Source organism: Gobio gobio (genome assembly GCF_949357685.1).
Source record: "Gobio gobio genome assembly, chromosome: 2".
Taxonomy (NCBI): Eukaryota; Metazoa; Chordata; class Actinopteri; order Cypriniformes; family Gobionidae; genus Gobio; species Gobio gobio.
In genome coordinates, this window is record NC_137098.1 from 57,234,860 (window position 1) to 57,523,217 (window position 288,358).

At 38.2% G+C, this 288,358-nt stretch overlaps 1 protein-coding gene across 1 annotated transcript; it reads left to right on the top strand.

The window, feature by feature from the left end:
- The first annotated feature begins 28,802 nt into the window (after positions 1-28,802).
- ntrk3b (neurotrophic tyrosine kinase, receptor, type 3b) lies at positions 28,803-218,915 on the top strand. Its single transcript, XM_079802197.1, has 16 exons — positions 28,803-29,264; positions 68,098-68,172; positions 74,198-74,269; positions 113,860-113,928; positions 124,130-124,284; positions 125,044-125,186; positions 125,274-125,415; positions 132,453-132,773; positions 137,143-137,192; positions 137,307-137,409; positions 176,569-176,757; positions 189,751-189,881; positions 195,081-195,253; positions 198,752-198,995; positions 208,607-208,765; positions 217,494-218,915. The coding sequence occupies exons 1-16, from the start codon at positions 29,017-29,019 to the stop codon at positions 217,677-217,679; spliced, it is 2,460 nt and encodes an 819-aa protein (XP_079658323.1). The 5' UTR covers positions 28,803-29,016; the 3' UTR covers positions 217,680-218,915.
- Positions 218,916-288,358: the final 69,443 nt, after the last annotated feature.

The window sequence follows — 288,358 nt, forward strand, 5'->3', positions numbered from 1 at the left end:
TAAATAAATGAGTGGGTGGGTGGATGTTGGAAATTTTTTTTATTTTAAAGCCAGTCATTAAATCGATGTGATAAATTTAGGCCTGGTTTCACAGATAGCTTAGAATAGACCAGGATTAGGCCTTAGATCAATTAGGACAATAGCTTTTTTTTTTTTTTTTTTTTTTTTTTAATGCCTTAAAAAAAAAATAACATTACTGGTGTATATCTTGAGATGAAACAATATGGCACTGACATCTTTCAGTGCAAGTTGCTTTTATTTAAAACCGCTTAAACATGCATGTTAGTCTGGGACTAGGTTTAAGCCTAGACAAGGTTGAAAATTGTGAGAAAAAAGAAATTGTGAAACCAGGGGATAGACTGTAAACTATGAATGAATGATTTCTGTCTACACTTGCCTGCAATAATTATGAAACTTATCAAAGAAATTATCCAAGATATTATATATTGAGAGTTGCATTTAAAATCCACATGACTCCAGAAATAGCACCTTTAAAATAAAAAAAAATCATAGTTCATTTGCATTTATCTCTTCAATATTTGCTGTTGGAAAAAAAAAACACAGTATCTTTGTATTTTCTGTAAAATGGAACAAGAGTAACCAGCAAAGCCACATTCTTGTGGCTGTAAATATGCTTTCAGTGATGAGGGAAATTGTTTGCAGCTCCAATGTTTGACAATGGCAAACATTTCAGATGCTCATTTATGCAGGACCATGAGTTATTTTTTTCTATCTGAATGAAAGAAAATGCATGTGATAAATTAGAAAAAATTGGAAGCTTGACTGCCTCTCATTATTTACGTATTTATTTAAAAGATCTGCACTGTAGAATCATACTGCAAATGTGAACAAGACTGATCCATGTTATTGTGATTCTAAGTATAGTTGACTGCATGTGCTTATAAACATTGCTACTATGCACAACTGTCAAGCACAGTGATGAAAAATACTACATTTAGTCTAATTCAAGTTGGAAAAAAATATAATTAGCCCACACACAATGATGCCACATGGATTAATGGATAAGACATCTTACTTAAGCTCAGGGTTTTGCAGGGTTTGAGGTTGCCACAGCGACAGTTTAGCATGACTTGTACTATAATGCATTGTAAAATAACATTATAAAGAGGTCAGAAAAATAATAGATAGACAAATTAGATATACACATGCCGAAATTATTGCCAAATGAAATGTTCTGCCCTATATGAAACCTTTTGTGCTCCTATCTTCACTGAACATTTGCTTATCCGCAGTATGCTGCAGCAATGATGACATTTACAATTTTATGACAACAACACTGTACATAATTTGAAACGTTTTGTGAGATGTGCTTTTATTCAGTGATTGCTGTTGTGTAAACAAGTAATATAACTTGCAAATTAAAAAATAATAATCAGCTAAGCTAAGAATTAGCAGCAAAACTGTTTTCATCATTGATAATAATAATAATAAAAACATAGCTGCTAGCGGCAATTACGGGGCCAATCCCCTTATGGCCATTTTTGGCATGCTTGGACATTGGATTTTATTAGGAAACTTTTGCACAATTCACATGGCTAAGCATTTGCTACACATTGAATTTGATCAAACAAACTTCAATGCTATCGCCTGTTGCTTTAAACAGCATGGTACTCATACAACGGTTTCATTTTTCAGAGACTTGAGTTTTTGAAGGCATGAAATGCAGCTACACTCAAAATATTATTCATTGGACAAACTCAATTTAATTGAGGGCAGGATTTCCATCCAATAAATATCTGTATAGCCCCAACTCATAAAAAACAAATTCATGCAATTAAATGTAATTGAGCTGATCCTTCTGCATGGTAGCCAAAAATCTAAAAAACATTACGGAAACTCCTCTAACTGTTCAATATAACTGAACATCAAACACTAACATTAACTACAACATCTTTCCTTTTACTGTAAAACTCATAAAATAACACTTTAATCCCTAAATGTAATGCAGTCCCCTGCAAAGCATGCTAGGAACTACAGATCTGATTCATATAGTTTTAACTCAAATGAATTATGTAAACTTCAGTTTTAAATATATTAGGTTGATTGACCACAATTAAATGTGACAAAATGTAAAAAACACAATGTTATAAAGTTGCCCCATGCACACGGGACTCAAACCCATCTCTGGGTCAGGTGCCTATCGCTCATCTCATTGCACCACTGGAAGAAGTGTTTTCACATAGATGCCAAAGTTCCAGAGTTGAATCAGCTCAAAATAAAGTTTTCGTATAGAAATGTACCGCATGTTATATTTAATAATTTCAGATGCGATCATAAAAACACAATGTCTGGAACTAGCATACGACAACAAACACAACAAACAAGATATTTCTCGGGAACTATGCGAATATCCAAAATACGTTCAGTCATTTCTTTGCGGCTCGGTCCAAAGATCATCTGAGCCGATTTTGGACTAAATTTGTAGGAGAAGTAGACATTTACTTTAATATGGCGGATAATCACATTGTTGAAAAAAGACAAATGAGATATCGTCAAATCATCATAAACCAAGGACAATAATGTTTTCAAAAATTTCACAAAATAAATGTATATCTCTAAAACACGCGCTGGCGCTGTGTTCAAACTTTTCAGGTACCTTCACAACATGTGGATGATGATACCTACCAAATTTTGTGCCAATATGTCAAATTGTTTAAAAGATATGGTAATTTATGACAAAATTTAAAATGGTGGCCCAATGGTTAATCCGATCCTGACAAAAACGGTATCCCCGGATTCGGCATGACACAAGGAATCTGATTATTTCCTGTCTATATGAAGACCCTCCTTCCAAAAAGCGCAATGTGCTCTGATTGGTTGGCTGGACCAGTGTGTTGTGATTGGTAAACCGCATTGAGCTTGTTTTGGAAATGTCACGCCCCTTACCATGACTGCAAGTTTCAACACAAGCTATGTTTCTAGTCACCTATTTTTAAGCGCATTTTGGGATATCGCATCAAAAAATGTTGAATGGAAACGCTAAGATTGCATAAATTCAAAAAATGCGCATAAAACACTTTGGCTCGCTTGAGTTGGATACATTTTCTATCCAATACGAAAACATGCGCATAAACTACGATGGAAATGCATTTACCGAATAAATTCCTCAATGTGCAAAAAAAAATCATGTGACTTTTGCGATGTAACAGCATAACTACTAACCAGCGGGAAACTCTTGTTTGCAAGACATCTGAAATGCTGTTTTGATCATTCTGAAATCTGTTGTCAAAGATGTTCGGTATATTTCCCTCCTAGAACTGTCTTATATTACTGCGTTCTCAAAACGCATCTGCCTCTGAAAGCAAGACAACAAGTTTATTGAGACGCACGAGTTTCACTGAGACACATTCATTTATTATAAATGAAAATTATGGTGTCTTTTCATATGTTTCTTAGTGATTTTTTAGCGGTAGTTTATCAGGAAGTGACGATTATGTTCTCTTCAACTCACTGGATGGAAACGGTGCTTTATTCGCAAATATTTAATGCAATTTATTGCAATTTTGCGCATAAGTTACATCCGGAAATTTGGATGGAAACATAGCTACAGTTCTAATGCAGTCCCCCCCCCCCCTGCATATGCATTAGGCAGGAGGAATATTGTGACGTGTACATTCCCAGAAAAAAACTCAAGACTACAATTGAGGCTTTTCATGGAGTTCAGAAACAGTGCGCACTGATAAATAGAATAAGTCCCTTTGGGAGTGACTTTCATGCTCCAACCGCTCCATTAAACACAAAGAAATTTGAAAATGTAAAAAAGCATAATAGATCCTATTTAATGTTTTGTACTTCATGGTGGTTTGTTTACATTTTGCTGAAGATCCTAATTCTATTCATTATCAGTTTCCCATTGTGACAACCTAAACGTGAAAGTATGTTCTGCTATTGAGGAGTCATTATGTTTAATGAACTGTAACTTTTTACCTGGGCAACATGGTGGAAATTGCTTTTTGCCCCCATACTCCCCATGTCAATTATCGTGGATATATGCATACTAATGCGTAAACATGTTTTGCAACTAAATGTTCCAGCTAGGTTCACGATAATGTGGTTATGTATAATTGAAATAGAGTCCTAGTGTACATAATAATGCAGATTTGGAAGACTAATATGTGAGATCTTTTCCTCTCTGTCTGTCCCTCTCTGTCTTTACCTTTCTAAAGTGCAAGAGTTGAGAAAGGTGACAGAAAACATCATTCACACATGATCTCCAAGCTAACACAGATGCTCTCACCTTTATCACCTCTCTCATACACATCTCTCCTCTCACATATCTCTCTTTCTTTTAATGCCGTTGATCAGCCCTATCTTCACCCGCACACTATTGCTTTGCCATTGTGTGACACACACAATAACTGAGATGACACTTTCATCCCACATTATTTCTCTTACTGACAAAAAACACCTGGCTGTACTTGATGTTCTTAAGGGAGGTTTTTTTATTTATTTCAAAATGTGTTCAGAACATGGAAAAGGGATTGTAAATAACTACAATTATTCTGTTCTTTTTATATGCTTTTCACACCATCTTCACTGGCAATATCAACATTTATCTTAATTTTAATAGGTAATAGTAATTTTAACATTTATGCCATTTTAATAGGCATAATTTGAAAGCTGAAAAAATTCTAGCTTCATGCATTCTTTTTTATCAACACTTGAATGAGCTAAAAGCTGAGAAAATCCAGTTTTTGTCAAAGACTACATCTGGATCGGATTCAGAATGATTATCAAAACATAGATGAAGTAGATTGTGTCCATCAACACCCCGAAGCTTCACAGTTCTAAACACTTCCTGGGTCGACATTTCACTTGGTAACATTAGGCCTTTTGATTTATATGCTCTTTATTGTTGATGATCACATTATTTTCCATATGCATCTGCTTACAAATGAGATTGCTCCTTTCTGCTTCTTTTTCCAGTGTTTTAATGTGGAGAATGGAGATAATGTACTCGTTCAGGAGATGCGTAATAGCGCCCTCCTTTATAACAGTTATAACATGGAACGCCTTAAAATCTTGTCAATGGCAGGGAAGCGTTTTCACATAAAAGACGAGGGCTGCATCTGAAATCGCATACTCTCTTGAGTAAGAACTTATTTTGAATAAGTAATTACTTCACGACCGCTAAGAAAGTATGTTCTATATAGTATGACTGTGTGGAGTATGAATGCACATGAAACAGCTTTTATTGTAACCAAGCCCAAAGAAAGACTCATTGTGGAATCTATAAATGGGTGAAATAACGCCTCTGCAGAAGAAAATCAACGCCTACTCTATTATTGCAACGTTGGCCCCGCCCACTGGCGTATTAGTGAGATGAAGAGGAGAGAAGATACAGGATCAGTGGACTAAAAATAACATTACCTTCCAAAGGATCCTAATGCTAGGAATGTGGTCATTTATTTTCAACAATGTGAATGTCTCAGTTGAGCATTATTTATTTGTATTCAGTACTGTGGATTCTCTGGTAAATCAGTCGCAATTTCGGCGCAGACTTTTACGAAATGGACTCGACAGTAATGCCACAACATTTAAGTAACTGTTTTAATTCTAATGCCTTATCTGTGACCAGTGATTTCTGATATGATTCATGTCCAGTCAGATGTTCTTTGTCCATGTGTCAGTAAATCAAACCAGTGACTAAACAGTCAACTCCACATTGTTTCTCTTAGTAGGATGAAAATAATCTGTTATTTGCACTGTGATTAAATATAGAAAGCGACCAAAGAACGCTTGTTTGATTGATCGCTGGAGCTGTCAATCAAACAAAAGATTTATCAGTGACTGTCTATCAGGAACTCAGGACTCTGTCCAAAACTCCCATTATAAACAACTAATCTCTTATTTACATCGTGTTTGCCTGGAAAGCATTCGTTACTGTGCTGAAATCGAGTTGCAATGCACTCAACATGTCATTTCACTCAACATGTCTGTGATCGAATGCTTATCACTGCCACCTTTCATGCCATAATCTAAATATAATGCCATAGATATAAATATAATGCTATAATGTATAATCAACATGTTTCACGATTAGTTAACTTTGAGCACTGTAATAGTAAAAATGCGCTAAAAGTTTTCAAGAGAGATCCAAATGTAATAATTAGCTATTTCATATGCAAATATGTTAGCCAATCACAGCAGTGGGCATAACACTGAGGACTCACAGCAGACACGCCCCTTCAAACAGAGCGTTCAAATCAGAGGGCTAAACTCAGGGTAGGAAAAATGACTTTTATTTCTAAATTATGACAATTTTTAAAGGGATAGTTCACCCAAAAACGAAAATTTGATGCATCCAAGATGTCAGTGTCTTTGTTTCTTCAGTAGAACAAAATTTTTTTTTAAGATTTTAACTCCAACCATTGCCGTCTGTCAGTCGTATAATGCATGTGAATGGGGTCCAATTCTATAAAAACATGCACAGAGTAAAAAAACATGCACAGACAACTTCAAATTAAACCCTGCGGCTCGTGACGACACATTGATGTCTCAAGACACGAAACGATCGGTTTCTGCGAGAAACCGAACGGTATTTATGCTATTATTTCACCTCATATCAGACAAATGTCATCAGCTCTCCAGACCGCCATAACTTCCTGCGAATAAGGTCAAAATACCAGTGCGATCACAGAAATATACTTACGTAGTTTCCGCATTCGACCGATCCGCGCAGGCACTAATGAGGCATCTATGTATATATCTATGACCGCGCTGGTATTTTGACCTTATTCGCAGGAAGTTATGGCAGTCTGGAGAGCTGATGACATTCGTCTGATAATAGGTGAAATCAGTGGTGCATTTCTCACCTAGGCCTTCAGTGGTATCCTACCTGAATTAATTCACCTCTTAATAAAATCATCATGACGCCACGGCTATAGAAACCATTAACATTATACAGAAACGCAGTAGGCTATAACAGGGCGTTGCATCTCTCATGGAGTGAGAATGAATGATTAAATTATTAAATAATTTAAGATTTATTAACGCAGGAAACCCAATTGACACACAGTCATATCTAACAGAAGCATCGATCCGCTCCGGGTTTTCTGTGCATTTGTGTAGTAGGCTAACATTACCTTTTGAGTTCTCCGACCACAGAGAGCAAATTGTGCGTTTTTTTGTGCATATTTTACACGAAAGAAAACGTAAGTAACAGCATAAATGGTTCTTGAAAAATCTTACCAACAGTTTGACAAATTTATTTCAGGTGAGGTTCAAAGATAATACAAAGTTTTTTACATTTAAACCCCACAAAACTATATTTTAATAGTATGAAAATGTTATGTAAATAATAATAATTAAAAAAATCGGTCATAAATTTACAAGAAAAAATAAATCACATTCATCACGGAAAAAACGGGGCACGGATTAGCCAGCCCAGGGTTAACTGTAGGATATAAAAAAATTAAATAAAATTCATTATAGCTTAACTTACTCACCAAAATAGGCTATGATTATTACACAAAACTAGCCAATGTGTGCAGTAAGTTTACTGCTATTACCCATCCTCTCAAATAAATCGAGATCCGCAGGACTTCAAAATCAGTGATGGTATACATTACAGTACGTTAGTTTTTAGCCGTGACAGATCGAATAGCGTTCCGTGACTGTGCGATAAGCTGGAGAAGGCAGTATGCAGGAATTTTGAAAATGGCTTTGTAAGTATGTCAATTAATACATTTGGGTTTGAAAAAACGCTATTAAAACTACAGATGCGGTTTGCTGGTTATTCTGACTAGGCGACTAGTACGCTCTCTGATCATCCAATCAAAGGAAGTGAAAATGCAGACGTTATTGTACGCCAGCTAGATGGCCCCGCAGTCGCCAACTCAAAATCTGATTGGCTGATTAAATCAGAGTGATTATCTGATTGGTTAAAGCGCACAGTTTCATTGCCATTAATTTAAGCTAGCGGCGCCTGCGATATTGATTCTGAAGGCCTCAAGGCAGATTTCATTGACCTAGCAACACATGATGGGCCCTATTTTAACGATCTGAAACGCAAGTGTCAAAGCGTGAAGCGCAAGTAACTTTGTGGGCGGGTCTCGGCGCTGTTGCTATTTTCCCGGCGGGATAAATGGCTCTTGCGCCCGGCGCAAATCTAAAATGGGTTGGTCTGAAGTAGCTTCATTATTCATAGGTGTGGTTTGGGCGTAACGTGAATAAACCAATCCGAGCGTCATCCAACATTCCCTTTAAAAGCAGGTGTGCAAGTTCCATTATGGATTGCTATTATTATGGCGTATTTACCAGGCGCACGCCAGGAGCGGTTCACAGCCGAGGAGACTGATGTGCTTGTAAGAGCAGTGAAAGACAGAGAAGTGAAGTTGTAATGTTGTACATTATGGTAAAGGTGATTTCACTTTTTTTTTTTTTTTCAGTCTTTCAGTTTTTTCAGTTTTTCAGTCAATTTTTTTTATCCTGGTTCTTGACGGACAAACCAATTTGTCAGATGTCCTTATATACATATATGTCTTGCCACTATTGGGCAAACAGGTCTTATCCTTAATTGTTACAATTAGCCTGAATCATTTGTAAGCTAGATTTATGCCTATTTTTTTCACATCTTCGTGGCACACCACAATGATTTCCGTCATCTCATGTGTTAATATTTTTTTAGTGTAACAATTTATGATTTGCAAAAATAACTGTTACATCTGTGTAGATTACATGAGCAAAGTGTATGCGCGTTGTGCACGCTATACATTATGGTCAAGCATGCGCCCTTAAAATAGCATAATGAACAACGCGCAACGCGCCACTGACTTTAGACTAGGTTTTTTCTGGTCAGTGGCGCAATTGTTTAATGGAACAGCAAAATAGCACCAGGGATTGTTTGCGCCGGAACACGCCTCCTTTTTTGCGCTGGACCGCCCAGGTAGCGCAAGTTCATTCACTAGTTTAGCGACGTGCTTCTGTGGAGGGAAAAGCGCGCTTTGCGCGGGTGCAAAATAGGAATGACACATGCGTCGGTGTACAAAGTCAATTGCGCTGGGTGCAAGATAGGGCCCGATGACTGAAATATGATTGGATAAAAGCTCTGACATAAACAAACACTACTGGAAGCAGCGCAACCAAGAGAAAAGCGATGAAGTTAATAAAATAGACTATTGGGAATAATTTAACACACATTCATCGAAAAAATATATAAAAATTTAAGTCTGTGATTCTGATAGTGATTAGGCCAGCAGAGAAGGCCTAGCTGGCCCTGACGGCCCACCACTGGGTGAAATAATAGCATAAATACTGCTCGGTTTCTCTCAGAAACCGATCGTTTTGTGTCTTAAGACATCCATGTGTCGACATGAGCCGCAGGGTTTAATTTGAAGTTGTCGGTGCATGTTTTTTTTACTCAAATAGAATTGGACCCCATTCACATGCATTATACGACTGACAGACGGCAACGGTTGGAGTTAAAAATCTTCATTTGTGTTCTACTGAAGAAACAAAGACACCTACATCTTAGATGCCTTGGGGGTAAGCAGAAAAACATAACATTTTCGTTTTTGGGTGAACTATCCCTTTAACCTTTTAACTAACCTCATAAGTGGACCCTAGGAAACATTAAAAACAATGCAGTTCATAACCCCCTTAATGGTAGTAGAATGGTAGTTTAAGTGTAACGACCAACAAAATCCCATAGACTTACATTGCCACTACTTTGATTAGAAAAGCAACATCACACATCTCCTGAACAAGCTACACATTTTGAGGTATTTTAGGTTTGGAAAAACTCTAAAAAACACAAAGGAGTCAGCATATGCCATGTGATAAAAGCACAAATTAAGAAAACATGCTAAATGACATGGCCACGGAACTTTGACTAGTGTTAATGTAACAGTGTGCAATCTCTCAAGCACTAAACTGCAGTTCAATCTGTGAGCTGGAAGCCTTCCCTCTTGGCTAACTGCCTTGCCCATCTCCAATTCTGAGGCCCAAAGTTCAAATCCACCTTGGAGCTATAGCACAGTCCAACCCATTAATTATTCTAAATTAATTATGGCATAATGATCACAAAACCATGCTGGCTTATGACTGAGAACTGGGGTACCTTGTAGTTTTATTTCTCAGGGGAATCTTAAAGGAATATGCCATGCCATTTGTCTGTCTGACAAATTCTCATTGCATTGCATTTTCAAACTGCACAGCCTCCAGCTTCACTGCTCACATTTATAACTTAACTCATAGCTTATCTGTTATAACAGATGTTACAGATGTCAGAGGGCGACTTTGGTGTCCAAAAACAACACAAGACCCCATTTACTTTCTTTGTCTTGACCAAAATGTTTCCCTTTTCGTTTTATAGAAAAAATGACAGCGTTATAAATTAAACTAATGTATCCCTTTAAATGTAATCTTTAGCAAGTGAACATCCATTTTTCATGCTGTACATCATGTCTTAATTCACTTGTAAAATTATAGCCCATTTATTGGTTATCAGCCATAAATTGATTGTATGCTGATAAACTAATTATCAGCATAACCGTATCAGCCAGAATTTTAATATCATCACATCCATAACTTTATTTGAAAAAAGTTAAAAAAGGTTTAAATTTCCTTTCATCTAAAGTATACATCGTTTTCAAAGATTACACAAACTAATTCAGAAGAATAATATGACAGATAATAATTCACACATTTTTGTGTGCGTGTTATTTTGTTGGTCTTCAACCTAGCTATTATCTATCATTAATTTCATATTCTGACATCTAGGTCATCCACTTGAAACAAAATCAAAATGCATACGGTGTCTGTCACTAATAATGAACGTATAGGGCTGAACTGAACTCATATGATGCAATTAAATGTCTGAATTGCTGATGATGTGTGAAATGCCTGAATTTCTGACGATATATAATAATGTCTAATGTGTTTTTGTTGGACAGCTCTTGAATCTTACAAGAGTTTTTCCTACCTTTCAACTCACTCTTTCTAACGTATCCTTGAACTGTATTTTCAGACTAGATCAAACAGCCATCAGGAACCACCAGGATAAAGGTTCGTCTTGGGTGTCTTTGATGTGAGAAGAAATAATGAAACTAATGGCACCTTTCTTTATGCAAGGATAGAATTAAAAAGTATATTCCTTACCTGCATAGCAAATTTACCCAAAAAAGTTTCAGTTCTGGTTTATTTTTGTTATTTTGGGGAGAAATGTAATTATATCATAATCTCCTAAAAAAGGAATATTCATTTGTGATATGTATTTAGCTTATGGATCATTTGGGGCAAAAATGTTTCCCAGAAGTTCACTGGAGTTTATTTGTAAGGAAGAAAATATAGACATGAACAAATGGTGTCAAATGGAGTGAAACATTATTCGCAACTGTTCATGTTCAATTAACTTCAGATTGTCTTAAATTACACATATTTGAAATCTGACATGCTGTTTTCAAATGCCATTTGCCTCCTCCTGGGTAATGTGGGGATGCTACATATTGTGTTTCTCTCTTGACGTCCTCACTGTGAGAAGGGCAACAAATTAACTTTTTTTATTGTGACAAACCTTATCTGTGACCTTTAGTTGACATGAATGTCGTCAAGTGCTGATCCACTGCAGTTCTGTTGTTTGTGGTTCCAGTATGTACAGCTTTCTATTTATTACCCTTGACCGACCCTCCTTTTGATTAACAGTTTAGAGACTGGCAGAATGTAATTGAACATGGGAAAACTCACATATTATAAACACTGATGAAAAACAGCCAATGTACACTACCGTTCAAAAGTTTGTGGCTGGTTTTTTTTTTTAGGTTTTGGAAGAATCATCCATTATTTGATCAACAGTAAAAACAGTAATATTCCTGTGATGCAAAGCTGAATTTTCAGCATCATTACTCTAGTCTTCAGTGTCACACGATCCTTCTGAAGTCATTCTAATATGCTGATTTGGTGTTCAAGAAACGCTTTATATTTCTATAATTTATATTTCTTTTGATAAATTTAATGCGTCCTTGCTCAGTAAAAAAAATTATATATAGGCCTATGATGTGGCAGAAATGCGTGACCGTACCATCAATCATTCTGACGCGGACAGAAGAAGACGAGTTCTTTGTTAAACTCATAAAAGACAACAGAATTACAGGAATACTGGATTCTAAACAAAGATATGCCACAATTTATCAAGACCTTGAAGCAGATATGAGGGAGAAACACCCACAAACACCTCGTACGTGCCGCTCAAGTAGGCGCTTTCCTTGCATTAATGCTTAATTGGATAACACGCCTACGTTTCCGATGCGGTGGCTGGGATATACATAAAACTACATAAACATCCGTCGCATAATTTTTGGAATGACTTATTGCGAGAGGAAAAAAATATGTTTTAGTCGCATAACAGTTAATGGAAACGCTGTCATTTCGCACGTTTTTTTTAATCGTCATTTAGAAAATATCGCAAAAGTTTTGCGCAAATCTGTAATGGAGACGCCGCTACTGTTCGCAGAAACATCAAAAATAGACATAACCAACTGTTTAAAATTGTTTTGAAAATTGTTGATTTAAACTATTTTGCCACAAATGATGAGCTTGTTTGCCTATTTTTAATCATTCTTGACAAAATTTAAATATATTAAACGTTTTTTTATTTTTTTTGAAGAAAAGTTTCGGGTGGACATGTTGAAGAGTGGGTGGTTCTGACTATCCCATCAGAACGCCGTGCCTGGACTAGGCCATCTGACCAATCAGAGCAGATAGGCTCGCAGAAAGGAGGGATTTATTCTCATCCGAAGAGTCGTTTGAGAATAATTGAAAAATGTGGTGATGTGCAATGTATAATATTATGAGAAAATTAAACTGACCTTTTTTGGCCTTCGATGCAAACCTGCTGTGAGACCTCCAAAACAAAATTAGGAACCTTTAAAATTGCATAATAGGGGCACTTTAAATAATTCCTGCCTATATGCAAAATAAAGGTTTAGTTGTGTTAGTAGTATGTTAAAACTCACAGTCATGGTAAGGAACGTGACGTTTCCCAAACATGCTCGAAGCAGTTGACCAATCACAATACAATAGTCCAGCTGACCAATCAGAGGGACCTTGTAGAGACAGGAGCTAAACAGAACGTTACTGACAGAGTAACAATTTAAAATATGTGAAAACAAGGTGTTTTTTTGTGACATTGCACTTGCATAGCCACTCACAATTAATTTTGTGCCAACTGTACTTCAGAATCCCGACTGGCTGAACAAAAGGGTTGTTATATAATTTCTTATCATAGACACTGGTACGGTGACCTGAAAATCTCTGTCGCTGTCTCTCTCCCCACTTCTGATGAAACCATTTTTAATTAAGGGTGACAGAATAAAGGTCCCCTGATACCGTCTTTCCCTCATTCACTCGTTTGCTTTGTTGCTCTGTGCCGCCAACAGCAGTATGAGTATAAAAGTTTGTGGTTGAGAGCAGCGATGGTTGTTTTATTAAACTGCTGTGCTGACGGGGGGCATCAAACCCCCTTCAGTATTGTCTCGCTTGACCATCTGATGTATTCTGAGGCTGCGAGACATTGATTCTACAGTGCGCTCAGATTATCAGGCATCTCGCAGTATGACGGGGACTCGTCTCCCAGGGGGAACCTACTGGGGGAAAAGATTGTTTGATGAAGTTTCTGGTAGAGAACTTCATAATGGCATCTGTAATCCCACAAAAGTTGTCTGACTCAAGGGGATTTTTGATTCTTTAGAACAACACCTCCCTCCAACCCAATCCAAGCTTTTGATGTAATACAAGGCAAAGTCAAAGCTCTACTCTAATAGATGTTTGATGAAAGTGGGTTTTGCTTCCTTTTTTTTTCAGAGAGCACATCTTGCCTAAAATAGGCAACTGTATCGCACTCTCTCTCTACGTTTTTTGGCACTTGTGAAAGAGAGAGAACAAGAAAAGCTTATCAAAGTTCTTAGGGCAAACAAAAGCTCACCTCAATCAAAACAACACATTCTGTGCACGTTGATTGCTTCAACACCTCAACACCACAATGATCTTGTAATAATCTAACTTTGGAGAACAACAAAGCCAGTTTGAGTCCCATTAGCAAGTTGCAGACTTACCTTGGGTCACACATGTCACTTCCCATGAATATGGTACTAAATATGGCTTCTTTTTCAAATAAGGATGAAAGGAGGTGATAAGCCTTCAGAACGTTTAGTTTGTCGTGCGCTTTTTCTTTTATCTTTTCACATTACATATATGGTTGATATTTTTTCTTTCAGTTACCTTGGTGACAGGCTTGAATGGTTGAGCTTCCATGCTATAAAAGGGTCCTATTGATGTCACTTCTTGGGGATCACAAATTTATGGAATATTGCATTTTTTTTGTCATGGGACATCCAAACAAGGCCTAAGTTTAAGATTTATGAAAATTTCCAGCAATTTGGATTACACAGTTTTAACATAAACGGTAACACTTTACAATAAGGTTGTATTAGTTAACATTAGTTAATGCATTAGTTAACATGAACTAACCATGAACAACACCTCTGTTCAGCATTAGTTAATCTTTGTTAACGTTAGTTAATAAAAATACAGCTGTTCATGGTTTGTTCATGTTAGTTCACAGTGCATTAACTAATGTTAACAAGATTTTAATAATGCATTAGTAAATGTTGAAATTAACATTAACAAAGATAAATAAATGCTTTATAAGTGCAGTTCATTATTAGTTCATGTTAACTAATGTAGTTAACTAATGTTAACTAATGAACCTTATTGTAAAGTGTTCCCACATAAACTAATAAACTGATGTGTATTTCTCAGTCATGGGTATAGTAAGAAAGATTTCCGAAAGATTTCTGCACAAAAAAAGAAAAATGATGGCAGCATAGTTTATTGTGAACTATTTGCATCTAGATTATTTAATTTAAATATAGTTTTAGTGATTTTTTTTATATATTTTCATTTTCAAAATGTGTGTATTCAAATTGCTTAGAAACAGTATATATCTGTTCCTTTTGGAAGTATTGAATATATACAGTTAAAAAGTATGATTATAAACTTTATTAACCAAGCATTATTTAGTTATATTAAGTTAAATTGGTGATAAATATATAAACCTGGTATTTGGTATTTAAACCAAATTCAGTTTATTAGTACTATTACAGAAATTTCATTTATAAATAACTGACAAATATGCATCACATTAAGTTTATTAGGGCCCTATTTGAACAATCTGAGCGTGCATTACTATTTTGTGGCAACTGAAACCGACTGTGCCCTTAACCAACAAAAACCTGGTCTAAAGTCAATAACAGTATTTTTTGTGTTATTTAAAGGGCGCGTTAGTGATATGCGCCTATAGGCGGGTGCACAACGCAAGGACACTCTGCTTATTACCAGCAGCACGCAAACATTTTTCAGTATTAAAAATAATAGGATTCCTCTCTGGAGAAGTGTTAAGTCTTTCCGCTTGCAAATTCCGCCATGTAAATAGCGAATCCGCCATGGTGCAAGCGCAACTGGCTTTTAAAGGAAATGGGAGATGAGACTCTGATTGGTTTATAGCATGTTACGCCCAAAACACCCCCATGACACATTAAGTGACAACCCTTTTGGACCATGTGCTGACCGTTTTTTCCATCGTTAAACTAGCAAAGGTGGATTCAGACACGCCCCAAGTGCTCCTATGCCATGGATAAAAATGTATGGTTGCAATTCAAATAAATAAATCTTAAATGTAGTGTTAAATATTTTGAGTTTTATATACACTCACCTAAAGGATTATTAGGAACACCACACTAACACTGTGTTTGACCCCCTTTCGCCTTCAGAACTGCCTTAATTCTACATGGCATTGATTCAACAAGGTGCTGAAAGCATTCTTTAGAAATGTTGGCCCATATTAATAGGATAGCATCTTGCAGTTGATGGAGATTTGTGGGATGCACATCCAGGGCACGAAGCTCCCGTTCCACCACATCCCAAAGATGCTCTATTGGGTTGAGATCTGGTGACTGTGGGGGCCATTTTAGTACAGTGAACTCATTGTCATGTTCAAGAAACCAATTTGAAATGATTCGAGCTTTGTGACATGGTGCATTATCCTGCTGGAAGTAGCCATCAGAGAATGGGTACATGGTGGTCATAAAGGGATGGACATGGTCAGAAACAATGCTCAGAAACATCCCCCACACGATTACACCACCACCACCAGCCTGCACAGTGGTAACAAGGCATGATGGATCCATATTCTCATTCTGTTTACGCCAAATTCTGACTCTACCATCTGAATGTCTCAACAGAAATCGAGACTCATCAGACCAGGCAACATTTTTCCAGTCTTCAACTGTCCAATTTTGGTGAGCTTGTGCAAATTGTAGCCTCTTTTTCCTATTTGTAGTGGAGATGAGTGGTACCCGGTGGGGTCTTCTGCTGTTGTAGCCCATCCGCCTCAAGGTTGTGCGTGTTGTGGCTTCACAAATGCTTTGCTGCATACCTCGGTTGTAACGAGTGGTTATTTCAGTCAAAGTTGCTCTTCTATCAGCTTGAATCAGTTGGCCCATTCTCCTCTGACCTCTAGCATCAACAAGCCATTTTCGCCCACAGGACTGCCGCATACTGGATGTTTTTCCCTTTTCACACCATTCTTTGTAAACCCTAGAAATGGTTGTGCGTGAAAATCCCAGTATCTGAGCAGATTGTGAAATACTCAGACCGGCCCGTCTGGCACCAACAACCATGCCACGCTCAAAATTGCTAAAAATCACCTTTCTTTCCCATTCTGACATTCAGTTTGGAGTTCAGGAGATTGTCTTGACCAGGACCACACCCCTAAATGCATTGAAGCAACTGCCATGTGATTGGTTGATTAGATAATTGCATTAATGAGAAATTGAACAGGTGTTCCTAATAATCCTTTAGGTGAGTGTATATATATATGGAGTGTTCTGGAGTTAATTCTAAGTGTGGTATTTCTTGCATTTGGAATCTATTGCTGTGAACCTACATCATGTGTTCAAAGGAGCTCTCCATGCAAATCAAACAGGCCATCATTAGGCTTTAAAAAAAAAAAAATCCATCAGAGAGATAGCAGGAACATTAGGAGTGGCTAAATTATCAGTTTGGTACATTCTGAGAAAAAAAGAATGCACTGGTGAGTTAAGCAACATTAAAGATTAGACAACAGTGATGATCTTCTCCATGGGTAAAGAAAAAACCATTCACAGCATCCAGCCAAATAAAGGACACTCTCCAGGAGGTAGGCGTGTCATTGTCAAAGTCTTCACAAGAGCAAATACAGAGGGTTACCACAAGGTGCAAACCATTCATGAGCCTGAAGAATAGAAATATCTAAAAAAGCCTAACCAGTTCTGGAAAAGCATTCTTTGGACAGATGAAACTAAGATCAACGTGTACCAGAATGATGGAAAGAAAAAAGTATGGAGAAGGCTTGGAACAGCTCATGATCCAAAGTATAAAATGACATCTGTAAAACATCTGTCTGTCTGTCTGTCTGTCTGTCTGTCTGTCTGTCTGTCTGTCTGTCTGTCCGTCCGTCCGTCCGTCCATCTATCATGTACAAGGGACAGTGGTACAGAACAAGTGTTACATAGCCACTTTTAGTGAGAATCTATTAACTAATTAACATAACATTTATATATATATATAAGCATTTATGTAATTTACTTGTAAATAATTTAGGACATCTATTTGCATCCTATTATTTGTGTAACGTGCTACATAGGCTATAAACAATATCTGCAACATGTTGTAGATTGCTTGTTGAATCAGCTTTTGAATTACGGTTCAACCAACATAAGATCAATAAATGTCTCAATTATTAAAAGGGCAAGTCTTTGTGCTTTAATTCATGTCAATTTTCCAAATCCATTACATGTTGATAAAGGAACATATTGCTAGCTTTTTACCTGAGGCTTAAAATCCAGTGCTATTACAGATGGAGATGGTCCAAAAGATTGACAGATAACCTCTCAGTCCGGAGAGAATGGCAGTTTATAATGACAGACAGTCCTCAAACAGGTGATTAGGAGGATAATGTGTAAGCCGTAAGACTGCCACATTAAATGGAGAAGCAATAATATATGGCAACATTTATGTTCAGAGAAGGACAAAGGCTGTATATGTGTCTTGACAGGTAAATGGAAACTAAAAGGCAGGAGGAGAAATGTCTTTCTTTGAAGATGTTATAAGCAATGACATTCAGTTTGAAAAAGATTTTTAAAGCTTTGAAAAATGTTCTTGAATCTCTTGAATGTTGTTCTTTGAAATACTTGAACAAGCTTCATTGAATACACAGCAAGTATATGCACACACACATACACACACACACGCAAAGTCACATGTTAATAGAAAGTTGACCAAATGTAATAGTTATACTACACGGCGTAACACAACATGCAGTTCTGATTTCGCTGTAGCTTATAATATTAATTTTCTGAGGGTTTTCTTTGAACAGGACTCATAAGGTTCATAAGCATAACTAAAATATATTCACAAATGAAAGCACACTCTTGGGCTGTTTAAAACTGTTATTAAATATCCAAACGTGGACAGAATTCTGGGCTGAAATTTGCTTTTAGCTCTATGATTCATTAAATAAGAAAAGTACTTAAAATAATTTAATGAATGTTAAATGTTGCCTATTATTGGCTACATTCACAACCTCAAGCCAAAGTGGCTGATTGACTGATTGATCATAGGATATTTTAAATGTTGCTCATATTGGAGAGACACACTGATCAAAATAGGCAACACTTCTAAATAAATAAATAATAAACATCTGGAAGTCCATGATGTTCTTTATTGTAGTATTAACATGTTATTCCTTGCACCATATATCTTGCCACTTTCTACTGTCACTGTTCACTGCAAGTGTCAAATGACTGTACAATCAATATGAACAATTACATGCTTGCATTTTCGTTATACTTAATTTAGTGCAGCTCATTGGTATTTTATGATCCATACTGAGGACAAATCAGGCATGCATGGCCATTGACAGATCTGAATTGAAACTAATTCAATGTGATCTTCACACTGAAAACAGTTCATCAGTGGTGTGATCTTTAAATAATGAATCTGTATGCACAATTCACTCAAGTATATAAAAATACATAAAGACATATAAATGGGACCTGAAAAAATAAATACATTTGTTGTGTTGTCTGTCTCAGCTGGTTTGACGTATCTATAAGTGGTGGGATGTGGTGCTGACATACTTTAAGGCTGAACTGAAAGTGAGCCCTGCCCTTGTTTCCGCAGCCGATTTGACAGCTCCTCATAATTACCCCCGGGCATTCTGTCGCCTCAGGTATGGCTCTAAAAAACGAACGCACTTACTCAGTCTCCCATTTATTTATTCTTAAAACCCCTCTGCCATTTGCTGCCATCCAATGTTGAGAAGGTACTGATAATATTGCATGTAAACCACAATTATTCATTTCATCTTTTTAAATTCCAAATGTTCACGTCTCGGTTTAAATTGTTCACACTGTAACCTTGCATTAAAAACAATTTCATTCCTTTTGAATTATCTGGATTTGTGCCAAATGCATGGTTCAAGATAACGTCAGCTGACTGTTATCATGTCATTATAATGAGGGCATGTTCAGCAATATCTGTGCTCTTGTTTTGTAATCTTTTACTTTGTATTTGTTTCAGTTCCTGCTTCCTGTGTTTTCCTCATTCTAGGACTGCATGTGAAAGCTTAGGCAGCTGACTTGTTGCCTCGCTGCCCTATCAGGCAAGGACTTTGCAGGCTGCGTTTGTGCATGACGTTACCCTGAAACTGATTTCAGACAGACTTCTGAGGTAGCGTAGCGGTTTAATGATCTACAAAAAAATAGAGAGAGCTTTGGTTTTAACTAAACGAATATTTAACTACTACAATAGTAATTTCTTGCTAGAAATGGCATCAAAAGTGGAAAATGTTGGTTAAAAACGTACATTTACACATGACCACCAAACACAACTTTCAGACATCATCTTTTTCTATTTTTCTAGCTTAACTGTCACAGAATAGAACACACAGGATTGTGGGATATCAAAGGCAGCGAAGGATACATCTATGCTGCCTTCAAAAATCAATCAGATGAAGTTATCTCAGGAGACAGGCACAGTGCCTTCCTTCCTTGGGATGCATCCTCCTAAAGCAGCATTTTACGCTTTTGGACGAAGCCCCTGATTGTTATCACCTGTATTCATAGTTTTCAGTCATGTGACTGTCGCAGAACCTTGAATGGCAAAACCGCCATAGAACTCCATAGAACTGCAGCACAAGCCTGTCAAATTTCCATCTTAAAACCAAAATATGTGAACAAGATGCACGTTTTGGGCACTTATGATCCATATACAGCAACTGCTGCAGTATTTCAATCACTGAAAACAGCGGGACGTTTTTAAAATGCTTAACGTGAAAAACACTACAGGGTGAGCTGCACCAATAATAGGATTAAATTAAGCAAAGTTTAAAGGATTTGATGATATGGGTTTTATTTTTATGTTTTTGCACCACTTAATTTTAAACACAGATTAATAATGCAGTAAAACCGTTATAGAGCTGATCAAGCAGCAGACGGAGGGTGAACTGATTACAGGCTAAAGTGCAACCCACCCTTAAGGTGCCATAATGTACTTAAACAGTGATATTAAAAGATCAAATTCAGTTTACACCTTTTTGATGATGCATACTATATACAGGCGAGTAGATGAGGCAAGAATATGAACGCAGCGTGTTTTCTTTATAATGGGTTTCGATGGGGAAAACACCTAACGAGAAACCTTGTGTTGCATTAATATTCTGTGTTCATCTGCTTTCCTGTACAAAGTATGCAACATCAATAAGGTGTATATTGAATTTGGTATCTATTTTAAGTCTTACTGCATTAATACTGACTACAAACCTGGCAAAAATGACTGGTGGGCAATGGAGGAGAGCCTTGTTTTGCCCTCCAGGTGGGTGTTCCTGTAGGCGTGTGACGACACGTGAAAACTATGAATTGTTTTCATGTTTTATGGGGACTTTCCACACTGCTAACCCAGATAAGTTGAATTTACTTAAAAAAAATTAGGAAACTGGTTGCCCTAAAAAAATTAAGTAATGTCAACTTAAAAATGTTAGTTAATTTAACTTAAAATAATGTGTAATATAAATTACTTTGTACTACACATAGTATATTTAAGTTCAACTAACTAAGTAAGTTAAGTTTATATCCATTGTTTTATTTTTTAATTTGTTATATCAAATAAAAGGTATATTCATCCAATTTTCTGTTTTGATTCAATTCAATTCCAAAACATATACACCGTAAAAACAAATTTGTTCAGTTAACTTCATTCAATTGTGCAAACTCGTTGCCTCAAGTTGTTCTTACTTAAACCGTTTAAGTTTTGTCAACTTAATTCTATCTGTGATCTGAGGAAGTGTACTCCCAGAGTGCATTGCAGCATTTTTGGCTTTATTTTACCATTTGTCTTTTGTCAATATAACCCCAATAACGACAGCAAAAAAAATTGTAAAGGTATTATTAATAATAAAAATAAAATTGCATGCTGAATGTTAAAGTCTGTGTGTGACTCAAGCACGGTCATTGGTCAATTGCAAGATATTGTCACAAATATAGAGGGATTATATTAACCCAATTAAAAGTTTATGCCATAAGTGTTAGCAAAAAATATAGTTATGTTATATATCATCAATTCACTACTTTTTCATATATATATATATATATATATATATATATATATATATATATATATATATATATATATATATATATATATATATATATATATATATATATATATATATATATATATATATATATATATATATATATATATATATCTGTGATTTCTTGTTGCGTTGCTGCATCAATAGGAAGAGAATTACAATAATATGAATGAAGTTCCAAGTGCCCAACCAAAGGGAACACTAATCACAATATTGGTGAGAGGAGGTGGAGGAAATGAGGGAAAAGTAGCAAGTAAGTAAATAGTTAAGTAAGTAAGTTCAACAAATTATTGGACATTAAGTAAAGTTTACTAAAAAAAGTCTTAGTAAGAACAACTGTTGGATTTTACAGTGCATAAACATAATGATTTTTATATTAAACAAACTGTATATTATATCCCTCTACATTAAGCCTACCCCTAAACCTTCCCATCACAGAAATATTTCTGTATTTTTACATTTTTATAAAAACATCACTTATAATGCTGTTTTCCTCATGGGGACCAAAAAATGTCCCCAAATTTTGACCAAAACATTTTGTCCCCATAATGTAGGGTTTACCAGGACAAACACACAGAGACATATACATTTATAAAGCCTATTTTAGTATTTTTAATATAACACGAGCTGCAGAAGTCCATTTTTCCAGAAAACAAAAAAATGTCTTTGTGTATTTCAATTGCTCGTGAGGGCTATTTTTGAACCTGGTTGTTTTTGCATTGATTGCTCTGAATTACTTCTTGGAAGGCAGTGCTTAAAAGATGTAATGATCTGGGTGATTGTCTTGACTGTCCTTTTCCTGGATCTTAACATGAAAAGGTTCGGGAAGGGCAGGCCACAACCAGTGTCCTGCTGATCAAATGATGTGCTTTAGTCTGGCTGTGGTTTTCAGACGAGCACCAGTCAGTTATAGAAGGGGTGTGAAGGGATTCAATGATGGAGGTGTAAAACCATGGGGGGAAAAATAAACTACTAAACTACTGTCAGGATTTACTAAAGACACAGTGAAAACTTAGCGCTGAAAAGGCATCTTATTGTAAGGACCTTATTGTATAGGAGTTCCCTTTCAGACGCAAAATGTATGGGCGAAGAATATTTAAACGAATCATGCCAGGTGATTTACTGAGGTGTGCATTAGTCAATTTCCTGGTGTTTGCGCCGTCCTTTAGCACATCATAAACCAGACGCTAATTTACGCTGCTCTTGGTAAATTGCGTTGGTCATTTGGAAATAACATCTACAAACATCTACAAAACGCATCAAGATTCTGTATGTCAAGATGCTGTAACTTGAAATGCAAGACAACTGACAACTAACTCCATTCAATGAACAAGCTCTTAGCTGTGAGAGAACATTTTCAGTGAATACTCAGAGGGCATTTCAGAATCCTTTTGCCATTTATTTGAAAATGTGCATGAAGGGTAGATTTTAAACTAGTATTTCACAGATTTTGTTATGCATTCAGAAAAAGTCTCTTTGGGATTTAAAATGTATTAAAATATGCATTTTCCTTATCGACTTGTTTGTCTTGCTTGCTCTGTTTACATATAGTCTGAGAGTAGATTAGGAAAAACCCAACAGTGTTACAATTTGCCCTGTTCTTCTCTACTCTGTGTTCAAAACATTTAGCAGTCCTCATACACGAACACTCTTCATTGGATGCGTTCCATAGGAGGTAGCCGAGATTTCACTATAAGACAATAGTAAGTGTGAAGGCCAAGTACGGTAACCCATACTCAGAATTTGCCCTGCATTTAACCCATCCAAGTTAGTGCACACACATTAGGAGTAGAGAGTAGTGAACACACACACACACTGCATACCATGGATACACACACACGCAGAGCAGTGGGCAGCCATTTTCGTTGTGGCGCCCAGGGAGTGATTGGGGGTTAGGTGCCTTACTCAAGGGCAACTCAGTAATTTACTCCTTGTATTGAGAATTGATCCCGCAACCTACGGGTTACAACTCTGACTCTCTAACCAATAGGCTATTATAGCTATTTATACCAGACTACAAGCTATTACCTATTTATACCTGACTAGAAGCTATCTATTAGAAGTGGGAAGTTTGGATCATTTTACTGACTCGGATCTTTGAGTCTCGTTCAGCAAAATTAACTAATCTTTTTTCGTGTCATTTCGAGTCATTTCGTTCATTTCAGAAAAATATAAATAAAATGACATGTCAAATAGCCCAACCCATCTAGTACTTATGAAAATGTTGATTACATTTGTAAAACTAAATAAAAATAAACTATAGGGTACTGCAACCAGTGACAAAGGGGCAGCCCTGCCGGAGTCACCGGTTCTGTTCATAATTTTTATGGCCAGAATTTCTAGGCGCAGCCAAGGGCCGGAGAGTGTCCGGTTTGGGAACCACACGATTTCGTCACTGCTTTTTGCGGATGATGTTGTCGTGTTGGCTTCCTCGAGCCAGGACCTTCAGCGTGCACTGGGACGGTTTGCGGCCGAGTGTGAAGCGGCTGGGATGAGAATCAGCACCTCCAAGTCCGAGGCCATGGTTCTCAGTCGGAAAAGGGTGGCTTGCCCGCTTCAGGTGGGTGGAGAGTTCCTGCCTCAAGTGGAGGAGTTCAGGTATCTTGGGGTCTTGTTCACGAGTGAGGGAAGGATGGAACGGGAGATTGACAGACGGATCGGTGCAGCTTCTGCAGTAATGCGGTCGATGTACCGGTCTGTCGTGGTAAAGAAGGAGCTGAGCTGCAAGGCAAAGCTCTCGATTTACCGGTCAATCTACGTTCCTACCCTCACCTATGGTCATGAGCTGTGGGTCATGACCGAAAGGACAAGATCCCGGATACAGGCAGCCGAAATGAGCTTTCTCCGTAGGGTGGCTGGGCGCTATCTTAGAGATAGGGTGAGGCGCTCGGTCACTCGGGAGGAACTCGGAGTAGAGCCACTGCTCCTCCACATCGAGAGGAGCCAGCTGAGTTGGCTCGGGCATCTATTTCGGATGCCTCCTGGACGCCTTCCCAGGGAGGTGTTCCAGGCACGTCCCACCGGGAGGAGGCCCCGGGGAAGACCTAGGACACGCTGGAGGGACTATGTCTCCCGGCTGGCCTGGGAACGCCTCGGGTTCCCCCGGAAGAGCTGGAGGAAGTGGCTAGAGAGAGGGAAGTCTGGGCGTCTCTGCTTAGACTGTTGCCCCCGCGACCCGGCCCTGGATAAGCGGAAGATGGTGGATGGATGGATGGATGGATGGATGGATGGATGGATGGTACTGCAACCAAAGCCAAATGATAAGAAACTGAAAAGTTGAATTAATTGATTAGTTGTTGGATCAGGCTATTGCAGTCTAACTCTGTTAGTTCACCTCACCTCCTGATCCAAGACATTCTTTCTTTTGCAACTTGTGTAATACATGTGTGTAATATGTTTTTGTATAGGTGCTATAGGCCTATAAGCTATGTTACAAAGGTTTAGGTAACATTTTTAAACTGATTTTTATTCATTAATAACACAAGGACAAAAAAAATTATAGAACAACTCAATAGAGAAAAATAAAATACAGTTGATTCAAAACGAGTAATAGTCTAATTGACTTGAATTTGTGAAGTTAGACTTGAATAGTCAATATATTTCCCATATTTGTATATGTCTGATATTAACCGAGAATTATATATATAAAAAAAATAAAAATAACTACGTGCTTGTTAGTAAAAAAAGTTGTGAACTAGTGTTCAATACGGTGACAAGTCACGTGGCAAAAGAACGAATGACTCAAACGTCAAACCCGAAAGACTCGTAAGAACTAATCTTTTCTGTTTCCGTTACTGACAGCATAGACTGGGACTGACAGGAAGAACGAAAGACTCAAACCCGAACTCGAGACTCGAAAGATTAACTAATCATTTTTGTTGTTTCCAGTACAGATTCAGCGTAATGCGCATGCGCGGTCAACACAAAATGAACGAATCACTCTCTGAGACAACTCGGTAGTCCCGAGTCATATTAAAGATTTGTTCGAAATAAACGAATCATTCATGAACGACACATCACTACTATCTTTATCTGACTTAACCAATAAAGTGACTTTTATTTATTCAATAGTCATGTTGGTTCAGTCACATTGTACACTGAAAAAAAAAACAATAAGTAAGATTTACTTCATTTTTCTTTGGCAAGTTTTTACACGCATATTTTTTAAGTAAGTTTCACATATGGAATTAAGTAAACTCTACTTCACTAAGTTAAGTAAAATTAACAAAGAAAATAAGTCATTTTAACTTGGCCAGTGTATGCTTTACTTAGATATTAGATATTGTGTAGATACCATAGCTACATAATTTAAGCAACGTGGCATCTGAACACAGAGACCTGAATACTTGGTACACAATACACAGTGACGGTAACATTTAATGGATAGTTTTTGAGTATGTATGTGTCTTTTTGAGTAGAAAATGAACGCCAAATGTCACAAAATGGCAAGTTACTAAACCTAACAACAAAAGCAATGATAAAACAGTGTAAATACAGCAGGAAAACAGCGAAAAATCAACCTTCTTCAAGTGCATGATGCACTGGTAAAAATGATGTGTTGGATTTACTTAAAATATTTATGCACCATTTTTGCATCACACTTTTTAAGTAAGCCCAACTTAAAAATATATGTAACACGATATAATCTACTAAGTAATGTTAACTTAACACAACTTGCACATACTTGCATGTTACATATATTTTTAAGTAAAGAATGTTGAGTGAACTCAACTATTTAAGTACATATAACAAAGGTTTTCTTGTTAATTTTTTAAGTAAAATTATTCCAAGTTGGGTTTACTTAAAAAGTGTGATGCAAAAATGGTGCATATATATATTTTAAGTAAATCCAACACATCATTTTTACCAGTGTGGGAACACCAGTGTAAGAAAAGTTGAGTAGTTTTACTTTATTTTAAAATAATGACATTTATGCTTTAATTTCTACAAGCTTGAATTGAGTACTAATACAGAATTTACTTACTTTTACTTTTTTAATTCTTGCCTGAAATAACTTTTTCATTTGTTTTTTTCTGTAGTATTTACTTCACCACAATTCAATTTTATCAGTGAGAAAAACTGTCCATACTACATGAAGCACTTTTTTTAGGTTCAAAGAGTGTTTTAGGTTTAATAAAGTTCATAAGTGGCATACTGTCAATTACTACAGACAATTTGCACTCTTAATTTATAAAAACAAGCAAAAAGCATTATGCGCTTGCTATAGAAGTCTATAGCTAAAGTCATTGCACTAGACTAAATGTTAAAATACACTAAAAAGTAGTTGTTAGTTGTTTTAAGTCTAGGGAACATTTTTACTTTTTGAAACTACTGTGCTGAATTACTGTATAGACATTAAAAGGTGGACTTTTTTATTTATTTATTTTATTTTTTAAATGTTTGGCTGGCCGAAGTGGCAGTTGTTTGGACCCACTTTATATTGGCCTTAACTACTATGTAGTAACATTTTAATTAATCACTTGATACAATGCACTTATTGTGTACATACATGTTTTTACATTGTACTTAAATTTTTAAAAATACATGTAATTACATCTGTAATTAATTTCTGTAGTTACAATTGTAATTACACAGTTGACACTTCCCTTACACCTAACCCTACCCTTAAACTTACCCATACCACCACACCTGTCCCTAACCCTATGAATATCAGCAAAGGTATTTTGCAATACAATTTGAACAACGTAAGTACATTGTACTTATTTTTCTTTATGTAAGTACAAAGTAGTTAAGGCCACCTAATATAAAGTGGGGCCTAATACGGGGATTTTCAAACTGGGGTCCGGGGACCCCCAGGGGTCCTCCAGAAGGTTCTAAGGGGTCCCCAGAAAATTTCAGAGAATAAAAAGACAAAACAAAAATGGATAAAGTCTACTAAACATTCTAACTGTTTCTCACCTTTCTTGCCATATACATACTTTCCAGAATTGTATATGTTTGCTTTGTATCTTTCTAGTGAGTTTTTCTCTCTATAGTCCCCTTTATCTTGCTCACTGGGGTTGTAAAGCAGTATTCTTAACACGCTAGGTAAACTGCTTGCATACATTTATTGTGAAAGTTGCTTATACATATTTTTTTTTTGAAAATGTTCTTCAGTTTTATACATCCAACATTAAGTATGGCCAATTTAAGTTTGGAAACAATGTGTATTTATAATGTCATACTTACTATTTATCTAACACTTTACAATGTTTTTTTTCATACACAAAAATATATAGATGGATTTTAGGTAGGGGGTCCCCCATAAAGGTTCATCATATTTGGGGGTCCTTGGCATCATAAAGTTTGAAAACCCCTGGCCTAATATATATTTTTTATATGTGTAAAACTTTTCTAAGGAGGAAAGTATTACTGAGTAAACTTTTCTATATTAAACACATTAAACACAACGTCCTGACATTCATGAAAATATGCTCCTCTTTATTTATTTATTTTACTGAGAACACAATTCAACCTGCCAGTCAAAATCTTGTTTGAATGTATGTCAGTTTAGTTTTATGGGCTATGTTGATATTTACATTTGAGTTCGAAGCCAAAATAGGCTACAAAATCCACACACACACACACACACACACACACACACACACACACACACACACACACACACACACACACACACACACACACACACACACACACACACACACACACACACACACACACACACACACACAAAAAACAAGCATTTGTGTAATTGGACCTTATGACAACAGGACCTCGAGTGACAACTAGCCCCAGTCTTCTCTACTTGACAAATCAATTTAGCGGGTAGCCATGCTTAGCTTACTAAAAATGTCAGCGACAGAAAAACAACGTCAACATTTTTTAAACCACTACTGAAAAAAGAGGAAAAAACTACAATCGATGTATAATATTCACCCCCCTGCGCAATATTCTTACATAAAAGCCTTTGTTGGTCGGGAATCCGATTCCTCCTCCTCCTCTTGCAGGTGTCAGTCTTAATTCTGTCCAGTAGGTGGGACTTTATACTCGTCATCCGGAGCATCGCCGCTTCCAGCAGTACTTTCCTCCAGCTTGGACACTGGGAGCATCTCTATGATGGACTGTGGAACGGAAAGTCGAGGCGAGTTGTGGCATTTGCTCTTGTTCTTTTGATAAGGCGGTTAGATTACGAGCCCAACCTCATATATGATGTTCCCAGGCGCGCGCACTCTTATGTAGCCAACGCTTTTAGATATTTAACACTCACATCTTCATCAGCGATCTTCATCATCACCAACCTCATCAGCCCTGGAAGACGTCGAGTCGTTTTGGACCCAAAAGTCATGGATGTATGGTTCTGTTCAGCGGTTCCAGTGTTCACCTGGAGGCTTTTCTTTCTTTCAAGCATCTTCCAGGGTTATTGGAGCTCCATGCTCGATTGTCCACCAACATGCAGCTGTTCGCCCATTGAGATCTATTGCAATAAGTCAGACAGTGGAAATTTCTTCCCTTTACTTGCTCTACAAGATCCGGCGGGCAATGGCAGTAACAATAATGACATTGAAGAGCTCTTCAGGAACATCACGTCCATGTAAGTGCATGGCTTTCTGTGCGTCCCTCTCCTATACTGCGCAAAATGTAGATATATAAATATATATATATATATATATCGCCGCGACTTCCTCATATCTAGTCAAACTTGGCTTCTGTATCAAATATGCATTATTGTATGAACTTTTATTTTGTATTATGATTATTTCAAAACTAATTCGATTATTTAAAGATTCAAAATCGGCAATTCTCCTCAAAGGTTTTACGAGGTACATTTTTAATACACACATTTTGGATATCAATGACGCTCTTACTGTTTGGCTGGTGCCAATTTTATGTCGTGCTTCTGCATTCATTAATGGTCATGGCATGTAAGAACCTGTTTGCTTTCTCCTTGATTTAATCAATGCAACCAAGTCTGCTTTTCATATTATTAAAGAAAACCTCCTTAGGAAACGTTCACTTTGATATGACTGTGTGATTAGCAGCCGTAGGAAAAAGGAGCCTATTGTCCACTCTACCCTCATTGCTCGAAATGAATTGTTTGTGGGTACACATTAATATTCAGGTCTGAACATAAATACATTGCTGTGACATTTATATTATAGAAGTGATTGTAGTGAGAATATAGCATTAGTGAGGAATGGTTTGAAGTGAACAGCAGAGCACCAACAGGTTACAGAGATTTCTTTCATTCAGCACTCTGGACAGCTCCTGCGATCTCCATGGTGCTGGGTGATTACATTCACAACCTTGATCTGTTATAAAACTCCTATTTTCATGTAGAACACGAGAGAGAGTGAGAGAGAGAGAGAGAGAGATAGCTATCCGTTTCTCTTGATGTCGGTCTATCTTGCTGTCTGTCTGTTTGTCCTTTTCATGGCTGGCTGTACCGTGATACATGACAGTGGGTTTTTTTTTTTTTTTCAGTGAACACATGATTTATTTAGTTGCTGTCTCAGAAAATGGAGGAGATCCTTCAAAGTTTCAGTTTTTCAAGCAAAGCGTCTTCAAGTGTACAATTCTGTATAAGAGCTGGAGATTCTTTCTCACTCAAGCTTTTTGAACCAAAATATTTTGTACAGAAAATAATCAGCATATTTATAATGCAACTATTGCATTATCTCAAGTTGAAGTTACCTAATGTATCCTTTACAGCTATACATGTGTGAAACATTTCAGTCTTATTCCAAAAAGAGGATACCTTTGCGTCTTTTGTGATGCTCTTGCGAAAGCATTTGAAACTCGTCATATGACATGCAAGCACATCATTAAGTTTTTATGAGGCCTTTTTTTGTGTGTTAAGTAGGTCAGGACTGTCATTTGAGAATTAAGAATAATGTCAGGGTTTGGCTGTTTAATGTGAAGAACCGTAACTATACAGTATGGCACTGACCCCGTCTCTCCCCTACATGCAGCCAATGGAGTATTGGTTTAAGTTGTCCTCTAAAGGAAATTTGTGCTCAATTTCTGTTTGTCTCTCTTGTAATGGCTATAATAGGGATTTTTGTTGGGGAAGCTGATCGTAGATCAGTGCAAGAGGGCTTCTCGGAGCCATCTGCGTGGGCCCCACTTTTACTGAGGAATATAAATGAAGCACCTTCTGAGGCAACAATCAAAAGATGCATTGATAACCTGTGGGAGCAAAGGAGGTTCAAAAAGGAAGTGCTTGAGATCTGGAAACGAGGCTCGGGTTGAGCTGTTTGAGCTTTTGAAGTTTGTTTCTAAGGTGATTGTATTTTAATTAGCTTATGATGAGTCATGGAGACAAATGATGGTCGTGTTAGACTTACTGTATAGAGAAAGAGAGAAACTGCTGAATTGTGGGTAGCCAGAAGCTGGATGGCAGTAATATATTTTACAACAATCTATCAAACAACTTTGATTAAAAGTCTTCAGATTTATATTTATATATATGTGTGTGTGTGTGTGTGTGTTTGTGTTTTTGTGATTTATGAGGACACAAAATTGTATAATGACACGGGTATTATGACGTAAACATGAAATATTAGGACATTTCATATGTCCTCATATTTAAAATAGCTTTAAAAACATACTAAACAATGTTTTATTAAAAATGTAAAAATGCAGAATGTTTCCTGTGATGGGTAGGTTTAGGGGTGTGTGTGTGTGTGTGTGTGTGTGTGTGTGTGTGTGTGTGTGTGTGTGTGTGTGTGATGGCTAGGTTAAGGGGTAGGGGTAGTGTAGGGGGATAGAATGTACAGTTTGTACAGTATAAAAACCATTACGCCTATGGAATGTCCTCACTTAGATAGCAAAGCAAACCTGTGTGTGTTTCTATGTGTGTTTGCATTATTTTATGACAATTCTCATTATCGCAAGTTTTTGTAATTCTTATTACTGTAATATGAATTTATATATCAATATGTATTTTTACAATATGGTAAAAACAATTACAAAGTAAATTACAGCAGTAACATTACAGTAATGAGAAGAATCTAATGAGAATCGCAGCTGAGAATAATGATAATTAAAACCTCAAAAGGAAAATATCCAGACACATTAATGATAATTTTGAGGGAAATGTGCTGAATTTTCTTGAAAATAATGAAATAACACTGAAAAAAAAAAAATCTTAATGGTTTTAAAAGCTGTCTTTATTTGTTTAATGCAAAATATAATTTATTTTCCTTTTTCTTTTAATATTATGTTACAAATGTGACTGACCGAAATTTGCCTGTACCAATTTCTACTTGAGCACTTGAATGGCCGCGGCTCCTTGTTTAAAAAGTGATAATACATGGACAATGACATGGGATATTCCATCCGTTCTAACCAAATGAATGAATCATTTTGAGCCCCTTTTTCTTTCCTTGTCTAGTCTCACTGAATGGGTGATGGGAAAGAGTGCATTGGTGCTGTACAGAATCAGTGAGGATTTGTTTTTGAACAGAGCATATAGTTCTGTTTTTTCACCCTAATCAGCAAATGTATCCCACAATGTAATGTAATAAAGGCTTGATTTACCCTGCTGCTTCTTTAATTGGAAATATGCCCATGTCATGCTCTGTCTGTGTGTTAATGGTGAGGTTTCTAGGTCAAAACGAGCACTATTCTTTATAATTAGAGAGCCTTCCGATGGCTAAAGTTCATCTGAAGGAGCTGCAGTGCGTAATGCACCATAATGCATAATTATGTTGTATGATATGGATATAGAGAAGCAGAGAGAAACTAGAGATCTTCTGTTCAAATTAAGCGAGGTTACATTTTATTACTTGAGGCAAAACACTTGATGCAAAATACTTGAGGCAAAACAGGTCACAATTTGACTTGCCATTAGTTTTGAAAAAGCAACTTTTTTTCTGAATATAAATGTTTAATTTAATTTATACTCTAAAGAAATAGTTTTTAAAGGGGTCATGAACTGCATTTGTTAAAAAAACTAATTATAATGTTCTTTGAGGTTCACTTATAATGTTTTCTAGATTTTTACATAAAAAAACATCCAAATATAGAAGTAGTATTTTCTATCTAGTTTTTGATCCTCTCTTTGAAACACTTTGTGCCACATTCAAGACCCACTGCTATGATTGGGTAACAGTTTTGCATAATAAAACCAATTTCAACATCTCTGCCATTACACATGTGGAACTGTTTTGAAAACTTCTGATGTTCGCCATACATGTATGAGCCAGGGTCTGATCTCGAATCAGAAGACAAACCTCAAATACCAAGAATAGTCCAGTCTGCGACAGCTTGGTAACTAATCATCTTTATTTATATTTATTCCTTATGCATTTGTGAGGTAGTATTATATGTTCTTACATTATCTTAGCGTTTAAACAAAGACGCTATAGAAAGGTGTTTATCTCATTACATAGTTGAAAAATATAGTTTACAACGGGGCTAAAGGCTCCACGGGGTAAAAGGCTCCTTTTGTCATGGGTGTGTGGAGGCAGGAACAAATGGAGGAATCAGAAGATCCAAAATCAAACAAACTTTAAAGGGATAGTTCACCCAAAAAAGAAAATTAGCCCATGATTTACTCACCCTCGAGTCATCCTAGGTGTATAAGACGTTCTTCTTTCAGACAAATAAAATCTGATTTATATTAAAAAAGTCCTGGCTAATCCAAGCATTATAATAGCAGTAATTGTTTGCTCTGTTTTTGAAGTCCATAAAAAATGCAGCTGTCCGTCGAATAACGTGCTCCACGCGGCTCTGTGGGGTTAATAAAGGCCTTCTGAAGCGAATCGATGCATTTGTGTAAGAATAATATCCATGTTTAAAACTTTATAAAGTAAAGTCTTGGCCGATCGCCTTCCGTATTCAATTTATGGAAAAAGTGTTGAAAGTCCCTCTGCAGTTCAAAATGCTTACGCTACCAGGTACGCTCGTCAGACGTCGCGTAAGCATTTTGAACAGAAAGTGTCACTTTCAACACTTTTCCACGGAAGGTGACTGGCCGGTACTTTACTTTATAAAGTTTTAAATATGGATATTTATCCACTATCCACTCACCCAAACCCTTTCATGCATGGTGTCCACATTTGGGGACAGTTAATTTAACTCCATTTAGGGTTCATTAATCTTGGTAATTCTCTCCAAACCACTTGAGGGCAGTGTCAGTAGATTGACAGCAATATTGTAACAGTGGCTACTGTCTTGTATCCCAAATATTCATTGCTTGATGACATCATTAATCCAAGATGGCTGACAGCAATAGCCATGTGCCAAATGCCCCAGGCATATCTGTGAAAAACTTTTACATAAGAAGGTCAATTGAGCTAAAAAAAAATATTAGTATGTACAGTAAAGTATGATGAATATGTTAGTATTTTAAAAACTAAAATTTAGTGTAAAATGTCGTTTTTATACACCAAAAACGAACTGTCCACGCATGTGGACGTCATGCAACAGTGGAGTCAGATTGCATAAAGTCTGATTTCTGTACCCTGCTAGTATATCTGTTCTGTTTTTGCAAATATGTTTTGAATTGTCTTTTTAACAACAGACATTTAACAAATATATCAACATAGATAACCATTAAAAATGACATATTATGGCATTAAATGGCAACTTTACAAATACATACCGAGACAAATTAGCATTTTGCCTACCAAACAGGGACAGCACAGGTCAAGCACTCAGTACAGAATAATAGAGAATATCCCAGAGGACAGTGTGTGTGTGTGACAGTGACCGCACTGATGAGGAGTGTGTGCCAGCAAAGCCCAGCCCAGCCCATATTGCTATTAGGTTTCCACATATATGTAACTAGCATTATAGTTCCTACACTATGTGTTTTATCGTTGTTATATTGTAATATTAATATTTAAAATATCTGAGCTGTTATGCATAGCATAAAATGACATAATAAAAGCACAATATTCCATATTGTCATCTGTGGCTTTTTGTCCCATTTTACGCCTTTGTTGCATGGTGTCCACATACGTGGACAGTTAAATAATTTTTAAATAAAACAGAATTTTGTAAAAATTTTAATGGATTTCAATTTTAGCATCCTATTAAAGTAATAAAAAGAATGTTAAAAAAATCTAGATAATGTGTTCCATAATTCATGCATGAAAAACACCCAAAAATAAAAATTAGCCCATAATTTACTCACCCTCAAGTCATCATAGGTGTATCTGACATTCTTCTTTCAGACGAATAAAATCGGAGTTATATTACAAAAGTCCAGGCTAATCCAAGCATTAGAATTGGATTCATAGTTGCTCTGTTTTTGAAGTCCATAAAAAGTGCATCTGCCCATCAAATAACATGCTCCACGCGGCTCTGGGGTGTTAATAAAGGCCTTCTGAAGCGAATCGATGCATTTGTGTAAGAAAAATATCCATTTATAAAGTAAACTTTCGGCCAACCGCCTTCCCTGTTTAATTTATGGAAAAAGTGTTGAAAGTTCCCCTGCCGATGGAAAGACTAATGCGACCAGGTCCGCTCGTCATGACGTCACGTACGCATCTTGAGTTTCACTTTCAACAATCAACACTTTTCCACAGAAGGCGGTCGGCCGAAAGTTTACTTGATAAAGTTTTAAATATGGATGTTTTTCTTACACAAACGCGTCGATTCGCTTCAGAAGGCCTTTATTAACAACCCGGAGCCGTGTGGAGCATGTTATTTGACGGACAGATGCACTTTTTATGGACTTCAAAAACAGAGCAACTATAAATCCAATTCTAATGCTTGGATTAGCCTGGACTTTTGTAAAATAACTTTTTTATTCGTCTGAAAGAAGAATGTCATATACACCTAGGATGACTTGAGGGTGAGTAAATTATGGGCTAATTTTCATTTTTGGGTGAACTATCCCTTTAATATATATTTTTGTCATAGCTTGTGATTATATATTTTTATTCATTTATTGTTTTCTCTATAATGAGTGTGTAGCCTACTTGGATTCTGGATTGTGTTTAACAAATAAAAGAGTTACCATTAGTTCCACAAACACAGACGTACAGATATTCTATAGTGATGTAGAAATATATGAATGATACATTTTTAACCCTTTTAATTTGCCAGTTTGTTGTGCTTGTTTCAGTTATTTACTGAATTGAATATATATATTTAAATATTTAAAGGTGTTAGCTCTAATCTTACACTGCAAAGTGATAACTTAAAAGGGATTCAATTCATAATTATTTAATGATCGAAGCACACAAAAAAATGTACGACAAAGCCCTAAAACTGACAATTAATTGGCAAAATCGCGAGCCGCGGGTCGGCTGGGCCAAGCAGAATTTGACCACCTCCGCCTCATTTTGAGCCAGGAAAAACCCTGTAGGACATACGCAAATTGTTGGGCGGGGTCTTTCGTCGCACTATGATGTCTGAGATCAAATTCGAAATGAGTCGTTTTAGGAGCTTGGTTTCAATAAAAGCTGTCTTTGGACTTGATTTGAGTTACTAAATTTACAAGAAGTTCTGAAACTTACAGGATATTTTTAGAGTACAACGACCTCTTACTGTATATGTCAAAAGATCATTTGCCTTTCTCATTTCATGACCCCTTATATAATTTCCATCACAGTTTCTCTTTTGTAGCCTGTTTTGTCCCATGTCTCAAGAATCAGTGCAAGACGAGGACAGAGAGTGAAAAAGACGTGACAGTTCAAATTAAATGAGCAAAATATCTCATTAAATAGATTACATCATGAAATAATCATCTGGTAGCTGTAGGAAGAAAAATGGAGGCACACTTTTTACCCTTGGTGTCTGTTTCTCAAGGCAGTAAAAACAAAGCTACATAAACGCAGAATGACAGCAGCGCGATGCCACAAATGCCACTCTTTTCGACACTGCACAGATTACGTCTGCCACCATAAGACTGCATTGAAGGCAGCATTATTCCACCATGAAATATTGAACACTTTGAATCCATGAACAAAATTCCTTTGATCCTCCTTTTCTAGGTCACATAAAATCCTACATGCCACAAATTCCTTACCAACACAACTATTTTTAGATCCAATTTAATTAATATTTTCTCTCTTTGAAAGCTTAATTTGTGCACACTATGCTGGTAATGATTGTGTTTTAAGCTAATAGGGTAAATACCTAGTCTGCAAAGTTTTGGATGCGCTCCACAAGACTGTATATTACAGAATGTATCATGGTCCTACCTGCTGCATACCATGTTTGAATAGATTTCAGCTGCAGTGTGGCAGAACCTCAGATCTATGGGTTCATATAATATCATGAAATGGAATCTGTCAGAAATTCACGCTTTTCTTTTTTCCCCTAGACTATGAGCCGAGTAGATAGGGAGATTGAAATTGAAATACAGCAGAAAGATTTTAAATGGAAAACGTCCTATCCTATTAAAAGTGTGTACAGTTCTTGTCATGTGCGAGATTCTCAGAGGGCTTGGAATATGTGAAAAATAGATGTATGAAAGTGTCTCAGAATCCGATTTGACATATATTACATGAAAAGACTGCTGTCACTGTCGCTGCGTTTGATTTTATATATAAAATGTCTTTATTATTATAAACCAGCCTCAAGCCCCGTTCTTAGATGATTTATTTCAGTTATGCGTCTGTATGTATACTGACAGGTTTAAACTTGTCCACTGCCAACTTTTAAGGCAGCATCTTTACTATAAAGGAACCATGTAAGTAAATAATTTGAAATGCTCTACAAAACAATCAACTCCTCGCACAAAGTGCACAGGAGACTCACATATGGTTTAAAGCATCACTGCAGTACTATAATAAGCATAAAAATAATGCATAAGCATAAAATAGTGCAACATTTGTAAAATGTAAATCAGTAAAAAAAAAATTACATTTGTAAAATAATTTCTATAGCACACAGTGCTGGGTAGATTACTTAGTCAGTTACTGATTCCAAATTACATGAAAAAAATTGTAACGTAATCTATTACATTACACATTCAAAGTAATATAATCGGACTACTTTGATTACTTTTAGATTACTTTTGAACTAATAGATTACTAGATTAGATTACTCCAGTTCTGCTCCAACGGCTTTCAGCCCCACCCTGCTTCACACTACAATAACGTTAATAAGTCTTTAATACATTAGCTCATCCATGAATATGATTTATGCCCGAGTACCCTCGGATTCTTTTCCACTGGCTGTAGAGGTGAAGACAACAACTCCGATGATTCTGCGAAATCAAGGCACCGTCAAGCTACGCCTTTATGTTGAATACGCACCCTCTAGCAGTGAAAATGACATATTGTGCCTTTAAATGACTCAAGTGATAATTCAAATAATAATAAATGTGTTCGTCAGGAGTTGATTAGATATGCAATGTTGCAATGTTGAGAAAACAGAAGATAAGTGCCGTGATGAAGAGATAATTAGTGTTATTCACTTCACCTGTCAGTGGGTCCTGCCATCCATGTGGATTTTAATTTGACATGTACCACCTACCTAAGCATTGTTGCAGACCATGTTCACCCTTTCATGGAAACCTTTGGTGGCTGTGTCCTCTTTCAGCAGGATAATGCGTCCTGCCACAAAGCAAAAATGGTTCAGGAATGGTTTGAGGAGCACAACAACGAGTTTGAGGTGTTGACTTGGCCTCCAGATTCCCCAGATCTCAATCCAATCGAGCATCTGTGGGATGTGCTGAACAAACAAGTCCGATCCATGGAGGCCCCACCTCGCAATTTACAGGACTTAAAGGATCTGCTGCTAACATCTTGGTGCCAGATACCACAGCACACCTTCAGGGGTCTAGTGGAGTTCATGCCTCGATGGGTCAGGGCTGTTTTGGCAGCAAAAGGGGGACCAACACAATATTAGGTCATAATGTTATGCCTGATCGGTATATAAAAGAAAACTTGATATGCAAGAAAACTTAAAATAAGGCAATTAGCTATTAATTACAGTAGCTTTGTGTGTTTCCACTCAATCCAGCTCAAAAGGATCAGTGTAAGCAGGAATAATGAAAAAAAAAAAGGATTAAATCTAGCAGAAAGCTGCTTTTATATGTCCCACAGGGACCACAATGGAAACGCAACACTTCCGAACCACTATTTCACAGTTGGGCTGCAAAATTTCTCACAATGAATATCCGTCCTTCCTTTATTTGCATCAGAATGTAGTTAGTTAACACTTGTTGTAAGCGTGGGAAACTAGAGGAAGTCGGTGTACGTTTGTTCGTGCACACACACTACGTTTACTATCCCAGCCGGTGGGTTGCAAGTTATGATCAACAGCATGTATGTACTAGGACCCCAGATGGGATGTGCTTTAAACACTTTATTTTCACAGCTGAAAGTTTCCCGGATTTGCATGCTGTATGTCACTTTGGGCTTCTCGCCAGTACAAAAGAGAACAGTGATCCAGTATTTTATTTAAAAGCTTCTCATACAACAGTGTGCTGCTAGAATACTCATCAGGGGATATGCTCATCAGGGGATATTGCTCAACTCAAGACAAGGCGTATTGAGTGCACAAAGAAAGCTCTACATGATATAGTACAAGAAGGCTTGTTGACAGACATACATGCTCCGAATGCCCTGCTGCTGAAGATTTGCATGATGGAACCAACCGCAAGCCATTGACAGCAGTTATTCCAAGATGTAATGTTAAACCAGTGCAATATTTACATGTGCTCTTTCTTCAAATCATTATAGAACACTGAAGTATTTTAAAATGATGGTTTATACTTGTTTAACTATGCTATCACTACACTATAGTAAAGTAAGTTCCCTTTCAGTCAGTCGTTCTTCCTTCAGGGAATAGGGTTACAATAGTATCCTAGAGTCCGAGACTTTACTTTATTTTTTTAATGAACGATTCAATGGCTGACTCATATCGAAATGATTAACTTTTTTGATTTAATGAAATAATGGTTTTGAAAAAATTGTTTAAGTCAGTGATTCAATGACTCGTGAATACAGTAACTTGTTTTGTTCTTGAATGAATCAGTGTTTTGAATAAATCGTTTTACTGAACCGCTCAATGGGCCCTATCATACACCCGGCGCAATGCAGCGACGCAACTGTTTTTTGCTAGTTTCAGCCTGACACAGTTATCATATTAACGTCCAGCGTCACGTTGTTTAACCCTTGTACGGTCTTCGTTTGGGAATTACACTCAGGGCCTTTGGGGTCTCCAACACTGTTCTATATTAAGTCATTTATATAGATCAGTGGTCTCCAAAGACCCCAGGCAACAAAATGAAATTTTGTAACAAAACAATTATTATTTTTTTTTAGAACAAATGTAATTTTACTCCGTTTATTAATGTTTTTACTCAACATATGTGCAGTTTTTGGAGTATTTATAATAATTTTTTAATTTATATAAATAAATTAAAACATTTTTTTTTTTCGGATTTTCACACAAAATCAGTTTTTTTAATGTAAAATTCACTTTATAAAAGACCCACATTTCTAACTTTCTTTCGTGGGGGTAACATGGATAATTTGACATGGTTTACTGTGATTTAAAAAAAAAAAAAAACTGTAAATGGCTGCAGAGCTCCACTATTTGCTATGTGCTATTTTACTGACTGAAAGACATCTTTTCTCAAGTATTTTTCAGTTGGATTCATATCTTAATGTTATGAAAACACAATTATAACTAAAATGAATTAATTTTGTCAAAGTTCAGCATTTTTTTGTTCTGAAAAAAACTTTTTTTCAATGATGTTACATTTCTTTAGAGTTTAACATTTATTTCAAACATCTGATCACAAAAATGAACAGAAATGAACAGTTATATTACATATTGAGTAAAAAATGTGAACATCAAAATGCAATGAACTGAACAGCAATAACAAATGGATTCCTGTGTGTGTGTGAGTGAGCATGATCATTTTGCATTGTGGATGTTTTATGCATTGTTGGAAGTGTGCCACTTCATTTCTGTATGCTTGTTCTTTGTTGTTTCTGTTTTTGAGGAATTTTGTCAATTTTCTAAGCGGGGTCTGAGTGTGACTTTTTTTGTCACACGGACATAAAAACAGATATCAATCCAATTTATTTTTTTTAATTTGTAGATCTAGAGAGTGTTGACAACCGTACAAAGTCTCATGCCATTTGGACAAAGGGAAATGTTTTTATTTTATTTGAGAAAACGTCCTTTGGGGTCAGAAGATAGCAAATGGACTAGCGCCCATCTGTGCGCCCATGGGCGTGCTGGTCTGAAAACGAGGTGTGTTCGCGCATTGTTGGCGCGTTGCTATTTTGAGGCAACTGAAATAGACTGCTCCATTGACCAACAAAAACCTGGTCGCAAATTCCTGCCATGTAAATAGCGAATCCTCCATGGTGCAAACTTGTTTTAAAGGGAATGGGAGATGAGACTCTGATTGGTTTATTGCACATTACGCCCATAACACACCCATGACCCAGTAAGAGAATAGGGACAACCCTTGTGGCTGGTGTGCCGATCGCTTTTTCCGTCGTTAAACTCATAGACAGTAAAAGAAATGGACAGAGCGACTCCATAGACTTCAACGGGGAGAATTGAAGTCAGGTAGAAGCACTCACTTCCTGATGGCTGAGTGTACTGCGCAGCCTCAGACTGAGCTTGACGACGTAGATGTGACGTGATCAGCCTGTCCAACAGTGGCAAGTCTTCTAGTAGTTGTGCAACGTAAAATCTGAATCACCGAATCTTGCAGAGACAGAGAGGGTGGGCAGGAGCAACTTTTGATGAATGAAGCAATATCTGCAACATCTCTATCTGCGTTTATGCCTCCACGTCCCCCCGATTGCCTCATAGACAGTAAAAGATTGCCTGCGAGCTTCTCCTCAGGTCTATACGGTATTTTCTCTACTGTGCGCCGGTTGTCGCGTGATTATGACGCAATCGTTAGCCTATATTTTACAAAAACAGCTTCAACGGGGCGATAGTGTAAGATACAAGGTAATGGAGCCTTTTATACATTGTCGTGTTTGTTTAGATTAGATTAGATTAGATTCAACTTTATTGTCATTACACAAGTACAAGTACAAGGCAACGAAATGCAGTTTAGGTCTAACCAGAAGTGCAATAGCAGCAAGTGCAGGATATACAATGGTTGCGTAAGTGCAGGACATAAAAATGTTCTGAATATATATAAATATGTATAAGTAGAGAGATGGTTATTACTATAAGCAGAACTGAATTTACAGATGAATATATACAGTGAATAAATATACAGATGGCTATTACTATAAACAGAATTTACAGGTGAATATGTACTAGAATATAATATACAGATGGCTATTACTATAAACAGAATTTACAGGTGAATATGTACTATGAATATAATATACAGATGGCTATTACTATAAACAGAATTTACAGGTGACTATGTACTATGAATAAATATACAGACGGCTATTACTTTGAACAGAATTTTACAGTTAGAGGTATACAATAATATGTTAGGCTAATATGAGGAATATAGCAGTGGATTAAGTTAGTACAATAAATTATGGACAGAGCTATCCGAAAGAAAGTGTAAAAGTGCAGTGGAAAGTGGTTGCATATTACAGTTAGAAGTACGGTGCAAAATGCAAATGTAAACATTGTTACTGTAAATACAGTCGGCAGTGCAGATGAGCATAATCCAGTTACGGTATGGTGGTGCAGAATGCATAAGTAAACAGTTGTTACTGTAATAAACAGTCGGTAGTGCAAATAACAAAGTGAAGGCAGATGTGAGGTAGGAGAGTTCGCAGTTTATGAGGGAAGTGGATCAACGGGGGTTTGAGTTCAATAAAGAGACAGCTCTGGGGAAAAAACTGTTCTTTAGTCTGCTGGTCCTGGTCCGGTGGATCCTGAAACGCCTGCCGGAGGGCAGGAGAGAAAACAGTCTGTGGGCTGGGTGAGAGGAGTCCTTGAGGATGCTGCGAGCTCGATGCAGGCAGCGTTTCCTCTGGATGTGTTCGATGGCAGGCAGTGGAGTCCCTGTGATGCGCTGGGCAGTTTTCACCACCCGCTGCAGTGCCTTGCGCTCCGCAACAGAGCAGCTCCCATACCACACTGCCACACAGTTGGTCAGGATGCTTTCTATTGCGCAGCGGTAGAAGTTCACCAGGATAGCCGAGGAGAGCTGATTCTTCCTCAGTGTCCTCAGGAAGAAGAGGCGCTGGTGAGCCTTCTTGACCAGGCTGGAGGTGTTGGTCGTCCACGACATGTCCGCCGAGATGTGGGTCCCCAGGAACTTGAAACTGGAGACACGCTCAACAGCCATTCCATTGATGTGGATGGTGTCGTGTGTGCCTCTTGACTCCTTCCTGAAGTCCACGATGAGCTCCTTCGTTTTGGTGGTGTTGAGGAGCAGGTTATTATCAGCGCACCATGTGGCCAGGTGCTGGATCTCCTCCCTGTAGGCAGTCTCATCGTTGTTGCTGATGAGACCAATCACCGTAGTGTCGTCCGCAAACTTGACGATGGAATTAGTTCCATACACAGGCTTGCAGTCGGAGGTGAAGAGGGAGTAGAGAAACGGACTTAGCACACAGCCCTGTGGTACACCAGTGTTGAGTGTGATGGACGTGGAGCAGGTGGATCCTGATCGAACATTCTGGGGTCTGTCAGTTAGGAAGTCCAAAATCCAGTTACACATTGAAGTGTTGATGCCCAGGTCTCCAAGTTTGGCAATTAACTTGGATGGGATGACAGTGTTGAATGCTGAGCTGAAGTCAACAAACAGCATGCGTGCATAAGTGTTTTTACTGTCCAGATGGGTGAGCACAGAGTGCAGTGCCATGGAAACGGCATCCTCTGTGCTCCTATTGCTGCGGTAGGCAAACTGGTGTGAGTCCAATGTGGATGGTATAGAGTCTTTCAGGTGTTCCAGGACCAGCCGCTCAAAGCACTTCATAATGATGGGTGTGAGTGCTACAGGGCGGTAGTCATTAGGGCACCTCGGGCTGGAGTGTTTCGGCACTGGCACAATGGAAGTGCGTTTAAAGCATGATGGTACAGCTGCTTGGGCGAGAGACAGGTTGAAAATGTCTGTAAAAACCCCAGCGAGCTGCTCCGCACATGCCCTGAGCACACGTCCAGGGATGTTGTCTGGTCCAGCAGCCTTGTGCGCGCTGATCCGGCTCAGTGCCTTGCAGACATCTGTGGAGGAGAGTGTGATTGGTGGGTGGTCAGCTGAGGGTTTGAGCTTGGTGGCAGTTTCTCTGTTGTCTCTTTCAAAACGAGCATAAAAGTAATTTAGCTCATTCAGGAAGTTGACATCAGTGGCTGCGGGGGTGGAGTGGGGGGGTTTGTAGTCACTGATGGCCTGGATGCCCTGCCACATGCGTCGAGGGTCAGAGTTGGAAAAGTGACCCTCAATCTTAAGCTTGTAGCAGTGCTTGGCCTTTTTGATGCCCCTCTTTAGGTTTGCCCTGGATGTACTGTAGGCTTGTGCATCTCCTGATCTGAAGGCAGTGTTGCGTGACTTCAACAGGAGTCGTACTTCCCTGTTCATCCAAGGCTTCTGATTTGGGTATGTGGTGATCTGTTTCTGGGTTGTAACACTGTCGATGGTGGTATTGATATGATCCAATACAGAGGAGGTGTAGGAGTCAATGTCCGTGTGAGCGCCACTGGTGGCTTGAGAAGCAAACATACTCCAGTCTGTGTTTAGAAACCTTTCCTGGAGTGTGGAGTCTGCCCCCGCAGGCCACACCTTGATGGTTTTCATTGATGGCTTCACGCGGTTGATGAGGGGTGAATATTTGGGTCTGAGAAACAAAGAGAGGTGGTCTGACTGTCCCAGGTGGGGGAGGGGTGTTGCAACGTAAGCTCCGGCCATGTTTGTGTAAACATGGTCTAAGGTTTTGTTTCCTCTGGTGTGGCAGGAAACATGCTGGTGAAACTTGGGTAGCACTGACTTTAAGTTTGAGTGATTAAAGTCACCTGCAACAATAAACGCAGCTTCCGGGTGATCAGTCTGTTGTTTACTGATGGCTGCGTGAAGTTCTTTCATAGCAAGCTTGGCATCAGCATCGGGTGGAATATAGGCTGCTGTGATAATGGTGGAGGTGAACTCCCGGGGTAGATAAAACGGTCTACATTTAACCATGAGAAACTCCAGGTTAGCTGAACAATGACTCCCAACAATAGCAGAGTTTGTGCACCAAGCTTTGTTAATATAAATGCACAATCCGCCCCCTCTGCTCTTCCCAGAGCCATCTAATGTTCTATCCGCCCGGAGTGTGTGGCGTCCCGCTAGCTCGATAGCGGTGTCCGGTATTCCGCTGTTTAACCAGGTTTCCGTGAATATTAGGACGTTACAGTTCAAAAGTTTCTTACTGTGTGTGATGCTGAGTCGAATCTCCTCCATTTTGTTCACTAGCGACCGTACATTGGCAAGGAAAATGCTGGGTAAAGAGAGCCGATGAGGAGTAAGCGTTAGCTTAGCACGCGTTCCTCCACGCCTCCCCCGCCTTTGTTTACGATCACTCCGCCTTCTGCGTGCACTTCCGCCCGGCCGGGTAGAGTGCAGAGTCACCGGTGTCTTAGCGATCTCAGGAAGGAGTTGTAGATTGTCCATAAAACTGTCGGAAATTCGCAAACCAATATCCAAAAGCTCAGCGCGGGTGTACGTTGTAAAGGCACAACTGTTCTGTGCGAACAGACCCGAGAAGAACAGGAAAAATACAGCAAAATTGCAGAATCTTGAGAGAACCAGAGCCTCGCGATCTACTCGCGCCGCCATCTTGGTTAAGGAGCCATCTTGGTTAAGGTTTAGAAATAAACAATGGACGAATGGAGTCTTTAAACGCCTCAGATGTAAAGATATTCACTGTCAAAGTAAGGCCAAAATGAATGGGAGTCAATGGGATGCTAACAACAGGTGATGGCTTGGTTGGCAATGGCCGCGCCTATGGGTGGTACGCTTTCCGGGGGCTGGGCTACCCCCTTGGTTAAACTAGCAAAAGGGGATTCGGACATGCCCCGAGTGCACATGCGCCATGTGCTTCAGACCATGCGCTTAGTCGTTAAAATAGGGCCCTATGGCTCACTCATAAAGACAGTCACTTGTCGCCACCTTCTGGAGTAAGGATGTTATCGGCGAAAACAATCTCTGAAAAATCCAACGCTAATAAACATAATGACAGTCTGTTGTGTAACAGATTTAAATTTAGAAGTGATGTGCAACTTTTACAATCAGCATTTACAGTTAAATTTCATAATAACAAAAACATATTATGATTTATCAGAATGTTGATAACCAAACCGTTTTAGTTCCCTTTGACTTTGAATATATAATGAAAGTCAGTGGAAGTCATTAAACTGTTTGGTTTTCAACATTCTTCAAAACATCCTCTCTTGTGTCCCACAGAAGAAAGTCATACAGGTTTGGAATTAACTTTTACAATTAAAGTTTTGTACTAGGACAGATTTGTATGTTATGAGTTATGACTTCCAGGCTGTAGGGTCCCTAGGAAATTGTTTGGGTCGTCTGTTGAGGTTTGGATCTGGTGAAACATGAAGCAATATTAGTAATGTAATTCCTTGCAATAAGGCAATGCTCATTATACATATTACCCCCCCCCCCCCCACACACACACACACACACACACACAATCCTAAAAAAGAACTCTTTCAGTTCAGTTTGTGACTGTAATCTTGTTACCCAGTAAGGGCACCACACACAGCCTCACCTGTCTGTTCAAAGACTGTGGAAACCGATTCTGCCTCTCTGTTTCTGTCTGTTTTCTGCTGTGCTCAATGCCACTGTCTCCTGTGTCACACTCTGTGCTTCCCAATGACTTCCTGACCTGTCAACTGCTTCCTCACCCTGCTTTCCTCTGCATTCTTGCAAAACCACAGCCTTCTTGCAAAACACTTGGCAACTTAATTAGGTACACCTTGCTAGTACCGGGTTGGACCCCCTTTTGCCTTCAGAACTGCCTGAATTCTTCATGGCATAGATTCAACAAGGTGCTGGAAACATTCATCAGAGATTTAGGTCCATATTGACATGATAGCATCACACAGTTGCTGCAGATTTGATGGCTGCACATCCATGATGCGAATCTCCTGTTCCACCATATCCCAAAGGTGCTCTATTGGATTGAGATCTGGTGACTGTGGAGGCCATTTGAGTTTAGTGAACTCACTGTAATGTTCAAGAAACTAGTTTGAGATGATTTGAGCTTTGTGACATGGCTTGTTATCCTGCTGGAAGTAGCCATCAGAAGATGCTGTGGTCATAAAGTGACGGACATGGTCAGCAACAATACTCAGGTAGGCTTAGTCGTTTGAACGATGCTCAATTGGTACTAAAGGGCCCAAAGTGCGCCAAGAAAATACTCCCCACACGATTACACCACCACCAGTAGCCTGAACTGTTGGCAGGCTGGACAGATCCTTGCTTTCATGTGGTTTACGCCAAATTCTGACCCTACCATCTGAATGTCGCAGTAGAAATCGAGACGCATCAGACTAGGCAATATTTTTTTCTATTCTTCTATTGTCCAATATTGGTGAGTCCGTGTGGGTTGTAGCCCCAGTTTCCTGTTCTTAGCTGACAGGAGTGACACCCGGTGTGTTCTTCTGCTAAAAGAGTGTAAAGAGTGGTTATTTGAGTTAATGTTGCCTTTCTATCAACACCAAATCAGCCTATTAGAATGATTTCAAAAGGATTATGTGACACTGAAGACTGGAGTAATGATGCTGAAAATTCAGCTTTGCCATCACATGAATAAATTACATTTTAAGATATATTCAATTAGAAAAAAGTTATTTTAATTTGTGATAATATCTCACAATATTGCTGTTTTTACTGTATTTTTTTTATCAAATAACTGCAGCGTTTGTAAGCATGAGACTTCTTTCAAATTATTATTTTTTTAATCTTACCGACCCCAAACTTTTGAACTGTAGTGACCTGTATATGTGCTCTCAACAACATACAAAAAACATAATAGCAGATGTTATATTTATAGTGTGTAAAATAGCCGGACACTATGCTTGATGTTGATGACCATCGCTGTGTTTTGGTCATATATTTCCCTCACCCACAGAGAGGAATTTGGGCCTGTTTTCCCCTGATAAGTGCAGGAAATCAAAATTGCCCACTATTCTGTGTTAAGGAAGTCATCTCGTGCAGGTTTTCCAAACAAGTGCTCGCTGCAGCCTTTGGCATGGCAAGTGGCATTGGCATTCCAAAACCAGGAAGATATTGGCGTCCGTGCCATTATTGCTGCTCTGTCTAATGCTCTCTGCCTCATGGGACCTAATTATGCTCATTTTCATTTTGGCTGAAGCTCAGGAGTGGATGAGGGTAGAGATGTGCAGAATGTAGATACAGCACAGAAGGGGTTTTGTTGTGCCTATATTTAGACTGCCAGTTCTGGACATGGATCTTGAAGCTGTGATGCATTGCACAGTTAATCTGAGGCACATTGATACATGGCCTAAATGCATGCCTGCCTAGACATGGTTAGTTTGGGAAAGTTAAGTGTTACGCACATTAGCTCCGATAATATGCCAGCAGCAATTTGGATCAGAAATACTTAATGTGAAGGAAATCTCCTTTGAGAATGTGTAATTGCTCTGTTGCTGGTCAGAGTAAGATGTTTTGGAATGAACACTTTTGGAATAAGGAATAGTTCAGCCCAAAATTAAAATGTTTTACCTTTATGTCCTATATTACCTTTTTTTCCCCATGGGATACTAAAGGAGAAAGTCTTTTTTCCCAATACAATTACAAAAATGGGTACTGGAGCATTCAAAAAGGATGCAAAGACAAAGTAAAGTATCATAAAAGTAGTCTATGTACAGAATGCAAGTCCAGTCATATGGGATTGAAATGATATATTTTAACATAACTGTTAAATGATGCTCATTTCTAGGTCTAAAAGTCTGTTCTACATATATTCCATAAACACACAAGTGAAAAAATGGCAATATGAAGATGTCAAGAATGTTGAAAGGCATTGCTGATAGCTGTAGTGAATAGGGAAAATGTGGCTGAGACATTTGCACATTTTTAAAGGTCACCGCTATTTGGGTACTGTTTAATTACCCTGTGTATGTACTAGAGGTAAGACATTATCGTGATTTTACCTCAATCGAACACCTTTTCCTAAGGAAGTCAGACAAATTGATCAGGGAGCTCAATATTTCATTGCTTTTATAAGTCTAAAGTGAGCAAAGAAGTCAATACAGATTTCAATAATTTCCAGTTCTCAAGCCTTTCTCACAATATCTGTCAGTGTCTTCAAAAGGTACTTTTTGCCAAGCTACAACCTAATTTTAAACTGAAGCATTTATGTATAGTCAAGTTTTGAAGTTATGTTTTATAACTAAAAATACATAACTGTCCAATGATATCATTTACAATATAATTTAACCACAGCTATATTTTTGCATTTTAGTAATGGTGAGAGTATCCAACTTGAACAGGATAGCCTAAATGTATCTATATAGTCTACTAAGTGCAACAAAATGCTATAATATTGATGTAAATGAATCATTTACATTACAGAATGGAAAATATAGTACATAGTATAGAGAGTCAAATCAGTGAATCGTTTTTGTGAAACTTTCTTTTTTTTTTCATTTACATGAACCATCCAAACAAACTGATTCACTAGAATGAATCGGACTTTCCAAAACTACATATGAGAGAACGGCCCATTTAGGATGAATCAATTCACTAAATTAATCAGGCTTTCCTACTCTGTCCCAAATGGAACCCTCACGATCTTCCTTTGAGTCCACATTTTCATGACATAATTGTGTGCATGTGGCGGCCATTGTAAGTCTACAAGTGCACATGACATGTGGAATTTGAGCCAGAGCATACAATATGATCCAGAGGAAGAATTAGGATGCACAGATTCAATAATCTGACTATCCAACACTAAAGCTCTGTCCCAAATGGCACACTTCATGTGCACTTGCAGACTTGTGGACTTACAATGGCCACTACGTGCACATGTCTGTTAAGTATACAAAAGATTGTAGGGTGTCCCATTTGTCATTGTAGGTTTCGGAAGGGTGCTCATGAGTGCCCCCTCTGCGCCGATATGCACTTTTGCCGAGCCCGCAAACTCTTTTTTTAACCCAGCGATTTAGCGTTTCTTTGCGCCACACCCCTACTTGTTGGTTAAAGTAGATTTTAAGGTTTTAGGTTTTAAGGATAGTTAATCTACTGTCATGCTACTGAAACATATAGGATGTGTTGGTCTAAAGAAATGAGGATGCATTTATAAGCCTGTTATGGAGAAGTGAGGCTATTAATGAGGAGGCTATTATTATTAATTGTTGTCCTCTTTTCAGCGACTATTAATATAATTAAATCCGCAGTAAACATGGCAAGTGTATTGATGGTGACAGCCAGCAGATTCAGCTTAAATTTTTTCGCTTTGAACCGGTTCACTCACAGATTATTAAATATTAAATTTTTACCCTTTTTTACCTGTTATGAGCAACACAGGTGAGCATATCCTGCTAAAAGCGTGATCAGCCATTTACAGCAATGTGGAGGCACCGTGTCACTTTTCGCTTGTAAATGTTATTGTTTTGTCACATCTTTTGAGACGGCCGTATCCTTGGCATTCTCAGTGAAAATGCCATTGATTTGTTATTATAAAGATAAATATAATTGGTTTAAATTTGTATTTATCATTTGCCATTTCAACTATAATTTTGACATTTTAACATTTGACAAATTGGACAGAGTATTTAAAATATATACAGTACATGCTGGTGGTTTATATCGTCTCCAATGTACAGCAGGATACCCACATAGATTTATAATGTATGCACTTTTACAGCTATATCTCTGCTGTGCACTTTTATCATAAGCATATGATAAGCAGTTTTTTATTAACCTGATTGACTTTTAACCCTATATTTTATGTTTTGATGTCAAGATTGACAAAGAAAACTCCTAAATTGAACACATCATGTAAACACATTATTGCATTATACTTCCCTTCTGCATGTAAACATTCACTATTGCTAATACTTAGTTATTAAGTATTAAAATTCAGCACATAACTCATCCATCACTATTTGCGCTACAGAAATAAATTATACCTATTACTGTTTTTTTAATAAATGGGGGGAAAACCCCATACAGACTTAGGGTGTGTTCACACTTTTAGTTTGGTTCGCTTGGTCCAACAAAACAAAAAAAACGTTTAGTCCTGGTCCGCTTAATATTCACATTGGCATTTTAACACCGAACCTAAAGATACTGAACCTAAAGGCATATGTTCACAACCTGATTGGTCGGCTTTTATTATGTATGTTTCGTGACTGAACTTACCGAACATCTAAAACAATGCCATGTGCTGGGCTAAATGCGCTCGCTGTATGTGCGTAGCCTGCATATTATGGTATTTTGACCAGCTGAGAACTTGCGAAGAGCTTATATGTGTAAAAGAGTTAAAACAGCAGCAGGATCCCCGAAACACACTCAAACGAAGATATGATGAGGAAAAAAAACAGGTAGCCTATGCTTGAGCATTCTGTCCTTTGTAGGGTCGCATCTTGTGACATCATGTCCTGTTTCTGGTTCGTTTACATGTCTTTGGTCCATGTTGTGTTCATATTTCATTCAAACCACACCAGAGTTTGTTTGTAAGCAGACTTAGACCCATCTTTTCAGCGGTCTCGGCCTGCTTGTTTGGTGCACCAGGGTTCAGGTGGCAGCGTTCACACTTATTGAAAGGAACTGCACTAACAGAGGAATCGCACCAGGGTTCGTTTTAATCAAACCAAACATGCCAAGTGTGAAGACACCTTAAAACTGGGGCACTCTGAACACCATCCACTCAGAAAAATAAAGGCTCCAAAAAGGGTTTTTTAACAGCAATGCCATTTTTGGTTCCCCAATGAACCTTACAGTGAATACTTCTTTAAAGAACATTTTAGAACATTTGAATAATCTAAAGAACCTTTTTCCACTATAAAGAATCTTAAAGGTTCTTTATGGATCTGTATTAAAGATTATTATTTATTTTATTTTTGTCATTGTTTACTATTTCTTACCTGGTTTGCCTTACTAAGATGCCCAATTTGCCCAGTCCTAGGCCTAGTCCACATGTACACAGGTATTTTTATACAGAGTTTTTCCTCCTTCGTTTAAAAAAAAATCTCGTACACAAGCACGGTTTAAAAAAAAAAAAATCTCTGTCCACATGAAAATGCAAAAACACGCTATGGAGCGCTGTCAAGAGCATGCCAAACCAACAGGTGGCGATATAACCCTAACCGTAAAGCCATGTTGGCCAATCAGAAGCCTGAAAAAAGGTTATTACTATTGTTATTATTATTAAGCAGTGACCTGCGTAGTATTGCATTCTGACACCTCTGTTCTGTAATATAATGGGAGAACTGTGCATGTATCTGTTTTCATGTAAGTTAGCACAGTTATAGCAGCAATATTTTGGCTACGTCCGCCATTGCACAGACTCGCCTCATGTAAACAAAGGAGATGGCGGCGCACAATCTGATGTCAAACAAAGGTGATAACAACGCGCAATCCGACGTCGCAAAATCTCCGGTTTCACTGTCTACACGACAACAATGCAACCGGAGTTTCTAAAAAAAAATTCGGTTTCAGTGACCGGATACTGCGTTTGCGTGTGGAAAACTGCATAGAAAAAGCTGTAGTTTTGAAAATACCGTGTTCGTGTGGACAAGCCCCTAGTTTCTCTTCAGTTAGCTGCTTATTGATTTGTACACGCCCCTCTGTTAATTAGCCAATCACTGCAGCTGTGTGCTAGTGGGTCCTGTTTTATAAAAGCCTGCATGATGCACAATTCATAGTTTTCACGTGTCGTCACACGCTTATAGGAACGCCCACCTGGAGGGCAAAACAAGGCTCTCCTCCATTGCCCGCCAGTCATTTTTACCAGGTTTGTAGTCAGTATTAATGCAGTAAGACAGGGACATTAAAATACCAAATTCAATATACACCTTATTGATGTTGCATACTTTGTACAGGAAAGCAGATGAACACAGAATATTAATGCAACATGAGGTTTCTCGTTAGGTGTTTTCCCCATCGAAACCCATTATAAAGAAAACACGCTGCGCTCATATTCTTGCCTCATCTACTCGCCTGTATATAGTATGCATCATCAAAAAGGTGTAAACTGAATTTGATCTTTTAATATCACTGTTTAAGTACATTATGGCACCTTAAGGGTGGGTTGCACTTTAGCCTGTCATCAGTTCACCCTCCATCTGCAGCTTGATCAGCTCTATAACGGTTTTACTGCGTGTTTAAAATGAAGTGGATCAACAACTTGATTTAAAATAAAACCCATATCAACATATCCTTTAAACTTTGCTTAATTTAATCCTTATTAGTGCAACTCACCCTGTAGTGTTTTTCACGTTAAGCGTTTTAAAAACGTCCCGCTGTTTTCAGTGATTGAAATACTGCAGCAGTTGCTGTATATGGATCGTAAGTGCCCAAAACATGCATCTTGTTCACATATTTTTGTTTTAAGATGGACATTTGAAAGGCTTGTGCTGTCGTTCTATGGAGTTCTATGGCGGTTTTGCCCTCCAAGGCTCCGCGACAGTCACGTGACTGAAAACTATGAATAGACTGAGAGACTTTGGAGCTGCCTGATGTTTGTTCATGAGAATTGTACGTTTCTTTTCGTTTGTTTATATTGTGTGCCTTTTGCTGGGGTAATTTAAATAAGATTAATCTTGTTTGAAGTGTTTGCATTTCCGTTCTTGTCTAGAAACCACACATTATGTCCTCCCTGCTCATCTGCTCTGTTCTACCTGCTTCAGTGGATTAATAAAGTGGTCAAATGGAATTGTACTACAGGACTCTGTGTTCTTGCAGTCATTCCTGCTGGAAACAAGCCAGAAATTTCCTCCTTAAGCCCAACCTCCCTTACAGAACCATTGATGCCAAGAACTTTTATTTTTAGGAGTACAATACAATGGCAAGTGTCCAGAACACCCTAGCAACATGCTGACCAGTGAGGAACCTTAGGAGCCACATTGCACCTTCAAAACTCTAGCACAGGCACCACTCATTTCGTCAGAAAATATAAATGCAACTGGTTGTAATTTAAAGCTGTTCTTCATTTAGAAAAATATCCAACTGCAAAGTAACAAATGCTAACAAACCTCAGAAGTGCTGCTTCAAATAACGGCATGTATTTCTACCGTTTAACATGCAAATCAGCATCCAGGCACCTACGAATGATTTATAGCTCATTAGCGGCAAAGGTGAGGAATGTTGTATTTATACAGCAGAAATGTAAATCCTGGACTGAAACCTGAAATCAGCAACAGATGGAGGCCAGCTGTAATTTAATCGACTGGATCCATTAGAAATAAGCATGTTGTACACCTGTCTGAATAATTAAATTTATTCAGTTGTTATGTGGGTGTAGAAGGAACGGCAGTAAAGAATCAGTGAAGAGTAAAACCATATGTTTACTGACCTAAGCAGTCATGCTGAAACGTTTCGTAGATGTGGGCTCTAATTGCTTTTACAGTATTTGAAATCATTTAATTGGTTGAATTCATAATCGTACTCATCAAAGGTCTTTATTCTTGGAATAGAAGGGCAAGACAATAGTAAGACTTGGTTTTCAGCTTTACAGGGTTCTTTTCTCAAAGCCTGGAGAAGAAAAGGAAGGTGTCGATCAATGCCTTGAGAGCACACCTGAGACAATCTGCTTTATTAAATGTTCTTCCATTAAGCTGTACAGTACATGTACTGTAAATCACTTAAACAAAGTCATTAATCATGCATTGCCAAGGCATGGGTGTTGGGAACAATGGAGAGACTAGAGAAGAGATTATGGAGAAAACAGGCATGAACTTACACACAGCCTGAGAGAGGCTTTTCATCACATTCTGAAATGAAATGGGCGCAGAGCATTTGACTGATATTTGAATGATTCACATGGTTTAGTTTGTGCATCTGTATAAATACTGTTGATCCAATGCATCTGGATCACAGCAATGCCATTCAGTCTCAGTTATAGATATTTTTGCATCTAGCAAGCGAGGTTGATTAACGAACAAAACATTTTTTTTTTGAGTCAGGATTACGGATTTACATTTTTAAATGTAAACCAAAATGGATCAATTAATTCCAAGCTGTACTCAATGCAGAGTCAAATGACATTCAGCTTCACCTCTCTGGAGCTCCAATGGGATGAAAAAGTTGTGGGTAGGGTTAGGGTGTGGTTTGATATTCTAGTTCCACCCATTAAACACAAATTACATTCGCCCCTCCTCTCTGGAGTTCTAGTGGGGAGGAGCTACATGTACACTCCACCCATTTGCTCTGCAGTGAGCAGTCTCTCATTAATTTTGCAATAAAAAGAACACTATAGTTAACAGTTTGGGGAATTAATAATTTAACAATTTTATAAATACATACAGATACAGCCATAAAAATTGATTAATTAACTTTTTTTTCATTTCGGATTTGTATATATATAAATTAGTCAACTAAAAGGAATCAATGTGTTTAGTAGAAAAAAAAGGGTATGGTAAGTAAAAAAAAAAACTAATATGAATTATAATAATATGAATTATTTACTACTAAACATGGACAGTATCATTTTTAGTTGAGAGTAATATACAAATACATTTTTTTTTTTTTTTTTTTTTTCCAGAAATCACAATGTATGATTTTTTAACTAATTATTTGTATGATACAGCTGCAAATAAGTATTTGAACACCTGTCTATCAGCTAGAATTCTGACCCTCAAATACCTATTAGTCTGCCTTTAAAATGTCCACCTCCACTCCATTTATTATCCTAAATTAGATGCACCTTTTTGAGGTTGTTAGCTACTTAAAGACACCTGTCCACCCCATACAATCAGTAATAATCCAACTATTAACATGGTCAAGACCAAAGAGCTGTCCAAAGACACTAGAGACAAAATTGTACACCTCTACAAGGCTGGAAAGGGCTACGGGGAAATTGCCAAGCAGCTTGGTGAAAAAAGGTCCACTGTTGGAGCAATCATTAGAAAATGGAAGAAGCTAAACATGACTGTCAATCTCCCTCGGACTGGGGCTCCATGCAAGATCTCACCTCGTGGGGTCTCAATGATCCTAAGAAAGGTGAGAAATCAGCCCAGAACTACACGGGAGGAGCTGGTTAATGACCTGAAAAGAGCTGGGACCACCGTTTCCAAGGTTACTGTTGGTAATACACTAAGACGTCATGGTTTGAATTCATGCATGGCACGGAAGGTTCCCCTGCTTAAACCAGCACATGTCCAGGCCCGCCTTAAGTTTGCCAATGACCATTTGGATGATCCAGAGGAGTCATGAGAGAAAGTCATGTGGTCAGATGAGACCAAAATATAACTTTTGGGTCATAATTCCACTAAACGTGTTTGGAGGAAGAAGAATGATGAGTACCATCCCAAGAACACCATCCCTACTGTGAAGCATGGGGGTGGTAGCATCATGCTTTGGGGGTGTTTTTCTGCACATGGGACAGGGCGACTGCACTGTATTAAGGAGAGGATGACCGAGGCCATGTATTGCGAGATTTTGGGGAACAACCTCCTTCCCTCAGTTAGAGCATTGAAGATGGGTCGAGGCTGGGTCTTCCAACATGACAATGACCCGAGGCACACAGCCAGGATAACCAAGGAGTGGCTCTGTAAGAAGCATATCAAGGTTCTGGCATGGCCTAGCCAGTCTCCAGACCTAAACCCAATAGAGAATCTTTGGAGGGAGCTCAAACTTAATAATACAAAATAATAATGGATACTGTACATTGTATATTATTATTATTATAGCTTAATGTATACTGTTTAATGTATGTTTAGTGTATATTGTTTAAAGTATATGTATATTGTAAGTATGTGTATATTGGTTAAAGCTGTGAGAACTACACTCACATTGTGTAAATTATTTATTGTAGTGTTTACTGTGCTGTGAGTAATTGTGGGCGCATCAGATGTGTAATCTGATGCTGCTTTAAATGTTGTACATGTCATGACTGCTATGTTGCTCGGAACTGCACCAAGAATTTCACCTGCTGTTGCACTTGTGTACATGGCTGTGTGACAATAAAGTGATTTGATTTGATTTGATTGATTTTGAAACTCTGTGTTTCTCAGCGACAGGCCAGAAACCTGACTGATCTAGAGAAGATCTCTGTGGAGGAGTGGGCCAAAAGCCCTCCTGCAGTGTGTGCAAACCTGGTGAAAAACTACAGGAAACGTTTGACCTCTGTAATTGCAAACAAAGGCTACTGTACCAAATATTAACATTGATTTCAAATACTTATTTGCAGCTGTATCATACAAATAAATAGTAAAAAAATCATACATTGTGATTTCTGGATTTTTATGTCTCTCACAGTGGACATGCACCTACGATGACAATTTCAGACCCCTCCATGATTTCTAAGCGGGAGAACTTGCAAAATAGCAGGATGTTCAAATACTTATTTTCCTCACTGTATATACACACACACACAAAATATTTTAACTGTATAAATATTCAATTAAAACTCATATTAAACTGATCATGTGGAATGTCATTGTCAAAAACATTAATTTTGTTCATTATTTAGACATTTGAATCTGATTTAGCTATCTAAATTGATTATATCTAAAGGACTTCTATATAAAAACTTGCCAAACTAATTTTAAGTCCACTTGTCGTTAATTTTTTCCCTTAAAACTCATCTTTGATCACTAAAATTACATATTTAAATGTTTAAAATGTCTTCATGCTTTAAAATAGCTTGAATGTAATTCTACACCCTTACATCATTTAGTATATGCGTACTCATGGATATGCAAATTATCCCCGCCTCCACTCACTCACACCAGCTTGGAGATCCACTCAGCCAACTTTACTTTAGTAAGCGCTGCACAATGGTATCGCTCTTTACAACGTCGGACACATAACGGTAATTAATATGATTAGCCTTTTGCTTATGTTACTGAACAGCTAATGATGTGTTGCTAATGTTACACAAACATGTCCCCGTTCACCATCTCAGTCTGCCTTCTAAAAATCAGCATCCTTAGAAACGCTTTGAACATCACCAGTGGAGAAAGGCATATAGTTCATCATAACATTGTAATGTACATCATATATACTGTAAAAAAAATCCCCGTAAAATTTACGGTAAAAAAACGGGAGCTGTGGTTGCCAGAACTTTACCGTAAAAAATACAGCAGTAACGTTTTAGGTTTTTAGGGACAGCACCATATAATTTAAAGGTTTATAATGTAATAATTACGGTTTAAAAATGTTTTCTTTTACAGTTCAAAACCATATAATTTAAAGGTTTATATTGTAATGATTATTTTTACACTGTAAACAATTTACAGTAAAAAAACCACATATTTAATTTACTGAAATAATGTTAAATTACCAACCTATTGAAATACTAATATCTGTAATGTATCTTTGATATATACGGACAACCACCAATCACAGTGGTGATGAGAATCATGTGAAGAATCAAAGCTAATCACAAGCAGCTTTTAAGAGGACAATACTAATATATAGAAGGTGCTCAGTGTCATTCACACAAACACTAAACACCATCATGGTAAAGCTTAAATTTAAAAAATGCAATAAACATTAATTTAACAACATCAGATATAACACAAAACCCTAATGTACATAACTGATTAGAAAAAACAAAGAATAAACAGTTATTGCAATGAAAATACATCAAATGCGAAGTGTCACGCTGGGAATTCTGGGAATGTAAATTTACGGGTTTTTCACTGTAAATTACACAATGACTTGTTCTTTTTCACTTCCAAAAACTGTAAATTTAATGGTATTTTACTGTAAAATGAAATGAAATGTAAGGTTAGATCTATTACAGTTATTCACCGTATATAGTACGGATACTTTCTGTTAACCAATTAACTGTTATTTAAAATACCGTTAAAATCACAATCATTTTTTACAGTGTACATAATTCACCTGCTATATTGCTATCTGCACACAATTCCATATAAACAGAAAAATATACCGGGATAACCTGGCTTCTCTTGAGACTCCCCTGCTTCGCAGCATAGTTAATGAGCATAGTTAATGATATGCTAAAGCCCGCCTGCACATTGCTGTGATTGGTTACAAGATAGTTTATGTTGTAAAAAACCCCATTGATTTCAAAGCTCGTTTTTGAGACTGTCTTTGGTTCACTGGAGTTTTAAGGAGAAAATACTCAGCAATATTGTTGACTTATGAATTTGCACATGGTTTGTCTTAAAGCATATTAAAAACACCACATAGACCGTCTAAGGTTACGTATGTAACCTCTGTTCCCTGAGAACAGGGAACGAGCGCTGCGTCTAGCTGACGCTATGGTGAACGCCCTCGGCGTGACTGGTGTCTGAAGCTACTATCGAATCACGGCAAAGTCTTTGACCGACGTCAGCCCATGACGTCATCAACGTGCGACCCGGAAGTATAAAAGGGCGCCGTGCCAACACATACACATCTTCTCGTCTGAAGGGACTGTATGGCAGATAGGCCCTGAAGCATGGCAACGCGACGCAGCGCTCGCGCCATGCTGAGGGGAGTGTCTGCCCATTGGCAGTGACAACTGTCAACACAAGTAATTCATAGAAAAACCTGAGCTATTCCCCCTCAGGTCCCTGGGCTGACAGTGACAGCACTCCCTTCGGTCATAGCCCAAGCTATACAACTAAACGGAACCCTAACGCACTGCGTGGGGTTCCATCCAGACAGCTCGAAGGCCCGGGACCACTACTTCCACCGAAGGGGTCCCTTTAAGGGAATGTAGCTAGGGGACCCGAAGGAACCCCAGCCAGTGCCACCAGGGAGGCCTGACCTGGTGCCCTAAGTGTTATGGACACTTCGGTTTAGCCAACCCTGTCTGTTCAAAACAGAGCCTCTGGATGGTGCCCAAGGGGCGTCCAAGCTAAGGGACTGAAACACTGGCAGTCCTACTTAGCCCGGAACTCAGAGACGGGTTATCCAAGAGAGCAATACTCAGCGTAGTGCTTTTCAACCCTTGCTATCGAGGGGAGTCTGCCTGCTCAAACAAGGATCTACCAGGTGCTTGTGTTTCAAAGCAGTAGGGAGGCTGAAAGGGCCTAATGACTGATCTAACAGGGAGGCCTCATGAGAGGCCTACGACCGTCTGACCAGGCTCAGGCGGCTGAGCACTCATAGACGACCCTCATTGAGGGGAGCAGCTGAGCCTGCCTGGCGAGTAACCTCCAGCTGTAGGCCCAACTACCACAAGTTCTCACAGAGAACTGGTAATCAAAGTGCCTAGCTCAGGAACTTCACCTTCAAGGAGGCCCTGTGGGCCTACTACTTGATAGCGGGTATTCCAGGGAGGCCTATAGAGGCCTACTACCTAACCGCAAGCCATGCTGGAAACCCAAGCATCCTGGCTCGGGACTCCGTCCTCAGGGAGGCCTAGTGAGGCCTACTACCTGACAGCAATACCGCCTGCTGAGGTTACCCTTGTTTTCTCAAGGAGGCCTAATGGAGGCCTACTACTTGACAGTCAAGCTACGCAGGCTAGTCGGGCATCCTGTTTAAGGAACCCGTCCTCAAGGGAGGCCTATTAAGGCCTACTACCTGATAACCAGTCTTTAGGGAGGCCTGGAGAGGCCTACTACCTGTTTGCAATACGTGCTAACTGTTTCAAATGACTGGGTCCCAGGAACACCCAAGGGAGGCCTGATGGGGCCTACTACCTTGTTCGAGTGACCACAATCTGGGACTCGACAGTCAAGCTACGCAGGCTTTTCGAGCATCCTGATTAAGGAACTCGCCCTCAAGGGAGGCCTATTAAGGCCTACTACCTGATAACCAGCCTTTAGGGAGGCCTGGAGAGGCCTGCTACCTGTTTGCAATGCGTGCTAACTGTTTCAAATGACTGGGTCCCCGGAACACCATAGCGAGGCCTGATGGGGCCTACTACCTCGTTCGAGTGACCACAATCTGGGACTCGACAGTCAAGCTACGCAGGCTTTTCGAGCATCCTGATTAAGGAACTCGCCCTCAAGGGAGGCCTATTAAGGCCTACTACCTGATAGCACTGTTTGCAATGCGTGCTAACTGTTTCAAATGACTGGATCCCAGGAACACCTTAGGGAGGCCTGATGGGCCTACTACCTTGTTCGAGTCAGGGAGGCCTATTAAGGCCTAGAATTAACAGCAGGCTTTCAGGGAGGCCTGATGAGGCCTACAACCTACCTCTGAGAGTGACCACAATCTGGGAACTCACCCTCAGGAAAGCCTAGTAAGGCCTTACAACTACCAGCGGGCCTTCGGGGAGGCCTGATGAGGCCTACAACCTGATAGCCTCCAGGCTAGCTGTCCTGATGTGCACATCGGTACATACCTCCAGTGAGGCCTGGTTGAGGCCTTCCAACTGATAATGCGCCTTGTTCAAGAGGCCTACTGAGGCCTACAATTGACAGCCGACCTTCAGGAGAGCGTATTTACCCCCTTTTTAACCTGATAGCCAGCTAGGCTAGTAGTACCTTGATGCTTAAGCATTGTCACCTGCCTTACTAGAGGCCTGATAAGGCCTACCACTGTCACCGTTTACTCTTGAAAACGGTGCAATCCTTCCTGCTAACTGGGACAGACATATTTGAAAAATGTGGGTTGTAGTAATATTAGACCCTACGGCTCGTTTTCATGGAGGCCTGCTGAGGCCTAACACATGATAGCTACCCATTACTATGTGGACCCGTTCCAGGGAGGCTTGTAAAAGCCTACAAGCTGTACGAGTTTCGCAAAAACGAGAAATAACTGCCAGACAAACAAACTGACTGCTATTTAAACCAACGACTCTCAATGAGAGGAGGCCTCCGATCTAAGTGGTGTACAACAAAAGGTGACGGTGCCTCAGCAACGCGCCTCCTTCATCCACATACCAACTGACGCCGTAGCGCTCAGTCGTAGCAAAGACAAACTAATCCAACCTGCAGTGGCTTAGGGAACCGAAGACACATAGTAACCCTAAGCGGTAGACAAACACTACATTCTATCAGAAAAGTGTGCTACCGCCTAGTAATCCGCAAACATTTCAAAGAAAAGAGCGGCGGCCTAAACACTACTCTCAAAATGAGAGTAGGCCCATCTTCTGATAACCATAAGCGGTGGCCTATCTGGCGCCATCTTGACCAACCAGGGAAAGCCAACACACGCTCACATACACAGCCCAGATAATGGTGCTGTGTTAAAGCCTAACTAAGCAGGGGACAGACAGTTCTCTCTGATGAATACCCAACTCTATACAGGAACCTGGGGTCTGTAAGAAATACATATTTTTAGTATAACACACAAAAATGACCACTCTCACCTGCGGCATGCTGAGCGAAGACTCATTGTGCAGTTCTCACCACCATGTTCTACCGCCCTTGAATGCCTGAAAGGGGCGTTCTCACTGAGCAAGTCTGGGCGGGCCATCAGAACATAGTTCTCCTATCATGGGCCCGCCTCAGGCCTGATGTAAGAAGCGCCTGGGTAAAAAATCATAAAAAGACATTTAAAAAGGAAAAAGGAGAGGGCTAGGATGTAATCGCCTTGTCCTGGATCACCTCCCTCAGATCCTTTTTCCCCGCGGGAATCCCGTCTCCTCTGTGCCCCGCCCCTCCATGGAGGGGGGGGGGGGGTGGGGGGCACGAGAGGAGACGCTAGCCCTCTGGTCCTGCCTACGGTCCGTGAAGGACCAGGTCCCGCCTGCCTGGGTGGGGGCGCGCATCTCAGCGGTATGCATGCTCTTAAATGCCGCTGAGCGCGCCTTCGCCTCCCTGAACTTTCCAACCACCGCCTCAACGGAGGTGCCGAAAAGTTCAGTAGGCGAAACCGGCGAATCGGGGAGAAAGAGAAGGGCTTTCTCCTCGATATCAGCCAGGTTCAGCCACAGATGCTTCTCCGTGACCACCATAGCCGCCATAGAGCGGCCGATAGCAGCAGCAGTCTGCTTGGTGGCCCGGAGAAAAAGATCTGTGGTGCGGCGCAGCTCAGCAACCGCCTCAGGGGACAGCCCGGCCCCCTGGTCGAGATCCTCCAGCAGGTCTGCCTGGTACGCCTGAAACACCGCCATGGTGTGAAAAGCAGCACCAGCCTGACCTGCTGCCGTGTATGCCCCTGCCATTAAAGCACAACGTGATTTAGAGAGGCAGAGTTTGACCTCTCAGTGTTGATGCCCACGAAATGCCAGAAAAGTTCACAAACTTTCCTCGCCAGTCGGTAGCCTCAACACATATCCATATTCCCCCATCCCCTCGACATCAGCGAAGTTAAAACGCTGATGTCGATGAATATTGGGTCGAATATGGATTCTTCCATGCCCTCTCGATCTCTGTAAGAAGATCAAGAAGGAATGGAAGGCTCATCTGAGCTGATGGTTTATGGCCAAGGAGAAATCGATCGTGCAATCTATCACGAGCGATCTCTCCTCTAACGCGCCAACATGGCAGCCGCAGCCTGCCTGCAGTACGTTCCATAACATTCATCAGCTCAGCACACACGGTCAAGGTGGCTGAGAGGATTCATACCACTCTCACCAGCCATCCCTAAAGGCCCATTTATACTTCTGCGTCGAGAGTACGCCGTAGTGTACGCCGTAGGCTACGCGCGTAGCCGACGCCGTCGTGAGCATTTATACTTCTGCGCTGTTGTCTGCGTCAATGTGCAATTACACATGCAGACGCTAGGAGGCAGTGTCCTCGAGCATGTTGGTGTAATCAAGACAACAGCCGAAGAAGAAGCAGCTTGATGTGTAGAATCTGTACATTCATGTCGGAATATCAGCAGCAGTGAGAGAGCGGCTTTTCTTGCAGCTTGAGTTGTTGTATCTAATACAAATTTAGCATCTCTAGTTGATTAGTAAAGTTAAATAAGGCGATCTGGCGCTGGAATGCATTTGTGAAACTATGCGGAGCTCGTGGCCGCTGTTTTCAGCAGCGGTGGCTCAGCAAGCGATTGTTGTTGCGGAGACTTCATTCACGAAATATACCCTAATGTGTCCCTGTTCTTGATATACAATTACTGATTAACATCTTTGGTTTTAATGAGAAAATAAATAAACTATACTCAGCGGATCTATGTATTTATTTACTATCATAAAGAATTGCTGGACTGCAAAATATTGTGTTATAGCAGACGTAAGGAACTATCATCCCATTTCTGGACACACACACTCCTATTGCAGATTTTTTATTTATTTATTGACCTGAGGGAAGGGTTCTGGCAGACCAATCACAGCGCTTGCGGTCCGCGAATTGACGCGTTGTTACATTTTTGGAGAGGTGCGCGTCAGGCTACGGCGTAGGGTACGGCGTATCCAACGCGTCTATGCGTAGGGTACGCCGTACCCTCTGCGTGCACTCGACGCAGAAGTATAAATTGGCCTTAAGAGCACTTGCTGTTTAGTCTCGTTGGCTGCCAGATCGTCGCGACGATCGGCGAGCTGCATCTGAGAACCCATGATGTATGCCAACGCTCAGCCTCAGCTTGAGCAGGACAGAATCATCCAGTCCCAGATGCCAAACTCTCTTCCCTCAGGAAAAAAGCCAGACTAGAGTGGAGCGATCTCAGATTGAAAACCGCTCACACTCACACACAAACAACTTCAAATGAACTTGACTGTGCATGCTCTTGATCCCAGGCAGTAAATACACACTCGTGTGTATTTAATAATTGAATTTGTTTTACCTTAACTCGTATAGCAGTTCAAACAGACAGTCCCTGAAGACGAGAAAGATGTGTATGTGTTGGCACGGCGCCCTTTTATACTTCCGGGTTGCACGTTGATGACGTCATGGGCTGACGTCGGTCAAAGACTTTGCCGTGATTCGATAGTAGCTTCAGACACCAGTCACGCCGAGGGCGTTCCCCATAGCGTCAGCTAGACGCAGCGAGAGTTCCCTTTCGAAAGGGAAATATAAACAACATCAAACACTTGATGTTCACCACAGGGGGTCTAAAATAACAGGTTCACTTGCTTGCTGTGTCGCTACATGATGACCAATGCAAAATCTGGGTCCTGAAGGAAAACCAGTGATTCTCAACTGGTGTTAGGCATCGTTTGGTGGTGGGCTGTGAATCCCATCCTCAATAGCTCTTCAGGGAAATTAGTGACCTGAAGATTCTTTATAAAACCAATGGGCAGCAAAGTAGCAGGGCCTCTGTTGTATTACATTAACTTAGTGCGACTCATTTGTAAAGTGTCACTCTCTCCACTGCTGTAAACAGAAACATTAAATCTACCTGATGTACCGTGCTGCATTGTGCTTTTAGGGGCTTGTGGCATTGTCAGGGTGTGTGTGGATGTGTATTTTTGCTTTTGTGTGTGGCTGTGTTCCGTCAGCGGCACATACGTGATTTCTCCCGCTTGGAACATCTTTCACTTCTGTCCAGATTGTGTTTGTTTTAGCTGGCAGATAAAAAGCTTGCAGAATAGGAAATAAAGGCAGTGCCGCATGCCCTGGCATTGGCTGAATTTAGATGCAAGCATGTTTTCAAGCAGATTCTGACACTGATAATGGTGTTTCAGTGGCATGGTCGGGAAGGCGAGGGATCATTTTTTTCACTTGGATTTTAGGATTTATTCAGAAATGGTTTAGAACCTGAATTTGATTGAACCCGATTGACACCCGTAGATTTTTTTTTTTTACATTTGTTTATTTATTCAAAGTGTTCATGTCTATTTATCACGACTGACAGAAAAAAACCCTGACATTATAACATTTCATGTAAACATGTTTTTCCTGCATTGCTGGGTGTTTATAATCCATTATCATTGTATACAAACACATTCACTATCGCTGATACTTAGGGTTAGTTGTTTGAACCTACCTTAAATATTAAAATTCATCACATAACTCACTATGGTGTGCTTTGGAACTGACTGATACCTCAAATCATGTGGCTTGTTCGGGAGAGGTGTTCTATTACTTTTCCAAGAAATCAGACAGCAATTTTCCTGATGGACAATAAATGGGGGAAAAAGTCCTACAGACTGTCAATGAGGAAGGAACTTTGTCTTTTCACTTAAATTTCTGAATTTATTCAGAAAATGTTTAGCATTAACTTTTAAAATGTTGCCTCCAACAATTTTAGCTGTCGTTATAGTTACAGTATGTTTAGATGTCAGTATTCATATGTGTGAATTAATGTCAGATACTACTGAACTCAAAATAAACGGAGAAAGTTAAATTCATAAAAACACATGCAAATGTGTGATATGAAGTCGCCAATACATTTTATAAAGTCAGAATTGTTAGATAAAAAGTCGCAATTATCTTTTAAAGGAGTAGTTCACTTCAGAATCAAAATTTCCTGATAATTTACTCACTCCCACGGCATCCAAGATCATTTGTTTTTAATAATTTGTTACATTTATATAGCGCTTTTCTAGGCACTCAAAGCGCTTTACATAGAAGGGGGGAATCTCCTCAACCACCACCAATGTGCAGCATCCACCTGGATAATGCGACGGCAGCCATATTGCGCCAGAACACCCACCACACACCAGATTATTGGTGGAGAGGAGACAGAGTGATAAAGCCAATCGTGTATATATACAGGTGCTGTTCATATAATTAGAATATCATCAAAAATATTTATTTCACTAATTCTATTCAAAAAGTGAAACTTGTATATTATATTCATTCATTACACACATACTGATATATTTCAAATGTTTATTTCTTTTAATTTTGATGATTATAACTGACAACTAAGGAAAATCCCAAATTCAGTATCTCAGATAATTAGAATATTGTGAAAAGGTTCAATATTGAAGACACCTGGTGCCACACTCTAATCAGCTAATTAACTCAAAACACCTGCAAAGGCCTTTTAATGGTCTCTCAGTCTAGTTCTGTAGGCTACACAATCATGGGGAAGACTGCTGACTTGACAGTTGTCCAAAAGACGACCATTGACACCTTGCACAAGGAGGGCAAGACACAAAAGGTCATTGCAAAAGAGGCTGGCTGTTCACAGAGCTCTGTGTCCAAGCACATTAATAGAGAGGCGAAGGGAAGGAAAAGATGTGGTAGAAAAAAAGTGTACAAGCAATAGGGATAACCACACCCTGGAGAGGATTGTGAAACAAAACCCATTCAAAAATGTGGGGGAGATTCACAAAGAGTGGACTGCAGCTGGAGTCAGTGCTTCAAGAACCACTACGTGCAGACGTATGCAAGACATGGGTTTCAGCTGTCGCATTCCTTGTGTCGAGCCACTCTTGAACAACAGACAGCATCAGAAGCGTCTTGCCTGGGCTAAAGTACTGGACTGCTGCTGAGTGGTCCAAAGTCATGTTCTCTGATGAAAGTAAATTGTGCATTTCCTTTGGAAATCAGTGTCCCAGAGTCTGGAGGAAGAGAGGAGAGGCACACAATCCACGTTGCTTGAGGTCCAGTGTAAAGTTTCCACAGTCAGTGATGGTTTGGGGTGCCATGTCATCTGCTGGTGTTGGTCCACTGTGTTTTCTGAGGTCCAAGGTCAACGCAGCCGTATACCAGGAAGTTTAAGAGCATTTCATGCTTCCTTTTATTCTTGCGCTTCTCTGCAATGTGCCACGTATTACGTAATCAGGTTGGAAAGGTCACGCGTGATGTAGGCGGAAGTACCGCGGTAGGGCAAAAAACTCCATCTCATTTTCTCCAACTTCAAAATCATCCGTACTTTCGGCAACGTCACGCGTGACCATTCCAACGTGATTACGTAATAAGTGGTAAACATTTGCGGTTAAAAAGTTTTATTTGGGGGGGGGGGGGGGGCAATCGTTTCGCTAGATAAGACCCTTATTCCTCGTCTGCGATCGTGTAGAGCTCTTTGAAGCTGCATAGAAACTGGAATTTGGACCTTCAACCCATTGAAGTCCACTATATGGAGAAAAATCCTGGAATGTTTTCCTCAAAAACCTTAATTTCTTTTCGCCTGATTTTCATCTATGAAAAGTATTAAAGTATTTAAAAAAAATACAAGACCTCACCCTTTTGAACTCTTTGTATAAAACATTTTTTGGAGGAAAGGATTAAATTGTGTTTGCCCATACCTGATATTACTGTAATGAGTTATTGTGAGTTATTACTGACGTCACATTTATTTAGTGTTGCAATGATCCCTGCTCTCCCATATACAAGCTGACTTTTGTCTCTGGTCGTTCTACATGGTATACATGATAATTATCTTTGTGTTTCCCACATGTTCTATGCATTTGACCCATACAGTCTAGGGTAAAACAAATTGTTTTGCTAATTATTTCACAGTGTGGTTTGCAAGTAATCACACCCTTAGGACATCTGCGTAACTGACACACGAAGGCCTCTGAGAGGAATGTTTCAAGAGCGCTCACTGAACTATGATACATTTTTCAAAACTCCAGGGACATTCCGTTGGGTTCCTGCCCCAGCCATCAAGCGGAAAAACACATATCCCCTGGTTGAATAAATTGGTGGTAATGGTGCTGTTTTCAATATGTTCTCTCTTTCTTTTCTAGACACATAGAGAATTGGACTGGATTGCAGATTCTTAAGGATGTTGACATGGAACTGTACACAGGACTCCAGAGACTGTGAGTATTCAAAAACAGATTCCATAGTGGTTACATGCATTTTACACTAAAGTCTGATGCACACTACACAATTTGGCAATTTGGTTTTTGGAAAGACTTCTTTAATCTAAGGGCAGAACATTGTCAGCAATGTTCTGCCCTAAGATTAAAGAAATCTTTCCAAAACCTAATTTTGATTGTTAATGAGGATGTCAACATGTGAGAACCCAGCAAGCAATAGCCATAATTTCACCGTCTCGGTTAACTATAGACCCAATATAGTCCAGCTATGAGTAACCCACTCAGTAAGCCAAAATAACCTTGAATTTGGTTACATGTAGTTTCATAATTTCATCATTTAAGAATGGTTAGATGTCTATTACATTTTCACTGACAGCCCAAATTTTGCCTTGTTTTAGCCTAGACGTCAGGGCTGTGTTTAGACTGCTATTAGACATCTTTTAAACTCAATATTGCCTGCTGGGAAGATTGATCGCACAGTCAACATTGTCAGTCGTGACTAGTTTTGAGATGTATATCAGTCTGACATACAAGACAGTTGATGTCACACAGAGACCTCACTGAGGTTATATCATACATTTTATATTGTATTTTTGTAGATATTGTAAATGTTGAGTTATCCAGAAAGCTTTATTACCTTATATATGAAAATAATAGATATTAGGTTAAATTTAAGTCTTAATTTAAGTATGATCTTTATATACACTTCAGATTTTTCTATGATGCTTATGTTCACAAAGGCTGCCATTATTTGATCAAACATACAGTCAAAAGCAGTAATAATGTGAATTAACTGTTTTTTATTTTAATATATTTTACTTTTTTATGTAATTGCAAAGCTCAATATAAAATGTTTCTTTTTTTTCTTTTTCAATATCTTATTTTTTTTCCCAAAATAACATTTTCAATATCGCATGATCATTCAGAAACCATTCTAATATTGTATTATTACAATTAGTTGAAATAGAACATTTAAATAGAAATCCTGTTACATTATAAATTAATGTAATTAATTTATTATTAATTACAGTAATTTAGTCGTTATTCTCATTTTAAATTATGTCAAAACATCTGAATAAAAGTATCAATTTCCTTAAAAAAAATCTAACTGACCCAAAACATGTAAAAAAAGGATTTCAAAAAAATTCTTTGTATGTTTCCAAAGGAATTTTTATGTATTTCCTATTGTTGTGTATGTTTTTAAACAATGATTCAATGTCCCCAATACTACTGTCATTACTATTATGCCAAGCATTTCAGAGTATATAATATGTCCAACAAATCAAAAGTGGGTTTGTTAGGTACCAATACCAAACTCGAAATTATTTTGAGAATTTTAATTTCTAATACAAACTGAATAGAATAACATAGTTGAGCCGAGCTGGAATAATACAGTATATATACATACACACACACACATATATACAGTATATTATTTATATATATATATATATATATTAGGCATGTGCCGGTATCAAATTTTCATGTTGCGATTAATTGCTGAAGCTTTTATCACGGTATACGGTATTATCACGATATTGAAATAAGTTGCAAAAAAAGTGTTGTCATACTATAAAAGGTTAAATCACTTACTTATAACAAAAGAACCAAACATTTAAATACAATAAAGCAATACACAAAAATGTATAAAGTAAACAAATATTTAAAACAGATTAAAGTGCAAAAGAATTATAAAGAACAATAGGTATGCTGAAATGTACATTTAACTAAGATTAATACATGCTTTAGAAGTATTTTTCATTGTCAGTTTGTTAATGAAGGAACTAATGTTAAATACTGGAGCCTTGTAAAGTGTGTGATTGAACAACAGTCAGAACATATTCAAACAATATCTAGGGCATGTAATTTAGTCCAGATTAAAATATAAAATGCAAGTTTGAAAATGAATAGCCTTAAGTCTTTAAGTATTATGTATTAGGTTATGTGATTACTGGGGAAACGGCTGCATTTCTGCTGTTCCGTCAGCGCCCTCTGCTGTCGAAGAATGAATGTGCACTTCAGCGTGTCTCCTCATTCCGCCATGTGCTCGGCTCATGCACGGTCTATTTACATCAGTGCGCGTTCCTCTTTGACGTGTTTTTCATTTTAAACGGTTGATGGGTAAAGTATTCTTAAAATTCATTCTAAAAATCTGAATAATTCGTAATAAATAATTATTCACGGTATTTTGAAGTGCCCACGATAACAATATTGTGCATGTTCATTATTGCGGTATATCGTATTACCGTTTACCGGCACATGTCTAATATATATAAATAATTTTCTTATAATATGATGAAAAAGTCTGGCGGGATGAAACAGACTAGACATCTGCTGCAGATCCAGACCTCCCACAGTGTTTCATCACTCCTGCTTCTGGAGCTTCCCTTCACCTCTGTCAAGCCCTCCCATCTTTCTCAACCCCATCCTCTCTTCATCGTAACCTCAAGACAGTTTCCCCCTCCACTCCTCTTGATCCTTAAGTAAGGAAGCCAAGTGGACTATTCCCAGCTTCCCATTTGCATTTTTCTCATTAACATTGCTCTCTCTTCTGTTGATGGTGGGTTCTCTTGGTCCCACCCACGCCTGGGAACAGCACTGACCCCCAGGCCTCTAAATTACCCTCTGAGGTTTCACTAAAGGTCATTCAGCTTTAAGCACAAACATAGTAGATGGCATTGTTACATAAGCAAACACATGAATGCAAGGCCTGTCTGTGGAGGTTTGGTGTGAAATAGTTTAGTTGAGTCATACAACATCTCAGCCCACCTGTGGGTTTTGATGGGCAAGCTGATAGTTTGTGCATTGATATTTTGTTGACTTAACAATGGTGACTTGCTGTACAAAGTATCTATCCATCCATCTGGGGTATAACGAACCATCACAGTTCGGTGCATACAGTCACAGGCGATCCACACCCCAATCCTGAAGGGGGCGCACGCGGCAATGCTACACTGTTTTCTAACCGCCACAACAGAAATATAATAGAGCAGAAGAAGAACAGTGCATATGCAAATGACTTGAGCACTTGAAAACAGGCTGCATCCGAAAACTTAGGCAGCTGTTATGAGGATGTTGAAACTCGAACTGCAACATTTGGAAAAGCAAGCGCAGAATGTGTAAAGAAGAGCCAAGAGAAAAAAAAGCACAAGCATACAAAAGAATAAAATATGAGCCGAAAATGTAAGAGAGCACTAAATAAAAACAAAGAAAACATAATTTTTAAGAAAATAAACATAAGTTTAAGATTTGTGCAATATATTTTTAATGTGTTTAAAGTTGATTCATACTTGTTATCTTTTTAAATGCGGTATTCATTTTTTAATTCACGCTCATTATATTTTGATCTGTGACCACGTTGTTTGCTATTCTGATCAGTTTGCATTATTTTTTTCAGTTTGTGCAATATATTTATACATGTGTTTTAAAAATTTTGTTTCACGCTTATTCTTTTTTGATCCGTGACCACAATACTTTAGGCGGGAATTAAATCCCATAGACTTCCTCGCTGCCTAACCAGGCAACGTTTGTGCACGAAGGTAGCTCATAAAACGTCATGAACGTACATTTACACACAAAATCAAGCGTAGTTAGTTGTGGCAGGTCACGTTAGTCAAGCTTGCATCAGCTGACTCTCAGCTGATTCACTCCTACCTATAGGAATATGATGCCTATCACAGCATATCTATGTATAGGGTCCATTCAGTATTGTCAGCAGCTTATTCCGTTGCTCAGGAGCTAATTACCCTCCTCCATCCACAGCTCCTCCTGTCGTCCAGTCATTTGGCCTTCTGATATTTCTCTTCAATCTGAGTAATTTCCTGAATTATGTCGTTACATTAAATTATTGTCATTAAGGTTTTGTTCTGTTTACCCTAAGGGGTAAACTATACTGCCAATCCAAACTGTAAGCTAATTGTCAATAATCTCTGACAATAGTGGTCCTGACAGAACTGAACAGTAACCGCGACTTTCAGACGCCATCTTTATTTTTTAGCTCAACTGTCACAGAATTGAAAGCACAGGATTGTGGAATATCAAAGGCAGTGAAAGATACATCAATGCTGCCTTAAAAAATCGATCAGATGAAGGTATCTTAGGAGACAGGAAGTGAAGCTAACTTTGGATTCGGACACGCCTTGATGCCTTCCTACCTTAGAATGCATCCTCCAGAGGCAGCTTTTATCAGTTTTTGGATGCAGCCAGAGTCAACTATATAGTGTACATGCGCACACACACACAATGCGCCTTTCTGCACTCACGGACAAAGGAGTATACTTTGAAAGGCTGTGCACGAAACGGAGCGAAACGTGGCAAATTAAGCATAGGAGGGTTGGGCTTAAGCTTTACCTCAGGGGGACTAAATTCCGCAAGGTGGAACAAACTGCAATTTGCACTACTCTCTGTTCAAAATAAATGAAAAGACACCTAGCATTGTGGATTTGTTGTTTATTCCCCGTGAAACTTTAGTTTAGGGTCAAATTCTCACTATATATTTTATTAACAAAGTTCGGGAGGAGCACGTTCAGATAATTAATATGAGTGGAGAGCATTACGCCAATCAAAGATAAGAGGTATATATATACAGTCGTTGACAGTTTATCAGCATCCCTCCACCACCCCTTTTCCACATTTTTAGTTCTAACCACTTCTATACACAGAGGAGTACTCTGGGATCTGGCCAAATTCCGAGCTCAGAGCCCTCCCCCCGGACAGCACACCAAATACGCATAAAGCTTTACTCCCTCTAATTATATGTAAGTGTGAATATCTGGTTGCATATTATCATGCATATTATTAGGATATTGGCTGTTTATTAGTACTTATAAAGCATCCATCCATCCTTTCATTTCCTTCCTTCCGCTTCCTTCCTTACTTAAGGGATAGTTCAACCAAAAATGAATATTGACACCATTTACCTTCTTTCAAACCTGTTTGAACTTTTTTCTTATGCAGAACACAAAACTGACCTTTAAAATATTTATTTTGTGTTAAACGGAAGAAAGAAGTCATGCAGGTTTGAAATTACATGAGGGTAAGTAATTGATGACAGTTGTATTTCCGATTTGAAGTGCCAGACTTTTTAAACATTTGTAAAAATATTCAAATTTTCTAGGTTCTAGTTCAAACATTGACAGTGACCACTGACCTGCTCGTAGGGAGTTTGCACACGCAGAAGCACCACTGCAGCAGTGCCGGAATGAAATATCTGCCTACACTCGTAATCCCACCCCCACAAGTTCATTCATGTCATGTGAAGGACCATCATGAGGGTTTCGTAATAAGGCCCCTTGCATTTGTTTTTAGGCTTTTAAGAGCTAAATGGTTAAGAAGAAAAATGGTATAAACATGACCAACCACCTCCTTATATCTTTCTCATAATAGAGATGGATAATTGTATTTCTAGAAATAGTTTACTAGAGCATCATCATAATAAAAATAATTCTGTACTGATTACTGTTCACCGGATAAGGGTGTTGTGAGTGTAATCACTTTTTGCATTAAATTCCTGTAATGAAAAGGATGCAGTCATTACCAATTAATGCCACCGAGACTGTGCACAGAGTCTTTAGGATGCACAATTCATTCCAGTTGCCGCTGCGGCTCAGCGCTGTGAAATTGGGGACCCTGATGATACCATTATTCTAATGATACTCTCTGAAGAGATGGGAAAGATGGCAAACTGAGATTGCTTCTGCAGTTTATCATCATAAACGATGGATATCAAGCTGCAAGGCTCTAATGAACTGTTGGCTTTCTCAGGTTTGAATGATCGACTTGCAATGCCAGGTGCAAATGACCAACAACAGGGCCCTCAGTCAAAATTACTGGATGAGCTACGCCGTGTGGAGGCTGAAATATATGTTGGTGGTCTTACCTTGGGAAATTCATTTGCACTCATCATTGCTGGATTGATGCTGGTCATTTTGTGGCCAGCCAATGACACCTATCGTTCACAGATGATTGAGAGGAGCTGTGGATTTTAATATAGTAGTCTCTCTCTCTCTCTCTCTCTCTTTTTCAGGACAATAATGAACTGCAATTTACGGACAATCCAGGCACGTGCATTTGCACAGAACCCTCACCTCCGCTACATGTGAGTACAATGTCTTCTATAAGTGTGCTTGTGTTATGAAGGACTCTTTTAAGTGATTGTATCATTCTTGTTCACTTACCAGTCACTTGTAAATAGTGTTGGGCATATTGAGCTTAGATTGTAATTGTTGTAAATAGTAGCTGGTGTAATGATGAAACTAATAAAAGATTCACTGAAAAAAATCAGAGGAGTTAAAAATCCCAACTTTTAGAGCCATATTTTAACGATCCAAGTGCATGGCGCAAGTGCACTTAGGGCATGTCCGAATCCACTTTTGCTAGTTTAACGACGGGAAAAATGGTCGGCACGCCAGTAACATGGTCTAAAAGGGTTGTCCCTATTCTCTTAAGTCATGAGTTTGTTTTGGGCATAATGTGCAATAAACCAATCAGGGAGTCATCTCCCATTCCTTTTAAAAGTGCACTTGCACCATGGCGGATTATAGACACCTTCAACCTGATAAGTCAGTTTAAATACATGTGTGTATTGCCACGATTGGTCAAATAATTAGCCAATTTCATTCGTCATTAAAGGGATACTTCACCGCTGGAAAGATGAATGTGTATTTAAATTGGGTCATTTATGTAGTAGAAATGTGAAATTGTTTTACAAGTTGGTGCCTTCTAGACTGAGAAAAGACAGAAAATGTATTTTTGGCTCATGAGGATGAAAGACAACAACTCCCAGAATGCATTTGTATCGCTGCCCTACGAGGCCACTCCCAAGCCACACCTACCGGTTACATCACTTGCCCACCGCAGCACCACCCCCACCGTAGTTTTTTAATTTTTATAGAAATAAAATAATTGAGTTCAGTTAGAGAACAGACACTACAATTAAAAACTGAACGTGTCTGACTAATACAGCGTGAGCCGAACGAGAGTCGCAGCACAAACGCAGCAGGAGTCAGATTTCATTCATCACGAGAGCAAGCAGCTGATCGCGGAAGATTTGGTTTCAAAGCGAAATGCGCCTATTTAAGTGAGTTTGTCATTGTACTGTTTTGTTGTTGTGTTTTTCATTAAGAATAATAGGCTGTGAACCCACAATTCAAGCAACCCGCCCCCGAATTGACGCTAATTCTAAATCAAAACTTAAATGAGCACGGCCGCACAGGCATTCATTCATGGACGCACAGTCAATCGCGGTGCGTGTCCAGTCTGGCGAGTTTTCAGTTCATGTCTATGGAAGCTTAACTTTCATAGGAATTCATTGAAAACACTCGCTTTGCTCCGACCGCTCCGTTATGAATGCCCAAGCGGCCGTGCTCATTTTACATTCTGTGAGTGAGTGTTATTTCCAGACAAAAAATACAGAAATCTCTCGTCTCAGGGGTACATGAGGGATTCTACCGGGTTTCTACTGATACAAAGCTTAACGCTAATCGGTAAAGTAACCCTTTAATAGGAAGATTTGTATTATTTTGCTTCGGGTTATCTGAGTGGATGAGACTGAGGAGGAGACCGGTATAGCATGAAGTTATAACCGCGAAGTAAAGAGAGGCGAAGTGAAGAGCACCAGAACAGGTGCTGGGGTGCAACCTAATTATACTGAGAGTATAAGTCGTCGCTGTAAACCATTAAAGGCCAGGCAGCGCATTGAGCTCACTCACATGAGGGTGTATCGTGGTGCGGGGCACCCACCGAGTGAAGCCGCTAGGTGGGAAGGACCTAGAAACACCGTCTCTTCAACATCAGATAGAGAATCCCCCAACAATGCGTCTGAACACACCTCGTTTTCAGACCAGCATGCCCATGGTCAGGCAGATGGGCACGAATTCATTTGCTATTTAAACAATGTGGCGCTGGACGTGGAAATGCGTCGAGCTGAAACTAGCAAAAAACACTTGCGTCGCACCTGGTGGCGCATTGCACTGGCTGTATGATAGGGCACCTAGTCTTCTAATGTTTTTTTGATCATTAAAAGGTAGTTCAATAAGAAATCAACTTGATTAGATCTTTTTTTCCTTTTCATATTTTATGTTTTACTGGGTCACCATCCTGGAAAAGGCATTCCTATTCAACCAATCATAACATAGCAAACCATAAAATCAGAGGACAATTTTTGGTTACATAGAAACAACAAAGGGTGTTGTTCCAGGTCCATATGTCCTTTTTGCTTAAATAATGTTTAAATTGCGATGAAATGGAATGTTCAAAAAGGAAAAAGGAATGAGGCAGATCGGCTCAATGAAAGGTAGCTAGGTTTAAGTGGACTAAATGATTGGAGAAGTGTGGCTTACATCATCGGAGAGAAGTCTGTTGTTTCACTGGAAAATCAAGATGTTTTCCATTCCATTTTCCATTTCTTCATGTCAACTTTCATGTCAAAATTTCTGCTGATCATTTTTTACTTCCGAAATGCAGGTGCCATGTTGAAGGGCATATCGGTTTTACAGACCACAGCTTTTACTTTTCATGTTAGCTAACATTTCTTTTAACCTTTGCACAACTAATGGATGGAGGTGCTTTTTACCATAGCTAGGAGAGACCATCATGATATTCTCATTACTACATTTTTTACCTTTCATGACAGTAATCAAAGCATCTAGCTATGACCTTTGGTGTCTGTCATAGTCTCACAACCAGAGAAATGCATGGCTTTCAAGAGTATGTGATAATGGTCTCAATTACAGGCAAGCGAACAGGCTAAGCACTGCATGAATGGGCTAAAAGATCCCGTGTTCATTTGAGGCACAAACAGAGCAGATGGACATGCTAATTGTGGGGTCGTTAAAAATATGGTCAGGAACTTCAGTAACAAAGATGATGACTGCTTATGTCTTATTTAATTGTGGCTCTCAGAAGATTGAAGTGGCCGCTTTTGAAGTTGTAATGGCTGATGGAAATAAATCACATTCAGTAATGGGCAGCATTTTCAAAGACAAAACATTGATTAAGGCGATGTGGAGTAAGTTAATTACAGGAAAACAACTGAGATGAATGGCAAAGCTCGCATTAAGCTTTCTCCAAGACTCTGATAAGTTTTTATATTTGTATATTTTGAATTCTTCTTAAAGTCACCATGAAATCAAAATAGACAACTCAAATTGTTATGGAATATATTGCAGTATTTATAAAGGATTTCTCCGTGCACATAATTTTTTTATTTTTATTAATGTGCCCTTGTAATCTTTAATAAAAAATAACTTCCCCTCCCTCTTGCAGCGACATCTCTTCTCTGATGATGTGTTTACTAGCGCGAGGGCGGGGAAACCTGTCACTCACATGAGATCCACCAATAGCAAACCACAAAGTCCCGCCCTACATTTTTTCTTGTTTGAGAAGCCATTCACTCGGATATATACATCACAATAGGGAATAAAAGACTGATATGTTTCATAACAACTTTAATAACTTAACAAAATGGATTTGTCTGGCTATCACCAGACCAAGCTCAATTTAAGATTGAACATTGGTCTGGGGAGTCTGTTATGTATTTTCTACTGCACAAGAGGCGTGATGAACGAGCATAAATTAAATGATTCTGTATGCAATTGGATAGTCCTTCAACCAATCAGACCACAAGAGGTGTGATCAACGGGCAACGACCCATTGCTTCTCTATCCGTCATTGTGTTAAACCTGCCAATAGCGCGTCAGGTGGATAAGCCAGTCTGTGATTGGTTCCTGCAAAAGTGTAACAGAAGCAGTAGGAATTAATGCAAAGGTTTCCAGACTGAGTTATCGCCGGCAGATCAGGCTGGGTTTACCCAGTCTATAAATGGATCTCAATCAAGTTTTTATTGTTTTTCTCAAGTAGTCTAATCCCGAGTTCACACTGCATGACTATCTGGGGTAGCACTCGGTTGCTGGATCGGCGACAGGGGGTTTTGCATGCATAACATTACAATAGGAAGAATCGCGACAACTCTCTCTGCTGCGCAAACTACATTTCACAACCAAACACACGCGAGAAGTGACAAGGAAATTACGAGAGATCACGCGTGCGTCAGACCGGAGTTCTCACGAGACTGGAATTGTTATTAAAAATGATGGTCCACAAGAAGCTGCGATTCAAATCGTCTGTGTGCTGATTTGCAGCGAAAAGAAGAAATTTAAAAAAAGATTATGGAGGAAAAGGTTGGGCAGATGCGGGGAGCAAGGATTGCGTTTTCTGCAAAGAGAGTGGGAGATTAATAAATAATTTTGCAATGTGCAGCTGTTGCGACTGGTCAAGCAAATGTTTGTGCTTTGTTTCGGTTTGATATAATTGTAAATACATCTATCAAAATACTAATATTCTGGTCTATAACTCCGCGAACTTCCCGCTGCCGTGTATCTTGCTCTCTCATTGGCTGTAGTTCATCGCCGATGTAATTTTCAGTCAGAACACATTTCACATAGCAGGATTTTGAATCGCAGAGAGGTCCAGATATTTACCATGCCAAATATCTCACAGGTGTCGGCGACTCGTCTGCGATTCTCTCAGATCGTGTCTTTGATAATTCTCACTTTGAGATTGTCAATCGCGTGAACGAGTACCGATTTGCCTATGATCTCGGGCATTTGCAATTTCGCAAAACCGAAATTAAAAACCGTGCCTAAAATCGTGCAGTGTGAACTCGGCATAAAGGGGCCATTCACACACACAGAAAAGGGAGAAAAAGGGTGTCAAAATTGTACCTTTGCGGTACAACAGCTTGTCACTGGGGCAGTAAGCTTAAAAGGACATCTTTGTACCTTTTTTACCACAAAAATGTTAATCATAGTACCTTAAGGTACTTATTTGTACTCTAAGGTACTAATATGCACTTTTTAGGAGTAAAAAAGGTACAAAGATGTCCTTTTAAGGGTACGAGATGCAGGCAGTAGAATGGGGGAAAAAAGGGTCTCACGCGTTTTTTACAAGTTTAACGTCTTTTAACTAGAGTGCAGCGTTAATATGAAATCTAATATAAAAAAAGTATATTTTGAGAATTACCATTAAATGTTTTCTTTGTATTTAGAGATTATTTTCAAGCCAATTAAGCAATTGGTAGTCCTTCAATTTGTATTTTTATTTTTCAATGTAAAATATGACCTGCACATGTTTTTGTGAGATTTACTCCAGAAATGAATCTGCAATAACAAAATATAAGTAGTTTATTTTAAATTTGGGTTTGACTGGTTGCACGCTCCTTAATCTCAACCAAATTTCCATAACAATGAATTCCCCCAGCTCCCAAAGAAATACGCTTGTTAATTCCACACATTGACTTGAATGAACATTTTGGTTTTTATGTGTCCTAAACGTCCTGTGTGCTAAATGATGGTGTGCAGTCTGGGTGGCCAGACATTGTGTCTCCACAGCCCACATATCAACAGGGGCCTAATAAATTTGAAGGACCCATTGTAGGGGAGGAGGAAAGGTCATATCCTCTAGGGAGGGCGGAAAGTCTCTCCCTCATTAAGTCTTTCTCCTCTACGTGATTCTCCTTTTCCAAAATGTCACTTTCTTCACCGAACCCCCTCCTCAGACATCTCATTCAATTATAGGGCCAAATATAATGTGTTCATTTTAACATGACTCAGATCTGCACAAGAATATTTCTAACAAAATGGCCTCACTGGGGCTGAGTGATCTTATGTGTGAAATACAGCTGGACATTTTAATATTATAATATAATACAGTCTAAATGCTTTTTTGTCATTTTTCATCATACTGTACTTACTGTTCAGTATATGCATGTTCTGCCGGGTCAATATTTAGTTGATCCTGGAACAACATTCCTGTCTGAAAAATGTAATCAAAACCATATCCCTACCCCTAAATCTACCAATATGTTATCCCTAAAATCAGAGATGAAAAACACTGATGTAGAAGCATCTAACCCTTAATGTAAGCCTAAACTTGACATAAACTGCAAACTTGTCATTCAAAAGATGTTGATCCAGGAACATGTTGAAATAAGATTCTGCCCAGTACATGATACAATGGCAAATCTATATTTTCCCATTGGGCAATGTAGGGGAAGGCATTGTTATTTTAGGAGGTTGTGTTTCGTTTGCAAATATGATAATTTAGCATGATACTAAAATATTATTTAAATGAGTGCCTGTTGACGCCTCATTCATGTGGAAATATGAACTGAATTTAGAAAACTCTATTGCATATATTCAGTGAAGCTTAAATGATTTATTCTCAGTTTCAAGTTTCTTTCACTTTAGCTATAAACATGCATTTTAATCGTGCTTCATTTGGATCTAGCCGCAGAACTAATTTTCATGCATTGCACATGCTGCCATGTAAAGAACTCTGGAGCCAATAGCGCAAACAGCAAGCAAGTAAAGTTAGAAAGGACAGATGCATTTAATTGGACAGTTAGATGCATTAGCTACTTTAGAAAGATGATTAGCCTATGCTAAATATAAAACACACTATGGAATATTGAAGACAAACAAAGAAGTGGTTTGGGTTGCCAGGACAGCAAAGGGAACTAAAAATACCACAAGCTCAAATCCCATTACCAGATGTTGATCCTGATGAATTCGTACAGGAGTCAAAAATGCATATTATACATTAGTTGACATTACATTAACTGCCTGAGAAGGCTGCTGTGTAATTTGTATGATTTTATTCATGGCGTGTAAAAGCTATTAATGAAAAGACCAATAGTAAACTGGACCAAATTAATGGTAATTTGAGAAATTTTATTAAATTATAATCTGGTTTATGAAATTTATGTGACGCTATATGTGTGTGTTAGTAAATAAAATAACCCTAAAGGCACAATATGGAAGATTTTTGGATTAAAATATCCAAAAACCACTAGAACAATGTTATATATTTTGTTGACTTGTGTACTTACATTATCCCAAATGTTTCCAACAATGTTGAAATTAGGGCTTTAATAATTTGACCAAAAATAAAAATCTTGATTAATTGAACATTGTACCTTGATTACAATTGATGAACGAATATTTTGCTCTTTTTTTTTTGCTTTCCTTTTTTTGCCCTCATTGTTCACTGATAAGGTTTGTACTGTAAATATTTTCTATTAAAAGGTGGGATATTTATTTCTAATGGAAAAAGTGCATTTCTTTGTGATTTTAAAATACTTGAAGGAAACGGTTCACTTTCAGCAGTTATTGTCTATGGGGCAGATTTCTGTTTGTTATACATCAGATACAGTTAAATTAGCACATAGGCCTACATTACATTTATTTGAATGCATTAATGAGAGAGAGATTGTGTGTGTGAATTAGTCATACCATCTCTATTCATTATGAAGCTGTGGTTTGTACTTACTTCAAATATATTAAAATCTAAGCTATAACGGTTGAGTTTCTAAGCTACTTTAGTGATAAATCACAGGACAGCGATTGACAATGAGTTTCTGCGCTCTTCTGCGCGCGACCTTCACGTGATGTGCGAGCTTCTGTCTGAGTGTTCGTGTGTCACAATATATCAGGCATTAGTTCAACATAATAACCACCTCTGGTGGTCTTTAAAAAAAAGCCTTAAAACACATAAAAATGACAAAGCTTTGTGAGGACGCAAGTGAACGTGATCTGGCGTGTTGTCAGAGACATGACACGGCTCGGCTCTCTGTCTCACAGAAAAAAGCTCATGAGCACTGAACAGAGAAGTTTTCCATAACGTGGTTCTTGAATAGTTCACAATCGCTTTAATGTTCAAACTGGCAAGCCTTTAAACTCATTTAATTGACAAACTTCATGAGGACGCAAGTGAAAGTGATCTGGCTTTGGGGCTTGCGCGTGCCATCTCTGTGTGTGTATCAGCGCATATCAAGAACGGCGATTAACTTACGTGTATAAACTGTGTAAATCATGCAATTACCATAGTAATTCTGAGAATCTATAAACAAAGATAACTGCTCCTGAGTCCTGCATCTTTCCGTGTGCCTGCAAACTGCACTTGATGTGACTGACGGGGCGGATAACCGAAATAACCGACATGGGAAAATTACGTCGGTTAGAGGTTCTACATTTCGGTTTCGATTAGTTTTCGGTTAATCGTCCAGCCCTAGTTGAAATGCAGAAAAATAAGCAATTTTAACCAGGAAACGGACCATGACCGTGTGTTCACCTATCAATGACATCATACCCGTGTTACCCTCGATTTCCGGAATTTTTATTTTGTAGAAACTAGTGTTGTCAAAAGTACCGATCACGATACCAAGTCGGTATTGACATTTTTAAAATGTGACGCTTTGAGCACTGTTGAGCTGGAATCGTAAACACCTCTGACTGGCCATTGTGCTCACGTGCTCATCGGATGTGTCTGTGATTGGCTACAATGATCAACGCACAGGAGCATTTGAAAGCACACGGAAGTGTTTGAAAGTGTTTTGAAAGCGGGAGCGTCTGAAAGCACAAGCAGGCGTCACCCAGCGGACCGGTAGGCTGATAGGCGCCTGCATTCAAACGCTCCCGTGTGTATCTGTGTAAGCGCTCTATGAAAAGTTTTTGAAGCGCTGGTCATTGTAGCCAATCACAGACCTATTTAATGTGAGCACAATGGCCAGTCAGAGGTGTTTACGATTCCGCTCAACAACGCTTAAAGCGGCACATTTTTTAAATTTCACAACAGTAGAAACCATGGAAACACCAAAGACGTGTGTTTTATCAGACAGGTGAGCAACTGGATACATTCATCGACAGAAAACGAATCATTGTTATATAGCTCAACACAGTTAGTCTTATTGTTTAAATCTTGTTTTCTTGAATATATCTAATAAAAAACGCTGCGTTACCCCACACAAGTGTGAGCAGAAGAAGCGGAAACGGTCATCTGGCATACTAAAAGCTCCACTGCTCTGGAGCTGTGTGTTGCGCTTGTAACAATCACTCCAACGGCCTCGTTCCGCTCCAACGGCTTTCAACCTCACCCTGTTTCATACTACAGTAACGTTAATAAATCTTTAATACATTAGCTCATCCATGAACATGATTTCTGCCCGAGTCCTGAGTTCTTTTCCATCGGCTGTAGAGGTGAAGACAACAACTCCCATGATTCTGCAAAATCAAGCGTCATCAAGCTACGCCTTTGTTTTGAATACGCGACCTGTTGTATTTTCAGTATAAAACACATGAGATCCCACACTGATCCTAAAAGATTTTGCCCAGTGAAGCCTGATTTCTTTTTGTGGTCTTACTGATTTGTTGTTTTTTTCTGGCAGATCACTTTACTCCATCCAGCACTAACCAGAGAATGACATAACTGCTTTTTTTGGCCCTAAATGTTTTAGTCAGACTAGTCAGACTCCATTTGGCAGATGCAGCATGTATTGTTCATCGAGACAACAGTGGCGGTAAAACAGTCTATTCTTATTGCATATATTTACAGTTAGCGTCCATGCATGTTAAAGTGTATTTCTCAAATATGAGCTGCTGTATTCTCAAATACTGCAGCTGTGAATGATATGAAGGAGGGTTTTATTCTAAACTCCCAGAAGTCACATATCACACGCCGATCAGATTGGAACTGGCAATTCCAGCTCTTGCCGTTTTTGTGCAAAATGTGCGTCAGACAGCCAAAGAACAGACTGTAAGCAATCCACAGATCTGGATGTTGCTAAGCAGAAAGATTTTAGAGGCTGTGAAAGTCCCCTTAAGATATGCAGAACCCATAGCATTTAGCCAATATAAGCTAAAAGCTGTGGTACAGAGTAAGAATTCAGAGAGGGTTTGTCCACTAATGTGATATTCTGGCTGGATTAATTGTAGCTTTTGCTAAAAATGTAATGTCATCATACACTGCATTTTTTTTGTGGTAATTTTTACAGAAAAACACGGTAAAATGTTACAGTAATTTATGTCAAAAATCATTAGGATATTAAGTAAAGATCATGTTCCATGAAGATATTTTGTAAATTTCATAATGTAAATATATAAAAAATGTCTTATTAGTAGTAATATGCATTGCTAAGGACTTAATTTGAACAACTTTAAAGGTGATCCCTCAGATTCCAGCTTTTCAAAAAGTTGCATCTCGGCCAAATATTGTCCTATCCTGAACAAACCATTTATCAATGGAAAGCTTATTTACTCAATTAAAAAAAAAATACCCTTGTGACTGGTTATGTGGTCACATTTATGTTTTTTCCCCAAGTAAAAACTATGAATTACCATATAATTTACAGTAAAAAAAAACAAAACAAAGGAGTCCCTGCCTTACACATTACATATGATTATACTGTTTATAAATCCTTTTGTTTCTTCTTTTTTTATCAGTAATGTACATTAATGTGTTTTCTGTTATTTAGCTAATGTCTATTGCCTTATTTTAGTGTCGTGTGTGCTGGTCACCATGATTTTGCCAAGATAGACATGTTCCTGGTTCAACTTATTTTGTTTCCTGTTCAAAGGTGTGGTCCTGCTGAACCTATGCCGACTGCTAAACCTAACCCTACATAAGATATCCCCAAAATCAGAGGAAAATAATAGGTGAACAACACTGATGTAGAAACACCTAACCCTGATTGTAAGCCTAACATTGACATAAACTATAAACTTGTCCCTCAAATCTGATTGGTTGATTGGAATGTTGTTGCAGGATCAACAAAGATGTTGATGCAGGAACATGTTGCATTTGGTGAAATCACGTTCACCCATGTGCACAGTATATAAATAATGTAGATGTTCTACTGTGACTTTGTAGAAAACATTTTTTAAGTATTGAATCATTAGATGTATATTTTATTGCTGATGGCCTTGAGCTTGCTTGCTTGTCCTTCGGAGCTGTTGGGCCAGTCGAGACACCAGCAAAAACATATTCTGCCATGTTTTGTGGTTGTCAATCAGCGGTACTTTTTCTTTTGAGTTATATTCTTTTACTCATGGTGTGAATAGGTCATCTGGGTTTTGTGTAGTGTTTCCATTTTGCAATTGTTTTGAAAGTCAAGTCCTTAAGAGTCAAGCTTTTTGTCAATTTTCATAAAATAAAATAAAACAAAATTCCATCCTCTGACTGCATGGGCTGACCAAGTTTCCATATGTATAGCTGATGTGTAAAAGAGTGTGGTTATGCATTAAGGTTTTTTCGGATCTGCTAAATTCCCTGTGAGTCTTGATAATAATAAATGTTATGTTATGTTATAGTAATGTTTAAGTTATGTTATGTTTTAATTGATATGTTATGATATGATTATCAAGAGCATAATTTGCCTTTATCAGGTTGTAACTCTAACGCTCGAATCTGTCAATAGAATCTAAAGATGATCTGTAGTGAGCCACTATGATTGCAATATGGCAGATACATGGCACACAAGTCAAAGTTATTGTTGTCTCTGCAGGCTTAAACTAATGCAATTTTTCCCCTCAAGATTCCTGTCTTTTAAATAAGATTAGGGGCGTATTGATCCACCCCAGCTCACAAGCTTTGCTCAGTCAGCAGGTTGGATTTTGACAGACAGTTACGGGCTCTTGGCCTGACACCGTGTGTACACGGGTAAAGACAGCCTCTCCAAGCCGCTGTCACTCATTCCAGTCCGAAGCGTTTTATCACAGCCATGAGCTCAAGCTCATCACTGTCTGCTCAAACTCCAGGGGATTGTAGGAAGATGTCTTCCATTCACACCCTGTTCATTCACCGTCGGGGTCATCTTGTTTTAGCCTGCTTTCTCAACAGCAGCTGATAGTTGATTCTGCAGCACAGCATAGGAAGTGTTTCATCCCAGACGATGAAAAAAACAGAAAAGAAAGTTTGTTGGTGCACTGAACATTGTTCAGTCTCAGTTGGAAGGCCTGTTTAACATAATTGCAGAAAAATGTGAACAAAAACTGAACTCACAGTGACATTTATTCAAGATGTTGTTATTGAGATGTTTCAGACAGTGAGCTAAGTTGTTTACACGACTGGTTCAGTGCAGCAAATTTGCACATATAATTACATTTTTATTTCCATTTTCATTTTTCCCCGCAGTAACTGTGAGTTTCTCTGCTTATAAGAAACAATCAGGCTTTTATCGAATTGGCTGCATATGTTTTCGGTCTTTCTGAATCATTTCACTTTCTTGAACATGCACGCTGAAATTTAAGTAATAAATGATAAACTTAAGTCTAAAACTGATATTTAAATGTAAATGTGAAGCTGAAGCAATCTGTTGAACCCAAGGCCGTAACCATGAACATTGGGGGGGGGGGGGACATTTATTTTTATAAAGCATAAAGAAACAGAACAGTGAACGGAATTCTAGGTCTAGTTCTAGTTGGGTAATAATCATTTTGGGACTATTTGCAAGTAATATTTGCATTCATTTGCATCAAATATATTGTTAGTCTCGAGATTCTTATCGTTAGTGAATATATACAAACTGTAGACCTGCTATTAATATTCTAATTACTTAGTGGTCTGGTGGTAGAATTTTTGTAAACCTTGTGGAAGGTTACAGGTTCTAATCTGCTCCCATAGTTTTTTCTTCTTCATTAAAATCAATGTTCAATGTTTGTATATTAATAGCAAGGAAACGTTTGTGTGCATTTTGTTTTGTGATTTCACCGGAAAGAATAGAGCCTCCACAACTGCATTAAGCGATAGATTGACGCGCTCGTCTGTGTGAAGACTGTGCACAAGCCAAAAGAGAGCGTAAGCCCCGCCTACTTTGATTTGATTGGCCATCTCAATCATTTTGACATTGACGAGCGTCGTTAAACCGCTGAGGCAGACCAGGCTAAAAATGTAACTTTGAAAACTTTGTCATCCTAACATACAGAAGAATTTCAAATATTGATCAATGTCTATGATGGTTACGGCCCTGAATTATGATAGGCGGGTTGCACTTTAAGATTTCAAATTTTCCCTCCATCACCAGCCTTATCACTTTTAACATGACCAATCAAGTCCAATCAAGCCGCCAGTTCATCCGTCAAATCTTCATAAACCGACTGCAGCTTCTACATCTGTGTGGAAAGCGGAGCATTGAGTCGCACATAGAACTTAAAACTGACGGGGGCCGCTCCGGGGGAGAACAGTGACTGGATCTAAAACCTTCAGATGACACACAGCTCATATCTCCATCGCTGTGAATTACCGAAAGCGAAACCACACATGAAAACAAGCAACACATGGCAAACACACGTTTATGCAGCGTAGAACGGCTCTCTTGCACTCTATGATGTGACAGACAACTAAGTTGTACACTCCAGTTCTGTTCACACAGCATGGGTTTTCCGAGAATGCGGTTTTAAGTCGTGAAAATTTACAGGTGTGAGTTCGGTTACAGAATGCGGTTGTCATTTCCGTAAAAAAACTTTACAATGAACGTAACAATACAAGACTGATAACCGTATTCTGCTGCTGTGTGAATGTGGCCATAGTTAATTATATAGGCCTAACTAATATTAATTAAGAAAAGTGTCTCTTTTTTAAGCATAAATTATAAACAGTGCATTTCTGTGAGGTTCATGCTTAAAGTAAGAAAACTATTTAACTATTTGGTAGATTAAAACATTTAATTCAAAATATATTCTCTGAAAACAGGTCATAGTGTCATTAACACAATTTTGTTGGTCACATTTAGTTGCTCACATAAATGTTGTGATAGTATACACAGCACCAGTGCAAATGACTGATTCAGCCTTTAAAAAAAGGCATTTTCCTACAGTAAAGAGCAATTGGATTGCAGTTACATCCAACTAGGCATTAATGTAGCCATTTGAAGCTGCCACTTGAATGCCTTTCTATGGAACCTCTCAGTATAATTAACATGAGCGTGTTGACATGAAAATAACACAATCTAGTTCTGAGGATGTTTATCTTGACACCTAATGTTACATCACTGTAACGACAATGGACATTCAGTGTAAAATGTTCATATTACTTAAAACTAAGCAAGTTTTTCATAATTTATACAGAATTTGCATATCACTTCCTGTGTCTTCATCGCTCTCAGCTGTTATAAAACAAACAAAAACAAAGCAAGCCTACCTGCTAAGTCATGCAAATCCGTTTTTATTGTAAGTGTATTTCACAATGTTGCTGTTTATGGGTTTGCGCTAGTGCAAGCTGTTAGTAAAACTGGCCCATGACCAGATTTACTAAACAGGGCAATTCAGTGTGAGAGCGCAATTCCATAAAAGCGCTGATGGGAGTGGAAAGTTCTGTGCGTGATCTACTGACGACACGCAAATTAATTATAGAACACAGACGCAGCCGGATCATTTCCATAATGACCAATGCAAGACGTGCTTTTTTTGGGCGGTAAATAATGGCGCAAACACCAGTAAATTTACGAGCGCAAACCTTTGTAAATCACTTTGCGTGATTCATTTAAATACTCTTCTCCTATACATTTTGAAACTCCTACAAATACATATGCAATAAGGTCAGCCACAAAAATAACGCCAGATAACATCCACGCCTTTTCAGCGCTATCACTGCGTCTTTAGTAAATCCTGACAGTACTTTTTTAACGCCAAAAGAGGGTTTGCGTTGGCGCAAGCTGTTAGTAAATCTAGCCCTTAGCGTGCATAAGGGATTTTTTTTTTTTTCAAAAACATTTTAAAAAATCGTACCAATTCCAAACTTTTAAACGGTAGTGTATCTAACAGTTGATTCGCTCGGTCTATACTGTGATACAGCCAAACCCTATTTTGTACCTTCAAATACACCAATCATAAGGTCAAAGCTTGTCAGGACAGATACTAGAGGGTCCCGCGAACGACAGAGGTGTGAGGGGCACTAATGAATGCCGAACTGTCACTGTGCCCAGACCTGGCAGAATGCCGGCACCTCACAGCAGCTCAAAGCTGTCATCCACGGAGCTGCCGTGCCCCGACACCTGGGCCCGCCACCTTCAGCTGCTCTGATGAGTTGAGAGACAGGGGCAGATGGCAATGTTGAACTGGCACAGGGTTACGGTGTTGGGAGCAAAGCTGCACGCCCCTGCAAAACTCAATCAGTGGGCTGCCTTGATCTGGCCGATCCGCTGGAGATTTGGTTTTCCTAACGTAATTGGACCCTCTATATCCTAGAGATCAACCAAAAGCATGGAAACAATATACTCTTATGCTCACCAAGGCTGCATTTGCTAGCTGAATTTTCAGCAGCCATTCTAATGTGCTGATTTGCTGCAAGAAACATTTGCGCGTGAACAATTCTTTTAAAAATGTTTAGTGTTATGGTTAATATTGATCAATGCTCTTGAACATCGTTATCTTTTCTAAAAGAAATAAGACACTCAATGCAATGTGTTACAGTGATTTCACCACAGCAGGCTTAATCTTGGTACAATATCTGTAAAACATGGCTACTTGTGGCATGCCTGGCAAAAAAACTAACAAAAAAATAGTCAGGTGTGCACTATAAAGGATGGATTGAATAGTGATGGGATATGAAATGAAATCACACTGCCCACAGAGTTTCCTGTTTTAGTTATTGGCAACCTCTCTGCCAAGCTGACCAATATGGCAAGAAGAAAAAAAAACTCTGATACTTGACAATGCCAGTGTCCTACTGTCTGGAGGCCAAACCTGACAGGAGAGCTCTGGCCTGTTAGGCCTCCATGGGTTTAAATTAGATCAGTCAGATGAGCAGATACATGCACAGCATGAACATAATGTTGTGTATAAAACCTGCACCTTTGAGATGCATACTGCATGCTGCAAATAAATGCCCAATCCTTTAATATTTAATTGAAACTATACTAGTATTCGGTGCAAATTTTAAGAGCAAATTCATTATTTTCCTAAAGAGATATAATCAAAACCATTATCTGAAAACAAGTGTTGCTTGGTCTTAAAGGGGGCCTATTACGGTATGCTCTATATTCAGAGTAGGGGGAAATCTAGAACCACTCATTTGAAGAGACTGTTTTAATCGCCGCCCATGACTGGTGACGATCTGCCCTATTAGCATAGATCCCTGAGTGAGCCGCAGCAGTCCGCCATTTCTGTTTCCTCACTGTAGCAGCTGGAGATAAACAATGTCTGTGCCAAAAAAAAACATTGCAAATGTTCTGATATCGGATGTACCATCGAACAGAGTCCCCAGCATCTGAGCCACTAAGGACACCACGGTTGAATTTCATTAAAGAAGAAAAAGTCATTAAAGTCTTATATATTTGCGCAAATCATTTTACACCGGACCTCTTTACAAAAGAGGGTCAGTTCAACGCTGGATTTGCACAAAAGTTGTTTCTGAAAGATTTTTAGATTAACATGATAGTACATGCTAGTCGATTAGTTGAATAAACTCAACTCCACAACAACTACAGAAATGTATCCCCTAACCATTCAGAATCGTCCAGTTGCATTCTAAAAGTTCTTCCTCAGCCTCTCCATCAATGTCCGACTAACACCGCTAAACACAGCTAGTGACAATTTCTGACATTTTGGCTGCGTGACGTTCTCCAGTTTTGTTGTTGCTGGAGTATCCAAAGCTCAAGCTGTAAAGGCTCTGCCCTCTTCTAGAAAGGGGGCCAGAAGCAGCAGCTCATTTGCATTTAAAGGGACACAAAAAAGGGCGTATTTTTGCTCACTCCCAAATAGGGGCAAATTTGACAAGCTATAATACATTATCTGTGGGGTATTTTGAGCTGAACCTTCACAGACACATTCTGTGGACACCAGAGACTTATATTACATCTTCAGCTCCATTTTTTTCCTTTGCACTACGGCTAAGCAAAACTTAAATTATAATGACCATTGCACAAAAAGTTTGAGGGGCAAAGAGTACACCCTAGTTATAACAGCTGCTACACCCCTGGTCTTACCACCCACTGCTAATGCAAAAAAAAAGCTGAACACATTTTAGCAAAGTGTTGATTCCTTTGCAGGCCTTTAAGAAAGTGAACATGCCTCTCTTATAGACAAGTCCTACTTTTGCTAGTGCTAGCGGCTGATGAAACTCTGAATGGATTCGTGACTGTAATAGGGGAGCTATTGAAGGAGACAGCAGAGAGGTAGTTTCACCTGCTGGGTCCAGAGACCACCTGGAGGAATTGAAACACAAGCGATGCTTTATTTGGTCTAGATGCAGTGGCAGCATGTCCCAAGTGTTTTTGTTCCCTATCCCTTCTTTTTCCCCCCACCTGAGCCTATATTTCCTCTCTTTTCAAGCCTCCCCTGCCAGGATTATTCCTGAAAGCATGATGTCCCATCTCATGAATCTATTTCCTCTACTCATTGTGCAATCACTGAAAACCAGCATCATCAAAGCCAGGCAATCAAAGGGGACTATAAGCTATTTGCGGGGCAGCGTGTCTCATGCAATACAACTTTCCCAGTTTTCTAGTTCGAAGACTTGCAATATGTTACATTTAAAGTACATTTCTTGTTGTTTCCTTTTTTCCGGTGCCACAGAGCATGCAAACCCTGATTAGATAAGTTGGTTATTTCATGATAGTATACACAGCACCAGTGCAAATGACTGATTCATCCTTTTAAAAAAGGCATTTTCTACAGCAAAGAGCAATTGGACTGCAGTACATCCAACAAACAAGGCATTAATGTAGCCATTTTAAACTATTATTTCACTTGCATGCCTTTCTGTGGAACTTCTCAGTAATTAACATGAACACGTTGACGCGAAAATAACACATTCTGTTATCAGCACCCACTTGTGTCTGGGAAAATATTTCTATTGTGGTTCCTGTTGTTACTTCTAAGGGTTAACAACATTTATTCCTTTTATTAGCTCAATATGAGTGTGGGTTGTAATGCATGACTTATAATATAATATAGCTATAAATAACTCTTATAATTATCGCTTAATCTTTTTCTTCTGTAATTTAATTAGTTACTTCTGATGTAATTGCATTATACTGTATAGACTATAGAACAATTCTTTATAAAGCAGTGGATTTAGCGTGACAATTTAATGTTACTTATACAGTAATCTAATTGGACTGTTTATGATGTAGTTTTCCATGTTGGTTTTCGCCAAGGGGGTAGCCCAGCCCCCGGAAAGCGTACCACCCATAGGCCATAGGCCATTGCTAACCAAGCCATTACCTGTTGTTAGTATCCCATTGACTCCCATTCATTTTGGCCTCACTTTGACAGTGAATATCTTTACATCTGAGGCGTTTAAAGACTCTATTCGTCCATTGTTTATTTCTAAACAAACACGACAATGTATAGTCAAGTCAAGTCAAGTCAACTTTATTTATATAGCGCTTTTAACAATGTAGATTGTTTCAAAGCAGCTTTACAGTGTTAAACAGGAAAATAATGCAGCATAATTTTATTCAGCTGTATAGCCATTCTGGAGAAAACGCTGATGTCATCAGTTCATTTCAATTATCATACAGTGACAGTGTGGGCTTTAGATCAATAATTAGATCAGTAATTTAGTTTATATGGTTAATTTAGTTTATTAATTTATTTCGATGTTTAGAAAAATTGAGTGTCCCCAACTGTTGAGAACCACTGTTTTAGCGGGATTTTGAGTACTTTTTAGCTTGCCATTTTCAGCTACAGTAAATCAGGATAAACCTAAGATCAGCAAATCAGCTTAGTCTGGGTTAAGATGTTTTTAGTGCCTGTTGTCACTTTAATGATTCATGTTTTGAAATTCTGTGAAGTCTGTGAGACTAATTTGATTGCTGCCAAGTTTTCTAAAGTTGTAACTTTGTTCACCCCATAATGTCGTAGACAGTAGAGAATCCTTTGCCCAACAGTAAACGCTAAACATAGAAGTGGCTACTACTTTTTTTTCCTGAAAGCCAAGCGTTTTAGGAGTCGTATGCTGTGTTTTAAATTTAAAGCAGGTATCTGCAGTTATGAATAATAGACGGCAGCATGACTCAGCCTCGTGCAGAGAGAAAGAGGCAGAGGAAACTGAACAGGGTGGGCGGCACACTGCATTCTCCACAACACAGCTTTTAAAAGTTAGCTTTAGCCAAGCCAAAAACAGATATGGCAGAACTCCATCACAGCCCTTGAACTGAACAGAGCTGAACAATTAAGCTCCCGGTTGGTATTTCCCTCCACCCCCCCAAGCATGTCATTCCAGGGATTTTTTATAACATAAAACAGAAACATTCAGCCAGTCTTTAAATGTGCACAGCTTAACTCTGTTTATGACTCAATGTGTGCTTACATGGTCTGTAACCTTTTCATGATGGAGTGATTGATTTGAGGAGGTTTGTACAGAGCTTGTAAGGATGTCTTGCCTGCTAGATGTTTAAAGGTTGCTTTCTGTGAAAAAGAGATGGTCAAATGAATAAAAAATTGTGTGTAAGGGTTATAGTGATCCCATTTTCATAGCGCAGCTGATCATACCTGTCAACATTTGGGTATCAAAATCCGGGAGACTTATGTGCAGGGGGCAGGGGGCATGGGGTGGGGGGTATGGGGGGTGCAGACTAAATACACATAAATTGCGCAGATATCAACATGAATTAATACATATTTTTTAATATAAATGAATCCGTTTCTTAATTTTTTATTATTGCTGTCAATCCATTAAAATAATTAATTAGATTAATATTTTTTCTGTGATTTAATCATGATTAATCGCCATTGAATGTTTATATTTTTATATTTTATAATGTAATAATTTCACATTTAATCTCCAAATTAATGTAAAAACTACAAAGACAGAATATTTTTTAAATGTTTGTTTAATTGCATCTTTTTATGAATGAAGGCCAGTATCACTGATAGTAATACAGCTACTGATGTCTCTTTGAAATAACATTTCATTGACACTTCAATGAAATAACACATTAACATTTATTAAGCTTCAAAAATACAACAGCTTTTAATTTAAGTGAATTTAAAAATAATCCTCACATAAACCCATAATAAATTTCATATCTACCTGTTTAGCAAGGAACTATACAGAAATTGAAAAGTTATCAGTTTGCACTGCATAAATGATAAATTATAAATAGATTAATCCTTATTATACTACGGGGCCGTTGAATGCTTGAATCTGATTGGCTGATGAACGTTCTGAGGTGTGCAATTATTTTCTGGGAAACGCACAGCGAACGTAGTTCCAGGCAGCTCTTGACCGCATTACAGTTCCATATCACTGCGCATAGTTAACTGTAATAACGGAAATTACAGGACTAAAAAAAACAACATGACAGACGATTTTCCTAAAGTAAATCTTAATATTTACGGTGAATATAAAACGTTCAACAACTGGGCGGCAGCAGTATTAGACAGTCCAGATGTAAAAACAACAAACGAAAGCGGACATCAAAGGCAAGCTTTTCTGTCTCATTACTGCAATCACACGTGCACAAAAAGGTGTTGTCAGCGCTGCCCTGACGATTTTATCAGTTAGCCTATATAGTGTAGCAACTTAAAGGCTACACATGACATTTTTTCACTAGCGAGGTAAAAACAGCGCTTTTTAGAGACACACAGAGGTAGCCTAATTCACACAAGCGCTCTCTCTCTCTGTCGCTCTCGCTCTCTCTCTTTCTAATAACGTCATTAATAACTGCAGTAGAATGCTATCAACGGCTCAAGCCTCCGTTAACAGCTTTAAAATGATGTTTCGGAACTAGCAAAAGAGCCGTTGGATGAGACGCGGAAGAAATAGTCCTACTCACAATAGTGATTTAAATACAAAAAACAGACAAATCCCTTTAAATATATCATCGGATCGATGTCTTGAGGTGTGGTAACCGTAGTATAAGAGGAATAATTGATTCCGGGCCGTTGAATTGTTAGAAAAATAATGCACACCCGAGGTGAAACGGCCACTCTGCTTCGCGTCGTGACCGCATCACCACCTCGGGTGTGCATTATTTTTCTAATAATTCAACGGCCCGGAGTCAATTATTCCTTACTTAAAGCTACAAAAGTTATGTAGAGCAGTGCGTATTTAGTGAGTAATTACTTTTGTTCTTTACATAGTCATCATAAGTGGTTACTGTCACTTTAAGATCTTTCGCTGTCGCACATGAAGCGGATCTCATATGAGTCTCGTTTTCTCACACCTCTTTAAGGTAATTTAAGATGTTATTTAACTCTTTTAAGGCTGCTCTTATGAGGATACTCAACAAAACTGACATTGATGCATGATTCAACTTCCCGCGTCTACTACCTGCGCAGAGATCAACAGCGCAACGGAGTTGTAGGTTGCCAGGTCGAGGTCACAAATGGGTTGAAATTTGTATGATGTGTCCTTTTACAGTCTATGGATGTGTCGATTATGAGTAGGATGCATTTCATTCAAGATCTGGCAACTGAACAAGCTTGGAATAATATATTGATGTGATTATTCACATAACGAGGTTTGGGTCAAACAAATTACGGGAGATTCCCGGGAGAAATAACAAAACGGGAGGGGGTCGGGAGATGGGTCTGAATACGGGAGACTCCTGCCAAAAACAGGTATGCAGCTGATCGGTTGCTGTGGCATCAGCAGCCAATGATCTCGCTGCTCAACATTCAAATCCTTGGCATTGCTGTTGGCAGTCTGCAGCGCGCTCCAGAGACCCTCCACCTTCCACAGCTCCACCTGTATAGTTCTGCTACGGGGGTTATGTCTTACATGCTCACAGCAGCATGTCTGTGAATGTATTGGCAGTAGCAAGTCTCTGCACTTGCTCTGCAGCAACAGTAGCAATATTCAGCAGCAGCAGCGTAGCAGATCTATTCCAATACAGCTATTACCATGCCAATCTCTCTGAGAGTTGTCATGACAAAACTTGTTTCGCCTATTACATTCCACCTCTCATGGTTAAAATAATTCCATTGTAAGCGATTAGCACAGAGTTTGAATCTGGCTTAGGTTATGTCCCAGTCCTTTCTGCATTGTTTGTTGCTTTACACTGCCATCTCCAATTAAAGGTACAGCATTTTTTTTTAAATAAATAAATGTAAAAAGTCCATGGTATATATACTATAAAAGATTATATACAGAACTTATAAAATTAAGTTTAATACAATTAGGGGGGTGTAACAATATATTGACAATATGTATCGGTGATGTTAATTATATGTATCGCAAGTTAATTTGAACCAAGATAAGGTAGTTTACCCAAAATGAAAATACTTAGCCTCATGTTGATTCAAACATATACGATTTTCATTCATAATACATTATTATTTTATTTTTATATATCATTCAGAATAAGAGATCAAGTGTTATTTTAATATTACTATACTATTATAGTGTTCATTAATATTTTGAATTAGCTTTTATTTCTATATTTTCACTTAATTTTTTTTGTTTCAGTAATTGTAGTGCTTTGATCATTTGTTCGTTTTTTATATTTATATTTAAATTTCAGTTTTAGTAATTTTAGTACTTCAACTTATTTTATTTTAGTTAGTTGCCAACATTTCTATGTTCGTTTAACTATACTTTTTTCTTCTAATGTATACACACATACGCATTAAGCTTAATTAAAATTAACGAAAACTCTGCTGAACTCTATAATATTTAGCATTTACAATATTATGCTATATATGAATTAAATATAATTCATAATATACATAATTTATTTATGCTCTCCGTGAACGTCTTTCTTCTAATGGTTTATATGAGCAGTTCCAATCAGGGTTCCGTTCTTATCACAGCGTTGATACTGCACTAAAGATCACCAATGATCTATTAGCTGCTGATTCTGGTCTTTTATTGATACTTGTACTTCTCGATCTTAGTGAAGCATCCGATACCATTTCTCACACTATACTTTTAAGCAGATTGGAATCTATTGGGATTACTGGTATGGCTTTAAGTTGGTTTTGTTCTTATCTTAAAGACCGCATTCAATTTGTACAACTTAAGCGGTTTAAATCAAAACCCACTTATGTTTTCTCTGGTGTTCCTCAGGGTTCTGTTTTGGGACCTCTTTTGTTTATCATTTATCTTTTACCAATTGACGCCATTTTCAGAAAATATGGCATCCAATTTCATTGTTATGCTGATGACACCCAGCTATATCTGTCTTCTAACTCTTCCTCAAAGTTTCCCCCTTCTGCTCTTTTTGAATGCTAGATGAATTAAAAATGTGGTTTTCAGGTCATTTTCTCAAGCTGAATAATAAAGACATTTAACAGAAATTCAAAACATACAATAGCTAAGTCAAACATTTCACCCATTACAATAAATAACTGCTCTGTTCCTCTGTCTAATCAGGTTAAAAGTTTGGGTGTCATCCTTGACAGTACCCTATCTTTTGAAGCCCATATTAACAGTGTTACTCGTTCTGCATTCCATCATATTAGGAATATAAATCGGTTGCGTCCTGTTCTTTCACTCAAGAGTACTGCTACTCTTGTGCATGCTCTTGTAACATTACAAATTTACTATTGTAATGCCTTGTTTTATGGGCTTCCTTCCAAATCTCTTCATAAATTACAGTTGGTACAAAATGCAGCTGCTCGAGTTATTACCAAAACTTCTATTTCTGAACATATTACTCCTGTTTTACAAAATTTGCATTGGCTTCCAATTAAATTTCACGTAAATTTTAAAATGTAACTTTTTAACTTACAAAACACTTAATAATTTGGCTCCTTCGTATCTTCTTGATCTTCTTCATGTACACACCTTGACGTAAGATCGGCTTCTGCACTTACACTTGTTCTTCCACGCACTAGGACAACTTCCATGGGGTCACAAGCTTTTAGTTACGCGGCTCCTCATTTATGGAACTTGCTTCCTGTTGAAGTTTGCAATAGTTCAAGTCTTGCAGTTTTTAAATCTCATCTTAAAACTCACTTGTTTCGGCAGGCTTTTATGTGATTTTAATGTTATTGTCGTCAGTTCTGTATTGTCTTTATTGTTTGATTTTTTTTTTTACTTTGTAAGGTGTCTTTGAGTGCCATGCAAGGCTCCTATAAATAAAATGTATAATAATAATTTAAACAAGAAAACCCCCCCCCCAAAAAAACTTTAGTTCACAATCATGGTTTCCTTTTTGAAGCAGAGTAGTAGCATGTGGTTTGTGTTATTAGCACTGAATCACAGGCCTGTCTCTCAATCCATGATAAAAAAGAGAGCAGTATTGAAATCGTACCCTCACTGACCCAGACGTAAACAGTTGCTTCAGAATCGAGCAGCAGAAGATCTGTGAGTGGCATTTTGATGATTCATAAACGGCCTCTTTATATCACTGATTGTTGTGAGGTTATATACCATATTTTTCTCTGAATTGTATCGTGGAACAATATTCTTTTATGTATTTTCCACTGACAAAGAATACCGTAGTGTTGTGCTCAGAGCTTTTAAACGTCTGTAAGTGTATTTTTCCTTTGTGGCACCATTTTAATGTCATATGATATTTTCCTGATATACTCCAAAGTACATGATCATGTTATTATAGTCGTACTCTTTATTGTTAGATTTTACATTTGAAGCGTGAATTTGCATGTGCTGACATTCTGAGATCAATGCTTTTCTGTGAAATGGAAAGAAAAATGTCTTTCGCATTAGGAGTGTAGAATTAGAAAATGCAAATGTTCTCACACTTGCATGGCATGATTATTTTGGTATCTCTCTCCTAGACTGCTACTTCTATTTTATTTTTTTCATACATTCAGTGTGGCTCTTACACAACTGGTGCCAAATTAATTTATTTCCTAATTCATTAACTACCATCCGCCCTGTTCAATTTGCAGTGACATTTTTCTTCACAGTGCTGAAAGATGACCTTTTAAAAGAGCAGCTCCTGAAATATGCAGGTGGCTTTGCACAAAACACCAAAACATTTAGATTTACACTGAAGGCATTTATCAGACTCTTTTCTGGTGTGACGTGCAAAAGTGTTTCGGTTTCTTTTGTGAGATTGATGCTGTGGTCTACAGAAAACAGGCAAGGAAGAAAGTTTTACTTTGTTAAGATTGTTATTTGTTATGTTGTGTTGCATCATTAGTTGTACGGCTACACTACCGTTCTGTAAATCTTTTTGAAAGAATACAAAGAAAAAAAAATGAAAGAATTAAAAATGTTACAAAGCTGAATTTCCAGCATCATTACTCCAGCCTTCAGTGTCACGTGTTCCTTCAGAAATCATTCTAATGCTGATTTGATGCTCAAGAAACATTATCAGTGTTAAAAACAGTTGTGCTGATTGGTGTTTTTGTAGAAACTGTTCTGCATTTTCTTCAGGATTTGATGAATAGAAAGTTATTACAGTTTTTTCCAAATGCTTACACACACGTTTTCAAAACCATGTCTCCTTTTTTTCAAAAATCGACGCACAATTCCCAAAAGGCCTCACATCGCCTTCAAAATGTAACACTGCATTCAAAATGCCATAAACGCATGTCAGAATGAAGCATTTGCATCAAATGGCAAACACTTCTTTCATAATAGTAATTTTTTGGATATAAAACGCTGTTGTTCTAAATCTAAAGCTCTTTGGTCTTTCATAGGCTTTTATCTAAATTTCAGAACAATGTTCTACAGTAATCTGCTAAGAGGGGTAACAAGTACACTGTAAACACCAATGCAGTGTAGAAACAGAAAATATATTTATTTGGTCAAACATTACTGTTGTATACAGTAGCATACAACAAAACCAAAAACATATGTAAACTAAAAGTATATTCTTTTGAATAGTTTGCATTCTTTTGAAAAATGCAATTGAAAACTGAGTCAAAGGCTGAGAAATAGCTTATGGTTTTGGAGATTTGTTGAGTAGTTTTGCACTTTGAGTGAGGGGCTTAAAAAATCGTGTGTGAACAGATTTTGTGTGTAAGCAGTTGGAAAAAACTGTAAGCAGCATAATTTTTTTTTTTTTTTTTTGTAATAATGTTTAAGTCTTTACGGTCACTTTTCATCAATTTCGTGCATCCTTGCTGAATAAAAGTATGAAAATCTTCTCGTCTATTTGAAATAATGTTCTGAATAGTAAGCGACAGGATTATGTAACCTTATACCTAATATATTATTCTAATCAAATTCTGTGACAGCAATGTATGCATTATTCAGCATAAGGAAATGCCAGAATGCATTGCGACAGAAATGTCAATTCTAAATATATTTAATTGAATGCTAAAAAAAGTGTACACTTATAACATCTAGGCTACGTCACCCTGAGTTGCGTTATTTGAACTTGATCCAGGCATCAATAGAGGGTTCATAGCAGAGGAAATTCATATGAATATCTGGCCTGGTTGAAGATCAGCTGGGCTGCAGCATTCTCCATGTGCTGCAGACATTTTATTGCATATACTGGGCTGTCGGCCAACACTGAGTTGCAGTAATGAAGATGAAACCAGACTAAGGCCTGTACTGTGGTAAATCTCCTGTCCAACAGACAGGAATAGAGATCTAGTGCTTTGAATGCAAAGGTTTGTCATTATCTTAAAGGGGTCACATGATGAACAGTCACATTTTCCTTGATCCTTTGAAAGAAATTAGTGTGTACTATGAACATTTTCAAAGCTCAGAACTCAAAAACACTGCTTATCGAAATTAATCCACTTTCTGATGTCAACGCTTAACTGTCCAAAATTACTGTATATGTAAATTACGATTTGTTGTGCAGACATTTGGCATTTGGTCATGGTGAGTTAAAAGGAGAAATCAGTAGAGATGTTGTTATCCCTAAACAACTAAGTCTGCCAAACCTTGTGCTATTCCTAACTGTGTGTAGCACCTGTTGCTCTGTATATCCTTATAAACAAGCAGCTGAAGTTTATTTTTAACAATGTGCTTGATCGCTTCAGTCTGATTTGATCCATTTATGCAGCATATTTCAGCTTTTTTTGTTTTGCGATTCTGTCACAATGTGCATGGCTTTGCAAAGAGGCAGTTGAAAGATGAAATTTTGGATCCAACTGCAAAAAGTAAAGTTTTTCTTAAAGGCACAGCAGCAAAAAAGCACAAACACAAAAACGTGGGTTGTAGCCGTAAAAAATAACTTAATTTAGATTCATGAGCAACTGACTTTACTTGGACTTAAAGTTAGAGATTTGTGAACAACACAAGTCTGTAGGTCTACAAAGAATAAATATTTGGATGATTTAATGATCCATTGTTGCTATGTCAGTTCTGCGACTAAGCATTTTGTGACCTTTTTTTGTGCCAGTGCAACTAATATTAGTTAGAAGTCAATAGTACAAAGTTGCCCAACTCTCATAGATTATGCACTGCCATTTCTGTCGCATATGAGACACATCAAACGGCAAACAATCCAAAAGCAGAACGAAACCAAGCTTTTTATTTGAACCTTACGGCACAGACCATTTATCAGCTTGGCCCAATAGACAGCGCAGCGCAAGCTCAAAGCAAGGGTGTTGTGTTTACTCGTGGACCGATCACGATCACACAACTGTTATTAAACAGTGCTATGAGATCCATTGAGAACAATTAAATTCACTCGACAGCACTGACATTGTGCCATGAACAATCCAGTTAGAAGACTTTCAATCCACAAATCACCAACATTCATCATGGATTTACTGTAGTAACATCAACTCTAACAAAGGACTAGGAAGAAAGCAGTCTTGGTAGGATGCACCCATCCGTTTGAGAAGCACCCATACATACTTTGGGCACAATTGGCTGAAAATGAGGTACACTCGGGCCTTTACTAAGGATAACTATAGGGGCTTTCACACTGGGTAGTTCTAAAAACGTATAGTTCTAGGAACTAACCACCAGGGTGGCTCCCCGAGAACTAAAAAAAAATCCTGGTTGCATTCCCACTGCCAGTAGGAACTCTGAAGTGACGTAAGCCGCGCTTGTTGTTGTGACTTTTATTTTGACGGCATGGCGGACCTTTATTTTGACGAAGCTGAGAATGCCAGATCCTGAGCACACAGCTTTCACATTCTCTGTCTTCAATGGTTTACGATCTTTTTAACAGTCCTGTCTAATATGTTATTAGATAAAACTGTTATACAAAGAAACTAGACAGTATATGCAAAAAGTATTAGCGTTAGCCGCGTGATGTCCAATGTCGCTAGCTTAGCAGAAATACATAATCATGTTTGCTCTGTCCCCTCAAAGTTGCTTTGGATTTTCTCTTTAGCGTAAAGGTTGAGAGGTACATCTATCACTGTTTTCCATGTTCGTAGAGTTAGTTTCTGGAGCAAATATATAAACTATAATCTGTGTGTGTAGATGGCTTTTTTAAAAATGTGTGGGGAGCTGGTGTTTCACGTACGTTAGGGCAATCAGCGTACACTTACATCACTGGTAGTTCCTATTGTGCTGGGTTAGACCCTACTCTGTAGTAGGAGCTAAATTAGTTCCCTCAAAAGGAGTTCCTAGAACTTAAATCGTTCCTAGTTCCTGAGGTGCGAATACACCAAAATCCGGGTTCTACCCCAATAGTTCCAGGAACTATGAAAAGGTTCATCCGGTGCGAAAGCCCCTTACTGGAAACTGGAACTAAATACAGGAAATAAAAGCCAGAAACTGCAAGACAACAGAATATCAAAATAAGAGTCCTTGAACACAAAACACACTAAACACAGGGGAAATTGTGACAACTATGGAATAACAATGGTGAATTTTAATGAGTAATTACAAAGTAGAATCAAGGGCTGAGGAGAGTCCCAACTCAGTTGCGCTGTCAGAACATATAAGGCCAGATTTACTAAACAGGGTAAGTGAGCATGAGAGTGCAATTCACTGCATATGCAACAAGTTCAGCTTCAATTATAACTCTGTACACGCCTTTTCAGCACAGTTCTTTTACTGCATGTCTTTAGTAAATCCTGACAGTAGTTTTTAATGCCAATAGAGGGTTTGTTCTAGCGCAAACTGTTATGGAATCTGGCCCTTACATATTTCCAGATTAGAATTTGTCTTGCAGATATTACTGTTGTTAATAAGTACATGTACACCTGCATCCCAACTCAAACTCAGTGCTCAGTGCTCAGTGCTGTGAAATATCCATTTTCATAAGAAAAATTATGTAATATTTAGTGATGCACCGAAATGAAAATTCTGGGCCGAAACCGAAACCGAAAACGAAAATTTAGGATGCACTTGGCCGAAAACCGAGACTGAAGCTGAAAATGGCTTCTTTTAAAAACGTATACTAATATATATATATATATATATATATAGCTTGAATTTAATGGAACTGAAATGAAAAAATAACGAACCAATAGAATAATCAAACTTTTATTAAGTTACATAAAAAAACCTAAAATATTTTTAACAATAAATATAAATAATAATACTAAATAATTTTATTCTTCAAGTTTTATGTTCCATCAAATAAAATTGTTTTTTAACAGTTGTGCAAAAAGATCCACAATTATCTGAATAACTGCACACAAAATCACATAATAGTTCTCATTAAGAACATGAGATGCTGCACTGAATAGTCTCCTACTGTCTGTCATTTTTCTCCGGGAAAAATGTCATTTGGGGGGTAAAATATGTGTTTTTGGCAGGGTTGCCTGCTAAAATTTGCATTCCTGGGTCTACATATCACATAATTGGGGTCGCTTCAATCCGCGGACATGGAAAAACATCCCGCGGGAAAACCGCGGACTTGACAACACTGCTTGGGGCAGATAAATACCTGCGTGCAATCCGCGCAAGCAATGGAAAGCAGCCTTCGTTCGCGCGCCAGTAGTCAAGGGGATTGTCGCTTCTGGCAATGGGTAGTTCAGCTGGATACGTCTCTATTTGCTCTCATACCGCTGACAACGCCTAATCTTTGATAGGCAGACGCGTCATGTGATAACAGCTCGAACGTGAGTGAAACCTAAGTGCTTGCGCACGGATGGGAGGGGCGGGTGACATTCATTTTCGGTTTACGTTTTCGGCTGTTTTTGTATTATTTCGGCCCGAAACCGTTAATGCCATTTTCGGCGGCCGAAATTTCGGTGCACCCCTAGTAATATTATTAGTAACTATTTGTGAAATACAGTAGTAATATTGTGATTGTTATTAGTTTTCTAAGCTCATCTGTAGAGTTTGGTGGCACCTGTGCCACTGTTCTCATATGTTAGTCTGGAGCCCTTGATAACGCCACAGATATACTATGATACAGGAAAAACATTTTAACACAAAAAAAATGACACTTAAGTAGGCCTATGCTTCACCTTTAAGTAACAATTACATAGATTGACTTATGCAACACATTTTAATAAGACTCCATCAAAAGCTCTTGAGGCAGGAACTGAATGGTTGAATTACTATGAGTTTAAAAGGAAAAACAGACTAATACTCAAAGGCTTCAGAAAGAGTGTAAGTGTGTGTTTTCGAGTGTGTGTTGTGGGTGGTGACACTTTAAAGTGCACAGCAGCAACAAAACCCCTCCCTCTGCATCAGGCAGCATCAGAGAGCTTGTTGCTATGGTGACGGGCTTTGGCAACCAGCAAGGCTTGTTATAAAACTCATAAGAGTTTCAGTGACCCTAAGAATACGCCAGTCGTCTAGTCAAAATAGCTTATTAGAAATTAGCGTATACATGCATCCATCACTCCAGCCATCTAACAGCTGTGTGTATCTCTAAAGAGCAGATCTTTGAGGAGAAAAAAAAAGCTATGTGGTTGCTAGGATTCTGCATACTGGTCCAAGTCAAAAGAGGCCACCCACAAGATGATATATATCGTTGTCTCTTTCAATGTAAGTCTAAGGGAATTTTTCCTGCTTATGCAAGCTGCACAATTTCAGGGATCTATAGCACAGTGTCTCATGATCCTTCAGAAATCCTTTTAACACATGTCCTAAACAGACGCGATGCAATAAGTTTCCAGCAACAAGAAATGTGTCTGTCCGAACCAGGCGCGACTTGACTATTGCTGCATCCCAATTAGTACTCTATCCATCCTAAATAGTATTCGAAATTAGAATTAGTGCGTCCCAAATGGTAGTATGTTGAAATGATTATTCCAAAGATACCCGGTAGGGCTGCACGATTTGGGGAAAATATCTAATTGTGATTATTCTGGTTAAAATTGCGATTGCGATTTAAAATGTGATTATTATTTTATTTTTTTACAAATGAAAAGTGTGTATATAACATTTTGTGTTTATATGTTAATATGGCTAATAGTAATTATTATGATTATTATTATTGCTAAATTGCTATAATAGAAATATTACTATTACAATAACATTTTCATTATTAAAATTTTAAAATAGCATTTAATCATCATCATCATCATCATAATAATAATAATATTTATATTTTACAGAAAACGTATTTTACAAAACAAATTATAACTGTAAGTATGCAGGCAGCATATGACTAAAAATCATTAGAAAGGTCTAAGGGTTTATTGTAAAAAAATATATATTAAAAAAATCTTTGCTTTTTATCGGTGATATCGATTTCTTTAAGTCTGTCTTTAATATGAAATATGAGCCTCTTATGCATCCACTGTGGGGATTAAAACTCCTGAACATTCGAAGAAAAATATATGGATTGTCATATACATTTATTTAGAAGTATTATTTTTCTTATTTTCTACCCAAAAGTTTAATTCATACTGGAAGCCAGAGGGCGCCCTCGAGCAGAAACTCCACAGACGCCTCAGAGAAGTAATCGTTCGTTTTCAGGAAATCCCTAATGTGAAGCTCCCTCTATAGGCTGAATAAAACGAAGATAGAAACGCTTTGACTGATTAAACATGAAGATAATACTTCTGCGACAAGATATGGTGTATTTGAGTTAATAATATTATAAGTATTTTCATAATAATAAAGTATGCAGTGCTGATTGACATTCTGTGATAAGAAACCACATCAGCTCGACTGACAATATGAAGTGAGTTAAAACATGTTATTAAACGTAATTTGTTGGACAACAGGTTTATGAATGCTTCACATTACCAGTTTGTGAAAATGTTCGATGCGTGTTGCTTTTTGAAACGCACATTATAAGCGACTCAGACAGAGCAGCGTTTACTCCAGATCACAGAGCCTCTCTTAATTGACACGCTGGGCATTTATTTATTTCAATAAAATTGCAGCCTTTGCGCTTTCATAATCGAACATAACCCAAATCGCGATTGCGGTACGATTTCGATTAATCGTGCAGCCCTAATACCCGGATGTTCTTTTTTTCCGTTTGGAATCTGAGGTCCAGGGGCCTCATTTATAACCGTTGCGTACACACACAAAACAGGCCTTAATGTTCTTGTTTCATTAATGGTGATACGATACTGAAATTACAAAGTCATTACTCAGAATTTAAACAAAAATGATATGAATTTAGATGTGGATGTGCTACTTTTGATCATTTTTCCCTGTGACAAGCTATTTTAATGACAGCAAGAATTAAATATAGGCTAATTCCAATAATTCCTCTTTAAACTAAACTCATGTTATGACAAAATAGCCTATGTTTTAGCCAGAACGATGATCAGGGATTCGGTGGTCGAACGGTCCATTATCCGGTTTGAATAGGTCCAATGATATTAGCTTACTGTACAACCACAGCTGCACGGACACGGAGTGTAAAGACATCTTCACAAAATTATGAAAAATACCACTGTATTTGATGGATACAACTTGAAGAAAAAGATTTGCACGTTTCCTTTTTCAATGACGTACTGAGTCAGACGATTGTATTCACACTGCAATAAATAAGTAGGCCAATCTGTTTCCATTAAAAAGCCTAAACACCCTATATGTTCACATTACCAGCAAAACTGCATGAATTTGATTTGATTTGAATTGTTTAAAATGAACTAAACTTGGCCCATGGAAATGAATGAATCAACTTTATTCAAAAAAAATTATTTGAGAAGTATTTTGTACAATTTTGTTTTTATGGATAGTTTGATATATTTATTCTAAAACATAAAAAGGATATTGGATTATTTCCAGCAATGTACTGTGTAAGGCACAAATGGCTGTATAGTCCGTAATCTCCGTATCTAATATTTTTCAATGTCTTGTAGGCCTACCTTTGACAGTGTTAAACATAGTGTAAAGTGGATGGAAATATGCATGAAAATGATATGCAGATGAGGTTATGCATAGTAAAACTAGGCATTGCAAACTCCATATATGGTGATTTCGGGGAGAAGACGGTGGAGATGCAAGTACGCACAATCTTCTGCTGGCTGTGATTTATAAAGGGATTTTTGTGCAGGTTCTGGCGTACACATGGTTTTATAAATCTGATTTTTTTTTTTTCGTACGCAAAATCTAGCTTTTGAGCATAAGTAGGCCTACGCTTTTAAGATGAAATCTACGGAAAGTTTTTATAAATTAGGCCCCTGATCCGTGCACATAACTCATTACAAGTTGGACAAGGATTTGATGAGAACTACAAACGCGAATAAAAAGTGTTAAAAAACAACAACAAACGTGGATATGCGAGTCTGACTAGAGAGGTTTAGATAAGAGTTTTGAGTGATTATCAGTATCTAATCTGACGAAAATATATTTATTCAATGTTATCCACATTTTAGTTCATCTGCAAGAGTATTGTGAACTTTTGTAATATGTTTGGTCATTAACTTTTAAATGCATCATTATGCAAATTGAGGCGAGTTCATGAGGAGAGTTCTCTGAATGAAAGACCCACGACTGCAGATCAACGTATTACTATATATCTCCGTGAAGCGGAAGGAAATTAATTAAATTGAATGTGGAGGATTTTAACTGTTTAAATGGTGACAGGATGCACGTGACTAGCGACAGAGTTGTCCCTTAAACCTGTATGAGTTTCTTTGTTCTGCTGAACACAAAAGAAAATATTTTGAAGAATGTTTGTAACAAAGCAGATAGAGCATATATTCCCCCCCTACTATTATACACAATGGTTGCTCAATCTGCTTGGTTACAAACATTCTTCAAAATATTTTCTTTTGTGTTCAGCAGAACAAAGAAACTCATACAGGTTTGGAACAACTTGAGGGTGAGTAAATGATGACAGAATTTTCATTTTTGGGTGAACAATCCCTTTAAAGACACAATTATGACAAAGTAGTATGTCCTACCCAAAACTTTTCTTCAAAAATATGTTTTGATATATTGTAATTTTGTCAAGAATTATTAAAAATCTGCAAATAAGCGCATAATTTGTGCTAAAATAGTCTATATGTTTAGTTTTCAGAATTGTAAAAAGTTGGTTGTGTCTATTTTGATGTTTCTGCGGAGGTTCAGCAGACAGTGAGGTTCAAGATGTAGCTTTTTAAAGTGTGAAAATAATTTCCAGTAAAGGACAATGTTGCAGCGGTCATTGTTTAAGTACCTTAACCGTGCACGAACGGTCCCAGAGTCATCGCTGCAAACAGGAGAGCATGAAGGAGAGCTGAAACCCACAACACTTAGCACATCTTTGTCTCCGCCACCCCAGGATGCTACTAGCGCGGCTAGTTGAACAGTTGAACGCGTCTTTTCCAGTGTCAACCGGATTAAAACACCAAATAAGCACCATGCTTACTTCTCGCCTTGTGTCCCTTGTGTCTGTTGACATTTGGGAGAGAGCTTACAGTAACTCTCGACTTCGATGAAATCATTGACATTTTCAAGAGCAAACCCCGCCAACTAGGCTACTCCTGTAATTTCGGAGAGGTAGGCCCTTTTCCTACTGCTCTGTTAAACAATTTGATTTGCAATGAATGAATATTCTTCTCATGCTCTCTCTTCTTCCCATGCCTATCTATTTTCACGTTTTGCCAATCTTATAAGCCTGCCTGTTGGCGCAAAAACACGAGTGTCATTTCGCCAACCCAGTTGTTATTTGTTTTCTATATTTAGCCTGATAAGTTAATGGCTTCTGATTTATTTTTTATTTTTGTTTCAATGCAGAAAACGGTTGATATTGTGATGCTTGATCCGATTTGCGTTAAAGGGCTGTTAATCTTGGTGGATGACCGTGAATTGGCGGTAGCCTATTGTATTATTATCTCGTAGTAGCCTATTGTCACAGTTGGTTCATGTTCCGTTTTCACGTTTATGTTTTCCCATTACCTTGCTTCCAGGTCTTGTCATGTGGTTCTTTGTCATGTGATTCCCATGCCATCATGTGTTGTGTCATGTCATTGGCTAATTGTCTCATCATTGTTCACAGGTGCCCCTTGTCTTGTCATTAGTCTGTGTGTATTTAAGCCCTCATGTTTGCCATGTGTCTTTGTCGAGTATTGAATGTTGTTACCTGCTGTTGGTGAGGTTTCCTTTGTCAAGTCTGTTTCTAAGTCAAGTCAAGTCAAGTCAAGTCAAGTCAAGTCAAGTCTGCAACGTCTTTGTTTTATGTTTGGATTTTGTATATAATAAACTGCACTTGGGTTCTTCAACTTGCCTCCAGTGGAGTAACTGTTACACCTATAGACTACATTTTAATGCATCTTCTCTATATAATAAGCCGAGCTCAGTCTGTTTTTAATGAAATCGAAATAAATTAATGTTGTATGAAATCGTCAAACAGCCAACTATTGGTTTAAACTGTCGGGAAGTGTTGTTGATCTATTGTTGAAAACTTAAAACAATTAAACAGAATTGTGAAATAATCGGCCTCATGTTATACGAGCAGAACTAAACTTTGTTTTGGGGAAATATTAGATTCCTGACCACTTTTACAGTCTATACGCCTTATAGAGAGATGCGCTAAAGCACAGCCTGGTGCGTAATGGAGATTCCAAAGCGTTCTTCTTTGGTCAGAACCACGGAGAGCGATCGAGGACAGTCCGTCCTATGCACCAAGAGACGTTTTACAATGCACAAAATATTTAAAGAGCATCAAGCTATTAAAATCTCTATTATGTAAGCACAGATAATATAACAGTATATTAGTCAGTCATTTTTATTAGGTTAAACAGAGATTTGATAACGTTTTTTCACTTAAGGCCCACCCACAATTGGTCTGGCCCATCCAAAACTGGAATCCTGGTGCCATGCCTGTCACACAAAATGATATGGAAACTCGCATCAAATTATTTAAACATTAAATAAACCACATAATCAGTAGCATTGTCATTTACTTTGCATGTTGTTGCAGAACGTTGCAGAATTATAAACTGTTTTGTCGCTCAAGTAAAATTTCATATTAATATCACATGTAATGTACATGCTTAATATTTTTGTGAAAACCATGATTTTTTTTTTTAATGAATAGAAAGTAAAAAAAAAACAGCATTTATTTATTATTTTTGTAACAATATAAAAGTCTGTACTGTCACTTTTGACCAGTTTAATGTATCCTTGTTGAATTAAAGTATTTATTAAGCATTTATTTAAAAAAAAAATCTCATTGGCTACAAACTTTTGAAATAGTGTGCATAGTATTGCTGCTTATTTTAAATGAAAGTATGACTTTTGAGTCATTGAGCCAGATGCATGTAAAGGATAAAACATTACCTTTTTTTTACTGAGTTTACCAATAACAAACATATACGTTTTCTCTACCGAGGGAAAGATAAGGGCTATTAGTTCCTTCTGAGTGCTTCCTTCAATGTATTATTTGATATATTTGAGTCAGGCTGAAACAGATCTAGCCGAAGGTTTCAGACCATGGACCATTAATAACCATATTTTGCACAGAATCTAAAAAATATGCAGTAATAAAAATTATTATATTAGCAATTTTGGCCAAATATTGATGCTTAATATGATTTAAATTGAATTACAGATGTTCAAATACCAGTTCTGTGACATCTGTTCCATTTTTTCCCTCCATATCATGGATGTCCATCTTTCTTTATAACCACTAGATTTATTTTAATGCCCCCTACCGCATATCATGCCTTCAGCTTTGTTGGTTAAAAGCCATTTACAAGTCCCAGACCACCTCTTTGTATTGAATTTGTTGGCTTTTAAAACCTGCAGTCTTTCATTGCGTCTACTGAATTTGTAGACGGCGAACTGCTCAAGTTCTCTTTATTGATTTGGCTGAGCGGCCCCTGCAGCTGCTCCTTTTCTCTCAGCTCCTCTTGGCAGTGATGGAGGCTCTCTCTGATTTCCTGTTGCATAAAGTCCTTCTCTCTCATGTTAACTCTTTCGTTAATGTTGGGTTTGACAGAGCGTGTCCACTGAATTAGCATTTGTGTAACACTTTCAAGTATTAAGGTTTGCAGGCCTTTATATTTGTGTCATTATTTTTTTTGTATGTGATGTAGAGTATTTGACAATATTCTGATAGTATTTGCAGTAAAACAAATTGTAAATAGTTACATTTACTTAATTAAAATGAATTGCTAAACATTATTGTCACAAAAGTTTTTTTTATCAATGTTGAAAACAGTTGAAAACTGCTTAATGTTTTTGTGGAAACCATGATGATTTTTTCCCCAGGATTTTTTAATGAATAGAAAGTTAGCATTTATTTGAAATATAAACATTTGTAACATTATAAATGCCTTTTCTGCTACTTTTGATCTATTTAATGCATGCTTGCTGAAAAACATTAATTATTTTCAAAACAAAAATCTAACTGACCTCAAACTTTTGAGTTTACTTAATCCATTTATGTTACATGAATATTTTTTGTTTAATTCAAAATGGGCAGTGGATTTTCCCTCATGCTTTGCACAGAGCTGAATCAGGAGATTAAAGGCCTGTTCACACCAAGGACGATAAGGATTATTGATATATATCAATAACGACAGAGATATAGTTCTAAAAATCATTCTAAATATAAAAGAATAACGATAACGGCACAGAGAAACGATATCGTTGAATCACTTAAAAAAAAAAAAAATTCCCCAGCTGATGAACAATAAAAACCTTGACAGCAAATCAGAATCCAACCTGGTTTAAAGAGCTCAAGCATTTAAAGTGGCCGATGAAATAACTATAGCGTGCTTAGGGGTGGGTGATACGGCCAAATTATATACTATACTTCCAAAAGTTTTGGGACGCCTGCCTTTACATGCACATGCACTTTAATGACATCCCATTCTTAATCCGTAGGGTTTAATATGGAGTTGGCCCACCCTTTGCAGCTATAAGAACTTCTGGGAAGGCTTTCCACAAGGTTAAGAAGTGTGTTTATGGGAATTTTGGACCATTCTTCTAGAAGCGCATTTGTGAGGTCAGGCAGTGATGTTGGATGAGAAGGCCTGGCTCGCAGTCTCCGCTCTAATTCATCCCAAAGGTGTTCTATCGGGTTGAGGTCCGGACTCTGTGCAAGCCAGTCAAGTTCCTCCACACCAAACTCACTCATGCATGTCTTTATGGACCTTGCTTTGTGCACTGGTGCGCAGTCATGTTGGTTCAAGAAGGGGCCATCCCCAAACTGTTCCCACCAAGTGAGCATGAAATTGTCCAAAATGTCTTGGGATACTGAAGCATTAAGAGTTCCTTTCACTGGAACTAAGGCGCCAACCCTTGAAAAACAACCCCAAAGCAAGTACCGTTCTCCTGGCAAACGCCAAACCCAGACTCGTCCTTCAGATTGCCAGACAAAGAAGTGTGATTCATCACTCCAGAGAACACGTCTCCACTGCATCCCACGTTTTGTATTGCACTTGTTGATGTAAGGCTCGGCCATGAAAAACCCATTCCACGAAGCTCTCTATGCACTGTTCTTGAGCTAATCTAAAGGCCACAAAAGTTTGGAGGTCTGAAGCTATTGACTCAGAAAATTGGCGCCTTCTGCACACCGTGCACCTCAGCATGCGCTGACCCCACTCTGTGATTTTACGTGGCCTACCACTTCATGGCTGAGTTACTGTTGTTCCCAATTGATTCCACTTTGTTATAATACCACTAACCACTGACCGTGGAATATTTAGTAGTGAGGAAATTTCACGAATGGACTTATTGCACAGGTGGCAACCTATGACGGTACCACACTTGAATTCACTGAGTTCCTGAGAGTGACACATTCTCTCACAAATGTTTGTTGAAGCTTGATTCTGATTTTTGATTTTATACACCTGTGGCCATGGAAGTGATTGGAACACCTAAATTCAATGATTTGGAGGGGTGTCCCAATACTTTTGGCAGTGTGTATATATATATATATATATATAAGGTGCGGACACTAATATAGTTATCATTCTTTGGTTGAACTGCATAAAATGAAGTGCTATTTTATGTTGTTGTTGTTTTTGAGTAATGGGAAAGGCATGATAGTGTTTAATGTTCAGTTATGTTTGACATTTAAGATACATTATGTTATGCAATTCTTCTGGTTACCATTGTGCTATAGAGTATTTGTGGTTAGATGGCATGTATGTTTCATCACTCATTGAGCAATAGCTATGCTAATAATATTACTTCTTACTTGTTGTATTTGAATGCAAACATGTGCATTCATGTTCCATGAGTTATGGAAATGATATATAAAACATACATAATTGAAACACTAATTAAACACTAACAAGTTCAACCTGTTGAAACGTATGTCAAAAATTTATAAATTAATTCCCTCTAATCACTTGCCTTACATTTGAGTAAAATCAAAAGGCCATTATATTCTATTCTATTCTATTCTATTCTATTCTATTCTATATATAACTTACATCATGATTATGCAATGTCCCTTCCAAAAACTGTTCGGTTTTCTAGAGGTGTTTATAAATGTTAATTTGTCTTACCTGAATATGTTAATTTATTTATATTTTATGGTCAATGTGAAATCAAATTGACACGCTCCTAGTCTTAATGTATTGATTCACCAGAGATTTTTCTTAAATATTGAGGGGTGGGAGTCCTTCATAATGCTTTATTAGAAATGACAAATTCTTGTCATGAATCTCTCTCTTGAATGCAGTGGTGTATGCAGTTTCACTCAGAAATGTCACATTTTGGCAGTAAAACGGGTTGCAAAACCTATTTCATGGTGATTTGTATTGCTTGTGTTCACAGGTAAATCGTAAATCACTATCCCTCTTTCTTTTTATCCTTTTTTCACAGAAACCTGTCCAGGAACCCTCTGACGACACTCTCTTGGCAGCTTTTTCAGCACCTTCAGCTGGTCGAACTGTAAGTTCATCATGCATTGGTTAACAGTATTTCACCAAAGTGAGATTTCGCCAAATGACACTATCGACACATCAAGCAATGATTTCTCAATCTATGATAAATCTCATAACTCTCTCTGCATAGATTTTCGGTGATAAGCAACACTCGCCTGCCAAATTGGACGCTGAAATCCAGGCTTGATGCTCAATTTCATCGCAGTGTTCATTAGAAATGTTTTCAGCCCGTTACTGTCAACTAATTTGTTTGTGCACCCCCTGCTATCCCCCATCGAATAGCAAAACAGTGATGAAGCAGAAACACTTTTTACATGTCTGTGAACAGTCGAGTTGCTTGTGCTGGTTAATTAAGACATGGCATTGAAATGTATTGGTCTTGTCTGCTGGGAGCCTGACCTCATTTTCTTGTTTGTCATGAATATTTGAGCAATCTACGTGTACGTAAAGTGATGAGTTTGTTTATTGATTGTGAGTGACGACATGGCGCTGTTGTGTTGTGCTTAAAATGACAAAACAATTCAATTCTTTTTTCATTTGACACGTCCCATCCTTGTTCTTTGTTGTGGCTGAACACAACTTGCAGAGCCACTGACATATGTCCTGCTTAATTTTTTATTACACACATGTTTGGCCTTTCATTTCAGAATGGGTTAGGGGATTTCGACTGTGTGCTGTCTTTTCCTGTCCTGGCTGATGTGGATATTGTGGATGATGATATGACAACACATTAGACATTTGTCCAAATCTGTCCTCTAGAAAATTAGAAATTAATTAACTAGGCATATTTACCAGGTGGGTGCTTTAGAGATAATTTCACGCAGTTCAGATTAAATTCAGTACTAAAATAGGTGCATCTATAACTGCATCTAAACATGACATTATGGGCTAATATCAAAAGATTAAAGGTGCACCATGTAATTTTCCGTCCGCTAGAGGTCGCCTATTCAAAACAAAGGCGTAGTTTGATGACGCCAAGTTTGAGCGCAGAATCTTGGGACATGTGGTCTTCCCCTCACAGCCGGTGGAAAAGACTCGAGATAGGACTCAGAAATCATGTTCATGAATGCGATTATTAACCTTACTGTACTATGAAGCAGAGCAGGACTGAGTGTTGTGAGAGCTGAGCAAGGCCACTTGAGCGATTGTTAATAAGATGACCGCAACACACGAGGCGTGAGCAGCGGGACTTTTATTATGACACAGTCGTTGGCGCCATTTCCGCTTTTCCGGTCATCAGTATGAGGTAACGCAGCTCTGTTTATCATATTAGATACATCTGAGTGTGTTGAAAATTATGTTATGACGTTACTCTGTGCGTTCACTCGGCAGCTGCAATGATACTTGTTGCACACTAGGGATGGGCGATATGGACTTAAAAATTTATCCCGATATTTTCTAGTATTTATTGCGATAACGATATCAATGACGATAAATGTAGTATCATTCCCCATGTTTTTGGATACAAGTGAGAGCTCAGAAAAACAAACAATGATCTTAAGTAAAACGTACCCGTCATCAAATAGGCTCCTATAATACATAATATATATATACTTTTTTTTTTTTAATGTAAAATTCCACACCAGCCTTTTCAGAAATGGAAAAGTTGCAGATATAATTGTCTTCTGTAAAAGTGCAGGTAATGTTTAAATAGTGCAACTGTGCTGAAAAACATCACACAATACAAACAATAATAATTCAAATCAATGACAAGTTTTACATGTAAACCGATTCTGTATTTATTCATACACTCATGGTGCAAACAGTGGTAAAAATAGCAGAAACAGCAAAAGTAATTATCCCAAAAATGTCTTCAGATTACAAAAAAGTTACAAATAATGATTTAATGATAGAACTTCAGTAATTTGAGTTGATAAGATAATAATACCACGAATTCTTCAACTAATAAAAATAAACTGCACTAAGGAATAATGAGCTTCTGGGTTCATGAATATTAATCACGTTGTCAGCGCTCATTCAAACTGATTTGCTGAATTCAAAACAGGCACAGTAATAGGTGCGCGCCAGCCAATGAGATTCCCGTTTGTGCATTCATTTCTTCCTGTTCATGAAAGGCTGAATAATTCCAAATAAACGCCATTATTTTACAGGAAAATACAACAAAGGATATTGTTTACTTGTAGCACGTCAATTCTGTGTGGTATAAGTCTCTCTCGCTCTCTCGTTGAGTGTGTGTGAAACACTGAGCTCTCTCAGTCGCGCGCCTCACACTAGTGTTTACTGTGCGTCAAATACACTGCGCATTCATTGAGTTGAACTGAAATAGTGTGCTTTACCAATCGATTGTGACAGCGCGAATCTCTTAAGCGCTCAGTCCAAGTGCTCAGCGAGTGAAAATACATCTGTATGTACAGGTTCAGATTGCCCTCAGGTGCCCCTCGTTTAGCTATGAACTCTTCCGCAGCTTTCGCTGTTTTCGCTCTGCACGTGAGATGCGGATTCAGTGTCGCCGCTCCCATCACGCGCGGCGCTTAGGGCACCGAGAGCAGCCGCCGTGGGCACCACAAGAAAATTCTCTCTCCAACCCCCGTTCAGCTATACAAAGTGATGAACGCAGCCACCGCGGCCATCATAAAGTAATAACGGCCAGCGGCGGCACGGTGCGGATGGGTCGCGCCATCAACCAGGCTTTATCGTTATTATCGCGGGAAGACAAATTCTTATCGTGGGGAGAATTTTTACCGGTATATCGCAAACGATAACATATCGCCCATCCCTATTGCACACTGCAGTAAGAGTAAAGCGTTTCTGCAAAATAAAACCGGAAACCGAGGGTAACGCAGATATGACGCAATTGACAGACGGATCCCTCACACGTCCCGGTTCCTTGGTGTAAATAGCAATTTTCTCACGATTTACAAATAGTTGGTAACATTTGGGATATTGTAAGTACTCAACTGAACAAAACATATGACACTGGCCTAGTGGTTTTTGGTTATTTTACTGAAAACTTTTTACATAGTGCGCCTTTAACTTGGCTCATACTGTTTTGTGTAATTCTTTGATTTTGGGCAAATTACAGGAATAGCCTATGTAAGCTTGTTTTCTCCACGGAATAAAAAAAAGAAAGTAATTGCAACTTTTTATTTCACAAAATCAGAATTGCAATATAAAAAGTATGAAGTACCTTTTTATTTTGTTATTCCATGGTGGGCAAAAAACAAAAACAATTGTGAATTCTGAAGAAAAACATTGTAAACTTGTAAATTCTGAGGAGGAAGAAAAATCAAGGTTGCCAGATTTAAACTCGCAATTATGAGTTTATACCTTGCAATTGTGAGAGAAAAAATCTTAAATATTTTTTATTTTTAATTCAATGGCAGAAACAATCTTCCATGATAGTCTGTAAATATCAGGGAAATTATAATATTAAGACCTGGAAAAGTTGTGGAAATCTTAATGGAACTTTCTAGAGTGAATGTAAATCTTTGTAGTTATTCCAGTCAGATCTTTTGTTATTATTTTAACCCTCTCGAGTCAGCGCGATCGGCTCGCTTTTTTTCTTATCAGTGCCAAAGAGACTCAAATAACTCGTTTTTTATCATTCAGGCAAGTGTTATACATCATTATAATCTGTTAAGTTTAAATTTTTTTTGTAGTACAGTCACAATAAAAACAAATTGTTGAGTGTAATCTAGTAAATTATGTTAAAAATCTTTATCTTTTAATGATAAATGACTATGAACTGAGAATTCATAAATGACATCGCTGTACATATATCTTCACTGCCACAAGAAATTGTCAAGCATCTCCAAAACAATGACCTTATACTGACAGCCAAAATTAAACAGGACATATGCAAATGTTGCTTTTAAGTTTGCAATGTTAAAGGGATAGTTGCAATCATTTCAGACATTTAAAGGGATAATTCACCCCAAAATGATAACTCTGTCATCATTTACCCTCATATTGTTTCAAAAGAAATAATAAAAAAAAAATGTCTTGGTTGTTGTTTTCCATACAATGGAAATCAATGGGCTCCAATGTTGTTCAGACCCCAACATTCTTCAAAATATCTTCTTTTGTGTTCCGCAGCAGAAAGTCTACAGGTTTGGAACGACATGAGGGTGAGTAAACGATGACAGAATTTTAAATTTTTAGGTAACTATCCCTTTAAAAGTCTGAGAGTGACATTCTGAGTGACGACGGGCATGACGTGTCATCAAAATGATTGATCATATGGTTGAACTACATTTAAGATGAAAAGAAAGACTACATTGCAATAAATCCGACAAAGTCGCTGCCTTCAAGGACATGTACACAAACATTTGCAGACTTACTTCATTAGCATAAGTTCTGAGAGTCTCCTCTATCAGAGTAAGTATTTTCTTTTTACAAAGGAAGTGACATCAGGGCTGGCGGTTACAGATTCTAGCTCACAATTCTTTAGCCTTATTTTTGACAATATGACTGTTGGGATGAAATTACAGTTCCTTTGATTTTAAAATATATGACAGAAAATATGTATTTGCTTTGCTCAAAGGGTGTTTTATTTCCACTAACAAGAACCATCCTTTCAGTAAAACATTCATTATTGCCAATTAGAATAAAAAAAGTATATATAAAATACACTGATCAGGCATAACATATTGACCTAACATTGTGTTGGTCCCTCTTTTGCTGCCAAAACAGCCCTGACCCGTCGAGGCATGAACTCCACTAGACCCCTGAAGGAGTGCTGTTGTATCTGGCACCAATATGTTAGCAGCAGATCCTTTAAGTCCTGTAAGTTGCGAGGTGGGGCCTCCATGGATTGGACTTGTTTGTTCAGCACATCAAACATATGCTCAAGTGGATTGAGATCTGGGAATTTGGAGGCCAAGTCAACACCTCAAACTCATGCTCCTCAAACCATTCCTGAACCATTTTTGCTTTGTGGCAGGGCACATGATCCTGCTGAAAGAGGCCACAGCCATCAGGGAATACCGTTTCCATGAAAGGGTGTACATGGTCTGCAACAATGCTTAGGTAGATGATACGTGTTAAAGTTACATCCACATGGATGGCAGGACCCAAGATTTCCCAGCAAAACATTGCCCAAAGCATCACACTGCCTCCGCCAGCTTGCCTTCTTCCCATAGTACATCCTTGTGCCATGTGTTCCCCAGGTAAGCGACGCACACGCACTCGGCCATCCACGTGATGTAAAAGAAAACGTGATTCATCAGACCAGGCCAACTTTTTCCATTGCTCCGTGGTCCAGTTCTAATGCTCACATGCCCACTGTTGGTGCTTTCAGTGGTGGACTGGTCTGCGGCTATGCAGCCCCATAAGCAACAAACTGATGCACTGTGTATTCTGCCACCTTTCCATCAGAACCCGCATTAACTTCTTGAGCTATTTGAGCTACAGTAGCTCGTCTGTTTCATCGGACCACACGGGCCAGCCTTCGCTCCACATGTGCATCAATGAGCCTTGGCCGCCCATGACCCTGTCGCCGGTTCACCATTCATCCTACCTTGGACCACTGACTAGTGCTGGGCGGTAAACCGGTTCATCCAGTAAACTGGTTTCAATTTCACGACCGATATGACTTTTTCAAATACCGCCATACCAGCGAGTTGCTGAAACTGCTGCTGTACCATGAAGAGCGGCGAGCGCTATGTAGAGTGTATTGAGAGCGGACCTCTATTAACTGCATATCCTTCTCACACTAATGGTAATAACTTTAGAATACACAATAAATAACTCACAAAACGAATACACTTTAATACTGCAAATACCACGTAGAGCCATATGATGTCCGCGATGCAGAAAACAAGGATGAAATCACGGATCCAATCACTGTATAAAGAGGGACATCACAGAATTTGGCAATTTTTAGATGAATAGATCAAAAGTATCGCCGTGCAATGAATTAGATATCGATACGGACTAGTGTCTGGGAATTATAAAAGCTCATAAAAACAGCTATTGAAACCTGAAGTCTGTATGTTCTGCCCGTACTCGTGATGTTTTCAGCGTCTGCTGTCTCACTATATGAGGACACATGAACTTCATCTCTATAGAGTTGCAGTCACTTAATGAACATTTCACCGTTTAATTTGATTAATCGATATTTGTCATATCATATATACACACAGGAAATCAAAGGTCTTCACGACAACCCGTCAAAAGTTTTAGAGTGTACTTTGATTAATAAATAAATAAGTAAATAAATAAAAAAAATATTACAGTTTGTTAAAACACACTAACTCAAATGTCTTCATCCAACCTGGCAAAATAAAAGCTCTTTCTAGCTTGAAATTATTACAGAAATATATATATACATATTCACTTTACTCCTGACCGTAAAGTAAGCTATAATAAAGGTCCACTGGGAAAAACCGTGATATACTGTGAAACTGCCAAAATCAACAACAAAAAACGTGATACAGATTTTTGGTCAAACCGGCCAGCACTAATACTGACCACTGCAGACCGGGAACACCACACAAGAGCTGCAGTTTTGGAGATGCTCTGACCCAGTCGTCTAGCCATCCCAATTTGGCCCTGTCAAACTCACTCAAATCCTCAAGCTTGCCCATTTTTCAGTTGCCGTGAAGATCAGTGTTATTCTCTTCACCTGTCATAATGTTATGCCTAATCGATGTATATGTAAATTGTAAATTCAGAATTCTGTCAAAATTGTGATACAGGTAAACTTGTAATCCTGAGTTTTCCCAATTCTGAGTAAAAACTCTTTTACTAGTTTTTTTATAGTAAATTATGAGTTTATACAGTACCTTGCAATTGTGAGAGAGATAAATATATTCACATGATTGCAAAGTGCAAACCTGCAATTATGAGTTTATACCTTGCATATATATTATACCTTGCTCATACATACATACATATACATATATATACATATATATATATATACATATATATATATATACATATACATATATATATATATACATATACATATATATATACATATATATATATATATACATATATATATATATATATGTATATATATATATATATATATATATATATATACATATATATACATATATATACATATATATACATATATATATATATATATATATACATACATACATACATACATACATACATACATACATACATACATACATACATACATACATACATACATACATACATACATATATATATATATATATATATATATATATATATATATATATATAAAATTGTTTTTGATAAAATTATCTAAAAAAAATGGTTTTTAAATTAAATGGATGTTGCATCTCTGAAATGGTAGAAAAGGCAAAGACAACTGAATAACTTGCATTTATTTCCACTGAATATACTTTGTTGCCAAATAAATTTGAACTTCACTGAACAAATTGCATGTATTATGGAGATTAATAGTGTAGATTGGTATCAGTTATGTTGCTGTGGTGCTGTAATAATGGTGTAATCTTCAAAGCTAGATGAGATTCACAGGCATTATTGATTTTCAGACCCAGTGAATCCATCCTAACAGTCATTGTAATATAATATCAGCTCCAGGGTTAGGATAAAGAATGGAGAATTTAGACTTTATCCTTTAGGACTGGTTCTCAACTGGTGGGTCACAGGTCTGATGACAGCAGGGGAAACCAAGAAAATATTGAAATTCAGAAGACGTTCCGAAAACAAGTAATAAACCACATTTGAATGTTCATTTTTAAAAACATTTTTTAAAATTTTATTTGGTTCTCCACTTAATGCAAAATCTGGATTCTGAAGCAAAACCAGTTTAGTCTCTTTGCACCGCCGTGTTTTGTTTTATTCTTCAAATGTAAATGATCCCATTAGATTCAGAAGAATTTCTTTGCATCTTACAATTCATTTCTCAATAGCTTTCAGGTGCACACACACACACACACACACACACACAACTAAACCTCATCAGCGTGCATAATCATGTTAGAGTCTGTCAATCATCGTTGATGATAGTCAGGAACCCCCGTCGTCCGTCGCTGGGTTATTTCTGGCAGCGTAAATGATGCCTGAGTTTAAGCTCAAAGCACGTGTAATTACTTAGAAAACAAAACACGTCTTTTTTGTTGTTGTTGGACTCAATTTCTTAGTTTACTTCATGATGAAACAGTTTCACATTTCTCTCAGAATTACATCCAAATCACTGTGGCCATTCTACCTGTCAGCTCATTCCATGTCGTACAGATGCATTTCTTCCTGCAGATGACCTGACTCCTGGAGGTTTGCAGAAAGGGATTTGCAAAATAATGAAGGGCTCTGAAAACATAGAGTAGTGTATTTTCTAACCCGAGCATACAGATTAATGGACTAAAGTTTCATGCTGAGATCAAAGCCTGGGTAATGATATACAGTTCATCACGTTGTGAGCGCCTCATTTTTCTTTCCATTCAGCCACTGTGACTGTGTTTTTCAAGAAGCGAAATGCTGTATTGTTCCAGTAATCAATGTCCGCTCAGCTTTGTCTGATATCACACATACCTATTGTCAGCATAATTTGCAACACATGGAAGATTTAATTCATTCCATGTTTTCTATTTTATATATATATATTTTTTATAATCTAATTTCTATGCACATCAAATAATGATGCACGAGGACTGGAACTAATATATATATAATGCTCCCCAAAGCTGTCTTTATTTGCTCAAAAATATAGTAAAAAAATCTGTAATATTGTGAAATATTATTACAATTTAAAATAACTTACAATGTACTTTATTCCTGTGGTACAAAGCTGAATTTTCAGCATCATTACTCCAGTTTTCAGTGTCACGTGATCATTCAGAAATCATTCTAATATGCAGATTTGCTGCTCAAGAAACATTTCTTATTATTATCAATGTTGAAACCATTTGTTCTGCTTAATATTTTTGTGGATAGATTTTCCTTTAGGTTTCTTTGGTTAATATAAAGTTCAAAAGAACATTTATTTGAACTGTAGATTATGTATGTACGTATATGTACACACACACACACACACACACACACACACACACACACACACACACACACACACACACACACACACACACACACACACACACACACACACACACACACACACACACACACACACACACACACACACACACACACACACACACACACACACACACACACACACACACACACACACACACACACACACACACACACACACTTCCGTGTTTTATGGGGACTTTCCATAGACATGGATTTCATTCATAGACAATTGGTCACACTTTAGTTTAGGGTCCTACAACTTTTGCCTAAATAAACTCCTAATTACTGCATATAGTTAATAAGGTAGTTGTTAAATTTAGGTATTGGGTAGGATTAAGGATGTAGAATATGGTCATGAATAAGGCATTAATAAGCACTAATAAACAGCCAATATCCTAGTAAATTGCATGCTAATAAGCAACTAGTTAATACTGAGAATTGGACCCTAAACTAAAGTGTTACACAATTATTTTTAATCTGTACGAACTGTAAACCTACCCCTTAACCTACCCAACACAGAAAAAATTCAGCATTTTTACATTTTCAAAAAAATATTATGTATATCAATTACATAATTTATAAGCTGTTTTCCTCATGGGGACCAAACATTTTTTCCCACATGGACAATAATTTTGTATATTGACATTTTGTCCTCATAATGTAGGGTTTACCAGGACGCACGCACGCACGCACGCACGCACTACTAAAAATAAACAAAATATATGGAAGCTATTAAGACCTGTCTTCAGAGAATGCCTTTTTTACAATGTCGCTGCTGGGAATGGGAATTAAGTGCTTTGTGCACTTGCCAGTTTTACAGCTTTGAAATGTAAATATTCCATGATTTTAATGTTGTTTATGTTTTGCATCATGTATGTGACATGTAAAGATGCAGCTGACAAAATGCTTGTGTGCAACACTTGTCATACAACAAGGGTAAATAAATAGTCAATTAGCAGACGCTTTTTTACAAACCAGTCCCCCTGGAGCAGCCTGTGGTTGTGTGTGTTACTCAAAGGCATGATTGGGATTGCTTATGGATCTCCCCAAGTGGGAAACCGACAACCTTTTAGTAATCTGCCTGGGTCTCCATTTCACATCACTCTGGAGATAGTGTCACACAGAACTGCTTTTTTCAACCAGGGCAGGCAAAGACTGACTGATTTTACATGCCCAGCTCTGAGTAAACAGTGGAGTTTGGGGATTGTATAACTAGCGTAAGCTGTGTGTTGTTGACGCAGGAGGCTGGAGGGAGTCATCTTTGACTGCGGCTGTGAGATTCGATGGATTCAGCTCTGGCAGCTGCGAGGTGAGGCCGGCCTGCAGACCCAGCAACTCTACTGCAAGAACGGCGCATACAAGATTCGCTTGAGATCAATGAGCATTGCCCACTGTGGTAAGACATCTTTCTTCATAAATAATACAGCTGTAGGCCAAGCATGCACTATGTATTGTTATATAAGATTATATTACTAATATGATGCAATGGTTATCTCACATTATGATGCAGTATTAGGGAGAGTGGGGTAAGATCTTCAAACAATGTCCTTCTAATGAAGAAAATTAGGTTTTGTCATGCAAACTTATTTGGAAAAACATCATATACAGATGAGAGATGCATATTTTTTGGCTTAAAAAAAACATTTAAAAAAATAAATAAATAAAAAATCTAAAACATACATGTTGGTGATATAGTATAAGATTCACCCTGAATAATTACATTAAGCATTTTAGTTTTACATTATACATTTTAGTGTCATATAATAGTTTTTTTCATTATAGTGAAAATATATAAATACATGTTGTTTAAGTATTTTTGTTGTGGTTTTGTCAATTTTATTAGTGTATTTTAAATATTTCAATTTAGCTTTTATTTATTTAAATTTTTGTACTTCACCTAAGTAAATTTTTCATTGATTGATATTTTTTCAGTTTTATTTCAGGTACTGAAATATTGAATGATTTTGTGATTGTTTAGTTAATGATAGCAACGCTGATATAGATGCTTTCTTCTAATTTCAGTACAATTAGGCATAATAATTTACCTAATTTCCAATTTAGAGGAAAATGACGGTTGTATCTAGTATTTTTCCTTAAACTATTCTTGTAAGAATGCAACCAAAGAATAGTCTTAAATGTCCTTGCTCTGATTTAGACCTGCCAGATATAAAAGTTGTTCACAGTAACCTCACTGTGATGGAGGGCGAAAACGTGACGCTCAGCTGTAACGGCTCTGGTTCTCCGTTACCTGAGGTGGACTGGACCGTGAACGGCCTTCACTCCATCAACACGCACCAGGTGATCATCATTCATCCCACACCAAACAAACTATTTAACCTTATTTTCAATCTGACCATAGCATAATGTTTCTCGTCTGCCCTCCAGTCGAATGTCTATTGGCCCAACATTCACTCCATCAACCTGACTCTGGTCAACGTGAGCAGAGACGACAACGGATTTGTTCTGACCTGCATCTCTGAGAATGTGGTCGGAATGACCAATGTGTCCCTTCAGCTGGCTGTGCTATGTACGTATATTTTGCTTGTTACAGGTGTTCATGTCTCATGCTTAATGGTGTTTGCTGTTGCTCATACTGAAATGATACATCAAATGATGCAGCTTGTTGAGGAAAGATATGCCGGTACATTTAGTGAACAGGGTCAGGATTCACAAAACATTCATAAGAATAAATTCTTCTGAACCGCTATCTCTTTCTTTTCTTAAGAATAAAGTTAAAAACATTTAAGAATGTTCTCATCTTTTCTTCTTAAGACTGTTCTACAGACAAAGATTTTGAATTTGTGAAGAGAATGTTCTTAAAAATCATTGTGAGTAACTTTAAATTAAAGATAACCTCTGACTTAAAGTCTTAAATTCCCAAAGGTAAGATTTTGAATGAATTTATTGGGTTGTTTTGAATATTAAGCATTAAGGCTGTGTACGAGTCCAGTGACACCAGTCATTAATATAGTAAACAATGGTCAGTCATGATTAGGGACCTCATTTTTACTTTTATATTAACAAAACCATTTTTGGCCACTTTCAGCACATATGAGAGCTATACAGGACACATTCACTTCACAGAGAGCAGCAAAGTGCTTCATCTTGAGACAAAATATAACTATATACACAGTACATTAAAAAACACTACTCCAAGCCAGTTGCAATAAAAAAAAATTGTGTGTACACTTAATATGATTATTACAGTAATCTTGCAGACAGCACGGAAAGACAACATTTGAGTGTTTTCTAATTGTATGGCGGTTCTTGCCAAAGTCTGTAATTTTCTTCTAAAAAAAGTTATATTTAATAACTTAAGATTTTTTAAGAACTGCACTTAGGAACATTCTTATGTACGTCTTAGAATTTATCTCAACTTCTTTCTTAAGATTTTCATGAATCCAGCCCCAGACGTTCATCTGGTGAATGATAAAAAAAAAAGACAAAAAAACCCCCCCAAAAGATTTAGAGACCAGAAAATATCCAAATGCTTAGCAGTACACTAAAAACCATTAGGAGCATCTTGGCAACTACATAATGCTCTGCCAATCCCCCATAGCACACTATCAATGAGTTTTCTCACCCAGATCTCACAGTAATCCGTAAGTATTTTACGAGGTGGCTAATTTGTACTAGTTTTAATCATATGAATTCATGCAAATTTTCAAAAAAGTCACCAAAAATGGACCGCCCCTAAACTTACCCGTCACTGGGGTCTAAACAAATCGTACAAAAACATATGAGTGAGGTCGTACAAATTCGCCAACTCATAAAATACTTACAAATTGCTGTGAGATTGCGTTGAGTTTTGTACAGGATCTAGAATCTAGTTCTATTAGCATGAGGAAGAGCGAAACATCAAGGAAAAATAAAATTAGGTTCTTTAAAATTTGCTGTTTAATTCATATCACTTCCAGCTTTAAGAAGCACACTGATGCTTTTCACATAACCACTGCAAAATAAGTTGAGTGTACTTACATTTTTATGGTATTTTATCTGTTTTCTGTAAACTTAATGTGCCCCTATTTCGCCCCTATTATTTTAAAGGTACGTCATTTATTTTTGGAGGTCTCCTACAATAAGTTGACATGCATACAAGGTCAAAAAACACTTTTTTTCATAATATACATTGCACATCACCTAATTTCTCAAAGTGTCTACCAGGATTGCGAGGTTTTTACAACAAAACCCGCCCAATTGCTACTCAAAACTAGCCCAAAACAAGCCCAAGCGTTTCAGGGGGGCTTCTCTGATAAAAATTTGGGGGGTAAAATATGTGTTTTTTTTGGCATGGTTGCCTACTAAAATTCGCATTCCCGGGGATAAATATCACATAATTGGGGTCGCTTCAACCCGCCGACATGAAAAACAGCCCGCGGCAACGGTGTTGAAGTAGCCCAATTACGCGGGAAAACCGCGGACTTGGCAACACTGGTGTCTACTCTCCTCTGATTGGTCAGACGGCCCAGTCTGTTTTCATTGGTCTACCGTTAAGAGTATGTCGGAAACCAAACACCCGTTAACATACCTGAATTTCAGAGGCCTTTTGTATACACAGTGATACGAACAGTAACAATGGCATTGGTTTTATCATATCAATTCGAGTCCCCATCCTTTTGAAGTGCATGCAAAGTGGATTCGCAGCACAGAAAACAGCATCTTCTCCACATGTCAACAACACAAACCAAACTCTTTCGGTCTCAGCTACAACTACAGTGTTTGAGGGTGGGTCAAAGTACACATTGTGCATGGGCAATGAAGACCATAGGCTGGCATTATGCAAATGTGTTACAAACCTACACAGGAAGTGAGACTGGAATTGCTGATAACTCATTTTTTCCTTTTTCTTTTGGGAGATATTAACTTTATTTGTCGTTCACTTTGATCTTTAAAACTTTGCAGACCTTTCTACATTCACGAACTATATTGCACACTGCATGAAAAGTAATATTTGAAAAAGCATAATAGGGGCACTTTAAATCAAGCTAGTATTTGGAATGATAATGTACAGTTTAGTTTCAGCGTTTTAGTGTACTAAAAGGGTAGAATGTGTAAAAGTCTGTAGAAAACACAGAATAATTGTTATTCAAGTCCTTTTATTTGAATAATCTGAATATGGGCTGTGAATCCTTATTTAGAAATCGTGCTAAAAATGCATTTATTGAAATTGTTGCAAACTTTAACGCAGATAACACCATATTCTCCTCTGAAAAACAAAACAAAAAAAACTGTATGGACACGTTTAAAAATAGAACAAGGTACTAAATAAATTGATACACTAATTAACAGCTATGAACCTGTAATCCTTTGTGTTAATTTAATCAGAGGGTGTGCACGTATTTAGGGATCGCGTTAGGTTGTGATGCATAAAAATAGACCTCTTTCCCTGCATCATGTTAAACTGGGTTAAAGTATAAGATGAGAATCAAAATGGAATCTGCAACAACTTTTCCTCGTTTTATTAGGAATGGAGGATTTTCTCGCTGTCGATGTTAATGTTTTAGGACTCAGATATGATCGGACACTCAGGCATCATTATGTTCATTAAACAGCACATGATTTTAAGACAGCGAGTAGATGAAAAGCATTACATTTTATCACTCTGCTCACTAATGACTTTGACGGTAATTTGAAATGACAGCAGCAAGATATACAGGAAAAATTCTGAGTGGAAGAATTGTCAAGTTTGGTTTTAATAAGTACAGGGTCTTGTCTTTATTAAGGAAGAGTAAGGAAAGATTGCTGATTATAGTCCCTTTATATAGGCTAGCTAATTATATTATATTTAGATTTTTATCCTGTTAATATTTAGTGTCCCATTACATATTCTAATGTAATAATTGTTTTTTTTTAAATAATTTCTATAATTTGTCATATTACTTAAATAAATATATATTTCCTATAAATAAATATATAGGACTCAAGCCATAGATAATCACAACGTGCTGATATACAGCCATATTGCACAATATTGCATTTATACATCAGTTCAACGGCACAAGTGTGTAAATAAATAAGAAACAACTATTTTTGCCCCTATTTTTGAGAATTTTCTGAAAACGACATACCCAAATAAAAATGTCTGCAGCTCTTAAACCCTGTGGTCTATATTCATAAATCTGGTCTTATTTTAAACTAAACACTTGAAATGTTGTTACCCAAGAGTCATAATAACTCAAAGTAGTATAGGAACAGAGTAAAACAAGGTAACATATACATGTAAGTGACTCACATTTTCTAAAAAAATGTAAATTCATATAGGGAAAAATGGATGAGGCCTGATCATGTTTTGATTCAAATTTGAGGATGATACACTCAAAAATGTAGCTTCTGTAAGCTTTTGTGTCAAGAAAAGTCTAGGCGTCTTTTCAAAAAGGCCATTTATTTCAGAACATTTGTAATTGTAAAGAGTACAATTTATTTCATTCAAATAAATCTGCAATAAACTGCTAATTATGATGGATATACAGTTACTGAAAAACTAAAGCAACTATTTACAGAATTTACAAACTGTAAAAAAACTCATTTAGTTGATACAAACTCATACATTCAGCGAGCTGCGCTGTGTACAATAAACTGGCAGAAGCGTTGGAGTCAATGGAAACGTAAGCATGAGTAGTATTCACCAATGCTGTGTACATAAAATTGCGCAATATGGCGCCTTTTGATTGTTTACTACGTCCATCCATCAAAACTTTGCTGGCAAGGCATTGGCTAGGCTTTGGCTGACATTATCCAAAGAAAACCATGGGTGCTATGATTGACACCTCGCCAAGCCTGTAATGCGCTTCCTGGATATATATTGAGTCACCAGAACGCCTGTGATTGATGGAGAGAGACAAGGGAGGGCTCATATTCAGCGGAAGAGTCGTAGCTGCAGGGGAGATTGTCAGAATACTGATTAGAATCGATATTTCATAGAAAATGGACATGATTGATTTAAAAATGCTCATGCAAACAAAGCAGGATTTTTTCCATAACATTTTTTTTATTTTTTATTAAAAATGCATTTTGAAGAGTGGACCCTTCCATTGAAATGTATGCTGGTGTTTTTTGGCCTCCGTTAGTAAGCCTCCGTTACTGATTCTAAAACGTCACTTTAGAACTAGTAACGAAGGAACGTTGAGTCCCTTCAGTGAAGCTTATTGTCTTATGTAGTGTAGAGTATTATGAGAGAGAGAGAGAGAGATCGACTAAACGAGTGCATTACCTGCATCTAGCTGATATTCTTCACGTCAATCTTGTATTCATAATCACAAAATCTGTTTGAATGTTCGCCCTCTTTGTCCTTTTAACAGTTAAGGGGATTTCCCATGACAGAGCTAGCTAGCTCAATGCATTTGTAAGTTGCGTCTTATTGTTTACAACCTTGTTTAAGTCCATTTTTAATATACTAAAAGTCTTTGCTACTGACTCACTCATAAACTTTCTTTGAAGTTGAAATCACAAACGGACCCTTTCTCAATACCAAATACGGCATTTTATTTAAATAAAATACTATTTATTGAAAATTATTATTTAAATAAACAATATTAGCTATTTTAAAAGTGTAAGAATGTTGTACAATAGGAAATAAACAAAGCAAGCAGCTCAGTCAAAAGTACAAAAGCAGCGCTAGCTATAGTACAGGATTTCAGTGAAATAAAAATATGAAGTTATGAAAATGAACTTTGCCCTCAGCCAAATCGATTTGCTCTGGAACAAGTAATTCGATTAATAAAACCAAAGATTGCCCGCTTGATATACCCAAAATGAATTAAACCTCATGTTAAAACACTATCTACATAAGGGCCAGCAGTAAATTCCTGAAGGTCTGGCTGAGATAAAGCTGTTCTCTTTGGGTACATGAGCGCTGAACAGCCACTTACGGTCTGGAGCTTACATCTCTGAAAACGACTAAACAAATTGTCAAATATGCGCTATGTTTATATATAAGTTGCATATTTGAGGTCTAAATAACTAAATTCTCGCCTGAAAAAGTCTTAAAATTACATTCCGTGACACAATAACAGTAGTATTTGTAAAATGTTTTTAAAATAAATTGTGGATTTGCCTTACCGCTATGACAGTCGCCGCAAGTGGAGTGATACAAACGGTGAAACGCTGATACTGGGGGAATATCGCATGGCTTGAAAAGGCTCTCAGCCAATCAGATTCGTGAACCAGTAAGAAATGTTGAATAAATATATATAATCTGATCTGATATATAATATAAAAATATCATTTCATTACATAACAGTCCTAAAGATCCGATTTGAGAATCACAATAGGGTGCAGTGTCATCAAAGCCAAAAGGTTCGGCTCTGTTTCACTTAGGCGCATTAATAATGCTAATGAAAAGTGCACCAGTTGAATTTTTGCATTCCGATCAAAAGCTGTGGAATATGAGATGCACATATGGGATGCACATCCCTACCGTTCTCTTTCTCTCTCCTGGTGGGATTGCAGCAGGACTCCCTAAATGACAGGCCTCATGCAGTAGTGAGAGCAGACAGGCTGAGAGCAAGGGTGCTGCTGCATGCTGATTCTAAAACACATGTCATCTGTTTAGGCGGGATGTGTTCCGAGCCGCTCTACAGGAGGGATCTATCTCTCGTCTAGTCTCATCAGTCAGCCAAGCACAAATCACTTCGGCGACAGAAGGCAGCTGACAATAATGATGCCTTCTCATTTGAATGACAAACAAATGCACAGTGTCGGACAAGACGTTAGCATGTGGTTTACCTTTGAATAGTGGACAATAATATACAGTCTGTGACAGCAAGATTACGAGCTGTCCGTCTGTCAATTTAAAATCTGTCCATTTTTCATTGGAGACCCAATTTATAAACGTAAAGCGCATATTAACATAACAGTGGGCCTGAGCTGGTCCTGCTTTTTACTTGACAGCAACTCCTTTGTTATGAAATCTATGCATTTCACAAAAGAAAAAGTGAGTCTTTCTTGGGTCTTTCTCCTGTTATATTAAGGAAATGGAAACTTACATTAAAGGAGTAGAACTTTTATGATTTACTCACTCACGTCATTGTGCTTGTTGTTACTCTCATGTTCCCCGTTTTATTTTATTTTATGTTATCTGTGACTGTGAAACATAAAAGAAGATGTCTGTTTTCCATACAAGGAAAGTGAACAGAGATTTATACATCTGAAGGAATAAAATGCACGTACACACACACACACACACACACACACACACACACACACACATTGCAGTTATGTAATTTATTCTTGTGTTGGTAAAGCTGAATTTTCAGCATCATTACTCCAGTCTTCAGTGTCACATGATCCTTCAGAGCTCATTCTAATATGCTGATTTGCTGCTCAAGAACATTACTTGTTACTATCATCATCAATTATAGATTTGTTATTATTGTCAATATATAGTGCATATGTAGCATCCTACCAAATTTAAAGGCAAAAAACCCCAAAACCATTTATGTGCATTTCATAGTAGATTTGATGCCTTGGTGGGAAATCTGTGTGTTTCACTGATTCTGCCCTGTATCTGTTCCATAAAGCCCCAGTCGTCTTCTTATAAACCCTCCATTTTTATTTTCTCATCAGTTCCGCCAGTAATCCTGAAGCTAGACGAGCCGGAACGGCGCCATCACACCTGCATCGAGTTCACCGTGAGGGGCTTTCCCCATCCCACACTGCGCTGGTTCCACAAGGATCGTGAGATCCTGCAGAGCAAATATATCTACACGGAGATGGAGTACTACCAAGATTACTTGGAAGGCTGCTTGACTTTTGAGAACCCAACACATTATGACAATGGATACTACACCCTAGTAGCCAATAACTCCCTTGGGTCAGTTACCAAAACTGTCCACGGCTATTTCCTCGAGCCACCGTTCATTGAGGATGACGGTAAGTATACACAATGTAATTTATCATTTATAATGAGGTGTGAATATTTGCTTTGATATTTATTCATTTTTTTATTCTGATATATCCTGAGAACTATATATCTATATATATAGTTTGGAAACATTATAATTTTATTTATGTTTTTGAAGTCTCTTATGCTCACTAAGGCTGCATTTATTTAATCAAAAATAAAATAAAACAGTAATATTGTGAAATATTGTTAAAATTTAAAATAATTGCTTTCTATTTTAATGTTTAAAAAATTGATTTATTACTCTGGTCAAAGCTGAATTTTTAGCATCACAAGATTTCTATTTAATATATGTGTTAATAAATGTAATAAATACATTTAATAAATGCTGTTCATTGAACCTTCTATGTGTCACAAAAACCTGAAAAAAGGATCACCATTTCAACAAAAATGTTAAGCAGCACCACTGTTTTCAAGAAGAAGAAGAAGAAGAAGAAGAAGAAGAAGATGATATGTTTCCTGAGCATCAAATCAGCATATTAGAATGATTTCTGAAGGAAATCAGGATCATGAATGATTTCTGAAGACTGGAAAACTCAGCTTAACATTTCGGAATGTTAACGTTTTACTATATTTCTCATTAAATAAATGCAGCCTTGGTGAGCATAAGAGACTTGTTTCAAAAACATAAAAAAATTGTGCTTTCGAACTTTTGACATGTACTGTGTGTATATATGAACCATTTATATGTATTTACAACATTTTCTCTTTTTTTCTTTTCTCCTCTTGCTGTTCTTTTGGTAGACGTAATAATTGAATACCGTAAGTGCCTCTCTTTTTGACATAAAGCATACAGACAGACAAAACATATTGGTCACATCTCATGTCCTTGTTCTGGCTTGTTCAAATCATAACAAATATTTATTTTCAAATACACTATGATCAATGACCTGAAATATAGCATTGAAGGATTTGATAAGACAATATCATCTTTCAAGCGTTATCTCACTAGGTCTTCTCAAGTGCACACAGAACTTAGCAAACAAGAACGCATTACATAGTAACCACCGTTCAACATGTGAAGTCTTCCTTTTTGTCTAGCGTCTGTAAAAGAGGACACCCCTAATGACAGTTTACAGAGGTAAACTGAAGAATAGCCCTCATGAATTGTAGCATGTATTGGACACGTATACAAGCTCTATGCATTAAGATTTCATGACGGTGTAATTGTTTCCAGCGGAGGACGGCTCGTGCTTTGGGTGTATGATGCAGCAATATGTGAGCCCTGCTGCACCTCTGCTATTACGGTTCAATTAAATGGCAATTCCTCTCTGACACTTGTGAACAAGCCACACAGGTTGAGACAAAACCCTCCCTTACAAACAATGTGGCTTTCAGGCAGCATCATAAATGTAGCCAAGAAGTGAAATGAAATAGACATGTCTAGTAAAGAAGTGAAAGATTTCAATATATAGGGGGGAGCAGGGCTAGTTGTAATATAGGGAAATTGTCACAGAACCCTGTGACAATTTCCCTATATTACAACTAGCCCTGCTCCCCCCTATATATTGAAATCTTAGTTATTGAGTCAAAAGTCTAATTAAATTAGATTTATTTCTTTAAAATAAGGATATTATGAAGTTGTGAATCACACTGGCATACAAGACGAAATTACTTTTTATATATAGTATAAACATTCTCTTATATTTATTGTTGTTGGTTATTGGTTGACATATTTGACATTAATTATAATATATATTGGGCAAAACAATAGTTTGATTTTCAAACATTTCTAGCCTTGCTCTCCTCTGCATCAGTGTTATTCTAGTATTATTTATTTAATATTATAACATTTATTAATATTTTGAATTAATTAATATTTTTATATTTTCAGCTTAGTTTAAGTTTTAGTGATTTTGTTATGTGCTGTTGTTTTTATTAGTTTAATACTTCTATTTAGCTTTCTTTTTCAGTTTTAGTTTGAGTAGTTTTAGTAGTACAACTTAAACTTATTGTTAACACTTTTAGGGTTCAAATCTTGCTATTAACTAGTCGTTTATTAGCATACATATTACTTCGATGCTGGCTGTTTATTAGTACTTCGCACATATTAATGCCTTATTCTGCATGACCATATTCTACATCCCTAAATCCTACCCAATACCTAAACTTAAACGCTACAAAAACTAATTTACTAACTATTAACAAGCAGTAAATTAGGAGTTTAAAGGGTTAGTTCACCCAAAAATGAAAATTAGCCAATTATTTACTCACCCTCAAGTCATCCTATAGGTGTGTATGACATTCTTCTTTCAGACGGAGTTAAATTAAAAAAATTATAATAATTATATATATATATATATATATATATATATATATATATAATACTGTGTTTGACCCCCTTTCGCCTTCAGAACCTTAATTCTTCGTGGCATTGATTCAACAAGGTGCTGAAAGCATTCTTTAGAAATGTTGGCCCATATTGATAGGATAGCATCTTGCAGTTGATGGAGATTTGTGGGATGCATATCCAGGGCACGAAGCTCCCATTCCACCACATCCCAAAGATGCTCTATTGGGTTGAGATCTGGTGACTGTGGGGGCCATTTTAGTACAGTGAACTCATTGTCATGTTCAAGAAACCAATTTGAAATGATTTGAGCTTTGTGACATGGTGCATTATCCTGCTGGAAGTAGCCATCAGAGGATAGGGACATGGTGGTCATAAAGGGATGGACATGGTCAGAAACGATGCTCAGGTAGGCCATGGCATTTAAACGATGCCCAATTGGCACTAAGGGGCCTAAAGTGTGCCAAGAAAACATCCCCCACACCATTACACCACCACCACCAGCCTGCACAGTGGTAACAAAGCATGATGGATCCATGTTCTCATTCTGTTTACGCCAAATTCTGACTCTAACATCTGAATGTCTCAACAGAAATCGAGACTCATCAGACCAGGCAACATTTTTCCAGTCTTCAACTGTCCAATTTTGGTGAGCTTGTGCAAATTGTAGCCTCTTTTTCCTATTTGTAGTGGAGATGAGTGGTACCCGGTGGGGTCTTCTGCTGTTGTAGCCCATCCACCTCAAGGTTGTGTGTGTTGTGGCTTCACAAATGCTTTGCTGCATACCTCGGTTGTAACGAGTGGTTATTTCAGTCAAAGTTGCTCTTCTATCAGCTTGAATCAGTCGGCCCATTCTCCTCTGACCTCTAGCATCAACAAGGCATTTTCGCCCACAGGACTGCCGCATACTGGATGTTTTTCCCTTTTCACACCATTCTTTGTAAACCCTAGAAATGGTTGTGCTTGAAAATCCCAGTAATTGAGCAGATTGTGAAATACTCAGACCGGCCCGTCTGGCACCAACAATCGCATGCCATGCTCAAAATTGCTTAAATCACCTTTCTTTCCCATTCTGACATTCAGTTTGGAGTTCAGGAGATTGTCTTGACCAGGACCACACCCCTAAATGCATTGAAGCAACTGCCATGTGATTGGTTGATTAGATAATTTCATTAATGAGAAATTGAACAGGTGTCACTAATAATCCTTTAGGTGAGTATATATTATATATATATTATATATAATATATACTATATATATATAGTATATATATATATAGTATATTTATATTAAACAAGTTCTGCCTCTTCCAGGCTTTATAATGGCAGTGAATTGTGCTTCTGAAGCGAAGCGATGCGTTTGTGTAAGAAAAATACTTTATAAAGTAAAATACATATCTAGCTTCTGCCAGATTGCCTTCCGTATTCAACTTACGTAAAAAGTGTAAAATGCTTATGCTACGTCTGACGACATTGCACACCAGTTATGCTTTTTTCCGTTCTGGCGGAAGCTAGATATTTTACTTTATAAAGTTTTAAATATGGATATTGTTCTTACACAAATGCATCGCTTCGCTTCAGAAGGCCTTATTAACCCCTTGGTGCCGTATATGATGGATAGATGCACTTTTATGGACTTCAAAAACGAAACAACAATTCACTGCCATTATAAAGCTTGGAAGAGCCAGGAATTATTTAATATAACTTAGATTTTATTCGTCTGAATGAAGAATGTCATATACACCTAGGATGACTTGAGGGTGAGTAAATCATGGGCTAATTTTCATTTTTGGGTGAACTATCCCTTTAATGAGGCAAAAGTCATAGTTAATAGTGAATATGTGTTCCCCATACTAAAGTGTTACCAACCTATTTTATTTCAGTTGATAAGGCAACATTTCTTATTTTCAAATTTTTCATGTAATACTATATTATATATTTTATTTCAGCTTCATTTTAATTAGCGAAAACAATTTATGCATCATGCTTTTCATGCTTGCTCTGCAAAAATGAAAGCATTTTTTGGCCTCCTCAATTGTGCAATGTCATTTCTTTTTCCTGTAGCTCCAACACCTGAAGATGAGGCGAAGAGACCCGAAGAAGATTCATTCGGAGTAAGATGTCCTTTCTGTCTGAAAAAGGCTGAAGTTTCGATTAATTTCGATTGTTTTTTTCTGCAGACGAAGCCGTGTCATTGACTGCTTTATTGTTGTTGTTTTTTCTTGTAGATGTCGGTTGCGGTTGGTTTGGCTGGCTTTGGTTGCGTCTTCCTCATTGTGATTTTCGTCCTCATCAACAAGTATAGCCGACGTAACAAATTTGGGATAAAAGGTATGAATAGAGTATTCTGGTAGATTTCCTTCATGTTAAATTCTCCTTTAAGGCAACATTTGAATCCATATTTTAAGTTCTGATGGATATTCAATGGATTTTTGGTTGGATGGAGTTTTATAGGGAATTGATTGGATCATGAAAAGTGGTCTCAGTTTAGAGCAAGTTATTATATTTTGGTAAAAGATTGTAAAAGACAAACATTTGTGCCTTAATGTGTCTTCAAGTAAAAGGGTCCATTTTGATTTCATGTTGACTTTGAATATTTTATTCGCAGTGGCAAAAAGCAAAAGTAGAGAAAACGTAATCATTTTCGCCCTTTCTCGAAGCAACACAATAGATTTCCTCAGTCTTTCAGTTGTCAATCACCCCGAGGGACTCGGTAACATAATAGTTCTCGGCTTTAGTTTTGGGCTATGTTTAGTGCCTGCTTTTAAACAGTGGTCTGGCACATCATTAGTCAGATAGGGTTTGGTTTGTGCTGTGTGGGTTTGTGTGAATAGAATTTGAGTTGAATGCATCCTCCAGTCTCAGACCTTGGGGAGGCAGTTGGCGGAAATGCCTGCGAGTCTTTCTTTGGTTAGCCTGACTTTCTCTGCTAATATTATAGTTTATATCACTGTGGTGTTTTTTTCAGAGATTCGGTTTTTATTCAAACCTACGTTTGTAGTAGGAGTGGGCAGTACCACAAAAATAATACAATAAAACAAAAACTTATGACGATGATGTGACAACAAATGGAAGGTTCTTTTAGGGATGCCTGATGTTCAAAATACAATTTCTGCCATCATTTACTCAGTCATTTTGTTCCAAATCTATATGCAATTTTTTAGATATGGGATAACCTCTGTAAGTGTGCAGTTTACATTTCAATCACTTTTGTCATCTGAATAAGGGAAATTATAATGCAGTTATTAATTATATCCAGCTATACCATCGCAGTTATATAGCGGAGACTTGCATCTTTTTCCAGCATTGTCCTGACTTCACTCTGCCTTCCATTAATGACTATGTGTCCGAGGCAGTATGTCAAAGAGGAAACAAATGACAGAAAATTATTTTATGCAGACCTCATATCCATCTTTGCTTTTTAAAGATTACACCCCTAAACCAACAAAAACACGTTGGTCTATGCATAACCCTCTTGACCCTGCTCTTTTCTCAAATATGTGTCAAAACAGGAAACACTCTCTCTTTCTTTATGACAGTGCTGTGAGAGACAGAGAATAGAAGCTCCGTTCAATCTGAGAGGAACGGCTCATTTTGTCTCACGCTCATTGGCAAGTTTGAAGAGGCATAAAAGCATTGACACTCAAAGTGTGACGTCAATACAAGCCCTTTTCAGAACGCTGGCCTTCCCACAATACACCACTTGTACTGTTTTTCTCTTGAAATCAGCTGGAGGTCTTAGGCAGCCATTACCTCAGATTGAGCTGTATTGGATTTTGGCTTCACTCAATCATTCTGGAGCCTTTTTTTTTGCAGTTGGAGTTTGATCACAGACTATTTTGGGGCAGGCAGTATAATCTGATTTTGTGTGTGTTGTGTGTGCGTTTTCCTTGCTTTTTTGTGTTTGTACCATGAGATTGCTATTAAATCATCAGATCATAAATGGATGTTGTGCTGCACAACGTCCGATTGATTTGGCTTGCTTTTCAGGGCACTTCTGCAATTGGTAAATCTGCAATTCATAATATGGCTCAGTCTTCACTTCAGTGTTTTGTTGAAATTGAGAGTTTGTAAAGTGGTAAAATTCGAGAGAGGGATAACAGTATTCTTAATTTTAGAGCATTTTGAGATACATTTTTTTTTTTTAATTTCCCTAATCTATTTACTAAATGGACTATTCAGACTATTCTGTAATTATTTCTTAAAGACGTAGTTCACACAAAAATGAAAATTCTGTCATCATTTACTCACCCTCAAGTTGTTGGGCCACATTGACTTCCGTAATAATTTGTTTTTCCATACTATGGAAGTCAATTCTTCAAAATATCTTCTTCTGTGTTCAGCAAAGAACTGTCAATTTTGTACTCATACATTTTAATTGCTCTTATCTTGAACATTTTGAGTAAGTTAATTCATACATTTAACTTAAAATGATCACGTAATCTCAATTTAAATATTTTTACTAGTGGGAATTCAACAAATGCTAATTGTTAACACAATGCTTTGATAACATTATCATAGCAATTGTTGAAAGAGTACAGCAATAAAAAAAACATTTAACATATATCTGTTCTCAAACCAAGCTAATGCTCCACTTGTCACCATGATGATAACCCCCAAAAGACCTATATAACAGAACATCTTCTAAATTAGCATAGCAAAGCATTAAAACACTAAATCTCCCACTTAACATTAATCTTGCACAAAAAAAACATTATATAACACTTAATTTTAGCATTTACTCTTCCTTTTGAGTGTCATGGCAAAAGCGTGCTGGGAAATCGAAATCCCAGCCCAGTTTCAGTTAAAGGTGTCATGAACTGGCTTTTTAAAATTTTTTATACTGTTGTCTGAGGTCAACTTATGACGTTTGCGTGGTTTTTACATTCAACATCATAATGAATAAGTAATAGGCTATTTTCTGCCTTGGTTTTGAGGCTCTCTGACTTGGAAGTAAACTCCAACAGCTAGGATTGGATAAGATTTGCATATTTAATGGTGTTTCCGCTCCCCTGTCAGTATACGTGAGGAATTGTTTTGGAAGCGTCTGGAGAAACGTTCATCAGTGAATATAACCGCGAACCGTACACACACACACACGTGCGCGCGTGCAAGAAAGGAATGTTATTTCAATATAGCCCGTCTGTGATAGCCAGTCTGAAAAACACATAGCCCATAGCCCCGGGACTCTGGGCTTTGCGAGCTGGCATTACAAGTTCGAGTCTGACGAATGAACCAATAACACCTTCTCCAGCCTGTGACAGCGTGCTAAGGTATGTAATCAATAGATATCAGACGATCTGTACCAATGCAATACTAACACGTATAACAAAAACATGTTTTACTCACATAAATGTGTTGCACCGTTCCTGTCGGATCCAATATAGAAGGCACAGCATTGTGTTTTAATCTCAATATTTCTGCAAATCCAGTCTCGACCTCTATCTTGTTTAGAATCGATTCCGCTGTGAAATGAAGCGAACAAATGCAATGTCTTATGAGCTGGAACCGGCATGTTTATTGCTCGGTAGCGCGATCCGTTTAGCTCCACGAGTCGTGGGCAGGCTTGAGGCGGCGCTTCTGCATCCTATTATGTCAATGGTCGACATATTCTGAGATCTCTCGTTTTCTGGGCCAGGTGTCAATAAAAGCTTTTCTTTGACTAACAAGGACGTTTTCAGCTCTGAAACTTACAGGATATTCTTATATCATGATGTACTTTTATATACCAAAGGCTCAAAGGAAAGATGATTTCTCAATTCATCACCCCTTTAAATGTAAGTTTGTCTAAATGAAAAGAAACACGTTCATAAAACTCAAAACTCAAAACAATGAAACAATTCATATTACTTACAATGTTTCATGAACTCCAAAGAAATACTCATAAAAGTTGATTGAATTCATTTGTTTCATTTTTACTTTGCCTACTCAAACCAATTAATTATTTTGAGCATTACGGTGTCTAAGTTTGTTTCTGTAACATGACCATATTGCAACATTATGGCAAGGATGCAAAGCGTTAATGAATAGCCTGCCTTTTGCTGTCATAATAATGCTCATTTTTAACACTTTACTTGATTCGATTTTGGCCCTATTGCACTTGGCAGTGCTCAGAAAGAACCTAAATTTTGCTCAATTTAAAAATTTTCTTTAAGATTTTAATCAACAACCTTGGTGTTTGTCGAACCACAGTAATACAACCACAGATTATCGCATATAAATTACCCTCACATCCTTGTATAAAACAACAACTGTTGAAATAAGACCTAAATACCTACATTTTTTTCTCGGTACAAAGAGCGGCTTGATTGTATCTAGTCTCCATTTTTAATTTAAATGTGCATACATTTGAAATGGAAGCGTTTGGTCTTTGCTTGAACAATTTCCTGTTTCTGTGGAGGGAAACTTCTGTTCAGTTCCTGTCCCCTATCAATCAAAAAGGCCAATAAGAAAATAATTGATTTGCATTACCAAGAAGAAAGTACACAGGAAATGTTGTTTTCAAGCAACAACATTTCCGCTGGGGATATTTAAGATGTTTTATTGAACTGAATTCCATATAATGCATTCATTTCCTGTCTCAGGACATGATGTTTTAAGTGAGCTTCTGTCTTGTGTCTGATCTTACGGTCATTGTTTTATCTGAATTATAATCAGACATTTTGTCCAGTCTCAGATCTGTAATATAATCAGCTTGCTTCACCCCCCCCCCCCCCCCCCAATGATATAGAAGTGACATTACAGATACATCGGGTCTCATTCACTAACTGCGCACACGCATATTCGTGTGTAAAACCTGTGTGCTGTTTTCATCCAGATATTGATCCTTAAATTAGAACGTTTTCAAAAAACAACAAAAAACTACTGGAAAAAGAAAAGTAAAAGAACGTTCGCTTTTATGGGTCCTGTTTAAACGGCTAATTTGCATCTCTGTACAGACTTCAGAAGGACACAAGTGTTACGGAAAAAGTGGATGGATTATGTTTATTGGCATCCTGGACCCTGTCGAAAGGGTTATGTGTTTGTTCAGAGCATTTGATTGCAGATTGATTTGTAAAAGAGGCGCAGTGTAATGGAAACTTTTGTTGAAAGATCAATCAGCCAACTGTATTAGCTCTGTATTGGATAGAAGCTACGTTGCAAACTGTAAAAAATGTCATTATGCTTTGTATGTAAATACAGGTTTATATTTATGTTTTTCCTATGCAATGACGTTAGCCAATCACAACAAGCTGTAATCATTAATGTATAAATAATCTTTTTTTTGTGAATATATGGCTATATTATGGAATAATATTTATGCAAAAAAAACTAAAAACAATATTAAAACAAATCTATGGCATGACCCCTTTAGGTTCTGCATAAAAATGCTGCATTGCTGCATGTGCTCTAATGCAGAAAGTGCTCATAAGCAGATGTTTTGGATGGGTATTATGATAATTACTAACTTCGGCTATGTGCAACTGCATTCAGAATTATTCGGATATGATGTTATGATGCTCTAGGGATTCTGATTTTAATAAATAGTACATCTCAAATAACAAATGATACATTTAAAAGTTAAAATACACTCTACATTCTGTTTCACTTTGTGAAAGCTTAGAAGCTTTGTATTCACTTTATTAAGCCAAGAGGTCAGGACATATTCTCACTATGTGAATTTGTAGGTCAGATTCCAACAAACGTGAGTGATGCTATGCAGCAAAAGACAAAACGTCTGCATATGTTTGAATAGAAGTGAATGAAGTGAGCACGGGTTGTTTTTTTTTAACATGTTTTTGAAAGAAGTCTCAGTAACACAAAATACGGTCCCAGTATTTGCATTACCTAACATTAACTTTGCATTAATGAGCAAAAAATGTTACAGTATTTATTATAATTTTATTTGTTAACGTTAATTAATTTCATGTTACAAATGTTAACAAATGTAACCTTATTGGAAAGTATAACAAAGTTTGTTTTGCTCGCCAAAGCAGCATTTATTATTTGATTAAAAAAAAAAAAACGGTAAAAACGGTAATAAAAAAAAAAAACATATTTAAAATGTTTGTTTCAGGACTGAAATTGTATTTATTTGACATAGAAATCTTATGAAAGTATTTACTGTCACTTTCAAACAATTTAATGCATCCTTGGTGAATAAAAATAATTTATATCCTAGTTACCCCAAACTAATAATATATATTATATAGTGTATAATCCATCCATCCATCCATCCATCTCTATACAGTATATCCATCTATCAGTCTATCCAACTTTCTCTCAGCCCATCCATCCATCCATCCATCCATCTCCCTCTGTCTGTCTGTCCATACATCTCTATATATCCATCTAATCACTCTATCCAGCTCTCTGTCCGTCCATCCATCCATCTATCACTCTATCCAGCTGTCTGTCTGTCAATTCATCCGTACATCCTTACATCCCCGTCTGTCTAATCCATCTAATCACTCTATCCAGCTATCTGTGTCCATCCATCCATCCATCCATCCCGTCTGTCTAATCCATCAAATCACTCTATCCAGCTATCTGTCAGTCCATCCGTCCATCCGTCCGTCAATCCATCCATCCATCCATCCATCCATCCATCCATCCATCCATCCATCCATCCATCCATCCATCCATCCATCCATCCATCCATCCATCCATCCATCCATCCATCCAAGTCTAAATAGCATTCTCAATTCAGTTCTGAATTACACATAACCCTGGTAACCCTGAAAGTCTTTACTGTCACATTTTAGCAATGTAATGCATCATTGGTGAAAAAAAAAAATAATATTACAAAAAAAAACTATTATCTTACTGAACCCAAACTAATTGTATATATTATATAGTGTGCTTGGTTACATCTTAATGTCATCATCAGACATCTGAAATGACATGAGATATGCTTTTTTCCCAATATTGGGGAGGAAGACTGAGTTATGATGACGCATGATCTTAACATCACTAACTGCATATGACAGGGTTTATTTTAGCATCACTGCGAAAACCCTCCCCTTTGCTTCCCCTCCATGCTCTTTGCCCTGATAGCTCACCTGCCTATTAAGATCTTATCATCGCTGTCACAAGGGCTTAAACCTTCCTCGGCTACATTACCGCAGCAAGCCAAGGGCTGTTTAGCACACATCATCAAACCCAAAGATTTCACGCGTCACTGACTCACCTTGCCCCAGCAAATGAAGCAGTCAATAGAGCCACACATAGAACAACAGCTCAAATGCGAAGACTCCCGCGAACATGTCTGAAACAACGCTGACATGAAGTTTCTTTGACAGACGGCTTTGCACACTCTGAAGCTGTCGCTGATACGGAACAATAACCACTTTCTAATGTCAAGATCAGACCAAAAAGAGCTGCCTTTTTTTTTACCCATCCTTGAAAGTGAAACAGGGTCATTCAGCTCCATTTTCAATTTTGAAAAGCACTTCACTCCATTATGATTGGGGTTTAAAAGGATACTTTCCCCATTGAATTAATACACAGTGCTTTTTCAACCACATTCCTGCCCTACCAGTGACTGAACGAGTATCCATAATCACATCATTTTGGTAATAAAAATGAACATATACCCCTCTTGAGATGGAAAACACCTCTGTTCCGAAAAAATCCTTGCTCATCTCGTATTTTATCATTGTTTCAGGTTCATTTGTTGCTTAAGTGCTCCCTAGCTCATACACAGTGCCAATATGAACCCATTAAGCCTGACTATAGCAGTATTTGGTATTGTAAGTGGTGTTTGCTAAGGCATTTAAACAAACCTGAAACCCTACATATAAAAACTGACACATTACTGATCCTGCACAGTTTGCACTACAGACATGAATGATACCTCAAATTGTGTGGCTTAGTGAGGAAAAATGTGTTATTCATTTTTTAAGTGATCAGACTTGCATTATTTTGCTTAGTGGACTTTAAAACGGGGGAAACCCCCGTAGACAGAACAGATTTTGAAATTGGATAGTATCCAACCACCCAAAACATCCTATAGACATATCATGGATTTGAGCTGAGCTCTGCATAGATGTTCACATTCCCCCCACCCGCAGAAAATGAACATTTCAGGGTTGTGCAAAATTCAGAATTGAATAATTGTCTCATTTTCAGTTCAAAAGATGGAATTTGAATTGAATTGGCCACAATACACAGGAAGTTGAACTAGGATTTGAATTGGAATGACAGGAAGAAGAATTTAGTGAATTGCAATTCAAAGAAATTCAATGCATTATGGGAAATGAAGTGTTCTTCCACAAATCTGTCCATCCATCCATCCCTATATATCCATCCATCCATCCATCCATCCATCAGTCTATCCATCTGTCTGTCCATCCATGTCCATCCATCCATCAGTCTATCTATCCATACGGCCGTCTGGCTATTCGTATCAGTCTATCATCCATCCATCCACCCATCTCCATCTGTCCATTCATCCATCTCTATATATCTGTCATTCCATCCATCTATCTGTCCGTCCATTCCTCCATCCATCTCTATATATCATTTTACCTGTCTGTCAAACTGTCTGTCTGCCCCTCGTCTGTCCATCCATCCACCCACCCACTGATCTCCGTCTGTCCGTCCATCTATCCATCCATCCATCCATCCATCCATCCATCCATCCATCCATCCATCCATCCATCCGTCCAACTTTGACGCATTACTGATCCTGCACAGTTTGCACTACAGACATGAATGATACCTCAAATTTTGTGGCTTAGTGAGGAAAAATGTGTTATTCCTTTTTTAAGTGATCAGACTTGCATTGAACTCCGTCTGTCCATCCATCCATCCAACCATCCATCCAACTATCCATCCATGTCTATAAATCCATTTATCTGTCTATCCAACAACTGTCTGTCTGTCTGTCTGTCCATCCATCCATCCATAACTATTAACTATTAAAAACTTTCAAACAGGATTGACAGACATTATTTGGTTAAAATTGCTGTAAGTTAATTTTCAATTCAAAATAAATTCTTAATTTATTCTTAATTTAAATTTAATTTAAAGTAAATCCTTACTTTGAAATTTGAATTACAATTGTGTGCCGTGTTTGTTTTCTCTATTCAAATTGAATTCAAATTCTGGAGTTTAAATTGTATTCTCTGTTCAGTTCTGAATTACACATAACCCTGGTGAAAATAAATGTTTGTAGTATGGTCTGTGTTTGCAGTAGCCTGTTGATATGCTAAGCTTCTCTGTGATTGAGCTGCTGTAAAGAACCTCTTTTTCCAACATAAGTACTACATAGTAAAAACACTTAGCCTTTCAATGCTATTCACCAGACAGATACGGCCCATCTCAACTTTATTATATAGGGAATAGGGGACATTGATAAACACCCATTCTCTCCCTCTTAAGGCTATATGAAATGGAGATGAAGGTGTGTGTCACGCAGAGATGAGGGGTCATTATTAGCCCCCTAAAGGCAGTGCACTAAATCAATTTCATGCCAGTGAAATGGCTCAGTCCCTCTTGTCGTAACACCATTAACCATGATAGAAGCTGACGCGGTCTGGACGTGCTTTGATAATGATAGGGGTGAGAACATGTAGATTATACAAAAAACAGTTTTTGTTATTTATGAACTGGTGAGATTCAATTTTGTAGAACATTGAGTCCATGGTCAGAATTCTCATTATAGACATGTTTAGATTATTTGGGGGTTGTGTTTCTGGATCATTCTAGGTGAGGAGAAATATTCAGCTAAAACTTGGCCCAGAAGATCAGAATTGCAAGTTATTGTGAATGTTATTATAAAACATTAATATCATAACTTGCTCTGCCTCTGAAACAACTGTCATCGCAATCACCTAGCTATATTTGATACAGTGAGAAGTTATTGACCTTAAGGTGTAATGCAATCCCAAGTGTGCTGCAAAATGATATGCATTATAAATCAGAAAAGACTCTTAAATAGTCTCTGAATAATGTGTGGAGATGTGTTCCAAAATTTCCACAGTGGTCGATCAGACAAAGTGGGTGGTTGTGTGCTTTTAAATATTTGATAGGATGGTTTAATAAGGCTTTCAGCTTAGGTGTATTTAAAATCCTTCAGAAATCATTCTAATTTGGTGCTCAAGAAACATTTCTTAATATTATCAAGAATTGCTAAATAAAAGAATTCAATTGCAATTCGGAATGCAGATATTATAAGCACAAATGCAGGTATACTGTATATATGTGCATTTATCCTTATCCTGATTATCCACGCTCTACATCCTGTTCTTCTAAAGACTCTCTGTCTGACCTGTGCAATACGTTTTTGAAAACATGGGGGCATTTTGTGCATTAACTTTAGCGGAACTGTCATCTATAATAGGCAATTTCTGTGATCGTCATGGTGTGTTGTCACGGTTGTCACAGGAGAGGGGGACGTGATAGTGAAGAGTGCTGTAGGGATGGAGAAATCATTTCTTTTCCACGCCGAATCAACACTGTGTTTCCCCCCTCGCCAGTGATCTGCATCCATTGATAGGTCACTTAATTTAATAGAGGATCCACAATGCTTATAACATCAATGAACGCAACTGTCGCAGTGCAGAATCATAGAGTCTGTGTTAGTTTACACATCTCAAGCCTTATTTATTGTGTTAAATGTGTAAGTCGATTTGCATTTCTTGAAGGAATCTCAGTATGCAAACAGATGACAGAATGAAGACCAACTCAAAATACAGATATTATATATATATATATATATATATATATATATATATATATATATATATATATATATATATATATATATATATATATATATATATATATATATATATATATATATATATATAAAGATATAGATATTATATTTAAATACTGAACATCTGAGATTTTCAAACTTTCTTCTTTACTTTTACTTTCTTCTTTAAAAAGTATATGGTTTGTTTGTAGTAATTAAATATAGATAAGACACATGAGACTGAAATTTTAAAATATATTTATAATTATAAGTTTGAATGGAGCTTTCACGGTTTCCATGCCCTCTGGTGATCATGTCATGTGCTACCCTAGTCTCTTGTGCAGAGGTGGACAAAGAACACAACTCCATTACTTGAGTAAAAGTACCACTGGTCAAATATTACTCTGTTACAAGTGAAAGTTGTAAAAACTGATTTTTACTTAAGTAAAAGTACAGAAGTACTTGCTTTTAAAAGTACTTAAGTATCAAAAGTAAATTTACTTTTTTATGTCAACGCATTCTTTTATTGTTGTTGCATTGCTGTATGAATTTTATTTTGTATGAATATTAATTTTTACTTGTTTAATAGGTACAAAGCTTCTGTCACTTTAAGGCTGAATGCACGGATCCAATACACTGATACAAATCTGATATTCTCCCACATCAACTGTGTAAATATTCTTTATACTCGCCAAAACTGACATTTTGACATTATTTTGTGTGTATTGGTCACATCAGTTCTGACTGGATCTCTCCCCAAATCGTCCCTCCCTAACATCTTCGTCAACAAAATTAACACTGCAATACTGAAACTTTAGATCTAACAAAAACCTAAAAAAACTGACAGTTTCCATTTCAAGCTTTCACCAGAAATCACACCTCAATATTCTTCTACAGGTTGGACGGCGAATTTTTGAAAGCGGTGATATGGTTTATTTTAGGCAAACATTTAAAACCAAACAAATTTTTTTTCTTTTCAGATAACTGAAACTTTCTAAGTGTAGCCATGGGTGTGCGCACTGTGCCAAGGAACTGTCTTCCATTTTGTAATCAGCTGATCAGTGTTAAAAAAATGCTGGGAAATCATTGAACTTCAAGTGTTATTACTGATAGGCTGTCTGCAAAAACGACTTTTGACTTCGAGGACCTTGATAGAAATGTAGTGGAATGAAAAGTACGATATTTGTCTTTCAAATGTAGTGAAGTTATAGTCATACGTTTTCAGAAAAAAATAATACTTGACTAAAGTACAGATACTCAAAAAGTGTACTTAAGTACAGTACTCAAGTAAATGTACTTAGTTACTGTCCACATCTGCTCGTGTTCTATGTTCTCATTGGTTCATTGGCCGTTCCTCAATATGCGTTCTTGTCTATACTTGTGTCCTCGTGGACTTGTGAAATGTCATCAGTCGCTACTCAAGTACTGTTCCAATTCAAAGTTCATATCTAGCCAAGTACAGTTCAAATCCCCGGATGTGTCGTTGATCCGCCCCTTTTATCGAGGATGCATTGAGAGGTGACTTATGTGGATTTCAGACAGACTGGTATCCCAGAATGCATACTACTGTTAATGTGTCACAAAATAATTTTTAAGACTTTTTCAGGCGGAAATGTACTTGTTTAAAGCTCAAATCAGTAGTTTATTTATAAAGAGAGGACCTATTTGAAAATTTGATCTGGCGTTTTCGGAGTTGTGAGATCCAGTCGATCAGCGGGCACTCAGTGCTCAATAACCCCGCCGAAAGCAGCCTTACCTCGGCAAGTCCTTCTGATGTTTGCTGGCTCTGATGTCTATAGTAGGATTTGATTTGTCTTGTGTAGATCTAACGGGCGATCTTTGGTGTCATGAATCTATAATTTGTTCCCTGGCAAATCGTTTTGGACATTGGAGTGTTTCCCTCTTTTCCACCTCGCTTTTAAATCTCTTATTAATGCTCGTGAGGCTGTGTGCATTTTAGGGCTGCACGATATACCGTTTTAGCATGGATATCGCGATGTGTGACGTCAAGTATAGGGATCATAGTTGATCCATACGGGCAGCTGCACCCCGGTTCAGAGTGCATGTGATTTGCGGATTAATGATTCGTAATGATTAGTGATTCGCAGTTTACCCATCATAGAGTGAAAGTTTATCATGTGTTTTAAGTCAAGTCTGGCATCAAGCGCAAGAGAACTTGTGCGCTGTTTTTACAGAAAACAGCACGCAGGCATTTTGACTTCATTTTCTTTTGAGCTTAAACAGACACGTGCATGCAAAATGTAGTGAAAATGCCCATTGCATTCCGTCAGTTATGTGTTGTAAACAATTGAGAAAGGAAATGGATGCGTGTCATTTCTATTAGGTCCGTGCATTCGTCTTAAACAGCTGTGGGTATGAGGCCGCTGTCACTTTGTGTAACCAATGGTGATCAAACAACAAAAGAGAAAATTATTTTGGTAGCTTTAACAAGGATAAAATTGATTAATTATTTACATTAGTTATATTTAATTTATATAGCAAAGACTTTTACATTTGATTATTCAGTTTCTGTACCTGAATACTGTTAGATTTACCTGAAAAACAAAGCACTGCTTATTTCAATATTATCTTTATTTCTATTGTATTTATCCATGCTTGTATTTTATTTTCTATGCAGATTCACTCCCCTAAAAAAAAAATATTCTTTTCAAATGGAGCTATTTAAATCATCTGGTAAAATAGTTTTTATATCGCAATATATATTGCAGAAAAACGAAATATTGCATTGTAAGTTATTTCCAATATCGTGCAGCCCTAGTGCATTTTACTTTGGAATTAGCAGCATTTTGGGGGCGGCAATTGCTTGAATGGTGGATTCATTATTATTCTTAATGTGAAACACAACAACAAAACAATGACAAACTTGCTTAAATAGATGCTTTAACATTTCGCTTTGAAACCAAATCTTCTGCCATCGTCTTCATCACTCGGTCACGTGATAAATGAAATAATGACTCCTGCTGCTGATCTGTGCTGCGACTCTAGTTCGGCTGCAGATGCGTTTAGTTTTTAAATTGTCTGTTCTCTAACTGAAATAAATGGTGGGCTAGTGACGTAATCAGTGTGTGGCTGAACACCGTTAACACTGACTATCGCAGCAAGCCTAGTAGCTAAGGGAGGTCATGCATTATTATTGTTCTCCATATTTTTTCAGGCACAAAACATGTAATTAGCAGCTGTCAAACATCATTGTAATCACTGGAAATGAAATTGTCAACATGTTCAGAATCACTGTAGTGTGTACAATGATAAAGTTATAGCCTTGTTCTCAAGTGTCGGACACTAATTTGGAAGTGGTCTATCACTGACACAGACTTTTTTCAGCTTAAGTCCCTGATCAAAGTAAAAAAAATAAACAAAACAAAAAAAAACTTTTACTAGCAAGGATGCATTAACTTGATTAAAAGTTTTTAATACCATTGATTCTTGAGCAACAAATCAGCATATTTCTGAAGGATCACGTGACACTGAAGACTGGAATAATGATGCTGAAAATTCAGCTTTGATCACAGGAATGCATTACATTTTTAAACTTATTAAAATAGAAAATATTATTACAATTTAAAATAACTATTTCACATTATTACAGTTTTTACAGTTTTTTTTATTAAATTAATGCAGCCTTGGTGAGCATAAGAAACGTCTTTCAGAAACATTTAAAAGATTTTACCGACCTCAAATTTTTGAAAGGGTAGCGTTCATGTATTGTATTTAGAAATGGCTTTTTGTACCTCAGGAGTGAACAATGAGATTGAAAAAACTACTCTTGTACTTTAAACAATTTTCACTCAAACATTTCTTGTACGTTTGACAATTGGATTGAATTAAACGTGGAATTTTAAAGGCTGAAATAGAATTTTCTTGTAAAACCTACTCCAATAACCACAGAAAATTAAGTCTTGATACTGACAAAATAAGAAAACAAAATGTGTGGCCTTTTCCGTAATGCAAGTCCTGCATTAATTAATAACTGTACAATTAGTCAGCACCCAAAAGGCCGAAGTTTAGATGAGTGTTCACTTCTAAAAGACTTCTCATGTCACAGCTTTTCTAACTTAATCTGTCTTAGTGCTGCTTTTCTGCTCCAGTGGGAACAAATGCAGCCACTTTTTACTCATTGAGCATGATAATTAGCAACAATTGTAAAAGTAATTTACCAGATTAGGCAACCTCAACAGAGCAAAGCATGCCTATTAGCTTAAAGCCGGGTGCACACTGTATGATTCTTGCCACGATTTTCTCTTCTGAGACTAAATTTGCAGGTCACATAGTGTGGCATGCTCACCAACGGCTGATTAATTGCCTTTGTGCTGAATCTTGTACAATCTGAGAAGCAATAAAGGTAAAGGACAGTAAAAAAAAAAAATCCCACAGTACGCACCCGGTTTAAACGTAAAAAAATGAAGTGCATGGTGACTCATCTTGGAATAGGAGTTAAAGCCATCCGACCAAAAGGTCACAGTCATGAGGATGTGTTGTTTATTTAATTAAAGAAAAGTGAATTATATTGGAACTCTATCAGTAAGACACTAAATTCCAATTCTAAAGGTATTGCTTTAATTGTTGATGATTTCATGGTGGCTAGAAAACAAAAAGGTTGCTGGTTTGAGCCCTTTAGAAGATTCGGCGCATGAAGTATCGCCATTGTGCCTTTGAGTAAAGCACTTAACCCCAGTTGCTCCAAGGGGATTGTTGCTGTAGTAAACATACTGTAGGTTGCTTTGGATAAAAGCATCTGGCAAAATAAACCTGTCATTTTTTGGTCACCAGGGTTAAATTGCTGTCCTGCCAGACAGGATAATTTGTGCAATTTATGGCGTATTGTGATATTGCACAGTGGGATCCTTGGCAACTCCCAAACCAGTTTTTTTTCCCCATCGTATTTAGGGTGTCTGTTGAAGGAATGCTAGGAGTCACGTATCTCAGACATTAGTCAAAGACACAGTCATTCATCCAGTTGATCTGCTAGAGAAACACTTGTAGCCTTTCACTGTACATCTCAAAAACACCGTCTGCCATGTTCTGAGTACCAGCGTCATCCCTCAGAGAATGCGTCATGTTCACTGTAGATGAGTGGGCGAATGCAAATCAGTCTTATTTCCAGCGCTCTAGTGTTTGTTAAACAGCACAGAAATCACTGTGCTCTTAGAATCACACACCCTGAAAATAGTCTATAATCGTTTTAATCCCAGATGTAGGAGGAAGTTGCTTTTTTAAAGAAAGATCACAATTTGCTTTTGAAAAATGTCAGCACACACTGTGTGTTTGAGAACGTAACGCTCTCATCTTCCTGATGTTTGATGTTGATCAAACAAAAGGAATATTCTTAGTGTGAGGTTTTTTTCCCCCTTTGGCTTTTAGTAACTTAAATTCTAACAAGAGGGAACAATTAAATGTGACCAGGGACGTGCCGAGAGTTCCTCAGAGGCAGGGGCTCAGATGTATACAGTATATTTATAAAAAACAAAGCCTACATTTCACATAATAGTCCTGTAAATGGAATTTGAACTTGGATAGTTTCATCAGACAGTAAATCATTATGCAGTACTTAAATAAGAGTAAATTGAACACTTCTCATTAAGGCTTAAGCTAGTCAGGTATGTAATCAATAGATATAAGACGATCTGTAACAATGCAATACTAACACTTATAAAAAAACATGTTTTACTCACATAAGTGTGTTGCACCATTCCTGTTGGATCCAATATAGAAGGCACAGCATTGTGTTTTAATCTCAATATTTCTGTAAATCCAGTCTCGACCTGTATCTTGTTTACAATCGATTCCGCTGTGAAATGAAGCGAACAAACGCAATGTCTTGTGCACGTGAGCTGGAACCGGCATCGTTTAGCTCCACGAGTCGTGGGCGGGCTTGAGGCAGTGCTTCTGCGTCCTATTACGTCAATGGTTGTCATATTGTGAGAGCTCTCGTTTTCTGGGCCTAGTGTCTATAAAAGCTTTTCTTAGACTAATAAGGAAGTTTTCAGCTCTGAAACGTGCAGGATATTCTTATATCACAATGAACTTGTATATACCAAAGGCTCAAAGGAAAGTTGATTTCTCAATTCATCACCCCTTTAAAATATGTCAGTGCAATTGTTTTGTCTCAAGATGCACACCTGTAATGTTTTTTTTTTTTTCTAAGGCACATTCATAAAAGCTACTTAAATGCCCTAATTGAGTCAGTTACAGTATATGAACTGAACCTTTAATTTTACATGCTCAAAGAAAACACGCTTCTTGAATGTATCAAACAAAACTCAAGTCTGGCCACAGAAGACAACAGGAGCATTTAGAACAAATGCACAAAATACTAAAAGCCACTTCAGGAGGTGGTCCTCGCAACAATGCAAAAAAAAAAATGCATTTGTGAGTGTGTTATGGGCCTATATGACGATATAGCCGATATGCAAGCGCTACTGAAGCACGCATCGCCGCAGACGAGCAGCTGCGTATCTCTTCATCAAGCTAACGCACAAACTACTGAAAGTAAAGTCGTAGGTGCTCAACATTTTCATATTTATAACTAGGGATGCACCGGTTGACCGGCCAAAAACCGGAACCGGACGGTTTTTGCTTCTAGCGCGCGATCGGCAACCGGCCGGTTTTCTTTGTATTTTTCTGCCGATTTATCCGGAAGTGTGCCCGCGTGCACATATGCCTATATAGCAATCATTCGTGAACATGTCACTTGTGTGTTACAAACGGAAACTGGAGAACTGAGGGAAGAGACGAGATACGCTGAAGGCAATGAAGAGCCGCTTTCCTGCGCAAGCTGAAGTTGCGCGAGCTTACCTCTCCGCGCCCTGCACAAGCAGATAGTGAGCGTTTGTTCAGCTCAGCTTCTCACGTGTTGGATCGGATGAGAACGAAACAGACTAACTTGTGACAAAGCCGAAATACTTATTTTTGTAGCCTAAAGAAGAACATGCATGCACTTTTGAAATGAAATACTATCAGTTCTGTAGCCTATAGGATGATCATTTTTATTTGGTAACACTTTAGAATAATGGTCATTAGTTAATATTAGTTAACTAAATTAGTTAACATTAACTAATAATGAACTGGACTTATAAAGCGTTTATTAATCTTTGTTAATGTTAATTTCAACATTTACTAATGCATTATTAAAATCTTGTTAACATTAGTTAATGCACTATGAACTAACATGAACAGCTGTATTTATATTAACTAACGTTAACAAAGATGAACAAATACAGTAACAAATGTATTGCTCATGGTTAGTTCATGTTAGTTAATACATTAACTAATGTTAACTAATGACCATTATTCTAAAGTGTTACCTTTAATTTTACCTGAAAATTACATTGACTTAATTTGATTTAAAAAGCACCTGCTGTAGCATCTTAGTTTTTTTTCCGTTGCACTAAACATTATTTGATTTAACATTTTGGAACAATTATATAATTTGGTTTTATGTAATTTCACTGGTAAAGACTTTTTTTTCTTTACACTGAATTTAAAAACAAATGCTGATTTAAATAACATCTTTGTTTGGATTGCAGAATATGCAGTTGTTGCCTTTAATTTCACCTTTCAGCCTTTTAATTTCCAATTCAATTTATTGTTAATTTCAGATCACGGACTTGTTTTCATTAGCCAAAAGCCAATTTAGCCTGTTAAATACCAAATAAACATCTTGTTCATGTATACTTTCATTCTTTTATTGTGTTAAAAAAAAAAAAAAAAAATCAGCCAGTTTTCTTGCAAAAAATCGGTATCGGAATCGGCCATGTAAAATCATGATCGGTGCATCACTATTTATAACACTATCATATTCATTAAAAGTAAAGAAACAGAATGATCTTGCCGCGCACTCTCCTTTTGCGGTCTTTGATTTTGAAATTAGCTGATGATCAATAAAATGCAGCTCATATCTGTTGTTTTCGGTGACGTGAACTCCATTAAATCAGCCTATAGTGCGGGAATTGAAGATCGGATTTATATCCGTTTTGCGGAGATATTTTTATGTGCCCAAGTGTAAATGAAATAATTTTGATAAATCAGATCGCTTTGATTTACACACAGCGCGTGTGTTCTCCAGGTCGTGCTTACCAGGTTGTTCATAAAAGCCTAAATGTGCCCAGATGTCGGCTTTTAAAAGTAGCATTTTTAATTACTCACACTCGCGTCTTGCCTCCCTCTGCCATTGTATGCTACCGCGACAACGCACGCACGTGACAAATGACGTATTTCATCTTTGTTCAAAACGAAGTAAATAAACTGAAAACAGAAGCTGGATATATAGTTTTCAACCGATTTTTGAATAAGACTAGGAACTTACCACCCCACTTCACATTGTCCAATGAAATTGGAGCTTATTGTGCCACATCATGGCACAGCCATACAGTAGCTTATATGGTTTGCGGTTCTTGATCGCTTTTGTGTGTCACTTGATCGCAAACTGTGTGGCCACATGTTAGAATATGTAACTACTGACTTAACCATCTCAGCAGAATAATTACAACAACAACAAAAGAGTGATTAGCAAGCAGTGTCAGAATGCCCATCTGTCAGTCAAGTTCGAAGTAAGACGCAAATCCGTAAGCGACACGTAATGGCAACAACATCTCAGAATGTCTGATGGCAGATACGTAAAAATAAAAAGGAATTTTGAGTGATTTGTTACTGTTATATAATGTATTACTTGTCCTATTTGGTCTTCACTCTGAGTGACAATCAAATTACCCCCTCTGGGACATGAGTTTTCTGGAAATCACTTAAAGAAAAAGCATGAATCATGTTGCATTGGTTAGTGTTTGCAGAAAGCAACTTTAAGTGGCACAGAAAGCTGCCCACTAATGTCAATAACAGGCATTAGCAGACCGTCTTTCTTAGGACAAAAGCCTGGCGCACACTGTACAAATTTGGCCATGATTTGGCGTCGAAGACAAATTTAGCAAATCCTAAAAGATTCCTCTGATCCTAGGCTGAAATCTTTTGATCGTTGCGATCAAATTTGACCTCAGACGAAATTCTGGCAGTGTCAGATTTGACTTCTCCTACGACAACCATCAAATTGTCTTTTTCAAGACAAACCATGACCAAAATTAACGGTAGAGATTTCTTTGTAGCCACAATTTCAGTCCCGCGTGTAATGCAGCTCACTGTTACCGAACGTGCCATCGATTGATGATGTAAAACTTCCTGTGTGCGTTTTTAACATGTCTTGACTGTCGTACAGTCTGACACTAATGACAACTGAGATCGTACAGTGTGACATGGCTTACAGCGAGGATCATGTTTGTACAGTCTGACAACAATTGTAAAGGACTATTATAAATCAAACAGTATGCATTCGGCTTTAATTCAGCAATCGCAGATGGACACGTCCTAAGCAAGAGATACAGATACTTCTCTTGATTCGTGCATGAGAAAATGGCATTGGAAAAAATCGGAAAAAAGGGTTGGAACTTCAAAACCGTTCCTATCATTCAGCAGCACACTGATTGCTGGAGGATATTCTGCCTCATGTAAGAAAGAAACTGAAAGGGTTATGGAAAGAATTTATTGAAATTCTAACAAGAGCTGTTTGCTTTCTCTCAAACAGTGATAAGCCTCAGGCAGCATTCAGTGCTCCAAAGCCCCTCATCGAGTATTTATATGACATCTGAAAGAGCAGGAATTAAGAAAACACAGTGTGAATGTTTGATAACTGTAGGAATGATTTAAATGCATCAGATGCTCTCCCTTTGACTACAGCATAACGTTGAAGTTTGTCATTAGTGCTGTTTAGAATTAGCCTGGATGCCAGCCGAACTTAGCCCCGCCCACAACATTTTTACTCGGGCAGTTCGGTCTGGACTTTCTCCGTAGAGAAGTAATTATGCCCGAACAGAAACTGTTCGGACCAATGAAATTGTCAGGGCGGGCTTTAGACGATGATGGACAGATGATAAACAGTAACGTAATCATCCACGTCATCAAAGAGCGCTTGGGTTGAATTTGTTCTAATCCTAAACAGAGAACTTGTTCATATATGCATTCACCTTTACTATTTCTCTCAGAAATGATGATCGTGTTGGTAAGTACTCTATGTCTCCTTAAATTCTTTTTTTACAACACCGGCAAAGATCGTTTACACTCATCTTTTTCTTCTAACGCTAGGCTACTTATTCCAGCGTGCGTGCAGACAGGGTTGCCAAGTTTTACAACAAAACCCGCCCAATTGCTAACGTTCCTCAAAACTAGCCAAAAACAAGCCCAAAAGCTTTCCAGGGGAGTTCTCCGGGAAAAAAAGGCATTTGGGGGGTAAAATATGTGTTACTTTGGAAGGACTGCCTGCTAAAATTCGCATTCCTGGGTCTGTATATCACATAATTGGGGTCGCTTCAACCCGTGGACTTGGCAACACAGTGCAGTTGAGTTCTGTTGACATTTGACTACTAACGTTATGTGTCGCTCGGTCGCTCCGTTGCTCTGATTGGTTGTAGGTCTATCCAATTGAGGTCTTTCCTGGTTCGGTTGAAACACGCCCCATAATCACAGCCCAACGGAGCAGTATCAGACTCATATTCTGACTAGAATTGAGTATGACGACGTCAGGCTAGTTTAGAATAGTGCTGCTTCTCGTAAAACTGTTATCCTTAAAGGTCATATTGTGAAAAATATATTTTTCTTGATTTTAGACTCAACAGTTTGATTTACCATTTAAAAGTAAACCCGGCTATGAAACCTTGAATAACATGTTTAAGGGCAATATACAGTTAAGCTCTGGAATTTTTTTTAAGACCACTGCAAAAATATCAGTTTCTCTGGTTTTACTATTTATAGGTAGGCCTATGTGTTGAACATTAGGAAAATGAACATTTTTGTTTTATTCTATAAACTACTGACAACATTTATCCCAAATTCCAATTTGCCATTTAGAAAATGGCAAATGGTCAAAATAACTAAAAATATGCAGTGTTTTCAGACCACAAGTTCATATTCATTTTTAAACAACTCAATACTAATGTTTTAACTTAGGAAGAGTTCAGAAATCAATATTTGGTGGAATTACCCTGATTTTTAAATCACAGCTTTCATGTGTCTTGGTATGTTCTCCACCAGTCTTCAAATTGCTGTCGGCTGACTTTATGCCACTCCTGGCACAAAAATTTTAAGCAGCTCGGCTTTGTTTGATGGCTTGTGACCATCCATCTTCCTCTTGATCACATTCCAGAGGTTTTCAATGGGGTTCAGGTCTGGAGATTGGGCTGGCCATGACAGGGTCTTGATCTGGTGGTCCTCCATCCACAGCTTGTTTGACCTGGCTGTGTGGCATGGAGCATTGTCCTGCTGGATAAACCAATCCTCAGAGTTGGGGAATATTGTGAAAGCAGAAGGAAGCAAGTTTTCTTCCAGGACAACCTTGTACGTTGCTCCACATTTCACAGTGGGTGCGAGACACTGTGGTTTGTAGGCCTCTCCAGGTCTCCGTCTAACAATTAGACGACCAGGTGTTGGGCAAAGCTGAAAATTGGACTCATCAAAGAAGATGAGCTTATTCCAGTCCTCTACGGTCCAATCCTTATGGGCTTTTGCAAACCTCAGCCTGGCTCTTCTTTGCTTCTCATTGAGGAAGGGCTTTTTTCTAGCTTTGCATGACTTCAGCCCTGCCCCTGGGAGCCTGTTTTGAACCAGTTGCCGTTTGCCATTCTTTTTGTAGGTCACTTGATGTCATCCTACGGTTGTTGAGTGACATTCGAATGAGTTGGCAGTCCTTCCTGTCAGTGGAGAGTCGTTTTTGCCCTCTGCCAGTCTGTAGCTTTGTTGTCCCCAATGTATACAGCTTGACCTCGTACTTATGAACCGCTGTCTTTGACATTTTAAGGATGGAAGCAACCTGATGCTCACTGTTTCCCTCTACCAGTAAAGCCAGAAATGAACCCTTCTTTTTCCTCGCTCAAAACCTCTTCTCAACTCTTTTGGCATGGTCAATAGTTATTATTTTATTCCAATTACTTTTGAGGCACTACTAGCACTGTTTTTTTGCCATCCAGCTGGTACTACTGCATTTCAAGATGATAGTGATGACCACAGCAGTGGTTTTTATGCTTTTCCTCGTTAAATAAGATTTGGTTCAGGTGATCACCTAATCAGTACTTCATTAAGCAGAATGAGGTGTGCCTATGTTGGAATTCAACAGATACTGGAATGGAATGGCTGCCATACATGTAGAGATGCTGATTTTGGAGTGATTTCTTAATTTTTTCCAGATTAAGGGCCTTTTTGCCACACCCGCCAAAATTTACCAGCCATAAATATTTTTTTACCAGCCATGAAACATAGATTAATCCTCATTAAAGTTACAAAAGTTATTTAGTCAAGAGCAATGAGTGATTGTTCTTTGTCTTTTGATGTTTGATTAGCATTAAAAACACAGACAGCGGCATGAATATTAGGCTGCTGTCACTTTAAGAGCTAATGCATGCATCCAGTTACTAATCTGTCATACATGTTTGATTTCTCAACTGTTGACGTTCAGTTAAGACATAACTACTGAGTATGTTTACAAGGATACTTGCCAAGATGGGCATTTTGACATCATTTTGTTTGAATATGTCGGTTCAAGCACAAGAAGATATGAAAGAGAGCTCAATTCAGTATTTGCACGCTGTCTGTGACACTTGGATTTCTGGGTGCGGATATTTGCATTTGCAAAACTTCTCACACAGCGCGTGGGTAATGAATTGAGCTCCCTTTCGCATCTTCTCGCTCTTGAATATTTCATTTGGCAAGGCTTAAACTTTCAAGACAATGCAGCAACAATGTCCCGTCAACAGTCCTGAGCGTTGTTCACATTCTCACAATTTTACGTTGTTAGAATTCATAAAAATGAATTCACCGGCCAACTGCCGATTTGCATGGTTTCATATACTCGCCAACACAGATTTTTACTCGGATTTGGTGCTTGGCGGGTGTTAATTGTAGGCCCTGTATAGGTGGTGGTGTGTATATATAGTCTACATCTATTTGTATATAAAAAAATATACCAACACCTCTATTGTGGTCTCATTATTCTGATACATTTAGATGTTTTACTTTAGATTTTTTCTCTTTTTTTGTTGCATGTGACATTATTCCCAATGGTGATTCTCACTTGATTATGTAATAAAATTAAAAACTTAATTTAAGTTTCTAAATTAACATTTGTAAATTTAAATCAGCATATATTACACAATACTTTTCTTCAAATAATATGGTACAGAGAATAAGGGGGTGAGTGCTTTATTGAAATGTATATATTTTTTTATTTAGTTATAATTTTTCTGTTCTGCAAGTGATATGGGGAGGGGCTAAAATGCTTTAATTTATTAATTTCTCCAATAATGTAATGTCAGGAATTACTACTCCAGTAATTCACTCCAGTAAATAGCTACATGACTCTAAATTAAATATCTCTCATATTTGCCTTTGATGAGCCAAAGGAGTGTTGACAGGGGAATCCCTGTGTTCTAGACACCGTAACAGGGTCACAGACATGACATGAAAACAAAAATGCTTTTATTTTTAACAAGCGTTAAATTAATAAATTAAGCGTTTTGCACTTTCTCTCTTTTTGTTCTCAATTTGAGCTTGTTTGTTCCTGTGGACTTGTCGCTTTGTTCTTGAGATGGGATTAATACCGCTGCATTATAATTTAAAATTTGCACTGTACAAATGTGTGTGTGCGCGCTCGCACTGGTTTGACCTATATTATGAGGACGCAAAGTCCTTATATTGAGGTGTATATTCAGGTTTACGCCCCCTTCATTATAAAGACATGCCGATGTCCTTGTAATTCAAAATGCAAAATAAAAACATACTAAATGTTTTATTAGAAAAAAATTATTAATACAAATGTAATATAACCCATCGTTTTGTGTGATGGGTAGGGTTGGTGTAGGGCAGGGGTGTCCAACCCTGCTCCTGCAGAGCTACCGTCCTGCAGATTTCAGTTTCAACCCTGCTCCAACACACCTGTCTGTAATTATCTAGCACTCTGAACACCATGATTAGCTGGTTCAGGTGTGTTTGATTCAGGTTGGAGCTAAAATCTACAGGGTGGTAGCTCTCCAGGACCAGGTTGGACACCCCTGGTGTAGGGGATAGAATATACAGGGAGTGCAGAATTATTAGGCACATTGATTTTCTGATCATATTTTTTTTTCAGGCACATTTGACCAATTCCAAACCACAGTAATCCTTATAACTACTATTGATTTAGTATTTAATAATGTATAAGTGATATATAATTGTTCATGAAGGCTGGAAATGAAAATCACCTTATATTCAGGTGTGCAGAATTATTAGGCATGTTTTCTTTTACAGATAAATTGAGCCAAAAAAGAGATTTAAATCAGACTGAAAAGTCAAAAAGTATTAAATGCCCATGAGAAGGATGCAATACTAATGCAATACTAGACATTGCAGTTAAGGCGTGACCATTGGACAGTGAAATGCTCGTTGGGTCAGCAGGATCTGACAAAAACAGGTGGTGAAGAAAAGACACCTGTTAACTGCAAAAGAATTAAGAATTAAGGTGAAGAATTAAGGGTGAAACCATCAGGAACCCTTTAGTCTCCAGCGCCACCATTTTCCAAAGCTGCAACCTACCTGGAGTCTCCAGAAGTGCAAGGTGTCAGGATCTCAGAGACTTCAGTTAGGTAAAGAATCCTAAAAAATGACCCCCACTAGATAAGAATCACAAGCTGAAGTGTTGTAAAATACATGAAGAAGGTTTTTTTATAGGCTTTATGGACAGATAGGTTGAGAGTGACTCTTGAAGGACCAGCACCACATCCTCTAGTACCACTGTTTGAAGAATTCATCTTCCAGAATCTGGCAGTACGTTTTGGGAGTTCATTTTAGTCCATCCTGAAGTCCGTTTTGCAGAGATGGACTAAAAATGAACTCCCAAAACTGGTACTAGAGGATGTGGTGCTGGTCCTTCAAGAATCACTCTCAACCTATCTGTCCATAAAGCCTATAAAAAAACCTTCTTCATGTATTTTACAACACTTCAGCTTGTGATTCTTATCTAGTGGGGGTCATTTTTTAGGATTCTTTACCTAACTGAAGTCTCTGAGATCCTGACACCTTGCACTTCTGGAGACTCCAGGTAGGTTGCAGCTTTGGAAAATGGTGGCGCTGGAGACTAAAGGGTTCCTGATGGTTTCACCCTTAATTCTTCACCTTAATTCTTAATTCTTTTGCAGTTAACAGGTGTCTTTTCTCCGCCACATGTTTTTGTCAGATCCTGCTGACCCAACGAGCATTTCACTGTCCAATGGTCACGCCTTAACTGCAATGTCTAGTATTGCATTAGTATTGCATCCTTCTCATGGGCATTTAATACTTTTTGACTTTTCAGTCTGAGTTAAATCTCTTTTTTGGCTCAATTTATCTGTAAAAGAAAACATGCCTAATAATTCTGCACACCTGAATATAAGGTGATTTTCATTTCCAGCCTTCATGAACAATTATATATCACTTATACAATATTAAATACTAAATCAATAGTAGTTATTAGGATTACTGTGGTTTGGAATTGGTCAAATGTGCCTGAAAAAAAAAATATGATCAGAAAATCAACGTGCCTAATAATTCTGCACTCCCTGTACAGTTTGTACAGTATGAAAATCATTACGCCTATGGAATGTCCCCGTAAACCATGTGTGTGTGTGGTCCTGGTAAACCCTACGTTTTGGGGACCGAATGTCCCCACAAAGATATATTCCAGTAATTATTTACCCTGTGGGGACATTTTTCCCCAATGAGGAAAACAGCTTATAGTTGTTGTTGTTTTTTTAATGTAAAAATTCAGTTTTCTGTGAAGGTTGTGTTTAGGGTTAGAGAATATACAACTTGTACAGTGTAAAAATCAGTATGTATTTGGAAACATGGAAACCCAATGTGTGTGTGTGTTGTTAGGCTTTAATAAACCTCTTGGACAACCCGTGGAATCCTATCTAGAATTAAAACTGGAGAGCTAAAAAGAAATGCTGATTTGACACGTTACGTAACCAAACCATGCAGCACGACTTGAGGAGAATCAGACAATAATTACATTCTTGCCTCCAGCACTGTGTCTGATTGAGCCCATTATGCTAACCCAGATTTTAGGTGACAGTGGCTCACCTCTGTGATTATCTGTACTGCATATTTAAGATTAGCTGTTGTGTACCTCAGCACTCTGTTTGCCACGGTATTTGCAGATGTATTTCCTAGACTCTTAGGGTTGTGATTGAACCAACGCTGATGCTTTGGTCTGGGGAGCTTCAGGAGATTAGAATAGTATGTGGTTATTGATGTGATTTCCTTTCCTTCAGGCCTCAAAGACGCAGTGAAGAACCAAACTTGGCACCCTGCATTCATTTGTCTGTAAATTCATTCGGATTCACATAAAGATATACAAACTATCTATAAAAGGTAACATGCATTATCACATTGCAAGCTTTATAATTTTTTTTTTTCCACATTAATCCACCAAAATGAATATATGAGGAACAAAATCCCTGTTTTGGATCTTTGTGGGTTTTTATTTTTTTTATTTTTTGCAAAATACAGTTCACCCACTATTGGCAAGTACTCCGAAAAGTTAATTTTGGATAATGTGTTTACTTCAAACCTTTGGTGTAATCAGCTGTCGGCTCTCTTGACTACATTATTGACTGGTGGTTGTGTTCTAGACAAATTGAAGAACCTGACTGAGATTGGTTAAAATAATAATAAAAAAGGCTCTATTTTATAGCTAGTCAAAGGTCCAGGTTCTGTCGTTTGTCAGATTCTCATAGAAGTTTACATTGATTACCATAGTAGCCAACAATAAACCGCACACTCAAGTTAATGCAACCCATAAACTGAGATTGATTATCGATCAATAAGTCTTAACCATTAACAAAGGGTATGGTTGTGTTTGGAATTCAATTCTAGCATACTGCACATTATCAAATGGATCGCTCCATTCCTTGAATCTGATTGGTTGCGCCTCGGTCGAAGCCGTTGTACAGTAAATTGCTCTACAAACATACACCTGTGACTAGTGCTGGGCGGTATACCGGTTCATACCGAATACCGATATTTATTTTTTTTATGATATGAATTTTGATGATACCGCAATACCGGTATATGTCGTTTAAACAACGTTCGGAACGCGGCGCAGCGCGTCATTGTTTGAGAGGGGACGCTTTTCACTGTTGCAGTAAGAACAGTCAGAGCACATTGAGATCGCATTACAGCACAGCCTATGGCTGTATCCTATACTCTCATTCACTATTACCTACGTTATCACTTTATTTGAAGGAGTGAATGAAAACGTGCGTGAAGTCGGACAACCGTTGTGTGTACATCGGCTGTACACTCGTTATTGCGGTGCAATGGGGTAGAATGAGTGCACTCAATAACGTCCACTAGGGTTTCGGACACCACTACAAAGCGCTGTCCCCTCCAAACAATGCTATATTTGAAGTTATGGGAGCGATGTCGGATTCAGCCCTTGATTATTGTTGAATTCAAACTACACGCGGCGCGCGAGAGAGAGCGGTTTCGGCACGCAGCGCTGCGATGAGTTTAACAACGCTCACCACATGGGTCATATAGCACTGATATAGACCGGAGCGAGCGCGTTTAAATTTTTTATGGACATATTTCATAAACTCTAGTGCTCTAGACATGAACCAGAAGCGTGTATGCACGCATATTTCATCACGTCTTATTAAAATGAAATGTATGCACTGATTACACTGATAACCTATGTCTGATCACGAACGCGCTGACACGATGGATTATTCAAAAGACAATGATGTAAGTCAATAAATAAACTGACAATTCAAAGAAGAATGGGCAAAAAACGAAATGCTTTATTATTTCTGTGTTAAACTGATGTGTGTCATTCGTTCAGAGAGTGCTCTCAAATGTATTGTTTGTTACAGTTTGTTGTTATATAGGATTAGATTTTTAAAATTCTTAAGGTGCCCTCAACTCAACTTTTAATATTCAGGTGTCTGTAAGTATGATTCTGAGCGTGTTGCATGTCTGTGTTTTATTGGCTGTTGTCTCTCCACAGCATCATTTTGTAAACCTGTAGACCTATTAACTCTAGTGTGAAATTTTTCTACAATATTCACTCGTCATGACAATAAAACAGGGTATTCTAGTCAATCTCCTGCAGTATTTTTTTTGAAAAAAATGTGTAAAATGTAAATTAACACCCTGTAAACAGTAAAATGTGATTAACACCCTGTCAGGCATAGGGGGAAAAATACCGTCATATACCGTGAAACCGATATAATTTAGAAAAATACCGTGATATACATTTTTGGTCATACCGCCCAGCACTACCTGTGACCTCATTAAAATAAATATGTTTATGGACAAACCATTTTATAAAATTAATAAGCCCCATGAAGCTATGGTTTACAGTGTAGAACAGCTAATACAGTGCACAGATAATATAATGTATAACGCTTTCAACTGAAAAAAGTAGTGCTGGGCAATCGATTAATCGCATCCAAAATAAAAGTTTGTGTTTACATAATATATGTTTGTGTACGGTGTATAATTATTATGTATAAATACACACTCCATGTATATATTTAAGAAATATTTTCATGTATATACTGTATATACATTTCTATAATTTATCTTATATATAAATATTTTATATATAAATATAAATTTTTTCTTAAATATATACATGCATGTGTGTGTATTTATATATACATAATTATACACAGTACACACACATATATGTAAACACAAACTTTTATTTTGAATGCGATTAATCACGATTAATCAATTGCCTAGCATAAAAAAGAGAAACAGAAGGCTTCACAAAGTAGTATACTGTGTTGTTGCCACATGACCATGTTTAATTCAACGAGCATCCAAATTATATTTCAGTAATAAAATCAGCTATTTTTAGACTAAAAATAGGATTACTGTGTTTTGTCTTTAGTTAAGTGTAGTAGTATGTTATCACAACATACACTCTTAGAAGTAAATGTTTTATATTGAAGTTCTTTTTAGGGGTTCCCATCATGGGATCATTATGATTTAATTAATTTAATTAATTAATTTTGTTTTAATAATTATTTTATTTTGATTAAATGTTATGAATTAAATGGCTCGTAAACACACTTTATCACTAGAAAAAAAGGAAATAACCCATTAAACATGAAAGTATTATGCAATCAATTAAGACATTTATCCTTGTATAGAACCTTTTTTATAGAAGAAGGGTTTTTTAGTCAGGATCTCGAGATTGCCACTGAACCAATTTTTCATTTGTAGCAGTCAATGCCACGCCACTAAATGGTGGTAAATATGCTATCTAGAATTATACAGAATTATAACAGATATCTATGAAACCTTAAATAGTTTGCTTTATCAGATCATTTGCAGCATTTAGAATTAATACGGCGACATTTAGTCCACATGTACCCTGTAGCGTCTGCTCACTTAGTACAGTATGAACTACAGCGCTAGCACTGAACAGTTCAAATCTATTTTCGCTGCATCTGGGCTTGCCGCTGTGTGTTTTGAATATGGCTCGTTGAACAGAGTTCTCTTTGCACTGTTGGATCAGTGAAGTCATGGGGCCGCAACATAGCCTGATCGATAGCAGTCTTACTGCCAGTATCTGAATGATCACATGTTTCTGCATGCGCCCTGCGACTCTGTAATAAAAGGTAAATATTTAATGGCATCTGCTGAATTCTGGCCCACCACCGACTGCCCAGGATGATGCAACGTTATCAATTTTTATCCCACCACCCTCTGGCTGGTGTCTGACTGATGAAAGTGGCTCTTTGTTTTTTCATTACAGTTCAGTTCAGGAGATTGTGTGCTAGTGTAGACCAGGAATCAAGCTGAGCTAATGCTTGTATGGTGCTTGCTTAGCTTTTCTAATGTACATGGAGGTTGTAGTTTTTGCTTGTCAAGTTAGTCACGTCTACTAAGATCTACTATTCAATACAGTTGCAGAATGTTCTTGACCGTTAGCTTGAGAACATTCTGCAACTGTAACTTATTTTTGTTTACCCTTGTTTATATATTGTTTGAGAACTGATGTGGTTGTACTATACCAAGTACGATTTTCCATGTCTAAAGACGTTTCCATTTTCAACGCCAAATATAGGTAAATCCATGGACAACTAACAGGCATTAAGACGAACGTAAAGAGGGCGCTTGAGACGCACAAGTCAGCAATGTTTCTGATGATTTATTGGAGTGAAGTTTCGTGCACAATGACAAACAGGAGTGCAACATTCTCAGCCATGGTGAGGCCGCGAAGATCCGCAACTATTACGCAGGAATGAGAAAGTAGTTCCTAGCCATATAGGTGTAGAAAATCGCAACTTTTAATTTTCAGTTGGTCTTAGGACACGATGTAACTGTAGAAGAGTCAAGTTTTAAATAGAAAAAACATTGAAAGTGTCTTTGGTCATTTTTTGAATGAGATGCTAATGGACTGATTAGAATCAATGATGTATGCTAAGCTATGCTAAAAGTGCTACCGCCAGATACAAAGATCGGCTGAAAGGATTCAAAAACGGTAAAACTCAACTATTTAACTCTAGGGGACTTGTAAAATGAGCCTATTTTCAAAAAAAGTGGAGTGTTCCTTTAACATCAGTGTCTAAAGGCAAAATAAGCTTATATGATGAGGTAAGTTAAGCATTCTTGTTGAATAAAATATGCTCCTGTTTGTCTCGCAAAGAGTCGTAAACCAAATAAATGATCGGCCCAATGGAGGAGTCATACATTTTCTATAGCCTACTGCGTGAAGGACCATCAATAACGGTGTTCTGTATCCCTCAGAGTGAGATTTGACTGGGAACACCAAGAGTTACAGTGAAATGTTTAAAATCGAACTCTCAGATTTACTTTGAGCCAAGAAGCAGCAATTTCTCACTAGGACCCTAAATGTCAAACACAAAAGATGTGTGGTTCTGTTCACGGGGTGTGTTTACTTTAACCTGCGTGTTCTGTCACGATGTGTACACAATGAGCAGAGACTTTGTAAGTTCAGAGAAAAACTTAATCAATCCGACATTAATGTACATTTATATTTAAGACATTTAGTTAAGATTCTTATCCAGATTGCAAATAAGAAACTATAGTGGTCAAACATACAATTAGGGAAGTTGTCTTTAAAAATAAGTAAGTACTAAGGCGTAAACAAGCAAAGGCGTAATACAAATAAACAAGCATGTCACTTTCAGTCTGCTGTTATGGCAAGCCTTCACACACCTTGCACCTAGGGTTGTATTTGTGGGGGTTACACCTAGCAAGTCTGGGCAATGCTCCATAACCCCAAGACACCCAAGGTGAGAAAAAAAAACACACATTTTCAGGTCTCTTCAAGTGCTACTGACACAAGAGTTGGTGAGATTTATTGATTTGCCAAAAAACTATTATTTTAGATATTAACCTGTTGAAATTCACAAGATGTGACAAGCTCGGTTCCAAAACCTAGTGTGTTGCCTACATAGAAATAATTTTAACCTGTTAACCAGCCATCTTTGAAATGCCCCTCGGACAGCTATTTTATTCATGCAAGTGCAGCTCCTATCTCTTTGAATGGGGAAACATCAAATTCTCCAAAGTTGTTCACCAAGCTTACAATTAAATTTCATATTTGAAATCGCCAATGAAATCTGACAACAACGGTCTCATAAATTCTGATTCTAAACACTCAAATCATGACAAAAAAACGTATATACAGTCAGAACAAAGACTGTTTTCTTATAGCAGGCGGAGCTTCTAATAGCAGATGCAGTGACACAATGATTTCACCAATTGCCGATTACGTCTTTTACTTAGAAGGCAGGACTTATTCCGCCATTTTGCAAGTTGCACTTTCTCCCATTCATAGTAATACGAGTGCACCGTCTTTGTATAATTCTTTCGCTCTATTCAAAACGTCTCCGGTTACGTATGTAACCTAGGTTCCCTGAGAACAGGGAACGAGACGCTGCGTCAGCTTGACGCTACGGGGAACGCCTTCAGCGTGACAGCTGTCTGAATCACAATCGAATCACGTCAATCCTATTGACCGGCGACAGCCCATGACATCAACAAAGTGCGACCAGGAAGTATATAAGGGCACCTTACCAACATGACACCGCCTCTTCGTCTGAAGGGACTGTTCGGCGGGCAGGCCCTGAGGCATGGCAAAGCGACGCAGCGTCTCGTTCCCTGTTCTCAGGGAACCTAGGTTACATACGTAACCGGAGACGTTCCCTTTCGAAAGGGAACTCGCGCTGCGTCAGCTTGACGCTACGGGGAACGAAATACCAACGCCGCCATGCCGAGGGGAGTGCATGCCCACTGGCAGTGACAACTGTCAGGACAAGCAAATTCAAATGAAATGCCTGAACCACTCCCCCTCTGGTCACACAAGGCTGTCAGTGACAGCATTCCCTACGGTCATAGCCCGAGCTATAAGCCTCGTCAGGAACCTTAGTGCGGCTGCACGAGGTCCTATTCAGGCCGCTCAAAGGCCTGGATCCAACCCATTCAAAGGAAGGGGGCTCCTTTAAGGGAATGTGGCTAGGGGGCCCTAGGGCGCCCCAGCCAGCCACTAACGCCGCCAAGGCGGCCTAGCTTGGTGCCTTTTTCAAGGGGCACTTCGGCCGGGCCATCCTTGTCTGTTCGAGAACAGAGCCTCTGGATACTCGCCTCCTGAAGAGGCATCCAGTCCAAGGGACTGCAGAATGGCAGTGTCCTCCTCGAGCCGGATCTCAGAGACGGGCATCCTGGTGAGCAGTACTCAGCATAGCGCTTTCTACCCTTGCCAGCGAGGGGAGTCAATCTGCTCGATCCTAGGATCTACTGAGCTATTATCAAGTAGAAACACTCAGGAGGCCAGACTGGCCTAAAAGCTGATCCAACTTGGGAGGCCTCGCGAGGGGCCTACGACCATCTGATCAGGCCCAGGCAGCTTCGGGCTCACAGACGACCCTCGGAGAGAGGGGAGCTTAGGAAGGGGCTGCCCGGTAGGTAAGCCAGGTTGTAGGCTAGATTCCCTCCCATGGGAACCAAGTAGCAGAAGCGACCTCAGTTGCGCCAGGGTAAGACCATCCTCAGATGCTGCCAAATAAGGGGCAGATACCACTAGCTGTCAGCATATGCCAGTAAACAGTTCTTGAACTGAGAACCCAACCCCTCAGGGAGGCCTAGTGAGGCCTATTGCATGATAGCAGTACATGCCAAATGCTCGAGGAACCGACTCGGGAACTCGGCCAAAGGGAGGCCAGATAAGGCCCATCCCCATAATAGCAGTCGAAGCCCACTGTCGATGCAGCTGGAAACAGGAGCTCATCCCCTCAGGGAGGCCTGGAGAGGCCCGCTACCTAATAGCAGGCTATGCTAGCCGCCCGAGCATTCTGACTCGGGAATTCCCCCTCAGGGAGGCCCAGTGCGGCCTATCGCCTGGTAGCGAGCTCACCGGGAGGCAGAGTAAGGCCTACCATCTGCCAGCAGTCCATGTTAGTCCATTTTTTGCCAGAGGCATCCTGGTCCTGGGGCTCACCCCTAGGGACAGTCAGGCATTCGCACTGACTTATCATGGTCGACTAGCGTCCATGGAGCCTTACAGCAGATCCGCGGAGGCGGCTTCCTGTTGTGGCAGGCACGAGACTGGCTGCTATATCTCCCGGCTGACAGCGGCTCCTCTGCTGGCTGACAAGACAACAAAGAGAAGTTATTAGTTGATAATTCTGCTACTTGAGGCCGACATCGTTGGGGAGTAAACACATAGCAATCAAAAGGGGCCGACTTTGCAAAAGGCCTACTTTCCAAGGCTGACTACCTATCTAGGTTGCAGCTATTAATCGCTAACCTCCCCAACGTCGGGACTCACTCGCAAGGAGGCCTACTGAGGCCTACCACCTGACCCGGAGTCTACTGCCCAGACTGCCCAAGTTGGCTGCTCACAGCCAACTGGTTTCCCCAAGGTCCCAACCTGGGGCTAATCCATCCCAGCGGCCCACTTTTCGGGCCTACTGTATGACAGTTGCAGTCTTACCAGCAGCGCCTACAAGCTCTGGAACCTAATTACATTACTCATGACAGGATACTCGGCAAAACAACGCCCTGGACCCCCTAAACGGGGGGAGTACCACGTACGCCACCCGCCCAATGAAGGACCTAGCTTTTGAAGCGGCCTATCGTTTAAATGCAAGGGCGTCAGCCATGGCAATGCTCTGGCTACAAGGGAGCTCACTACCAGACCATTTTTTTACAAAGGTTAAGAAGTGCTGCTCAACCCAAGCCATGGGTGAGGCAGAATGATACAGAGCTAGGTAAGCGAAATACTCTAATCTATCCTGTTTTAACAGAGGAGTACTGCCACATGCCAGGTATAATTCCAAAGAACTGGCGGCTTTAAACAACTAGCTCTGGAGGGCAAAGTTGAACAACATATACAACATCCTTACATCAAACAAAAAGGATGGCCTACCCCTCCAAGCGACCACTGGCTAGGTCGCTATCACATCCTGCACAACACCATCTGTATTGCTAGTAAAAAACCCCGAACACAGAAAAGGGGGCGGGCCTTGGCCGGACGACTCTACGTAAGAGACGGCTACATTAGGGAATTTTTTTTTTTTTTAACCCTAGAAGCGTAGGCCAAAATAGATCTAAACCTGTTTTGTTTTAATGGGCTCTAGATCTAGCTGTAGTTGTAACAGTCTGATCCCAATTCTCTAGCCAGTCTTACACTGAGAGAGGACGCAGGCCGCTCTACCCTGAGGTGGCTACCAGTTACAAGCTTGAAGCTGGGAATTCTTACACGCAGCCTTCCTACATTTAGAGAAAAGCGCTACACACCCGCAGGAATGAGCCGGTGATATTCCCGTTTTTTTTTTAAGATAAAAAACATAATCAACAGCGCTTGCAAAAACCTGCTGAATATACTTTTAAAGCAACTGGCTTGTAAAATGCATTCGTTCTGGCCGTCCAAACAGGGGAACTATAGACCCTACAGAAATATCCAACTACTCCAAAGTGATCCCGAAATCCTCAGCAGGGAGCATGGAACAGAAAATGTATTAATATTTTCCCCACAGGGGACTTACCCGCTCGCCTGCAGCGCGCCATTGATATTCAACCACAATCTTTATTCATAATGTGTGTGCTTAGGTGCAGCATTACCACCGACCCGCTCGAGGGCGCTCTCACACACTAGGCCTGGCGGGCCGTCAGAGATTGGGGTACTTCCTTTTCCCGCTCATCACGGGCCCACCGCCTGATGTAAGAGGCGTAGGGGAAAAGGGAATTATTAGAAGGAGGAAGGGCCTGCGTTAGTCTAGCGCCTCCTCGGAGGCGGAGACTGATCCCAACGTGGCCCTCCACGGCGCTGGTTCCGGGTCACTTGTCCGACGTCCTTCCTCTTCTGAGTGCGGGAGTCACGCTTTTTCCACGCCCTGCTCCAACCAGGAGGGGGCGCGCGAGAAGCGACGCTGGCTCGCTGGTCCTGCCGCCAGTCCTCAGACCGTGACGGACCGGAGCTTCCCGCCTGTCTGGGTGCCGCCCCGGATCTCCGCGGGATGCATGATCTAAATGCCGCCGAGCGCGCCCTCGCCTCTCTAAACCTTCCCACCACCGCCTCGACGGAGGTGCCGAAGAGTTCAGAGGGCGAGACCGGGGCATCGAGGAGAAAGGTCTTTTCTTTCCCCCCGATGTCCGCCAGGTTCAGCCACAGATGTCTCTCCGTGGCTACCATGGCCGCCATCGAACGACCGATGGCGACCGCTGTTTGTTTGGTAGCCCGGAGAGCAAAATCTGTGGTGCGACGCAGCTCGGCCATCACATCAGGGGGTAGGCCCTCCCCCTGATCGAGATCCCTCAGCAGATCAGCCTGGTAAGCTTGCAACACCGCCATAGTGTGCAACGCCGACGCAGCCTGACCTGCCGACGTGTATGCCCTGCCGTTAAGGCGTGAGGTGGTCTTCAGCGCCTTAGAGGGCAGGGCGGGAGTTCTCAGTGTCGATGGCCTCCCAGACGCGAGATAGTTTGCGAACGTCTCGTCGATTGGTGGCATCGACACATAACCGGACTCGGCGGATCCCTCGACATCAGCGAAATTCCCTCGCTGATAACGAAAGATCCGGGCCGAGTACGGCTTCTTCCATGCCCCCGAGATCTGATCATGAAGATCGGGGAGGAATGGAAGGCTCCCGGGAGCTGCTGGATTGACGTCGGAGAGAAACCGATCATCGAGGCGGCTCGAACGCGCGGGCTCTCTCCTCGCGCGCCGCCACTGTAGCTGCAGTCTAGCAGTGGCACGCTCCATCACTTCCAGCAGCTCGTCATACACGGGGCAGGGCGGCTGAGAGGGTTCAGCCTCTGCTGATACTTCGTCACCACCCTGCTCAGCTACCCCTTGCTCATCCGGAAGAGCACCAGCTGACGAAAGGGAGGAAAGGTCTGACTCCTCCCCCGGCAGCTGCCCCTCGCGATCTGACCGATCGTCAGAGAGAACCACGCCTCTCTCTAGACGATGAGCCAGATCCATCTGGGAACCCCATGATTGCAGCCGGCGCTCGGCCTCAGCACCGGCGGAACCGTCCCCAGAAGCTGGACCCACTTCCCTCGAGAAGAGGGCCAGACGAGAGCGGAGCGTCCGGATGGGAAGACGCTCGCAGTTGGCACAGGAGGCTCCCTCGAGAACCTCCCGTGCGTGCTCTTCCCCCAGACAAAACACACAAAGGGTATGTGTGTCCTCAGGTGTAAGGAACCTGGGACACGGATCCGCGCACTTCCGGAAGTTATGCTTGGACTTCCCTGTGTGTTTCATTGTAGCTTTCGTGATTCTCTCTCGAAGCAGACAAACAGTCCCTGAAGACGAAGAAGCGGTGTCATGTTAGTAAGGCGCCCTTATATACTTCCTGGTCGCACTTTGATGATGTCATGGGCTGTCGCCAGTCAATAGGATTGACGTGATTCGATTGTGATTCAGACACCTGTCACGCTGAAGGCGTTCCCCGTAGCGTCAAGCTGACGCAGCGCGAGTTCCCTTTCGAAAGGGAATCATATACTTCACTACTGTATAGTACACGAAAAATAGTGCACCAAAAAGTGATATGTCTGAATGCATATCATTCGAAAAATAGTAGACGAAAAGCCCCTGGATGACCTACTACTTTTGCCGAGATTCTGAAGTGCACATTCGATGGAGGCTTTACTATCCTGTGAGGCCACGGGAGAGGATTTATGAATGCAAGTGAAGCAACGCAACTGATCCTGGTAGGTCACGTGACAGTAACAACATGGCGGATGTAGTGCGTCCAAATTTCATTCAAACTACCCTCATTCATACTATATAGAGCGTACTTTTTAACGTCAAATTTAAATGTAGTACCTCAGACAGGACACGATTTCGGACACACTGCTTGATTTTACTCTGCAGCGATCTCTGGATGCCTTTGTCCGTAAAAGGAATTTCTTGGAACGTCATAAGATTCATGACTTTATTAATCTCACTTGTGGACTTTCTGCCTGGGGACTTCCAGTATGAATGAAATGGACATTACATGAATGTGTCAACTTCGCCAGATTTTGGATACAAAATTGAACAAATATTAAATAGAAATTTGAAGTAAATATATGAGAATCCATCAATATTTCTCCAGATGTGCACGCTTTGAAACTAAAAGCCCTGAGGGACGTTGTTTAGTAAAGCTAAACATGATGACTGTACAGGAGTTTTTTTCTCAATGGATGTGGCCGAGTCTCATATTAAAGGTATTGACATAACTCCTGACACAAAATTAAGAAATTACTGCCATGATAAGATTTTTGGAGTAAAACAGAGGACAAAAATGTAGGCTTAGAAAATGTGACTGTAAAATGAATTACATTCTTTTACATTGAACAGTAACTTTGAACTAATGTAAACAAAGGCCGCTTCAGTCAGAATGCATTCTGACTAGCTAAGAAAACTAGCCCAAGATGACTAGTGGAGATAAATTTCAATCTTATAAAAAATTTACTATTTTATCCAATATTCTTTTGTGTGTGTGTGTGTGTGTGTGTGTGTGTGTGTGTGTGTGTGTGTGTGTGTGTGTGTGTGTGTGTGTGTGTGTGTGTGTGTGTGTGTGTGTGTGTGTGTGTGTGTGTGTTCATTAGATTTTAAGTATTCCAACAACTAGGATTAATTAGGAGAACAGAATTTCACATCAAGTATTAACTGACAAGTGCTCAACTTGGAATGAATTCAGTGAAATAATGCTCATTGGGTGGGTTTACAGATATTTGTCTTTGTGTTTGAACAAATGTTTAAACATTTGAGACCAATGTGCAGTACTTTAGTCACTCTGTATTGATGATTTGCTTGGTTGCCCATGTTCAAAATGGTCCCCTGCCTGAGTGTTTCGAGAAGTAGTGTTTTGAGGTGGGCTTCCTGAAAATTGTATGTTTACCGGCAGTTTCCTAATTCTTCAATTCAGCTCAATGGTTTTCTCTCCGAGGTGGCAAATTACAGATGATTTTAAACCACTGCCAATTTCACAATGAATAAAAATGTAAACTTGATGAAAGTGTTTAGATGTCTTTGTAGTCTTGTGAAGTCACTCCAAAGGCTTTATTTTATGTTATGAGATGAGCCGATGGTTGTTTAGTCATCCTGTTTAGCTGATGATTAGAGTATACAGTTTTTTTTTTGGTTCTCTACAAAGACTGATTTGGATCAAAGCCATGTTGAGGTAGCATATCTTCGTTTCCCCCCCACTGCTTCTCTATAACATTCACACTGCTTGTACATTTATCATTACTGTGTGCTTGTTCTACAGGTCCAGTGGCAGTCATCAGCGGGGAGGAAGACTCTGCAAGCCCTCTTCATCATGTCAACCACGGTATCGTCACACCCTGCTCTCTCGATGCGGGACCTGACGCCGTCGTAATTGGTATGAGTCGTATTCCTGTCATCGAGAACCCACAGTACTTTCGACATGGACACAATTGCAACAAGCCAACCACCTGTGAGTACACGTCTCACTACTTGATGATATGATTCATTTCAATGTGGTTGGATCTAAAAATATAATTCAAAGTCAATGTGAAATCAAATTTGACCCTAGTCATACAACCATTAAAACGTTTGGAGTCAGAAATTAAATGAATAGTTCACCCAAAAATTATCTCATAATTCACTCACTCTCAAGCCATCCTAGGTGTATTTGACATTTTTCTTTCAGCCGAACACAATCAGAGTTATATTAAATAATATCCTGGCTCTTCCTAGCTTTCTAAACTTGAGTTTTCCATCCATCATAAAAGTAATCCATATGATTCCAGTTGGTTAATAAGTGGAAGCAAAGCGATGAGTTTTACTAAGAAAAACATCCATATATTAAAATTTAATCACCAAAGCTTGCGCTTTCTATTGATCAAAGAATCCTGAAAACAAACTATATCACGGCTTCTCTTAAAAATATTATGCAGCAACTGTTTCAACATTGATGATAATAAGAAATTTAGCAAATCAGCATATTAGAATGATTTCTGAAGGATTATATTTTGGATCAAAGAAATACAGCCACAAAACTGACCCCAAAACTTTGAACGGTAGTGTGTGAATACTGTTCCCGATCTTACAGTATATGATTCATCTACACAGTTATTTCAGCTTCGGTTTGGAATGTCCACTTTTCAAAATCGAATTCATGAAGGATAAAATAAAGTCTTGCCCTTTTTTGTTTTTTTTATTTATACTGTTTTTCTCAGAAATACGTAACGGAAAATGTGTATGAAACTAATTAAATTAATTTTACATGATAAAAAAGTTAAATACTGTCTCATGGCCACATGCAGTTCAAAATGAATATTTTGAATAATTCCTGTGTTTATGAAAGAACTGCTACTCTTGACCTTTTAACTAGCCTGCAGTTTATCCTCATAATATAATGCAGTATATGGGTCACTATGAAGATGTTTGAATAAGCACAATAGTGTTAAAAATAGAAGACTTTTGGATACCATGAGCTTGCACTTATTTCAGAGTGCATGAAAACAAATGCTAAATCCATTGTTTGAATAAATGGCCATGAATGAACACGCAGCGCTCCTGCTAAGATTTATGAGATCATTTATATATTTATTTGCTATTTTTGGGGCCCGTTGTGACCGAAGACTTCCGCATTGACAATTACTTTTCTTGAGCAAATGGTGTCTTAGTTTAGACCTTTAATGTAATTAATTGGAACAAATATACTTGTCACTTTACATAAGTGTTTTTGTTAGCCAAATTTAGAGGTTAAAAGGGGGGCTGACTGATTTATGGCACGAAGTATCGTATATATGGGGACACAGACTTGCACACATCAACACACACAGTCTATTTATATTCCAGGCACAAAACAGTGGTCTATTCACAGGGTGCACTGACGGCTATGAAAAGGAATCCAAAAGGCAGAGGACAATCACATTTTGCCCTCATGAATAAATTAACTCTTTATGCATAATGGATGGCATAAAATCTTTATGGCTGTAGATACATAACCATCATGGCCGTGCCCATATCTGATGAGTGCGTGATATTTAAATGACAGTTAGCTGCTTAAGAGAGGGTATATTTTTACTTCTCAGGCTCTGAGCAACTAGAAGGCACTTTATGTGTTAGCTGTAGTAAGCTGAATCATTTATATAAAGATACACCTTATAAAAATGGTCCAAGGTTCAGCTCATGATTTTTTTATAGAGAGAACATGAAATAGTACAGCCATGCGTATCAGACCAGTTTCACCCAGTTAATATACAGAGTTTACATTTGTAGACATGATTAATCACACTCCAAATCCATACAGAATATGCAATAATGCAAGAATCCAGATGCCATGAGAAATACAATACTACTATTTTAGAAGTGTTAAGACTTTTTCCGTTGAGATATTTATCAATGTCATTATAATATCTAAAATAATTCTATTTTTATTTACTCACAGTAATATTTTATACTGCATGTTTTAATTCATATATTTGTATTGTGTTGTTTTACTGTTATACAGTAATGAGAATCGAATAATGGGACATACAAAATAAATAGGCTTAATTCTTTATGCTATATACTTTTTGTGTGAAATGTGACAGATATGATTTTGCGAAATTCCCCCTTAGAGTTTCATTCATACAATAATTTTGACATTTCAAATTTGTACTTGCATGATTATGGTTTTACTTGTAGACTTCTGCAGTAGGATTATTTAAAAGGAAGCTGTTGCACGAGTAAGCAAGTCCCTTGAGCCATGACATGCTGACTTTTCAGGAATCCATAAGATGACTGACTCACAAAAACTATTTTGCAATTACAATTGAGTTCTGCTGCATTTACTTACTTCCCTTTTCAACCCAACGTGACTTCGTTCCTGAGCTACACAGCATCTCAGTTGGTGGTTAGCACAGAGTTTTGCTTGACCTATATCCAAGATCCAATTTGTTCACTTTGTGTTTTTCCATAAAGATCAAGATAGGATTATGTTAACATAAAACATTTATTTCAAAAGAGCTAGGAAAATTATGTTTAATGTGATATGGTCCTTTAATTTACAATATTATTAAAGGGGTCATGACATGCATTGTTTTATTATTTTAATGTTCAGTTAGGAAGTTAAAGTCCTCGTGAAATCAAAATTGATCATATTTACTTTGTTAGCGCAAAGTTAGTTAGCGCTAGTTTTGTGGTGAACAATCCATCTGTGCAAGTCAATCCACATCAAAAAATTATTTGGCTTCGTAATCTTTAATCAAAATCTGAAAATGCTCCTCCCCTCTACATTGGTAGGCCTTTTTTGATGACGTCTGTTTGACGGCTTGGGCTTCGACACCGACATGCCATCATTAAACACGCCCATCCAACTGACAGTCTGCTGCCCACGAGCTAATAAACAGAGATGGCGAGGAGGTGCGTTTTCTGAATGAAACGCCTACGTTTCTATATCCAATCAGGTCACAGGGAGGAAAAAACAAACCACACCCTCTGTTCTGCTCATTTAGTATTCCGTTTCTCTCGGAAATACGTCAAATCACTGAAATAAAGTCGGTTGCAACTTCCGGTTCACTGGGACTTTAAATTATATTGTTAGTAAAGTTTTTTGCACTACAACTATTTCAACCCTCATTCTGACCCACTGTCTGAAATTATCCAGTTTTAAGGAGTGGCTATTGTTATGATTGGCTACCGTCATTGCATATGAAATGGTGTCAACGCCCACTCGCTATTGCATGTAAGTGTTTTGAAAACATTTTCCATATAACACTGTCATTTACAGAAAAAGCACTATAAAATAATTTACTTACGGTTTGTGATGCAGCTGTTGTCAGATCCAATACAGTTTGCTGCTTCAGCTTTCAACAAAAAGTTTATTTGCAAACTCTACATTACACTGTGCCACAATTACACCGAAATGCTCCGAACAAACATATAATCATCCGACGCGATCCGGGACGCCATTAAAATAAACCTTCCACTTGTTTCTGACGCTGGGATCCTTCTGAAGTCTGTACAGAGACGCAAACAAGCTGTGTAATCTGGATGTGTCAAAGCGAATGTTCTTTCACTCTTCTATTTGTCCTGTTGTCGACAGACTCAAGTGTGAAGTATGTCTGAACGTGCATCTGTATACTGTATCCAGTGTAGACAGAGATTATAACGGGTTCGGTTTGCTTTTGATGCAACACTCAAATCCAGTGTAGGCAATATCAGCCATTAAAGGTGCACTGTGTAAAGTTTGCTATTTGAACCCACCGCTCACCCCTCCCTTTCAAAGCAGATAGAGAAGCTACGGTGGCCGACACAGGACAAAGATGTCGTCATCTGAGACAGCAGATAGTAGCTAGCCCTCTGTAGAACAGTTTGTCCGTTTAGGGCTACTGTAGAAACATGGCGGCGCAAAATGGTGACTTCACTGTAAGGGGACCAGCGGTGTATGAAGATAGAAATGGCTCATTCTAAAGGTAATAAAAACATAACGGTTCATTATTTAAGGTCTTTATACATCACTGATAACATAGTTATGTATATTATATTGCATTTCTGTCAATAGATCCTCCTAAATATTACACAATGCACCTTTAAGTGACTGAATGCCAGTGGGCGGGGCCTATGGTGCGATCATATCCAAATGATCTAGATCCAGCAATATCAAAAACAAGCTGTCTTTGGAGCTTGATTAAATAAATGCTTCGCTTTTAATGACGTTTTAAGCTATGAAATTACAGAATGTTTTAATGACAAAGACCTTTTAATGTCGAAAGATAAAGGCAAATTTGATTTCTCATGCCATGACCCCTTTAATAATGAAATATTTGCTGCTGGGATTTCTGGCTTAAGTCATGGGAAATACAGCAGCTGGATCGCATGCAATAGACTGAAGATAATTATTCAGGTAACACTATTCCTAGAGGATGTGAGTGCACTAGCATTTACAATGAGCTCCTGTGATAACAGGCTATAAATACAAGATTCTGACTGTGCATTGCAGATATATTTGGCACATTTATCAGTTTGTCACATTATGTCCCTCAAATAAAACAAAAGATCGCAAATGATAAACACATTAGCCTACATAGCTGTAACTTAATATGTTGGAAGTTAAAGCGGTCACATATGAATTTGTAGCAAGAGCAAAACTGCAATTATATATGCAAGAGTGAACAGAATGACCTTCCATTTTAAATAACCTGTCTCAAAGACACAGTTGAGAAGAGCAATTGTTTTATCGTACTCCTGCAATATCAGTCCATTTCTCCCGCTTCATCAGATTAGCGGCAATGGCTGCTGATATTTGTATCCTGCAGTGACCGTGTTTTGTGTCCCGTTCACATTGAACTGCTCGGGACATCTGGAGAAGATATGTCTATGCCGATGTCTCCTGTGTACACCTTCATTGTTCTGGACACAATTACTTCGATTGCATTGTTTCAAGGTAACATTTGATGACAAGCTGAATTTATCAGGCTAAAGAGTGAGAGGACAAAGGCATCCGCTCAGAAAAAGGGCATTGCAAATGAATGCAGGCCAGGTTTAATGGAGCTCTGAATGTGCACAGCTTCACAAAGATTCTGATTCAACCGATCTATTGTTACTGCTCATAATTGGGCTTCTTCTCATCCAACCTCATTTGAAGTTCAATGAAGGTGGACACAAACCAGGTGCTTGATAACAACTGATCAGCTGTATTTGTGAATAGGTATTTTTGAGCATTTCCTTTTTTTGTTGAAAACCACATTGATAGCATTTGTGAATATCAGTTTATTTCAATTTTGCTTTCTTAAATTAAAATGTTCTGCATCTTGTCTTTCCTCAATTCAAATTCAGGGAGACATTTCTCAATTTACTTCTAAATGGTGTACGGCCATGGTCCTGATTGGTTAACCTCCAGATACTTGGCAAATTGTGAATATGTAAATATGGGCGATCACGTATTCATGGCACACTACAGTGATTCTTTTAGAAAAAAAATATATATTTTACAGCTGGTTTTGCAATTTAAATGAATGATCAGCATGAACTAGAGAAGAAGTTCTGATTCATGAATGATAGCGTTTGTTTGCACATACTCTCATATATATGAACATTTGCACAAAATTTTCATGACCCATAGGATATTTTGTTTTATAAATATCTGAACATATAATCAAAAGAGTCTCTGCTTTAAAATATATATATATTCTAACTCATGCATTCTTTTTTTATCAACACTTGGGCAAGTTTCATAAGAAAAAGCAACAAAAAAAACGGATTTGAACAAAAAGCTGAAAAAAAATCGTGTTTTTGTCAAAGACTACGTCCGGATCGGATTCGGAACGATGATCAAAACATAGATGTAGTAGATCCCATCCATCAACACCTCCAAAGCTTCACAGTCCTATAACTCGCCGAGGGTCGACATTTCATTCGGGAACGTTTGTTGATAACTTAAAAAATAAAAAAATAAAGTTTTTGCTTCTTCTTCGCCTGGTTTTGATTCAAAGATTCTGTACACTTTCAGAAGATTCCCCCCAGTCACACCAGTTGCACCGCCCTAGGAACTGCTCTGATCATAAACAACTGAAAATTTTGTCAATGGTAGGGAAAGAGTTGAAGGGGTCCTTGATTATGATTTCACTTTTTTAACTTTAGTTAGTGCGTAATGTTGCTGTTTGAGCATAAACTACATCTGCAAATTTACGATGCTCAAAGTTCAATGCAAAGGGAGATATTTCCTTTTACAGAAATCACTTTTTACGGACTACAACAAACGGCTGGTAGGGACTACAACAAGTTTCTTCCCAGGTTGGTGACAGCACAAACCCTAAAATCTACATAAACCCTGGCCCTGGGAACACATTTACATTAATTACAATACAGTACATAACACAAGTGCAATAGCATGCCATAAAAGCAAGATGACAACAGTTATAACCATAATTAAACTAAACTATATGTGTTCTATCTTCTTGCAGTATATATTCTCTGGCTCAGTAGGCATCTTACAACAGTTCACACATGAGCGAGATATAGATTATCGTGACAGAACATAATAATCAATGACTTGAAGATAGTCAACTCCACATCAGCTACATTAAATTCATCAACTAACCATTCAGAAACGTCCTGTTCCATTCTACATATTGTCACTTCCTGAGTCTCTCCATCATTGTCCGACTCCGGTTTGAACATAAAAGGCTGAATTTTTGCTCACCTCAAAAAGTGACAATTTGAACATGCATTTTGAGCTGAAACTTCACATACATACTCTGGGGACATCAGAGACTTATTTTGCATATTGTAAAAAGGGGCATAATAGGACCCCTTTAATTGACCAATCTTGATGAACAGCACTATTTCTAATCATAGTTTTACTCCTGAAAACAAACTTCCCTGTGTGTCTTTCCTAATTTGAGCCCTCAGGGTTTGATACATGTTCAGTCAGGATGAGGAATAAATGAATGACAGTGAGTCTTGGGATATTGCCTTTTTAATTCAGAGGCTTTCCACAACAGGATCGGGGTAAATAGGTTTGGGGGGGGGGGACTTGCCGGTTGGGTAGAAAGCTGAAGGTTAAGTTAACCCATCCCAAACTCCTACGGCAGGTGCACATGTAATTGTTCGCTTAGAGGACGGGACAAACCCAGCGGACCACTTAATGAAAGAACGAGTGAATATAAATGAGGTTTTTGGGGACGGAAAAGTGCTCCAGACTTGACCTGATTCTGCTTCAGCCTGCTGGTTCCCTGCTGCTTGAGTCTCTGAGCTTTAATAATGATAGAAGCAACTGATACCAGGCTTGTGCACAGTTCAGAATTGAATTGAGAATGACTCCTAAATTCCAATTCAATTCTTGAATTTGAATTCATGTCAAAAACATGATCTAGAATTTCAATTCGAATTAAAGGAAGCAGAATTGAAATTCAATAAAAATTCAAAAAGAAATTCATATACATATTTTAAGTGAAGTGTTTAATAATGAAGCTTTACAGTATATGTCAGATATGATTGCAGTACATATTCCATAAATGATATTAGTTTGAACTACTTGTACAGATTACATTAGCAGGAAATGTTTTCCCCCAGCATGTTAAATGTTAAATGTTAAAAGCTCTCATCACAGAACAAATAATTAAGTTTGATTTATTGTAATTGTAATTTTGTGGAACATGATGGAACATTTGAGGTGCTCTTGAGAATTAGATGCAACAGTGTTGCTCAGTGAGTTTTACATTGGAATGAATGATAACTGCATTTACAACAACTTTGTGTGATTTGATTACTTTGAAATGAAAATAACATTGGAACAAAACTAATTAAACAACATTGACAACATTGAGGGGGTAATTTCTTTCAAGAATTTGATCATTATCTATATTATAGAACAAAATGTATGCCGGGTTGTGGAGTGACTAGTTACGTGTAATGAAATTATGTTATTAAATTACAAAATTAGTGGAATTATATTTAGTTGTATTAATGAGGTAAAATGTGTAATTCAATTAGTTACTAATCAAATTAAAAGGAAATTGCTTTGCATTGATAAAGTAATCCAAATACAGTAATCCAAACCACATTTATAATGGGTAACTTATAACAGTAAGCAATTACATTTCCAAAGTAACCTTCCTAACACTGAATGTATGTGAGATTCAACACATTCTTTCTGTTGTTGTGACTGAGTGGAATTTCTTTGAATTGCCATGAATTTAATTCAACTTCCTGTCATTCCAATTCAAATTCAACTTCCAGTGGGGCAGAGTCAATTCAATTCAAATTCCAATCCATGAATTGAATGGAGGCCAATAGATCCTTTTCACAGACTGTGATGACGCGTTTTAACAGTCATCAATATCGTAAATCCTGAAACGTTTTTTTGTGTTTTAATTTTTTATATATATATATATATATATATATATATATATATATATATATATATATATATATATATATATATATATATATATATATATATATATATATATATATATATATATATATATATATATATATATATATATATATATATATATATATATATATATATATATATATATATAAGGGATGCAACAATAGTCCACGGTTCAATACATACCTCGGTTTTTATCCACGATTTTCGGTTCGGTTCGGTTCGGTTCTGATGGCTTGTCACATACATTTTTTGTTACTCTATTCTTAGGCGACAGGAACAGCAAGAGGTTAAAGAGAAAAAAGACTATTTTTTTATTGCAATACTCTTTCTTTATTTTACTTAAAATAATTGAAAAACCTTACTTAAACTTAAAACTTTACTTAAAAAAAACCTTGTACACATTCCTAGTGTATTGTAAAATATAAAATAAATATATATAAAGATTTACACTGGCAGCTCAGAGCTGTACAGCAGCATTTAAGTATGAAATTGAACGAATGAATGTAAAAATAAAACACTACATAGACTTCACTATAAAATATACACTGATTCTTAGCTACTGTATTAGTTTTTCAGTCAAGAGCAATGAGTGATTTTCTCTTTGTCTTTTGTTGTTGTATTAACATTAAAGGGATATTTCACTCAAAAATGAAAATTCTGTCATCGAGAAATGAATACAGGTTTGGAACAATATTAGAGTGAGTAAATAATGACATCATTTTATAGGTGAACTGTCCCTTTAAGGACAGCGTGTTCACTATAGGCTGCACTGTTGTCAATTTAAGACCTCCGTGCATCTGATATACAGACACGATTGCAATTTTACTTTCACTTTAGACATAACCGACTGTGTTTATGTTAACCTTGTGTGTATTTGACAGTATTAGCGCAGTAAGACTACTTAGTCCAGTAATCACGTGTTTGACAGGCGTTTAGTGCGCGCGCTCTGAAAAGCACATGTTAAAACCGCGCACGCGAATGAAACCGGCAAGGCTTTAAAACGCATGCAAATAATGAACTTTCGTGATTGTGAATAACTATAGTGTTCCGTGTGTATAACTCTACCACTAACGTGTGATGTGAATGTATGTCGCGTTGTTCAGTATATTGGGATGGAGGCAAATTATTTTTTTTGAATTTGTGGAAAAATAATTAATTAAATGCGAAACCAAAAAAACGCAATTCACAAGCGCGTATTGAATTTGGAATTTCAGTGCGTAAAGGACAAGGGCGCAAGCCTAAGCTGAACAACCGTGATCTCCGATCCCTCAGGCGGCACTGCATCAAGAATCGTCATTCATCTATAAGCGATATCACCACATGGGCTCAGGACTACTTTGGCAAACCTTTGTCAAGTACCACAATACGTAGTTACATCCACAAATGCCAGTTAAAACTGTACTGTGCCAAAAGGAAGCCCTATGTTAACAGTGTCCAGAAGCGCCGTCGACTTCTCTGGGCTCAGAGGCATCTGGGATGGACCATCACACAGTGGAAACGTGTACTGTGGTCAGATGAATCAGTATTTGAGGTATTTTTTGGGAGGAATGGACGCCGTGTGCTCCGGACCAAAGAAGAAAAGGATCATCCAGACTGTTACCAGCAACAAGTCCAAAAGCCAGGGTCTGTCATGGTATGGGGTTGTGTCAGTGCCCTTGGCAAAGGTAACTTGCACTTCTGTGAAGGCACCATTAATGCTGAAAAGTACATAGAGATTTTGGAGCATAATATGCTGCCTTCAAGAAGACATCTTTTCCAGGGACGTCCATGCATATTTCAACAAGACAATGCAAAACCACATTCTGCACACATTACAAAGTCCTGGCTGCGGAGGAAGAGGGTACGGGTACTTGACCGGCCTGCCTGCAGTCCCGACCTGTCTCCAATAGAGAATGTGTGGCGAATTTTGAAGCGCAAAATGCGACAACGAAGACCCCGTACTGTTGCCCACCTTAAGACTTGTTTGCAGGAAGAATGGGACAAAGTTACACCTGAAACACTTCATCACTTGGTGTCTTCAGTCCCTAAACGTCTTTTAAGTGTTGTGAAAAGGAATGGCAACATTACAAAGTGGTAAATGCTTTACTGTCCCAACTTTTTTAAAAATGTGTTGCAGGTCTGAATGACAGGAAAGGATGCATATTTAGAAATGACATGAAGTTGACCAGACAAAACATGAAATATTTTTGGTTCATATTGTCTGCAATGAAATACAAGTCAAAGTAAATGTAGAAATCACTTCTTTTTTTTTTTTTTTTGCGTTTTCCATACTGTCCCATGTTTTTCTGATTTGGGGTTGTACAATAAAAAAGTTACCGCTGCTGTGAGAGTGTTTAGTAATAGCGTCTATGGGAGTGATGGTAAGAATGAACATATTTCTCTCTTTTTCTCTCTTTTTTTTGTGGTGTTTTTCTTTTGCTATGTGAGCAAATGGGCACACAAACATTTTTTTTATGTATTCTCTCATTCACAGCTATAATATTTAACCCAACTTAAATAGGAATTAGTATAAAACATATAAGGCACATTATTATTATGATTAGGCTACTTATATTATTAAATTAATATTACAGTTAATTTGCCCCGCAATTTCACAGTGCATCAACCCATAACCAACACGCTGGGAAGAAAGATTAGTTAGATTAGCTTACTCCTCATTTAAAAAACAATTAGTTTAAATGAAATACTTCTTGACTCACGAAAATAAATAAAACATTTCACAATGGGCCACAAGTGAAATATTAAGAAAATAAATATAGATGAATCTCTCATAGAGAATATGCACCGTTAATGCAGCGTCAGATGGCATAAGCTCGGTTAGGTTTTACTTTCAATTTCTGTGGTGAATAGCCTAATTGACTGGAATTTGAGACTTCTTCACCAGCATTAAGTTTGCACATTTTGCGCAAAGTTTGCACATTGCGATATGATATCCACTGGTTTAAGATGCAAATATGCAAATTTTCAATATTGCGACGTGTCTTTATCACAAGTTGCTCGCAAAATGATGGACAAACAATTATTCACATGTCGAGCGCGTCATTTCCTGTGATAAAATTAAATAGGCTAAATTACTAAATAGGCTAAATGAGTAGCCTAAATAAAAAAGAAGGTAAATAAAAAAGTATGCAGGTAGTATCTTGCTGTGTAAGCATTGGGTTTCTTTTGTATAATTCATTCAGAAACCTTTGTAGATCTTCACCTTTATTAATGAAGAGTTAGACATAGGCCACTGAGTAGATGCGTTTATTCGAATTTAAAGAATTAGATATAGAAAATAGATGTTTTTGTTGTCTTTAGAGTCTTTTTTCATGCCTTTTTGTTGTAGAGCATTTTTGCTTTTATAAACTACTTTAAATTCACGCAAATAATTGGAAATGACAATGAGCATTGATGGCAAAGCATTACAAGTCCCAGGTGAGTTCCCAACAGATGGCAAAAAGAGACCTTTTACAATTGACTCTCATTTGCATCACTCGTTTTGTTTTGAAAAAGAGAACTCAGAGGAGACAAAAAAACATGTTGAAAATATCCAGCTGTGACTGTGAGCAGCAATTCTAGAACACCATCTGCACGGGAACTGACCTTTTACACAATGCGAACAACTCACGATTGAAGCCTTTATTTACACTTGTACACGTATGCGTAAACAACATGCACAACGGGCGCATACAGATAACCTGTCACTCATATTTCATTTGGCTCTGTTTTCTGCACTCATTTTTTGCCACCTGTTCCCAAGGGGCTTTGTCTCTCATGATGATATTATTGGGATAATTGTATGCCTGGACCTTTCTCATCATTGTTTGATCATATATTATAGACATTGATGAGAATCTCTGAAAAGTACTTGTTTTTTTTGTTCATAAAAAAAAAAGAAAATCACTCCCAACCCTAAAAAACAAGACATACTGTACAACAATTCATAGTGATCACACCTACAAAAATACACAATAAAAGAACCACCAGTCCACCAATATTAACGCTATATCCCCATTCTGCCATACGACATAGCTTTGTGTGTCCTTTTTGTGATAATAGCATACAGATTTGGAATGACATGAGCATTTTTATTTTTGAATTCCCAGTGTTGTTATGGTTAACTAAAATGATAAAAAAAAATTTAATTGTAAAAGTAAAATAGATTATAAATATTAGATGAAAAACTAAAATAAAATAAGTTTAAAGGGTTAGTTCACCCAAAAATGAAAATTCTTTCATCATTTACTCACCCTCATGTCATTCCAAACCCGTAACACCTGTTCATCTTTGAAACACAAATAAAGATATTTTAATGAAATCTAAGAGATTTCTGTCCCTCCATTGATAGTCCACGCAAATGACACCATGCGGTTTAGACACGATGGCTTTATATGATGAACAGATTTAATTTAGGCTTTCAACACTTGAGCTTCCACAATAACCAATGAGGTTTGTTCTCGCGCCTCAAGCAGGTTGAGGTGACTATTTCTTTTAAAGCAGTATTCTTTCAAAATCCATGTTCATATTGCTGCACCGCTGTGAACTGATGACCCTGACATACAAAACTTGAATAACCATTATGGTTTTCTCTCTCTTTCTGTATTTCTCTTTCAGATGTTCAGCATATTAAACGGAGGGACATTGTTCTGAAGAGGGAGCTTGGCGAGGGAGCTTTTGGGAAGGTGTTTCTGGCTGAATGTTACAACCTCAGCCCCACCAAAGATAAGATGCTGGTGGCTGTGAAGGTGAGGCATGATTTTGCAGTTAAAAGCTCCTTCTTCTGGCTGTGCTTTGCTTTGACTTCTCTCAGAATAGAATCACTTCTCCTGTGCACTATATTCCATTACCAGGAATGTGCATTATGAAAGTAAATGCACCTTTCTCGACTTATTGCGCACAATTCATAAAAAAAAACAAAAAAACATGCTGAAATCTTTGATCAAAATTTAAAACTTTTTCTCTGAAACAGCTGTACTTTCAACTAGGTTTTGTCACACCCATTTTGGACAATCCAGTCAGTTCTCAATAAATAAAATAAAATCAATCTTTTTGTTGTTTAATCCAAAATAATTGTGAATGCCATTTTTGTGGTAAAAAAAAAGAGATGTAAATAGAAAAGTGCAACTATTTAATTGTACATAGTCAGGATGTAGGAAAACACTGAAACACTTACAAGTGACTCACTTAACCCCATTTTTATCATAAAGCCTACTTTATCACACTTGACTTTTCTAAGCGTACATGTTTTTATTTTGCCTTTTTTTTGCGTACAGGCGACAACATTGTCAAAATGATCCCCATTAAGACGGATACGCAAAAACTATTAAAAACGCTGTATTATTCATGCCAGTCCAGTTGTTGGCGTTGGCAATGTCATTTTGTAAAGAAAAAACAACCTGCCTATAGACTGAACATGTAACACGCATGACATCACCATTTTCACAGATTTGTGGCAGTGAAGGTATCGCTTTCAAAAACTTGCACTTAAAAACCCGTTTTCAAATGTTCGCATTTTCAGGCCCCCAAATGAACAGCCAAAACGCATAAAAAGTTTTGTTTTTAGTTGAAAACGGTGTTGTGTAAACTAGTGTTGTCATGATACTGGAATTTCTAACTTAAATACGATACCTGGAAAAGTATCGTTATTAGATCCCATTTTCGATACTATGGGGGGGATGCTGCATATACTGTCAAATAAATATTTTTAATATATATATTTTTTTGAAATAAAAATCTATTGAAAGTCTAGGCAATCAAATTTCTTCTGAAGAGATCACTTTATATGATAAAGCTTTTAAGCTTTTTTTCATATATATATAAACGTTGATCAATTACCTTTACAATTATCTCACAAATATTTGCTAACTCAGTGTATTTTTTACAAGAGGTAACAGCACAAGGAAGCTTTATTTCAAATGGTAAAAAGACAAGTAAACCGTAATAAAATAAGAACAAATTAACAAAGTAATCAAATGTAAAATAACATTGGATAATCTTCATTGTAAAAAAAAATGAAATGCAGATTAATCAATTAAAGTTACACAAGTTAATCAGTCAAGAGCAGTAAGTGATCGTTTGTCTTTTTGTAGTTTGAATAACATTAACAACATAGAGAGTGGCACGTTTATTAGGCTGCTGTCCCTTTAAGACCTGACACACGCATGGATCCAAAATACTGTTCCTGTTACACATTCTTCCTAAACTGTTTACAACTGTGTCTATGTTCATATTCACCAAGATGGGCATTGTGACATTATTTTTGAGTGTATTTGACCATTCATAAACTGGGAAAAGGAGCAAATTTTTGCACTTGTATGTCAAAGGCGGCTTTATTACTGTATGTGTGTGCGCTTCAGATGTGAGTGCAAAATCTGTGAGAATGAGTCGAATTATGTGAAAATTCACACCAACGCTATTTAACGTGCGTTAAATGTGCGTGTCTCGCTGTCGGTTGGAGACGAGAGGAAGAAAGAGCAGCTGATATCAGTGTATCGATACTGTAGAAAGGAGTATTGGTATTGTTTCAGATATTTCAGTACAGATACCGAAATATCAATATTTTTGACAACACTAGTGTAAACGACCCCTAAGGCCTCTAAATTGTCAAAACTGCTGAAAAACTTGTTGTACACAATCTACTATATGATTCTAACGTCTGATTGATTGTTTATGCTTTTTTACCATGTAAAGGCCCTTTAGTTTAATTCTAAACACGTCCCCCTTCAGGTCATGGTTCATGTATCTCTTTTGCTTTAATTTTTAGCAATATTTCAAGATTTACATTTACATGAGGCTTTCATATATGTACATCTCTCAAACATCATTTTATTGCAATTTGTGTTTTGCCTCCCACACTGAAAACTACAGAGCTTTGATCATAAAACTAAGCATTAAATATCATTTTAAATATACATTGTAGGAGATATAGAGGGTCAACTGATATGCATGTGCCTTTTATCTAAGTACTCTGCTATACTGTTATATAAATCTCATTGATCTGCATTATAATAATTGAAAATAGTTATAATTTTTTTCACTATTATTATTTCAATGTGAACATAGTTTCACAACAAGGATCAACATGGTTTGTGTTGAGCAAAAAAAAATTTTAACTATCCAAAATCATGAACCAGTTAATGAACTTTAATGCTTTATTTTAAGGACATTTTGTTTACTTTTGTATGATAAACAATTTTTGTTTTGTATTGGTTCTCCACTTGATGTCCAATGTAAAATGTATTTTTTTACTTTTGCCAAACCATTTGAGAACTGGCCTAGAATGACTTAAGGCCAATAATATGATTTAACCACTGGAAAGCACGCTCCACATCTGAACTTCCTCATCTAATTCAATGTACTGCCTCACCAGAGCCCACTGAAACTATTACATCATAAAGATAACTGAAGATACTGTGAAAATGCTCCAGTATCTTATGAACCCAGGGCTGTCAGGTCAGTTCCCCCAGCAGAACGCTGCAACAGAAAGACAGCACGGGAGGACTGTGCTGACCGCATGGCGCTAACACATCCCCTGACAGAACGAGCTCTTTACCATCTGTGTCATATACGCCATTCTCTGTCGATGTCTCCCACTGCTTGTGTCAGAGAGATCAGGGGAATTCTGTAATTAAAATCAAATTGCATCATGTGCTGTTCAGGCCAAGTTATTTTTAATTTGTAGGAGCAGGACTATAAAGGCCCTCCAAAAGGCTATAGCACTTTGGAGGGCCTATGAAACGGTTGTGTTTTTGTCATGCTAGAAATACTTTGGTAAGAATGCCCATCCTACAGATTACCTGTCATTGAGATGTACTGTAAAATGTTATCGTATTTCTCAAGTTTTCTGTCAAAGCAAGTTTATCTAGGTCGAAAAATATATGTCAGACATATTGGTAAAGCATAAAGCATTTCCCAAAATGGTAAATGTGCTATGGGGTAAGTTGCAAAATATTGAAAATTGTTACACTACATTCAAGTATTCTGAATATTAAACCTCTGCCAGACTAGTTTATGAAAATGCAAATTATGTCCTGCAAAATAAGACAAAAAGACATGATTGTGATTTATTTTACTGTTTGTGTTAATTTTTTTTTTTAAATGTCAATTGTGCATTCCCCAATGAACTTGGCTCTTAAGGCTGTGACACACCAAGCTTGCGTCAAAGAACTAGCGTTGACAAATTCGACTGAGTTGTCGCCTCATGTTGGCTGCATTTTGGGCCAAAAATGTGTGCTTAGCATGTGCATTTTGCTGTCTATATTAGTGTTAGACCGATATATCGGCCGGCCGATATATCGGGCCGATATTTGCGATTTTTAAGTGTATCGGCATCGGCCAATACAAGGCTGCTGCGTTCGCCGATATTTTTTTCCCTGCATTATTAACAGACAGGCATCCACAGGCAGCTCTCACCGTTTTCAAACTCTCTTGCTCTCTCTCCCTCGCGCATATTAATCAATATCAATTGAGAATTGACACGATGGTAAAAGGTCGAAAGACTGAAGTTTCACGAGGAGCATTGGGAGATTTTTTTCCTGAATTACCGCTGGTGTTGCTCTACAAGAGATTAAGTTAAGTGCACCTACACTCTAAAAAAAGCTGGGTTAAAAATAACCCAAGTTGGGTTGAAAATGGACTAACCCATCAATTGGGTTGTTTTAACCAAGCAATTTGGTTGTTTTAAGCAAACATTTAACCCAACCGCTGGGTCAAAACAACCCAATTGCTGGGTTAGTCCATACTCAACCCAACTTGGGTTATTTTTAATCCAGCATTTTTTAGAGTGTAACCATTAAATGACTAGGTTGTAAATAGTTTTAAAATTAAGTATAGTACAGTCAGTGTGCACTTTATTATGCTGCTTTCTTGTTGATACTGTGTGCAATAGTGTAATTATTTTATTTATGCTTAAATATTTAATTTCAGAATTTATTTTCACCACTGAACTCTTTTTTTCTTGTTCTACCTCACCTGTTTTTACTATATTTTAAATATTGTTTTTTTTTTTTTTCAATAAATGTTCCTTTTTTAAATTGTAAATTTTAAATTATCATCATGATCATTGTGTAATTTTTATGTTGTAAATTGAGGGAGCAAAAGCAGTATCGGCTCCAAATATCGGCTCAAGAAAATCGGCAGCTCGTATCGCTCATCGGCTAAGGCTGATGAAAAAAAATCGGTATCGGCACTAAAAAATCCATATCGGTCGATCCCTAGTCTATATTAGCAGGTATCAATGGTCTATATTACTAAAACTAGCCAGATAGATGCTCACTGATGGCCCATTGTTGGTCAACAGACGACCACCAGCTTGGTGTGTCGTGGCCCTCAAACATTAGTCTGGCTCCGCCCTCCTACGTACTTCCGCTCAATTTTCATTTTCCTTCAGTTCACCGTCTGGGTTTGCGATATTCTCTGTTTTTCTCCGGTCAAATTTTAACCGGTTCAATCAGCGAACAGGGAGAGTGGCTGAGAATGATGACACTGATGTTGTGCGCTAGTTTGAGGTGACATACGTCACGACCAAACGTTAGCGATTGGTTATGGCAGATCCAGAGTGGCTCTGGGCACATCCAATAGTTTTAAACTTCAACAGAGTACCTGCCTTCAAGGAAGTTAACGCTTGTCAATGGAGAGTGGCCAGACTCTGTACAAATGAAATGTAAGAGAGTCTGGTAGGACCAGGCTACTCAAACATTACACTGTTATGCCAAGTTGTGTCCCTGAACCACTTTTGTTTTGAGAAATAATGCTATGGCCTTTTGTTGTACATTTTGGTTGATGGCAGACATCCTGAAATGCAATTAGGCATATTAGTCTAACCTCCGTCTCATTTCTCCTTGGCTAGAGGACAACTTAAGTAAAAACGTGGCCTCAAACTCTCCCTCGTTGCATTTGTTCTCGTCTTTACATCCCCTGGAGTAAACATTCTTTCTCTCTCTCAGACTCTCAAAGATCCGACCCTGACGGCCAGAAAAGACTTTCAACGGGAGGCTGAGCTTCTCACCAACCTCCAGCACGAGCATATTGTGACGTTCTACGGCGTGTGTGTGGACGGCGACCCTCTCATCATGGTGTTTGAATACATGAAGCATGGAGACCTCAATAAGTTTCTGAGGTAGTTATTTTTCCTATTATACAAAGAACACTGCATGCTAAAGAACCAAGCTTTGTCTCAAAACTAGCTACCTACCTGGCTAGCTTTTATTGGACATGTTTTTCATTGGAAAATCATGGCTCTATCTAAATTTTTGCAAAACTACAAAAACAAACAATTCAATGTTGGGGTTCTGCTCACATCAACCACTTTTATTCTTTATCACACATATTATGATTACAGGGACATACTTTTACCTTAGCTAATGATTTGTGAACTACCGGTAATACATTTTGATGTTTGCATCACATAACTAGCTTCATATGTGCATGTTTTCTGAAGTAGTAAACATGCTCAGTAGCTCACCTGGTACAGCACTGCTCTTGTGACGCCGAAAGCAACCAATTCTCACAATAAAAGATCTCAAAGACTTGTAGACACAAGCTAAAATGGCATGGTTGCTTCAGCAAGTACGTTGCACAATAGAGCATTAACCTTTTAGCGTCACTCACCAAACATTTTATTTCTGAACTGCTGCGGAATGTACGACAGCCAGCGTGATAAAACGTGGCCAGATTCAATTTTTCGGTTCACTTTTTGTGTCACTCACTGGACATTTCAATTTGAAAGCGAAAGAAGTGACATACAGTAATATGGGTTGGAATTGTAGGTGTGCACCCTAAGCAAAGGCTGAAATTGTAGGTAGTAAAATGATTATAGCTGCTAAGATCCCCAAGTTTGGTCAAAATATGTTGGAATATCACATGTATCCTCAATGAATCATCTAATTTCATCATGCGCTGCAACAAGCAATGAAATTTCCATTTAATATGGTGGATGGAGCCAGAGGAACATTTTATTGCTCAGAGGTTGCACAGGAGGCTTAATTTAGTTCTGTTATTGTCTCATATTTCTCTTACAATATTTTAAAATAAATATTAAAAAACACAGATAGAGAATTAATAACTTTACTATTACTATTAGGCACATAAGGTTGATAAAAATCTATAAATTATGAAGTTTGGTTACAATGCAGTTTATGCAGACAGCTGCCCATGTTGTATTAGATATTAAAACAGCTCACTAGGTTGAAACACAAAATCCTAAAGATTCAAAGTGGCAGTTTAGGACTGAACTTCATTGCATGCACGTACACTGAAAAAAATTATTCGTTGAATTTACAAAATTTTTATCGTAAGTGGTCGCAATCAATTTATTTGATCTCAATTTAAACAAAAACACATGCAATTCCCATAAAACCAATTAATTTTTTTAAATTAAAATCAAAAAACTAAATTAAAATGATTTAAACGAGCACAAATGAATTATTAATTATGCTTAATTTAATCAGTGTAATTTTTTTCAGTGTATAGCAAGGTGGATCGAGGCCATGCGAATTGTAATTTGCAGGGGAGAACTGTGAAAATATAAAGGCAGATCGAGTTCTGGAGTGAGATGATTGTCTTGTAGGAGCAAAGAGATGGGTGATGATAATAAATTAGTCTTTTGTGTAGTGAGAATTTTTTCTTACACTTATGCAGATGGCTGGACTTGCATTTCAAGAAAAAAAAACATGATGAAATTCTTTTTTGAAAAGCTGCAATGATACAAGTCTGGTTGATTTTCATGGACACCAAAAAGATTTTGGCAGCAGACTCCAGGCATCATGCAGATGATATTCGTGTTGAATTAAAAAGATTTAGCGAGAACTTCATGTAAAGCATACTAGACAAGTCAGTGTATATAATTCGGGGGAAATTGCACAACAGTGTAACTGCCTAGTTTTTCAGCAGCCTTGGTTCAAAAAGTTTTTCTTGCTCCATTCATTTATCCATAGACATTTCAAAAATATTCTTCAGGAATAAGTTTTAAGTCATGATATAACTGAGTTGAATCCCAACTTGTGTTGGTTGTTAGGTTCATGATGCACAAGCTTTGATTAGAATAAAAAAAGGTAACCCTTTATTTCAATGGTCCACTTTACATATTCTATTCTACTAACTATAAGTAACTTTGAAACTACATGTCATTAGAGTATTAGTCTGCTTAATATCCGCTTACAAAAAAATTATTTTGATGCTCCCCAACAGACATTCTACTGACTATACTTTGCAACTACATGTCACATGTAGTTACAAAGTTACTTATAGTTACTTATAGTGGACCATTGAAATAAAAAGTAACTTCAAATAAATTATTTGAAATGGTAAAACCATGTACAAAGTAAATGTAATTGAATCATAAATTATCATACATTATAAAACCAATGACTAAGTTGTTGGTTATAAAGTTTGGGGTCAGTTTTGTATGTTTTATTTTTTAAATAAATACTTTGTTGATACTAAAAATCTATTTTAAATACATGATTTTTTAAAATCTAGCAGCACAATTGTTTTCGAGATACTTATTAGAATGATTTCTGAGTACTGATGCTAAAAATTCAGCTGTGCCATCACAAGAATAAATTACATTTTGAAATATATTAAAAAAGAAAACAATGATATACTGCATTTCAAAATATTACAGTTTTTACTGTATTTTGATCAAATAAATGCTGCCTTTGTAAGCATGAGAAACGTCTTTAAACAATTACTTGAATGGTAACGTATACAATGTACATATGAAATGCAATATCTTTTAAGTTTATTGCACAATATTAAAATGTATATACACAACGTAGATACAAGGTTTTTTTCGTGTAGGGAGACTGACAGTCACTGCTGACACTTTTGGTGGGATTCCCATTTCCATGGTAACAGCAATTTCTCTGACCAGTAAATCTCTCTTTGGGATTTTGGGTATTGTAGTTCTTCACTGGGATTTTGGGAATGAAATGCATATTTTTCAAAATGACATTGAAATCACTCAAGTGACTTAAGTGGCTCTTAAATGACCTCTTTAGACACATTAAATCTTTTTAAATGTTGTTAAAACTCAAGTTCTTTATTGAGAAAATGAATGGGATTCTTTTTTTATTCCGGAACCAGACTGCTGCCTTCTGAAGCAGAGCTGCCGCTCGGATTGTTAGCTCCCTGATTGTTAGCTCTTCAAACATACAGTTGAAGAGCACGCTGCTGAAGAGGCACTGACCAGAAGAGATGCACAAATTACAGTTGAGCCCTTTTGAACAGCCACCTTATGCAAATGCTGCTGCAATCAGACAAAAATCATTTTCCCTGAGTGAAGAGAAAAATTTAAAAAAGTTAACTGAATGGGTGATTTTATTTCACCACACAGTTGAAGTCAAAGCACATCTTTCTTTGCCTTGACTTACTCACTTCAAATCAGACAGCTTTACAGGATTAAAGGATTAGAGGGGGAATTATTTTATGGAGCAATAAGGCAGTGCGTTTGAACATTTCGACCCTGTGCCCTTTTACATTGATCCATAATCAATTTTCCCTGCTCAGATCCTAAACGTAAGTGATTGCAAAAAATCTGGACGTAGCTCAGAAGTAAAGGACAAATTCTGCCAGGACTAACAAGTGTAACCAACATGACTTTCTCCCCACTTTTCAGAGCCCATGGTCCAGACGCCATGATCCTTGTGGACGGCCAACCGATGCAGTCGAACGGGGAACTTGGTCTCTCACAGATGCTTCATATCGCTACACAGATAGCGGCAGGCATGGTCTACCTGTCCTCTCAGCATTTTGTGCACCGTGACCTGGCCACCCGCAACTGCCTTGTGGGTAACGGCCTGCTCGTGAAAATAGGAGACTTCGGGATGTCCAGAGACATATACAGCTCTGATTACTATCGAGTAAGTATCACAACAGTTGAATTAAGGTTTAAAGTTTGCTGTCAAAAACTTTTCATAGCATCATTTCAGGTACATATTGCCAATTTGTGTGGCTTAATGCCAATTGCCATAGAAAAGAATGTATATTTTATTGTTCAATTTTACTTTATTAAGTTAAAACTAAAATTACGGTCACAGTAAGGCACTTTCAATGTAAGTAAAATCCATGCACTTAAAAACATCTTATTGTTAAAACACTTTAATTAAAAGGAAGACACAAATGAAAACTGAAAAGTCCATAATTGACTTACCCTTATTACAGTACAAACCTTTATGATTTTCTTGACTATTTTGAAATATGTCTCACTGTCTCAAAATAACATTGGACCCCATTGACAAAATAGCTGATGCAATCTTGCTTTACCCCAGTGGAAATATTGTAGCATAACTTTGAAAAGAAAAGTTAACAAGCGATTTTAATCACATTAGATTCACTTTAACATATAATGGTCAAGTTTTGTATATTTTAATGTTTATTGCATTACCTGATGACTTCCATTGTAAGTGCCAGACTATAACCATAATTTAAGCTTTTTTAAAAATTATGGATTAGTTTACATTATTTTCTGTGGTAGTCGACATTGACAAGATTCTGTTTCTAGAGATTAAACTGGGGCCAGTTGCATAAACCCCTAAAACTAATCTTACATCAAAAAAAAAATATTTAAGACTGTTGTTCAAAATTGTTTTCAGTCAGTTACATAAAAACATAGATTGGTCTTATTTGACTGCCACTTGACTAACTACACATGTGGTGGTCTTACTAGATCTTAAGACACTGTCTTAACATAAAGGCTATGTTTATGCAACTGGCCCCTGAACTGAATATGTTAAATCTTTGGTAAATGTATGTGCCATTTACAAGCCCATCAATAAATAGCACAAATGAAGGAAGATAATTCTTGGAATAACAATAGCTATCTATTAGATCTTAAACGCAAGGACAACAAACTCTCAGAGAGATTGGATTGTGGAGAGAGTCTTTGCATTCAAGCCGGTCGTAAGCTAAAGGTCTCAAAGAGGCCAGAAACATCTTTATCAGCCGCACATACGCGCACTTACACACAGTCTGCAATATTGACAAAGCAGAGAGATTACGAAATTATTACCGCATTGGACACGTTCAGGGTGTCAAGTGATTATAAATAGCGGATCCTGCCAAGCACGCAATCCACACATGGCGAGTCATATTGACGTTTGTTGTCCTCTGGGGCCCGGGCGTCTGGCCACAGGAATAGAGCATGACTGCAAGAGAGATTGAGGTACTTTCATCAGTGACCAATTCCACCGCCTTCGTCAAGATGTTATAAGTGGCACATCGACATCCTGTCACCTAATGGCTTGCCGGGTATCTTTTTGCATGAGATGTTTTTGATAACTCTGTTTAGAGCAAGCTGATGGTTGTAAACAGATTCATGGGAAATGACAGCACAGGCTCGATCCGATGAATAAGCTGCAGATTGTCTTAGATGTCGTCTTGGGTTTTCTTCACCACAAATAGCTTATTACACACTATAAACAAGTGAAATGTACAGGTCACCCTGTCACTTTTTTTCCCCACCCTATAAACAAACCTCTAATGACAAATGCCAGCACAATACAGTTGCCAGTGCTTTCTTTCTGAACTCTAGAGATCTGTTTCTACTTGAAATTCGGCCAAGTGTTTTAAATGGTAAGAGAAATTTATCGGTCATGGATGCACGAATCTGCTTCCCCTGTTACTAAATATAAAAGTGTAAATGCCCAGAGACTAGCTCTAGCGGGCCTGTAATCCGTTCTCCACCACGATGCTTTGCTCTTCATACCCATAATCCAATCTAGCCCTCTACCACTGAGCCACAGACTAGCCAGTAATCCAGTTTACAAACTACCAAAATAAAGAAACAACATGCTATCTTCTTCCTAAAACCCACACCATGTTGACAGAATGGAAATATGGTCATAATATCAGCAGAGAGATTTTTCTTGTTTCCACTTTCAATCGTTTATTTCCTATTGGGCTTATCAATTTTCACGACGCCAGGCTAATTCCTCTGGTCTCAACCACAAACCCCTAAGGTGATACAGTGGATTGTGGTTTGAATGATTCCATAACTAATTTTAGTTGCTCGTCTTAATGAGGGATTTGAAAGTAGCCTAATTTACATTATTTAAGGGCCAGGACGTGTGTGTGTCTCCTGTAAGTCTATTAAGATCACTGTTACTCAGCTAGTTTAAATTAGCAATTAACAAATCACACAAATATATCCAGTATCTCCAATACGGTCATAATTGAATGAGTCCTAAGATGAAGATGAGTCAAATGTTCCCATCCAAAGATATTTAATAAAAGAATAAACTCAGATATTCAGTGTAACAGCGTGACTACACACAAACAATAGCAATGAACTGAGGAAACACAGGGGCCGTTTCTCAATATGCGTTCTTGTCTGTACTTGTGTTCTTGTGAAACATCATCAGTCGCTGCCCAAGAACTGTTCCAATTCAAAGTTCACAACTAGCCAAGTACAGTTCAAATCCCCGGATGTGTCTTTGATCCGCCCCTTTTAATCGAGGATGCATCGAGAGGTGACTTGTGCAGACTTGAGACAGCTAGATATCCCAGAATGCATCTCGCACCAACCAGCAAGCGTCAATAGCGGACGAGAAAACCTAGTAAAACAGTAAAGATACTATTGTTATTGTGTCATGAAATGTAGTTTTAAGAGAATGTACTTGTTTAAAGCTCAGATCTGTGGTTTATTGATAAAGATAGCGAGTATTTGAAAATGTTATCTGACGTTTTCGGAGTTGTGAGATCCAGACGATCACCGGGTGCTCAGTGCTCATTAACCCCGCCGAAAGCAGACTTACCTCGGCTAGTCCTTCAGACATTTGCCGCTGGTGGTTAAACATGAGATATAATTTGTCTTATGTAGATCTAACTGCCGATCTTCTATCTTTGGTCTCATGAATCTAGAATTTGGCTGAGAGCAAAGTGAAGATTCATAACTTTATATTTATATATATTTTCATATTTAACTTTACCGTTGTAGCCTACTTTGACTGAATTGTTTGCTTTACCTTTTATTTATACTTTTACAATGGCTATTATTGATCATCAAAACTGACATTTAACAAAAAGGACAAGGTTGTGTTTTATCTCATATTAAATTGTATTACAGTGAAGATAATCATATATATACACACTTATTGAACCATCTATTAAGTTTAATATTTTTTAAATGTAAACGAAAAGAGGCAGGGTTGTGTTTTATATTTAGTTTTGTTATAAACGCAGTGAATATAATCAATACATGCATTGCCTGAACCACATTTTTGTGGCTATTAGTAGCCTATGTTTTTTTAAATGAAAATGAAAAGAGGCATGGCATGAAAGTGGTGTTTTATAACACATTTTGTTTTATTGTAGCCTAAAACATACATACAGAGATAACCGGAGTAGCCAGAGCGAGCTGAATGACGCTATCAAGAACGCTGCTGTTCCCTTTGTAGAATTACCGGACTTGTGTCCTCCCATCCTCGGGAGTTCGTTCTCCTAAGTCGAACTTGGCAAGTCCAAACTACCAAGGACGCAAGTCCGACGTTTGCGTACTTGGTATTGAGAAACGGCCAGGAACTAAAGTATACAATGATAATGAACTAAAAGGCTAACAGGTGTGATGATCAAATGAAATGCCATGGTAACTGATGAGAGCGGGAAAAGTGAACAAAGACGACAGGAAATAAATGACAAACAAACTAAAAGTCCATGACAATGAAACTAAATGAACAAATGACTAAATAGGTGTGACAAATACCATTTGAACTACTAATTATGCAGAGATACATGTATGAATTTAAATGTAAAAGAATTTTGAATGTATGAAATTTGAATTTAAAAGTCAACCTCAAAATGGTTGCAAGACACTGACTTTTTAGAGGTCTTTGTAGATAAAACTTGCTGATTTCAAGGGTTGACGGAACATATTGATGTTTTTAATTAGCCACACTTTCAGATGTACAGTCATCTGAAACCCTTTTACTTTGCTTCATACAAAAAAAAAAATCTAATATCACAAATGAGATGCTTTCACTGCAGGGTACTGCAATGAACTGATATGAGAAGGATTTGTATAATGCAGCTTTTTATTTAACTACATCACTAGTTTGCCGGATTTTCATAAAAGAGAATATGTCAGAAGAAATACAAAGTAGAGCAATGATTACTGTGATAAAGTACTCCACTGGATATCTGTAACAGTATATATAGCCCGTCTGTCATCTTTTTGTTCATGGACACACACAACCACACCCAGATACAGTACAAACGTTTGATTTCGCGTGTCATTGCTTTATGAAATGTCACTACACAATTCACCAACGTGATGCTAATATGTCTTGTTGCAGAGTAACTTCAAGACCCTTTTTGGTTGATTACTCTCTTGAATTAGCAGGTTGAGTTACCGCATTGAGAACTTCCTGTTCACCCCATCATTTCGCCTCCTCTCCTGACTAGCGCTTGCAATAAGAGCAGCAAAAATACAAATAAACAGACTCAGACATTTACAGAGCGCAGGCTGCAAGGATTCCGATAAGATATTGACTATATGCGGTGGACAGTAGTCACAGGAACCTACTTGGCTAATTTCTAATGTGGCGGTAGACATTCATTAGTCTGTTCTCTGCCAGCCGGAAGTAAGATCAATGTAACGGCACACAACAGAGGGAATAGCAATTACAAAGAGAATTCCAAGCTGAGCTGGAAGGGCTCCAGCAATACCCAGCAGTCTTCTTCACAGGCATTTCATGCCCGCACAACATGATGAATGTAGTGGAATTGACGTGAATAAGAAATAGATTTGAGAGTAAGCCATTTTAATCGAAGCTGAGTGCATGCACAATTAATGCATTATTGTTTAGTCAATTTGGCTCAACAAGCAGAGGGCTTAATCAAGGACATGAGATCATTATTAAAGCTAATAATATCAATATATTATTTGCTTTAATAATACAAAGGATTTGTTCTGTTTATTTGTTACATTCTCACATCACAACGTTTTACAGAGTGGGTCGGGATAATCAATGAGCTGCAATGTATTGTTTTTAAGTCTTATTGTTTTTAAGTCTCACATGTGTTGTGAAGAAGAAACTTTCTGTCTGTTGCTTTCATTAAGGACCTCTCAGATGGTCTGTCAACTATGGCTGCAGTAAAAGTAAGCAATTTACATTTACATTCAGTCATTCAAAGCAACTTACAAATGAGGAGAACAATAGAAGCAATCAAACCAACAATAGGGCAAGTGCTGTGACTAGTCCCAATTAGTCTAGCAATAGTAACTGTTGGTATTAATGGGTCAAATGATTTTGCTTACTGCACCTTTTGAAAATTGTAATCAACACCCAAACAAAGGCATTTGTGAATATTTGATAGATGCATGCTCTGTGTGTGTGTGTGTGTGTGTGTGTGTGTGTGTGTGTGTGTGTGTGTGTGTGTGTGTGTGTGTGTGTGTGTGTGTGTGTGTGTGTGTGTGTGTGTGTGTGTGTGTGTGTGTGTGTGTGTGTGTGTGTGTGTGTGTGTGTGTGTGTGTGTGTGTGTGTGTGTGTGTGTGTGTGTGTGTGTGTGCTGAAAAAAATATTGGAGTTTGTACATAGTCTTGGCTGTGTAAATTGGAGAAGTAACTGGAGAAAGTGGATCTGACCGATTTATGGAGCACCACAATACATTTGTAGAAAGACTGTAGGAAGAGAGATGGCTGAGATATTACCAAAGAGTTAGAGGATTATTATTGGAAAAAGAAGGGTTACGATCAGGTGCAAGCTTTTGGACCTGTGTTAATATTAGAACAACTTTCCAGTTCTGCAGAGGTGTTAGAGGGAGGGAATGCCTGAAAACTGTTTGTTTTCAACATTGTCAATGATAATAAGATGCTTCTTTTCAAAGAATATTTTACCGACACCAAAATTTTGCACGGAGGCATATGTAAATATATATATAGGAGTGTAACAATACACGTATTCGTACCGAACCTTTTCGGTACAGGGCTTTCGGTTCGGTGCAATCGGTTTTACGGTTTCCGAATGCAATCTTTAACAGTTTACAGTCGGCTCACTTCAATCCTAGTTCCCACACGACACGAACATATTAAGTATCCAGTTCATTTTATCACGAAATTCAAATCATAAATTCCGTTTTGATGCTCTTTAATGTGACGTGACTGAATAGGCGCGCGGCACGTGTGTGACAGCAATCATCTGTGAACGCGATCGATCATCTCTTCCTAAAGAATAAACATGAATCAATATCTTAAGGTATGTTAAAGATACATTACAACTTACTGAAACGCATCATATGTGGCCTAATCACTTAATCAGTGTTTCAACAGCAGAAAGACGTCAATATTAAAACAGCTTGAGAACAATGTCACGCAGCTTCACAGAAGTCATTCAGTGTCCACAGCTGTTAGTTCACTAGAGAAATCAACTCTTTCGCTAAATATGTGACCTATATTAGCCTATATATTCATTATATTCTACTCTGAACCTGTTACTGAAGTCTTGATTATTTGTGTATGTGTATGTAGTGTATGTTCATGAAAATGACAGCCACTGTGTACAAATTATTATATCTCAACAACGAATTAGAGAAAAAAACTATTTTACAATTAGATTTAGAAGTTAATGCAAAAATTGCCTTATGTGAAGTTGACATGTTTGGGTAGCCTACTGTTATTTGAGTGTTGATTATTATATCTAAAAATAAATAGCAACTGAATTTAGGCTAGTAGTTTGGCCTCTGTCCTTTAATATTATAGTGATATAATGTACAAGTAAGGGCTCCCTCTGTAGTTTACAGCATTATCTTTAAGAAACTTTTAGTTATAATTTAATTTATTTAAGGACAGACTATTTTTTTTCCAGTAAACCACTGTTTAATTAAAATAAATAAAGAGCAATTTTGCAAAACTGCTGTACCGAACCCGTACCGAGACTTCAAAACCGAGGTACGTACCGAACCGTCAGTTTTGTGTACCGTTACACCCCTAATATATTTAATGCTCTGCGAAACGCACCATGATTAAAATAATTTTGTTTTTACTGTTCATATTTAAAAATTTTGTGCAAATTTAGCTTTAACTTTTGCCATATTTTATATTTTTAATGTCCAAAATAAAAATGGCACTTGGAAAGATGAAGCTTTGCTTGAAAACCTACAAAATTGGGTCGCAAAAATATAACCAGTCTAAACTTGGTACAAATATAGTCAATCAGGGCTCTAGAGTGCAATGGAAATTTGTAAGGGTGCAACTCAAATTTTTCATAGGTCGCACCGGTGCACCTAACATCCTCACATCCGATGCCTCTCCACGAACGTTTGTTCTCCTTTGACATAACTGTCAAAATGTTTGGATCATATCGTGGTCTAAACCAATCAGAGACAGAGATGGGGCAGGTCTTTGCCTCTGATTGGCTGTGGTCCAGATATTCCTGTAGGCCTACACTGTGATTGAACCTGAGCACCAGAGAATCAGTTACGGCAATCAGCATCAGCAAAATAAACGCAAGAAAACAGACGACAACAATGAAAAGAAATTGACCCATAGAGAGTTTTTTTCTTTACGAAAAGTAGGCCTGTTCCCCCCAACACTCTCCCTGGTCAATGCTCCGACAACAGCCCAGATATGGAGCTACTTCAGCCACCAGTCTCCTCAATCCCCGTTAACATGCCAAGCCCTGAAAAAGCAACAAAGCTGAAAAAGCACAATATTAAAAAAAACTATTCATGCCGCGATAAGTGTGTGACTAAAGTGGCCCCTTTCCCGGCTGCATTTCAGCGGCAGGCAGCAGCTATCAGGCCCTCAGAACAATCAGAGATTATAATAAAATTCAACGTCGCCGATAACATCGCAAAAGAAGAGCTGCCTAAATTATTCTGATGAAGATAAATGGATTAGACGTGAACCCGACGTACAGCAATGACGTTGCATGTGCCCAATTTATTTGGGTAATTGCAGACACATTAAAAAAAAGATGACTGTTGCCATCGCAAATTCCACATACACGTAATTTATGATCGACGGTGACACAGACATTTCCACGAAGGAGTGTGTGTGAGATTGTCTACAGTAGACAATCACTCACTTTCTATTTTGAAATGTTTTATGTTGCTTAAAATGTTTTAGTTTGGCAGCTCAGTGAAGCACTTTAAAAAAGATTTTTATTTTTAAATACAGTATAATTGTGCTTCAAATAAAAAAAAGTATTTACCTACACCTTTTTGTTTAAAATCATTTACATAATATATATGAATGTATATGGAGCGTGATACAAAGGCGACCTTGAAATTGTGGCGATAAAGGCGACGCGAGCCGAGGAAAAATTAGAGTGAACCTACGTTTTCAAAACCCAAATGGAGTAGAAACATGACTGAGAATTGGCAGAATGTGTGTCCTAAATTTCTATATAGTGTGTAGTCGCTTATTTTGGAGTTCTCACACCACTAGGGAGCTGGTCTAAGGGGGTTAAAGGTGCAGTAAGCGATTTCTGAAAAACACTGTTGATATTTGAAATCGACAAAACTATGGAAGCTTGTTTCTGCCACCGAATCAAAAATAAAAAAAATCTCACAATTCCAAATTTTTTTGTTGCAATTGTGAATTTACATCTCGCAATTCTTTTTTTCTCAGAATTGCATGATATAAAGTCGCAATTGTGAGTTATAAAGTCAGAATTGCGTGATATAGTCACAATGGCGAATTATAAAGTCAGAATAGTGTGATATAAAGTCGCAATTGTTAATCAGAACCAATGTTACTCATGTATCGAGCAAAAACAGTTGTTCTGTGCAATATTCTTGAAAACAGTGATTTTTTTTTTCCAGAATACTTGAATAGAAAGTGTCAAAGACAAAATTTCTTTAATAATGTCAAATGAACTGTCACTTTTGAGCAATTTAATGCATCCTTGTTAAATAAAAGTATTAATTTCAAACAACTTACTGATCCCAAACTTTTGAATGTAGTGTATATTTAATGTTCATTCTTGTATAGTAGGTGTATGTGCTCTATCATGCCCTCATTAGGGACTGTGTATTGCACTGCCTCTAACACACACACACACACACAAAAGTGTCTCTCTTCTACTCAAAAGTGCATACTGGAACTTACTGAAAATATGCACAGCAACTGGTAATACATAACAATTCATCTAAACTTTTATGTTGTGACGAATTGCAACTCTGTTGTAATGCTGTTTTGTTTTTTTCAAAGTCATCCTCTAAAACCATTCAAGCACATGATCTCCCAGAGCACACTGATTATGCAATTCACAGTGCATTTATCTATTAGGGTCTTCAAAAGCAGAACATGCATCAATCTAAACCTTAAAATATAGAATTTATATTTACCTAGGTCATTCTTTAATAGTGACGTTGCATATGCATCTTGTTTTAGTTCATCAAAAGAGCTTTTCCTAACCAGTTAGAGTTAAACTAGGAGGCTAAACTGTTCACTTGTTTACATAAAAAGGAAAATGTCATCCATACCACGCAAGATGTTTGTGAGCAACGCTTGATGTGTAATCTGTCTTCTTAGGTGGGAGGTCACACCATGCTGCCCATACGCTGGATGCCTCCGGAGAGCATCATGTACAGGAAGTTCTCCACAGAGAGTGATGTATGGAGCTTTGGAGTCATTATGTGGGAGATCTTCACCTATGGGAAACAGCCATGGTTTCAGTTATCCAATAATGAGGTAAAGGTTGACAAAGCGAAAAGGAGCCATTATTAGAATGTCAGTGTGAATATGACATTTTTAGAATGTGAGTGTGATCTCTACAGGAGGGGTGTCATGCTGTCAGAGATCAGATCAGCAGCTCACATCTCGCCACACAAACCGTTCCGTTTGAAAACCTTGTGAGCCATCTACATAGAGAGTATTGAGACATCATAAGAGCACTCCAGACACAAGGGCTGTTCCAAACAGTCCAAAGTCTAAAGCAGTATTGTATATTCCTTTCTTATGGATTTGTCAATCCAATAATGCATTGACATGACAAATATAGTGAAAAACATATTGTGTGTGTGTGTGTTAGGGATGAAACGGTATGGAAATTTAACATCACGATTATAGTGACCCTAATTATCACGGTTATCAATATTATCACGGTTTTGTTCAAACGAAATGAAAGTGTTCAAAAAGAACAGATGCACACACTTAAAACATTTCAACAAGTTTTATATTTGAAAATCAACAAACAACAAATAACTAAAGCAGCTCTAAGCACTTTTTTAAGCTAGATTCTGTGGGATTTCCTTCCTTAATGGCCGTCATCAATAGCAACGCATAATGCATAATAGGGCTGCAACGACGCGTCGACGTCGTCGATGACGTCGACTACGAAAATACGTCGACGTGCGTGAAATGCGTCGACGCGTCGGCGGCACATTATTTACGTTCTAGAATGGAACAGAAGATCTAGAATAATGGCAGCTTCTGCTCCCGGGCATAGTGAAAATGATCATTTATCATATAAAGCCAGACCGCGACATTCAAAAGTGTGGGAGTACTTTAAACAGAAGCCGAATAAAACTGTGCTTTGTTCGCTCTAATGCCGGTTTCACATTGCGCGCGGTGGCAGAGCAGGTGCTGTGCGCGTGGAGAGCGTGAGCTTTCACACTGCCAGTCAGTGTTGCCAAGTCCCGTTTTTTCCCGCGGAATTGGGCTACTTCTACACTGTTGCCGCGGGCTGTGTCTCATGTCCGCGGGTTGAAGCGATCCCAATTATGTGATATTTAGCCCCGGGAATGAGAATTTTAGCCGGCAGCCCTGCAAAAAAACACACATATTTAACCCCCCGAACTTGATGTTTACCAGAGAACCTCCCCGAAACGCGATTGGGCTTGTTTTGGACTAGTTTTGAGTAACGAATGGGTGGGTTTTGTTGTGTAAACCTGGCAACCCTGCTGCCAGTGTTCTCTCGCGCAGCTGAACCGTGGCGCGTGTATTGCAACAGACGGTCACATTTTCCGGGGTTCTTCTCCGACCCCAGTACGTCTCGTGCTTTTATTTATTATGGGCTGCATATATCTCCTGTTAATGCGACCTGGTTCCGCTCTGTCCCAAACACATATGCATAATAACATGCTGTATATAGGTAGTTTGCATGATTAAAGTAACATTAAAGTTAAGATATGCCTCTAGCTTTAATCATTTAAATGTGTCTTTGAAGTTTGGGCTAAAACTTCTGGCAGCTTTAGTCGTTGTTTATGCACATGTATCTTCAAAATAGACAACTAGTTATACTATATTAAAACTATGCTGAAAGCTCCTGTATGTGAACCTTTTGCAGATAAATACAAGTGCATTTTCGTTTACTATTGACACAAATCAATAAGTAAATCATACTCAACTACTATAGTAAACAACTTTTCCTAATTAGGCCTACTCTGTATACATTTTATGATGAATAGTATCATTATATATTATGTTTAAAAAGCTTCTTGTGTTCATATATTTCTTTATAAAATGGCATAGCCTACTATGTACACTACCCTTCCTGAAATACAATTAATATTGTCATCATTCATTGATTTCATGTTAAAATAATATACAAATTCACTACCCTCTTTGAAGTACAATAATCAGTAAAAAAGAATCATAAGATTAATCCGGAAAAATAATCGTTAGATTAGTCGACTAATCGAAAAAATAATCGTTAGATTAGTCGACAGAAAAAATAATCGTTAGTTGCACACTGTAAAAAATGTCCCTGTAAAATAACAGTAAAGAGCTGGCAGCAGAGACGCCAGCAGTATACCGTAATTTTTACGGTAATCATACGTAAAATGACTTTACGGTAGTAGTCTGTAAACCAGGAAAACAGTATATTTCTGTATTTCTATGATTTACAGTAAAGAGCTGGCAGCAAAGACGCCAGCAATATACCGTAATTTTTACGGTAATCATACGTAAAATGACTTTACAGTAGTAGTCTGTAAACCAGAAATACAGTATATTTCTGTAGTCGCACTGTTAAATGATTTCACACTGTTCACAATGTAGTCGCACTGTTAAATGATTTAAATGCAGCATATTTCTGTGAGTATTTGGAAATTACAATAATATTGTTTAGGTTGTTACTTTAACTTCTCACAGTTTATTGTAGACAGGCACATAATATGTGAGAAGGTCAATTTCCAAATAATTTCCAAATAATCAGAAATATGCTGCATTTTTTTTTTTTTACTGTATTAGAAATACAATAGATTTAACAGTTTCATATCATTCAATATTGATAGCAATTAACTTTATTATTCTTGGGGCTAATTGCTTAAGATATGCATTATTGTGAATATTATGCAAAATAAGGAATACAAACTTCAAAATCAAATACCTTTATTCCAAAGAGCAATGTCAATGTCAACATGAATACAAAAACAAAAAAAATAGAAGAAAATAAACATCAAAGAAGAGATTTCTAGTAGCAAACAGAAACAGCCTAGTGTCTGCTTTAGACTATGGCAATAAACTTAAAGGGTTAGTTCACCCAAAAATGAAAATTAGCCCATGATTTACTCACTCTCAAGTCATCCTAGGTGTATATGACATTCTTCTTTCAGATTCTTCATTTCATTTCATAATGCTTACGCTATGTCTGACAAACGTAACTGGTGTTAGATGTAGCGTAAGCATTTTGAATTGCGAGAGGCACAACACTTTTCCCATTAGTTGAAAAAACAGAAGACGATTGGCCGGAAGCTAGATAATTTACATTTATATATAAAGTTTTAAATATGGATATTTTTCTTACACAAATGCATTGATTCACTTCAGAAGCCCTTTATTAACCCCCTGGAGCTGTGTGGAGCAGTTATATGACGAACAGATGCACTTTTATGGACTTAAAAAACTGAAAAATCACTGCCATTATAAAGCTTGGAAGAGCAGGACATGTTTAATATAACTCTGATTGTATTCGTCTGAAAGAAGAATGTCATATACACCTAGGATGACTTGAGGGTGAGTAAATCATGGGGTCATTTTCATTTTTGAGTGAACTAACCCTTTAAATTCTTAAATTGCTCGTCAGAGACTGATCTTAACCCTAACCAAACGGGAAGGGTTGACTAGATAGTTAAAAAAAAATTATTTAAGACATAAGTTTGAAGACTTTTAAGTCACTATTAAGACTATTTAAGGAACATTAAGACCTTTTTGATTATATGAGCAAGAACATTCAGCATACAAGCATCGTTGGCACGTTTTTGGGGAAAAAAAGCCCACAGGCTCATGTTTTTCCTCTTAAAATAGTCCTGTGAGTTAGATTAAAAGTCAATTTAGAAGATTTTCATATGTAATCTGCAATGTATTCTCTGCTGTCTGTAAAAACATACTTTCATTTAGCAGAATTGGCAACATTTGGAAAACAAACTTAAGAAGTAACATTTTGAAAATGTGCATTAAGGCCATTTTGAAACTATTAAAGTACAGTAGAACATTTTGACAGTATGCATCAATAAAAACATTTAGGGTTCATTTCATTTTAGGTTACCTCTTCAAATTGTCCTCTGAGGTAGGCTTGTATTTTTACCTCTTAAAATAGTCCTTTGAGGTAGGTTTGTGTTTTTACATTATGGATCCAGGAGAGATGACTATCACTTTAGTAGCAGCTGTTCCTCTCTGCAGCATTACTCCAGTGTTGCCACTGTCAAACAACAAAAAACAATCATAATAATAAATAAACTATAACATCAGGAATGTACAGTATACACTCCAGGCTAATTCTTATAAAGTTAATAATACCAGTTCTTTTGTGGCTTAATTTGGCAAGACTGTCAAAACAAAGAGAGCGAGATTAAAGAGCTCACCGATCTATATGAAGTTCCATTCAAAGTCAAAGAGATTGTTCAGTAGCATGGCGACGTGTATATTGACTGCAGAAGACTTCTTCAGGACGATCACACCTTTCTTCTTGGAGACAACCTTGCCCCTTTTGGCCTTTGTCCCTCTCGCTGGATTTATACCAATAAAGCGCCTGAAATCAAAATAGTCTAAGATCAGAGTAGGGTTGCAACAACATACTGTTTTGTGTACATTAAATTAAATGTCTTTTTTTGTCTTTCTTCATTGCACAAATAGAGTGGACTTGAATGACATATAGAAGTGACATCAAATAGAATTATAATAAAGCCTATAGTCCAACTAAATATCCAGAGTGTGTGTGTGTGTGTGTGTGTGTGTGTGTGTGTGTGTGTGTGTGTGTGTGTGTGTGTGTGTGTCTGTGTGCATGCGTGCGTGCGTGTCTAGGTGTAGGTGTGTGTGTGTGCTGTGGCTTGAAATGTACAGTACTAATACCATTTTACACCAAAAAATACAAACATTTTAATTTAATTTAATTTAGTTGTATATATCCATATAATTATGACAAGTAATGAAGGGGTTTTACCTCTGAATGAATTCCAAAGCACAGGCTGCCTGCGCATCTTGATACTGAAGGTTGAATATGTAGTGGCAGACACCTGTAGGGAACAAATACATTATGCTTACCATAATAAGATTTTAAGAAGAAAAATTATAAAAGGTCAATGAGTAAACACTAGGGGAGAGTAACCTAGAGGCGAATAGGCTTATGAAGTACCTACAGTCAAACTGCTAAATAGATTCGGCATTCAAAATTTAAAGGGTAACAATTTTATTTTTACAGATCTTGGGGAGTTCTACTGCAAATGTTACCAAAATTAAACAAAAAAACTACCCAAAAGTAATAATGTTTTGGCTATTCAAATCTAAGCCTCACTGTTAAATGACATGTTCAAATCCCTAGCAAGACAAGCTCCTGAGCATCAGTTTGATATCAAACATTCTTGGCAATAGGAATAAGATTTTAATTACCGTTTAATTTGTAGATGCAAGACCCGATGGATGTTGATAAAGGACACTCAATGATGTGCAGCACGTCATCTAAATTGTGCGTCCTCTTCTGGAAAATCTCCTATCCAAATGAAGGTTCCTGAAGTCCCTCCAGGAGTTAATGGCAATGGCAAAATTATTTCTGTATTTTTTAAAGAAAATTGACCAAAAGCAGTAGCCTCAATTTAAAAGACTAACGTTGTATCAAACATCTGACCGTGCTCCAAATTCCCCAGTGAACACTCAGTTTCCAAAAAATACTGTAGTATCCTGTAATTTAAAACATCAGCATACTGTTTAGGGCCTCAGTCCTGTTGCTCCAAGTTAAGCAACCCCCAAAGCATTGCTAACTACAGTACTAAACTGTTTAACATGAAAACAGTATTTTAATGTTGCAAATTGGCTGTAAATTTACAGCAATTGCTTACAGTGCAGCTCTAATGCATAAATAATAATAATTTGTCGTAAATATAATCTCTAATATTATCACTGTAAATATATTCCCAAGCAATATTCTCATCAGTGTTCTATCAGACACATTTAAATCTAGCATATTTTGTGTTAGAGCCCAAACAGTATCCTAGTGAAATAATGCATATCCATATTTCCATATGATTTGACAGTTTATTTTATTAAATATCAAAATGTGTGCATCATACCTGACACCTAAATGAACACTTTACAGTCTTTTTATGACTGTCATTCTCTTCAAATGCTATTGAAGTTTGAAACGTGTATAACGTTACCAATGTTGTATGTAACTTTACAGACGGTCCCTAAATTCGCCTGCGTTATGCCAGTCATATCAGATGCGCTGTGGTTCTGCTGTGTTTTTTTAAAACCATTTTCGCTGCTGAAATAGAACAAAAACAGTCATCCACTGTATGATGAATGAATCTCCTGCGTACAGCACACGTTTATCTCTGCTTTGAGTGCAGATTTCAGCGTGTGAGAGCGGCGCGCGCTCCGAACAAAACTCCGCTAATCTGAACGCCTCTGATTATGAGATATTGCATTCATAAACTCAATAGAAGCACGTGTAAGTGCTTATAATGCGCAACGCGATTATAACAGATGGCTTTTGAGAAGACTATTATAAGTTCAACAGCCAGAGTGACTATAGTGTGCAGCCGAAATAACGTTACACTCGCAAATGGCGGTTGTTAATGTCAAACCCTGATTATTATCCCTTAAATGTCACCCTAGTCTTGTCTGAATTTGTTCGTTCGCTTCACGTTATTATTTCCCAGACGTAGGTTTGGTATTGAGGTCAAAGTCCACTTGCCTTGCGTTCGTAGTTTTGAAGTGTTTTCCCCTATTACAGCGACTTTCTTCTGGCATGTTTGCAGACAGGGTGACCATCTTAGATTAAGTTTCCCTCAGGACTTTTGTAAAAGCCAAAATATGACCACGCCTCAGATTTGGTCCTTTTAGAAGGCAGAACAATCCCCCGAGTGCTGTCACTGCCTTCTGCCATTTCTCCTCATTCAGAAAACAGCGGTGCGCCAGACTGACGCTGACTGGACAAGATTTACCGCGAGTTTTCACAACCGTGATAATCACACGCGGTTTTAATGATAATAAAATTTTATACGATATTACTAACCGTCACTAAATTTTATCGTGAAACCGGTAATCGTTTCATCCCTAGTGTGTGTGTGTGTGTGTGTGTGTGTGTGTGTGTGTGTGTATATATATTTATATTACTGGGAATCGATTAAAAAAGTAACTAATCGCATGGTTTTCTGTAATTAATCGCAAGTTTTAAATATTTTTGGAGTTTTTAATATTTTGATATTGTAATAATTTCAGTTACTCTCCAAATTAATGCAGAAACAATTTAAAAACAGCATATTTTGAATATGTGTTGTAATGGTATCTTTTTTATGAATGAAGGCCAGTATCACTGATACTAATGTCTCTATGGAACATCAATTACATTACATTACAGTATAAGTGAAAGCTCCCAATTTCAACATTTATTAGGCTTTAAAAAAACAACTTTTAATTTAATTGAACTTAAAACAATCTTTAAATAAACCAACTATAATAAATGTTATATTTACTAGTGGCCTTCCCTGTTAGACATATACAGAAATTTAATAGTTATCTAACACCTTGCTTAACTGCATAAATAATAAATTAATCATCTTTTCTCTGTTACCATTGTTCTTTGATGAACATTAAATGACAGACATCATCAGTGCTGCTGTCACTTTAAGATCGGACACTGCCGAACATGACGCGGATCTGACGCGCTGTCACGCGCATCTCATTTTCTCACAAGTTCATTTAATACTCGACAAAACTGGCATTTTGGCAACATTCTCTGTGTTGTTGTTATTGTTTGTTCAAGAGCGAAAGAGAACTCGATGTGTGCACGAGACTGGCACAACTAGGGATCTGATTGAGACGCACCCACACAGACAAGACACTGACATACAGCACGTTCTCATGTCTCATGAAAAAAAATGTGATAGAATTTAAAATTAGTAGACATTAACAATGTTACAGTAGAAATGAATAATGTTGAACTTTCTATTCATCGAAGAATCCTGAAAAAAAAAATGCATCAGTTTCCACAAAAAAAAACTTAAGCATCACAACTGTTTTCAACATTGATAATAATCAGAAATGTGTATTGAGCATCAAATAAGCATATTAGAATGATTTCTGAAGGATCATGTGACACTGAAGACTGGAGTAATGATGCTTAAAATTCAGCTTTGATCACAGGAATACATTTAAAAAAAAATTATATATTAAAATATAAAATAGTTATTGTATATTGTAATAAAATTATCATATTTTTGATACGATAAATGCAGTCTTGGGGAGCAAAAGAGTGACCTTTTGAACAGTAGTGTATATGTATGCTATGTATTTTATTGCACTATAAGCTAAAGCTGGGCACACACTGCACGATTTATAATCGTCCTTTATGACTGTTGCTTGTCAGTCTGTACAAACATGATCCCAGCTGTAAGCCACATCACACTGTAGGATCTCACTTGTCATTAATCATTTTGATCATGGCTTTTCTTGAAAAGAAAACTGGGGGAAACAAAGACGTGTGTGTGGAGCAAGTGGTGGTTTGTTGCTCTCTCACTAATTGCATCATCAAGTTCTGCGCTTCACTGCTCCTATTGGTTTTTGATTTGACTGTTATGGTAAGAGAAGCCACACTGCAGGACTTCTGACACTGGCAGAATTTCGTCAGAGGTAAAAGTTGATCGCAATGGTCATTAATTGGCTGTCAGCGAACACTGGATTTTGGCCTAGGAATCTTTTAGGATTCACAAAGTTTTTGAATCATGGCTAAACAGCGTGAACCCGGCTTAACAGCAACTCTATTGGGAGTTTATTGTTTGTGAGTGAATTATGGGTATGGTACAAACAGAGTCTCAAAAATCTCACCTCGTTTCATCCGATTTTGCTGCATCGGGCTGGTTGGGATGCTCAAACAATGAGTAATGTGCAACATTACTTATATTTGACTCTGCACGAGAAATAGCATAAACAAATTGCAATTCCACCCATTTGCTCATTTCCGTCTCTCTCTTTTTTGCAGGTCATTGAATGCATTACCCAAGGTCGGGTTCTAGACAGGCCTCGCCTGTGTCCTAAGGAGGTGTACGACCTCATGTTAGGCTGCTGGCAAAGAGAGCCACAACAACGACTGAACATCAAAGACATTCAGAAAGTCCTTTACGCTCTGGGAAAAGCCACGCCTGTCTACTTGGACATCCTTGGCTGAGACTGGTGCAACATCTCTCACCAGAATCCAACACAATCCAGGAATAACCAAACAAGCCCTTTTCCCGCGTCGGCGCTCCACTGTAAAAACACCAACACGTCGGAGATGGACTTTAAGTGCCTGCAACACTTTTTTCAATACACTGGGTATACATAAAAAAGTTAAAAAATATTTAAAAACAAACTTTTACATTTTGTTTACTGGTACAGTATATAGTGTACAGAATTATTCTACAAAGACAAAAAAACGTTTCCTAAAAAGTGGCGGCGAAAGCAGAATGTTGCCTTCGAGGTGGCGGCACTGTGTTTGAGAAATGATTTTCAGTGTTTCATTTTATAAGCATATATACACATATATGAATATATTTTTATTTATTTTGTTTCATTTTGAAGGTAAAGTATGGGTGCCTGTCATGTTTAGTGCTGTTGATATATTATCTTTTCGAGACGGCTGCTCTTTGGTTCTGCTCCGCTTTAACAGCTGGGATATCGCGAGGAAAGCCTTATTACGTTTTGATTATTTTCCCCCTGCTGCGGTCAGCATCTTTCTCCTTTATTTTTCTGTTCCTGCAACTTTGATTTGATGATCTATAGCTCTTAAGCGGGCAAATTGGAACCTTTAGAACACTAAAGCGTTGATATATTTTCATCGTATGTGATTGTATATACTGTACATTTATATTCTTGTCAACCTGTTAACTTATTTTTATGTGTTTCGGTTTCTTTTTTGACACAAGGGTTATTTTGTGACTTACTCTTTAGGAAGGGTCAGCCAGGAGAGAACATAAATATCACACAGTATCTTAAAATGAGCACTCGGCGGCTCATTATTAATACAGGGTCTCTAATATTGTCACGGTCTGTAACCATGCTGCCGTACTTTTCTGATCACCAAAACTGAATGTGGTAAAACAAGAACTAAACTGCAGGTCCGATGTCACTGAGATCCTAAAATGACACCTGTTTGAATTAATGTTTCGCAATCTTCATAGCGTTTGCTAAATGCCATCGCATCTAAAGTTAACGATTTCATGTTGTTGTCTGTAGCTAAACAGTTCTATGTTATTCCAGGGGCTGTTTCTCTGAGATGTTTGTCGATGCGACACCAAATCTTGTTGACAGCAGGATTTCGATGTCAACGGATTCTCTTGCCTCTTTGCAGTACCACAGATATTTGCAAACGACATATTCAAATGTATGTTTAGATTAAGTATTAAATAAATATCAGAACCTTGTCAAATTAAGTGTTTTCTGTTTGTTGTGTTTAGGCAGATTTGTGGCATAATATAGACACTGTCATGAAATTCATTGTGACGGCTGGATATGCCCTGACTTCTGCTCTCGGGGCAAAGTAGAGAGGAATTGGTTGTAGCCACCATGCATGAGCAAGGGGAAGTGTGAAAAACAGCCTTGGTTGGTCCACACAACTGATGTAGTGCCTTGCTGGCTAGCAGTTATCTGAGGAAAAGGCCTGTGGGTCCGAACATGTTTTAATGTGGCCATTTCTTTCAAAGATTTTAATAATAGAATTCCTGGTAATAAAACAGACATTTTAAAATATGTAGAATGGGCAAATCATATAATGTATTCAGTAGTGCATTTAGTTTATTCATGTTTAAATTGAGGCCATTCACAAAAGCTGTCAGGCTGAACAATTAACCACAATCACATGATTAAACCATTCGATGTAAAATATGCCTGTGATAGAAAAATGATTATGCTATAAATATAATGTTGCAAATTGTGCAATTACTAGATTTCATTATACTGTCAACACTGCTTTAGCAATCCAGGCAATTTAACTTATCTAGAAACATGCCAAGGTCATATTTCACTCAAAAATGACAAGTATTTCATGTCAATTAAGCACATGTAACTCCAATTCTCATTAATATAACGTGGACTATATTCAATATGCATTTTTATAAAACAGTTCCAGTCCTTAATTCTGATTGGTCAATAGCTGTGTTTTTATTCACAATAAAACACGGCTATGACCTCTATCACAACACCCTTAACAACCAGTCCTGGCGATGTAAGTTTGTTCTCATTTATTATTGTTCATTAAAGCTAACTGTATTGTGTAGAGTAGAGTAGAGTATTGTGAGAAAGAAGAGCGAGTGAGCGAGTGTATTACCTGCATTTACAGTAACGTATGCATTTCCTTCAAGTCAGTCCTACGTTCATAAAATCCGTGATTTTCCGTGCTGACCTGACACTGACGTCGTTTTTAGAACAGTCTATGGTTGCGTCTTGTTCCGTTCACAAATTTTAGTCATTTCAATGTAAAAGTCTCTTTTCGCTACTGTGTGACTCACTCATAAAGACGGTCTTTGCCGCCATCTAACGGCGTAAAAATGTAACTTCTGTTGCTGTTGACGGTCAGGGACTATCGTTTTTCCTGCGTAAGGAAGGCTTTTATTGATTTTACTTTATGAAAGTTGCATTGATACATATTTTTTGGCTTTAATATTTGCATTGTGTGGTAACCGTTGTATAAAAGCAATAAGGTAGGCCAGTGCTGTATCGTGAAGTCACGGCTGAAGGTTATTTATCATACAGCAATCATCTCGTACCTTATTGTTTACGTAAATCATGGTAGTATGTTATATTGATTAATGTATTCAGTATCTAATTTAATCTTTAATGATACAGTATCTCATTTAATGCGAATTTATTAGGAATATCTGCTTGTCATGAAAATGTCACAATGCAAATTATCAATATTGAGTTCATTTTCAGCATCTTAAGGTTTCACAGTTTTTCTCAGTTGCTTTGGTACATTTCTTGAAACATCCTTAAGATTTGCAAACCAGTCAGTGCATTTCTTAAAACAATTAGTAGCCTACACACAGCAACACACAATGGATTACCTGCAAAAGCATGTCACTTTTGGCAGTGTGATGCATTGGGCAATGTTCTGCTGAGAAACCTTGGGTCCTGCCATCCATGTAACTTTGATACGTACCACCTACCTAAGAATTGTGGCATACACCCTTTTAGCAGGATAATGCGCCCTGCCATAAAGCAAAAAATGGTTCAGGAATGGTTTGAGGAGCACAACAATGAGTTTGAGGTGTTGACTTGGCCTCCAAATTCCCCAGATCTCAGTCCAATTGAGCATCTGTGGGATGTGCTGAACAAACAAGTCCGATCCATGGAGGCCCCACCTCTCAAATTACAGGACTTAAAGGATCTGCTGCTAACATCTTGGTGCCAGGTACCATAGCACACCTTCAGGGGTCAAGTGGAGTCCATGCCTTGACGGCTGTTTTGGCAGCAAAAGGGGGACCAACACAATCATAATGTTATGCCTAATCGGTGTATGCCGCATTGTGTTTTATATGTCTCTATAAAGTATATTTACTGTTTAGTGTAAAATGCAAGTGGACTACTGTAATATAGCATTACATGACTCTTCTGTTCTACAAACGTTTGAATGATTGAGGACACGGTTGTTCTCCTATAACATTCAGCTGTACGCCTCAACCATAAGGTCATGATTGAGAACATGGTCCACAATAGTGGCCCTTATTTCACCAGAAACATGTCTACAATCTTGGCCTCTTCTACCTCTTCCACTGTTTTGCCTCTGTAGCCTTCCACTACACATTCTTACTCCTCTTCTTCTTCCCGCTTGTTGACCCTGTTTGTTTCCAAGTTGTTCTTCCATTCTAAGAAATTGTAACACTGTGTTGTCATCTGACTATAGCTCTGGGGGAAAAAATTAAGTGGTTATAAAAATTAAGTATGTTAAGTGGTCTCTTAATTTTTTACAGAGCTGTATATGCTTGCCAAATGAAGGTTCATGAGATGCATCTCTGAGCTATTTTAGGGAACTGGTTGATCATAGGTTGATGTAGCCCCTTTACATTTCCCTTCAGTGCTGAAATAAAAAATTCTCCCCCGCAATTCATCAATTCAGGATACACACACACACACACACAAAATTCTTTAACCATTTTGGTTTATACCATTTATTGACTTATCCAAGGAACTAATGCTAATATGTTTTGAGGGGTAAGATTATTCCACGAGACCCAGTATAATACATTTTGCATAAGCATAATACATAAGCAATTAATAATGTAGGAAACAGCAGACATTTGCACATAATCAATTGCATGACTTTACCAAAGCATTTGCAATTTGTTCAAGTTGGGTTTTTTTTTCAGTTGTTTTTTTTATGATGTGCACAAGTAACTTGATGATGTGGAGGTTGAACAAGTCATTTTGAGAATTTCAGTTGTGATCTGAGAAACGTACCAAAGCAACTGAGAAAAACTGTAAATACTAAATGTTTATGTTTTGCATAAAGAAAATATTTATTTATTTTAGGTGAAATATGACCTGGACATTTCATGCATGGACATGGAAAATAGAGAAGGAGCATGACAATGTACAAATTAAACGATGAAGAAAAGATTTGTGGTTGCCCAAAGGGCTTAGTCTGCAAATATAGCATCCTGGTTTTGAAATCATTCAAGCATCACAGGTTTTTCTTTTTTTTTGGACAACTATAGATTACTCTGGCCACTGTATAATTTCTCCATCACAAATAATGACCGTATGGCTTTTAAAGTGATAGCATTTGGTACTCTACCCCTAACTAGAACTCTGTGTGTATGAGCCACTCAAGCTTAGATAGATGTGATTGCTTCAGGCAGATGAAGATGTTGCCTGTCAATGGTGTTATAATAATAGAGGGGGGCTTTCGGGGAATATTGTGAAACTCAAGGGTGCATAGACTGAGCTGTAAACCTGCAAGGGTTGGACAATGAAACTGAAACACTGACCAGTATAGTGTTGGAGGTTTCATGCCTATACATGAGCTGGTCATATAATTAGAATATTTGATTTAATATTTTGATTTTGATTGATAGAAGTTGATTTATTTCAATAATTCCATTCAAAAAGTTAAACTTGTACATTATATTCATTCATTACACACAGACTGATATATTTCAAATGTTTATTTCTTTTAATTTTGATGATTATAACTGACAACTATAGGAAAATCCCACATTCAGTATCTCAGAAAATTAGAATATTGTGAAAAGGTTCAATATTGAAGACACCTGGTGCCACACTCTAATCAGCTTATGAACTCAAAACACCTGCAAAGGCCTTTAAATGGTCTCTCAGTCTAGTTCTGTTGGCTACACAATCATGGGGAAGACTGTTGACTTGACAGTTGTCCAAAAGACAACCATTGACACCTTGCACAAGGAGGGCAAGACACAAAAGGTCATTGCAAAAGAGGCTGGCTGTTCACAGAGCTCTGTGTCCAAGCACATTAATAGAGAGGCGAAGGGAAGGAAAAGATGTGGTAGAAAAAGTGCACAAGCAATAGGGATAACCGCACCCTGGAGAGGCTTGTGAAACAAAACCCATTCAAAAATGTGGGGGAGATTCACAAAGAGTGGACTCTAACAGACGTATGCAAGACATGGGTTTCAGCTGTCGCATTCCTTGTGTCAAGCCACTCTTGAACAACAGACAGCATCAGAAGCGTCTCGCCTGGACTAAAGACAAAAAGGACTGGACTGCTGCTGAGTGGTCCAAAGTTATGTTCTCTGATGAAAGTACATTTTGAATTTCCTTTGGAAATCAGGGTCCCAGAGTCTGGAGGAAGAGAGGAGAGGCACACAATCCACGTTGCTTGAGGTCCAGTGTAAAGTTTCCACAGTCGGTGATGGTTTGGGGTGCCATGTCATCTGCTGGTGTTGGTCCGCTGTGTTTTCTGAGGTCCAAGGCCAACGCAGCCGTATACTAGGATGTTTTAGAGCACTTCATGCTTCCTGCTGCTGACCAACTTTATGGAGATGCAGATTTCCTTTTCCAACAGGACTTGGCACCTGCACACAGTGCCAAAGCAACCAGTACCTGGTTTAAGGACCATGGTATCCCTGTTCTTAATTGACCAGCAAACTCGCCTGACCTTAACCCCATAGAAAATCTATGGGCTATTATGAAGAGGAAGATGCGATATGCCAGACCCAACAATGCAGAAGAGCTGAAGGCCACTATCAGAGCAACCAGGGTTCTCATAACACTTGAGCAGTGCCAGTGACTGATCGACTCCATGCCACGCCGCATTGCTGCAGTAATTCAGGCAAAAGGAGCCCCAACTAAGTATTGAGTGCTGTACATGCTCATACTTTTCATGTTCATACTTTTCAGTTGGCCAAGATTTCTAAAAATCCTTTCTTTGTATTGGTCTTAAGTAATATTAAAATTTTCTGAGATACTGAATTTGGGATTTTGTTGTCAGTTATAATCATCAAAATTAAAAGAAATAAACATTTGAAATATATCAGTCTGTGTGTAATAAATGAATAGTTTCACTTTTTGAATGGAATTTGTGAAATAAATCAACTTTTTGATGATATTCTAATTATATGACTAGCACCTGTATAAGCGCGGTCTGGTGGCCAAACTTCACTGATTTTACATTCCACCAGTAAGGGCTGAGTGTGAAGGTTGATTTAGCAGAGCAATAGCACAGCTGTACATAAAACATTGCAATCCACACAACATGATGGGAGACATATCAAAGTTCAAAATAGGACAAATTGTTGGTGTGCGTCTCGCTGGTTCATCTGTGACCAGGACAACAAGTCTTTGTGGTGTTTCGAGAGCTATGGTATCCAGGGTAATGTCGGCATACCACCACATATAGGATGGACCACATCCAACAGGTGTAACTGTCTACACGAGAGGAAGCTTTCTGAAAGGGATGTCAAGGTACTAACCTGGATTGTATCCAAAAAATATAAAATCACAGCTGCCTAACTCACAGCAGAATAAAATGTGCACCTCGACTCTCCTGTTTCCACCAAAACTGTTCCTACAGAGTCCACAGAGTCAATTTTCATGGTCGGGTTGCTAAAGCCACACCTTTGGTCACTTGTACCAATGCCAGATGTCAGTTTTAATAGTACCAACAATGCAAATCTTGGGCTGGGGACAATGTCAAACATGTATTGTTCTCTGATGAGCCACCTTCACTGTCTTTCCCACATCCGTGGGAGTTACGGTGTGGAGAAGCCCCAAAGAGGCTTCACACCTAGACTGTTGCTGCACAAAGTGAAACACGGGATGGATCATTGAAGGTTTCGGCTGCAATATCATGGCATTTCCTACTGTGCTTAATGTGCCAAGGACTACCAAACAATTCTGGAGGATCATGTGTACCTAAAGGTTCAAACATTGTACCCTGAAGTTGGTTATCAGCATTATAATGCACCAATACAAAGAGCAAGACTTGTGACACAATGGTTTGATGAACATGAAAGTGAAGTTGAACATCTCACATGGCCCGCACAATCAGCAGATCTAAATATTTTTTTAGCTACTTTGGGGTATTTGGGAGGAGCAAGTCAGAAAACGTTTTCCTCCACCAGCATCACATAGTGACCTGGCCACTTTTATGGAAGAGGAATGGCTCAAAGTCTCTCTGGCCACTGTGAAGGACTTGTATCTGTCATTCCCAAGACGAACTGATGCTGTTTGCCCTCAAAAGGAGGTCCTAAACAATACTAATAAATTATTGTGCTCTAAAACCAGCTTTGTTTCAGTTTCATTGTCCAGTCCAACCCCTGTACATTCCCTATTGCCTTCACAAGCGCAACAAAATGTGGACTGTAATACCTTTTAGTCATTATTCTACTTTAGTATTCATGAAAGAATGACATGTATGAAGCCAATATTAAAGGGATAGTTCATCTAAAAATACATCCTAGGTGTATTTGACGTTCTTCATTGTTATATTTTAAAAAGTCCTGGCTCTTTCAGGCTTTATAATGGCAGTGAATGGCTAACTGTGCTAACTAACATACGAGTGTTCAAGAGAGACTAGCGTTCCAGCGTATGACGGAGGCGTGTGGAGCAGTTTTATGATGGATAGATGCACTTTTATGGACTTCAAAAATGAAGCAACAATTCACTGCCATATAAAGCTTGGATTAGCCAGGACATTTACAACTCTGATTGTATTCGTCTGAAGGAAGAATGTCATATACACCAAGGATGATTTGAGGGCGAGTAAATCATGGGCTAATTTTCATTTTTTGGGTGAATGAACCCTTTAAGGCACCAATTGGAGGCAGATCTTTTGCTTGGGCCAGTATGCAACTTCTAAACAGTCAAACTGACGTTTTTACAAGAAATTAAAATATGTGGGGATTCAGAATATTTGACTAAGTGTGACAGGAAAAGACAATATCAAGATTGATATCTGAGAAACCAAAATGCTTCTCCATCCAAAATTTCTATCTTGTTTAGAAACTGTTACAAGTGGCTCAGGCGGGAAGGCAAGGACAAGCAGATACGAGACTTAAACAAAGTTTACTGAAGTAGGTGTCTCAAAACAAGCAATACACAATGGAACATACGCACCATACATAACTGTGACCAGACAACGAGTGAGTGAACAAAAGGGAACTTAAATACAAACACAGACTACTGAATAAATGAAGGACAGGTGACACAGGAGATGATTAACTAAACACAGCTGAACAGAACTAGACTAATGAGGTTAACTAAGGAAACACAGGGGTGGCGGGAAAAAGAACAAAGAAACACGTGACAAATGAAACCAGGAAGAACATGTGACAGAAACGTTGTAGTTTTAAATTCTTAAAATATTGAATATTGACACTATAATATTGAGTGATGCTGAAAACTAATAGTCTGCACTTCAACCTCACAATCATTACACCATTTCATAGGCAGTGTTGGCAGAAGTAACTGGTTGATGCATATTAGGATCATATTAAACGCTTAGTTTGGCAGGTGAAAATTACTCCCAAGAGAACGGCCCTATTTAGAAACAGTATTTCTAGATTAGTCATGACAGAATATTATGAATTATTGCGCTCAGTTGCACCATTATCAAGTGTTGAATTTATTCAGTGTAACTCTTTCCAATTTTTGAACTGGTAAATAAAGGGGAGGCGGGGTCCTTTTTTTTCAAAACAAACCAAGCAAAACCAGTGACTGATCCAAATATGGAAATTTGGAACAAAGGGAGAGTCACGTTGAGGAACTATACATATTCGTGGTGCTTGCTCATGTCAGCCCAGAGCAATATCCAATTCCGACGACAGGTGTTGACACCTAGATTAACCTTGGTTTGCTGAGAGCCAGGCTGCCGAGAGCTTATTAGAATGCACTGGGGATGGGAGCTCCACTCCAGGGCTGTAACCCTCAGGGGCTTTGCCTGCTGTGTGTGTCTGACAGCTCGACTACATGTCTGCCGTGTGAGTGTGTACCATCTAAAAGAGGACGTGTGGACTGCGGCAACATCGCATTACTGCACACACAAATGTGCACAATCACCTTTTAACCCTGTGTTCCTTTTGTGTGCACGCTTTCGCTTACACTTAAATGTGATTTAAAATAAGAAAAAAAGGTTAATCATCACCCCTCACCTGGGCTATCATGCCCCCTCAGTCAAGATGAATGTTAAAATGGATTTTAATAAATTAAATTTTTTTTTTAAATCACAATTGCCAAGTACTAGCATTAATATAGGCTACTATAGCAACATTTTAGGTAAGGGCAGTCTGTTTCACAAAGTCACATTTTGATTGGCACATTTGACACAAGTATTTGACACTACTGAGCAGGCTAAAGGTATGACTAAATGTTTTTTTCATGTTGCGGTGGTATCATCATGGAAACTTATGTTTTCATAAAGTCGTTGGAATTGTGCATCTAAGATGTATTTATATAGATATCGACTAGTCAAATTTTCTAATATGTTAGCCAAGGCAATTTTCCTTTTTGTTTTATGTAGCAACATTATTCAGTGCTCTGTCTCCATCTCTATAAGTAGCTTTGATAGTTGTAGTAGCGACAGGTTTGTTTACAGTCCGACAAATATGTGATTTTTTTCTAGCTGGGGATATATTGCGTTACATCATCGGCCCCTTTCGTTACTGGCGCCGGCTCTGAGATGACTGCAAATAACAGCAAAAAAAAAAAAAAAAATCAATAAATAAATGATAACTTTCCATTTGAAGCTGTGGTACTTCCAATTTGGGTTGCTGCCTCATCTACCACGGCAAATTACCATCAATGAGGTCACATCCCTATGCTGAGCGGCTGGTGAGCGCACAAGTGAGGGAGTGGCTCAGACCATTATGCCTTTTAGCAGTTTTTCCCAACCGGGGTGCCGTCTGACGAGAGCAGGGGTGCCGTGTAAAAGTCCTTCAAATATATGTTTTTTTTTTTTTTTTTTTCAAGTAATTCTCTCTCTGTAAACTTTGTTCAATGCATGCGAGTGCTGCCGTATGTTCGAATATGACCAGTAATTTTCGCCGTCATCACCCGGGTGTAGTAGTGTCAGAAGACGCGAATGAGAAGTCACGCGTGCTGTGAGAAAATTTGCACTCATCCAAAAGCGCGCACGTCTCGCAGCGCGCAAATATTGAGTTCTCTTTCAAGTCTTGCTCTTGAACGGACAAACTCACACAAAAAGTATGTCAACATGTCCATATTGATGAGTATTCTAGCAGACATAGTCTGTATAAGCCTTAAGTAAACTTTATACAGTCGAGAAAGACGACGCATATCCATACATTAGGTCTTAAAGGGGCAGTAGCCTTTACTGCTGTCTGTTTAATGTCAAACAACAAAAGACAAGGACATCACTCACTGCTCTTGATTGAATAGCTTTTGTAAGTTTAATAGGATTAATCTTTAATTTATACAGTCAAATATGCAATGTTATTTTACATTTGATCAATTTCTGTACCTGAAAACTAAAGTTAGACGTACCTGAAAAATCTGAAAAGCATAGTTTATTTTATTAGTAGGCCTATCTTTGCTCAATAGTATTTATTTGTGCTGCTGCTTGTATTTAAATTATTTGTTCTTATTATTTTCTTTATTTTTATTTGACAGTAGTCCTTTTTTCCCTGAACATAGCAAATACTGTGATACAAACCGAACCATGAGCAATCTGTACCGTTACACCCCTAGCGTAACGTATGCGAGGGGGTGCCACAAAATGAAAAAAACAATTCAAAGGATGCCATGACTGAAAAAAGGTTGCGAAACACTGCCTTTTAGCACCATAGGCCTGTATGGGAATGGAGTCCTCTCTCTGCCTATATCAAGCCTTGTGGAGGAGTATAATTGCGCCAAAGCTAGACTGGAGATGACACTCAAGGAGTCAAGGAGCTCAAGGAGCAACTGGGAGGAAATGGCAGTAGCGAAGGCGGCAGGGGACATGGTTTGGGAACAACAGCAACCACATGGCAAAAGGCTATAAACGCTGTCACCTGGTGGTGGAGGAGGTGCCAGGCCAATAGAAGCCAGATGTGCCAGTGCCAGTGCGGTCTCACAAGCTCAGCAAGGCAGCTGGATGAGGTAGGATGGCCTAGCCCTAGGGCGACGTAAAATCACATGGAGTGACCGAACATCGAAGTGAACACGTTTCATCGTCAGGGCCACATATGATGTGCTGCTCTCTCCAGAAAACCTACATCTTTGGTATGGAGAGGATCAAGCATCAAGCATATCCTGGTGAGTTGTAAGAACAGCTTAACACAAGGAGATAGACTTGGCATCATAACCAAGTATTGAGGTGCTTGGCTTCAGCACTAGAGGATAAGAGAGTATCAATCAACGCCATTTCCCAAGATGCTCAGACTGCCTTCCCGCATTTAACACATTTGATCTGGGAAGGAGGGAAACAGTGCACTAAGCCTTCATCTCCTGACTCTTGCCATGCTGACAGAATTGATGCTGCAGAAAGAATTTAAGGAAATTGCCAATGTTGCAGAAGTCCAGCTGGAAATATTAGTCACTGGCTGAGGCTGAAACGAAAGGAGGCAGTGTGGGCCACTTAATTTAGTCACCATGCACACCCAGGTGTGATCAACCTGTGGTGGGCCTGCCACTGCTGGGTGTCTTATGATAAAAGGCCGAAACATCCAATGAGGCGGTGGTATTGGTGTGAAGATCTAAGAAGGGATTGCAATACCTAGTCCTAAGATTCCATGACTTTCCAAAAGAGGAACACATATAGAGAGATTAATTACAGCAGTCAGAAGAAAGAAATTAGCTGTCACTCACTCAGCCATATTAGCAGAGCTGGACAGTAACGAAGTACATTTACTTGAGTCCTGTACTTAAGTACACTTTTTGAGTATCTGTACTTTACTGAAGTATTATTTTTTAGGGAAACTTTTACTTTAACTTCACTACATTTGAAAGACAAATATCGTACTTTTTACTCCACTACATTTCTATCAAGGTCCTCGAAGTCAAAAGTAGTTTCTGTAGCAGCTTTGCAAGTCAGTGGATGTTTTTGTTTTTCTTTTGCAAAATGTAAATGTCTGGGAGAAAGAGAAGCATAGACATATGGATGAATCTGAAAAAGCATGATGAAAGAGTTCAGTTCAGTCTGGTTTTTGTGCCTCTGAAATGAGCACGAGTACTGAATAGAGCTTTCTTTTGTGTTTTTTCCGCACTTAAACAGACCAATACACACAAAATGTCAACATTTTCATTTTGGAAAGTATTCACGTAAACAAAGTTGATTATGTCTTAAGTGAACGTAAACAGTTGGGGGAATATCGGATGTGTATCAGTGTGTAGGATTTGTGCATTCTGCCTTAAAGTGACAGCAGCTTTGTAAAAAGCTTTTTAACTTTTAAGTATTTAAATTAGTTCAAGGTGGTCGTATGCTAGCATGTCGGATGGAGCATCACTGACTGGCTTAAACCACGTGCATTTATACAACAATGCAACAATAATAAAATAATGCATTGACATAAAAAAGGAAATTTACTTTGATACTTAAGTACTTTTAAAAGCAAGTACTTCTGTACTTTTACTTAAGTAAAAATAATTTTTAACAACTTTCACTTGTAACAGAGTAATATTTGACCAGTAGTACTTTTACTTTCACTCGAGTAATGGAGTTTTGTACTTTGTCCACCTCTGCATATTAGAAACACCCTCGCAAGATATAGTGTTATAAATGTATAGTTTTTATGTAAGTGAAAAATGTTTTTATGTAAGTCCATTGGAAATTGTACCACCACCAATAGCTTTCTGTTTGCAATCACACTATTCACATCATTTTGAGCTGAATGCAATTTGCACAAAGCAGTTGCTGATGTTGATGGTCAGTTCGCAGTCACTCTGCTCTTTAAAATGATATGCGCTCGGTTGTCGCGCTCATCTCTGTTATTTTGATCTTTTGATGAATTCCTGCTGCTATGATCAATAGAAAACGTAAATATTACATTTCATTTACTGCCTGCTTTCCATTTGCAACAATATGATGCTAATTGCGCTGAGTTCTGTGAATGAGACACGATCATAATGAGCCTAATTTACATAAGATTTGTGTTTGTGCTAAAAAGAATGACAACTTCATTTAAATACTATTTCAGTGCATTTAGCATGTCAAAGCCGTGAATGTGATATGCTACTTGCTGTTGATAGCTGGTGACCAGCAATGTTTCCAGGTATTTTGGCCCGCTGGCCCCGGCTGGTAGATGTCGTTATTACACATCTGGCTGAAACGAGCATTTTTCTCAATTGCACACTTCTTTGAAAGAAATATGTATTCGCAAATCTTTTATTATTGTATAGTATATGTCTTTTCAGTGATCAGTTGTTTTGGGAGGGTTCTTAAAAGGGTGAAATAGACTTTATTTTCCTGTCTGCTATAGGGTTTTGGCTTGTATTGCGGTTCTGCTATCAGCCAATATTTTTCCTACAAATATTATATGAAAATTTGGCCTGACGGGTTTGGAAACAGTTTTGCTGCATCGTAGCCCTGGACAAATTATGCATCACAGCTTAATTCAGACTGGAAATACAATGATTAGTTGTCAGGCAGATGCATGGTGCCCTTTACATCTGAACTCCACAAACAATTTATACTGACTGCGGATTGCTTAATTGGCCTTTTGATCAGAGCGGAAAGCAAACATTCCAGTCATTTCATCTAAAAGTTCTTCATGGCTATCATGGACTACTTTCCATCAATTATGCACCAGGGATGAATTATGTGCTTAAAAGCTGCACTTTCTTTATCCCATCTTATAAAGCTTTTATGTTTGCTTTTGCTTTCTGCGTTGAGAATAAAATATTATGCTGTAACGGACAGATTAGGTAATTCCGAAAGCTACAAAAACATGTACAGTATTTTATCATATACAAAATGCTAAACATTATGTAACCATTAGATGCATTATAATAAAACACATCAACAGTTCATGTATGCAGACATGAGTCAATCAATTTGAATATACACTAAGAATTATGAGCAATAATTATGTATTATAAAGTGTCACCTGAGCATTTGAAATATCCTCAGCTGTTTTTGCTCCTATTAGGATTCTCATTAACATTGAGTAATAGCTTATCTTTGAAAAACTGAACCTTATTTTGAAACGCATCTTGTCTGTGTCTTCGAACTGTCATTGCAAGATTAAAATACATGTATCGCAGCTTTACATACTCAGTAACTGCTGCGCTCTTTAAATTTACATATCCTTATCTGAAGCTATTTACATTTCAAACATTAAGCTGATGCAGAACAGCTTCCATAAAGGTCTTTATATACAGTGTGAAAGTGAGCTCACGTCCCCAGCGTATTGCAATAGGCTTCTGTCAGGTATCAGTAACCTGTTCAGCCTGCAGTGCACCCACAATGCTGGATTTCTATGCATGCCCATTATCTATACGCATTCTTCAAACGGCCAATTCTGTGCTTTATAGAATCCCCGAATGCAGAGTCTCTCACAGGGATGCAGAGCAGATTGATCAATGTGCCTGTCACATCCACTGCCTGCACGGATCTATGTTTCTTAATCTAATTAGCTGGGCTTGACTTTATGTTGCCTGTCAATCGCAGGACAGCGTGTGAAGGTCAAGTTCTCCTACAGAGGTGGAAGCAGATAGACAAGCATGTAAACAACTGCAGTATATGTCTCCACAACATTTTTCACATTTAAAATGCATGTTTTAATATTCTGATGTAAGTTGGCTCTTGCCTTCTTCATTTGTGGACTTAGATTTTTGTTTGTGGCGATGTTATTTTTTTTAACATTTGAAATGATGAAATATGGACTTAAATCTGATTGTATATTGGCATATTTTCTCAAACGGAACCAGAATTTTAATGCGAGAGACTATGGAACAACCATAACAACTGCATAGCTACACCCTGGCAACCATTCACACCACCCTAGCATTGTGGAGGCAACATTAGTCACATCTTATTTTTAGCAGTTTTGAAAGCAAAATCTCCCTTACGGACACGGTTTATTTCAACAATGCAGACAGACAGACAGTAAACATATGCTATAATGTATAATATAAATGTAAACATTAACACATTAATAGTAAACATATGCTATTCCAAATGTATTGATAAATTGATCAAAAATGTATTGATAATTGTATACATTTTTCAGGCATTAATATGTAAATAAATACACTGTAACATCCAGCTTAATGATGCTATAGTACTGTTCATTTTTTTTTAAATATTTAAAAAATTATTTTTTACATGTTGGGGTTAGCTAGTTATGTTAATGGTTGTTATGTTTTTTCATAATGTAATATTTTAGGTTAGGGCTGTAAACAGGAAACAGGAGTTCTTTGTTCAGGGAAGAAGGAGGCGGGAACCGGCGAACATTCAAAATACATTAATAAACAAATAAACAAAAGTAAATTAAGAAAGTAAATTAAGAAAGTCAAAGCGGCAGCCCTTCATGGACGACTGCCGCGCACACACATAACAAAACACAATGTAAAATCTAGGCCTCTCATATCCTTCACTGTCCGAGCTCTTTATCACTCACGACCGGCCTCGTCCCGTTCTCACGATCCTTCGGCCACGCTGCTTGCCACAATGACCCTAAGCACACAGCCAGGATAACAAAGGAGTGGCTACGGGACAACTCTGTGAATGTCCTTGAGTGGCCCAGCCAGAGCCCAGACTTGAACCCGATTGAACCTCTCTGGAGAGATCTGAAAATGGCTGTTCACCGACGCTTCCCATCCAGCCTGATGGAGCTTGAGAGGTCCTGCAGAGAAGGATGGGAGAAACTGCCCAAATATAGATGTGTCAAGCTTGTAGCATCAAACTCTAAAAGACGTGAGGCTGTAATTGGTGCCAAAGGTGCTTCAACAAAGGCTGTGAATACTTATGTACATGTGATTTTTTATTTTATTTTTAATACATTTGCAAAGATTTCAAACAAACTTATTTCATGTTGTCATTATGGGGTATTGTTTGTAGAACTTTGAGTAAAATAATTAATTTAATCCATTTTGGAATAAGGCTGTAACATAACAAAATGTGGAAAAAGTGAAGCGCTGTGAGTACTTTCCGGATGCACTTATACTGTGAATACACTCTAAAAAAAAAAAGGTTCTATATGGCACAAAAATGGTTCGTGGCTCGTAATCATAGGGGAACATTTTTAGGTGCTATATAGCACCAATTTTGGTGCTTCAGTGGTTCTTCAGAGATTCTTTGACTAAGGTGCTATATAGCACCGCCACCATGTACAGAACATGTTAAGATATGGTGCTATATAGCACCAAAAGTGGTTCCTCTATGATTACGACGAAGAACCATTTTTGGTGCCATATAGAACCTTTTTTTTAAGAGTGTACTTATATACTATATATATATAGAGTATGTATATATATATATATATATATATATATATATATATATATATATATATATATATATATATATATATATATATATATATATATATATATATATATATATATAAAACGGAGGCCAGCTAGTAGTCGCTGTGCGAGTAAACCTCACTCCTCTGATCTCAAGAGACGCTCTAGCGACTGACACTAGAGGTTGTAGCCTTTAGCCTCCTTGTTAGAGGCGGTTTGAACAGGAGGGGTTAGATATACATACATATATTATGTAAACACAGACTATGTTAAATGCGATTCATTTGGTAAATAATATTTTGTGACTTACTGTGAAAACACCCCAAAATAAAATTTCTATACAACTGTCCAAATTGTAATTCATTAAATATTTCTTTAATGCAAGACGCGACTTCATTGGCTACGCTGAAGTAACTGAAGCCTCCGGAGGTCCGAATATGGGGCTGACATCTTGGGACCGATCTCAGGACCGAAATCTGTGCAGTAGAGATCAGGAAGTATAGCCACGATATCAAAAGCCCACCCACACTCTCACAGATGCAGAACAATTAATTATGTTGGTGTGAAATAAACAGTTATGGAAATAAGGAAATTAAAGCTAAAGCTCCAATCTCCTCCCAAAAAAAGTCCCTCAGTGACAACTTCACTCAGAGAAGCCGTCAATCTCAGCTGTCAATCATGACGTCACACCCCCGTTTTTATAGCACCAAATAACTAACTAAAACTAAACTTTTTTTAAAAACTAACACTTGAAATGAAACCATCGTGATAAAAACTGCCTACAATGACAGAGACCAACTTTAGGAAACATTTATTTGAAGTGTAATTGAATTGTTTAGTGTGTCTCGCGTCCATTCTAATACATGGAGGGGTGGGGTTTAGGAGCTATACTGGGACCGGCCACCGGAGGGCAATCGAGGTGCGGAAGCTTCAGTTTCTGACAGGAGTGCTGCAGGCTTGTACGCTCATCAGATGTCGCGTACGCATCTTAAATTGGCACTTCCAGCACTTTCAGCACTTTTCAACGGAAGTGATCGGCTGAAACTTTTCTTTATAAAGTTTTAAATATGAATATTTTTCTTACACACAGGCATTGATTCGCTTCAGAAGGACTTTATTAACACCCCAGAGCCGTGTGGAGCACGTTATTTGACAGACAGATGCACTTTTTATGGACTTCAAAAACCGAGCAACAGTCACTGCCACTATAAAGCTTGGATTAGCCAGGACTTTTTTAATATAACTCCGATTTTATTCATCTAAAAGAAGAATGTCATATACACCTAGGATGACTTAAAGGTCCCATGGCATGAAATTGTCATTTTATGAGGTTTTTCAACATTAATATGAGTTCCCCTAGCCTGAATATTGTCCCCAAGTGGCTAGAAATTTTGATAGTTGTAAACCGAGTTCTGGCTGTCTTTCGCTGCCTTTGAGAAAATGACAGGCCAGACGAGCCAATCCTGAAGTCTCCTGTTATGAAGTCAAAACAGGAACGGTTACCTCCCTTTCCTCCGCCCAGAGATTTTGGTACGCCCATGCAAGCGCCATATTTGTCCTCGAGAGATCATGGCTTGTGAACGAGTGAATGCTGGCAGTTTCTCAGTGTTTGGATGTATAAATGAAAACAGAAGTCTTGATTTCTGATGTGTAGCTAATTATTCAAGTTCACACAGAACTTTATTATTCGTGCTGCGGCTTCTCTCTCTCCCGACAGAACAGTGTTTTCTATCTTGTGAGTCAGTGTTTTTGTACGTCCTCATCGCGTCTATTTGTTCTAAAATGTGCATACAGTCATGAGTTTCTGCTCAACATCGGCAGACTCACATCTCTTTAGAGATAAACCTCACACACGCCTGTAGCTCGGGCTGCACTGGCCGGTCGGCCGACCCCCAGTACTGCATCTGGCCCACAGCGGAGGCGCCATACACAGCGTGAGATTAAGCAGAAGGGGGGTAAGCGTGAGGGTCTCCGGGCTAGGCTAGCCAGCTTTCCCCACAATAAACTGGATTACATTCGATTACTGCGCTGTTGTGTCTTTGTTTGCGTTACATATGATAGGAAAATATCTAAAAATAGTGCTATAATCAACACTAACTCGTAACTCGTTCATCTTGACAGCTGTAATGGTACATTGCATGTGTTACAAAGTTGGTAGAATAAGGATGAAGACGGACTCGGCGTGACTGGGACTCGTGTTTATTCAGAACTCTCAGATACAAACAAAATAAACTCGCGCTGACAGACAGCGCTCTCACAAATCAGTAGTTACTATAAATAACTTTGTTTGCAATCGCTCTGTCTCTGGTACGTGATGTCCGGTTTGCGAACGAATCATTCTTTTGAACCGGTTCTTTTTAGTGAACCGAACCAGTTCACCAAATCGGACTTAATCGTTCTAAACGGTTCACGTCTCCAGTCAGCGCTGATCCATAATTTACTAGAGTTACTAACTTTCTGACATGAGTGACAGTCCCTCCGACTAGAAATAAACGAATAACCTGTAGTATATGCTAGTAACTAAAACAGTTCACTGAACTGAGACGCACTGACAGAACTGATGAGAAGTGAACTCAGGTCCATCCGTCTCTCTGGCAGCAGGCTCTGCACGTGCCTGGTGGACCTCGTTAAACCACGCCCCCTCCGCCACAAGATCTGATACTCATTCAAATGCAAAGATGTCAGCCGATCACAACAGTGGGTGTTTTTACTGAAGTCTCACAGCAGACACGCCTCTTGAAACAGGGCATTCAGCCAGAGGGCAAACATCAGTATAGAAAAAATGCTTTTCATTTCTAAATTATGACATTTTATGATGTAAAAATCATACTAACAATATAAGTACACCTCAGGAAACATTATAAAATAATAGAAAAATGCCATGCCATGGGACCTTTAAGGGTGCGTAAATCATGGGCTAATTATCATTTTTGGGTGAAGTATCCCTTTAATATTATTTGGTTATTAGGTGTCCTTTTGGAAAGATACCTAAATTTACCTTGAAAAAAGCTTGCAGAAAATACAGTTTTGTGAGAATCATCCTTCAATCTGATAGTTTACTTTGCTGGATATAGCACATGATGATGAAATAAATGTGTTAAACAAGACCCCTAGTTTATATTAGATACGAACCTTGTCCATGCTGAAGAGAGCCTGATGACAGAAACTATTTTATTACTGTATTTATTACTATTTTATTAAAATTATTTGAAATGTAATTCGATTGTTTAGTTTGTCTCGTGTCCATTAGATAACACGGAAGAGCGGGGCTTATGAGCTTTACTGGGACCAGCCACCTGGGCGCGATCGAGGCGTGGAGGCTTCAGTTTCTGAGAGGAGTGCTGCAGGCTTGAAATGGACTGAAAATTCCACTGATTCCCTCAGATCTAATGTCTCGCCTCTTGCATCCCTGAAACATTTGAAGTTCAGTACTGCACATTACTGTCATACAACATCATAGTGGTGAGTGACTATCAAATGTGATACTAAATATACACAGTATATCACATACTAACCCTGTCCCCTCATTTCAAATACTCAAATAAATAAGAATGCTATACATGGCGGTTTTCTGCACGCTCACTCCTGCGCTGGTGTGAATGACAGCACGTCTTTCAATGCACCAAAGTCCTTTAAAGCATTTCCTTGGATTTCTGTCAAAGCACTGTATCTTGCACAAACAGAACAGGGCGACGAGCCACAGAGGTTGTTTGGATAACAGAGCAACACCCGATTCCCGTAGATCTTCTCTGTAGCTCACTCTCGGAGCTGTCAGAGGCAGTGAGACTAGCGGAGGAGACGGTTCAGCTGGCAGAGGCCTTTCACCTTGAAACTCGAAGGGTCAATGTGCAGCACTGCCATTAGATGACATTAAATGCATTCTTTCATATACACATGCAGTTCTCTCTCGTAAGTCACTTTCATTTTAGCAACTGTGGGAAGACGTTCCTTTGATGGGGTTAAAACAAGGGCTTGGAGCTAAAGCACTTTTTCATGTTCTTTCTCAGAGAGAAAACTGAATAAATGATACCAGCACAAAGACATTTCTACTAATAAAATTGCGCTTTTCTATTTTCATCGGAGCATGAATAGTAATACGGAGAGCTGCAAATGCATAGTGGCAGTGGAGGTGAGCTAACTTAGCCTTTTAGTACAAAGGTGTGGGGTAACTAAAGGTAATCGCAGTCTGGAGAAGAGAACAAAAAGTCTAGAAACTTTGATTGTGCTTTGATTATGCATTGCATCACCTTGGTAATGCATTGTTCATGCGTTGCGTCATTTTTATCAAGTTGATATCAAACAGTCATATAACCTGTCGGAGGCGTGACCTAGTCGTTAGCATGCACATTAAGCAGTGTTTGTATTTAAAAAAAAGTAAAATATTATTTATATATGGAAAATTCATTTCCATGCCTTTCACATGATGTCATCATAAAGGGGAACTATGAGTTTATTGTAAGGACAATCTCAGGGGATCAGAGTTTGGCCGATTACAATGGTCTTGCTGGAATATGCCATACACTATCTGGGAGCTGGGAATTAATCGTAAGCAGCATACAAATGGTAAGCGTTTCACTATATCAAATGTTTTGCTAGGACCCAATTTTCATAAAGGACTCTTAAAAGTGAACTATTTTTTACCTTAACCTTATAGTTGCTAGTGAAAGGGTATCGTCTACCAATCATGGTCAGCTGTTGGGGCAAAAGGCACAATAATAAACATGATAATAAATATCTGGCTGACTTTTCTATTTGTTGAAATGACAGATGATAAAAATCATATATTAAGTTGGGTGTCCACCTTAAAGATACCCATATATATAATAAAACAATCATATTTTAAAATATTATGTCAATCTTATCAAATAAAATAAAATGTATTGTTACTACTGTAAATCTATATCAAATTGTTGTGGGATCTCCTTCAATGCTTTCAGAATCTTTACTTAAAATATTTGTTTAAATATTAGTTTTTATATTAACATATTTTAATGACAGTCTTTTATTTATCAAAATAAACAGAACATAGTACAAACTTTGCTAAAGTGACTGTTTTGAACAAGTATTAACTTAGACAATATTAAAAACATTATTATTTTAGCTAATATGCGTATCAATACTGTGCCTTTTGCCCCATACTGGTGAGCCTTTTCCCCATTGTTGGGGTTAAAGCCCCCCCTCACCACCTCATACATTTAGAAGATTTTTAAACAAAATTAACCTTTTTTTCCACACACAATCTGTTGTTCCATAAATGTTCAATACAAACATATATTTTTTCTGCAATCAAACACTGAAAAGCTGAAAAGCAATTTTTTTTCTCAAGGTGTGCCTTTAGTCTCATTGTACCCTAGAAACTTCTAGGCAGGTCTGTTGAGGCAAGCCGGAGCTGAACTATGAAAGACAGTGGCCCTCCAGGAACACTAAACAAAAAGGCACCTATGCTGTATAATCTCTTACCATGACCAGTTTGGTGTCTCTGAACCTTATGCAAAACACTTTTTAGTGCGAACTCAATTAAATTATGACATAACACATTATCCATTAATGCGTTATTGTGTCGGCCATCAGTATTCAGAGGAGCACCCCTGACTGACTCTCTTAATTAGACCTGTGGCTGAATCCTAGTGTTTCCTTTGCACAGTCAATATCAGTCATCTGTTACCACCCAATCGGTCACCCGAGTCACCTTACACTGTAAATAATTGACTAAATGTCTTTAATGTCAAACAGGTACTCAACTAATTGACCTGTGGTGGATTCATCAGTGATTACATTTTTCCCACTAATTTCACACCAAGATGAGCACAAGATAAATTAAAGTGTTTTTTTGTTGTTGTTGGTTTTTTTTTGTGGCTTAATCCAATTTGCAGATTGGTCATGTCTCTTTTCTGTGTCAGAGGCCACTGGGTAACAATATTTATGTGCTAGAAGAAAAAGGACAGCATAAATTAAGACCATTTCTTGATGGGAAATGTGAGCATTTCAGATGAAGGGCCCTATCATACACCCGGCGCAATGCGACACCTGGCACGACACAAGTGTTTTTTGCTAGTTCCGGCCCAACGCAGTTATCATTTTCACACCCAGCGTCAGGTTTTTTAAATAGCAAATGCTGGTCTGAAAACGAGGTGTGTTCAGACGCTTTTTTGGCGTGTTGCTATTTTGAGGCAACTGAAAACAACTGCGCCATTGACCAACTGAAACCTGGTCTAAAGTCAATAACGCTGTATTTTTTGTGTTTTTTAAACAATAAGCGGGTGCACAATGCACGTACGCTCTGATTAGTAAATGCACAGGGCAGCACACAAACATTTTTAAATATTAAAAATAAAAGGATTCCTTTCTGAAGAAACGTTCAGTCTTTCCTCTCGCAAATTCCACCATGTAAATAGCGAATCTGCCATGGTGCAAGTGCAACAGGCATTTAAAGGGAATGGGAGATGATACTCAGGTTGGTTTATTGCACATTACGCCCAAAACACACCCATAACTCATTAAGAGACTACGTACAACCCTTTTCGACCATGCGCCTGGCGCGCTGACCATTTCTTCCGTCTTTAAACTTGCAAAAGTGGATGTGGTGCACCTGCGCCATGCGCTTCAGACTACGCTCTCAGATCGTTAAAATAAGGCCCAAAATCTTAAAGGTGAAGTATGTCGTTTCTGCGACACTAGTGGCAGCAAGCAAAAAATAAAGCATATTTTGCAGACGATACTTTCACGTCACGCCTTCCCACCTCAAATGTCACAATATGGCTTTGAAGGGTGCTTGTCAACAGTTAAAAAATTGGCTATTGATAGGTTTTAAAAAAAAGGTCCAACAAATTAGGAGTACTTTTAGCTGTATTGCTGTAACAGGGTTTCTGCAGGTTTCATCAAATCTAATTTAATGCTTTTTAATGCCAATTTGTTTTATTTTAATGCCATATATATGTCGCTAAATGTCGATAGATGACGTCATACGGCAATTCGAATATTTGCATTCACATTCTGCCAAGTGTCAGCCCTTTATATTTGTTTGCTTCTCTGCTGCTACCCTTTATGCTCCCATTATATATTTTAATACAGCCAAATCCACAATAAAATTGTTTCATCTATATATTTTTCAGTTTTTGTTGTCAGACAATATAAAATGGTGACTGAAACGCGGCCCATTAAGACTACATACAGGGCTCGACATTAAGCCTTGTCATTCACTTGTACGAGTAAAACAGTTGTTTGTCCGAAAAAAAGAGATTTTTTGTAGTGTAAAATTTCTAAAGCAATATCCTTTTAGAATATTGGAGCTTTAACATACTTGAATCTACATGTGTGATAGATTTGGGTCTGTTACCAATCAAACTAAATCATTTACAAATTTACAATAAAAAAATTACAACTGCATTAAATAATTTTATGGGATTGTAAGAAATGTTTAGAAATTAAAAGTAAACCACCAGTAGATGGCGTCAAGTAACTGTCTTAAGTGAGTCATTCATTCAAACGATTCATTCCAATGGCTGATTCATTCAAGAATGAGGCAGGTGTTTATAAATGAGTCATTGAATCTTTGACTCAACCGATTGGTCAAAACGCTGAATCATTCAGTAACGAAATCAAGACTGAGCCTGCGTCTCAATGTGCATTCTATCCATCCTAAAGACATTAGTAATATTCAATACTATATAGGGCGGATAGTATGCACATTGGGATTCAGGGTTGCTACACTATGGTTCTGCTGTGATCTTTGACTGTTTTTGTTCTATTTTAGCAGTGAAAATAATTTCAAACAATGTTCCTTCTAAAATGTAATTGACTTAATATTAACTATTTGTTAACTGGACTGTTGTATGAAATCAGTGTCACGTTTTTAATCGTGATGCTAGCCTGCTTAGGAAAACAGCATTCTAGGTTGTGTGATTTTGTATCTGATAACTGCATCAAGTTAAAAAAAACTCCACATTTTGAATTTTTACCGCAGTATCTTTAACTGAGTTTCCTTATGTGTGTGCGTCACTCATGTGTCCATTTTCCCTCGAGATGGTGCACAAGCCTAAACAGCTATTTTTTTAGGAGAGCCACACTGATAGGGCAAAATCAATAGCCACTTTTACTGCAAAGTTATCAAAAGTTAAATCCAGTCATAAATAGCATGTCTGCTTATCAGTCATCCCTGAACATACAATATGCAAAGCAATAAATACAAAAGGTAGATAGATAGTGGGTATGCATAATATATTTTAATGTAAACTTTCTGTCAATTGAAATTTTTTTCTAGATTATTCACACATTTTTCTGTCTAAAACATGTTTTTAATATATTGTATGATGTAATAATTCCAGAGTAAATCACCAATGTAGAAAAAATAAAGACAGTATATATTAAATATTTGTTCAAAGTTAATTTTAGACGTTATTTAACTCATTTAAAACTCATTGTTCTTATGAGGATACTTCATAAAACGTACATTTAGGCATAATTCTGTGTGTTATTGTTTGTTAAAGAGCGAAAGAGAACTTGATTCTGGCACAACCCACACCACTAGGCTGCGTCAGAAATCACGTACTGGGTGAGTAGGTACTACATTTGAATTTGAACGAACTTCGCGACCGTTAAAAAAATATGTTCTATATAGTATGAATTAATGTAGTATGAATGTAATCCGGACGTACTACTTCCGCCATGTTGTCATGATCATGTGACCTACCAGCGTCAGTTGCGTCCCTTCACCTCCATTCATAAATCGTCTTCCATGGCCTCATGGGAGGAGAGTAAAGTGTCCATCGCATGCGCACTTCAGAATCTCGCCGAATCTCGTAAGAATCTTACTATGAATTCGGACGTACTACTCTGTTGGCGTACTGTTTTTCGCACACTATATAGTAGAGAACTATTCGATTTCGGACGCAGCTCTTGTTTTTTTGTTCTCTGGCAGAGCGCACAGCCTCAACTGAATGCGCTGCTCCTCTCAGCCACTCAGCAGACGCAGAGAGAGGTGCGCCTGCGCAGTGGCAGGAAAGCAAGATCTCGCGCTCGTGCGGCAGTAGCGGGGGTTTCGGAAGCTAGATCAGGTTAATAAGTATATTCATCACATTGCGCTTTCTTATGAAGGCTATATTCAATATAAACTGGCTATCTAAAAAAAATAATGCCTGTAAGAATACAATTTAATGCTTTTTAATGCCATTTAAGGCCTTAATTTTCGCAAAATCCATTTAATGACTTTTAATGCTTTTTAATGCCCCGCGGATACCCTGTGTAAGCAAAGACATTGACGGATCTAAGCGGACCACTCTAAATGTTTTGATGATGCTTAGGACGCTCAATGTTTACATTTTTAGGGGAGATAAATCCATTAATGGCATAATTATAGTAGTCAAACAATAAACTGGGTAAACAGAAAATCAATTCATGAAATTTCTTCACTACTAAATATTCTACAGTCAACTGTTAGTGGTATTATAACAAAGTGGAAGCAGTTGGGAACAACAGCAACTCAGCCACAAAGTGGTAGACCAAGTAAAATCACAGAGCGGGGTCAGCGCATGCTGAGGCGCACAGTGCGCAGAAGTCGCCAACTTTCTGCAGAGTCAATGGCCTTCAGAATAGCTCAAGAACAGTGCGTAGAGAGCTTCATGGAATGGGTTTCCATGGCTGAGCAGCTGCATCCAAGCCTTACATCACCAAGTGCAATGCAAAGTATCGGATGCACTGGGCTCACTGGAGACGTGTTCTCTGGAGTGACGAATCACGCTTCTCTGTCTGGCAATCCGATGGACGAGTCTTGGTTTGGCGGTTGCCAGGAGAACGGTACTTGCCTGACTGCATTGTGTCAAGTGTAAAGTTTGGTGGAGTGGGGATTATGGGGTGGGTTGTTTTTCAGGGGTTGGGCTTGGCCCCTTAGTTCCAATGAAAGGAGCTCTTAATGCTTCAGCATACCAAGACATTTTGGACAATTTCATGCTCCCAATTTTGTGGGAACAGTTTGGGGATTGCCCCTCCCTGTTCCAACATGAGTGCGCACCAGTGCACAAAGCAAGGTCGATAAAGACATGGATGAGCGAGTTTAGTGTGGAGGAACTTGACTGGCCTGCACAGAGTCCGGACCTCAACCCGATAGAATACCTTTTGGATGAATTAGAGCGGAGACTGTGAGCCAGGCCTTCTCGTCCAACATCAGTTACTGACCTCACAAATCTGCTTCAAACTTTCCCAAAAACACACTCTTGTGGAAAGCCTTCCCAGAAGAGTTGAGGCTGTTATAGCTGCATAAAGTGGGCCAACTCCATTTTAAACCCTACGGATTAAAGAATGGGATGTCATTCAATTTCATGTGCATGTGAAGGCAGGCATCCCAAAACTTTTGGCAATATAGACATACTTCACCTTTATTTTTATTTTTATATTACAGGTGATATTTAAATCGAAAAAAGCAAGGACACTAGGAAAGTTGGAAAGGATGAGTAAAAGATTAAGTGTGCTTAATCTAATCTGATACCCCATTACACTTCAGTTAATCTGATGGCTGCAATCATTCTTGTCACATTCAGAATGTGCAAGACAAAAAGTTTGGAATGTAGAACTACACAATACATCACCCACTTTCACATATTTGATTGCACTGATATCAGGAAAGATGACCCTAAATCTAACTGTGGCAAAAAAATAAAAATAAAATAATAAGTCAATGTATTTTTTTTTTAAATATGGACACTCATCATCCTCACCACAATGTTCCTGGAAAGTTAAAAAACAGAGTGAATACTCCATCTGCATATACATATACAGACCTTATCACTCTCTCTCTCTCTAACATTTTTTTATATTTTCCTTCTCAGATGTGCATTTTATCATGTGCATGTCCGTAAGTTAAAAAGCTGACCTTTTCATCATGTGGAATGTTTTTGTCCCTGCAAAATTGCACATTGCTTTAAGATCAGGGTTAGAATTGCGATCACTCAAACTTTGACATCCTGACGGAGAAATAAATTACAAGGAACTCGAAAAAGATTTTTCCAAGTACAAATGACTAAAACATATTTTGATAAATGCGTTTAATCTTAAAATACTCCATGGTTGGATAAGAAAGTTCTGAACTGAACTAAGAGTTCTGAAGGACTTTGAGGCATTAAAAAGTAAAATGTGTTTTTTCCAAGAAATGTGTCACTCAACCAACCAATCAAGCAGTTAATCAATCAATCAGACTGTCTATCTATTTTAGAGGCCGTTTACACAACATCATTTTCAACTAAAAACTGGAAACTTTTTATGCATTTTGGTCATTTGTTTACACAACAACAGCGTTTTTGGGGGCCTGAAAACTCAAACTTTTGAAAACGTTTCAAAGTTTTTGAAAATGATACCTTGTTACCATCTCCGTGTAAACTACAAAAATGGGTGCGTGGTGCTTATTTACAAAGAAACATCGCCAACTACTGGCCTGGCATACAGAATACAGCGTTTTTGATCATTTTCGCCAATCCGTATGAACGGGGATCGTTTTGGCAACTCTGTCGTCTGTACACGACATTAACATTGAAGTCAGAGACATTTGAGTGACAATGTGTAAACATAGACTAGAGGTAACCCAAAGGGTACCTTGCACCGGTAACTGTTAATGGTTCTTCAGCCTCTATGTCTTCAATAAGTTATACTAAAGTGGTTGTGTAGCTCAGAATACATGGGCATCTCTCTCATCTGGGTTAAATATATAATTCAAAGCAGACGCACCACAGAGTACATAGTGGGGGGAAAAAGTTTTTTGAACTTCATTTCTGTTTTTCAAAAATGCTGTTTAAAAAAAAAAAAAACTGGGACAAATCCAGTGGTGTGGTTGTGTAACAGTATGTTAGCAGCAAATATCTTTCCTCAAACACTGGGTGGGTATTTCTGCGTGCTCTCAAACTGTACTATTCGATGAACACCTCATGAAGAAAAGGATTATCAAGAGTTCATGTTAACCAGTTATTATGAGGATAAAAAATGTATGCAGTGGCTCAATATGCAATGTACTATCAAGACTTTCAACATAGTTGCCAGAGCACATCTCTAATTAATATTGCATAATCACATTGACAAATGAATGTAAATTTAAATCAATTTACAGTGCATTAATTGCAGGTGCAGTGTCATGGGGTTAAGTGACTGCCTGAAGGGCTTAATATTATTGTGATTTTACAGTGTAAATATGATCGAATTTCCTGCACTTATTAACCTTAGCATGCACTTAATAACGAACCCAGGTCCTTAACCATTAACCTCTGACTTCAAGTGTAATTTACAGCAAAAGTTAAGCTAGAGCAACAAAAATAACAACATCCAGTATGGAAAATCGAATAGAGTTTCTCCAGCTTGCATCTCGATAGAAAGCTTTACATTATCATATTTTACATATTGCATAGAATACATATTACATTATATTTTACAAAAGAGTGTACACATTTATTAATCATGAAATTATTGTTTCTGCTTGAAAACATATTTGCACTAGTGTTGCTTTTCATGTTCATTCATGAATTTGGAAGTCATAATTATAACATGATGTGCTTTCTTTCGTTGGAATAAAAATGACTCGCTGTCATTTCATTTAAATGACTATTTCTGCAAGTTTCATCAAGCCATACGCCAGTAGATGACGACAAGAGTCTGCTTTTATGAGCGAGTTGCTGAATCATTCAGGCGAACAAATTGTTCAAAAACACAGATTTATTTCAGACATGAATTAAAGGGAGTCATTGAATCATACACGGGTTTCCTGTTTACAAACATTACAGGGTGCGTGCGCATCCTGGAGGCAGAAAGACAGATCGCTGAGCTGGTCCGCTACTGCAACAACCTTAAGTATTGAAGCTTTCCTTATTGTTTGTATATAACTGCTGACTCAATAAAACGTGATTTTATTTGGATCTGTTTGTCTGTCTTTAATTTTGCAGTGTTGCTGTGATACATGTATGAATGATCATGTTAGGCTAGTAATGTACTAGCCGCATCTACTGGACAGCGCGAATTTGTTTTTATTTACGTTAAGCTTGTTACTTTACGACCTGCCACATTTCATGACTGCACATATATACACAAAATACTAAACTGTAAATAAAATATTTGACAATGGATTACGTGGGAAGCCTTAGTACCTCCGTCCGTGCCGATTATATATATAAAAAAACTTACTCTCAGCAATGGTGAGATCTTGCCAGATCCTTACGCTATACATGACGATCTGTGGATTGTGGATGACAAAAAATGGCCAGCAATTGAATGGCCTGATATATACAATTATCTAATTCAGACACCAAGTGTGTATACTAGAGAAAGTATTAGAGCGTACAAATCCCTCGATGCATACAACTACGTGCGGTCATGTGCAGCTTGTTAAATACTTTGATACTGCACCGGATTTTTGCGTGTTGAGGTCAGGTGTGCTCCCTAGTCAAAGGCAAGGGATTAAAGCCAAGCCTTATGATGCCTGGGTGTATGTCCACAAGGCCCTTGGGTACATCCTCACGGCTAACTGCAAATGCATGGCAGGGTACGTCTACCTATCAAAATGTACCTGCAATAACAAAAATAATTTTTTGGCAAACGCATGCTTCCCCCTAGGTATGTTAAACATCAGGCACCCAGCACTGGCTCTGTTGGTACAATTAACCACGCAGCAACTCCTTGGCATTTTGACTTACAGACACGCCGCTACTAACCTACAACACGAGAGGTTTCTTCTTTCTGCCTCTCGGGTGCGTGCGCAAGCAGTGATGACGTCGCCGAGAAATCCATGTATAGCCTGACAAGCCAGACCCACATCAAGATGTTGGGTCTGGAAACTCACCATTGATTGGCAGGGCTCAATCCGAGGGGCGGGATAAACGGCTGTCTTTCAAATTCCCTCTGCCCGCAATTGGATAGCGCCATGACCGCCACAACCAATCTGAGCGAAGAAAAAGGTGAACTAACGTTGAACTAGGTGAACTAAAGGTGAACTAAAAAGGTGAGCTAACGTTAGTTGATAGACTTTCGCGTATTCGGTAGGCAAAAGTTCGAACATATCTTCCTTTCTTAAGAATGACTTCAGTGCCGTTCTTTGTTCTTTTCTCAAAGAAAAGCTTAACTCCAAGTCTTCCAGAGTCGCGGCCAAAGCCGATTCAAAAGACCGCTGTTCGTCAGCTTTGTTTACGAGTAGCACGCAGAACCTCCGCAACTCTGCCGTGACGTGCCGTCATAATGTTAAGCCCGCCCACCGACTCTACACGCGCTGTGATTGGCCTGACCAGAGTTTGTTTTTTCCAGCTCTCAGCTCTACCGAGAGTTGCTAGACTACACTCGCGGCAAAATAAATGTTCTGCCGCTAGGGTGCGTCTAGATTTCTAGGCTAATTGAATCATTCAATTCATTCAAAAACACTGGGCCTGTCCAAATATTCACTCTTGTGGTCTATGCATTGGACCACTTGTTTACTTACATTATGTATTTCAAGTGGGCATGAAGACTGCAGGTGTGTGTAAAACTTTTGATAACTCGATGGGACACCCATATAGTTCTGCAAAAAAAGGTAGAATACAAAGTATATGCTTTATAAAGAGCTTTATTTACACATTTTGATTTGTACATTCAGTACTCCCTAAGTAACAGACAACACCATTTAGTAATTGTGGTGCTTCTATAAAAAACAGTTGCAAATGTTTTACAAAATCATCTTTGCACCAATAAAATGTGCAACACTTTGTGTTTTACCTCCAAATTATATGTCATATTTAATTAATTGCACTTACACTGGAATGTTTTCCTTGATATCATGCAATGTCGGCCGGGGCGTGCAAGTTCCTGAACATGATGCCTAATGGGATATGCTTAGCCTCAAATACCACTCCGAAGACAATGTGGGTTTAGTGTGTGTTCAGGGCACTAAGCTTTGGTGTGTTTTTTGCCGTTGTGTGTATGCGCTCTCAAGTGGCCAAGACTGCAAGTGTGGGTATTTGGACAGGCTGTTTTTGAATGAATCGTGTTTTTGAACGAATTGTGTTAATTACATTGCAGTCAATGGAGGGGTCAGAGAGCTCTCGGATTTCATCAAAAAATCTTCATTTGTGTTCCCAAGATAAACGAAGGTCTTACGGGTTTGAGAACGACATGAGGGCGAGTAATGAATGACAGAATTTTTGGTGAACTAACCCTTTAAGAGGTAGCACAAAAATATCACATCAGGTTTAAAGTCATTGATGTCAAACAATTCATTCATTCTTCATTCAAATTATCCCCGCCTCCACTCACCCACACCAGCTCAGAGATCCACTCTGCCAACTTTACTGTAGTAAAGGCTGTACAATGGTATCGCTCTTTACAACGCCGGACACATAACGGTGGTTAATATGATTAGCCTTTTGCTTGACTACGTTATCGAACAGCTAATGATGTGTTGCACAAACCCATTCACCATCTCAGTCTGCCTTCTAAAAATAAGCATCCTTAGAAATGCTTTGAACATCATAGAACGTCAGTGGAGACAGACATAGTTCATCATAGCTTCATAATATATACAGCATATACATAATTCACCTGCTATATTTCTAAATGTACCCGATATTTCATATCAACTGAAATATATATCTGGATAACCTGGCTTCTCTTGAGACTCCCCTGCTTCGCAGTTAATTATATAGCCTACTAAAGCCTGCCCGCACGCAGAGTATGTGAGCGGAGTGGGAGCGGAGCAGCGTGATTTCGAATGGAATGAGGAGTGTATTTTTAAAAGTCGGAGCGTTGTGGCTTTTACCCGCTTTGAGTGCGCTCCACTACTGCTCCATCACAAGAATGGGTTTCTCAGTTGAGCGGGGACAACCTAACGCTTTTTGACTGTCTCAGTTTGTGTAAATCCACTTGGGGTTCAGAGTATTTATTTTTCCCACATTCATTTCACACATGTCTAGTACAATTATGTGGTTTTGGTTCATTGATACAGTGTATACTTTTTTCTTGATTTACCCCAAAAGAATGGAAGTAAAATGTGACAACAAGGTGGGGTACATTGTAACGTGTTACAACTAACCCTACTTCATCACGAGTACAATTCATGCCAATGGCCCAAGATATAACTGCATTTTTAGCCAGAACTCACACGTTAAACACATTTAGGAGTCATGAATTGAGAAATCAACTTTCCCTTGAGCTTTTGATATATAAAAGTTCAAGGTAATATAAGAATATCCTGTAAGTTTCACAGCTGAAAACTTCCTTGTTAGTCAAAGAAAAGCTTTTATAGACACTAGGCCCAGGAAACGCTCGATCTCAGAATGTGCCCGGCTATTACGTCTGAGTGTAGTGAAGCACCGCCTCAACAGAAGAAGAACAACAGCTACTTCATCACTGCCTGTTTAGCCCCGCCCACCGATTCGCGCATGTAACATCAAGCTACAAGCAATAAACATGCCGTTGAGGATTACAATTATTGTGCAGTGACAGGGTTCAACAGTTCACTTTTATTTTTTTACACATTCATTTCCCACATATAATTGAATGGGGAAAGGAAAAACAAAAAAAAACAGCAACAACAGACTAGCATGTTGACTATTTGAACAAAAATGTTGCTCTCCTTTCTTTCTGGCCAGCAAATTTCTCAATGACTCTCTGATTAAAGTCAGTCATCTCAGTAGTGTCATGACGTTTGCATTTTTCAGTCAGATATATGAGGTCTCTTACCCCCTTTGTTGTCCACAAAATTTCCGTACCGACACTTTGAAATAATAGACAGGGAAAGCAATAAAGGGCATTGCTTACAACACATCCAGCCACCTACGTTTCTCATAACAAGCATGTAAAGCGAGTGCAGCTGCGTCCTGTCACTGGCCTGCTGCTGGATTTGTAAATCGCGTTGGTCCGGGATCCTTTATCCTTTTTTTTTCTTCCAGCGAACGCCTTGTGAAAAAATTTGGTTTAACTGCTGCTATCTCTACGAAACTGATCATCCTAACAAGGTTTTGTTGGAGTCGGAGTGACTGTGTCGCCCGCGCACTTTCACTTTAGTGGCCAAGAGCGGAAAGTTGAATGACAGGTGACGAGAACCAATCAGATTGGATAAAATAACACGCATCCAATTCTGATTCGCCAGGGACGCAGCGACCTGCGTCCGGAGGAGGATCTTTAAAAACCAATTAGAGACCAGCTTCAGGTCACATGCTGCCCGTAGATTTTTGTACTCAGATAGACATCAATTTGTCCGGCGACCCTCGTGCATGAAACCGCATGAAACATATTGAAGAACATATTAGTTAACCGATCAAAGCCAGTTTTTATTAAATGCTGAGGCTCTTATTAACAGCCGGCACGTCGTATGAGTAAACTATTTTATTTTTATTTCATTTTTATATCATTTTAGTATACATGTATATTTCTAGAATTTTGATGGGGCGGTGCCCCAGCGCCCTCTATTGACCAGCCACCACTGTATTTAACAGTGATTCAATTCTATAAAGAAAGCGATCAAAAAAAGCTCCATTTGCTCCATTTGCAATCGTTTGAGCAGCGGTCGCTGAACCTGTCAATCAAACAACACGAGTTTATCAGTGACTCCCGTTTGATTCAACGAATCTCTTAACTATATCACGTTTGCACTGTCGGTGAAGATGAAAGCATTCGTTAGTGTACAGACACTGAGTTGCAATGACGAGATCACTGCTTTCATGCGCTCAGCATGTGTGTGATCGGCTACAATGATCATCACTGCAACCTTTCATGCCACAATCTTAATATAATGCCATAGATCAAAATATAATGCCATAGATCTAAATGTAATGCAAGACTTTTCAAGAATAGTTAACCATGAGAGCTGTAATTGTAAAAACGAGCTAAAAGAGGGAGTAATACTATTTCAAATGCAAAGACGTTAGCCAATCACAGCAGTGGGCGTTTACACTGAACTCTCACAGCAGACACGCCCCTTAAACAGAGCGTTCAGAGCAGAGGGCTTAAATCAAGGTAGGAAAAATGCCTTTTATTTATAAATTATGACAATTTTTGATGTAAAAAGCATTCTAACATTATAAGTGCACCCCAGGAAACATTACCCCTTTAACTAGCTTACTACAGATTATTCAAATCAGAAAGAATGTAAAGGTTATGATGACAGCGATGGCCATGAGCGGGATGTTATAGTTTAAGGAATTTTTTTGTACCTTCTATACTGAGTATGATCGGGTGAAAGCGCATTTTAAAGGAGCTGTATGTAGGACTGTGGCCAAAACTGGTACTGCAATCACTTTCAAATGACTGTAGAGCGGTGTATCCCCTCTCCCCCTCCCCCTGACTCGAGGTTGCCAGATAGGCTGCAGGATCCAGCAGGAAGGTAGGCTGCTACAAGGAGCTTTCAATGGCAAGTGACGAGCCGTACACAGTTTTTTTTCTGTTAATTAAGTTTATGCTTCAAGAGCGATGTTTTGTGAAGTAATTATGAATCTCAAAAATTTATTAATGGCGATTAGCCAAATATAATCGTAAATATGAACGCTCGTATGTGACAGTACATTCCCACATGAAAAAAATATTATAGTAAAATTACAGCAAAGCTAAATAACATTAGCAATGGTCATACAGGTCCACTTGCAGCATGTTTTGTCCACTATATATGCGAAGAACGAATGAGGAATAATTTTTACTGAGGTAACGTTAGGCTACTGTCTCAAATACGTTTTCACATTGCAATAATAAGCGTGCTAATGTTGTTTTCCTCAGCGTCCCAGCATAATGACAGAGAAACGGGCTCTGATAATGCATTGCAACCCGTTCTCACTCCCAAGGCGTCAAATTCCGACGCATGGTCAAGTGCTTTCCGCGTCACAATAAAGACGCTAAAGGCACCCCTAGGCGTCACTATATTGACGCGCAGAGTGCTCCATTCATTTCAATGAGAAACCTTTGGCGTCAGAAACAGACGCGTTGGGCATGGGAAAGTTATCGTCATGATGATCATATATTGGGTTATGATTTTGCCATTATGACATGTTGGACTGTGATTCTCAATTTAATCAGCCAGCATCATTTTATTTACGCTATCTAGACACGTTTTAACATGTAACCCAACCCCATTCCATCCCTAAACCTACCCATTTGTGTGGTATAAAACGCAGATATAACAGGCAGAGTCGACTGCATGCACAATTTATTCAAAAAATACAAATATTCCGAGGCCAAGCGATTGATTTGTGTGAAGGAAATCCCCAAAAGCGATCAGCGTCTCCATCCGCAGAAGATCACGAACACATACAATTTCAAATATTGCCGCCCGTTACGTCAGTTTTCATAGTGAAATTGCATTGGCTCTAGTATGTCTCGTGACCAATTGCGTCATTACGTCAGCTTTGATTGTAAAATGTCATTGGTTCTCGTGTGTCTTGTGACCGAATGCGTCATACTAAAGAGGCGTGTGTATTATTTGAATGAGATATGAATGAGTGCGTTAACGGAGCTGCGGGATCATAATCTCAGCGATTAAAACATTAAGATCAACTCTGTTCTTTACATGAAGACATCGTGTGACTTCAGAAGACTTGGAATGCAACATGAGTTAATACTTTTATACTGTTTTTAGTCAGTTTTTGCAATAAATAGATGTGACTGTACTTCTATTTGCCTGTTATGTGTTTCTATATTGTTTAGGAGTGGGTAGGTTTAGGGTAGGAGTTGGGTTAGCTGCTCCAAAATATAAAAGTAACCTTTAAATATGAATAAACTATTAATAAAATCATGTATACTTTTACAAATGCAAAGAATAAAAATGCGTCTTGATCTGACGCATTGGGTAAACAACTGAAATCAATGGAGCACTCAGCGCGTCAATATAGTGACGCCTAGGGGTGACTTTGGCGTCTTTATTGTGACGCTGAAAGCACTTGACCATGCTTCGGATTTTGACGCCTTGGGAGTGAGAATGGGTTGTGCATTACTAATGTTATCAATGACAACTCGCCGTTTTTATTTACCAAACGATTCCTTAACGTTACCTTTTCAATTCAATGACCCACCTCCTCCATCTGCGCTAACCTAACGTTACTTTGCACGAACATGCATAACTTTGTTCGACTGTCATGAATATTTGAAATGTCCATTTACATTAAGTACAAGTTAGCCAAACATAGATGAACCTTACCTGTCCAGGAGAAAATTAGCAACGTTGGCATCAGTCTTCAAATTATTCTCCGTTTTCAGCCGTCTCCATCTTTCAAAGGCATCTCTTATACAAATCCTTGTTTTATTTCGGACACTGTCACAACGTTTTTCTGATTCATAACAAGGTCGTTTAGGTTTCGTAAAGTTAGACATTGTTTATCCAAAAAGTTTGTAGCTGCAGCTGTGGTAACTAGAGCAGAGCTGGCAACCCGAATGCAGAAACACTACGGACTTCGTGATTGGTAGATAGGTGGAGGGTGGCGCTTCAGGCCAAAACACAACATGACAACATCAACATCAGTTGAGGGCTGCAACTTCACTTTTAAAATGACAATATCTTGGCCGGGCAACTGTTGTCAGTGATATAAGTATTTGAAATTAACATGATTTCTTAATGTCTAGTGACATATCAGGGCCATTTTATGATTAATTGAAATACATTTCTTAAATACAGTTCCTTTAAACATGTACCACTTATTCACACATGCAATCGCTCTAATGCATTTATACAAATGTAATCTTACAGTGCTTTTCTGTTTACAGTTATCTGTATCTGATTTTGAACGAGCAGAAATCTGTAATGTAGTGACCCGTAGATAAAATAACTGATGAAAACGAAATCTTTCCAAACAAAATTTGCACTGCAATAAACACAATAAACTACGTTGAAACTATCTCCTATTGTTTTTGTTGTTGTTGTTGTTGTTTTTTCGTTTAATGTATGTTATAAACCGAACTTTTGTGATATTACAGAGCTTACTTAAATATTTTAGCCGCAAATTTCCTCGGAGCGAAGACGGAGTGGCGTTTCTGATATCAGTGAGTAAGCATGGAGTGGAGCGGGGAGCGGGAAATGGTGAACCTGGAGCGGAGTGATTATTGAATGCTTACACTTTTTAAAAAAATGGTGTTATATGGCACAAAGTGGTTCTTGGCTTGTAATCATAGGGAACCTCTTTTGGTGCTATATAGCACCATATCTTGACAGGTTCTGTTTATGGTAGCGGTGCTATATAGCACCTCAGTCATCCCAAAGAATCGCTGAAGAACCACTGAAGCACCCAGATTTGGTGCTATACAGCACTTAAAGTTGTGATTACGAGCCAAAGAACCACTTTTAGTGCTATATAGCACCATTTTTTTCTAGTGTAGAGCGTGTTCACACACTCTGCCTGCACGTTGACGTGATTGGTTACAAGGTAGTTTATGACACAAAAAACACCAACGTTTTTGAGACTGGTTCACTGGAGTTTTTAGAAGAAAATACTCAGCAATGGTATTTACTTATTATGAACTTGCACATGGTTTGTCTTAAAGTATATTAGAAACACCACATAGACATATAAACAACATTAAAAACTTTATTTTTACTACAGGGGGTCTTTAAGTTTTTTCTCCACGGAAGAAGTATCTCACATTTTATACTCACTTGAGAGAGACTAAATCATTTGTATTTTTTTGGACTTAACTATCCTTTATCCTATCCATGTTCTGCATTCCAATCGTTTGTGAAAGACAGACTCCATACCCTCAAACAGACTGTGTTTTCACACTACACTGAATCTGCTAAATAAGTCCCAGTGTGTCTTGTTAGCTGTGCAGCACACCTGGAGACGTTACCACAGTGATGAGGGGTTGGCGTAGCACTGCAGAGCCTCATAATGTGGTGACCTCATTACAATGTTTATAATAAAACATCACATTTTTCTCAACCGCTAATACTATGTGGTCTTTTTATGTCATGAATTGAATGCATTATTTGAGTATGCTGTACTTTAATTACTCAAAAAGTAGTCCTTACACTTGTGAATATTAGAAACCCCCCCCCCCCCCCCCCCCCCAAAAAAAGTCCCATAAAGTTTGAGTGTGAAAAGCAAGTTTTGGAGTGCTACTGTCTTAACGTAAATGACAAATGCTTGATGATGTATTGTCAATGACGTGGAACAATTCTGTATGCATTTTAAACTCGACCCTTTGGCAAAATCACCTTTATGACTGGAGCAACTTTTTCATTATATATGTCTGTTATATAAGTTTTTTTTTTTTTTGCAATACCTTTCCCCCTCAGGTCCTGCAGATGACAGGGCCTTCGAACTGGCCGTAGGCAGTGCTAGAATAAATGACTCTCTGTGGCCGCACATGAGGTCTTGCGGTCTAGGGAAGCAGCAGTACATGTAGTTGTGCCCGAATCCTCAACTCAACTGCCATTCTGATCAATAAAGCAATGCCACAGGGTTAGTTAGACACCTGTTTGTGTAACTCCATCACGATACCTACAACATGAGGAATTTCCTCAGGCAACTCATGCTTACTTTTGTCTTCTTTATTCTTAAAAAAAAAAAAAAAAACATTCTTCGTTTCTACTTAATTTCAAACAGATTTCTCAAAGAAGTTTGCCATTAGTTGTTCACACAAATAGTTCCACAACAGACGCATGTCAGTGGTTGAGCTTGTAACTATAATATACACTGATCAGGCATAACATTATGACCTAATTATGACCTAACATTGTGTTGGTGCCCCTTTTGCTGCCAAAACTCTCTGACCCGTCGAGACATGGACTCCACTTGACCCCTGAAGGTGTGCTGTGGTATATGGCATCAAGATGTTAGCATCAGATCCTTTAAGTCCTGTAAATTGCGATGTGGGGCCTCCATGGATTGGATTTGTTTGTTCAGCACATCCCACAGATGCTCAGTTGGATTGAGATCTGGGGAATTTGGAGGCCAAGTCAACACCTCAAACTCATTGTTGTGCTCCTCAAACCATTCCTGAACCATTTTTTCTTTGTGGCAGGGCGCATTATCCTGCTAAAAGAGGCCACTGCCACAAGGGAATCCCGTTTCCATGAAAGGATGCACATGGTCTGCAACGATGCTTAGGTAGGTGTTACGTGTCAAAGTAACATCCACATGAATGGCAAGAACCAAGGTTTCCCAGCAAAACATTGCCCAAAGCATCACACTGCCACCGCCGGCTTGCATCGTAACGAAAGTTTAAGCTTTCTGTTAAAGCCAATTTAAATATTCAAGCTCAAGAAGATGCGAAAGGGAACTCAATTCATTACTTGCCCAGACATCTGAGTCTCAGAGAGTGTACAAATACTGAATTGAGCTCTTCTTGACATATTCAAACAAAATTATTTAAAAATGCCCGTGTTGGCAAGTATCCTTGTAAACAACTGAACGTAAACAATTGAGAAATAAAACGTGCAGTACATGTGCAGTATATTGGATCCGTGCATTAGCTCTTAAAGTGACAGCAGCCTAATATTCCTGATGCTGTCTGTGTTTTGAATGTTAATCAAACAACAAAAGACAAAAAACAACCACCCGTTGCTCTTTACTGAATAACATTTGTAACTTTAATAAGGATTCTTCTATGTTTTATGGCTGGTAAAAAATATTTTTGCTAGTAAATTTTCTCAAGTCACCGGCACATTGGCAGATATGGCAAAAACTCTGAATACAAGTAATAAGCTAATAAAATTATTTTCTAAAAATGTCTATAAATGAGACAAAAATATAGTGATGAACAGCAGTTTTTAACTTACTGTTTCACAAAAAAAGATGTAAAATGCTGTGTAGGGACTCCAATGAATCTTTTTAACTGCTTTTCACATCCACATGAACCATCCATACAAATCAATCCAAATCCAAGAACTCTATGAACTCAAATATTCTCATCAAACTTGCCCAAAACCACATTATCTGAGCTATGTTATACACACTTATTTCTACAGTACTTTGTACTTATTGCCCTCTTCAGACAGGAATAGTTTTCCCTGCAGGAGGTCAGGTACATTTTTGTCTCAGACTTACTTTGTGATTTTGCTCCCATTTGAATCAAAAACATAACCTCAGTAAAAAATGATGAAGCAAATTACCATGACAATCTCCTCTGAGGGGTCCTCTGACAATCTAATCCTGGCTGTATAGGAATGTCTGTCGTTGCAGTAGGCCTATTATTCTTTCATAATGCATTTCATAATATATTTTGACCTTTGTCGAAAACCATTACTAAACCTACTGAGTGTTTCATTGTGCTGTCTTCCCAACCTTTCTTTTTAATTTTGACTTTATTCCTACGTTCTTTGTAAATAGCTGATGGTGTAAGTACTGCGGGCAGTCCAACCAATGTAAAAATAAAATTTTATAATGAGCACCTATATAGTGAAGTTTGATGAACTTAGATGAACCCAAGTGCATTTTATTTACAGCGTGAACAAAAATAAAATTAACTAAGACTTGACACATGAACAGACCGGACTGACTATAAACAGACCCTATGAACAAACATGAGGGCTTATGCTGCGTTCCAGGCAGGTTTTTGAGCCTGTAAGTTACGACTTCAAACCACGACTCTTGACTTTGTAGCGTTCCAGGCAAGGTCACGCCAAACTGCCTGAGCGGTAGCTAGATGTAAACAAAGAATGGCGAACCGTATGGGGCTAATGCTCATTTACAATCATTTCTATCGCCAAAGGTGCTTACTCCTTGCTTATTTGAGGGAAACGGAGGAGAAACGTTATACCTTTTATTTTACGTTATTTGTATATTTGGAAATTTATTTGGTATTCATTTATTCTTGCACTCAATGGCCTGAAAACTAGCTTACACTAGAAAAGCTGTTGATAATGCATAACATTTGCGGATAAATAACATTAGAGTAATACCTTATATTTGTTTTTTAATGTACGACTTTCATAAACTCCGCGTCCATAGGGGCTGCCATTGTTGTTTCGCGAGCTATGTGACGTCAGAGCTCGTAACTGGGAGTACATCGATCTAGTTTGAGTTCATTGGTTGGGGAATCACAGGTTTGACTGCCGTTCCAGTGCACTTTCATGGGTAGAAGGTTGGAAAAACACGGGTTACGGGTGGCCTGGAACGCGGCATTAAATACACAAAGACTAATGACTAAACAAGACACACCTTTGAACAATCAATGAACCAATGACAGAACTGAACTGAGAACACATGACTAAATCAACTAATGAGAACACAACACATGAGGACAAGGGAATCACATGACAATGGAGCACACGGCTGGATCACATGACAAACAGGAACACATGACAAAACCAGGAAACATGACAGTGAACACACCGTGACAATAGGTGTGTTTGACATTGGCTGCGGCTGTGTGAAACCGATCGGTGAGTGTAGCCGCGTGCGAGCGTTGAGGAGCTGCAAACGAGACGTGAAGTCGGACACTTTCTGCTTCACGCAGTGACGCTCGTGCTGTGTTTGCATACTTTATCACAGCTGGAGTGAAATAAATGCAATATTTGTCAATACACAGATGTTTCAGAGACATTATTGTCATGTAATACTTTATGCACTGCTGGTAACACTTTAGAATAATGCTCTGTTATTAATAGTTAACTATGCAGGAAGTAATGCAGGACTAATGAGTAGTACTACATTAACACTTCAGCTACCACTATTAAAGGCCCACTGAAGTACCTTGGAACGCACAGCATTATTAAATGTGTTGATGTAATTTCCCCTGAAACGGCTCAAGCTGTTATCAGCTCCTCCCCTTTTTTGAAACAGCCAATGGCATTTCATTATTTCCACAGTTTGACTAGCCTTTCTGTTGAGTAAAGCCAGAGTTTCCTCCTAATCTCTAACCGTTTATCATCATAATAATCTCTTCCATATCTCTTCGAAATACAGCAGTCTGTGCAGAATTTAAATGGGTCCTATATGTTTTGTTGTCTGCGCCGACTCGCCCATGTGATCCATGCTCGGCTCTCATGTCTGTAGTCAACGGCTCTGCTCTAGACTATGTGTGTGCGCTGCTGCGGTGCGCATGAAACTATCGTGAACCCAGACTTCATTCGCCTCAATTGAAAGCATATTTACACTGTCTGAATCGCTTCCTATAGCATGTATAGTGCGCTATGTGCCGTTCACCATGTAGAAAATAGTAAATGCGTGAACAACTGACCGTTTTCAGACGCAGTTCATGGTCTATTTATAATGCAGGGGGCGGGACTTCAGATTCTAGAGTGCATTTGATTGGACAGAAGATTTGATGAGAAGGTGTGCAATGATGTCATCAAAATCTGCGATTCGTTTTAACGGATGTGAGACACTGTAAGTTTTGAATGCTTATATCTCCTAAATGCTAATTTTGTCATTGTTTTGGAACACACTAGCTTATTCGCAACCTTAAAGGGTTAGTTCACCCAAAAATGAAAATTCTGTCATTAATTACTTACCCTCATGTCGTTCGACACCCGTCAGACCTCCGTTCATCTTCGGAACAGAAATTAAGATATTTTAGTTGAAATCTGATGGCTCTGAAAGTCCTCCATTGGCTCAATGGCACCGTTCACTCTCAAGACCCTTAAAAGGTACTAAAGACGTCATTAAAAAGTCCATCTCACTACAGTGGTTCTAAAACAACTTTATAAAGCGACGAGAATAGTTTTTGTGCGCAAAAAAACCCTAAATAACGACTTACATAGTGATGACGATTTCAAAACAAAGCATCATGAAGCTTCGAAGCGTTATGAATCACTGAGCCGAATGATGATTCGGATCGCGTGTCAAACCGCCAAACTGCTGAAATTTGGCGTTTCAAACCGCTGAATCGACTCAGCGATTCATAACGCTTCGAAGCTTCATGATGCTTTGTTTTGAAATCGTCATCACTATGTAAGTCGTTATTTAGGGTTTTTTTGCGCACAAAAACTATTGTCGCCGATTCATAAAGTTATTGTAGAACCACTGTAGTGAGTTGGACTTTGTAACGACGTCTTTAGTACCTTTTAAGGGTCTTGAGAGTGAACGGTGCCATTGAGCCAATGGAGGACTTTCGGAGCCATCAGATTTTAACTAAAATATCTTAATTTCTGTTCCGAAGATGAACGGAGGTCTGACGGGTGTCGAACGACATGAGGGTAAGTAATTAATGACAGAATTTTCATTTTTGGGTGAACTAACCCTTTAAGGCTAAGATAATCATACTAAAAGCTAAAAAACTTTATTTTGATTTCAGTGGGCCATTGTTTCAGTGGGCATCTTTAACTAATATAGAAACAAGCTTAACTAATCAGTAAGTAATATCAAATTTAGGACTAAGATAGTTCCTTATTAGGTAATCAATAATTACTGAATGGGATTGGCATCACTAAGAACTGATAGGTAACTATGACAAATTATAAAGAATTACTAATTAATTTCTAATCACACCATTAACGTGTCTGAGATGTGAGAAATTGTCTTTTTTTACTCTCAATGTGGTCATAAAATGCATCACTAATTACTCAAGTGTTACCTAGTCACTACGCAGGAACCACTAGTGACCTGGACCATTATTTTAAAGTGAAAAGTTTTTTAACCAGTTGAATCTGGCCAATCGTGGAACAGCGGTGTCGTCATCAGAGTCCGTCTAGCCTCATGCAGCCGCTCTGGAGAAACTGCACCGGCTGTATTAGCCGGCTGCTCTCGAATCGCTCTCGCAGTACTTTGATGATATACTTCACCGTCATGTGGCATCTGCGCTGTTTCAAGTCGGAAAAAATTTCTAACCGGCATGCACTGCTTCAAGTCAGCCGCCAATCGGTCTGCGCATCGCTGGGGGAAGTCGAACAAGCCTAATAGCAGCATCAGATATGATTTCCACATTTCCTTCAATTATACACATATAAATATATAAGTCTTATTTATTTGACTTAACAGACGTCCTCTGTTAATAATTGTAAATTAAACGTCATTTGAAAAATGAATCCTGTCCAGATAGTGCTTTAGATTGGGCAGTGTGAAGATCATTTCCAAATGATGCTGTCCAAAAGCTCTTTCCTTCCTTCCTTCTCTCTCTCACCCTCTTCAATCAGGGTGATCAGGGTACCATCCATCTCTCTTAAGCAGCCATAAGGCCTTATTGTCGCTTACTCTGTGTCTCTTGCTCCATTTCTCCCTCTCTCTGCCCCTTTCTGAGCTGATATTGTTTGATGTGGTGTGATAAATCATAGTATTCCACAATCGGGTGTAAAGTGATTCGAGTCACAATCAGAAGGTGTGTAATCAATAATGTGTGCCACACACTGTCTCACGGGGGTCAGCCATGCAGCTAGAGAGAGCTGAAAACTTCATCGCTGAAGTCTGCACTTAGACTAGCAGTCACTGCAGCGCAAACACATCATCAGATAACCACAACATCAATTGTTGTGTAGTAGCTACTGCTGCATGCGTTCAATATTACCACCAACATCGTTCTCTTTTCAGCAATAATCATTAAGCATTTAGTGAATAAATAAATATTTATTTTCACCAATATTATGGCTGTTAGTTTAACAAATTTAGTAACCAGTGTTTAAAATTTTTTGATTCAAAATAATGTAAAACAATTGACTTCTAAAGCCACATTTGTAAAATCATATATATCAATAGATATTGATGTATGATTAACTGCAGCTTGTTTGATTTATTAATCGGCATATCATATAATAATGCATTTAATTAAATGTTGTAAATTAATTTCACATTGTATTAACTCATTTGTTTAGCTTTTATTAAAGGAAATTGGATCGGACCAGCAGCACAACACACTTGTAGCCAATCAGCCGTAGGGGGCGTGTCGATTCATGATGGGGGAGGAGCAAGAGGGAGATTTGAAGAAAGACTGTAGAAAGAGAGATGGCTGAGAGACATTACAAAAGAGAAAAGGTCAGAGGAATATCACTGGAAAGGGTTATGATCAGGCAAGAGCTTTAGGACCCGCATTAATATTAGAAAAGCTTTCCAGCGCAGGAGACACCAAAGCGGGAATGCCTGAAAACATACCAGAGGTTGCATTGTTTTTGCTCCATACATGAGTAACACTAGTTTTGAGTGTGTGCTGCTGGCGACTAAACAAACTCTTGCTTGTATATACTCTTGCGTACTGTATGTTAATTTTTGTTTGACCTTTATTTTTTGCGAAGCTTTATTTTGCTTTGCTTCTGTTATGATATAAAGACATTCACGCTTGCTTTGTGTTCGTGATTTTAGGGTTGGAGCAATAAAGAAAGGGGTGTTTTTGTTTGGGTTGATTTCAAAAATCAACACTGTTCAAGGATGATTCTGAGAAATCGCTTACTGCACCTTTAATAACATCAACATTGAGCAATTTATTTTCTCAATAGACTTTTTTGGTCTTGCTGTTAATGATTCATCAGTGTACATTATTATAAAAATGTTAAAATTATGCATCAAAATGTACCAATTTACTCTTCCACTGAAAATACTTGCCTTTATTTTCCTTACTGTAGGCCACAGACTGGATATTATTAACCAATTTTTAGTTAACACAATCATTTAAAAGTGGTACTTCACTGCAATAACAAATCAAATATAATAATAGATTTGAAAAAGAAGCCTTAACATTTACCTTTAACCTCCACATTCCAGTCAATAAGCCTCCTTAAAAGTGCTGCCGTTGTTTCAGGATGGCCGTTCTTCCACAATCCACTGCAAAATCATATTCAGGCCTGGTTGTATTCTGGTATGAAACAAATTCTCACAATCAATCAAATCCCGATAAATTAAAAAATAATACATTTCTCATTGATTCTCCTATTTTGCTTGGAAACATGTCACATTATTGAAGTTAAATGGGTTGCTATGGTCAAGGTGACTTGGCTTAGAAAACTGGTTATAACATTGATGAGAGGAAATTGCATTCTATGACTTGTTTACTCAAATATTATCTGATGTCATGCTGGTTCAGAGTGCTAGTGTGCGTTTTGTAACAAGTCAAGTCAAATTTATTTATGTAGTGCTTTTCACAATGCACATTGCTTCAAAGCAGCTTTACAGAAAATCATAAAATATTTTTATTTTGTATACATACATTTGAATTGCACTTGAAATAGTTGAGTAAGCTAATTCATACATTAAACGTAAAATGATCAGGTAATCTCAACTTAAATATTTTTAGTAGTGGAAACCTGGCTAGCTTTAACTAGCTAATTCAATAAATGCTACCTTGCTAATTGGTGTCACAATGCTTTGATAGCATTAGCATAGCACTTACTGATTGAGTACAGCAATATAAAACATTTAACATACACTGTATTGCCAAAAGTTTTGGGACGCCTGCCTTTACATGCACATGAACTTTAATGACATCCCCTTCTTAATCAGTAGGGTTTAATATGGAGTTGGCCCACCCTTTGCAGCTATAACAGCTTCAACTCTTCTGGAAAGGCTTTCCACAAGGTTAGGAGTGTGTTTATGGGAATTTTTGACCATTCTTCCAGAAGCAAAAATTCATCCCAAAGGTGTTAAATCAATTGAGGTCAAGACTCTGTGCAGGCCAGTCAAGTTCCTCCGCACCAAACTCGCTCATCCATGCCTTTATGGACCTTACTTTGTGCACTGGTGCACAGTCAAGTTGGAACAGAAAGGGGCAATCCCCAAAAAGCTGGAGGCATGAAATTGTCCAAAATGTCTTGGTATGCTGAAGCCATAATTCCCCCTCCACCAAACTTTACACTTGGCACAATGGGGTCAGCCAAGTACCGTTCTCCTGGCAACCGCCAAACCCAAACTCGTCCATTGGATTGCCAGACAGAGAAGCGTGATTCGTCACTCCAGTGAGCCCACTGCATCCGACCCTTTGCATTGCACTAAATCTCCTAATTTACATGAATCTTATATTATATAAGCTCATTATATAACACTTCATTTTAACATTTACTCTCCCTTTTGTGTGTCATGGCAAAGCATGCTGGGAAATAGCTGGAAATCACAGCCCAGTTTCAGATAAATTTAAGTTTGTCTAAATTAAAAGAAACAAGTTCATAAAACTCAAAACAATGAAACCATTCAGATTACTTAAAATCTGTCAGTTTTGTGAAAGTTCTAAATACTCATAAAAGTTAACTTGATTTAACTAATTTGTGTAATTTGAGTTGGCTCTACTCAAACCATTTAATTATTTTGAGCGTTAGAGTTTACAGTGCCACAAAGATGGCAATGAGAAATATTTTAAATTATGATTATTAGTGTTATTTGTTGCGTGTTATGATAAACTGACACTTTATTAATGTAACGTTGTTCCCACATGCACTTTATAGTTTCTTGAAACTTAATGAAGCATTCGGCCTTGATAAACACTAACAAGGTAATGAGAATTGTTGAGAAGACAATAGTTTTCTTTAGAAATATGACGTTTTTACAGTTTATTATATGTAACCCCCGATGCTCTGTCAGTTGTCATGTACTTTGCACATTTGGAGATGAGGAAACGCGAAACATGCAAACATTTTCGTGGGTGAGCGTGGTTGCTCAAAGCGTTGTGAGCTACTCATCTGTATGACTTCATGCTACACAGTCTGCCACCTCTTTGGCAAGATCCATCAAAATAAAGCGCCAGCACCTCTTTTGACATCTAGAAATGAAGGTAATGTTCTGTCTGTGCCTCCCTTGGAAACGCATGGCATGGTATTATGGGTGATTTGTCATTGTTGGCAGGTATTTTATGCAGCACTCAGTGGACCCATAGAGCACCATGTTCTCTGACACACGCCAGGCAGCACTGCAACGCTCAAGTTGCTCTTCGTCTCTTGTTCTGTGCCAAAGCATTTCAGGCCCCGTTTGACGAAATTCTTTCAGTGCAGTGGCCCCAGAAAATGGTGCCCGGAGAGATGGGACTGGGGCGGAGCTGTGTCTGCGCTAGCTTGATCCTTTACGCTTCTGTTAGCTTGTTTGGAGTGAAGGATTCATCTAAATCTTACAAGTGATTCTTGATCTGTTGACAAACAAGCGCAGTGGAAAGATTTCTGTTTCCTCAAAGATAAAATATCATTCAAAAGACATTACTTGTCGCAGCACTTGCATATTGTTGCCCTATTATTGATTTGATAGTCGCTTTGCATAAAAGCGTCTGCTAAAGGATTATAATTGACCAAACGTTAATAATTGTTCCATATTGTTAAACATATTACTTCAAGATTTGTAGTTTGATTTCTTAGGATTTTCTGTGCAATAACAAGTCCGCACATTGTGCTTGATGTCTAATGTCAAATTTGTGTCCTGAAGCATAAAACATAAAACATCACTGTGCATAATTTAAATACATTATGCATATGACAATATTTATTCAAAATGAGTGTCACTATTAATTTAAAATCCAACCGAAGGGCAAAAAAAAAAAAAAAAAAAGAGACAGACATATTGTTTGAATTGTTTAAATAATTTGAAAGGTCAAGACTTATAACACCCAATGTATTCACAGTTTTGCTTTTGACATGCATTTGAATTATGCCACCATCTTTTCGTGGACTTAACAAGAAAACCATTTAATAATTCAGAGCCTTTTTGCCTAATGAGGTTTCAGAAATGTTGACCCAAACTTTGACCCAAAGCCCTGGTGCTTCCAATTACGAAGTGTTCGCTTCTGGTTTACATTGTTGAAAATGATGCGTGATGCGACTAATGAGCCATGGACAGTGTTTGTCATTAAAGAAACTATGAATAAAAAGCCTGACTGCTGAATAATATGAATGAGATAACCATTCACTGCCAACCAATCACTGTCGATCTCAATATTTTAATATGGTAATCTGTTCTATTTTGGCAAAATGCACTTCTGAATACAGTTTAAAGCCATGAGAGGCTAAAACATGCTAAGCTGCAACACAGTTTAATGAAATGGAAATTGTATTCATATTTCATTGTGTTGAACTACATGAGGAGCAGAATACATTGTGACCTCTTTAAAGGCAGAATTTTAGATCCGTCGCTGACCTTTGATGTCTTTTAGTAAAACCTCAGATTCTCTCTCTGATTTACACAATGACACCTTACAGCTTTTTTTTTTAAAGCATTGAGAAATTATAATGCTGTGAATATATTTAAAAACACAGAGACCATGTGGAATTCAACAGAAGAGTATCTGACATGGGAAAAATCCTCAAATCTGTTTATAGCTTTCTCAACTTGTACGTATGAGAGGCTCTACCTTTGTGTTGAGCAAAAAGAAAAGCCTACAAACAGTGACCTAATTCCTCATCTTTATTTTGTCTATTTTGTGAAATACGTGTGGCACCCAACGTTTATGCAGATTTCCTGATGGAACTGTGATCTACTTTGACATTTGTTGTAAACATCACTGGATTGTGAACTGGTGGTCTGCACGCATCTTTACATATCAAAGAATAAATGATGCATCATCACACATTCACGCACAACACCATGAGACAATGGAAAACATCAAACTGCAATATAATGTGAAGTATTCATGAATGAAATAATGTATACACTGAGGGGGGGAAATGGAAGGACCATTCCACTGGGAACTGATTGTGAGGGTTGTTTCATACCTGAATCCTGACACTCTCTTAGGCAAGAATTAAAAAGGTATCAATTTGGGAGAACGTTTTGAAGAGGACTGGTGGGTGGGTGCACTGGACAGAATATTGCACTGAATATTGGACAGAATATTAATTTGTACACGTCTTGGCCTCATACAATTTAATTAAAATTCTATACAGAATTAATTTGTTCAAGGCCCGGTTATCGGAAAACACTTTAGAATACTGTTCCGTCATTAATGAATAACTACACAGGAACAAATGAGTAACGTTATATTAAAACTCCATATTAAATATTAAAAGTAATAATGCTCAATTGAATGAGGTAGTTCGCTATTAGCTAATCAGTATTTTTTCATACCTCCCAGAGGACTACTAAGAACTACTTAGTACTTAGGGTCATGGTAACCCACTGGTAATGACTAAAGAATTGTTAAATCCTTCAGAAGGAACTACTAATTATTTGGCTCAGTATTCTTAAGTGAAAAGCATGATAATTCCCTAATATTGACTGAAATTGACTGTAAGCTTTGGCTGTTTTGGAAGGTTATATATTTCCGACTGAAATGGTAACACTTGAGTCATTACTAGTGGTTGCCATAATCTTCACTTTAGAATACTGATCCAAATACTTAGTAATTCCTTTAGAAGGATGTTGTAACACTTGAGTTATTACTTTCCAAATCTTACAAAAACCTCAAAAGCTTACAATGATTTCAGTCAATATTAGAGAGTTATCATGCTTTTCCCTTAAGAATACTGATCCAAAAAATTAGTAGTTTCTTCTGAAAGATTTTGTAATACTTGAGTCATTACTTGTGAGTTACCATGATCTTTACTTTAGAATGAATTATACATTTTGCATTATTTACATTAATTAGTTTTTAGTAGTCCTTGGAGGTATAGCAATCTTTGAGGTACCAAAGATTTGGTCTCAGTTTAATTCCAAGCAACTGGATATGTTATCCTTTACCTCCTTGTTAGCTATAGGTGCCATTTTCTGCTCCACTGGAAATCTAATAAGTTTCAACAACCTCCCAATGGCTAGAGGATACCATGATTTTTCTTTTCTTTTTTTGAAACTGGAAAAAGTAACTTTTTTAGTAAATGGCATCCCTTTATAGCTTACTTCAAGTCTCTTTGTAATAACGTTTGTTTTTAATAAAAAGTTTTAACAAAAAAAAGGTATCAGCTCATATGCGTTTTACCCTCTACCAGCTGTAAACAAAAATGGTTGATTGGGGGGCTGCAGAATAAAGGTCAACTTCACCTTTGAGAGCACATCTCTGTAACGTGTTGAGGCTGTAGAAAGCGCACTCCGAAGGAGATGAGGATAACAAAAGTCTTTAATCCGAGTAACAAGCAGAGAAGGTACAGAACACGTTCACACAAACGTATATACGAACAATAACCGACGAAGGACTGAACAGAACAGGGAGTATAAATAAACAGGGTGAAGGAGGGAAATAATTAGATAAAGGTGGAGATGATAAACTAATCAGGGACGAACGAGCACAGGTGAATACAAAACAGAACATAATTGTGACTATCATATCCTAATGGTAATACTTAACCTGCATTAAACTACTGTGCAGTGCTGTGTGTTGTGTTACCTACCACAATAGCATAAAGTAATGCCTAAATGGCTTTTATTTTCACCACCCATACTGGCTGAAAGATGTCAGCCAATAAGGAACGTCTTTTTAGAGAAAGCAAGTTATTTATTTTGATTGACAACACAAATTTGGCAATTAACACAATTTGTGTTTGAAATAAAGTACACTGATGAATATGGGACCATGAACATCTATAAAGGTCGTAAATTGGTTCAAATTAGACTTTTAATCTGATGTAAAGGAAGGGTGTTTGCTGTGTTCAAGCAAGTCCAGTGGGCCCACCAAAGTAGAAGGACTTCTTCCTTTTAGGGATGGAAATATTTGGAAATGGGAATTGAGATATTTAGAGAGTCGGACTTGTAACCCAAATGTTGCGGGTCGCGGGTTTGATTCTCAATACTGGCAGGAAATGACTGAGGTGCCATTGAGCAAGGCACCTAACCCCCAATCGCTCCCTGGGCGCAGCAGTGAATGGGTCCGGTCCACTGCTCTGGGTGTTTGTGTATCCATGGTTTTTATCAGTGCATATTTAAGTTTTGACAGGAATGAAAACAAGACTGTGAGAGAGGTTGTTTAATAACATACATTGTTCAGCTGATGAAACGTCTTTAAAAAAATCAGTAGACAAAAACTCCATAAAGTTGTGAGACTTACATGATATATAACCTTTATACAGTGCTCCCCATTGTAAAAACTGTAAGTCTTTCCCTCACAGCTTCGTTTTCATCAGTGTTAAATTCAATATGACGTCTAACCTGAGTCCTGACTATGGTCTATTGCAAAATAAACCCCAAAGCCGAGGCCATGACATACTGAATTGATTTGAAATTAATATTGTATCATCCTAGACAGCAACAAGACCAACACAGCAACAATATTACAGCAATATTAATACTAAAGGTCTGAAGTGAAGTCATTTTCAGTACAGTGGAAAACTGAGACAAAAGGTGCCATTTGTGTTCCTATGAAACAAGCAATGGGGTTGTTGTTTTTTTGCCCCCTAAACCAGTCAAGCACAAATCCTGTCCCACAGAAGATTTCATTGATTAACTAAAACACGCACTGACCTTTCAAGAAAAGTTCAGACTTCATAGTTCAGGCTTCAGTCCGACTTTAAAATCATCTCTATACTAGGGTGTAGGTTAGGGGTTAGTATAGACCATTTGTTAGCAGACGTCAGAGTTATATCATTGCATTTGCACGTGCATTGTGGTGGCAGACACACAAGCTGTGTCTCAATTCAGAGGCTGCATCCTTCGAAGGACACGAAGGTCGGAAAGAGCGTTGTTAAATGGGACAGTCTATACGGAGGAGTGTTCTCGTCGCCTTGCAACTGTGACAGCTACCGTTGATGAGTGACAGTAATGTATGTACTGGACTTTTTTGAAAGTTATATTCAACTGTCTGAAAACAAAACAGAGTTCACAAACTGTCTAAAAACACTATATTGATCATTGATCACCCCTCCAAATCATTGAATTCAGGTGTTTCAATCACTTCCATGGCCACAGATGTATAAAATCAAGCACCTAGGCATGCAGACTGCTTCTACCTTTGTGAAAGAATGGGTGGCTCTCATGAGCTCAGTGAATTCAAGCGTGGTACTGTGCCACCGGTGTAATAAGTCCATTCGTGAATTTTCCTCACTACTAAATATTCTACAGTCAACTGTTAGAGGTATTATAACAAAGTGGAAGCAATTGGGAATAACAGCAACTCAGCCACGAAGTGGTAGGCCACGTAAAATCACAGAGTGGAGTCAGCGCATGCTGAGGCGCACAGTGCGCAGAAGTCACCAACTTTTGGCAGAATCAATGGCCTTCAGAATAGCTCAAGAACAGTGCGTATAGCGAGCTTCATGGAATGTGTTTCCATGGCCGAGCAGTTGCATCCAAGTACATCACCAAGTGCAATGCAAAGCATTGGATGTAGTGGTGTAAAGTACGCCACCACTGGAGTCTATAGCAGTGGAGACGTGTTCTCTGGAGTGACGAATCACACTTCTCTATCTGGCAATACGATAGATGAGTCTGAGTTTGATGGTTGACAGGAGAACGGTACGTGCCTGACTGCATTGTGACTGAGGTAGGTAAGGCCACGAGGATCCATCAGTTGTATCCTTCATTTCACAGGAAACGATGGTCGCATTTGAAGGAGCCTTTGAATTGGGACAGCCTTCGTCGCGCCGCGGTGACACAATCAGCCTTCGAATGCGCCCTAAGTAAGAGAAGAAATGTCTTGAAAGCAAAAAAATCATTTTTACAGAATACTGTCTTCGAGAACGCCCTTTGAAATGAAACCCAGACGTTTCTTTCAAGCCATTAAACGGACAGACTGGACTGATGAAACCTGTGATGAAATTGATGTCAATAATAGATCTATATAATATTCACATACACAGTTTATAAGGGGTGTAATGTATTAGCCCTACAGTTATAGCATGGAATAATACAGGCCCGTGCTGCACCCTCAAACGCAAGCAAAAGCACCCTCAGTTGATACTGTAAGAATATTGGCAAAACAGATTTGGCAGATTTGCAAATGTGTGTCCGAGCTCTGGAGAGTGCCAAATGTATCTATTTACAGCGTGTTTTTGCTGCGGTGAGTAATGTAGCCAATCACAGTTGTTCTCTTGAACGCGTGTTTAAGTTAGTCAGAATCTCACCGCTCAAAGAAAAAATCCCATTGTCTATTCATGTCTTTTAATTTTCTCAATAAATAGTTCTGGCGTCCTCTATAGAGCAGAAGATATAGCATATAACATAGGATTTTTTTTTTTTTTTAAATATCCATTTGTTTTTTATGCTCTAAACAACAACAAAAATCGCATTAAATAACGCATTAAAGCAATGAAAAGGCAGATTAATAGAAAAACATTCGTAGCAAAATATTTTAGAAATTCCAATAATTGGTAAAAGTGATGACTTGTAAATAAATAATCATACATTTCTCACTGACCACTGCTATGGTGGAGCCGTTGCTTAGTCTACATCTGCACTTTACTAGAGCACCTGAGTAATTTCAGAAGCCACGTTTACATGCGCACTTTTTTGTCATTCCGATTAAAATCATTCCGATTGAAAGATTTGGTGGACTGTTTACATGAGACGTTATCTAAACCGATCTGGTGTTTACATGTGCTGACTTTCAGTAGGAATCATTTTGTGACATGCGCACACAGTTTGTCTGCCGCCTCAGATTCGTAACGTATCGTGGATCAATAGTTCTGTGTTGGTAATTTTTATATTTATTTATTTTTCTGTGGGCGGACATGCAGTAGTTTAACCCAATTTATGTCCTATACAATGGCTATTTCAACAGCTGTGAATGATGAATGCGGAATCAAAAATGAATTCAATTCATTTATTTTGAAAAACACAAAATTAACAATAAAATGCACTCAAATTATTAATAAAAACATAGGATATACGGTGAAACATGAATGAAGCATTCAAGACGTGCTCCGCATCATTACTAGTAGTACTAAACATATATATTTCAGATGATTAAGGAAAGATATCATAATCACAAAGATATAAATATTAACAAAATTAATTAAAGTAGACTGGGGGTAATGTTACTTAACCAATTTTTATATTTTTTATAGCTAACTTAACTATAACGAGAAACAGTTTATCCCACCCCTCTCAAACCGATTACAATTTCATTTGGTTTGGCCATTTTTATTCCGATTGAGGTGTTTATATGGAGTATTTTTATTCGGATTGGACTTTTAAACCAATTACAGTGCTCCATGTAAACGCACCTACTGATTTGATTCTGGAACCGGGCCTATTTTATAAATAGATAACATTTAAATCTATAAAATTTTTATCTCACAATTCGGACTTTTTCCTCACAATTGCAAGTTTACATCAAAATTCTGAGAGAAATTTTTTTTTTGAATTTTTTTTCCTTTTTAATCTTTTATTCTGAAGCTTCAATGACTGCTACTGCAAAACTCAAATTTTCTGCCACCATGTACAGGCACAAAATTGTCTTTTTGTTTCAGTGTTGTGTAGGCGATCAACACTATGATTGATATGACCAATACAATTTTCAGCTGCACAGAGTGAAACGGGAGACATGAAAGTGCGATTACCGGGTAGTCTATTCACCCGGACAAGTCTTTCAAGTACCTTTAGATAAAATCATCTGATAAATGAATCAATGAAAAGGAAAAAAAATTATGCAATTGACCGAGCAGCATTGAGTATTCCAGAGAGCTGTGATGAGTTATAGCCTAATCTTAAGGCGTATACATATCAACGTAAGTGTCATTTTCATTTCAATAGATAACATTTCTCATATTCAAATTAGGAATTCCAAAACCATCTCCTGATGCTTCAGGAGTACAACATGCATCATACTGAATAATTGAACAATGTAGCTGTTAAGAGTGAAATATTTATGCTTTATCTGCAGAATAAGGGAGGGGTATCTATTGTGATTGAGTTCACCTCAGAACAAAGAGTTGTTTACAAATGAATGTCATTGTAACGTTGTTGAAACATTGCCTGATTTCTGATGGTGGTTTAAAATGGCACTCAAACCAAACTGAGTATTTGAACGTTGCTTGTTGAGCACTGAAGGCATGCAGCCTGACGAATGGGGGGGAAAAGAAGTGAACCATCACAACTTCACACAAAATGAGTCACACGGTCATAGATTTCGTTCAGTAACTCGTTAAAATGAATCTGTGATGTGATGAGCTCATGTAACCGCCTCCACTTTGCATGAACCCATTGGCCTCTTCCTGTATGTGCTCAAGTCAATTATGAATGACTGTCATAAACGTACAAAACTGTCGGTCCCAATTCTTGTGTGAAATAGTTTCCCAAAGTGCCAGTCATATATAATACATTGGCAAAGATTGTGCTTTGAACTGTGATATGACAAACATTTCACATCTCATATTACTGCTGCTGCTTACATATCAAGGCTAAAGGAACATAAATGCAAACTAAGAATGTTTTGCTAACATTCCCAATAAGTTATAAAAATGTTATTTCTGAATGTTCAAAACGTCTATATTTTTAAAATGTTTTTTTTTTTTTTTATAAGTTATAAGTTTGGGAAAATTCCTTTTTATAATTTTGCAAAAATTATGAGAACGCTACTTTTGAATGTTCTCTGAACGTTCAGGAACAATAACATTTTCAAAAAGTGTTAGGCGAACATCCAACGAAAACATTTCTGTCACAGAGACGAACTTCGTGGTTCCCTCCTCTGACCACCGGAGGGAGCTCTCTCCCGAGTACTGACTCTCACTTACACTGACACACTACATTTCCCACAAGTCTGTGCCTTGGACTGATTATCGTGCAGCTGTCACCCATCACCTGGCTCTTTAAGAACTTCCTTCTCCCTCAGCTCAGTGCGAAGTCTTGCTTTGCTGTGGTGAACATTTCTGAGCGTTATTTACATACACTGTTAAAAATTTGTTGTAATTTTACAGGAAATTCCTGGCAACTAGTTGCCGTAAATTTACAGCAAGTAAGATACAGTATTTTTCCTGTTTTTTTAATACAATAAAGTACTGTATTTATACAGCAATACTACTGCGATTATTACAGTAAAATGCTGTAATTTATTATATTTTCCTGTAAATTTACTGCAACTCAGTTGCCAGGAATGTCCTGTAATTTTACAGGACAGAATTACAATGAAATATTCCTGTTATTTGTAAATATTACAATAAAATACTGTAATTTTCTGTCTTCCGCAATTAACAACAATACAATGGCCTCTTTTCTTTGTTTTATTAACACACTATGCAACAACACATTACACACTTATAAAAGTATCCACTTTTTTTTTTCATACAAAAATTACAGTCTCACGGGAGAATCCAGCTCATTTCCAGATGTCCAGAGAGCCCATCATCAGGGGGGAGGTGGGGGGTTTACTATAAAGGCTCACACCACTACTAGCCCATCAACTCAAAAGTCCAGGAGTTCTTAAGAGGGTGCAGACAGTTGTGTTGAGCCTGTGTCTCTTCTCTGCTTTGCTGCCCGCCTGGGAGAGAGAGAGAGAGAGAAAAAAAAAAAAGTTTCAAGTTTTCATATCTGTTGATGAATACAGTGTAAAAAAATAAAAAGTTACCTAATTCCTACTTGCTCATAGAAGAAAACTACCTTGATGTATTTAACATTAACAATTTATATATTACAACAACTTCACATTAGAATATTTTATGTGAATTTGAACAGTTTCCAGTCAGGATTTCTTTTTCAAATGGTTAAAATGTACATTAAAAAGTTGGATGGAGACCCAGCTATTGCCGTTAAGTGTCTGTTCTATCTAGAGTTGGTATTCATTCCCCTGCAGGACATTTATTTAAACAGAAGAGTCTGACAGACAGCAGTTTAACATCACAAAATTTGACATTAATTAATTAATGAAAGTCACAAAGTATGGTTAAGGTATTTAGCAGATGCTTTTGTCCAAAGCGACACAATATACAGTAGATGCATACATACAATGACATATATTGAAGAAAAACATTGTAAAAGCCAATGTAATTCTAAATGTTAAGTTGTTAAAGGGTTAGTTCACCCAAAAATGTAAATCCTGTCATTAATTCCTCATGTCGTTCCAAACCCATAAGACCTTCGTTCATCTTCAGAACACAAATGAAGATATTTCTGATGAAAACCGAGAGCTCTCTGACCCCTGCATAGGCAGCAATGTAACGAACACTTTCAAGGGCCAGAAAGGAAATAAAGACGTCGTTAAAATCTTCCATGTGACTCCAGTAGTTCAACCTTAATTTTACGAAGCGACGATAATTATTTTTAGGCGCAAAAAACAAACAAAATGACTTTATTGAACAATTTCTTCTCATCTGTGTTAGACTTCCTAGTTCTACGGCAGAACGACTTGTGCACATGCGTCGTGGTGCTCACGTGAACAGTGTCGGCCAATGGTAAGCCAACGTTCTGAAAACTCTGTACTGTTTGCAATATGTGAACAGCGTAAGAGTCTGACACAGGGTAGAAGAAATTGTTGAATTAAGTAATTTCTTTTGTTTTATTGCGCACACAAAGTATTTTCGTGGCTTAATAACATTAAGGTTAAACCACTGGAGTCACATGGACTATTTTAACGACGTCTTTATTTCCTTTCTGGCCCTTGAAAGTGTTCGTTACATTGCTGTCTATGCAGGGGTCAGAGAGCTCTCGGTTTTCATCAGAAATATCTTCATTTGTGTTCTGAAGATGAACGAAGGTCTTACGGGTTTTAAAGAGGAATTAATGACAGGATTAAATTTTTTTGGGTGAACTAACCCTTTAACAACTTAACATTTAGAATTACATTGGCTTTTACATTGTTTTTATTCAATATATGTCATTGTATGTATGCATCTACTGTATATTGTATGTCGCTTTGGACAAAAGCGTCTGCTAAATACCTTAACCATACTTCACCAAATTTGACATTAATTAATTAATGAAAGTCGTAATGTTAAACTGCTGTCCGTCAGACTATGGCAATAGCTGGGTCTCCATCCAACTTTTTAATGTACATTTGAAAAAGAAATCCTGACTGGAAAAAAATGCACATAAAATATTCTAATGTGAATAAAAACTTTTATGTGGATTGACTCGATATTTCGTTGAGATAACAGAGCTGATGGAAATGCTCTCTAATTAGAATGTTTTTTTTTTGAGTGTGCCAAATTTGTACGAATGCACTTAATGAGCAAATGAGTTGGATGGAAACCTGTCTATTGACATCAATGCATATAGTATATCATAGAGCCTAATAATACTGGACAAAAAGGAAGTGATTGATGGGACTTTCCATATGAGAATGATAGATCTATTTTCTTTATTAGTGTGTAAACAGTTTAAACATACCTTTGGACAAATTCAAGAGTTCTTGAGGCCTCTTTAGGATACTGCAAGTTGATGTCGTTCCATGGACATCATCCACTTGTCCGCATAGTGTCTCTCCTGAAAAGCATTACAATATGATAACTAAAAGAGCACTAGAAAACTGCACGACATAAACACACACAAGTGGCGATGTTGGCATGCAGAATTCCAGCACAGTGCTATTAAACAAAAAAGGGAAGAATATACCTTGCACAATTAAGCAAGGTATACTGGGCAGGGTCTCTCTCTGGATATCAGCAGCTGTGGCATTGGGCTAGGGAATAAAAATGTAAACATTACAAAATGTAAATTACACAGCAAATTCCAATTACTATTATTTTAATATTTCATACAGTATGCCAGGCAGCCATATATAATTTGAGACAAAGAAAATGGTCCACTCAACACAGAAAAAAAAAGAGGCAAATATTTGTAATATACTGTATGTATGCTACACCATCTAAAACAGTTAAAGGATGTTAGCCAGTCAACTCCCTATAGCGGTTCAGACTGTCTATGGAATATTAGAATAATTTTGAATAGATAGTCTGTGTGAAGACTATATTATCAACACAATGGTAATGCACAAACAATTTACAAAATAACTGTTGGAAGAGAGAACGAGCCAAAGTAAGTGTGTGTGTGTGTGTGTGTGTGTGTGTGTGTGTGTGTGTGTGTGTGTGTGTGTGTGTGTGTGTGTGTGTGTGTGTGTGTGTGTGTGTATTTGCAAGTTATACTCACATGAGCCTTAATAATGTAGATGGTCTTGCTGCCATTATTTACTTAATAGACATCCAAGACTTCACCCACACCTGTTGTCAATTACAAGACAGCAAAACAGAAGTCATAATAACGTTACAATAGCCTGACTGGTAATCAATGCAATAATAACCTGAGCTAAGGAAGCTGACCGGGCTACTAATGTTTATTTTTACAGTCTAACTTTAGTCTAGTGGGCCAATGTTAATGATGCTAACATTTTTTGAGCTATCGTCATTGTGGTGGTTTTCCATTAGTTACTAGTTCAGCTTGCCTCAACTGTATTCCCCATGTTTGCTTTTCCATTGTGAAAATCTCGTGCCTTGTGGCTGTAAGGTAACTGTGACTGTACCCGTCGAGGTAACAAGGCGAGCCGATGAGATGACGTTCAGATCAACGGCTCTGGTTCTGATATAATTTACAACAAATCTGTGTCTGAAATAACGTTAATCCAGCTAGGAGCCGATGTGCCGCTAATTTACTCCCGCGGCGGTGTTACAGCTGCTGAGTTTGTTTACGTTAGTAACTTATATGATTCCTTCGATGTTGACCGTTCAGGGCAGCGGTGAAGTTTGCGTCTTACTCTATCCAACTTAACTAACGGTGAAGTTAGTTCAGGAGGTTTCTACCGGGAGCGAGCGAGTCGAGGCGAGCTAATTTTAGTAAAGGGACCTAACGCTAATGTCGCGGAAATTGACCAAACTAAACAAACAGCACTCACTCAGATCACCGGTATTAATATATCCATAGACTTATAAAATAAATGTCATGTTACATACCTGAGATGTTACTTCTTCCAAAAATGGTTGAATACTGCTGGTACCGTTGGCCGGCTGGCCGCGTAAATTTCGAAATTCAAACAGCAGCGATCCCACAATGCTATGCGGTTGCTGTAAAAGAACGCTTCTACAGTGTAGTTACAATAATATTACAGGACTGACCAAAAATTTCCCGTCATGCATTTGCATTTACAGGAAAACCGTGAATACAATACGTTGTTGTAAAATTTATTGTAAAAATTACATCAGTTGCTAACAGTGTATCCTGACTGTCTGTTACCAATCCTGCCTGTTTCCCAGTTCTCGGCTCTCTGCTGCCTGCCTATTACCCTTGCCTGCTTTACCGACCTGTGATTGATCTCTGCCTGTCCCGACATTCTGCCTGCCTAGTGTTTGACGATTTCTGCCTGTCTTGGTTATACCTGTTTGTCCCTGTCTGACCCTGCCTGTTTACTACGAGTTTTCCAATAAAGCATGCAAATGGATCCCTGCCTGAGTGATGAATCGTTACAGAAGACCAACCCAAGATCCAGCTTTATCCCACCTGTTTGCATCAATGTCCGCCCAGGCCAACCAACTCGCTGCTCACCAACATCAGCTCAATGGCCTCACGAGCCTCGCGGAAGAGCTGGTAACCGCATTACAAGGTATGCAGATATCGGTACCCGTGACTTCTCCACCACCTGTCACCGCCGCCATTCCACACGTGGTGAGCACGCCACCAGTGATGAATCCTCGCCTATCTCTGCCTGAGAAATTTGACGGCGATCCAGCGAAATGTAAGGGTTTCATACTCCAATGTTCCCTTTTCATTAACCAACAACCAACCATGTATCCAACAGATGTGGGTAGGATCGCTCTGGTCTGCTCATTGTTTACGGGTAAGGTTCTGGAATGGATTACGGCAGTATGGAGTGGTGGTGGAACGGCTTTTCCCACTTATGATTAGGGGTGTAACGGATCGCAGTTGATCCGTGATCCGTACGGATCACGACCCACGGTTCGGCACGCACGTGACCCGCGGATTTATTGTGCATTTTTTTTAAACTTGTGGATTCATCTGAATTGTTTAGCGATCGCAGACTAAAATATAGTTTTTCTGCCGATATTGCTTTTTAAGTGATCTCGTTCCTTTAAACTCGATGCTGAGTTTCAGAGAAACACATGTGTTCACGTGAACAGGGCATGTTAATCAGTCAGCAGTGGCTAGAGGAGAAGTAGAAGAACTTGAAAAGCCTCCCGCATCATTCAAATCGTGTGTATGGGAGCATTTTGGCTTCCCCGTAAAATATAATGATGACGGAAGAAGGGTGTGGACAAAACTGTAACATCATGTAGGCTCTGTGGCACGAGAAAGCCTTATGAAAGTGGCGCATACATCGAGCATGGCACCTGTCGACGCCCGTTTCACACATACTCCGTTTGCAGTGCATATGCAGTGCGTATTTTTTCCGTACCCTTGTTAACGGATACAGCTTTCACACTGCACGGCTTCGGTCCGTCAGTGCGTTCCAGGAGCGCGTGGCCATACAGCTGTGCTGCGATCGTTTCCGCACAGAGTCTATTGTTTGATGTGCTGGCGCTGAATTAAAGTGACAGCGCATCCGCATTAAAACAAACATGTATCGATGCGAAAATCTAGTAATTCCACCACAGTTGCATATAATGTAACGTCTACTCGGTTTTAAAGGTCAACACATGGCTTTTTGCCTCGAGTAAAGCAAGGAAAACGGCCTTGAAGTAAACAAGGAGAAATAATGGAGAGCACCTGTCCTTTCTTGGAGGTGGAAAAACAAAATTCTTTATGACCTGCAGGATTTATTGTAAAAAGATTTAAAAACGAAAGAAAAGTGTAAGTTTTAATTTAAAATGTTTGTTATTTTAGCATAGTCTATTGTCTGTTTTGCAATTTGCATGAGCAACGTAATATGTACATCTAAAGTAGGTATTAGGCTATATAAATACAAAGTAATGAATTCAATAAAACGTTGTTTAAGTATAGTGCGTTTAAACATTATATCTATAAAATAGTGTATAGGCCTACAAAGAGAATTGCAATGCTGACAAGTGTGAGAGGTCTACTCTCTCCCTGAGAATGTTGACATCCTAATCTTTAAAAAAAAAAAAAAAAAGCTCAGGCCCATTTTCATGTCTCAGGTTGTTTTTAGTCAAATTTGATTTATTCAGATGGTTATTTATTTATTTTATTTTTGTTAACACCAAAAGTTCCTTGTTAACCTATAAACCATATAGGTTATGTTAACACCAAAAGTTTTCATGTAATAAATGGAAAGCAAATAAAAATAGTCTCCTTCCCCTTTTATTCTGATCCGAAAAATGATCTGATCCGTGACTCATGATCCGTAGTGCGATCCGAACCGTGAGTTTTGTGATCCGTTGCACCACTACTTATGATGGTTTTCTACAGCGGTTTAAAGAGGTGTTTGATCATCCCAGCGATGGAAAGGGAGCTGGCGATCGCTTAATTGAACTTACCCAGGGGCAGAGGACGGCGGCCGAGTACGCTTTAGCCTTTCGTACATTGGCCGCTCAAACCAACTGGGTAAGCGATACATTAAAGACCTGTTTTAGGAGGGGATTGAATCATGAGTTACAGACTGAGCTGGCTTGTCGTGATAATGGCAAGAGTTTGGAGCAGTTAATTGAGCTCGCCATACAGATCGACAATCTCATTCGCGCACGCAAGACTGGTCAGAGGCGGGTTGCGCGCACTTGACCCGCGGCGGATTTTGACAGTTCAGAGCCCATGCAAATCAACGCTTAATGTTTATCTGAAGAGGAAAGAAGTCATCGAATGATTCACCGTCTGTGTCTGTACTGTGGCAGTCCTGGTCATGTGAGAAATAACTGTCCTATACGCAGCCGTCCAGAAAATCCACGGTCGGTGAGTGATACTCGTTTCTACAGTTCAGACATGTGTGTTTCTGTGCCCATAACACTTGTGTTCGCCGATAAACGTCTAGAAACCACCGCCCTTCTGGATTCTGTGGCAGCAGGGAACTTTATGGCCCAGAATTATGCCCCACAGCATCACTTGCCAGTAACTGAATGTTCTTCTTCCCTGGCAGTGAAAGCAATAGATGGCCGGCCCCTGGGTACCGGACGCGTGAACACCATAACCCAACCCATCACTATGCAGACAGGTATATTTCACACTGAGAGAATACAATTCCATATTTTACCCACATCTACCTCCTCCGTCATCTTAGGGTTACCATGGCTGCAAACTCACAATCCTCACATTTACTGGCGAGAGGGACAGATTATTCACTGGGACTCTCACTGTTGGTCTAAATGCCTGTCTCCCTTACCTCCGATGTGCGTCAGAACCCTTCAAGCTGCAGAGATTGTTGAATCTAATGAACCCAATCCAGAATTCGTACCACCCAAGGAATACAAAGATCTGTCTCTAGCCTTTAGCAAGGTACGTGCCTCTCAGTTACCACCTCATCGCTCTTACGATTGTGCCATCGATCTCATTCCAGGATCCACACCCCCCAGGGGACGCATCTTTCCTCTTTCACAACCTGAGTCTGAGTCCATGAGGAAATACATAGAGGAGGAACTGGCCAAAGGCTTCATTCGTCCCTCTACCTCACCAGCATCCGCAGGCTTCTTCTTTGTGGGCAAGAAGTACAGGGGGGCTTCGTCCCTGCATTTTCTATCGGGGTCTGAACGAACTCACCACCAAATATCGCTATCCATTACCGGCAGCACTTGAACAACTCCGCACAGCCCAGTGTTTCACTAAGCTCGATCTCCGCAGTGCCTATAACTTGATCCACATAAAGGAGGGAGATGAATGGAAGACGGCATTCTCCACAGCCACGGGGCACTATGAGTATCTCGTCATGCCCTTCGGGCTGGTCAACAGTCCATCGGTGTTCCAAGCTTTCATCAATGACGTATTCAGAGACATGCTCAATCGATTTGTCATTGTGTACATTGACTACAGCCTGATTTATTCCAACACCATGGAGGAACACATACAGAAGGTCAGACAGGTTCTCCAGAGACTTATCCAGTTCAAACTCTATGTCAAAGCAGAGAAATATGAATTCCACAAGACGGTGACCTCCTTCCTGGGGTATATAAACAGTCCTGACGGCGTGGCCATGGATGAGAAGAAAGTGTCCACCATTCTCAACTGCCCACGACCGAACACGATCAAGGAGTTACAACGGTTCCTGGGATTTGCAAATTTCTACCGGCGCTTCATACGCAACTTCAGCACCATTGCCTGTCCACTTACCAGTATGGTGAAGAAGGGCCAGCCTCAACTCAAGTGGTTCCCTGCTGCCATCGACGCCTTTCAACAAATAAAGAAACGCTTCACAACGGCGCCCATTCTGCATCATCCTGATCCAGCCCTTCCATTCACTGTCGAGGTTGACGCCTCCAGCACAGGTCTCGGGGCAGTCCTGTCCCAACGGCAAGGTAACCCACCTAAACTCTATCCATGTGCTTACCATTCCAGAAAACTTACGGCAGCAGAGCGAAACTATGATGTCGGGGACAGAGAATTGCTGGTCATGAAGGCAGCGTTCGAGGAGTGGTGCCATTGGCTTGAGGGAGCAACTCATCCCTTCACAGTGTTAACCAATCACAAGAATCTTGAATATCTCTGCACCGCCAAGAGAATCAGTCCCCGTCAGGCTCGTTGGTCACTGTTCTTCTCACGCTTCCACTTCACTGTTACTTATCGTTCTGGGTCAAAGAACGTCAAAGCTGATGCCCTGTCCTGCCAGTTCAAAGGTGAGATCAATCCCATAAGCACTGACACTATTTTACCTGCCTCTCTTGTGATTGCACCCATACAGTGGGATATTATGAGTGAGCTGGAACAAGCTAATGCAGATGGTGAGATACCTCCTGACTGCCCGCCTACAAAGGTATTCGTTCCCTTGAACTTCCGTAACCGCATCCTAGAAATGGTCCATAACTCACCTGCTACTGGTCATCCAGGGATCACCGCGACCACTCAAACCCTGCAGAATCGATTCTGGTGGCGTTATTACCCAGGGACTCCACACAATTTGTCAGATCATGCCATGTCTGTAACAAGAACAAATCCTCTCATCAGATCCCCGCAGGCCTTCTGCAACTCTTACCTCTGCCACATCGTCCCTGGTCGCACATCGCCATAGACTTCATTACCGACCTGCCCATCTCAGACGGATACACCACCATACTGACAGTTATCGATCACTTCTCCAAGGCCTGCCACATCATCACTTTACCCAAGTTACCTACCGCCATGCAGACTGCCGAGCACCTCTGCAACTGGGTCTTCAGGATCTACGGATTACCCGAGGACAACATGACATCATGACTTTGCGTAAACATACACGCCTCTAAAGCCAAATGGCGTGTTATCTGTACGCATTTTGAGCTATCCGTGTGTATGTCTACGCCGTGTGATTCCGCGTGTATGTGTACGCTGAAACGAACATCATCTCCGCATGTATGTGTACGCCGTGTGATTCCTGTTTACAAACGATTCCACAGTGAAATGAAGCGGACAAAAGTGCAATGTCTTACGCACGTGAGCTGGAACGTCATTAAAAATAAAGTTCGACCATGCATTTCTAATATTAGAATCCGAAGGAAGCTTATGCAGCGACTGTGTTCTTCCACAACCAGGCACAATATCTTTCCATCTTCGGCATGTTTATTGCTCGCTAGCACGATCAGTTTAGCTCAACGTAGGCCTATGTTATTCTTGTTACATTTCTCGCACGAGTCGGTGGGCGGGGCTTCAGAATCAGGCACTGTTCTTCTTCTGTCGAGGCGGCGTTTCACCACACTCTGACGTCAAAGCCTGGCACATTCTGAGATTGAGCGTTTGTTGGGCCTGGTGTCAATAAAAGCTTTTCTTTGACTAACAAAGGACGTTTTCAGCTCCGAAACTTGTATATATAAATATCACGATTAACTTTTATATATCAAAGGCTGAATGAAAAGTTGATTTCTCAATTCATGACCCCTTTAAAGAACATTATTAAAGACCAGATAACTTTGGACAAATACTCTATTAACTTTGTAAGTGTAACAAACTGCTCTGAGACAGAAGGTTTAGGATCCAAACGCAGCTTTATTGAGAGGGTAATCCACAACCGTAGTCAAAAACAGGCAAAAGGTCATACACAGGCAAGCAGTCCAAACAGGCAAACAAGGCAGGAGAGACGGGCAAAAGGGTAATCGGAACAGGCGAGTAATCCAAGACCAAGAGACAAGAAACCAGGGAGAATGCTCAGAAATGCAGAATATACAACAAACAAGACTTTGCAATGAATTACAGAGTGAACATGGTTTATATAGGCAGAGGTAATGAGGTAATGAGACACAGGTGTAAACAGTGAGTGATGATGAGTCCGGGCAAAGGATTATGGGTAATGTAGTCTTTGATGGAATGACAGTCCGGGTTGGAGAGCCCTCTGGTGGTGATCACGGGCACTCACACTGGTGAATTGTGACAGTAAGAATATTTGTTCATGACTTCGTGAGAACCTTGCCAGAACGTTAGCTAAAGTTCTGCTAAAGCATTCCCAGTTCGCTTGGTAAAACCCCATTAGAACAGAATACATGCAGACTATGTATTTAATTAATTGAATCACAGTCTTCTGGCCATAATGCACTTAAGCATTTTATTTTGATAAAATGTGTGGCCCTATACTGGTCAAAAAATCCTGAATGATCTATATAGGCTTTCTAATACAATTCCTGGATGAATTTTGGAACCAATTCTACAGGAATCTAATAGGATCAAATAAAAATCTTTTAAGAATCCACAAACAATCAAATAAAATCCTACTGTAAAAACTGAGGCTCTTATTTTTTTCAGGCTCAGAATTATTACAGAGTTATGTTTTTGCCTTGACACTAAATGTGAAACAAATGGGTTCAACCTCCCCAGGAGGATTGGAAATGTGCAGCCATGAGGTGTCAACTGAAGTCAATTGAATTTGGTTGTACGGATGCCAAAGACGGAATGATTCCATAAAGATGCATTGATAGAACATGACAATACAAAAGATTTAGCACAGATGCACACTGGACACCCTCAGCTCCATACCTAATATGTCATTTTATTTTACAGTCCACATATTCATGCAGGGTTTTCACGTTATGTGAAGTTACAGATCAAACAGACAGTCTGTGTTGTTTTCATATGTTCCTTTGATTTCCTGTGCTGATTTTTAGCAATTCATTTAAGCATGATAAAATGTGTTAAATGAAGCTGAGAGTATTACATTTTTATTGGTGCTGAAGCTAAAAAGCATTAAATTCACTAGTTTTAAATCAAAGAATATGCAGTGTAGAACTTTGTGAATAATTTACGTGCATTTATGTGCAGATGTTACAAAAACAAGTAATGTAACCATTGCATGCATTTTATGTATTTAGAATTAAATTATAAAAAAACAAACAAATAAAACATTTTTTTTTTAAATACAATCGCTCCAGTTACTCGTGTAACCTCGGCTCCCTGAGGCCTTGTACACACTAATAGGTTTTCATTTGAAAACGCATCTTTTATCTTTGTTTTGGCCTTCCGTCCACACTGAGATGCCGTTTTTAGCAATGAAAACTATGCTTTTTGGAAACGCTCTCCAAAGCTGATAAATTTGAAAACGCCGTTTTCTCATTGTAGTGTGGACTGAAAACGATGACGTATAAGTTTAGTCATGTGATGCATATTGAAACCATAGACATTTGCTGAATCCGAAATCGCCCCCTAAACCCTCAACCACTATTCCCTACGCTAGTCCACTAATACACTTGAAGGAGTGAATTAAAACAAGTGAGCGAATCCGTTGTGCGTAAATCGGCTGTAGACTCGTTATTGCGGTGCATTGTGGGATAGAATGAGTGCACTCAATAGCGTCCACTATGGTTTCGGACATCACTACAAATGGCTGTCCCTTCAAATAGTGCCCTATTTAAGGGTATAGGGGGCGATTTCGGATTCAGCCATTGTGCATTTTGCCTGATATGTGCTATTCACTTTCACACATTGCTAAAATATGTCACTCTGTGCGTGACATACACACACACACACATACACACACACGTCACTCTTCATATCACAGTCCCGCAAAGATGGCAGAAAATTTACTCACATTTGCTGTCCTGCGGCAAAACCGGAGAGCGGTTGCGTTATAGTCCAAACGTATAATGGTGAGTGAGTGCGACCTGGACGCATCAGTGAATGGTGAGATATAAATAAAATGATCCTGTCAGAAGAATTGCGAGTTAACTTTATGATGTCTGTTCTGTATCATATCAGTAAGCTTTTATGAGGGTTTATGCATGCGCTGTAAGGTGAATTTAGCGTTTTCCGGCGTTTCAGTGTGGATGAGATACTTTTGGAAAGCGGAGAGCGTTTTGAAACGAAAACTCAAATCTATCTACTGTTTTCAAACCTATTGGGATTAATGTAGACGTAGCCTGAGATAACAGGAACGAACATTGCACCAGTGTTTTCTGATGCTTATGGGGGAAACTCTGAATACTGAAGTCTGATTGGTTCTCATCTGTGCACCTGCACAGACAAATGGCTTTTCAGCCCACCAAAATGGGAGGGGCCGACTGCCTGTTTAAGTCGTAGTCCGAATTTTTCGTCTGAGGAGTGGCAGCGGTGACTAGCGCATCGGCAAGCTAAGCAATGCTTGTTCCCGTTATCTCGGGGAACAGAGGTTACATTAGTAACCGAAGATTCCCTTTTCAATACGGCTCTCTCGCATTGCGTCAGTGTTTTTCTGACGCTTATAGGGGATACACTGCAAGACACTTTTCTACTAGCGCAGAAACGGAAGCCATCCTGAGCGATCTCACAAGAGTAGGGGTTCATATTCTGATCTTTTTTCTTACTTTTATTATTTTGTATATTTACAGGGTTAATTATCATCTCAGATTATAGTCCACCTCTATGTAAGGCAGATGAACCACATAGTTTCTTTTTTGCTTGTTTTGTTCCTTTCTAAGATTTACTCCACACTATTCTGCAAGCAAGCCTTCATGCCAGCACTTGTTGTGACCCGTCATCTCTTTTTGGCACATTACTCAGGTTAAACTGTCTGCCTGGAGCTCTCTACGGGCATGACTGCCATCTTTAAGCCTGGCTGGCGCCCATGGCACCCCGCTGCAGGTAGAAGCTTGAGGGGCAGTGCCAGGGCGTGGAGGCATGATGAATAACAGATGTTTCCTGATTGGCTGTGCCATTTGTCATACACCTGCCTCGCCTCAGCCGCAGAGAGCTCCACAATATGTCACTGTCACTGGGCGGATGCCCCCAATGCATCACCCCATCTCAGCAACGCTCAGCTCTCCAGATCCTTCTGCTTTTATAGAGTCATATTTCTCCTTCCAGCACTAAATAAAAGAAAACTGGACAGCTCATGTTTTTCTTTCTTTTTTCCTCAGTATGTTCTTAGCTCAGGGGTAAGGTCAAATGGACTCTGTTGGTTGTTTTTTAATGTAAGTAGCACTAG

Excerpts from the sequence above, each read along its gene's own strand:
- ntrk3b (XM_079802197.1), top strand. The coding sequence starts at position 29,017 with ATGGATGTATGGTTCTGTTCAGCGGTTCCAGTGTTCACCTGGAGGCTT. Across the intron at positions 74,270-113,859 it reads AACCCTCACCTCCGCTACAT|AAACCTGTCCAGGAACCCTC; the intron begins GTGAGTACAATG and ends CTTTTTTCACAG. Across the intron at positions 198,996-208,606 it reads ACAGCTCTGATTACTATCGA|GTGGGAGGTCACACCATGCT; the intron begins GTAAGTATCACA and ends CTGTCTTCTTAG.